Source organism: Primulina eburnea, chromosome 5, assembly GCF_022965805.1.
Source record: "Primulina eburnea isolate SZY01 chromosome 5, ASM2296580v1, whole genome shotgun sequence".
NCBI lineage: Eukaryota > Viridiplantae > Streptophyta > Magnoliopsida > Lamiales > Gesneriaceae > Primulina > Primulina eburnea.
This window is the reverse complement of record NC_133105.1, coordinates 3,483,086-3,759,508: the sequence shown is the minus strand read 5'-3', so window position 1 is coordinate 3,759,508 and position 276,423 is coordinate 3,483,086. Positions and strand designations below refer to the sequence as shown.

Sequence of the window (276,423 nt, the reverse complement as noted above, 5' to 3'; positions counted from 1 at the left end):
CCGTTGGAAAGTCCAGTATGCTGAGATAAAAGTTATGAAATTTTAATGACCAACAAAGTAACAAAGAGACAAATCGATAATTCACATCAGCCCAACGTCTCCATTTTCCTTGGACTATATATATTCGTGCCACCAAATTTGTCTGTCATCTAACAATCTCTGCTATGCTTGATGAGCAAGAAGCATGGCTTCCTCTGGTCTGCCTAGTATTATACGAGTTGCAATTCAAGCATTTGTTCGCCAGAATGTGATAGTTCACTTCAGATGTTTCTCCACAGTCGTTGCAAAGGATCCAAATCTGAATCATCAAGAATTATTCATTTGAGTTTATATCCTTCTGAAACTAGGGGAGAACAAAGTGTACTGAGGGGCATTTGAATTTGTAGTCGTCTATGATAGCTTTTAGCTATGCGGCGTAGTGATTGAAATGTACCCACAGGCCACATTGCCTGTTGTACAATTGAACGACTTGTTTTTCATTGCAATAACCAGTTATATTTTCCAAAACAACAGCAGGCAGGGTGATCATATAGTGGTCGCCTTGCTCGAGTAATCACTACGTTCCCCGCACAATATAAGTCATAGAACAACAGTTAAAGATGCTTCTCACCATTTTGTTATGATAAATTTCAGGCGTAGGAGTAGCAGCAACCTGAAAATTGAGGCACACACGAGAGATGATCAGAGTACAGTGGTTAAATGACTAGTGTAAAACATAAAATAACTGTCCTGTATATACCTCTTGATCAAGTTTTTCCCAAACACGGGTCATATCACAATAAGACTTCGAGCAAACGGGGCAAGAATACCTGCACAAGTATACTATTATTAGCATAATAGCACCGAAAAATGGGAGGGGGCCAAAAAGTACAATTAAAATCTTACTGGAAATGGCGTTCCATTTCCTTGATGCAGTCAAGATGTATGGTGTGACCACATGGCAACACAGTGACGTCTCTCGTCGTGTCAAAAAGATACTGCAGTTGTAAATATTGGAGGTTAATGAAAAACGGGCCTGTTAGAAATATACTTTTCTCAGTACAAAGGCATTTGCAAGTATTTACCTCGAAGCACACAGGGCAATTGTGATGCATTGCTCTCTCTACACAAACATGTGAATCTCTCAATGAGTTTGCATAGCAACATTCTGAAAAAGAGAGAACACGCTTTCAACTCGTCTATATTATGTTCAGAGATTCAGTGAGATAAATCCATAAAAATTAAGAAAACTTACCACATTTGTCGCAATGGAAGAAGTTTTCTTCACCGCCAGTTCTGTTTTAATCAAAATGAGTCCAAACGAAAAGGAAATGAAATAAAGTTGCAAGGAAACAATAAAATGCACAAGGAGGATAATATTTTCACCTGCAAATTCCGCATTTATCACAGTGAAATTGTTTCTTGGAAACCTAAAAAAAATAGGTAGTGTGGTTAAAATGAGTAACTAACAACAAATATTTAAAAACTCAAGACCAGAGAAGCTTACATCATCGTCAAAGAATTTACATTTTCGGCAATAGTAATTCCCCATATTGACCCCACAATTAATGCATGTTTTTTGAACCTAAAAGGAAACAAAAAAATCAATGATTCAGCCAACTGATCCAAGTAGGCTTAAGCAGTACGACAAGAAAAGTACCCCGATGAGTTTAGGGTCTGAGACTTACTTCTTGTTCTGTGTGGCATAGAGAACAGACAACCTGATACACAAATTTATCAAGTCAAGTTGATCACATTACAAATATACATACAATTCGAGCATATTTATCTGTGTGCATGGATATCAAAACACTACAAAATTGAGAGCGATCTCAATTAAATCAAGAATCAGACGAAGAAAATAACCATGTCACTCAGCTACAAAAAAAGCAAACAGGGAAAACAAACTAAAATGAGTATCCATGGCTCGTGCGCAACAAGCTGCAGCATTCTTGTGATTCGGTGACGATTGCCATATGCTTATTCACGTATCGAATCATTTTTGGATATGTAATCCAGCTGAAAAATTGACAGAAATGAATAAAATTTCTTTTCTTCAATTCTTCTTTCTACTTTAGATGACCAAAACACAACAACATTTCAATACCTTGTATATTCAATATACATGCTCTTAATGCTTCATGATATTCAAAACACATCCAAGAACACATTAATTATAAAAACAAGAAAAAGGAAAACAAAAACTAACCCTCTCTATCTCATGCCGCGGGATATCATGGCGTTCGAGTGGATCGACGTCTATCGAATTCTGTTTATCGAGAATATAAAAATTTAAGCTCTATTTAAAAGAAACAATATAGTACTTAAGTTCATCATTAATAAAAAAGATTTGTAACCAGAAAATGAACCTTTGCGTCATTGTGGCAGTGCCTGCAATCAAATATCTCATTACAACAGGGTGCTACAATCTTACACTTCCTCCGGTAATGAGAGCACCTGAAATTAAATCAAATATTTCCCCAAATAAATATTTATCCTCTATACACAAATTCATCTTTCGAAAAATGTATATCACTGAGCAAACATTATTAAAAAAGCCAAGATAAAAGGTTAAAATATTTTAAAATAAGCATAAATTTGAAAACTTTTTAATGCCTGACCATGGAAAAGATGGAGTAACCTACCCATATTCAACAAAACCCATCTCCGTCATGTATTCATCATTTGCAGAAGAATGAGAAATCATCTGATTCTTCAAACCACAGTTCATTCTGAATCCTGGTCTGCTCACAGAATATGTCCTGAAAATTCGCAAATGAGTTGAATAAAATCACCAGCCTGCGTACAAAGCAACCAAAACAAGAAAAGAACATATCTACGCTAAAGAAGGAAAAAAAAAGGAGAAAAAAATTGAGAAAAGAAAAGAAGAAGGTTAACAGATCAGACCCTTAATGGCATACCGATAAAGATTTGCTAAAATCCTGAAGGGAAACACAAGAACCCTCCAACGCGACAGCAACAAAGAAACGATCTTTAGGAGTCTCACAATAATTGCAAGATTATAAAATTATTATCAAGATGGGCCCCCAATTTCCCTCCATCTTTTTCCGTTAATTTCTACTTTTAAAATCCTGCCTAACCACTAATAAGTACGAATTTACTCACATTCCGCAATGCTTAAGAATCACTAGGCAACACGCCAGCAATTGCCAGGTTATTCATTATACTCTTACAAACGCAACAGCAAAATTAAATAATTCAGAATGATTGGGGAAGCAGAAGCGGAGAAGGAAATGCGTACCAAACACGAGAACTCTTAAATTAAACGCAATACTTTATTACAGTTGGGATGTTTCACCTATGATGACAGAACTCCACAGTTCGCGTGGTCGTATATTTATACTGAGGGAAGATGAAGCGCGTGACAATCTCTGTGGTCCTTCAAATTTATTTATAAATTTTTTAAAAAAAATGTTGTTTTTATTACCTTTTTAGAATTTCAAAGAAAAACCATTTACGTTGTTCCATATTTTCCCACCATCCACGTATTTGAGTAGACACCGAATTTTTGCGATCGAAACTTCGTAGCTTGATGTGATTTGAATGCTTTTATTTTTTCTTTTTTATTAGTTGCTACATTTTTCATATGGATTTTTTTAGAATCTAGAGCTTATTATCAAATATCATACGTTAAATAAATTACTTTTTCATTTAAAATCAGACAGATATCTTATTTGGATCATTCATGAAAAATTATTACTTTTTATACTAATAATATAGTATTACTTTTTATTGTGAATATCGATACAGTTGACCAATCTCACAGATAAAGATTTGTGAGACCGTCTCGCAAAAAACTTGTTACTTGTATTTTGTTTCTGGGAATCGATCAATGAATCAATTTGTTCATGTTTTAGCTAAGGAGATGACTAATAAAATACAAACTCCTCCTCCTACTTTGTTGTTTGTTGAGGTGTTAACTCAAAAATTGCCCTTAATTATGTTTTGAGCATTGCAAATGAGTAATCCGAGCTTGATTTGGAGCTAGGAAATCATTTTTTAATTTTTTTTTTCATTTATTTCCATGTCTCAAGTTCTTTGTTTCTTTTTTCTTTTTTAGGTTAAACAACATATTTCATTGATTTGAACCCATGTTGTTAATTACAAAAAGAGTATGAGCTTATTAAATATAGCAATTCATTGATTGTGTCTATGATGTTGTATTTAGATTGATACAACGGTAGAAACATAGTTAGAAAACAAGGAAAAGTGAGATAAAACTTTGACAACATTGACTGTGTTTATGCGGTTATATTTGGACGAAAAGATTTGAATTTATAGGATAATATATTTCAAATTAAATGTTTGGATTTCGAATGACTAAGTTGGATGATACTTTTGAAATTAAAGCTAAAAAAAATTGAATATGAAATGATTTTGAGCCAAATCGATATGATATGTGAATTGATTTCAAATCCACTCAAATCATTTGATCCAAGTGCAACCGGAAGAATTGATGATGTAAAGCAATCATCCACCATTTGTTTTCACATTAGCCCCAATATATATTCTCGTATAAATAATATCAGGTAGAGGTTTTTTTTCATTTTTTATTGTTTTTAGGGAACATTTAGAGAATTTTCTTTTATTTTATTTTTTAAAAAAATTATTTGTTTTTAATCAATTTTCTTAGTTAGTTTGATTTATATTATTATAAATTATTGGATAATATTATGGTTGTTGAAATTTTACTTCAGCGAGAGAGATAATAGTGATTTTGTTTCTGTACTTTGATGTTTAATATATCGGAGGTATAGATTAATGAAACATTAATTTTAATTGAATATACGTGAAAGATGCTGGGATATTTAGGAGCAACGTGGCGTCTCGTGGCAGATGCGGATAAAATGGGGAGAATTGGAATTGGGTACCGTACGTTTTTGTCATCTTATGTGACGCATCCTAGACCACCCTGTCTGATCAGTGCAAACCTAATTATTTTGAAAGGAACATCTCACTCAGTGGCGGAGCCATCCCACCAGTCCCGAATAAATTAAAAAAAATTAATAATTATAATATTATATATATATATATATATATAATTTTAGCTTACATTAAAATTTTGTCCAGTCTATAAAATAATTATATTTAGTACATTTAATCATAAGAGAAATTACTCTATCAACTATACTTTTCTAAGCAAGGGCCTGAAGTTGAAAAAATTGTGAGAACGAGGATTTGAAAGAAATTTCTCTAAGAGATTTGAAAAAGTTTGTACGGCAGAGGGGCTTGATTGTGTTTCACTGATGATGAAATTATTGTTTTTTCTACTTAATTAATTTATTCCATTAATCATTCTGAAATATTCAAACTATGGTTTGGTTGAGTTTGCAGTTAATTTTTAGCTTATGTAGTGATGAAGTCATAGAAGATTAGATTTTTGATATGTATAGAGCTCGAGATTAACTTCCGTATGATGTATATTTTTTATTGTTTCTGGATTTTCTGTTTTTCCGCCACAGCGTGAGTTTCGAGCAGAAAATTTCACCTGGGAGACGGGGAAAATCTTCCGCCCCAGCATTCATGCCTTTTGGCTCCGATGCATTTTTCTTAAAGATTCGATTTGTTTTGTTTTAACGTTTCATGTTTCTAGGACAACAACTGAACGATCATTCTCAGCTATGAAATTTCTTACGACCTCACTTCGGAATAAGATGGAAGAAGAGTTATTGACATATTATATGATTATCTACGTTGAAAGAAAGCTTAATACAATGATAGACACTGATTCAATAATCGATGAGTTTTATTCGATGAAAAACCGCATGACACCATCATTTATCGAGTCATTCAGCTCAAAGTCAGAAAGCCCCTGATTCTGACTGCTATTTCGAATCCATCATTTTATGCTAGAGATTTTATTTTATATAACCTCGTCTTTTTGCCTATATTTTTTTCGTTTTTTATTAATAAAATGTGCCGATTTTCATTAATTGTATGCACGTCGTTTTTTAATAGTTTCTATGTGATAATTTAATTAATGGTTGATACCAATAATTTTCGATTTTTTTTATATATGCTCAACTTTGATATAGTTCAGTGGATATCTCTACGTTGAATGTGATTAGATGTATGGTGAATTAAAGAAATAAGGATATGTATTTTATGATGTGGATACATGTAAGCCGTGGAGTTTGCTCGAATTAAGAATCTAAGACTGAGTGTGGAGGGGATAAGGAACAAAAAGCAGTATACATCCGTATCAGCTTCATCAACAGCTGGCTTGGAGGAAAGCTCCCTGATCATGTTTCTGCATTTTTGTCCATTCAAGAAAAAAGAAACTTTTCAAAATGGCACATAAGATAAGACTTGTTCCCCTGATTTCCAGCTTTGATTTCGGATCACTACACTGTTGCTTTCGTTTGCTTAGAGTTTTTTTTATCCATCTATTCTTGTTTCTTGGTTTTCTTTCATCCACGTATCAAAATGTGAATAATTATATAATTGATTTCATTGTTTTTATCGATATCGTCGTGCTCGTCGTCGTTACGTTCTTCTAGTAGTAGTGATCAAGTGCACATGATTTCATGAATTTTTAAGTAGTATATTTAGAAAATCGAAATCATCTCGGAAATTTAGCTTGCCATCAATTTTAGGATATTTTTTTTTAGTTTAAAGATGATTATTGTATTTGATGGTTGGAGTTGGTTCGAGGATAGTACCCATTTTTGAAACATCCAATGCCACTCCACACCAAAACCAGCAGAGGGGAAATCGAAACATTTTTCCTCTCGCTAGCAGATTGGTTTTACATGATTCATTTTCTCTCTGGATAGCAGATGGGCTTTGTATGTTGTTTGAGTCTATTTCTCAATTAGGAAGTAAATTATTCTGTGGAAATGAGCCGAGAATTTGCTAATTAGGCTGCTTGTGATTATTATTTAATAGTTTAACAAAGGCTGCTTCATGGGACAGGTGTCGCGGATGACTTGAAAATTGAGACTCCTTCGAATTTCATGTTGCTGGATCTGCTGAAACTGGGCTTGGATTTGCAGCATGTGAGATGGGGTAAGTTGGTCGAGTCTTATTGAACACAGTAGGCTCATCTCATGGTTGATTAACACCATAAAATACAGGATAAAATAATTTTTCACTGGTTTTTGACGAGATCGAGACAAAATCAGGGAAAACTTGATTTTTTATTTAATTTGAGTGAATGCAACCTCAGTTTTTTGGGGGAAGTGGGCGGCTGAGACTAGACTCCCGAAAAAAGAACCAAACTTTGGCTTGGAACTTTCGACACAGCGGAAGAGACAGCCTCAGCTTGCGGCGTATAAGCTGAGAGGGGACTTTGCAAGGCTAAATTTCCATTTTCCTCCTATTCAAACATGATTGTGCCAAAGATTTAGATGGTTCAAACTTCAAACTAATGTTTTCATAACTATACTGATTATTGAACCGGTTTACTTTATATTATGTAAAATAATAATAAATAATATATTTTAAATTATCAATATCTTAAAATATGTATATATGAATAGTAAAAAAGATATATTTTTAATCCATTCCTTTGTTGATCCAAAACTTGAGGCCATTTTGCGGAATCTGGGGAATTCAGGGAAGCCCTCTTCCTGTATCCGACAAGAAAGATTAAACCTTTGGCACGAACTGATGAATCAAAACTCGAAATTTCATCTAACGAAACATCGAATGAAAAATTAAGTTGTCCAGGAGCAACTGGTACTGTCAAAGTTGAGACCTCGTTATCATCCGATTCCCCATCTGAGGAAAACATCATCACCTTCGTCGTCGTCGTCATCCGGGTCGGGTTTTCGTTCCGGGTCTCCTGAACAAAAACAAAGAGAATAATTTTTTGTTTGATAAATGTAAATCAGAGTGGACATTATTTGAGCGAAGATGTTGATAAACCTTTCTGTCTCCTCCACTGTCTCGCTCTCACCCCAACTACCCCAGCTTCCCTCCCGCAAAAAAGTCGCCGGTGTGCGACCTCTCGAAATACTAACTTTCGAGACTTACAAGGATCGGTTGATTCGCCAAGCAGAGGTTGGTCATGTCGAAGAAGCAATCTCGACCCTTGATCTCATGTCTCGAGCTAATCTCGCCCCTGACCTTACCACATACTCCGTTCTCCTCAAGTCATGCATCCGGACTCGGAACTTCCGTTTGGGTCGACTCGTTCACTCCAGAATACTGGAATCGGGGCTCGAACTTGACTCAGTTGTCCTCAACTCCCTCCTCAGTCTTTACTCTAAATGCGGTGATCAGAAAACGGCGGAGGAGATATTTGAGTCCATGGGTGACCTTGAGGGACTTGGTTTCATGGAGCGCGATGATATCTTGTTATGCGCACAGCGGTTCAAATTTTGAAGCGGTTCAGAAGTTCGTCGAAATGGTGCAATTTGGAGAGTACCCGAATCAGTTTTGCTTCTCTGCAGCATTGCAGGCGTGTTCGAATAGGGAGTACGCGTGGATAGGATTGGTGATTTTTGCGTTTTTATTGAAGACGGGATATTTTGAGTCTGATGTGTGTGTTGGTTGCGCGTTGATTGATTTGTTCGCCAAGGGATTTGGTGATTTGGGGTTAGCTAAGAATGTGTTCGATGAAATGCATGAGAAGAACTCTGTATCCTGGACTTTGATGATTACGAGAACTACACAGATGGGTTCTCCTAAAGATGCCATCGAGATGCTTTTGGATATGGTTTTGGGAGGGGATAATATCCCAGACCGCTTCACATTTAGTAGCGCGTTATCGGCTTGTAGCGAATTGGGGTGGTTATGTTTCGGGCAGCAGTTGCATTCCTTGCTTGTCAAGAATGGCCTTTGGTTGGATGTCTGTGTGGGGTGCAGTTTGGTGGATATGTATGCCAAGTGTGCGGCCTATAATTCAATGGGCAATTCGCGAAAGGCTTTTGATAGAATGCCGGAACACAATGTCATGTCTTGGACTGCAATTATCACTGGGTATGTGCAAAGTGGAGAATGTTGCATGGAGGCCATAAAATTATATCGTCAAATGTTGACAGAAGGCATAGTTAAACCAAATCACTTCACTTTTGCTGCTCTTCTAAAGGCTTGTGGAAATCTTTTGGATCCAAATTTGGGTGAACAGATACATGATCATCTGGTAAAGTTTGGTCTTTCATCGAACGATTGTGTTGGTAACTCTGTCATCAGCATGTACGCCAAGAATGATAGAATGGACGATGCACGAAAAGCATTTGAATTATTATTTGAAAAGAATTTGGTTTCATATAACGCTATGATTGATGGGTATGCACAGAATCTGGAATCTAACGAGGCTTTTGAACTTTATAACCAAACTAAAATATCTGGTACAGGTGGCGATGCTTTTACGTTTACTAGTCTCTTTAGTGGGGCTGCAAGTATCGGAGCAGTGGGGAAAGGGGAGCAAATGCATGCTCGATTGCTGAAATCTGGTTTTGCTTACAATCAACATGTTTGTAATTCTTTGGTCTCTATGTATGCCAGTTGTGGCAACATTGAAGCAGCGTTTCAGGTTTTTGAAGAAATGGGAGATCGAAATGTGGTCTCTTGGACGTCGATAATCACAGGCTTCGCAAAGCATGGTTTTGCCAACAGGGCTCTGGAATTATTCAAGAAAATGCTTGATTTTGGGGTGAAACCTAATGAGATCACGTATGTAGCCGTTCTCTCTGCGTGTAGCCGCGCAGGGTTAATAGAAGATGCGTGGAGACATTTTCACTCAATGTACAAAGAAGTAGGGATAAAACCGAGAATGGAACACTATGCATGTATGGTTGATGCATTAGGAAGAATGGGATTTTTAGATAAAGCAGTGCAGTTAATCGAATCAATGCCATTTAGGGCTGATGCTCTTGTCTGGCGCACATTGCTGGGTGCCTGTCGTGTTCATGGTAACGCAGAACTTGGCAAGCTTGCAGCCAAGGAGATTCTTGAACAAGAACCAAACGACCCAGCAGCATTAGTCCTACTATCTAACTTGTACGCATCAAGTGGTAAATGGGAAAACGTGGCAAAAATTAGAAAAAGTATGAAAGTACAGAATTTAGTCAAGGAGGCGGGGTGTAGTTGGATCGAAATAGCTAGAAAGGTGCATAAATTTTATGTGGGGGATACCAAGCATCCCCAAGCTAAGCAAATATATGAAGAATTGGATCGGTTGGGACAAAGGATTAGGGAGATGGGTTATGTCGCAGACACCAATTTTGTACTTCATGAGGTTGAAGATGAACTGAAGGAGCAAATTTTATCTCAACACAGTGAGAAAATTGCTCTAGCATTCGGCCTCATTAGCACTACTAAACCGATGCCAATTCGAATTTTTAAGAACCTCCGGGTTTGTGGAGATTGCCATAAAGCTATGAAGTATGTTTCCATGGCAACAAGGAGGGAGATAATAGTGAGAGACTACAACAGATTTCACCATATCAAGGATGGGAAATGTTCCTGTAATGATTATTGGTGAATGCTTACAAGATTTTATTTTCTTACATTAATGATCACAAAATGATGTTTCTGTTTTCTTTTCGATGTAATTAGGTTAAAAAAACATGCATCATTTATCAAGGGCCATGGAAAGTGAGAACTTCAAGATTTGTTGATATATTGTACCAAATTAACCGCATAAACTAACGTTTCAAGCCTAAAACAGCATAAACTAACCTTTGGTCATGGTTCTATTCTGCATACCAACATTTTTTCGGATGAGTCCGTACAACAAAATTTGTGCAGTTCAGTGTATCTGGCTAGCGTAGTTACCTAACATATACCGAAAGATAGCAGTTGTGAGTTCAATCATCATAAAAATAAAATAAAAACACCAGGTAGAAAATTTTGCATCGATGACGAGATTTTGAGGTAGGAAGGAGATATCATAAAATTAAGGAAGTGTTTCTAACGTTCAAAAAATAACTATGAATTTTCCTTCACAAAGCTCGAAACGTCACCATTCATTCGCGATGGCTTTGAATAACAAAACGATTATACCATATTATAGCAAAATTCCAAGCTTCAAAATAATATTTTTTTATCGATTAAATCACGTTTTAAGATCCACTAAAATAATTAAATGACGCATGGAATGATTCAAGTATATTATATTTACTTCGATCCCTCCGGAATATTAGTAAAACTTAGTTTATGCTAACTTCTCCTATTTTATACTATTTAGCTACTCGTCAATATGTTGAAAAGCCACAATTTCCCAATTCACAAGAAACACGTTAATGATACCTAACTTGTCTATGTGGTTAAATTTTATTTGTGATTTGTGGTGAACCCATTATCTCCACAAATCACTGGAACAAGAAAATGGCTAGATCAATTATTATCTAACTTTTGTCTTTTAAGAATAAAATAAATCGATTATTGTGACATGTATCATCGATATGATTCAGAAATTTAGGACAACGTCGTATCATGACAACTCTAATAATTGGTTGAAATTTAGTTAAGATGTTAATTATCCCCAGAAAAAAAAAAATCCTATTTAATTATTGGACCGGCGAGATTTATGCATGGGTCGTAATTCATAAATTTTACGAACTTGAGAAACTTAATTTCCAACTTGTTATATCACTCAGCTACTTACAGGTTATAATGTTTCAAAAAAAAAAAAGAAAGCTACTTACAGCATTTTGAATAATATAAAAAAAATTATATTATATTTATTAAAATAAAAAGGAGTGAGGCGGTGAAGCGAGATTTCTGTGTTGCCAGGCTTGCTTGCACCTTAATCCGCCACAAAGAATAGTTGCCAAAACAAGAAGTAATAAGTTTGCTTCAAAGCCAACCGATTCCCACTTCTTCCTTGGCTGTCATCCATAAATATATACTTGTATGAAGATACTTATAAAAATCAACTATGAAAACAAACATTTTATTGGATACATGTAATCTTAATAATTAATTGGATGAATTTAAGTATTTAAGACGGTATCACGATAAATCTATATCCGTGAAGCGGGTTGAATATCTAATCTATATCTACATTAAAAATAATTTTTTTACACAAAAATTATAATATTTTTGACAAAAAAAATAATAACTTTTTGTGAGTTAACTCGGAGATATGTCACATGAAATTGAACCATATAACGAACTCATTGAAGTTTTTGTGTAAATAGTTTACGCTGCTGCATCAGGAAAAATATATTAATTTCAGCATGAATTATACCAGTGTCACGCAAATTTCCATAAAACTACGATTTTATCCAGTGACATATAACAGTAATAATCTCTATATAAGACGACTGATGAGATGAGCATAACAGTGAACTCAACCACGCAAGAGATTCTAAATCACACTCTTGAATGGTCCATGCATGGCAAAGTTTCCTCATCTCTCTGTTCTTTCATATAATTTTTTTAATTAAAAGGAAAAAATAAAGGGAGGCTAAAAAAGTAAACAAGTGAACGATCGACACGAAAAGTTTGCAAATTCAAGAAGAAACGGCAATGGTGGCCGAGGATTACAATGATACCATGAAAGGAAAACGTGACAAGAGACCAAGATCGGGTTCACCTCTTCCATTAACCATGGCAACAAGCTCATCTAGCGCCGCCAACATCAGCGGTCATAGCACCGGCAGCAGCGTTCTGAGTGACATTTCCGGCAGTTCTGAGCACTACTTGACGTTAACTTCCGGTGAGTTTAAGCAAAGCAAAGAAGAAGACATGGCGAATTGTTTGATTCACTTGGCCAGAGGCCGCCGCCAGGTGTCATCGCCGACCGTGGCGGGGGATCCAGAGTTTTACCGCTGCAAGACGTGTAACAAGAGTTATTCTTCATTCCAATCATTAGGTGGCCACCGAGCCAGCCACAAGAAACCCATAATCAAGCCATTCGCAACAACCGTAGAGGATGAAAACCCATCAGCAGAAAACCAGGAAGAACGTGTTGGTCGTACAATTCTTTCGCTCAAAATCAGGAACAGAAGTCTAGCCTTAGGCAGCGGCACATTAAACAAATCTAGGGTTCATGAGTGTTCAATATGCGGTGCTGAATTCGCCTCCGGCCAAGCCTTGGGTGGCCACATGCGGCGGCACAGGCCGTCAGAAAACAGCAGCCACAGCGAGTCTCACGAAGAGAAGAAGCCCCGGAAAATGTTGTTAATAGACCTTAATCTTCCAGCCCCGGAAGAACTAGCTAGTCTTCGATCTCCGCCACTCCTCTAATCAACTGTCATTATAATTAGATAGTTATCGATTAATTCATTTCCGTATTATTACTATTTTTAATTAATCTTGCGAATGAAATTGTGAATCATTATTTGTAAATATTTTCTATTATTGTTCTTTACATTCATAAATTAAGGTGATCGTCAATATTTGAAATAGATTCTTTTGCATATAATTAAAAAGTTATTTAAATTATATACAAGAATTGATTATTATTACGTATTAATCGAATTCTTGCATGACAGCATGTGATCACGGGATTGAATATCTAGTTAATTAGGTTCGCTTTAACACAGCCTACACCGTAGATATCGAAATTATTATTATTTTTCACAAATAACATAAACTTTTTATTTGATTAATTATGCTTTCACGTATGTAATACATTTTTGTTTTAGCCTGTCAACCATTGGTTTAGGTGCAGTTTTGGCACAGATGAGTTCAACCGAACCGAACCGAACCGAACCGAACACATCTATTATTTTATATCTGAGTTCGAGCTTAAGCTTATTTTTCCAGTTGTTAGCTCTCTGACCCATAATTTTCGAATCATGGTTAATTTACGGCTCTCGAATGTTTTGAATAAGGGATTTTGATATGTTGACACAGCTCGGTTTGGATGAGTTATTGTATTTTCTTAGAGTCCACAAAATGCATTTTTAAAGATCTCCGTTATTGACGTTTTCCCACTATTATTAGTTACATGTCTGCATTAGTTGCCTGACTCAAATTCTACACAAAAATTTTTGTGAGATGGTCTTACGAGTCAATTTTGTGAGATAAATCACTATGAGTTTTTTTTTTTTTTTTATCAAAAATATTACTTATTATTATAAATATGAGTATGATTGACATGTTTTATAGATAAAGATTCGTGAGACCGTGTCACATAATATAAAAATTCAGTTAGACAAAAAATACATTCCATGTTTTATGGCTTCTACAATGTCACGCATACATTTAGTATCAAAGTTTTGGTAATAATTGATGGAGAGGTGCACATGCTTCTTGCTGTTTGCGCATGAATTTCAGTTACATCGTATATTAATGTTGTCACACTCTTGCATGATTGCCGCACAAAATATTTCATGGTTATCCTCCCATCCGGGGGATGTGGCGCATATTTGATTAATTTCAACCAACATAGCCACAACTGTTCCATCAACTGTAAGTGCTCGTTCTTTAGAATTTAAAAAATGGGAAAAAACTACAATATTAGTTTTTACGAGAATCTGGTTCTCTCTGTTGTCAAATTTCAATCTTGGTATGTTATGATATTTATTTTTGCAAATTTAATAATTTTTACGGTGTGACACTGAAGTAATGTGCTACATGTCTCCGACATACCATTGTTGTATACAATATCATTAAAAAATACACACTAAGACTGGAATTAGAAATCACATATGACGAAAAAAAACAAATATATATGACCCAAACTGCAGTTTTCCTAAAAAAATGATACTTGATTTCATTTACACTTTTTAATATATACTTTTTATTCTATCAAAATACATCATAAGTTGTTAATCCAAGTGGACAGTTAATTAATATGTAATTTTTTTGGGACCAACTTCAGACAATGAACGTGGACTCATCATGGCCCAAACATTCTTATATTTGGTAGAGGTGAAAAAGAAAATGAAGACCAGCCCTCAAATTCAGATTTCAGACAACGAACGTGGACTTTGAGAATGTGAGGGAAACAAATTTCCTATGAAGAAGATTGAATGTTGTTGGGTTTATTTTGGGCTTTAGATTTTGGGGCGTATTATCTCCGCTGGCAGAACATGCCAATTCTTTTAGTTGTTGTTTGAATTAAAAGATTTGAATTTGCAAAAGGGATTTGAATGTATGGATTTCGAATGGCTAAGTTGGATAATGTATTTGAAATCTAAGCTAAAAAATATACTTGAACATCACAAATATATAGTTTCCAATAATTCATTATAATTTTGAACCAAATTGACACAATGGATTTGAGACGTGAAATCGATCTCAAATTCGTTCAAATCTAAATATAACCTCCTGGAAGAACGATGATGGATAAAAAAGTTTCAAAAAGAAAAACGGACATGATAAATTGAATCGAGTAATTTTATCAATAATTCATGGGATGATATAAATTTTCAATTTTCACTAAAAAAATATATTAAATATTAATCAAAATCATTGACATTCATTCATTGGTCAAGACAAAATTTGTGTGAGACGGTTTTACGGGTCGTATTTTCTGAGACAGATCTCTTATTTGTGTCATCCATGAAAAAATATTACTTTTTATGTTAAAAATATTAATTTTTATTGTGAATATCGATAATTTCACAAATAAAGATTAATGAGATCGTCTTCATTGTCAATGTACTTTTAGATTTGTATTATTAAAATAATTCGTTAAAATTTAACTTAAAATTGGTGCACATGGGCCCCTTTCCGTTGATTAAAAAAATATAACCTTTAAACCCTAAACCTCAACTTTCAGCTTCTATAATTCTCGATCGCCACCGCTTGTAGAGACCCTTCGCCACAAGCGGAAGAGCGACGAAAATGGTGAAATCGTACCTAAGGTACGAGGCCGCGGCGTCTTTCGGTGTTATAGTCTCGGTGGACTGCAATATAACGTACGACGCCTCCGGCAAGCACCTCGTGGTGGGTGCCCTCGAGAAACTAGGCGTGTGGAATGTGCGCCAAGGAATTTGCACGAAGTTCCTGGCTCCCACTCCTTCCTCCTCCACCCGTGGCCGCTCCCTAGCCGTCACCTCCATCGCCGCTTCTTCGTCTCCTTCTCTAGTAATCATACACTTTCTTCATCGTTTTGTTTAGAATGTGATGCAATTCGGAATGTCATCCGAAACAATTAGAATTGGAGTGTGTGTTTTTTGTATACTGTCTGATTATTGTTATTTTTGCTGCAAACGCTACCTGTGGATAAGTATGTTTAACCAAAAACTGTAGCTAAAAAGATTCAATTTTTTTTTATCACTATTGAGTTAGATTAAATTGCATTTGCGTTTTATGCAGATAGCAAGTGGCTACGCTGATGGCAGTATAAGAATGTGGGACAGCGAGAAAGAAACATGTGAAACCACTTTGAATGGACATAAAAAGGCCGTGACAGTCCTTCGCTACAACAGGATTGGATCTTTGCTTGCTTCTGGAAGCAAAGACAATGATATTATTTTATGGGATGTGGTTGGGGAGGCAGGGCTCTTTCGCCTTTGTGGGCACCGTGACCAGGTTTTTTAGGTTCTTTTCATGTTAACTGGCTCATATTTTTTCTTGTATTATTTTACCTTCAATTTGAGGACACGTTATAAATGTTGCATGTTACTCGAATAATGTAGGTTACTGACCTTGTTTTCCTTGATGCTGGTAAAAAACTGGTCAGTTCTTCAAAGGACAAATTCTTGAGGGTTTGGGATCTTGAAACACATCATTGTATGCAGATTGTTAGTGGTCATCATAGTGAAATTTGGTCCATCGATGTTGACCCCACTGAAAGTTACCTAGTTTCTGGGTCGGGGGACCCGGAGCTCCGGTTTTTTAGTGTAAAACGAGATTTGGATGAAAAAAAGTTTCGACCAGATAATACCGAATTTGGAGTGGATAATGCTAAAAATTTTGTTTCGAACAAATGGGAAGTTTTGAAGCCTTTTGGTGAAGTACTGCGTCAAAACAAGGATAGAGTGGCTACAGTTCGGTTCAATAAGTTTGGAAACATGCTGGCTTGTCAGGTTTCTGGGACGATGGTGGAGCTGTTTCGTGTGTTGGGTGATTCAGAGTCCAGACGAAAAGCAAAGAGAAGAATAAATAGAAAGGAGAGAAAATCTTCTGAATTAAAATCCGAGCTAGCCGAAAATGGTAATTCTGTAGTTGAAGAAGCTAGTGAGATCCTTGTCACAGCTCCTGATGTGTTTAAGCTTTTCCAGACTGTACGAGCTAGGAAAAAAATAAGCTCCATGTCTTTCTGTCCTGTTACTTCAAAAAGTTCTCTGGTTACAATAGCATTATCTTTGAACAATAATTTACTGGAAATTTACTCAATTGACAGCATGGAAACTACTAAAACAAGCGTCATTGAGCTCCAAGGACATCGATCTGATGTGAGAAGCGTCACACTTAGTTCAGATAATACTCTATTGATGTCGACAAGTCATAGTGCTATTAAATTTTGGAATCCGAGTACAGGATCTTGCCTTCGAACTATTGATTCAGGATATGGAATATGTGGTCTATTTGTGCCTGGTAATAAATATGCGATTATTGGTACAAAAAGTGGGATGCTAGAGATCATTGATGTTCGGAGTGGTGCTTGTCTGGAAGTAGTTGAGGCTCATGGTGGTCCGGTTAATTCTATTGTTGCAACTGCAGATGGTTTTGTGACAGGTAGTGCAGACCATGATGTCAAGTTTTGGGAGTATCAGACTACGACGAATCCTGGCCAAGTATGTTTTATTCCTTGTATTCTGTTTGTCTGCATGTTTTCTTGAATTATCAGTATTCTATTTTTATTATTTGCAAATACTGATTGATATAACCCTGCTTGCAGGATTCAAAACAATTGGCTGTGTCTCCAGTGAGGAATCTGAATATGGGGGATGATGTTGTGGTTATTGCTGTTAGCCCGGAGGGTAAACATATCGCCGTGTCCCTGTTGAATTTCAAAGTGAAGGTGGAATGATTTCTTTATATTTGCAAAATTTGTTCACTATGAGTTCCCTGCATTGACATGTAATGATACATTTCCTCGATTTTATATAAGAAACGTCACTGAAGTATTCTTCGAATCATGGAAGACCCACTCTTTGCTTGTATGGCAGGTTGATAATAATTAATAATTTGGATTTCTCATGCATAATCTAAATGCTGCCAAAATGTACATTTCAACATGTAAGTTGAATTGATCGGTAGTGGATATGAATCCGTCAGGTTATATAACTGTATGGACTGGAGTCAAATAGAACCATAACCATGCTAAGCATTATTTTGTGATTTTTATTTGTTCGCTTAGTTTCTACTTCCATGCTCTAAGAAGGGTTCAAACTTTGCTTTAACTTGGCACCGTTTTTAATGAGAGAAATTGAATTTCAAGACTAAAGTGTAATGGTGCATATTTAGAGCTTTTGACACGTAGGTTTGAATCATAATGGTGAAGTCAGAGTTAAAATTTGGTGTTTCTGAGTAAAACTTAGTCTGGTGTGTGCTGAGGTATTTTGATTTAAATTGATGTATAAGCTCTTTATCAAGCTTCCACTCAACAATTTTGTACCCTTGGTGAAAATGCATGACCCTTGTCGAGTTTCTAAGCTGAGATTTGCTGATTAATTTTTTGACATTTGGGCCTTAACCAATTATTGCATCTACTGTTGTTAATCCAATTTAGAAATTGTAGTTTTAAATGGATTGGTTTGCCAGTGTGTATGAAGGGATGGTGCATCTTAGTGTTACTTACTGACATGCTTTATTCTTTCCCATTCTTGTTTTTTGCATCTAAGGAATAGAATGCGTTCTTTTCTGTCAAACAGTTGTTTTGCTAGGCCTTTTGGGATTTGATTCAATTTTTTTAATAACTGTCGCATGCTGCCATAAATAATTCAGGTTTTCTTCATGGATTCACTCAAGTTATTTCTCCCCCTCTATGGGCACAATAGTCTTGTGCTATGTATGGACATATCTTCTGATGGTGATTTGATCGTTACTGGCTCTTCAAACAAAGATTTGAAGGTTTGGGGACTTGATTTTGGTAACATACGTAGTTCTACTTACGCCCATGAGGATAGGTATGTCAGTACTTTCTAGAAGAAATATGAGTATTAAATCCTTTCAGATTCATCTTTTACTGTCTTCCATGAACAGACTTCACAAATTACTATGCTATACTTCGTTACATCTGTTGACTTACTGCTTTTATTGCAGTGTAATGGCGGTTAAGTTTGTCAGAAACACCCATTATGTGTTCAGTGTGGGGAAAGACAGCCTGGTGAAATATTGGGATGCAGACAAGTTAGAATTGCTTTTAACTCTTGAAGGTCATCATTCTGCAATCTGGTGTCTTGCCATCAGCAATCGTGGAGATTTTCTTGTAACAGGATCTCATGATAGATCTATCCGACGTTGGGATCGTACAGAAGAACCTTTCTTTATTGAAGTATGGTTCTCACCCTATCCTGTTCTACAAAAGTTTCAGTTGTTGGTTTATGCAATTGACTTACTTTCTCGAATACAAACCCTCTTTACTTCAATTGATTGTAACATAAATTACTATTTGGGTGTTTGGCCCCTGAAAGGTGATAAATATATGGTGCTTTTGCAGGAAGAGAAGGAAAAGAGGTTTGAAGAGATGCTTGAATCTGAGAGAGAGAAGAGCTATGCACCAAATGAGGACCCTCCAGATGAGGGAGCTGTGGCATTAGCAGGGAAGAGAACCGGAGAAACTGTGACAGCAGTTGACTCTATGCTGGAAGCGCTAGACACAGCAGAGGAAGAACTTAAACGAATGTCTGATTATGAGGTGCTGCTGTCACATTTTCTCCAGTATTAGATATTTAAAATTATGGTTGGTGGGCAATAAGCATAGAAAAATCACATGCTTTTTCTAGCTGTTTCATGATAATTACCCTTTGGGCATGAGGGCAACCTACCTGAAATTATCTAATGATGGTTATATCTGTGATTCTCATTGACCACTTTTTTTTTTGTTTTCAGGTTGAAAAATCTCATGGGAAACATTCTGATTTCAGGCCAAACATTCTTATGCTTGGTCTTTCTCCATCAGAATATGTTTTGCGTGCAGTTTCTGGCGTTCGCACCAATGATTTAGAGCAGGCATTGCTGGTAAGTATGGGGGGCTGCTTCTTTATGTGAAACCTAGGGTATCGGGCTGTTAAATTCCCAATTTTCCACTTTCTTGGAAACTCCGCGTGTTAAATATCTGTTTCATGAAAAGGACTATAAGATATATAGTAAATGTCATCTTAATGAAGTACAATTAAGAACACCTGATGATGCTAAAATACTGATGCATGACTTACGTCTTTCAGTTGTAAGTCAGATCCCCTGCATTCTACATTCAGAGAAAGAAGTTTGATTTATTTAGAATTTGGTGTTCTTGCAGGCTCTGCCATTCTTAGATTCTTTGAGGATTTTGTCTTATTTGGAAGATTGGGTCAATACTCCTGATAAGGTTAGTGCTTCTATGATCTTGAGAATTCTTGCAGGCTCTGCCATTCTTAGATTCTTTAATTATTGTTGATATCAGAAAATAAGTATTATGGTTTCTATTAAATTGTACATCTGTCGAGAGTTCTAGTTTCTAATCTTGTCCTTTACTTATTTTCTGCTTTATATATCTCATAATATCTCCAGCTGCCCTCGATTGATGAACTACAACCAGTGACTACCTTCGCTTTGATGGATCGATCTATTTTGTTTCCATACATAAACTTCCCTCGGTATCCTAAATCTTTTCTTCTCGTTCTGTGTTTTTAGTAGCTCTCAGTCTTTTGTTCAGTTTTCTCATTTCACATGATCCTACCTTCTCCGGACAATGTCCTTCACATAAGGTTATATAGCATTTTAAAATATTGGAAGCACCAGTCAACTACTGAAAGCAATAATCAAGTTGAAATTTAGAATTGCCATTTTGTCCTTAAAAATAGTTTTGTATAAGCATATTTTTTTGTTCTTTGATGAATTGATATCTATTTTCTTATGATAAACTTTTAGAATAGCTGATGGAATTAACTTGTTGACTAGGTCACAGCTTTAGCTTTAATGTTCTCGTTTTGGTTGTTGGTAACGGTGAGAGTTATGTTCACTCATGTAATTGTTGTTTGGTTCTGGTATAGTCCGCAAAAGTTTCTTGAGAAATACTGTAACAGCTGTTGGTCATATTAGAATGGTCAAGCTACAGGCTGCTCTTCTGATATCAACAACCAGATTCATTGTCGGAAACATTTAGTTTTGCTATCTTTGCAGGTTGAGCTTGTCTGTCGAGTTGCTACAATGATATTGCAGATCCATCATAATCAGCTAGTGGCTACTGTGTCTGCCAGACCTATATTATCCATTCTGAAAGGCATCTTGCATTCAAGGATCAAGGTGATTTTTGAAGTGATGTGGAATTATATACTTATTGTTGCTTGCGCAATGGCAGTTACTCAATTCCTATATTTTATTTTGCATGCTGTGTATGCTAGTAGTAAGTAGTGCAAATACCTGAATTGCTCGCCCACTCTAGTCATACGAATAATAGAGGATGAGGCCACTGAATATATTATGTTCAATCTGTACCTATGGTAATAATCTTTGTTCTCATTGTTCTTTGAAATTCTGACGGCTACTTGTATCTCCCAAGAATATTTTGGCCGGTTCCTTAGCCTAGAGTTCAACTTTGTAGTGATTCCAGCATATGTAAATGTATCCATTTTTTCAATTCCCCGCCTTTTTCATTGGTTTGAGACCCTTTTAGCATTCAAAATGTAAAGAAAAGTCCATAGGATGGGGACTTGCCGTTTAGTTTATACACACTTTTCTTATTTGGATAGATTCTGGTGAAATTTAATAATTTTATTCCTCGCAGTGCTTTAGCAGTTGAATACAAAGTAAGAGCTTATTTTTCTGCTGATATTTTTTATGTTTATTTGTGATAGGAATGCAAAGATACCTTAGGCGTCAATTTAGCAGCAATGGAACATCTCAAGGCAAGTTAATTCTGGCACTCAAAATTTATTAATTTCGTTCTTCTGCTGCAACTTTGACACGCTTCAATTTTTCTCAGCATATGATGGCCACAAAGTCAGATGCACCCTTTCGAGATGCAAAAACCAAGTTATTAGAGATACGCTCTCAGTATTTGAAACGTGCTGAATCGAGGACACAAACAAAGGAAGAAAGGAGGAAAAAGAAGAAGAAAAAGATGGACAATGATCATGTTTGGTCATGAAGATACAGTTCTTAGAATTTGATCTTTACTCCCGTTGCAGCATATTTCCCATTCCGGTTCGCATACAAACAACGGGATTTATTTGTTGAGCTTTCGACTTCGATCAAGATTACCGATAGTTTTACATCGTGATGTAGATTGGCGGACAAGGTAAATATCAAATCTCTGTCAAAGAGCTGTGTTTCGGTGGTGGCTTTACGTGTAAGGTTGTGTTTTGATCGCAAATGTGTAACGCACAATATGTAGTTTTATTTAAAATAGGAAAACAGGTGAGCAAAATAGAGATAATGTTCCAAATATCTTGTATAAGCTTATACAATCACGCACACAATACAATGGAGGATTCACCTGAAATTCTTGCCTTCAAAAGTTTGACCAAACTGCCAATATTTTGGGGTGATGTTTCGTGAAATCAGTGTTCTTCCATCGCTGGTGGTGATCCGGAAACTCAAGCGTTGGCCGACGAGCTTTGCATTACTCTCCCATTTCTGACCCCAATTGCGTTTCAAAGTAGTCCAGCTCTGGCTACCATCGCCTCTCATCTCCACATTCGTTACATCTCCGGCTCCTCCAACGTTTAAGACCTTGACCAAGTAGAAGTCTGGATTCCCTGTTAGTGTGAACCGAACGCCTCCTCGTTTCTTGCATGGAACCCTGCGATTGCACTCAAAATTAGATATGACCACCTTTTACTTATAGATAATAAAAGTCTTCAAAAAAGCAGACGTTCAATTGTCTTCGGGGATTTTTAGAGATCATCAATGGCTATTCCATACTTCAAATGTTAAGATACTTAATCTTCTGGTGGTGGTAATTATTGTCGACGTGATCGACAAGCTAATTTGGTCCGTGATTCAAGCAAGATGTTTGGATGACAAAATATCGAACATCTTAATTACTTTTGCAATTTATTATCGCATAACGTAATTTATTTAAACTTGCATGCTTTCACGAACTCTAGCCATACCTGCGATATTGCACTGGAACAATGCCTGCCTCGTACTGAGCAATCTGAAGAAATGCAGGCTGAGACAGATCGAAATGCTCGCGAGGCACGTTGCACCAACCCCCGTCGTCGTTGGGCTGGCTGGGGTTTGGGGGACAGAAATTGGTGGCGGTGACGAAGAGGGATGGCTGCCCCGGCTTGCACCATTTGCTCTCGTTGCGGCATTTGATCTCGTAACAGGCTCCACAGGCTTCTCCATCGTTGAACAAAACCGTGCTTAATGCTGCCGTCTGTAGGCCATACCCATCTTTGTACAGGTCTTCATATCCACAAGCTCCTCCTGCATCGATGCATAATATATATTTATGATATACTCTGTTTTTTTTTTCCTTTTAAAAATCAAATATAAATTCTGAGCTTGTGGATATTATATCTCTATCAAAAAACATGATCGGTTTTATATATTTTCAAACGAAAAGCAATGCACAAATCGGTGTTGGAGAAGAAAATTTATGCACACGAGAATATCAACTAATTATCAGAAAAAGTCTACGGATCATGCATGCAAATGATGCAATGGAATATATATATATATAGTTTTGTATGCATATATATTAGACTATATATCTGGGAGACAGACATTAGACATCCCATGCATATGGTTAATGGTTGTAACTTGTAATATATATGGCGTAAAATATCAAAAGAGAGATGAGGTCTTAGCAAACCCATTGTTCCAGATCCATCGGCTCCGCCGTAGAAGGTTGCATGGGCTTCTTTCCATGGCCTGGGCCTGAACCGCTGCTTCCGGTCCTCGATGGGTTTGTTTCTGTTGGCCGAAACCTGTGCATTAGGTAGCACAAACAGAAGAATCAAGAAAGATGATGACAAAAAAAGGGTTCCTGCCATGATATTTGGCTTACAAAGAAATTGAATTTTTTTTAGTTTTTAAATATAAATTTTTATAAAACTTTTTCCCCTATAAACCATATATACATCTAACAATTCGATTCTTCTGAATGATTCAATTCTTCACCTTAAACCATGGGCTTATATATAGCTGGAGTCTGCAGAAAACAATTAATGGTTACCTAAGATTTGATTTACGTGTGGATGTTAATGCTTTCTAATTACTAAGTTTAGATTTATGGTGAGAAATACATACATAGAATCGTACAAAAGTACTGGAACGAAATTTATTTACCACAAATATGTTGGATAAATTTTTCGTTTCATGGCAGTATAAATTTGCGGTCATTTATACTATTATACTGAGCCTTAATTAAACTAATTTTAAATAAGATCGTAGATACTCTAAAATTTGGAAAAATGGATCATAAAATATTGGATAGACAAGCTAACTTTTTGCAAAATCGATCATTCGAAGGATTGAAGAGAAATTAAAGTATACTATAACAGTCCCTCTACACTTAATTTTTGAAAACCAAATACTCCATTCAATTTTTTTTTTTAAAAAAAAATTGGTGACTAATTTCAAATCATAAAATTTTTCAATATATTAACTTTAGAGATTTTTGTAATATAAAATTCAATATTGTAAAAATTGATTCAAATAAATAATTAATACTCGATTTTTGGTTAATAATTTATACTGGATTAATTAAATTAATTCCAAAATAACACTATTTCAAAGTAAACATAAGCAATGTGACCCTGATAACTATGATCAAATAACAAAAAAAAAGAAAGAAAAAGAAGATAAATTTAAGGTCTTCATATTTGATTTCCATTAAAAAAATTCGTCCACAGTGGCACTATTATTGATGAGACTTAAATTCCTAAGAAAAAGTTAAAAATATTATTTTTTTGTGAATTTGTATCACCTATTTTAAACATCCAAGATTTCTAGAGGGCCAATCGCCACTCGGAAATTTTACTTCTTATATCTTTGTTAAGTTCAACCCATTCTGGTGCACATCCATTTTTGCTGAGTTTCCTGTACAAGGTGTCTTCAGCAGGATCCACATGAGGATTACTGGTCAGGTCCAAGGGCTTTCCTTTACCAGGCAAGTTCTCAAATTAACCTTCTTCCATCGCATGCCACAGTACTCCTCGCTCGAAGACAATGATAATCTCAGTTTCTGATCTGCTGAATGGCAAAGAGGATCATTACCAGCATTTATGGTCAATTTTCAACTTGGCAAAAGAATCAAAATTTCACATGTAGCCGAAAGGATTACTAGATAGATATTAAACCTTAAGTTTGGACAGCAAAAAGCCACAGCAAACAAAACAGATTATTTTAACGAGGGGAAACAGGTATCAGCGTTGTCAACGTGCCGAAATTTAACTCATTGATGAGAAGAAGCAAGGTCTTTATCAGCTTTTGACAAGGCAACATTCTGTAAAACTATACAGAGCACAGCCATTGCGTTTTGATAGGGATCTAGCTTACAATCAAGACTCCGGGAAGTGAACTCGATGTGATAAAGTTTATCCTGAATATGGTTCATTATCTGTATGGCCATTACGTTTTGATAGGGATCTAGCTTGCAGTCGATGTGATAACCAAGCCACAAAGTTTATCCCGAATATGGTCCATCACATACCAACATCAAAGCTCGCAGCTCTACATTAAAATATCGAAGGGTACATGTGACATATCAAAACTTCATAGAAATATTACTCTTGTTCACATGACTATAAGAGAGCATTTTTCTATCTCAATGTCCTAAAAATACCAAAGTCCAGATCAAATATAATCCCGGGAAGTTATCTGAATATTCAAGTCAATGGCAAAGGATTAATGAACTTGGATATATTTCTAGACATGCAGTTGAGGCACTTAAATCAGGAATATCAATTTAAATAACATAATTTCCTGGAATATCCTTAGCAATCAGCAAACCCTCCACGCAAAATTAAACTCAAAATCATAGATTTGTCCAAAAAATAAAATAGGGGTAGAAGGATTGACAAGATTAGCTCTTATGCATAAATCAATTATAAAAAATAACACTGAACAAATAACGTGCAATGTGCTCTTCCAAAAATGGGTCAATTTTCGAACATAGCTTTGATTCAATTACAAAGAATCCTTATATAAACCGTTCTCCCACAAGAGCTGTAATAGGAGTGGCCTGGCGCCACTCTTTCATGGCAGCCCTTATCCAGCACCGCAGTCATCCCGCCGCCGCCTCTCTCTCCTCTCACAACCGTCCGTGTAGGCACTTGACTTATCCTCCGAATTGGCAAGTTATTTGTTTCCTCTCACACTCAAAAGCCCCTCTTTCCCTCGCCTATGGTAAATCCGGGTTCCTCTCGGACCCTTCACCTTCAGTCTCCAAGAAACCATCATCTGAGCCTATATTTATCCAATATCCTCGTGAAATCCCTCAACCGCTCTCGGAATACGACTGTTCACATTTTCTTCGATTATCAGTCCGGTACTCTGATGTTCAGCTCAGTAAAGCGGTCCACGCTTCAATCCTCAAGATTGAAGAGAACACCCGCATGTTTAATCCTCTCATTACATCTTATCTCGAATTGGGTCATGTAGATTATGCCCAAAAAGTTTTAAATTCTCTTTCAAGCCCAGACATTGTGTCCTACACTGCTATGATTTCAGGGTTGGCAAGGTGTAGACGTGAGTATGAAGCTGTGGGGCTCTTCTTTGAGATGAGAAGCAAAGGTATTGAACCTAATGAATACACCTTTGTTTCATTGCTGACTGCTTGTGTGCGTTTATTGGATTTAGAGTTCGGTTCCCAAGTTCACTCCTTTTTGATTAAATTGGGTTACATAGATTCCAATTACGTAGCGAATTCACTATTGGCGCTGTATGGTAAATGTGGTTGTTTAGAATTTATGATCAAATTGTTTGATGAAATGATTCATAAGGACATCGCTTCTTGGAATACTGCCATTTCTTGTTTGGTTAAGGAAGGCTTGTACGATAAAGCATTTGAATTGTTTCGTAATATGTTGAGACTTAGTGGATGCAAAGGTGATTATATTACTTTTTCTAGTCTGTTGATCGCTAGTGCTAGATGTTTTGCGATTAGGGAAGGCAGAGAAATTCATGCATCCGCATATAAGATTGGGTATGAAACCAATTTGAGTGTTAATAATGCACTTATTGAGTTTTATTCCAACTGTGGATGTGCGAAAGATGTGAAGACTTTGTTTGAGAGAATGCAGGTGAAAGATGTTTTCACTTACACTGAAATGGTTAATGCTTATATGGGATTTGGGCTTGTTGAATCAGCCGTGGAGGTTTTCCTTGGGATGCCAGAAAAAAATTGTGTTTCCTACAGTTCCCTTTTAGCAGGATTATGTAAAAACGGCATGGGTTTCAAGGCTTTAGCGTTGTTCTGTAGAATGGCGAAGGAGGGCTTGGAACTCAATGACTTTACCTTGACGAGCATTTTAAATGCCTGTGGGTTGATGATGGATACGAGAACCAGTGAACAGATTCACGGCTTTGTTCTAAAATTTGGTTTCGGGTCAAATCACTGTATTGAAACAGCATTACTCGATATGTGCACTAGGTGTGGTAGAATGGCTGATGCTGAAAAGATATTCCACCAGTTTATGCAGGATCATAACTGTTCATTTATGCTGACATCAATGATATGTGCATATTCTCGAAACGCGGAGCCAGATAAAGCAATTTCTTTGATCTGCCTGTGGCATAATGAAGGACATGGCATTTTGGATGAAGTTGCCTTAGCTTCAATTCTTGGCATATGTGGAGAGTTGGCGTTTCTGAAACTCGGCAAACAATTTCATTGTAAGGCTATAGAATATGGTTTCTTGATTGATATAGGTGTGGGGAACGCCTTAATTAGCATGTACTCTAAATGTGGTTGTATGGAACTAGCCACCGATGTCTTCTACGGTATGTCTGAGCATGACATAGTTTCATGGAACAGTTTGCTGTCTTGTCATATCCTTAATCGGCAGGGAGAAAAAGCCTTGATTGTGTGGGAGAAGATGAAGGAATCCAGAATATCACCAGACACCATCACGTTTAGTTTAATTATTTCAGCTTATCGACACACCAATTCAAATTTGGTTGAGAGTTGCCACGATATTTTCCTGTCTATGAAATCCACTTATCACGTCGAACCTGATTCAGACCATTACGCTTGTTTGATAAGTGTTTTAGGTTACTGGGGTCTTCTTAAAGAAGCAGAGGAAATAATCAATAACATGCCGTTCGAGCCTAAGGCTTCTGTTTGGCGAGCATTGCTCGATAGCTGTAGAATGCACGCAAACACCTCAATCGGGAAACGAGCTGCCAAGAAAATACTCGACATAGAGCCCCAAGACCCCTCAACTTATATACTAAAATCAAATCTTTACTCCGCTTCAGGGAGATGGCAGTGTGCTGAATTTGTTAGGGAGGAGATGAGAAATCGAGGATTTCGAAAATTCCCTGGCCGAAGCTGGATGATACATCAGAACAAGATCCACTCGTTCTTCTCGAGGGACAGATCTCATTCTCAGTCGAAAGACATTTACAGTGGGCTCGAAATATTGTACTCGGAATGTTTGAAAGCCGGTTATATACCTGATACGAGCTTTGTTCTTCATGAAGTAGAGGAGCATCAAAAGATGAATTTTTTGTTATACCACAGTGCAAAACTAGCTGTTGTTTACGGGATTTTGGCTCTCAGGACCAGGGAACCTGTTCGAGTCGTGAAGAACATTAATCTCTGTGGAGACTGCCATACTTTCTTCAAGTATGTTTCAGTTGTCACCAGAAGGGAGATACATGTAAGAGATGCCTCTGGTTTTCACCTTTTTTCTATGGGTGAATGTTCCTGCAAAGATTACTGGTAAAGAACGATCAAATATGAAATTTGAAGTTAAAGTTGTGTTTGTTCAATATATCCATTTTTCAGTCGGATCGCTGAGCCAGATATCTAATATGATGTCGAAATCGACTTCTAGTAATTCGAAGGTAAGTAAGATGCGTGATATTCATTTTTCAAACATAAATTTGACGTAGAATTTTTAGATTGCTGAGTGAAAAAAATCTTGGATACTGTTTAAATAGATTGTGATATTCATTTTTCAAACATAAATTTGACGTAGAATTTTTTGCACTTGTTGAAGTCTATAGGCAGCAAATTATCACTAGACCTCAATTTGTATAGATTGCTTATTTCACTGTATACAAATAAGAGTGTAATTGGATTGGATCGAGAGATTTGAAATCAAATTTTGATAAATAATTGTTCCATTGGGATATGATTTGGGCTCCAAAACTGCCAAAATTAATTGAATTAAAAACAATAACCGAATCAAAATACTACAAAAACTGCTTTTTCCATAGAATTTTTTTACGGGTTTGGTAAGTTGAAATAAAAATCGAACTCATTCGAGGATCACAGGGGGGCACTCATATAACTCGGGAGGTAATTCATAACAGACCAAGCCGGGAGTTATGGGAGAACAACATCCTTCTGGAAGAAGATTTGGTTGATGAGCACCACCAAGATCCTCCCCTCGTACCTAGACACCCAGGAGATGAAGATTTAATGGAACACGATGCAGATAACGGAGAAAACGAAGTCGTCAAGGAGACTTTGTTGGGCACGCCCCAACAAGTCTAAGCCTCTTAGAGAATGGTATGCATTTTTGTTGCACATTCTGCAGGTGCAATAATAATCTGCTCGGTTTCCATATGAATCTCATGGTTTGGAATTGCCAAGGTGCGGCTTCTAAAGAACTGTGCCGCTACCTCAAGGATATGGTAAAAAATCATAACCCAAAGATTCTAGGCTTGCTAGAGCCTCGTGTTTCAGGATCACATGCGGATGCCATCTGTAACAAGATGAAGTACGAGAATTGGGTGAGGGTTGAAGCAGTTGGGTTTAGCGGAGGCATTTGGATCTTTTGGAAAGACGATGTCACTTTGGAGATTTTGTACTCCCACCCACAATTTGTCCTAGCACGTGTAGAGACAACCAATTCGGCCCCTTGGCTTCTTACAATAGTCTATGGAAGCCCTAATCCGACTCTTCGAAAGAGACTTTGGCAAGATCTCACCAAAGAGAACCTTAACATACAAGGGCCATGGCTATCTATTGGTGACTACAACTCGGTGTGTTACGAGCACGAAACTAGTACAACCAACGGTGCAACCCACCATAGAAGTGCTGGATTCAACGACTGGCTTTTCAATCAAGGCCTTATATATATTGGTTTTTCCGGATCCAGATTCACTTGGGTAAGAGGTCTCAGTAGCGCAACTTTCAAAGGAGCCCGTCTGGATCGGGGAGTGTGTACGATAGAATGGAGCGAGCTATTCCCAGAAGCGAAAGTCACCAACCTACCTATCATACAATCAGATCATGCTCCATTGCTCATTAGACTTGCTGGAAACCCAAATTACAAATACAAAAGCCCCTTTCGTTTCCAGGCAGCCTGGCTTACCAACGAAGATTTCTACAAAGTAGTTCGAAATGAATGGCATGACCATCATACACTCAGTGATAATGTTTCAAACATGGCCAATTCACTATCCAGTTGGAACTTCTCAACATTTGGAAATATCCACCATCGAAAGAGGAGATTAGTAGCAAGAATTGAGGGTGTGCAAAGAAGTTTGGGTAACCAACCTCAACATAGTCTTTTTAAACTTGAAGCTAAATTGCGAAGAGAACTAGATAAAGTTCTGGAACAGGAAGAACTCCTGTGGTTTCAAAAATCTAGGGAGGAGTGGATAGTCTCCGGTGACAGAAATACCAAATTCTACCATGCTTCTACCATGGTCAAAAGAAGTAGAAGTAAGATCGAAGCCCTCAAGGATGATAATGAAACTTGGATAACAGATATGGACCATCTTAAAGACAAAATCAAAGACTTCTACTCCTCGCTGTACACCTCAGACCAGACAAGTGCATCCTCACAGGTGGAAAGAGGATGTTTCCCACCACTGCAAGAAGCGCACTCTCTCGCTTTACATGCACCTTTCTCACCAGACGAGGTTAAGCGTGCTCTCTTTGACATGTCTCCATTCAAAGCTCCCGGTCCAGATGGCATTCCTGCCGGATTCTATCAGAAAATGTGGCACATCGTTGGCAAGTCCTTATGTGATTTTGCTCTTAATTTCCTCGAATCAGGAGAAATTATGCTGGGAACAAATGATACTCTCCTCACATTGGTCCCGAAAGTCCCAAACCCGGAGTATGTAACCCAATTTAGACCAATTAGCCTCTGCAATGTGAGCTATACAATCCTCACCAAAACCATGACCAATCGACTAAAGTCTGTTATGCCTGATCTCATAAGGCCATACCAGAGCAGCTTCGTCCAAGGCCGCCAGATTTCAGACAATATCATTGTATATCAAGAGGTGCTCCACTCCATGAGGAAAAAATCTGGTGCTAAAGGGTATATGGTTATAAAAATTGACTTAGAGAAAGCTTTTGATAGACTTTCATGGGACTTTATACAGGAAACACTTACCGATGTGGGGCTCAACAGGGAATGGATCAGAAACATCATAAATTGCATCACAACTACCAGGCTGTCTATCTTGTGGAATGGGGAACAAATGAACTGGATCAAACCTGACAGAGGAATTAGACAAGGAGACTCAATTTCTCCATATATCTTTGTCCTTTGTATTGAGCGTCTGAGCCACATTATTTGCCAGGCCGTGCATAATGGCTCCTGGAAAGCCATTCGCCTATCTAGAAATGGTCCTCTCTTATCACACTTGCTCTTTGCTGATGATATGCTTCTGTTTGCTGAAGCTTCAATCGACCAGCTACATATTATCATGGAGTGCTTGAACAAATTCTGCACAAGCTCTGGCCAACGAGTCAATTTCCAAAAATCTCATATTTTCTTTTCCAGAAATGTGAGTGCTACAGTGGCAAATGACATATCCTCTACTTCAGGGATCCCACTAACGACAGACCTAGGTAGATACCTGGGAGTGCCATCTATACACAGAAGAGTCACCAACAACCTGTTTAAGAAAGTGCTAGACAGAGTCAAATCAAGGCTTGAGGGATGGCAAACCAAGTACCTGAGCTTTGCAGGACGAAAAGTATTAGTCCAATCGGTACTCAATGCAATCCCACTCTACTCTATGCATACGAACCTACTACCCATAGGAATATGCTCTGAAATTGAGAAAACCATCGGGAATTTTCTGTGGGGAGGGAAGATTGGGGAACACAAATGCCACCTGGTTAAATGGGATGTAGTATCCTCCCCCAAATCTATAGGTGGGCTGGGCATTAAAAGAATGTATCCTATGAACCAAGCTTTATTGACAAAGCTTGGTTGGAGACTATTGGAAGAAAAAGAAGGCCTCTGGACACAAGTACTGAAAGGAAAATACACACGCAGGAACACTGACAGAAGAAGCTTCATACCTAGACAAGGCTCATCTAAGGTGTGGCAAGGGATATCCAAAATCATGCAATACGTGGAAAAAATGACAAAATTTGTTGCACGCAATGGGACATCTACTTACTTTTGGACAGACAAATGGATAGAAAATGCTCCACTGTGCACATTTTTACTCAAGAGCATTGATCAAGCCGACATCCAAAAAACAGTACACAATTATTGGATCAAAGGCGAAGGTTGGGATTGGGGGGCTCTATCTGGGTTACTACCAACCGATGTGAAAAACACTTTGGCGGCCTATATTCTAAGTGAAGATCAGGCCATAGAGGACAACAGATGCTGGGGAATCACAAGCATGGGTAAATTCTCTGTTAGCTCGGCCTATGAGCTAATACTGAATTTGTATGAGCAGGACAGGGACAACTCTTGGGGAACCATTTGGAAGCTGGAAGTTCCTTACCGAATAAGAGCCTTTATTTGGTTGGTAAGACATGGGAAGATTATGAGTAACGCCGAAAGACTGAAACGAGGCTTCACCACTAACGGATCATGTGCTTTATGTCATTATGAATTGGAAGACGTGGATCACATCTTCCGAAAATGTGAAGAAGCTAAGAAAATTTGGCGTAGACTTATGCCTACTAAAGCGTTCCAAACCTCTCTCAATCCATCTTTTGATGCATGGCTTATGGGAAACTTAGGACACAAACCCAAGACCTCCAAAAATCTGGATTGGAACATACTCTTTGCCATTACGCTTTGGTGGATTTGGCATTGGCGAAACAACTTTGTCTTCAACACCAAGAAATTTGACGTGGATCTCAAAGAAAAGTGGATCAAAGATTATCTACTTCAAATTAAATCTGCCTTTACTTCAATGAAAGTTATGCCAAGCTACAATACGGGTTACACCAACTGTATCATCCGATGGAGCCCCCCACCTACAGGATGGACTTCGCTGGACGTAGATGGCAGCTGTAAGCAGAAGGCTCGTAAAGCAGGTGGAGGAGGCATACTGCGGACCGACCTCGGCGATTGGATCATGGAATTCATATACAACATTGGCTGGTGCTCAATCGAGGAGGCAGAGCTCTGGGAAGTCTGCAAGGGGCTCGAGCTAGCCTGGAACTCAGGATATAAGAAGATCTCTCTTGGGATCGATTCACAGATAGTAGTCAAGTGGCTCAAAAAAGAAGAAACACCACGTTCATGCGTAGTTAACTTGATAGCCACCTGTCTCGGCCTCCTTGCTAGGAATTGGAAAGTAAGAGTCAACCACATTTACAGAGAACAAAATAAGGCTGCCGACTTTCTAGCTTCAGAAGCCTTGAAATACGAAAGGGGCTACAAAACCATAAGGAATCCCCCCACAGGCTTACAAGACATCATCGACGAAGACAAAATGAGAATTGACTCTTGTAGAAGAGTAATATTACGCTAAATATTCATTGGGGGTGTCCCCCCTCCCTTGTAACCAAAAAAAAAAAAAAAAAAAAAAAAAAATCGAACTAATTTAAAAAATTTAAAATCCATTTTAAAATAGCAAAATTAAGTTAATATAAAAAAATATCAACTATATATATTCATGATATAATTTTGGATTTGTCTAAAATTGCATCCATCTTATCAAACTAACTACATGTTTTTACTAAATTATAGCAGAATTTTTCTTTATATTTTATTTTAATTCCTACCATTACAATTTTATAATTTTCATTGTAAATTTTTTAAAAGCTACTTTATTATTTATTATTTTACGGAACACGTGCGTCATGTATGTCTTTTTCAGTCAAAATTTCAAACTACCGTAGGACAACCTAAATGTTGCATCTAAGAGATAATATATCTATATACCTATAAATATATGAGATTTATTTGTGAGCTTATTGTTATTATTTTTTGTTTTGCATTTTGATAAAGTTAAAAGGAGTTATTTAAGTAATTGTCCATATTAAGGTTAATAAGATTTAATTCATTTTAGAGTTATCATTCAATTATATTTATGTCGATAGAAATTTATGTCTTGCACACTTGTCTCTCGGAGAGGCCAAGGATATGAGTGTGTCTCTCGTGGAGACTCTTCGCACAAAAGGTTTTAATTTTTTTTAAAAAAAAATCAAAATCTATATTTCTCTATCCACTGAATTTTGAAAATTATATATAAAAAAATTAAGTGAATGACTGAGATGATATAGATAATTGCAAATCAATGACAAGATCAATCTCAGCCTTAATTTTGTTAAAAAAATATATTTAAAAAAATTTGATTTTTTGTCAACGACCATATTTTAAAAAGCCAAATGTATTCCTTTAAATTGATCTCATTACATTTTAAAAAATTCACAATGTTTTCCACTTTAATTCCAAAGACTCGAGGATTTATTTCACTTTCATTTCTTTTTCAATCCAAAAATTGAAAATATATCCATGGAGAAACGGTTATCTCAAGACTTCTTCATCAAGTTTTCCTCAATTCAACGACAAACAGATGTTAAGCTTTATAGTCAACAAAACTCAATTCTCCAAAAAATTTATCTAAGTCCCTCCTTCTTTTGAAACATTGTCTTTTAAACCAAGAAGAAAAGTTGTTCTTATACCTTCCGCCAATCTAACAATTGATAATGATAAAATTAATGCTAGTTTCTGGGGATTGCTATAAAATTAATATAACCATGAGTTGTCAAAATGACGGAAAATCTTACATAGAACAACATATTGCAACACTTCAATGATGTTAACTAATTGAACTAGAAGCACTCGATAAAAGAGGTTTTCATTTGAGATGAATATATTCATTTCAAAATATTTTATTTCAAACAAAATTCAGCAAATCCTTAATTAGATATTTTTGTTTAGTATGCTCAAGCTCAAACAATGTTTGAGCAAGATTATATAAGTTCATTGTCCGTTGAAAAAGATTGGTTAGTGATGAGGGGACAATCTGGATTGAAGATTTGATCTTTTCGAAAAGTTCAAAAGAGTTTCAACCAATTATATCAATAAGTTAAAGAATATTGATGACAAATCTTCTTCGTCTCCTTTCTCAACACCCTTTTATACATACACCGCAAAGAAATTTGACGACCTGCAAAAATGAGCAAACCCATTATACCTATAAGGAAATTTTTCTAAAAGATAATGAGAGGAGAAGGATAGAAATATACAATATGATGAAAATGTTCAAAACAATGCAGGAAAGAGATTTTTTTTTTAAAAAAAAAGAGGATGAGAGGAATGTTCTAACAAAAGAGCATTATGCAAAATTACTAAAAAAATAGAAATTAAGTATGAAATAAGGATGATGGAGCACAAGATGATGGCGAGGGAGCAAATATAACTGGAGATGTATCAAAAAATTCGAATCACGAAGAAATATATTAACAACCAAAAGTTGAGTGAAGTTCAACGTCAATATTACATGAAAACGTGATAACAAATTATTTACAAAATATTCAATCAATAGTTTATTTAATTCATATTATAATTATTTGTATATTTTTATTTCGTGTATTTTTGTTATTTCATGTATTTTTTTTAATCTAAATTTTAAAGTTTTGATCACGTGTATTTTAAATTTATTATAATTATGTCTAATTTTTTTTAAAAATATTAAAAAAATAAAAAAATTAATATAACACCATAATCTTCTTTGTAATATCACTTCATAGGTTAATTTGAAGTTACAAACTTCGTTGCACCAATTTTCATTCATGGTATCGTTGTACATGCTCTGACATTTGAACGACGGTGCATTTTTGGCTACCTACTACGAATCTTAAAATCGACGGCCCAGATTCATCCAGTATCAGGATGATTGGATGAACATGGAAAGCAGAACATAGATTGTATTGCACAATTCTGTGGATTCTGTCTCCACTCTCTCTCTTCTCCACTGCAGCCGTGGAAAGAAAACCAAAACCATGGGCATGCAGCGGTATATTAGGTTGAGTTGCTGCTATCTGAGCAGAAAACCTAAAACTCATCGCGATTAAAACCAGCTGCCATCTCTGGATTCTCTGTATTAAAGCTTGCATTTTGTTCGGCTTTTCCTTTTGGTAGCATATTAATCACTTTTCGCTATCTGGGCCGAGCGTGAAACCTTAATTGTTACTTGCTACTTTAGCTTTTCGTTTAATTGGTTTTCTCTGCTTTGACGTGTCGGATCAAGAAAGATTCTCCAGCCCTGGTTGGTATCATAACTACGAATCGGTTCATTGCTTATATAGGCAAAATTATATTAATTTTGATAAGAAATGATCGTTTCAAGAAGTGGTCGACTTTCTTGAATGTTTCTTCTTTTATCCTGGCGTCCCTTCTTGTTAGCTCCGCGTAAAGTACGATTTTTTAGTATTTTTCTACCAATTTCCCACCTGTGGTAATTTTTGTTGTATGGAATCAAACGTGATGTCTGGTGGAATGCACCCAAATAGAAATCCTGATATTTTAGGCCTGGAAATGTCACTCCACCACCACATACCACCATCACAAAACCCTCCCATTTTGCCGCAACAATCCCAGCTTCCCATGATGTCATATGGGCATAATGAAGGCGATTACCACCCACAAGCTCAGAATTCTTTGAAACAGGGCTACCCATTTTCGGTAAAATCCAAGAGTCAGACTTTAACATTGAGTGATGATGATGAGCCTGGACTCGTTGCCGAGAACAGTGCTGACGACGGGAAGAAGAAAACATCACCTTGGCAGAGAATGAAGTGGACTGATGATATGGTGAGGTTGTTGATTGTGGTAGTGTTTTATATTGGTGATGAGGTTGGCTCTGAGGGTAATGATCCTGTTAATAAGAAGAAAAGTGGTGTGATTTTGCAGAAGAAGGGGAAATGGAAATCAGTGTCGCGGGCTTTGATGGAGAGGGGATTTTACGTGTCCCCACAGCAATGTGAAGACAAGTTCAACGATTTGAATAAGAGGTATAAGAGGGTTACTGAGATTCTTGGAAAGGGAACGGCTTGCCAAGTTGTGGAGAATCAGAGTTTGCTCGATACAATGGACCACTTATCTTCTAAAATGAAGGACGAAGTTAAGAAATTGCTGAATTCTAAGCACTTGTTTTTCAGGGAGATGTGTGCTTATCATAATAGTTGTGGCCACGGAGGTGCTGCTGCCACCGTAGGTGGTGGTGTTCAGTATTCGCCTCTAGATGTGGCCGCAGAGCCACCTCAAGGTCAAGTACAGTATCAGCAGCAGAGGTGCTTCCACTCGACGGAAAGCATACCGGTCATGCCTAACATAAATCGAGGGGAGAATAATGACGGTTATAAATCGGTAAAAGGTGTTGACGATGATTACGATGATGAAGACGAGGAGGATGAAGATGACGATGAATCTGACGAGGTGATCGGTGGAAGATCACGATGTCATGACCAGGCACATGATGACGACATAAATGAAATGGATGAACGATCATCAAGAAAAAGGGGTAGGGAATGGACTTTTCATTCTTCGACTCTGATTCGACAGCTGGAATCTGAGTTAATTAACATATTGCAAGATGGTATGAGGAGTCCCTTTGAGAAGAGGCAGTGGATGAGAACAAAACTGATGCAATTGGAGGCGCAAAGTGTCGATATCCAGTACCAGACGTTGGAGCTCGAAAAGCAGCGTTTAAAATGGTGGAAATTCAGTACCAAGAAAGAAAGGGAAATGGAAAGGGAAAAGCTCTTGAACGAAAGAATGAAGTTGGAGAATGATAGAATGGTTCTCTTAATTCGGCGAAAGGAGCATGATTTGCTTGATCATCAGCGACAGATTCCGCAGCAGTCCTCTAACAAGAAGAGCGACCCGTCTTCGATTAGCCGATGAACCAGTTAGTTACAAGAAGTACTAGAGAAATTATGTATCTGACAAAACCAGGGTGTTTTTCGATTGTTCTTGCAATAGTTCAATGTCTAAAATCTGAAAGGAAAATGGCCACTTTTATATTAGTTTGTTAGAGCTCATTATTTGGTTAGAGCCAGCGTCTTAAAAAAAAAAAATCTCAAGTGAAAATGCCCAATATATCAATTGGAAAATGATGTAAAAATTTGCATGTCTAGAAATACAAAAACCCGTTTAGTATTCTTTACCTCCAACCAATTAAACCTATATTTTGATTAATTTATGGAAAGATCACTTTTTTTACTTAAATCTGAAAATTTTAAACAATAGCCTATAGGGGCCTTAAATACAATAAAACATAACTTAAAGGTCCCCCTGTATTTTGTACTTAAGGGTCCCACGCACGTGACCCTCCAACACGTGCCTACCTAACGGACTCGTCACAAATGTAACGCCACTCTCCCCTAGCCCCGCGAAACCATCCAAACCCCGACTCCTTTTAACGGCGGCAATCTCCAGCCGTCTTGTTTTTCACGTCCGTCTGTTCTTCTCCGTTTCCGTCTTGACGCCGTCCATGGCCTCTTGTGACGACGATTTTTCCATCCTCGACGACCACCAAACCCCCCACACCGTCCAGCCCTCCGCCACCGTCACTGCTCAAACGCAGCCTTTTAACATAAGCCCTTACGACAATGATTCCGATCCGTTCGATTCAGAACCTGACCCCAACTCTGTCTCCGGAAAACGCATCATTGATCGGGAAGATATACACGGTGTTACGTCTAAAAGGACGAGATCGCATTCATCCGCTTCCGCCGCCGGAGACTACAGGAAGGACCGAGAGGAATGGAGTGACGCCGCGATCGCGTGTTTGCTGGAGGCCTACTCGGAGAAGTTTGTTCAGTTGAATAGAGGGAACTTGAGAGGTAGGGATTGGGAGGAGGTGGCTGCGGTGGTGAGCGAGAGGTGCGAGAAGCAAACGAAGACTGTGGAACAGTGTAAGAACAAGGTTGACAATTTGAAGAAGCGGTACAAATTGGAGAGGCATCGATTGAGCAATGGTGGCGTATCGGTGAGTCACTGGCCTTGGTTGAAGCAGATGGAGCAGATCGTGGGCAACTCTCTTGCAGCCAAAGCAGCTGCCGAAGAAGAGAAGTCCCCCGGTGGATCCTCTTACTCCATCAGACAGTCCAAAAGGTATTAAGCTCTGGAAAACACGATTTCTTGTTTATTTGCAATGTAAAATGAATTATTGGTGTCATGTTTATGTTATGGAAAGGTTCCAATTGTTTGAACTGCATGGGAATGGGAAAGAGTAATTGTAAGTCGTGACTAAGCTTTTATTGGTTCAACTGAATAGCTCATGAAAGTGATTTTTTTTTTTTTGTGAGCGGACTTCAATTATGTGGAAGCTACATGATTCTCACGCGAAAAAATACCTGCTTTGAAAGTAATATCGTTTGATAATTTATGGATGCACAGGTGATGTTTGAACTTTGTTTTCGTGTTATTTCATCATTCTTTCTTTTTGTGTGATCTACGTCTGCTAGTTTGCATTTGTGGTACCAGCTGCTATGAACATCATGTTGTTTGACTTGCTATCCAGTTGCTTCATGATGTAGTCATATTTATATTTCTGGAATGATGACAAATGAACTTGTCTTTGGGCAGACTAGGAACATCATCTACCAGTCCTGGTGGTCAGGTTACGAGCGTGAAGCCAAAATCATCGAGTCTTAGGTGGCGAAGAGTTGTGTTCAAAGTTAGTGGCGCTGCTCTCGCTGGTACTGCTCCTAATAATATGGATCCAAAGGTTTAGTACCGACCCTGTTTCTGACTTGTTGGGCGATCAAGTGCATTTACACGATCCCCAATTAATTGTGTCATCATGAGTTTTGTCCTGGTTTTAAGTAGTCCTATTTTTCTCCTATATTGAAGTCTCTTGTTGCCATTCAATGTGTAGAAATCTTTTGAAACTGAATCGTTTATTCACTAATATCATAACATGATTGAGAAAATCAAGTCGCACCCGCACTTTTGAATGGAAACTTTTTGAAACTGAACTGATTCGATTCCTTTTATAGCCAAATGAAAGAAATATATTAACCCGGAAAGAATGGTTGTAGTTTCCGGTCTTTTACTTAGTTGTGATTTACTCCCACAGGCAGTTTGGCAAGGGGTAGACCACAGATAAAAAAAATTTCTGAAATTTCATTTGTACTTTTTCTAAATTAATTTCATCTCCCTCCAGACAGATATGAAGTTTCATATGCGATTTTATATTGAATTATACTGTTCTGCATTGTTTTTATATAGAATGCCGTGCTGCACAAGTTTAATCAATTTCGTAGACATGGAAGGTGGATGTGCATGTAAAGGACCTTTTAGTGATGTGTGTATTTGTTTTCGTGGTATTATTGGGCGACATGAGAAGAAGGCTAATATATTGAACAAAAAGACAGGTGGAATCGATGTGCTAGAAATTATAAAATGACGCCTGTTTAATTTAATCACTCTATGACATAGTTAACATCTGCATCACTATTTATTTTCTAGATAATAAACCGTGATGTGGAATCATCGCCATTTGGTGGTCATGCTGAGTTCCTTCTCTTGTTTTAATTATTTTTTTAACAATATACATAGGTGGCCATGCTGATTGCTAGAGAAGTCTCGATCGCTTGCCGTATTGGTGTCGAGGTATATGTTAGCAGAAAGGAATAGCTGTCGGTGGCGGCAACTTCTTCATTTTTCTTTATACAAGTCATTATGAATTTTGAATTTTTTTTGGTGTTTCAGCTATTTATGTTTTAATTTTTCATGTAGGTGGCCGTTGTTGTTGGTGGCCGCAACTTCTTTTGCGGTGACACATGGGTAACATCGACTGGGTTGGATAGGTGTACTGCTTATCAGATTGGGTAGGTTTCTTGGCATGAAGTAAACATTTGTTTCTAGTATATATGAAGTACCAATCCTGTTAGATGATGATAATGATGATAATTGTACTGACTGACAATCTAATTGGATGTGAGACTTACCAAGAGGTCCGATTGGAAATCCTTTTGTAATCTTTTAGTTTGGTGGTAATCGCATATTGCTAAAATCAGGGGTCTTCAATTCTTAGTTTTTCTTTACTTGTTTCAAAGTTTAACGAAGCTGTCAATGGTTTATTTTTTTCTCATTCATGTTTTTACTACAAAAAGAATGATGGCGACTGTGATGAATTCCATACTGCTCCAGTCAGCATTGGAGAAGTTAGGGGTGCAGACACGTGTGCAGAGTGCATTTTCTATGCCTGAGGTTGCTGAGCCATATAGTAGGCAACGAGCCATCCGGCATCTTGAAAAAGGAAGAGTTGTAATTTTTGGTGGCATTGGAGCTGGCACTGGAAATCCACTTTTTTCCACCGATACAGCTGCAGCTCTCCGGGCTTCAGAGAGTATGTATGCATGACCTTGCTTCATGGTTATGATATATTAAATGGTTTTACGCCTGTTTTAATATAGATTATCCTGCCTCGATTTTGTCCAGTTCATGCTGATGCAGTCTTGAAAGGTACAAACGTGGACGGCGTCTACATTTGTGACTCTAGAAACGAAAATATTACAGCCGAGCACCTCTCTTTCAGAGACTTGGCTTCTAGAGGTGCATCTCCTATGGACATGATGGCCATGACATTCTGTGAGGAGAATATGATCCCAGGTCTTCATCTTCTCGTGTTGTGTTTAATATTTTTTCCATTTGTCGCTTTTTAATTTTATTTTCATTTGATTTAATTCACTTACTAAAGATGGTTATTTCATTCTTGATTGAAGTGAATTATTTTTTGCAGTTGTCATTTTCAATCTTCACGAGCCTGGAAATATATCAAGGGCATTATGTGGAGAACAGGTCGGTACTCTAATCAGTCAAACTGGACCCATAAGCTAATGTTCATTTTCAGCTGCTGGTTACATACAGTGATTGAATGAACTTCTTTGTTATGTGAATTGCTTTCTCCAACTAACATTCCTGAAACAAAGTTTGGGTTGAAAGTGACCCTATATAGCCGAAATCATTTATGTAGAATTTGGGAGAAGCTCCACAAGTCGTATTGGACACCTTAGGCAACTGTTAATGGGTAAATTTCATAATTTAAACTCATTTGAGGGAACCTCTTCTTGATTTCGAGTGTTTCTTGAGAGTGTACCTTGTTGTTGTTCTATGTTTTGTTTTTCCTTAAATTGAGCAATCTTGATTGTAATGGTGTTCTTGACAGTATCTCTAGGAAGGATACCTGGTTAATGTTTGTATTTCTGATACCAGGTTGGACATTCCTCGTATATGTGTACGTGTTAATTCTTTTTTTATTGAATTAATGAAAAATTTGTGTCCTCTATACAGGACTGGAGATTCATATTCTTTTGTTTGTACGAAAGTATCGCCATTTGTTCCTATTGCATGCGATGTTGTTTTACCCATTGAATATAAAAAAACAGGTTGTTGTCATTGTTAAGCATCGAAATACCCCACAGTCTCACAGAAAAAATAAAAACCCCAAAACTATTTGGAGAATATGACTAAAAATATACGCCGTATGTGAATGTTGGTCACAGTAGTAAATATTAGAGGTGAGAATGAGCCAAATTGTGCAGAAATCGTTCATATTTTTGTTTGGAGCTCAAATTTCATCGAGCGGGCTTGAGCTTGGCTTGTGTCCATTGCTTTTAAAAGTCAGACACTCAGAGCTCATATGACATATATATTTAATTTGTGCATGTATATGTATGAGTCATAGTGTCTTGTTTTAATGCGAAATCCGTAGCACCAGGAATGGTTCAGTATGACAACCTTACCTAAGCCTGGCTTTGTATATGGATTGCTTGTATTTTTGTTCGTAGATTTCAGTTGTATTTTTGTTTGTGATGGATTTGTACAGCCATTCGAGGATGTCTTGCCTAGTCTCTCTCCTGTTTTTGTATTGTTTCAATTATATATTTTCTTAAACAAAAATGGTCAAGGCCTGAAATCACGCAAATGCCTGTCATAAATTTCAAACCTTTGACGGGGCAGCATCAGCATATTGATAGGCCTACTTTATTCTATGAATCCATAAAGTAATTTCATTGTCGGGTAATTATGAAAAGGAAATGATTAATGATCATGATTTAGTTGGACAAAGTTGTTAAAACATCACTGCTTGTTTTTACCACCTTCTTTTCGTAGTACGATGGTGAAGTTCCTTTACAAATATTGAGTTTATTTTATGTGAATTTTCTTAAAAATTCAGGTTTATTACCCAGTATTAAAATCTTGGGGTCTCGCACACAATAAAAAAAGAATTTTGAATCTTTTAAAATAGTGGTAAAAACAAGCGGTGATGGTTTAACACCCAGTATCAAAATCTTCTCGCACACAAAATGAAAAAAAAAAGAAAAGAAAAGGATTTTGAATCTTTTACAATTTTTGCTGCTCATAATAAATAGTTGAGAGTGAGTCTCATGTGAGACCGTCTCACGGATCATAATTCGTGAGACGGGTCAACCATACCTATATTCACAATAAAAAGTAATACTTTTAGCATAAAAAGTAATACTTTTTCATGGGTGACCCAAATAAAAGATTCGTCTCACAAATACGACCCATGAGACCGTCTCATATAAGTTTTTGCCAATATGTTGATAGATTATAAGTCTCGTATCTTTGATGAAGAGTAGGCATGAGGACGCCATTAGATAACAATCTCATTCAGAATACACTGACAAATATTGACGATAACATGGAAATCACATCCTATAAAGAAAGCTACATGGAATCAAGAACCCTTATCCTCGAGGCAAAAAACTTACAAAAAAGACAAATTTGCAATAAAACATTGCACATTTAAGAAACAACCGGTAAAACCGAGATAGGCAAATTCAAGCTAACGCATCTTCCGTTGTTGGAAGCGAGGGGGAAAGTGATGTACGAGATTCATCGTAATCTTCCCCTAAAGGAGATTGCTCCACCCTTATCTCCTCTATCATTTTAACAGCTTCAGTCATTGTGGGCCTTTTTTCAGGCTGTGGTACCACACAAGACATCGCCACATGAAGCATCGACACCAATTCTTCCTCAATATTCTTGTACCTCAACAATTCTGGATCGAACACTTCTGCCGTCCACTCGTCCCGCACAACAGACTGAACCCATTTCGGTAAATCAATTGATGTTTCCTCCTCCCTAACTCTAGCCCGGTTAGGGGAAGAATGTTGTGATGGAACCTTCCCCGTGAGTACTTCTAGTAACAGCACTCCAAAGCTGTAAACATCGGACTTTTGTGAAAGTCTCTTGATTTCTGCTTGCTCTGGTGCTCTGTAGCCTCCCAATCTAGCTATGGCATGCACGGGATTCAAAAGTAACGACAACCCAAAATCCGAAATGCAAGAAACTCCATTTTTATCTAGTAATACGTTTGATGATTTCACATTGCCATGAGGAATTCTAGAAGCTGCATACTCTTCATGAATTCTTGCGAGCCCTCGAGCTGCCCCGAGAATTAAGCTGATTCTTGTAGTCCAATCCAGTGGTATTCTCCCAGGTCCTCTGTTTCCTGTCATCATCAAGAAATCATCGTGAAAAAAGAATATATTAATTGATTGAAATTCTCAGATTTCATACCATGCAGAAGTGAATGTAAGCTCCCATTAGGCAGATAATCGTAAACAAGCAACTTCTCTTCCCTTGCATAATAATAAGCTCTAAATCTCACTATATTAGGATGTCTAATCTTTCCAATCACGTCCATGTACTGCTCAAACTCTTTCCTAGCACAAGGATTTGCATCCTTGAGCCTTTTGACAGCCACGATGCATCCATCATCAAGCACGGCTTTATAGACAGTCCCCAGACTCCCTTTACCAAGCAGTTCAGCCGATGCCCGGAGCAAATCTTCAAGTTCAAATTGCTTTTTCCTGTCAAAAAACACTAATCTACTCTTATCAGTGGCATTTGTACCATCACTTTCTCCCCCTCCGGTATTAGCATACACTCTCTTTTCTCCCGAGTGGCCATTTCTTCTCTTCCCGCCATCACTTCCCGTTATTGAATTTGAGTCTCTCGAGTACTTCCCACAGCAGTATGCTACCGCAAAAGACGCTATCACCAGTAAAAGGACTGAATTTGCCACCACTATTGCTATTATTGCTCCATTGCCGAGTCTTTTATGATGCTTGCTTGATGACTCTTCAATCGTGGTACTTGATGATGAGGGAAGAGAACTGGGATTTGACAGTACAGTTTGTGGTGATGCCGGTCGTCCACCGGTGTATGAACACTGGGGAAAAGGGTTGTTCCCACAGAGCCCTTCATTGCCAAAAAAACTCTTGTCACCGAATTTTGATTGTAAAGTTTTTGGAACCATTCCATACAGTTCATTGTTCGACAGATTCAATTGTTTAAGCTGCGGAAGTGAATCAAGCAAGTCTGGGATTGTCCCTGAAATCTCATTGTTTTGGAGGTGAAGAGTGAGCAAGCGGGATAATTTGGAGAGGTTGGACGGGATTGAACCTTGGAGATTGTTGTTGGAGAGATCAAGGCGAAGGAGCCGGTGGAGGGACCAAAATTCTAGAGGTATTTCGCCAGAAAAGTCGTTTCCAGAGAGGTAGATGAGCTTGAGGTTAATGCATCGGGAGATCGGAGCGAGGGTGCCATTGAGGCGGTTGCCACGCAAATCAATGAAACGTAGCTGGTCCAATGATGAGAGCGCGTCAATGGGGCCGCGGAGGTTGAGGTAGGGGATGGAGAGGGTGGTCACACGGTCGTTGGTGCACTTCACGCCTGTCCAATTGGCCGCGCATGCTGTTGTGGTGGTGGTCCAGTTGGGGAGGAGTGTTCCGTGGAGGTCGGTTTGGGACCGGAAGAGGGAGAGGGCGGCGGTGTCGGTGGTGGCACCGGTATCGCTGAGGAAGAGGAGTGGGAGGAGAAAAATCAAGTAGAGGTCCATATGCGAATGCTGGATTGAGCGACGATTGCATGGGAGAAATGTTATTAGCTTAATATTGTTGGAGGGTACTTGAAGTTTCAAAAGTCATAATAATTGGAATGTAGAAATTTGGATTTACATAAATTTTAAATATATATATATATATATATATATATATATATATATATATAATTCAAATTTTGCCAGGGAAATGATTAAGGAGGCAAGAAGCATGATGAGGGAGTTGGTTGTTCAAATGATTGCTGTTCTCCACTCCTTTTAATAAAGGAGAAAAGAAGATAAAATTTAATTATAATAATTGGGTATGTGGGCTTCATTGGTGAAGTTCATGCACGCCATTCGAGATAATTTGCAGAATTTTTTTTTTTCAGATCACACACATATATTTCGTGCTCTCCACTTTTACCAATTCAAGATTACACCCGCTATTTTTATTCTTTTCTTTTCTTTTTCTTTTTTCAATAGTTTGCAAAAGAAAAGCAAATACTTTAAGTAAGAAACAAACAAAGTTATGTCGCCAAACCCGATGATGAAAATATCGATTTCAGAGACAAATATGTGAGCTCTCCTCTGCCGGGAAAATTCAACATCGTTATTATGGTAAAGTAGACCCTATCCCTGCGGGCACTGCCCGCAGGGTAGATCTAACGGCTCGGAAAAATCTGAGCCAATTTTTTTTTTTTTTTTATACATGGTGGTGGGCCCGGATCACTCATGTGGAGTGATCCGGGCCGTTCCCTGCCCGTGCAGGCAGTGCCTGCACGGGCAGGGTGAAATAATCCGTTATTTTGGTTAGATTGGATCCATGTGAGAAAATCCTATTTGTTGCATAAGAATATTACTTTAGGGTTTCTTTCAATTAGTTGATTTTGTCTCTCTCTAAAATTTATTACGCAATTTCTGGGTAATGGGTTGGCTGTAAAATCCTTCTGGGTGTGTAACGAGATGAGATTTGATAGTTTTCCCATCACTTGAAATCTCATTCACTGACGGATAATGATCACTTCATCAATTGAAAGATTATTTAAGGAAGATGGGGTTACAATGTATAAAAAGAAGGCAAAAACTTGTATGAGACGGTATCACGGGTATTATTTGTGAGACGGATCTCTTATTTGGGTCACCCATGAAAAAGTATCACTTTTTATGCTAAGAGTATTACTTTTTATTGTGAATATGGGTAGGGTTGACCCGTCTCACAGATTATGATCCGTGAGACGGTCTCACATGAGACTCACTCTAAAAAGAAAGCGTACATGCCACAATGACGCTGAACAAGTGAACTATTATGTCCAGTATTCTACGGTATCAAGAATAGATTTGTCAACATATAAAGGAACTTTATGTCTCCTAATTAATTTCTTATTTCCAACATCCAATAATGTAATTAATAATAAATAAATTATAAAACAATAAGGTTATACCACTCAATGGACAAGTTTTTTTTCCAAATAGAACACCTCTGGAGTTTATAATATAACATTTATATATTCGTTGAGAGTCGATGTAGTACAAGAGACGACATAGAAAAAGATGTCATCGGATCAATGTCGATAATTGAATAAAAAAAAACACTTATTAATTTGGATTAAGGTGCATGACGCACTGAATATTGAAAAATTTGTGAAAATCATCTAGAGTGAGTCGTCGTTGAAGTTAGCTTTTCAAGTAGTTGAAAAATTACAAATGTCTCCTATAGCTTATAAACTCATGAGATTATCACTATCAAATGGAGACAATCTTTTTAGGATGAAACACTTCTTGAGTTATAAACTAGCACTAACATTCAAGGCTTCAAGCAACTTGCAAATTTGATGCATTCGGCCATTAAAAAGTAAGGCAACAAAAAGGCCAGTTTCATCTTATACTCTTCGATATGTTTGGTAAGGGGATAAGGTAAGATTTAACGAGGAGTGAATTAGCTCATGAAGAATGAGAAGTAGCGATTTTAGCTCATTTCGAGGTTTTGGAGTCAAATCTTTGTTTGGTTATTTTTTTAGTAAACTCATTGTATCAAGCAAACAAAGGACTAAGTGGGTATTAAATGTAGTCACTTAAACCCACCCATACCTTCTTGGACTAACAATTCATATTTTAATATACCCATTTTATATTAAGAAATACCCTTTTGCTTTACCATAAACAATTTACTTTGCGCCAAGGATTTTGTAATTTTAGGAGTGCCCAAGTGTATTTCAGGCATAAAGTGGAATAATCCTTAATTTATTTCGTTAATAAAAATCTTATCAAATACAATATTATTTTAAAATCGTATATTACTTTTTCTTATCTATCATTTTTTATTAACTTATTTAGCGATGAGATTCAATAATTATATCTTTAATACCAAACGTGGCCCGCCCTAGATTTATGTTATTACAACATAGAAGCCTCACTAATAATACATACATGGCAGCCCAAAAAAAATTAAAGGGTCGAACCGAAAGGAACCACAATATGACATAATATGCTCGTTATCACATTAAAAAAATAAAATGTCCAATAAAATTAATTAAGAAATTATCATGATAGATTAAGAAGTTGCGACACTAAGAAAGATAGATATATATTATTTCCTTGAATATTCAAACTCATTTTCATATATTTGTCCATGACAAATTGACAATTTCATGGAGAATATGAAGCCCGAGGTTAATGCATCGGGAGATCGGAGTCAGGGTGCCATTGAGGCGGTTGCCACGCAAATCAATGAAACGTAAAATTATATTAAATATGTAAATGGTAGAGATAATATGTGAAAATTTGAATTTTTAAAGAGAATTAATTATTATAGTTACGAGTAAATTATATCAAAAATATTACTCATCTAAATGGATAGGATATTTTCATAAAAATTAATCGGTGTCATATAATTGGATTTGGACCCCAATGTGTTTTATAGATAGTTTTTTTTTTTAAAAAGCAAAAATATATTTAATTTGGCTAGATTGAGTGGGGTGTATTCAATTCAGAGTTTTGATAACTTTTAATGACTTTTTTAAATGATAGACTTTTATGGATTTGATAAATTTTTATTGACTTTTATGGAATCTTACAGATTATAAACAGATTTATGTGGATTTATGTAGACTTTTTTGCAAGATTTTTATAGACTTTTGTAGATTTTTTTTTATAGAATTTTATAAATTTTGTACTTACCTATAACATGTGATTTTTTATTAATTTCTTTGAACCAATAATTAATTGACATATATAACATATTCAATTTGAAATTATTTTTAATATTTATATTAATAAATAAATTTACTTATTTAAAAGTTAAATCGTTTAATCCTTTAAATGTATATATATGTGGGTTTATATGCATGTTTGTAAATTTTTTAAAATACATCAATTGATTAATATAAATGTAAAAATAATATTATTTATTATTGTGTTAATATAATTTTGTATAAAAATATCATAGCTTACATATTAATTAAAAATACGAAAATGACTTTAAAAAATCATTGTTGTTACGAAACTATTCAATTATTAAGAATTAAACAATATTTTTTTGATCATCTTTTATTATTATTGAATATTACATTACTTTGTATAAATCATAAATTAAAAATCACAAAATCAATTCTATAATTCAAAATTTCCCCGTGTTATTAAAATAAAAAATTATTAAATGAACAATCAGCCAAAAAATGAAAAATTTGAAAAAGAAATATGAAAATATATATAGAAATACACTTCGAAAATTTGAGAGAGTAATAGAAATAGATGAGAGGAGAAAATATATGAAGATATGTGATGTGAAGCGACAGAGAGAGAGTTAGAAGTTTTAAAAATCCATTCAAATCTTTGGGGTGAACCAAATACAATTTTTTATAATTTATAGTTAAACCTTAGGCTTTAATGTTTGTATGTCAATGAATTCCATGGAGTTATTAAAAGTCCATGGAAAATTTGAATACCTGTAGACTTTTATAGAGTTTATAAAAGTCAATGTTGAATACCACTTGACTTTTTTAAAACTCCATGAAAGCCTATTTTGAATACCACAAGAGTTCTATAGAGTATGCAAAGTCTTGATTGAATATCTCTAGATTTTTAAAATCTACAAAAGTCATTAAAAGTCAATAAATTTACCACGTTGAATACACCCCCTGAAATTAAGATGGTCTACGGAATCGCGGGCCTAGCACTAGCCTTGCTATTATGGGCCGCATGGGCGGTGGTAACAGAGCGGAGACACCGACGATTGGAGGAGCTCGGCCGGATGCCGCCTGGGCCACAGCCATTGCCGGTGGTTGGCAACATCTTCCAACTAGCATGCGACGCCAGCGCACCCCATAAACTCTTTGCTAAACTAGCTGACAGATACGGGGACGTGATGACTCTCCATCTGGGCTCCATGAGCACGGTGGTTATCTCTTCCAGCGAGGCGGCGCGTGTAATGTTTAAAAACCACGACGCAGTTTTGGCTGGAAGAAAGATATACGAAGCCATGAAAGGCGATATAAGCAACGAATGGTCCCTCATCACCGCCCAATACGGCCCACACTGGCGGATGCTGCGGCGGCTCTGCACATCAGAATTCTTTACCACGGCGCGCCTTGATTCCATGCATGAAGTCCGAGCTAAGTGCATAGGTCAAATGCTCGAGTTCATAACAGAAGCATCCTCCACTGGTTCTGCAAACAGTGTCGGTGTTGATGTGGGGAATTTCTTTTTGTTGATGGCTTTCAATCTGATCGGTAACCTAATGTTCTCAAAGGATTTATTGGACCTAAAATCAGAAAGGGGGGGCCAAATTCTTTTACCATGCAAGAAAATTATGGAGTTTGCAGGGAAACCAAACGTTTCAGATTTCTTGCCGATGTTTAGGTGGCTTGATCCTCAAGGAGTGAGAAGAAAAACACAGCTTCACGTTAAAATAGCGTTTGATGTTTCTGGGGAATTCTTGAAAGAAAGAATGAGAGAAATGGAGACCACCATTAATGAAAAGAAGAAGGATTATTTGGATGTGCTTTTGCAATACAGGGGAGAGATGGAGCGGAGGGACCTCCCCGTTTTTCTTCAACAGTGATCAACGACGTTATTGTGTTGGTAAGCTTCCGGTCGTTTCCAATGCTTAATTTTCTTTCGTTTTCTACTTATTTCCATACTATATAACCATTAACTTGTTCGGTTTTTGGTACTTAATTTTCGGTTATTATGTCTAACTGGTGACATAAATTTGAAAAAACTGCATTATGCGAAATCACGTTATTTATTGAAATGATTGGGATATTCGAAAATTAAAATTTAAAGTATTAAAAAAAACTATAAAATTTTAGTTGATCAAACTAAAAATTGAATAAGTGAATGGAAAAAAAAAAAACTATTTTGCCTCTAGAATTAATTAACCCTCTCCTAACATCAAGTTTGGATGTCCAACGTGAAATGGATATCGATTAAGATATATTAAGAAAAGTAAGGATCATGGGCCAGTATCTCAATTTGTGTATATTAGAGATTATATTCATATCCAATCAAAATGACCAATTTCCTGGGTGCTGGTATGACGTTAAGTAACATTTTAAGTACTGAATAAATACGTGTATGTGTCTGGCATGCATCTAGACTAATCATACTGCATTATCATTTGATAAAATTGTATCGTGTTTTTCATTTCTTCCTTTGTGAAACATTACAGGAAATGTTCATGGCGGGAACGGATACCACAGCACGCTAGAATGGGCCATGGCCGAGCTCCTCCGCAACCCCCAAACTCTTCGAAAACTCCAATCCGACCTCCGAACCCTAATACCACCTGACAAAAAGCTCGAAGAACAACACCTAGATCACCTCCCATACCTAAAAGCAGTCATCAAAGAAACAATAAGACTTCACCCACCCCTCCCATTTTAGTCCCCCACATGGCCATGGATCCATGCAAGATGTTAGGCTACTATATCCCGAAAGAAACCCAAATTCTTGTTAACGTTTGGGCCATTGGAAGAGACCCTAAAACGTGGAAAGACCCTTTGGAGTTTAAACCAGAGAGGTTTCTGGACGACTGGACCCAAGCATGATTGATTAATTACAAAGGGCAGAACTTCGAGTATATACCGTTCGGGTCAGGGCACATCCTTGCCTCTCGCGTGTTGCCAATGGCAGTGGGCTCTGTGGTGCACTTGTTTGATTGGGTGTTGGCGGGTGGGATGAAGCCTGATGAAATGGATATGAGCGAAAAGAGTGGGTTTACTTTGAGGAAAGGAATTTCATTGAAGGCCATACCAGTTCCGTATCAAGACAACAAGTGCTAGTTTGTAAATTAGAAGAACTGAATACAAGATGGCCTGTAATATCTAAATCAAAATTGTAGTATAGTATATTATTAAATAAAGAAATATTACTTTTAAAATAAAAACCATTTCAAGGGGTTAACATATATATTCACCAACTCGTATCAACATTAATTAGAGACGTTTTCAGTAGATTTTCTTTTGTTTCCTTCATGTTTTAGCATATTTCTTTTATTTTTCCAATTTTAGTCATGTAAAAACGTTGTTCCAATTTATAATAGCATAATTAAATTTGCTGCTACAATATTAGACCCTTGTTCATAAATTTTTCCTGCAAATTTCATAAGATGCCTTGTTTAAAGTCTCAGCTTTGTGACTAACCGAAGAAGGTAGAACTAATAAATGAATCAGAATTCACATAGTTTGATCATAGAAGTTAGATTGTTCACAACTTTGACACAGTTTCGTGTATATGACACCGCTCGCACAATTTTTGAAACGTCTCGCTCGTTTTTAAAAAGTGCGGAATATTTTTTTTTTAAAATCAAACGTAAACGTAAACAAATAAAAATTTTAAAATCGTCATCGTATAAAAAAGGTTCATCTCCTCTCAAAATCTCATAATCAAAATGCAGAAAACATGCGGTCCTCGGGTCGTGTCACCCCACCAAGTCTGCCTACTCAGTGTTTGGCACCTCCAGTCTCCTCAACATTTAGCTCACCTGCATCACACACGCCTAGTGAGTCTAAAGACTCAACACGCCTGTACCAGGAATAACAAGTACATATATAGGCACATAACAGTGAAAAATATCATACTCAACATATCTTTCATGAACTTAAAAAACCTTAATGCCAACATACCTTTCATGAACTTCAAAACATGAACATAAACGTGTCGTATAAAATCATGTCGTGTCGAATAATGTCATCTCATATCATCATATACGTGTCAAAACAGCTCATCATATCGAAGCATGTCATCTTATGTCATCATATACGTACACGTGTCGTGTAAAATCATAGCGTATTAAAGCATATCATCTCATGTCATCATATACGTATATATTTTATTTTTAATTGAATTCAGTTCATTAGTTGTGACTTTCGTATCAGCTCTATCGTATCAGCTCTATCGATGGATCCATCTAATAAAAACCGTGGTACCCGGCGGCAGGGGACATCAGCGACGGCATTACCCGCCCACTGAGCCCGGGCCTCAGCTCATCATATCTCATGTCATCGTATACATATACATCGTCAGTCACAACCAATTTCCATCCTTCAAAAATATCATCGTTTTCATCACTTAATAAAAAATATGTATATGCGTAATTTTTTTTCCTTAAACCAAGCATGCACCGTATTTTTCATAATTGCGTAAAAATCATAAACATGATGCATAAACGTTAAAACATAATAAAATTGTGCTCAGGGCGCTGCCTTGACCAAAATCTCACCCCGGGTGCAAAATGACCATTTTGCCCCTGTAAACCCAAAAATTATCGTTTTGCCCCTAGACGTAAAATTCCACGTTTCCGACATTTTCTTAATTTCATTGACTCTAACATGTCCCAAATAATTATTTAAGCCTACATTAATTTTCCCATATTTTTATTTGACTTAAATCAATGACCTTTAAATTAATCCTTAAATATAACATAATAATGCGCTATAATCCCGAATTAAACCCAAACTTAGCATAAAATTCCCAAATTAAAAACTTAGACTTCTAATAATTATTTTAGGCTAAATATAATTCCCATAATTTTTATTAAGCTTAAATCTAGACGTTTCCATTAATCCTTTAATTAACGTTTCTTGCGACGACTAAGTCCCGGATAAATCCAAAACTCATTATTTTGATCCGAAGCTTACCAAACTCCTTAAAATATCCCAAAACATATTTAAAATCATTCCTAGACGTAAATTCGAGCTTATTTCATAACTTAATCAAATTGTTATAAAACTTGGACCGGGGTCCCGGTTTTAACCCGAATCGAACCGAAACTCAACCAAAATTTTCCCAACTTTTTACCATATCTTATGAACACTTAAAAAGAGCCTAAAACCACCAAGACTCAGCCCTTAAGTAATTCTGAATGGACCATAAAGCTGCTGGACAGTTCCAGCTATTCCCATCTCTCACTCTTCCATGCACCACCCGACTTCTAGCGCTCCTAGGCTCGCACCAGCTCGCACCAGTCACGAGCGCAGCCATCTAGACGTAGACCGGACCCTAAGGAACCTACCAGACCCCCGGGACCAGCCCTATGCACGCTAGATAAAGCGATCACTCCCTAGCCTCCAATGACCACAACTCGCGGCCTCTTCTCTTAACCCATGCTCGATCGGTTTCAGCGATGGTTCCAGCAGAGTTCGAGCCACCCTCAGCTTTTACTCAGACCCCACACAGCCTGTCTCAAGCCTCGGTTAGCCTTTTGCACCGCTGTTCCTCAACCCAACCACACAATCTCTTACAAACCATACCAAACGCGACCAACCCCCTCTCTCGGCCCTTCAACCAACAGTGCCAGCCGTGACTCTACACCTCAAGGCAGCATCTTGTCACAATATCAGTCCCTAAACCAACAAGAAAACAGCAGCCCTTGCACAGATCAAGGAAATCATGAGCAACACAACAAAATACAATAATGAAGTGCAAAACCGAAGGATCTCGCAAGTTCTTAACTAGATCGAAATGTTTCATGATGATATGTATGCACAGCATTAATATGGACGTAAATGATGCAGAAATAAGAGTACGAGGCATGCCTTAACGATTGAAGAACAAGAACGATGCAATGGAGACCCGGGAGAAGCTTTCTTGCAACAACAAGCCAAACACCGAATGCTACCAGCTGCTGGGTGTTGAAAACGTGGGGTGGGAGTCTGAATAATGGTGTTGTCGGTTGGTGAATGTATAATAATGGGTGTAGGGTAGTTTTAAGTTTAGTTTAGGATATTATTAAAATAGTTAATTAATAAATAATGGACCCTAAATTGTCATTTAAGAGTTTAAAAAAATATTTAAGCCCAATAAGTTTAAAAGTAGGCCCATTAATACCAAACATACTCCCGAAAAAGATTTCGTGTTGGAAAGTTTTTGAAAATATTAGTCGAACCCTCAAAAAGTCCCCTAATTCGATAAAATTTTGCACACCGTTAAAAATTAAAATCTTGCGGGTAAAAATACTCAATAAATCCCAATTCTTGAAAATACCTTTAAAACATCTTATATTAATTAATAAAAATTAATCATGTAATAAAAATAATTTTCTTGAAAATTCTCCGGTCTCCGTTTCTCGTTCGAGCGCGAAATGAAATTTAAAATCTTTAATGAATGAACTTTTAAAATTACATGAATTAAATCCTATCATGCAATAATAATGTATAAAATGCATAAAAATAATTAAACACGATTTAATAAAATAAAAATACATTTTATGCTTTAAAAAAAATTAATAAAATACCAAAGCATATAATAATTTACATGCATATGGTTCACGTGGACTTTTCGATTTTCGAGACATTACAATTTTTCTCAGCAAACACACCAGATAATTTATTTGTTTAAACGTTCAAATTAATTTTCAAATTTCAAGACTAGTTTAACTTAATCTATTATGTATGATAGTTTATACAAAACTAGATTTTTTAAATGTCATTATATGGCATGGTGACAAAAGAATTTATTAAGTTGGTCGCGCGTCATGGACCAAGCTAGATACAAAAATCGTCGCAAATAAAATATAGTTTGCGAAGGTTTATACAAAAACCGTCGCAAATTTTTATACACACTCTCAAATTCAATTTATATTATAGTTTTTTTAATCAATTATTTATTAATCATAAATTATTAAATCAATACTGGTTTGGCATATATTGATCACGACAAATTGAAATGCTCGACTGTAAAAATGGCCTTTTCTTCTTTCTTTTATTTGGTCCCCAATTATAAATTGTCATATTACAACATCCCAGGCCGGCCAATGATCATTGAATAGCATCTAGAAACATGCGCTACTACACCTACTATTTTGAAAAAATATTCAATGCATTAATTTTTTTAAAAAAAAATTAACTAATCAATTTATTTATGTGTGTATATATATAAATATATAAATAAATAAACTGTACATATATCTGTACATATACATACCATTTGGTAAATGGTATGGATTAAGGAATATCATTACATTATCGATTTGAGTTTTGACTCGAGTTAGAAAAATAGTTATGTTCGATCGTATCACAAATTAAGCGACGACGATCAATAATTGATCATTAAACAAGATCAAAAATAGCTTGTGATCTGGCAACGACATATATTGATTCTGTTTCATTAAAGGCAAATTAATTCAACAAATTACATGGCATCTTCTAGAATGCAGATTCTTTCGTTGACTAACAAGAAAACAAACAATTCCATTTCATGAAGATATAACATGAAAACTTTTCCTATACTTAATTAAATACATGTTTTTTCGCCGTTTTTATTTAGCGAAATTTATGACTAAATCATTGAAGTTAAAAACAAAGGATCGATAATTAATTTGTTAGGTAATTAATAATAGTTATTTTGATATATATTGCATTTAATATATATAGAAATAAGGATAATAATTAAAAGGTGGATGAATTAATTTATTTTCGCATTGAAGTTTGCGAAATCAGAAAGTATTAAATACGATAGGTTCAATCAAAAGTGGACAAGAGAATCTTGTTACCGCAACGCCTATATAACAAATTTGGGAGAATTTACGAGTGAGAAGTAAAGAAAGACTCGTAAACATGCAGTGGGAGTTGACCATCGTCTATTCTTGCCTTCTCGTTGCCGTATCTATTCTCTTCGTCCTCCGCCAGCAGCGGAGCTCTGCCACCGGGAGGCTGCCGCCAGGTCCACCGGGATGGCCAGTGTTCGGAAACATGTTCGACCTCGGTTCCATGCCGCACAAAACTCTAGCTGGGCTACGGGAAGATTATGGTCCAGTTGTCTGGCTAAGGATCGGCTCTATCAACACAATGGTGCTGCTCACCGCCGAAGCCGCGACGGAATTGTTCAAGAATCACGATGCGAACTTCGCAGAGCGAACGATCACGGAGGTGATGAAGGTTCATGACTTCAACAAGGCGGCTGTCTCCCTCGCCCCATACGGTCAATACTGGCGGGTGATGAAGCGTGTGATGACTGTTGAAATGTTGGTTCAGAAAAAGATCAACGAGACCACCGCTATCCGGAGGCGGTGCATTGCAGAAATGGTGGAATGGATTGGAAAAGAAGCCACCGTCAACAGTACAGTCTCCCCCGCTGGGATAGACGTGGCGCGGTATGTGTTCTTGGCTTCTTTCAACATGCTGGGGAATTTAATGCTGTCCCGTGATCTGGTGAGCCCTGAATCGGCGGAAGGGTCCGAGTTTTTTTCGGCCATGAATGAGTTTATGGAGTGGTCGGGGCATCCGAACATCGTCGATCTGTTTCCATGGCTGAAATGGCTGGATCCGCAGGGTCTGAGGCGAAAAGCTGAGGAAGGGATGGGGAGGATAATGAAGATTGTGGGGCAATTCGTGGCGGAGAGGTTGAAGGAGCAAAACGTTGCAGAAGGGAATAAGGATTTTCTGGAAGTGTTGCTGGCAAGTGAAGGGAATGGAAGAGGGAATGGGGGTGATAAGATTTCAGACCACGACTTAAATATAATTATCATGGTAAACGCAATCATCTTGCATGGCTATTCATTTATTTTAAATATACACGTTCCATCTTTATTGATCAAGATTTCAAGTTCAAACCTAATGAACACGAGATATAACTTATAAGGTTTCCTTACAACCCGACCTTTTTTAAATTAAAACCTGCTTATTTATTTCTTTCCGAACCATACAAAACAATATCTTTCAAATGTTTACAAATACATCATCAAAATGGAGTCTAAAATTGCAAATTTATGAGTTTTTAAGTCTTATTGCCGATTAAATTTCATTTTATTTAGAAAGAAACTGAAAATGTCCATCGATTCAATGCGCCTTGTCATTTACTAATTTGGTTTGATTTTCTCAGGAGGTGTTTCTGGCCGGTTCAGAAACAACAAGCGGCAGCACCGAGTGGGCCATGGTCGAGCTGCTCAGCCATCCGGAGACAATGACGAAGGCCAAAAACGAACTCGCCCAGGTAGTCGGAAAGAGCAACAAATTTGACGAGAATCACATCGAAAATCTACCATACTTGCAAGCTGTGATAAAGGAAACTCTCAGACTACATCCTCCGATTCCATTCCTGGTTCCTCGAAAAGCAATTGAAAATGCCGACTTCATGGGATACAAAATTCCCAAAAACACGCAGGTTTTCGTGAACGCTTGGGCGATCGGAAGGGACCCGGCTTGCTGGGATGACCCTTTATCTTTCAAACCGGAAAGATTTTTAGGCTCGAAGATTGATTACAAAGGGCAGCATTACGAGCTGATTCCTTTCGGCGCTGGCAGGAGGATATGTGCCGGGATTCCTCTGGCTCACCGAATGCTTCACCTTGTGTTGGGTTCTTTGCTCCATGAGTTTGACTGGGGAGTTAATGAGATTGGTCGGAAAGGATTGGTGGACTCGAGAGAGAGGATGGGGGTGACTGTCCGGAAATTGGTGCCGCTGGAAGCCATGCCTACAAAATGCTCGATATGATGTCCGAGTTAAAGTAATCAATAACGTAGCTATCTGATATGTTTTTAGTCTTGTTTGGTGTCCATTACCGCCTATGCCGCCCAAAATGTACCTTCATTTGATTGAATCGAGCGATATATATATATATATATACATAGGCGGTTTGGTGTATATATATATATATATGGATTGAGCATCTTCGTTGCATAAGAGTTGGGATTAATTATATATATATATATACATAGGCGGTTTGGTGTATATATATATATGGATGAGCATCTTCGTTGCATAAGAGTTGGGATTAATTAAGCTAATTCACAAACTTATGGATAAGACACGTTAGAACTAGGAACGTAATTAAGCTAATTCACAAACTTATGGATAGACACGTTAGAACTAGGAACGACGAATTGAGATGCTCACAATGTTGCTCGTTTTGCTTATTTGTCTCTCTCCATTTACTTGGGAGTATGAGAATTTTCCTATTTGATTGGAATTATAGTGATTGAACATTTCTTTACTTAGTAAAAATTACAATTATTTCATTGAAAAATAAATATAAATAAAATACCAATAACTATATTAATGTTTTAAAATAAAAAAATTGTTTTCATAAATATCCAATTCAAATAATCTATTCAATCAATAAATAATGAAACTAGTATTACAAAAATATATTTACTTTAACATTGTAAACGACGAATCTTATCAAAGCTTGACATGCCTCGAATCCTCTTGAAGGAAAAAGGTGTTTTAAGGAATGTGGACACAAGTAATGCATGGATATCGTCTAATGAAAAGATTCTATAAGAAGTATAAACGTAGTATTTTAAACACTGGAGATGTGTTTGGTTGGGTAGATTAAACAAGGTTAGATAAATAATCAAACATTTATCTAATGCTGGGTTAAAATTTTAAGATACTTTAATAATCACTTTGACCCGGTTTAAGACCCAATTTTATGGATAATTATTTGATTATTAATCTAATAAAACATGTGTGATAGACTATCAATACTCATCAAATTATATATTTATCCTCTTATTTCTTATTTTATATCAACACTCATCATTTTATACCATGTCAAATATTATTTTGTCGTTTATTAAAAATACACAATCTACAAATATATTTCTAATAAAATATAACAATAAAATTAATATTCAAATATTATTACTATTTTAATTATTAATTAAATGCATATTTACAAATATATTTCTAATAAATATATTTAAATAAATTTTAATAAATATAAATTATAATTATAAATATTTAATTATCTATCACATTATTTTAAGAATATTTATAATTATTTTAAAAAAAACAATAATATTATAATTATTACTAAACTTTATTTAACAATAAAATTCAAAATATTATAAATATTATTGTTATTTTAATTATTAAAGTAAATACATATTTACAAATTTATTTCTAATAAATATATTTAAATTTATTTTAATAAAAGTAAATTATAATATAAATATTTAATTATCTATTAAATTATTTTAAAAATATATATATTTAATTAGCACTTGTGACATTTTGGTCATTACAATAAAATTTACAAAATTAATCCATCATTTTAAAATTATACCAAACACAATGTTATTTATCCCACCATATTATTAATTCATATCTCTCATTTTTTAATCACTCTAATTACTAATCATTTATTTATCTTATCACAAATACCAAACGGAACCTAAAAATTAGTACACGTACTTATTCTGTCATGTGTTTTATTTGTTAATATTTTCAGATAGAACCAATTATCTTTTTTTATTATTATTTTATTTTTGTCTCTTTTGTATTTCGGAATCATATGACCCAAACACCATTCATTTGGGTCTATTATAAAAATACAATACTATTTAATAAGACTAAAATAAATTTTCCATGTATTATCTAAAGTATATAATTCACCGTGATTTTCATTTACAATAAAAGTAATTTCTTTTATTGGTCATTGCATTAATTTGGTGTTTCATTTCAAAATCAGACAATACATGAAAAATACGATACGAATACGATGTGAGATGAAATTTGGGTTGAACTTTACAGTACATATAAATATAATGCTTTTATAAAAACATTAAAAAAACTATTTTGATATTTATTTTGGCTTGAATTTAGGGCATCTCCAACCCTTGCACCAAAATAACGTTTCACGCCATTTTGGTGCAAGGGCATTTCTCCAACGAAAATAGCTTAGCTCCATTTCCCCTATAGCTCCATTTTTTTAAAAAAAGTTTTTGTTTTCTTTAATTATAAATATTAATATTAAAAATTATAAATATTATTTATATAATAACAACATATTATTTTAATAATTAGATATTTTTAAATAATAATATATTTAAAATAATTAAATAAATCAAATTAAAAAGAATATTTTGAGAATATTTTAGGAATATACGTTTTAGTGTAAGATTTGAAGTAAATGTGTTGAATATGAATGTTATATTTGGTGCAGAAACTACATTATTTTGGTGCAGAAACTGCATCAAAATAGATTATGGGTTGGAGATGACCTTAGAGTCTTAAATTTTGATTAGTTTAAAATATTTATAAAATATTAAATTTGCATTTTATTCGTGATTTATTTATATAAAAAAATAGGTCTCTTATGAAACTAGTCTCACGAATTTTTATATGTGCGACGGGTTAACCCTACCGATATTCACAATAAAAAGTAATACTCTTAGCATAAAAAGTAATATTTTTTCATGAATGACTCAAATAAGATATATGTCTCACGAAATACGACCCCTGAAACCGTCTCACACAAATCTTCGCCATAAAATAAATTGAAAGGCAGAGGGTACGCCTTTAATTGAGCATAAATTTGTTCATATAAGTAGCGTCGTCGTAATTGTTAATTCAAACTCATCGTAATGCAATATGTATTTTTAATTAATTACTCAAGTATGTAATTAAACTGAATATTACTTGGTTACAGACCTGTTCACATGCATGGTAGCAACCATGTTGAAAAAACATGAGATTTGTGAGAAGGATAAGCTATATTTTATTCCATCATAGAGTCAAAACTAATTTTTTTCTTTTTATTTTGGGGGATTTTGTCATTTTGTATAATGTTTTATGATTTATGTTTAATGTCCTGTGGGAATCAAAATACATTCGGCGAATGCATATATATATATTATATATATATTTGTCTCGTATTATTATATAGTTGAGAGTGTGACATCAACTAAGATAAGTTTGTACAACATATTTAAATAAATCAAAAACTTCTAGTGAAAATTTCCGAAAATGGAGGAAAAAGAAACATAGAGGGATTTGGTAATCAAAATTTAAAAACAAACTCGAATGTTCATTTTGTTTTCTTATAATCAATTCTGATATACCCGTACTTCCAAAATACAGTTGCATCAATTTGAGTTATGTCAACAATTTATATAAAATTTACTCAATCGATCAATATAGATTAAGAATAGTTTCATCGGTTGATACTCAATCATGAAACATATGTTGAAAAGTTCCAAACATATCCTAACATTTTTCTAAAAAATAAAATAAATCTATTACTATGTATGCTTAAGTTTAATGTCTTGATTTTTTTTTTTTCATTTATGAAATGTATAAATATTAGGTAGATCGTGTTATTTATATGTTATATTCTATTTTTTAAAACTTGCTTAATCTCAACAATCGTATCTTATGATATCTGTACAGAATTTGTTCGAAGCCATTCTTAATGAAGTTATCGATATTATTGGCATGAAAAGATTTTAAATTTCGTTATCAGGATTCATTTGATAGTTGTAGTCAAGTATATAAACGCAGAACATTTATATTCAAATGGGGATGTAGCTCAGATGGTAGAGCGCTCGCTTAGCATGCGAGAGGTACGGGGATCGATACCCCGCATCTCCAAACTTTTTTAAGTTAAATTTTGTGAAAACAAAATAGAATGAAGAAAGTAATATATTTTCGAAATTATTAATGTGAATAAATTTATGAGACATTTGGTAGATTGATAAATAATTCTCCTTATCCAATATTTGGTATATTTTTAAAAAGCTCATGATAATATCACGTGTCTTGATAAATATTTTTTAGAAAGATAAAATATCCCTAATAGAAGGTGTGATAATTTTAATTTAATGATAAAATACATTACAAATGATTTAATTGCCCTCAATTTATAAATGATTTTTTTATAAATCTATGTTAGTAGGTAGAAATTAAAATCAAATAAATATTTTATTTATTTTTATATATTATATAATATGATAATTATATAAATGAATTCGAGATAATTATATAAATAAATTTTATAAATCTCAATAAAATTATTAGTATCACTCGATTAACCTTAAAAATTGATATTTGACTTGACTCACAAAATCAAGGGTTCAATTATCATATATATAATATATAAAATTAGGTAAAAATAAATAAATCATGCAAGTACTATCGGCACATGAACAGATAAAAAAATATGAACTCAAACAACAACTTTGAAATTATAAATTTATTATGATAAGGTTAATTTTGTCATTACAATATAATATATAAATTTAATCACTCTTATTAAAATCATACCAAATATTAAATATAATATCCTACATCTTATTTATCCTTAACTTATCCTTATATTATATATCAAACGTTTATCCTATCATATGTATCAAACTATGTCTTGTAGATAAATTTTATATGAATATATTTATTTATATAAAATTAAGATAAAAATTTGTGTGAGACGACTTCACGGGTCGTATTTTGTGATATTGATATCTTATTTGAATCCTCCGTGAAAAAGTATTACTTTTTATGCTAAGAGTATTGATTCTAGGAGGAATGGATTTGGATTTGTTATCAAGTAGGAATTCCAGGTTTTAAAAATGGGATACAAATCCTGGAAAAAAAGTCAATTGAAATATACTAATACCATTAGAAGCATTTGAAATCGTATTCTTTTCTATTTTTTATTTGTACAAAAATTAATTAATTATCATAATGCACATAAAATAATATTAAAAACTCATCAAACACTTCAATTTGAAATTACTTATTAAACGTAAAGGCTTGATATATTTAATTTTGATTATATTAATCAGTAATAACATAAGAACTTACAAATTTAAACGAACTTTCAACTCTAAAAAAATAAAAGAAAAAAAAGTCTAACCATCTAGAAACTTTGAGGAGAATGATGTGTTGGATGAAAGAATTTTATTTTTAAATCCAATCCACCAAATCTTATCAAATTTGATGGGATTTAATATACTTGTTGAAATCCCATGAAATCCTAAATAAATCCGAATCCTTTTATTTTAACATCTTGCCAAACTAAAAATAGGATTCTGAAATCCTAACAGCTAGCTACCTTAAGAATTTGGAGAGAAAATGGCGGACGAGCACTTGGCGTCCATCTTCGTACGGAGAAGGATAGGTGAATTGTCCCTTCTACTTCAAGATCGGCGCGTGCCGCCACGGAGACCGCTGCGCGCGTCTGCACACGAAGCCCAGCAGCAGCCCTACGCTTCTGCTTTCCAACATGTATCAACGCCCTGATATGATCACGCCTGGTGTCGATCCTCAAGGCCAGAGCATCGACCCTAAGAAGATCCCAGTCCCACTTCGAGGTTCCGTTAGTTTACCCTTCAGTTCCGTTATATCTCCCTTTAAACCTTCATAAATTCATATATGATTAATTGTCTCTGCTATTAAAATTTTGATGCAATCTTTTTTTGTTATGCAATGTAGGATGTTCTTATTTTACTAGATATTGAATCTGATCGACTAAAACCTAGCTCGTAAGCTGTTGGAGTGGGACTCGAACACAAGGATAAATCAAGCTCGACTCCGTTACACCCCTGACCCTGTTTTTGTCCAAGAGAAATCTCTCTAGATGCTGTCGTTTTTGCCTTTCCTTTTAATTTGCTCACATGCTGTTCCCACACATTTGGTAATAATTGAATTGACTGTGTCTCGCCATGAGAGTATAATTTGGTGACACTTCTCGATGATTATAAGTTTAAATTACTATGTATTTTGATACATTTGAATTAGCCTGTCACTTGCACACTCAATCTGTCACTGCCGTGCATCCCATTTCTTAAATTTGGAATTCAAGTATAATTTTGGTTACTTGATTTACTGGTCTCAATTTTCTTTTCACAAGCCATCAAAGTGTGGAACTTGTATATATGCTTATTTGATAATTTTCAAACAAACAGGACTTCTACGAAGATTTGTTTCAGGAGCTGAGCAAGTACGGGGACATCCAGAGCCTAAACATCTGTGATAATTTGGCTGACCACATGGTAGGCAATGTGTACATTCAGTTTCGGGAGGAAGACCAAACTCAAGCTGCACTTCAGAATCTCATGGGAAGATCTTATGAAGGCTAGTTCTTCTCATTAGTGTCTACAATTTTCACTGTTAAAAAGATAGGTTACTGACAAGACACTAAGATATTCGAGGTCAGGTCTCTGAATTCTCTGGAGGATAGTGAACTTGTTTTGAGAGGATCTATCATAAATCACGTAAATAATGGTGCTAAATTTGTTATGAGAGATCAACAGGGTTTTTTATGTCTTTCAAATTGATTTTTTTTTTTGCTGAACTTGTGCATATTTTACCTACATGTATGTCTAGCATTAACAGGAGTCTTTTAAATTCAGTAGATCGCATGATTCTTTCTTTCTTAAGAGTGCTGGTATTTGAATTTTTAGGGCGTCCAATCATCGCCGACTTCTCTCCTGTGACGGATTTCCGTGAAGCGACCTGTAGGCAGTATGAAGAGAATGTGTGCAATCGAGGTGGATACTGCAATTTTATGCATCTGAAAAAGATAAACAGGTCAGTCTTAAAACAGAACTTGTTCTCCATACTTTTCTTTGAGCTCTACTCAGATTGGTTGCTGATTGATCCATTTGTTTTCTGAAGAGAGCTGCGGCAACAATTATTTCGGAGTAGAAGAAGGCATGGTCGCAGTAGAAGCCATAGCCATAGCCCTCGCCATCGTCACTATAATGAGCAGCATGGTTCTGAAAGAAGAGGTGATCATCGCCACCATGATAGAGGTAGAAGGCCTCGAAGCAGAGGTCTTGGTCGAAGGAGTGAACGAAGCAGAAGCCCTGAAAGAAGGAGAACCAAGGGTTCAGTACGGGAAAGCAGTGTTGAGAGAAGGGCTAAAATTGAGCAATGGAACAAGGAAAGAGAGCAGGAAGAATCTGCCAGAGATGACAATAATAACTTTGATGGTAGTGGTGATAGATATGAACGTAACGATGAGAAGGGCAACGATAATAATCTGCACCCGCCCCAGCAAAGAAGTGAAAGTTATGACCTGTAATGTCATTCCAGCTATCATGGTCTGTCTCCTTTTCTCTGTTCATTTCTCTCTTATCGTACTATTTTTTGCTATTTGTTTAGAGATATTTCTTTTGTTAAATATGGGCGGCTTTGAGAAAAAAAGGCTTACTGCCCATTTTCCACTGTGTAGGTGAGGAAGGTTCATTCTCCTGTGGTATCCTAGAAAACCAAAATCTCTGTTCTCTCGGTTTCCTTCTCCAAAGATACTCACGTATGCCTTTAGAAAAGGAAACCAGTTTAACAGCTATCAACACATGTTTCCATCCCCCCGATGCTATAACTTGAATATTCTATCATCTCTTCGATTTGTCCTCAAAAAAATCTTTCATTTCCTAAATTTAATTTGGAGCTTTCTTTCGAAAGTAACTATAACACTTAAGGTTTGACCGTATGGTCACACAGCAGTTTTTAACTGCTAATTTTGAAGGAAAAAACTCAAAGATATCCTAATTCATATGTTTTTTTTTCATTTCAACTCATAAAAGCGTCCTTCACATTCAAAATAGTCATATTTAACATGGGAAGTAGCAGTATTTCTTCAGCATCTTCCTATCCTGTTGCAAACATGATTATATCTGCTTATTTTATGGTGCTTCTTCCACTTTCTGCATGTTTCCACACGAACAAAGCATTATATTTGTCTCGTAAAAGGTAATTTCTCAAGGATTAATTATTCACATTTTCTCACTCAAATAGTGTTGTGTTTTTTACTTGAAGTTCAACAAATTCTTCTCTTTACCATCCATTATCCTGCATATGACATGTGATTCTGAGAATAAAAATATAATAACAAGGTAAGTTTCCACACCTGTATGCCATCTATATGTTAGTATAAATACCATTTAATACAGTTTAGTTTTGCTGGGTCAGGCATTCCTGCTGGTGCATGCCGTTTTCTATAGCAGCTTATATTGATATTTGACTACAGGTTTGGAGGTTTTTTCTGCAGAGAAAGATACTTGTATTTGGCTGCTGGAGAACACAGTTCAATGCCTCTTCTGATGTTATCCTTTTCTATGCATGATTGATTTTAGTTGGCGACAGACGATTCGGTTCACTTAAGAATATCGCCAAGCTATTTTTGCGCTGTTCCCATTCCACCAGATTATTTGTCTCTCTTATTTATCCAAAACTATCCAAGGAAAACCAAACTTTGTGTTGTGTATTATTCTAGTATTCGACTATATTTGATGTATTATCAATATTGTGGACAACTGAAAGGTTTGATTACCTTTCAATAGTGAAATTGTGAAACTGTGTTGCTTGATGTGAATATTTGCATGGTGTTGATTGATGACCTTAATCCATATAACCCGTGAAGTGTCGTCAACTGTTATCGTACCTTTTTTACACTCAAGTAGACATAATTTGTCGAGAGTCACGAGGGGTAGGGGGTGGTGACCGACCGCTTCACACGGTCGGGCGAGAATATCAAGGCTGGGACTGGGAGGCAAGGACCGTCTCACTCACGTGACCAGCCTTTTTTTTTTATGTAACCTTCTGTTCCGTTGATAATGTCGGATACAATTTTAGAATCATAATTTTTTATTTAGTTTTTAATATACTACAATTTTACAGGGTACATGCATTTAAATTTTAATGATCTTCGTGACAACTTAGGAATCCCATTTGTTTATTTAATTTGGATCAACAAATTTATAACTATAGGAATACGTTGACCATGTGAAATGCAACAACATAGATCCAGAATTTCTCGGTTTATTTCATCCTACCTATATGAGTATTGCTCTCATGATAGAATAGGATTATTTCATGCTAGCATAAGGGTAGTACCCTAATGCTAGATCCAAGAGCCCAAAATTGATTTGGATATGTGGGGTCCATAAATTTATGTAGACCCCACATGTCCAAATCAAAATTAAACCCTTAGATGTGGTGTGAGGGTACTACCCTTATGCTAGCATCTCATCAACCGATAGAATAGATGACCATGATTTGCCCATGCATATATAAGATCTACTTTTTTTTTTGAAATTGTATGTGTGGCAAGATCTTATCTGTTGAAATGAAGTGAGAGTAGTGCCCACATAGGTAGGATCTCATTGCCGAATTTCCCTACCAAAAAAAAATAAGTCTCTCGTGAGATGTCTTACGAATCTTTATCTGTGAGATGAGTCAATCATACCGATATTTACAATAAAAAAATAATACTCTTAGCATAAAAAATAATATTTTTTTATGGATGACTCAAATAAGATATCTGTCTCACAAAATACGACTCATGAGATCATCTCACACAAGTTTTTGTCTCCAAAAAATAATCTTGTAATCTATGGTCGTGTTTGCTCACCAAATTTGTTGTGGTTTTTTGTTCCTTACTTTTTATAATAATTATCACAGTAATTGCACTTTTCTTTGAAACCGGCACCTATTTTTTTATAACCATCAAATGTTCCCATTTTAATAAATTCTTCAAGGAAAAAAATGGCAATTGGTTTTTTGGATAAAGTTAAAAATATCAATTTTGTCGTTAACAAACAAATGATTGGCGGATGATCTTTCTCTTCATCAATCATCATTTTTCACAAAATTGACAAATATAATTTTAGTAATATCTACGAGACGACACTAGTGCATGGAAATATATTTTAAAATAATTTATGACAAAAAATTATGTGAGATAGTCTCACAGGTCGTATTTTGTGAGACAGATCTTTTATTTGGGTCATCCATAAAAAATATTACTTTTTGTTCTAAGAATATTACTTTTTATTGTGAATATCGGTAGGATTGACTCGTCTCACAGATAAAGATTCGTGAAAGCGTCTTATCAGAGACCTACTCATAATTTATACACACATAACAAATTAACCACCGTTTTTTTTCTTTTGAGAATTAATGAGCAGAACTAAAGAAAGTCGAGTAGGTCTCATGTAAGACCGTCTCACGGATCACATCACAATAAAAAGTAATACTCTTAGCATAAAAAACAATATTTTTCATGAATTATCTAAATAAAGATCTGTCTCACAAAATACGACCCGTGAGACCGTCTCACACAAGTTTTTACCAAGAAAGTCGTACATCATCCTTCCACTCCTTTAGGGACAGTTAAGATCATTGGAGAGACTTTGATAAATTGATCTTTTGCTGATATCAACTTTTGTATATTTTTATAATGGTGAGATGGTGATGTAAAATTTTGTTGAAATATTAATATTTTAAATTTATTAACTTTTTTATTCAATTTAATGATTTGATATTTAAAAAACATAATATTTAAAACATAATTAAAAAGTATAAATAATAAGAAAATTAGACATAATTAGAAAAAAAAAATGAACATATTAAAAATTACAAATAATTATAAAACTGTAATTCTGCTAGAGCAATATTCGCATATTCTTTTTCATAGCATTGTGTTTCTTCTGCTTTTATTTCTTGTGTTTTTTTAAATGTATAAATGATGTCAATTTATAGGATTATGGTTGTATTTTCAAAATATGACCTTAAGTGATAATTCTTCATAAATCGGATTTTTTTCCTAATATTAATATTTTAATGAGTTTTAAATATTTATTAAAAAAACATAAATCCTGGGTAGATCACGCCGTTGATCTTCAACCGCCAAATCATCTGAACCATTCAGTTTTATTTTTATTTTTCGGTTGATGTTCAACGTCCAGATCATCTCAACCATTTTTTTTAAAAGTGGATCTTATATAAGATCGTCTCACGGATACTAATATGTGAGACGGGTCAATCCTACCCATATTCACAATAAAAAGTAATACTCTTAGCATAAAAAATTATACTTTTTCATGGATAACTCAAATAAGAGATCCGTCTCACAAATTCTACTCGTGAGACCGTCTCACACAAGTTTTTGCTTTTTTTTTTTTTATTTAAAATTTTCAACAGTTAGATTTTTTATTTTTATTTTTTTCTGTTGATGTTCAACAATCCAGATCATCGCACATTGATCTTTCCGAGTGCTTTTTCTTTGCCCCTTGCGCAAGTAACCGTCGCAGGTGTAGAAGACACACACTCTTCATCGCACTCTTGCGATCATTGAACATACCCTAAGAGGGTGGTTGACAAAATTACATTGGTGAAACATTTTGTATATTTCAATATGATCAAATATGTTTGTTTAATAGTTACTTTTAAAAATGAAATTTGAACAAAATCAACCAATTTTTCGGGTCCATTATTGTTGAATTTATTTACCAATAAGAAATAAACAATAGCTGACTTGTCTGCTGGTGAGAACCCACGTGTGAGTCGCTTCCTAACCTATCTTCAATGCAACGCCGCTTCAAAAGCCTGTTTTATTGTTGACTAATCTAACCACACGTGTCACGTGTGCCATCCTCTTCCCACACTAGGATTAATTTCCTCTTAATTTAAGGTACTAAATCCAATGTTATGTCACTCTGTAAAACGTCAATCTTTTTTAAAATAAAAAAAACAATTATCACAAAGCAAAATCTGACATAAGACGTTGCTTATTTAGTAAATCGAATTGCAGACTTACTTCAACTTACTTTTCGTAATCAGAAATCAAATATATATGTAATTCGAATCTAATTCTTTTACCACATTAAAAAATAAGTAGATATGTTGTGAGACGGTTTCACGAATATTTATCTATGAAATTTATCAACCCTACCGATATTCACAATAAAAAATAATACTCTTAACATAAAAATAATAATTTTTCATGAATGACTCAAATAAGATATATTTCTCATAAAATACGACTTGTAAAATCAACGCACATAAGTTTGTACACAACAAAATATATTTCTTCTCTCAAATTTCCCCACCAACAGTAAGATACTATCCAAATAACTGACATCCGACTATTCGACAAATTATTATATTATATTATAAACATATTTTCTATTTTATTTTTCAAATTTTCCAACTTTGAATAAATAAATAATAATTTAAACAGAAAAATCATTGTACTTAATTGCGCCAAAATTTTAATATTACAAAATATATTTATTTCTTCCTCGCAAAGGACCCATTGCCTGTAAGATATTACCATCCAGATAACTTTCATCCAAAATCTTCGAGAAATTATTATATTTTATTATAAATATTTTTTCTATTTTATTTTTTCCAATTTTTTAAGTTCGAATAAATAAATAATATTTTTAACACAAAAACTGTTGTACTAAACGGTCGATTGCGCCAAATTTCAATTTTTATGTTCTCTATCAAAACAACTATAGTCCTGGTCTTTCTGTTAGTGAGCTCTCCTTCCTACTCTCTCTCTCTCTCTCCCTCTCCCTTCTCCAAGAGAAAATCACTCTTCTTTCAGTTTCTATCCACCATCCACCGCTTCAATAGATCTTGACCAGGGATCCAACTATCAAGGTCAGTTCAAGCAAAATGCTTACCTATTGTTCTAAATTGAAGATTTACGGTGTTTAATTGAGGTTTCCATGATTACATGACATATAAATTTGGCATCAATTAAATTTGCAGTATCAAATTAAATAAAAGATTCAGTTTTTTTCTTGTTCTATTGCCATCGAGCAACTGATAAGGCATAAAAAATATCGATGAGATTAATGAACGAGAAATTGAACCTCGAGCTTTCTTTTCTCCTACGGTAAAGTAATCCATTATTGCTCCACCTACCAAATTCTGGCATTTTCCATTGTTTTTTTTTTCAGAGATCTGTCGATTAAAACTGCTCGGTATAATTTCATGAGAAAAGACGAGAAATTAATTTGATATGCTTACGTTATCTAGTATTGACGTATTTTTCAGATTCTGACTTTTTTCGGTTTATATACAGAAATTTTCCAGTGCTTCAATGCAGTTCTGAAGAAAAGTAATTGGCACGTGAAATAATAGAGTTATAGCCAGGGAAAAATCACTTACGGTGTTGCATATGGGAGGAGGTAAGATGAGATTTTTACTGAGTTTTGCCATAGAGAGATGCTTGTATAAGTAGAGAAGAGATTTGAAAATTTTACCGAACGAGTAAAGATAGGAATTTTCCTGGGTTTTGTTACTGGGAAATGGATTTACGTGGAAATATGGCTCCAGAATTAAAAGATGTCCAGAATAGTTCTTGGATTCCTACAACCCCAGCAAAGCCCGATTCGACAACACAGCAGCCGATCTGCTCAGATGGGAAAGAAAAAGACATTGTTGATGCTAGTCAGTTGTATCCAGAATCATACTCCGGGTTTAAACAGTGCAGCGTCACAAATTGGCTTGAAACAGGGAGATTATTGAATAATCTTCCGCAAGAAACTCAATGCCTGGCAATACCTACATGTTACAATTTTACAAACGCAGCTGATGATCGTCTGGTTTCCAACACTTCGCAAGCAAATCAACACACAAATTCCCAAGTTCATGAAGAGGATTTATGTATATATGATAAATTTACTATAAAGAACGACATATGGAACAATCTATCATTTGGAAATCTTTTGGCTGTGGCACATGCTCATAGTTTACCTGGAGCAAAATCCAACGTAGAACTCAACAGCCTACCACAAACGTTAACAGGTAAGTCTCCTGTTTAATTCTTGTGATGCGCGTGTTGAGTGAGTAATTGTTGTGCAATGTGCATTACATAAATTCGCTGTGCGAGCTTGATCATTTTCTTGTACTTTCGATGATATAAACATGCCTTCTTATCCAACAGGGGAAAAATCAATACCCACCATGACATTGTGTAATTTTCATTCACCAACCAAGACAAATACAAATTCAACTACGGTCAAGAGTGTATTGTCCCCGTTTGAACCCTTGACACCAGAGAAGCTCGGTAAAGCAGTATGTGAATCTGCTATGTCATACTTAAGCAAAGGTGAAATGCACATAGAAGAAGATGCAAGAGTGGACAAAATTTTGAGTGATGAAGTGAAGGAATCTCAGTCATGTGCAACCAATTCTACACAACTACCAGAGAATCACAAGCCTGACAAGGAAGGGGCAGAGGAAACTGACTTGAAGAAAACACCTAATCCTAAACCAAGAAAGAAAAGGCACAGGCCCAAAGTAATAGTAGAAGGCCAGCCCAAAAAATCTCCCACAGCCGCCGAAAACCAGCCTTTTTCTTCAGGCACCACGAAGGTCAAGAGAAAGTATGTTCGAAGAAAAGGAGCCAACAATCTTAATAATACTTCCCTGGAAGGAGGGAAAAGTGAAACTGATTCAATTAAAAGTCCTCCCAAACCAAGTACCGAAAGCCCAGATTTCTCCTCGGGCACCACCAAGGTCAAGAGAAAGTATGTTCGAAAAAAAGGAGTCAATCATCTTAATAATACTTCTCTGGAAGGGGTGAAAAGTGAAATTGATTCAAACAAAAGTCCTAATTCTAAGGATACTTCAATAGAAAAGATGAAGTGTGTGAGAAAAAGGGGAATCAACAAGCCTGAAGCTACCAAATTAGATGAGGGAAGTATTGATGCAGCCAATGGAAAGTTTGTACGGCTTACCAGAAATTCCTGCAGAAAATCTTTAAATTTTGATTTGGAAAGCCAAGAGAAAGACGAAGGTTCCTCATATTGTCAATCTTCAAAACAAGACATCAAATCACAAGAAGAGAACGTCAATGCCAAAGATGGTTTAAAAGCAACTATGCAATGCAGACATAAGATGGAGGTAGCGATGGAGAAAACTGATGTGGGTGTAACCTATGAATCTGCGTGCTTTACAAATCAAGTTTTGAAAGATTACCGGTCAAAACCAGAAAGACATTCCCCGAACCTTTTGCCTCATGCAAATATGTGTCCACTGCAAGATGATTACACTCTCACTGTTGAACGTGTAGCTACAAGAGGAAAATGCCATATAGTATTCTCTAATGTAACACACGACAAAGAAGAAAATTCAGTTCAAGTTACAATAAATCCTGATTGCCGATTGACATCTAGCATTCCTAATGATTCCAATTGCAGCAACAGCAAATGCTTGAATACAGAAAGCAATGAAAGAAACTATAAGAGACAACGAGTGGATACTGCTGTCAGAGCTGAAATCTGCAGCACAAATGCAACTGGCATTTTTTACAATTCCTTGCAGATACAAAACACGTATAAGAATGGCGGCACACCTATCATGCATTTTCCTGTATTTTACAATAATGTGAGGACTGAGACGGGACACAATACAGCAAAATGCAGTTTGCAGTCCACTATGATGTCCTCAGGTAATCACGAGAATCTTGAAAAACACCTTTAAGAGATATAACCACTAACCATGATACCAACAAGGTGCTACATATAATATGAAATCATCTCTGGATATTGTTCTAACTTGTTTTAACATTTAATGCAGGTTCTCCTGTGGCTGCGAAATTTAGATATGTCTCCACAATTGATGCAATAACTGAGCAACTTAATAAACTTGATCTGAAAGCAGATAGCAACCAAGTATCAGCTCGAGACCAGAGTGCGATTGTACCGTGCCATACGTTTTATCAAGAGCAATATGCCCTTGTTCCATATCAAAGAGGTGGAGCTGTTATCCCTTTCGATAATTCATGTAATCAAGTTAAACGAAGAAGACCACGCCCTAAAGTTGAACTTGACGGTGAGACAATTCGAGTGTGGCAACTTCTATTAGAAAATATAAATAGTGAAGGCATTGATGGAGACGATGAAGAAAAAACAAAATGGTGGGAAGAAGAACGAAGAGTATTCAGTGGAAGAGCAGACTCATTTATTGCACGCATGCATCTTGTCCAAGGTAATGTGTAAAGTCGTCAAATTTAGCATAAACTCTTCTCTGTCACAGAGCACATATAAATTCTTGGGTACAATGGCTAAATACAAACGGATAGAATCATCAGAGAGAAAGAACAGAGTTCTTAATTTCGTTGAACTAGTCCGAAGGAAGTAAATCAGTACCCTACTTAACATGGTTTCTTTCATTAACAACTTCCTCCAACAATTACATCCATATGCATATCTCTTTGTTTAACGTAAGGTAACAGAGCATTCTTCTGCTAATCTGATTCAACTGTACAGCAGCTATGCTCGAAAGATAACATAGCATGATAAATAGTTGAGTATGTTAAGTATGATCAGTTGAATCTATTGTTGTAGATACCACCCTGATATTGTCGGTTCCAAAATCAAGTAAAGCAAAATAAAGATGCCTGGAAGTAGAGTACATAATAAATTAAAGAAACAAAGTCTATCTTGCTCGAGTATTTAAAATATCTGTACCTCCATTTGTGGGAAAGCAAGCCCCAACAAAAGCTGTTCAAGAAATAATGGAAGAACGTTGATGCTGATGAACCTGAATCAGACATGAGAAATGGAAACATGATATATGACCAACAATGTCATAAAGAATACTAATTCTTCTCCTTCCCTTATTACCCTCCCTCCTTCTGGCTTACCAAAAGAGGGATGTGCATGTAGTTATTATCTATGTGTTTGGTGCAGAATGCTTCACATAGACTCAGAAGGATCATTTCACCAATATCACAATTTGACTGTTTTACCTTCTGTCACAGGAGACAGGCGCTTTTCGCCATGGAAAGGATCAGTATTAGACTCTGTGATTGGCGTATTCCTCACTCAAAATGTTTCAGATCACCTTTCTAGGTTGGTTGCATTTCTAGTTCTAACAAATGTAGGTTTGTAAAAAAATTCTTCAGAGTTGATGACAGAAATGATTGAATCCATTCATTTACTCTTCAGCTCTGCCTTTATGTCTCTTGTTGCGCAATTCCCCCTGAAGTCAAAGACTAACTCTACTGAATTACATGAAGAGAGAGTGGATATACATGCTATGGAGCCTGAAAAATATGTGCTGAATCCCAATGAAACTTCTGGAGTGAATGGAGAGCTGTTAAACAAGGAAGTCTATAGTGAGGATTCTGAGATACTTCACGAATTTGAAGGCAATGAAAACAAAGCAGTGAGTAGAGTCGGGTCCTCAGGTAGCAGTTTTGATGGAAATAAACCTGAAGACAGCTTTGGAGTCCAACTAGCGGATATGTCCAAACATGGCCCATTTGTTCCCCATACATCTGCCTTGACTAAGAGAGACTCAGTTGATGCACTTAATTCTCAGAGTTCTGTGACTTCTTCTGACAGCTCTACGGATTCCCCAATAGTACAAACCACAGAAAGAACTTCGTTACTGAGCACCACTGAGGAAGTGACAACAGCTGGGGTTGTGCCAAATAGGTTCATCATTCCTACTTTTGTACAACTTCTGCAAATGGCCGAATCAAACTGTGTTTTTAGGGAGGCCGGAAATTTGTTTGATATAGGTGGGCACGTGCAACAAGATAGCTTGTCTGTTGCCTCACAAAAAGAAATCCAAAGTGATGATTGGATATCCCCCGCAAAATCTGTTGATTCATGTGGTGAGTCTACTTTGAGTCTAGCACCCACTCCAGGAGCTCAAGAATCAGAATTCTTTTATTTATCCAAGTTGTATGGTGCTGACAGCAGGCAAAGACTTTCCCCTGCAGGAAGCAGAGTGTCAACATCATCAGAATCTGAATTCCAGGACTCAATTCAAAAATTCACTGGTGATAGTTCCAAAGGGAGACCAAAGTTATGCAGTCCAAATGCTCAGTCAAGCAGCAATCATCAAATCGAGATCAATAAAAAAATAATTGAAAACCAAAAGGGCCAAGATGCAACAGAGATACTGTTTCAAGAAAATAATTGTAATACAGAGGCATCAAACAATCAAATCTATCCTCAAAATTTGATGAATGCCACAGGTAGTAGCAGCCACGCAGAAAATTCAGAGAAGTCTAAGAGCATGGAAGGTCGCCCAACTATGAATTACCCTGATAATCATCCTAGCAAAAAGGAGCATGTACCCAAAAAGAAAAGAGTACGAATTGGAAAAGTGAAAGAAGACCCGATTGATTGGGATAGCTTGAGAAAACAGGCCGAAGCATGGGGGAGAAAGAGAGAGAAAACACACAACACCATGGACTCAGTGGACTGGGAAGCTGTCAGATGTGCAGATGTTAATGAGATTGCACACACTATTCGAGAAAGGGGTATGAACAATAGACTAGCCGAGAGAATCCAGGTATGATTCAGATATTAGCAACAAAAGAATATAAAGTATTTATATTTAATATCACAAAACCCAGTGCTTTTTCAGACATCAAAGAACCCTGGTCACCAACTAATAATCAGGGAAAAACCTTGTGCAGGACTTCCTCAACCGGCTTGTTAGAGAACATGGAAGCCTTGATCTGGAATGGCTGAGAGATATTCCACCAGATAAAGCGAAGTAAGGTCGCAGATTTTCCATTTATTTTTTATGCATTCGACAAATGAAAAACATTAATACATTTATTACATTTTCTAGAGAGTATCTATTGAGCGTGAAGGGTTTGGGTTTGAAGAGCGTGGAGTGTGTGCGGCTATTGACACTTCACCACCTTGCCTTTCCAGTAAGTTTTTAACCATATAACAATTCATTTATTGAATATCTAAAAACTTCACCAACAGTAGTATTTCTTATATTTAAAAGGTTGACACAAATGTTGGGCGTATAGCAGTGCGATTAGGGTGGGTACCTCTTCAGCCGTTGCCTGAATCACTTCAGCTGCATCTACTGGAAATGTCGGTAATTTCAACCACAACTAGATTTTCTTGTATAAACTGTAGAATAAGATGTAGAATTATACGCACAGCTTGCTTTGTGTAGGTACCCAATGATGGAGTCAATTCAGAAATATCTGTGGCCTAGGCTTTGCAAGCTTGATCAAAAAATATTGTAATCATAAACTTTCTACCAACACAATCACCAACTTACTGATTCACACTATTAATTGATTCCCCTTCAATGACTAATGGTGCTCTTTGATTATAGATATGAGCTGCATTATCAAATGATTACTTTTGGAAAGGTATGGTATGACTGTTCGAAAAACATCTTCAATAGCCAGATTGACCAGCAGATTTTATAAAATAAACAATATATTTCTATCAGGTATTTTGCACGAAGAACAAACCAAATTGCAATGCATGTCCAATGAGGGGAGAATGCAGACATTTTGCAAGTGCATTTGCAAGGTATGAGATCATTCCACGCTTAAATAAAAAGTTAAGTTTTGAAGTGATTCGTTTTTTCATGATTTTGATTAGTATTTTCTCCTTGAATATGACATATGACCAACAAATCATATTAAAATATCTCTCTGCTAATATCTTTCATAGAATGTCATATGTATACGATGACCAGAAAGAAGAACACGGGTTATATATCCAGAAAGAAGAACACGGGTTATATATCCAGAAAGAAGAACACGGGTTATATCTCCAGAAAATAATTATAGAGTTAAATCCACCTTAAACTATTAAAACATGGATGAGAAAAAAATCTTTCGACGATGATTTTCTTGAAATATAGGACTATGAGCTAGTCAAACGCAAGCTACGTGAAGGTTAAATATATATATCATATATTATTAGACACAAATGTAAACTGAGATGAAATTATTGATCTTTTTGGAAGGTGCAAACTGTTTTCTTAAATAGTGGCATCTGATGAATTTAAGTGCAGTGCAAGACTTGCTCTTCCAGCACCGGAGGAGAAAAGTATCACACTTGCCACAGAAAACAGAGAAGCTAATCAAAATCCAGCAAAAAAAATGAATTTATTGCAGCTGCCTTCACCACAACCTAATCAAATAGTTGCTGAATCTGAAGTAAGAAACTCTCAACCGATTATTGAAGAGCCAACTACGCCAGAGCCCACCGTTGAAGCCCCTGCCACACCAGAACCAAGCTATAACCAAGTTCCAGAGTGTGACATCGAGAACAGTTTCTGTGAAGATCCTGATGAAATTCCTACCATCCAACTCAATATGGAAGAATTTACTCATAATTTACGGAAGATTATGAGGCAAAATGCAGAAATTCTGGAAGGAGAAGCATCAAAGGCCATAGTAGCTTTGACTCCAGAAGCTGCTTTGATCCCTCTGCCTAAACTTAAAAACGTGAGCCAGCTCAGAACAGAGCATCAAGTGTAAGCAAATTCTCCTAAATTTCTAGAACCACGAGATTTGTCCTTTTCTAGCTGTGTTGTGAGGTCACTTTGTGTCCTTGATCAGAAGTCCAGCCATCCTTTACAGCTAAAGTATAGATATATTCCAATCATAACTACTTAATTGTTCTAAGCACGACTACCACGTGATAATGTTTCCAGCCATCTGTTTACAGCTAGAGCCTAGACATTCCAGTTATAACTACTTAATTGTTCTAAGCATGATACCACGTGATAATGTTTCAAGAAGATCACTAATCAATATCCATTTGTACAGATATGAGCTACCAGATTCACACCCTCTGCTAGAAGGGGTTAGTAATGTTCTAGGGAATTCTTTTAATGCATAATCTACTTCAAACCTAATCATGATATTTCGCAGATGGACAGACGAGAAGCAGATGATCCCTGCCCATACCTACTTGCTATATGGACGCCAGGTATAGAGACTTAGAGGCCTATGATTACTAGAACTTGTACAAGCCTTCTTCAGGCTTTGACACTACAGGATACAAATGTTGTCATTCTTCCTGTTTCTGAAGAAAAACAAAAATTGAATAATGGTCGTTGTCTCAAAGTAACTACTACACAGCTAACTATACCAAATGCAACTCAGGCGAAACTGTGAACTCTATTGAGCCACCTGAAAGAAGGTGTAGTTCCCAAGAGCCCCAGAAACTATGCAATGATAGAACTTGTTTATCATGCAACAGTGTCCGCGAAGCGAATTCCCTAACTGTGAGGGGAACTCTTTTGGTAAGATATTATTGTGGTAGCTCTGAAAAATCCTGATACAGTATATAGAATCTAACATGAGCCATCATAACAGATACCTTGTAGAACAGCTATGAGAGGAAGCTTTCCTCTCAATGGCACATATTTCCAAGTTAATGAGGTAACAATATGCTCCATCTTAAAGTAAGAATTTCCAAGTAAATGAGGTAATAATATGCCCCGTTCTTAAATCTAGATGGGATCCACTCTCATCAAGCAGTCTACCTTGAAATAGAATTCAATGAAAACATTAGTTTACCTGTAGGTGTTCTCTGACCATGAGAGTAGCCTTCATCCCATGGATATTCCACGAAAGTGGCTATGGAACTTACCGAGGAGAACAGTGTATTTTGGAACGTCTATACCAACAATATTTAAAGGTAAAAGGGGGATATACAGTTGAAAAACGAAAATATAAGTTATTCATAAAATCTGACATTCTACTCAATCTTGTTATCAGGGCTAGAGACCGAAGATATCCAGTATTGCTTTTGGAGAGGTATGTGGATATTAGATTGTTTGCATTTCAACTTACGAGAAGCTTTTAAGTATGAGTAAAGTATTTTCTTTTCATATCATATTGATGTAATCTCCATATTTAACTATTTGGGCTTCCCAGATGAGGAAAATATTAAAATAGCAAGAACCAGAGGGCAAAAATCAAACCCAAATGAAAATGTTTTTAACTCAATCTTGCTTGCAACAGAACACTAGTGATGAATTGCACGTTGCCACCCCTTGCTATTATCGGTGATGCAGTGAGAGAAAATTTTTCCTTAGCCATCCATTTCAATAGCTACAATTGACTGTTAATAACAATTATTCCCGTGCTGACGGGTTGGCTATAGAAAATTGTTAATACAGGCAGTGTAAGAATGATTCAGCAATTCAGAGATGTTAACATCTTCTTCATCTATTCTCTTCATTTCGTCCTCATCTGAGATAATGTGTAGTTATTCGTGTATAACGAATATATGAACTAAGATACATCCATGCCTGTTGTGTCTCTGTTTTACTTCTACTTTCAGTTTCTTACAAAACTGTTTTCAGAGTTAATTGCATTTTTTTACAGATTGGACGCATAAAAAATTAAACCTTGTTCCTTCTCCCATCCTTCTTTTACAAATACATTTTTGTGTTCACCTCGCTAAACTTTCCTGCCCAAATATATCAATTGAAACGAAGTTAAGAAACAAGCCTATGCGTCATCAGACATTAGACAACTTGATCAGTTAAACCTTGGCGCCAGTTAAGTTTCAGCAGGCCATATTAGCCAGGTATATATTTGACACAGACTGACTTACCCTTGCAGAAGATTAGAGGTCAGTAGTGCATGGCAGTTTCACTTAAATCGTTCTCAAGCAAGAAAAGAAAAATATTAAAGTCCATGCGGAAAATCATAGAAGACAAGTTAATATAGCTGATTATAACACTCCTCCCTTCCCTGTACAAGGATTCTCATAGTATAACAGTGTGAGTTTGTAACAAATTATTATTCTGAGGCAAGCTACACACAAGCTAAAAACTTGAAACCTCAATTTGTGCTGTTTATTAATGAGAGCCATATTTTTTCCAGGGTTTGTTTGTGTCAGGGGATTTGATAGGAAAACACGAGCACCGCGGCCTCTCATTGCCAGATTGCACTTTCCTGCGAGCAAGTTAGCCAAACGGAAAGGAGAGGCAGGACAAAATTAAAAGAAGGTCATCTTTATCATAAGTCATGGTAAGATTGTGAGCAAAGCAGCAGTGGCATGGTATCAAAGTCCCACGGCAGCCTGGTTTTCTCAAAGCAATGGAAAATGATCACATATATAAATTTATCACCTTGAGCTGAAACCGAGATTATATAAACTGTCAACGATTTTGTCCCTCGATCAAAATTGAAATCTTCAATTTTTACAGGGATAAGAGACGAGTTTTTTCTTATAATTTTTACAAGTTATTTGCCTTATTTCTTTTATTATATGTTGTCGATGCCTTAGTATAATCATAAAATCAAGTCTAGGTAATGTCATGCACTAATCGAGCACCGTCGTATCGATGAATAAGTCACCCTATGCTGGAAACAAGAATAATAGGTAAATTACACGCATGATCATACAACCTGAAATGTCCCGGGTGAACAAACACGGGATTATGAATTAAGATGTGCACTTCCTTTTTTCCATCGATTCACATGAACTAGAAAATAAAATGGAAATCAAATATATTCATGCTATCCAACCTACGTCTCATCAAGACATAATAGTTTGAAAAACGACCCTGCTTACAAAATATTAACTGCAAATTTGATGGATTCATCTTCACCTTTAGAAGACAAATAGTGTATCTATCTATTTTAAGGATACATAATACTTACGTATAGATTGGTCATTATTGGGGTTTAATATGCTAGAAATGTTGTGTAAATAATTTAGAAGTGCACACGCCAAAATTGGGCATCCTAAGGAATCCTCGTAGTTTTTTTTCCCTTTAGCATAATTGGGGAAGATATTTTGATATGGCTTTGAATCGGAGTAGGTGCATTACAAGCCAACTATTCCTTAATTTTGTTTCATATTCTAAACATTTTTATGTCAAATAAATTCCATCAAAATATATATGTTCTGTGTTTATATAACCATATATATTCTGGGCCATAATCCTTCTCATGGAAAGGTTCTGCACATGCCCATAATAATACATTTTGAAGATAATACATTTGTAACAAAACTTCCATAAAAAAACAACCCTGATTTTGCCCTAGCAGCCGCTCACATTGGGATTATTTCACCCTGTCCGTGCAGGCACTGCCTGCACGGGAAGGGAACGGCCCGGATCACTCCACATGAGTGATCCGGGCCCACTACCATGTATTAAAAAAAAAAAAATTTGGCTCGGATTTTTCCGAGCCGTTAGATCTACCCTGCGGGCAGTGCCCGCAGGAGTAGGGTCTACTTTACCCATGTTAAGATTGGAACTTGGACCTAACTCAACCCCAAAAGCTAGCTCAAGGAGGGTGGATTGTCCAAGCCAATATATGCCACTCAAAGGTTAATTATTTAACCGATGTGGGACATTTAACACACCCCTCTCACGCCCAGGAATGAACATCTGGAGCGTGGAGTTTACAAATGACCCAATTATGGGCAGAACGGGTGGCCTAATTGTAGACAGTCCAACACATAACGGTGAAACCCGGACTCTGATACCATGTAAAGATTGGAACTTGGACTCACATTGACCAAAACAGCTATTTTCAGGTAACATTTTCGGCGAGGTCTTCTCCTCGGTTTTCGTGCCATAATAATCAATATGCCGTTATTGTTAGATGATCTTTTTATCAAATAATTGTCTACTATCAATTATTTGAGATATATTTATTCTTTTGGTGGGTCAGATGGTCGATGGCTCATCCTCTAAATTTCAAGAGGGTGGAATTACTGCTTATGCAGCATCTATACCCAAACATAGCGCATCTGCTAAAACCTTAACCAATTAGCAACAAAAACATTCGTATTGCATCTTCTACCGAATCATCTTTTTCGACTAGAAGTAAATCGACAGAATCGAGAGTTCAAACACAGAAATATGCAGAAACTCACCAGATCAGATATCATAGAATGCGTGTCTCAATGAAATTTCGTTTATCTATCTAGTTTATATTAAAACCAATCGAGATCAATAACATCTCCAGCCTCTATGCATATAATCGATGAACAAATAGTTGGTTCGATAAATCGCACGTACAAACAGAGAATGATGCTTGATAAACACCGAGAGAAAGAGCTCATACCTTTGAAGGAGAAAACTGTGCCTTGTAAATACTTTCTCAGGAAATTTGGCCAAAAGTCTCGCTATGGGGAGATGTATGAAAATTTTGCCGCGGTATCAGTTTATGGATTTCCCTCCATTTTGGGTTCCATATTTATACAGGGACCCGTTGCTTGGCGCGCTAGAGGAAAAGGAGAGCTGGGCCGGGCTATCGGGTTTTCGGCCATATACGGCCCAACTTGGAAAATTCCTTTTCACTTTGATTGTGACAAGATAAAATTTGTCGGGATTTGGAATTGTAAATAGCATTTTAACGTTTGAAAACTGGATATCAAAAGAATATTAGTATTCGATGGGATTTTATTAAATTAAGTGAAATTTTCATAAAATTGGAAAAATTTCACGGGATTTAAGTTTTAAAAACAATAATTATTTTTACTATTAAATTTCTATAACTTACTCAAAAATTTTAAGTCTTCGTTAAATATTTTACGAAACATCATTTATCCAAAACATATATTATCCATTCACACAGGTTGAGTTATGTGTCATATATGAATCCATTTTCATATCTGTGGCTTGATTTTGTAGCTGAGTGAACGGAAAATCTTGATCCTGCCAACTCTCAACTCCTGGCTGCAGCGACTCAATGTCCCAAGCATCTAATAACTCTTCGTTAAAACCAAAAGCCCGAGCATCAAAATTGGTAGGATTGCTCCACAACTGTGCGGAGGAACGAGACATACCGGCAGTGGCTTCAAAGCCCGTGTTCCACACATTTTCTTGTTTGAAGCTACTTTCGGTTCTTAGCTTTGAGAATTCGGGTATACTCTTCCCTTTCGTGATATCTTTGGGAAAAGTGACAAAACTCTGACCAGGATTGGATTGTGGCCAACTAGTGATTGTGCCCTTTCCTTTAAGGAGTGGGTCATCGATACTTCCAAGAACTGGAACTTCTCCAGGCTGATATGGTGGAAGGAACAGCTCATTTATCATTGCCAATTCATCTTGAGCAATTGTTTCCATCTCTAAAGGCATATGTTTGGCACCAAAAATTTCGGTATGGCCCTCTGCTTGGGAAGGAAAATGTGAGAGTTGTTCTATCGAAACTGGGTCGAAGAAGCCTGATGTTACAGAGGGCTCAGGCAAAACGGGGAGTTCAGATTTGTACTTCACTATCTGCCCCATTGGAGATGAGTCAGATGTAATTGTTCCTTGTTGCTTATGTTTCGCAAATTTTATCATTTTTCCTGGGGAAGTGATACTGCTTCGCTCCTTTGCTTGCTTAAGACGAGTCAAAACAGCCGGATTCTGGAACGTTTTAGCCAAGAATGCTACCATCTGCTTCTGCCGATTCTCTGCTCCTTTGAGCTTCTCATTAACTTCTTCCAAATTTTGAAGCATACCTTTCTGTTCTTGCTGCAATTCAACAACCTCCATCATCATCAAACCTCTCTCTCTCCTTAGAAGTCCTATTTCACCTTCTAAAACACCTTGGTCGGTGTTGTTTTGTGAAACAAAAGAGCTGCCTATCTGCTGCTGAGATGACTGAGTCGATTTACGCCTGTGGATATTTTTCAATAGATGCCTCTTTCCCCTCACGAATCCTTCATTTGTGAACTCCCACTTTTCGGTATAGATTTTACGAAAGCCCTGCAAAAACCCAAAGAAATTGATCTAAAACTTACAAGGCCGTAGAAGGAAACAAATAGCAATCATCAAAACAACTTCTATGTCATGATTTGTACATCCACCTCAGTATATTTATCGGTAAGCCGTCATTCTATGCACATAATGATCCGTATATTTTTACATTTAACATCAAATTTATGCAAGAAATTAGTTTGACGCATTAATTCCTACCCGTGGAGGGATATAGCTTACATCGTTTGCATGAACCAATTATGGGAGAAGGTTTAGTATGCTAAAAGAAGTTCAATGCTTCATCACTCAAGTTCAAAAACAACAGCAACGTCTCAAAAACAAGTAGGAGACAGTCACTTCAAGATATCTAAAGACAGAATTTAGTCAAGAAATAAAATAGATCTGCAAGATACAAATAACTTATTTCCCATTCGTGTGAAGAAACTGCTTTCAATTTCTACAAATGTCAAAACAAAATACATCACGAATACAGGAATTGTATCAAGCATCGAGATAGTCACAAATTAAAGACGAACATGAAACAGATACATCAGTGACACGAACACCAAAAATGTACATAACAGCAATCAACAGTTCGATAACGAAGGAATTTAGCATCCCGAGTTACATCAGAGCGAATACCCACATATGTATTGAGCTGGCGGACAAAGCTTGAGAAATTGTTGTGCTTAAAATTTCTCGGCAAAACCAGTCTGGCAAATTCCACCGGATCCCACACAACAAGGCTATCACCCTTCGCTCCCCACGAAATAATGGCATCCAATGAAGGGTCATCCACCAACTCGAATGTCTTGGACAAAAACCGAGGAATTGGAATCCCCTGTATGGATTCCAAAGGCTGCGGCGACTCGAATAAATTATACCCACCCGCTGTTCCGTCTTCGATTAATACGCTTTCTTCTATTGAACGACCCCCCATGAATTCATTCTGTGAAGAATCAACGCTAGAAAAAGATGAGAGTGGTTCGGAAAAACGAAACAGAGGCGAGAGTGGCATAGGATCAGAAGTTGGAGGAGAAGATTTCACGGTATCATCAGGGTCCATTCGTTTTCTTTTAAAATGAACAAGATTTTCTTGGAGACATGAAGCTAGATCATCTGATAAATCCATTAGGGGTTTCTCGTGAGAGCATAAAAAATCAATGGAAAATGACCGATGAGGTGGGGGTTCAGACCCATATATATCCCCGACACCGCGCAAAAATAAATATCTAGGACGAGCAGTAAGGCGGTGAAGATGGGCTTCTTGGCATTTTCTTCTTCAAGAGACACTGTTAATACAATATTTTTCTCCATTAGAAAATAGAAGGGAAAAAGAAATGGTTCAACAATCACCCCTAAATTTGAGGGAAGAAAAAAGCATGCAGAGTGTATCCGCGGGAATTTCAAAATGTCGGTGACGAAGCCGGGCAACACCAGTTCCAATGGGCTGAGATATTTTCCGGTTGCAGATGGGCCAGTTTGGGGGAGTTTGATTCTACCTGAATCGTGTGTTTTAAGGCTTGGATAAATTTGAAGGCCAGACAAGATTGTGTGGGGCCCCACTATGCAAACTTCTTCATTAAGTAGTTGAAACACAAACAAACAAATTTCCATGCTGTCAACTCCATTTAGGTAAGGAAACTTTTCGATTAAGCTAAGAAATTTGATTAGGTCAAAACCAAGGGCGGTCAAAGTCAACTGGGCGGTGGATGTAAGATCCCACAATGATGCTGGCCAGTCCAGTCCGGTCCAGCCCAACCCAGGCTCAGCCATATCCCATTTGGATATTAACGGTGTATTCAAAAGCTCAGAGAAACGATTGAAAGGAAAAACTCACATTCCTATCAATTTCACTTGATAACTATAATATCTATACTATATTATAAAATTGGTAAAAATTTGTGTGAGATGATCTCACGAGTTGTATTTTGTGAATATCGATAGGGTTGACCCGTCTCACAGATAAAGATTTGTGATACCGTCTCACAAAAGACATACTCTATAAAATTTAAACAACTGAGAACAACTATCTTCATCATTTTAATGGATGGGCAAAACTAATTTTTTCATTTTATTAAATAAAAGTTATCATAACAAAATAAATTCTAAAAAATTTAAATGATTTGTTAATAATAATAAATAACTAAAACATTTTAAAAAGGTAATTACATTAAAAATATATGTATTACGTCTTTTTATCTTGGAAGATGTTTCACCTGAAATAATTCTTCCAACATAATATAGTGAAATCTTAATCTGTAAAAATTCAAAAAAAATTGATTGTATAATACGATTGACTAATCGTCTCACAACAACAACAAAAAATTGATGGATTTCATATTTTTTTGTTTTTAAGTAGTAAAAAAATCGAAAATTCTATTCGATAAAACATAGATTCAGTTCCAATTAGAGCCATCATGATATATATTTTCAAATTTTAAATAAAAAATAGCATATAGAGACAAAAAAGTTCTAAATTTAGGATGTAGAAATACTGATGAAAAAAGACTGTGTAGTAGGAAAAAACACGACAAGTTCTCAGATATGTCAGTATGTAGTCAAAATCCAAATGGGTGAATGACTATAAAAACTTGGTTATATACGCAATTTCGGTCTAAATTTTATTTCCAAGTCACCGCTGCTGTAACTGATCAGCTTAATTCCCTATTTTGATGCTAATATCTATTCTGTCCCCTCGGGGAAAACAATATTTCAGTATTTGATGAGATCTATCAAAAGCCAGAAAAATTGTGTGATTGGAGTAATGACGATGAAAGAATGATAAATGTATTTATTTTTTAAATTTTTTTAAACATATATGTTTTTTTCCCAAAAAATAATAATAATTATTATTATTATATGGTGTACAATCTCAATTAAATTTTTACTAGCTAGGTTTACCAGATGACTGCCATACATACATACATGCATGCATGCATGCATGCATGAGTGTGGCAGTAGGCAACCTCTGCAAAGGGCTTCACTGTTGTAATTTATGAATTTTTATTTACTTTTTCATGCCCTTCGTGCTTTTAGGGATGGAACTAAAATTTGCTACAGCTAAAAATTAAGAAGCTTGAGTTAACTAACGTCTCTTTATGAGACAAGTCCTCGAGAGCAAAAAATTTAAAAATTATCATTCCTTTCATTTGAAATCGGCATTAACTGTTCTTTTAATATATATATATATATATATATATAATAACTAAATAAGATTCATATGGAATATGTACGTTATTGTCGGTGCCTTCGATCCTTCTCAAACTTTAAGGTACTATAATGTCATTGGATTCGTGTGATAGGTTGATGAGATATTGTTTTATCATAAAAATTCTGGTGAAATAATTTTATAAATCAATTTTGTGAGATAAATATTATATCTGGATCACTTATAAAAAAAATTATTACATTTTATTGTAATTAGAGACATTATTGATTTATCTCACGAACAAAGATCCGTGAGATCATTTCACAAGAGACCTACTCTATTTTTATTTCATATGATTTTGAAAAATAAAATAATTTATCATTTAACTATGTGTTAAAAATCAATCCGTGAGAAATCAAAAAAAATTTATTAATTCAAAGCCTCCTTTCCAAGATCTCATAAATTTACTTAGTTATGAACTAGCGAATAATTAATGTCAAATGCGATACCATATCAGTCGAACCATATATATACACTCATTCCAATAGTTTACAAAAATAAATATAGCAGCATCTATATTCTATATCAAATCAATTTACTAATTGAAATAATATTTTGGATCGAGTCGTTGAGATCCAAATTAATACATCCTCGTGATATAATAAAAAATAACTAAATACATTAAATATTTTGATGTTATATGAGGTTTACAAGAAACCACCACCACTTTAAAGTGGTCTAATATTTTTAAAATCGGATCGACAATCAACTTGGTATACCTTAAAAAAATGGTACAACCGGTTGAATCGGAATATTGTTTTATAATATAAATGTTAATAAATTACAATGAATAATGTATTTTAAATTTTAAACAAATTATATATATAAATAGACAAAAATATATATATTTGTCAAATTTAAAAATTAAATAACTATATACATATATTCAGAATATCAATCATACTTATATATCTTTTTAAAACAAAAATAATAAATTAAATAAATTCTAATACGACTAAAATAATATTTTTAAATTCCAAATTTCAAATAATTGTGTATATATAAAAAACCAGATATTAAATTTAAGATTTTAAAAATAAGACGAAAAAAATTCAAAATAAAAAAAATAGCAATGAAACGACACAAATAGATAGATTTCAACAAAAAAAAAATACGTAAAATAGAAGAAATTATAAAAGCTACCAATTAAGATTACAAGTTACCGCAAGATAAGCATCTCTGATCCACAGCAGACGAAATTAATTAAGTTGCCAACTAAGCTCACAAGTTGCTGCGAGAAGAGCATCTTTGGTCCACAATTAGTCGATCAACTTTTCATATTATTACACAATAACAATTCTTGAACCAAAACCAATTCACATACTTGCATATAAATGATCTTGGATTTTTAATACTTGGTTGAATCAGTCCATGATTCTTCCAAGACCATCCCCCATGAAGTACCTGAAGCAGCCATCACTTACCTTGTGACCCTCATTCCCATTACTATATGGACTGACATTGTTGGGATTATTTATCCTAGGAGCGTGATAATTAATCCCTTGTTCAATCGTGTCGCTGCATTTCTCTCCTCTTTGATTACACATAGATGCATTATTCAGATAATTATAACTGCAGCCTTTTGAATCCTCCTTTCTTTTCTTGTTACACTGGAGTGCATAATTATTCACACTATCCCACTTCTCTTTGCACATTAAACCACTCCTTTCATGTCCAAAACAAGCCATTTTGTGTGATATTTCATCCCACAGCACCTCTTCTGAAATCCCACTTTGCTGAAACTTTGCTTCAATCCCAGTTCTCAGTTGAATCACTCTCCTAATCTCGGTTTCTGGCCAGAAGTCCCCTTTCGAAGAATTAGTCATCGTTTCGCTACCGTCGTCGTTCTGGTTTCCGCTTAAGCTTCGTATCTCGGGCGCCATAACTTCTTCTCTAAGAGAAGCTGCCCTCAATTCTTTTGCTGTCAATTTTTGCAAAGCATCCATTAAAGTGTTGTCTCGAGCTTCCATCCAAGCTCTCTCACTAGCCCAGAACTGGTACTCTCTCTCAATTCTTGCCGCATCTTGTTTCCTCCATTCTTCTTCTCTAGTCATCCTTTCTTGTTCCTTATGCTCAATATTTCTCATCATCTTTTCCATCAAGGATTCCTGTTTATCCATCAACTTTTTCATTTGTGAATCAATGAAGTCTCTGATCTTAGCTTTCCAATTCCGCTTACCCTTTCTTTTCTTCATTTGTCGCTTATCTAATTTATCATCATCAATTCCTAAATGTGTATCTGTATCGTCTGACAAAGAAGTATCAGGATCAGAAGAATTTGAGAGACAAAAGGTTGTATCAGAGTGCTTCGAACCCGGATAGGATACTTGATTATCACCTAAAAAAGTGCTCTTGTTCTGACAACTGTATTGAAAACTTCCACCGTTAAAATGGGTTTTTGAAGTTGAAGATAAATTAGTTGTTTCGCCATAGAGAGCTTCAAGCTGCCTATAGAATCTGTAATGCTTTCCATCTTGCCTTCCAGCTTTGCCTTCTTTGGTCTTTTTGTAATACTTGTACAGATTCTCAAATTTCTCTCTGCATTTCTTGCCACTCCTCAGATATCCATGTTCCTCGTACATTATCCTGAAATCCCAAATTATATAAAATATTTATAGCGAAAAGCAAGGCGTTTTGACTCTCAGAATCCAACCAATGGAGATATTAATATAAATTAACCCTAGTTTCAGTTCATGTACTGAGTTGTTTAAAAAGTTTCAAGTGACAATGATATTTGCTGATAATGGGTAAACTCGAGTGGTTCTTTGATGAAGTGGTGAAGGCAAACCTCGTTTGGAATAATATGACTACTCAAAGTGAAAGCTCTCTGTGAGAGGTGCTGCTTCTGGGTGTTCACGTCTTTTTATGAACGGAAAAACTGGAAAAATTGTTTCAAAAGAGTGGCCTTTTTTGCAGCAGAAAAGTGGTATTAGTTCTTGTTCAAAAACAGATACTGGTTTTCTTATTTGCAGAAGTGATTGTGAGGTTACATCATCATATAGAAATCAGAACCAGAGTTAAATCAGTAACAGTGGGATTCTCGAACTCAACTTCATTAATATAGAGCTACCATTTTGTTAAGAAGAACAAAAAAGTCGATAAAAAAAAATGAAAAGGTACAATCTGGATTCACCAAGTTAGAAAATATTAGCAGAAGCAAGCTTTCTCTGTAAAAATGGGCACTTAAAAATCTATGGTCGTCATATACAATCACAAATTTTTCTTTGTGACAATTTAGAATGATCTTTTTAAAATTTGTTTTCTAGCATGAATGCGTATCTCCTAAAATATTCAGAAAAATTTGTAAATAAATAAGCAACTACTAACGGGATTTGATTTCAAGAACCAAGAAAGTGTTGTTTTGTGAACTTAGCAATTAGGTCAAGTAAAAACACTCCTACTTACACAATCATACATACCTTGAAACCTCGTCCCACAATGGACCTTTTTGGTTGGCCTCCTTAAACTTCGAATCAAGCTTCGATCTAATCTCGAGAAGTGTAAGAGTCTCTTGTTTTGGCCACCTCACCGTCCCAGTGTCCCCTCCGCCGCTCTGCCCACCGGCAGATTCACTCTCAAACAGGCTGAAGCCGCCTACAGTTGTTGCTCCAACAGTATTATGAGCCGTATCCACACCAGCGCTGTTCGTAGAATCAGAACAAAACTCCTGATGCAGTCCCTTTGGGACAACAAACATATCCAAGGCGTGAGAAGGAGAAAAACCTATGTGAGTTGCAAGAAATCCAGGCGACCCAAGGACAGGAGGCGTAAACAAAGGCCTACCGCTGATATACTGACGGAGATCAGCCATACCATACTGATTTTCCATCATGCGCAGGAACACGAAGATTACCACTTTTCTTCTCTGGTTTTTAAGGAAGAAAGAAAGGGGGGGGGGGGGGGGGGGGGGGGAGGGGCAACCGTGAAGGTAGCGGCGGACCCGGATCGTGTTGTTACAGAGACAAAGGTTGTTGAATTGTTGTAGAGGAGGACAATGGGCCCATTTCCTGTGATGTTACTGCCGAATCAATGCAAATTATAAAGCCATATCTCCAAGTTTAGTATATTTTGTGTATTGTAAAGTATAGGGTTAGGGTACATACACAGTGTCGATGTAGCGTCCACGATACAAGTTCCGGGGGTCGTGGGTGGTGGGGTTTCGGGGGGTGGGTATGGGGGTGGCAAATAAAGGGGAGACAATTGTCAAAAAGGTTAAAAGGTGAAATCTTAAATAATCCGATATGTCAGTTAAAAAGATAAAATCCGCGGTTGGATTTTAGATTATGGATTTAAACTTTTTTTGATATTGGTAAAATTAAGTAATAATAATTATAGTTTATTTCAAATACACATGAATGTTATTTATAATCTATCTATACAAATTTTCATTCAATTAAATATATCTATTTAAATCAAATTTATCTTCGAAACACAACTTTAATAATATATTACAGTCAAGGAAGCTATTTTAGTGGATGTGATGTTTTTTTAGATTAGGTGTACCCAAGGGCGGAGCCAGAAATTTGGCATTATCCGTGCTAGAATTTTAAACTCTAACATCCTTTAATATTTTAAATTAATCTACTCGGACTAATACCAAATTTATTCAAAATTATACAAAAATTTACATATAAATTTTTTTAAAAAATTTGGACCACTCGGGCTAAAGCCAGGGTAAAGGAGGCTGTACCTCCGCCCCTGGGTGTACCACTTTTCTAATCTAAAAAAACATCACACACACATATATATATACCAAAAGTAAATTGGAAGAACTATTGGTAAATAAAATTATAATTCGAGATTTACCGATTTGATGTTACGAATTATAATTCGAGATTTATCGATTTGATGTTACGAATGTCTAACTTTCAAAAAGATAAAAAATTGCTTACATAGATTACTTTATCTGAAGTCCGAGGAACGAACAAACATATACATAGAAGATTAAAATGAAACAATCATCTTTATTCACATTAAATTTAATATAAAACGTAATTTCGTATATGTATTGCATGCATTTCGCGGATGTAAAATATTGAATTAATATTTTCCCTTATCAGATTTGAGTAAGTCTAGACGGGCTCATGGATTTTTTTTCGTGAAATTTGCCAACATTGTCCATATTTATAATAAAAATTAATATTTTTTATGACTAACTCAAATAGAAAATTTATCTCACAAAAATGACTCATTAAATCATCTCATAAAATTTTTTGTGATCATATTTTATATTCAAAATTTTATTTTATCAAATAATTATTTTGTTTTCTCATATTTTTTTATTTTATTTTTTTGCTTTAAAAGCCAAGTGTAGTTATTATCATGAGGATAATTGACTGAATAACACAATATACGCTTCTTTAAATAACAATAATAATACTAATACTAATATATATATACGCTGTAGCAACGTTTGGAATTAATTATACTCTTGTCAAATTTTAGATACAAAAATATTAGCCTACCTTACTTTATATACACACACACACACACATAATAAAATTGTATTTTTTAGAGAATGGAGTTTGGATCAGAAAATTTAATTTGAATGATGGCTTAGATAAATGAATATAAAATTAATAAGGGTTTTAAAATGGTTGAAATGTTGGTAAAATCTCAAGGTTAAAAAAAAGTTAATGGTAGTTAAAGTAATTAATTTATTACAAAATATAAATACCAAACAACTAGCAAATTATAGTTTTTCTATTTATGTTAATTTCGATACATTAGTAAATAGTGATAGATATTAATATTTTTCAGAAAATTAGAGATTCTCCTGACCAGAAATTATTATCGATACAGCACAATAAATGATTTCGAAAATGATTGTTCACTAATTTTCACCACCAACATCATTCATACCCCATCACCACATGGTGTCGATTGTAATCATAAATAAATTACAGCAATATCAGTACTTACTAAATTAAATCACCGTGAAAGTAAATTTCGCAAACGTTTGGTCGAAGAAGTCAACGAAATTTCTATTAAATTATTATATTGTTTGGTTTTTTTTTTTTAAAAAAATTTCAATCGTTTTTAAAAAACCTAGAATTTATAGTTTTTAGGGAAGCACTTCTTCTTTTATTTCTATTTAAAAATAAAAACAAAAACAATATTCAACATTTATCCAAATATCATCATAATCGTTTCTGATTTTTTTAATAAGAATATTTTTAAAACTATAATTATTTAAATATTTTTTAAAACTACCATTTTATATCCAAAGATTCCATATTTTTTTAGTAAGTCTCTTGTGAGACGGTCTCACGAATTTTTATATGTGAGATGGGTTAACACTACCTATATTAACAATAAAAAATAATACTCTTAACATAAAAAATAATATTTTTTCATGGATAACTCAAAAAAAATATTCGATCCACGAAATTTATCTGCGAGACCATATCACAAGAAATTTTGTGTATTTTTTGTAGTGCAAACTTCTTCATCCAGCAAAGGTTACAGAACTGACTTGCCCAACTTTAAATTTCAATAATTGAATTGTTTGGCAGGTTGTCTGCGGACCTATTTTATTTCATTATCTATATATATATAGACACACACACACACACACGAATTAACCACAGAGCACAGACACAGTACATGTGAGATAATGAGATAATGACGTACGTTTTTATCCGTACATGCACATTACTTTCACATTTAACATTGATTAAGATATATATTTTTTAGGATGCTGGATTGGATTTTGGTCTAACCTCAGGTAGAAAATTTTAAGAAAATTATTTGAAGTGTCTTTTATTTTGAAATTATTTTTTAAACAATTTCACCAAGGTCAATATATATTGATTGTGAAATCATGTATATCGGTGAATAATGTAATGATTGAGAATATATATGTATACATACAGATTACAGTGGTAGTTTAAACAAGATCATTTACATGATATTTCAAAAATTATTCAGGTAAACTATCATATTTTAACTTTGAAATTAAGGGTAAATTCTAACTCATCGTTCTTTATTATTGAATATTGTGATTTAGACTTTTATGTTATTTTAGTAGGGTTTTAATCTTGAGATTTTCAATTTTCAGCAAATTTATTATTTTTCAATCAAACTTGTTGATATGACATTATACGTATGACCGTCATGACGACATCAGATTAGCGTCATGTCGACACTATATTAGTGTTGAGTCAAAAAAGACCAAGATTGAAAAAAAAATACATAAATAGAGGATTAATGAGAATAAACTTTGATGATTTATGATACCAAAGTTGCAAATAGATAAATATATAAGATAAACATTGCACTTTTTTCGTAGATTAGTCATTGAAACCAACCACTATAATTTTTTTTTGTTTTACATATTATTTTAAACAAAAAATATTATGAAACCATCTCACGAGTCAATTTTGTCAGACTGATAACCAACTCAACCTGACTCATGAAAAAATGTTATTTTTAATTACATATATAGAATTGATCATCATGTCTCGTGCATATAAATTCGTGAGACTGTCATGACAAAAAATTTAATATTTTTTTATACCAACTATGCCTACAATTAAACAAAGAATAGAGTACATATGAGTCCGAACATGTTATTCAAAATATTTCGAAAACATGTCGTTCAAGAGAGCTTGGCTCGTTTTGTTAAATTTTCTCTATTTTTCGAAAACCCCTCCAAACATTTGTGCTTGCCTTCTTTTGTTTTTTTTTTCTAATACTTTTCATTTATTGTGATATCCGAGCGACGGCAAATCTTCAATATATGTATTGAAATGTTGCCCAAATTAATGAGTGCATATTGAACATTGAAAGCGTCATTTAAATATAGTGAAAATGGTCCACCATTTGTTTAATTTCAGCTCATTAATGGATTAATTTCACAGTTTATTTAAATCACAATCAGAAACATAAACAAGATTTCATGTAATTAAAATATAAAATAAATAGTATAATTAATGATTCATTTAACTATCTTAAATGATAGGAAAAAAAATTGTTTTTAGAAACGATCATATTTAAAAATACAAATTTTTGGAATTTCCATGAGTTTATTACATCCTACATGTTGGGGCACTACCCTATGATAGAATCAAGGATCCAAATTTAGCCACACATACATGGGGTCCACTAATTTTTTTAAAACCATATATGTATGTGAATCTTGTCCATCCAAACCATGTAGGACAGTGCCTCCACATATAACATCGAAGCAACCATGACCGTGGGCCCATGCATACCTCTCCATTTAAAACCGTGTTCTCGTTGTTGGTATCATAGCCGACGAACTTAGCAAATAATCAATCATTGTCCGTACCAAATTGTAAATTGTTTACGATTTTTTCTTCCCAGCTGCTGCTGCTGGGTATACACGCAACAGTAGATATAGCAAAGTAGTGTTTGATATTGTTAAAATAATTATTACTTTTATTTTATAATTTTTAAAAATTTTGTAAAAATATGAATAATCATTTTTTTTAAAAGATTTACAAATATTACCTAGTCTTTTAACACGCTTGTATATATAGTAGTAAATTCTTTTACATCTACAAGGAGGATCAGAGGAAACCTGGATCGTACTTCCTCCGATTGATCCAAATATATACAGTCTATTTTCTATATTGATGGACAGTTTTTTTTACTAACATGCATCTATAAATTAAATATTGAAAAAAATGTAATATTTTTCTGAATGAACTAAATAAAATTAAATTTGAAGGTTGTTTATAAATTTTACTTTTATAGTGGTTACTTATTCTATATAAAAAAAAGGCAAATAAGCATATATTTAGTACGGAATAGTATAAAACAAGATCGAATTTCATCGATATTAAAAAAAGTGCCCGTACGTCTTAAAAAAAGTGTTAGCGGGGTCTGCTGTTGGGAATTTTTTTTTATTAATTTATTGCCTTATATGTTGGATTTTAATTCAGCGCATGATCTATATATGAGTAAATAATTAAATGTTACAGATCATTATATAACTTTAAATTAACTACTTTTAAAATTTATTATTCCATTAATGTTTGGCAGTTTGGGTTTTGCTAGATTAAGACTGCCTAGACACATTATGTACAAAGATTTTAGCATAATTTGAAATAATACGCAAGAAGCAAGATTAATGTACGATGAATTTACTCATAAACTTTACTGATCAGTGATAAATAGATTCGAAGTGCATGCATTTAAGGATGTAAACAATTCAAACCAAACTAAACAAGTTTGAGCTTCGTTCTCGATTCGAACGTTTATCATCAGGCTCGAGCTTGAAGTTTCTTGAAATTACTAAGCTCGTGAAAAGCTCGAGCTCGACTCGTTAAAAGCTCGTTTATCATGTTAATCAATCCGAGCTCGAGTTTGATTCATTAATAGCTTGTTTATCATCTTTAACAAGTCTGACTTGAGCTTGGGACGTCATCTTCGAGCCCTTAAAACATACATTAATTGAGCTCGAGTTTGAGTTTGATTAGAGTTTGGTAAAGATTAAATATATTTATTAACTAATTTTAAATCACACATAAAAATGTAAATTTTATAAGCACTAGAATTTTTATTTGTCAACTCAACAAATATGCCAAGCTCGAACTTACGAGCCACCAAAACAATATTTATGAATGTAATAATATTTTTGAAAAGATAAACGTTGCCGGGCTGCATGTCGGCCTTCAGATTTTCAAGAATTCATTAGTTTGATGTAAATCATTTAAACGACGAATGCTCAAATATATTTCTAAATCGGCTCTCACAGTTTCTTTCTACAAGTAAAATTTGGCATTAACTTACGGGATTCAGTTTAACTCCAATGGTTTTATATATAACTAAATTTCATCTTGCATGGTATATAACTAAAAAGAAGTAGGCGGCAGCAGCATATAGCAAACATCTGAAGGCGAAGTGAACATCTTTTCCGGCAGCAAAACATACCGCGGAGTGAGACGTATAAAGAGCAGCGGGAAATGGGTTTCCGAAATCAGGAAGCCAAGAACACCAAACAGAATATGGCTAGGGACATTCGCCACCGCAGAAATGGCGGCTGTGGCTTATGACGTGGCGGCGCTTGCCCTTAAAGGCGAAGAAGCTGAACTCAACTTCCCAAATTCAGATCCCCTTTTACCCGTCCCGGCTTCCACCTCCCCACGCGACATCCAGGCCGCCGCCGCCAGTGCCGCGGCGGCGTCGGTTGCAGCACTGGATGCTAATGGCAGCGGCAAGAATACCTTCCAAACACCACCTTCTGTGGTTGAGTTTGTCGACGAGGACTTGAACTTTGATATGCCTAATGTTCTGTTAAATATGGCCCAGGGAATGCTGATGAGTCCTCCACGCCTTTGTTTTGGTGCAGATGAAAATACACAAGATGATAACCTCTGGAATTATCCCTGAATAAATAAACCTGGCCAGCCGCTGGGGCTTCTCAAATCGAAGTCGCAATTTACTTCAAGACTAATAATTTTCTGCTGGAGAATTAACATATATATTAAGGTTGAAATCATGCGAGTAATTGTGTGAATATTTGATTCGCAATTAAAGGATTTGACGATCACTACTGTTTTAATTCGTTTTTCAAGAAATATGACAATATTAGTTACACCTAATGCATGCAACCGTAATGGTTTTTACAATAATCGTATCTAAAAAATTTAACATTAAATGAGGCGTGGATTAAAAATATAACGGAATTAAGTTAAATTTTTTTGGGATCTCGATGACTCAAAGAATAACTTGAAAATACACTTCATAAATTAAATAATAATCGCTTTGTGTCTCAGTATACAAGTGCCTGCATTTTTTCTTGCAGTCAAGATAAGAGATTAATAGAGATTTGAGCAACTTGATTAGGACCACTAAACCTTAATCATCATTTCTCTAGAATGATGATTAGATTCTAAACATGTGTCTCATTTCTATTGGTGGGCTTGCACCAAATAACTATGTTTATTCAATATTAATTTTTATTGGGAAAATATCATTTATAGTTTAAACTGTCTTTCGCATATATTCAATGAATTAAAAAATATACTTAAACGTGGGGACAACATGCATTTCCTATTCATGCACATTGGTAACATGTGAGTCCTTCATTTAATTTAGACTAGCTAGCTTGTAGCAACTTTAAATTTCAATTATCTATGCATTAATTTGTACTGTATTAATTATGCTATTTTTACTTTTTGAGAGATTTCAAATTTTTGCCAAATTGTTACAATTGATTTGAGGTGTGGATTTGAAATCACATTCAACCAAATCTTTGGTTCTAAACACAATTTTAATACACACGTATAAAAATAATTATAATGACCAACTATATATACACAATTAATTAAGGAAAACTAGTTTTTAAACCCTCACTAGCATAGTTATATTTGTGTTCAGCCATGTCATAATAATAATAAAAAAATTGTAGCCTCCGATTCGCACAAAAAATTTATAAGTTGAAATTCCGGTACAAAACATTAAAAATCCCGAAGTAATATATAATATTTGAGTAGTAATTATTTTAGACTTGTTACAAAAGATAAAACTTGAATATAAAATTGAAATAATTATATTATATCATCACTTTCTACACTTGTTTGTATACTCAAATATCATATATTAGTATCAAGCTGAAATAGTTTATACTGAAATAACATATATTAATACCATATTTATATTATTTTGTACCGATTTCTATCCGAAAAATACACGCGTCATTAATATCAATACTTTTTATACATGTTTGAGAACTCAAAGTTCATATATTAGTAACTAGTCTTAAATAGTTTGTATTCGAATATTATATATTATCATCATATTTTTAATGTTTTGTGTTGATTTTCATCCAAGAAAAGACATGTCATTAAAATCAATACATGTTATACATATTCGAGTACACAAAAATCATATATTAATATCAGATCTGATATATTTTGTACTCAAATATAATATATCAACACCAAATTTTCAATATTTTGTATCGAATTGCATCCGATAAAAAATTGATATCAGAGAGTGTAAAAATAAATTTTTAATAAAAAATTGCTGAAAACTTTTTAGATGAAGACTGAATAGAAAAATACAATTGTCTTATCGGGGATTTATTGAAGATTTGCTCGTGAATCAACTTAATTGGGCTTCGAGTTGAATACAGTAGGGTACGCCTTTGTTTCTGTCGGTCGTGATCTAAAATCAGTTACTTTACAAATGGTTTTGTACGTGGATCTCTTGGTCCATTACCTTTTTCAAGTTCAAATTCAGGAGAAACAATATTGCATTACATCCACAATTATATATGACTCCTCGTACTGTCTCGAGGACGGGGTTAGACATTTTTGTAAGAGGGAATTTTTTACTTGTTGTAACTTGACCAAAACCTTTTACATAAAAACGAAAAGAGAAACCATAACAAATGAAAATGTATATTAAAGACAATATGCCAATACCCAAATTGACTACTTCCCCAATTGGATCCTATTCATAGGTCATGATAATTCATACTGGAAAAACATTTTCTTTCTTTTCCGGTGTCAGCTTATGATCTAAACGAGTTTGCACGTAAACAATACATGTTCCCCAACGCCGAGGACATCCAAAAAAAAGGGGATATTTAGTTAAATTTTGAATTGACTATCTTATATTTTTGATAAGTTATTTAATAGTTGGCATGTTGAATCACTTGGACTTCTCTGTCTGGTGTGCAATCTCTCTTGAAATCTTGTTGCTGAAACCCCCAAGGGGCGAAGAATTTGGGGTTTGTGGTTTAAGTATTTTTTTTTAAATGAATTATTCAAAATTTAATTATTTTTTGTTCTTATCTTATTCATATAAGATACAGCATTAAAATATTTGTCAGAAGGAAATTAGAAGTTCATGAAGTGTTTAAGTAAATACGTTAAATATTGCTCAAAATTTTAAGGATTATTCACTACTAGAAATTCTTTTTCAGTGGATTTATACCAACATATACAAAAAGATCATTAATGATGTTCTTATTCGTGAACCAAAAAGAATTTTTTCCCAGTTTATTTTTGAAAATATAACAAGAGAATAAAATAAGCAAGGGCCCTGGATTAAAACCTATCAGGTAGAATTAAATTCATGAAGTTCGATGCTATATCAAGTTTGAGTTGATCACGAATATTAGATCTACTGAGATATTTCTCAAACAAAATAAATAAATATATATACATCAAGTTTAGCATTCTTATTATTAAAACTTTGATTTGAACAAGGTAGTTGTTAATTAGTATGGTTATTAGTTAATGATAGTTAGCATGGTAAATGATAGTTAGCTAAAGGTAGTTAGTGGGTTACAGCTGTCAATTGAGAGTTGGACTTTTATTCTTGTATAAGTACTCTGTGAACTCTGATATACAAACTATGCATATTACGAGATATAATATCTCTGCAATTTCTTGAAGCTTCCATCAATGGCTTCCACATGAGTATCTTTTATGCGCAATTTAACATGGAATCAGAGCGTTTCTTCCGCATATAGCTGCATACAGATTCTCGTGTTTTATGGCGAATCACACTACTACTATTGGATTCAGCGATCCTCTGTATCTGCATCCATCGGATTCTCCAGGTGTTCCTCTTGTTCAGGATCCACTTGTTGGCTCAGAAAATTACAATGTTTGGAGTCGAGCGATGCTAAATTCTCTGCAGGCGAAGAACAAATTAGGCTTCATCAATGGATCATGTTCTCGTCCAGCAGCTGCGCACCAAAATCTTCATCAGTGGGAGCGCTGTAATGCCATTGTTCTTTCATGGATTATGAACTCAGTATCCAAGGAAATTTTCAGTGGAATCATATATTGCACTGAAGCATCCAAAGTTTGGGCGGATCTGAAAGAAAGATTTGATAAGATTTGTGGATCTCGGATTTTCTCGATCCATCGAGATATTGCTCATCTCACTCAAAGTCTTTTATGCCATATATCAATACCAATGTCTTTACACTGAGAAAAATTACAAGTATTCAATGAAGAAACAACTGGTGTAGAGTTTGGTTTGTGCTTAGCTTTGGTAGATGAAGAGGAAACCACGGCAGAAGATAACTGATGTAGGTAATATAGACCATGGTTTTGCCTACCAATCCCCATGATCCTCCCAGTCAAAAGGTCCTGGAATAGACAAAAGTGAGGATAGAAACAGATAGAACATTGATGATCTTTAGTGAATTGAGAAATGGATAAAAGATTGAAGTTGAACTCAGGCACATGCAACACACGGTCTAAGGTACAAGAAGGAGAGATTTGTACAGAACCACTTGAAAAAATTGGAGTTGTGTTACCATTTGTTAAACAAAAATCTCTCACACATCACTGTGCAGTATGTCCTCTTTCCAAGCAAACAAGGAATATATTTCCCACAACTGAGAGGTCCTCATCTCCTCATGCTTTCCATATTTTACACATTGACAGGTTCAAGGCCCGTCTTGTCGCCAAAGGTTATACCCAACAATATGGTGTTGACTACCTTGATACATTCTCACCGGTTGCAAAAATAGTTACGGTTCGGTGTGCCCTCGCTGTGGCTGCAGCCAAGAATTGGTCTCTACATCAAATGGACGTAACCAACGCCTTTCTTCAAGGAGATTTACATGAGGAAATCTACATGTCCATTCCTCAAGGGTTTGACAAGCAACTGCCAAATCATGCTTGTAAACTTCTCAAATCTTTATATGGCTTGAAGCAAGCATCCGGCCAATGGAACTTTAAATTTTGTCAAGTTATGCAACTTGCTGGATTTTCGCAGTCCCTTCATGACCACTCACTGTTTTACAAGCGAGAAGGAAAATCTATCACTTTGCTCCTCCTTTATGTAGATGATATAGTCATCACTGGGAATGATTCTCTTGTCATCATAACCTTAAAAGAGTATTTACATGCTCATCTTGCCATCAAAGATCTTGGCCCTCTGAAATATTTTCTGGGGATTGAGGTTGCTAGATCAAAGACTGGTATATGTTTAAATCAACGTAAATACACGCTGGAATTACTCACCGATGCAGGCATGATTGGTTGCAAACCATTTGATACTCCAATGGAACAACACTTGAAGCTTACTACACTTGAATATGATCAGCTTGCCAAGACTACTGATTCTGATCCTTTGTTGCTTGATCCCTCATCATACCAACGTTTAGTTGGGCGCTTGATTTATCTCACAATTACTCGTCCAGACATATGCTTTTCTGTTCAACATCTCAGTCAATTTATGCAATCCCCAAAGCAATCACATATGAATGCAGCTCTTCGAGTTCTTGGATATCTTAAAGGGTCTCCAGGTTTGGGCATATTCCTGTCTGCCAATAGTAATCTGCAACTCTCTGCTTATTGTGACTCCGATTGGGGATCTTGCCCTATGAGTCGACGATCATTGACTGGTTATGTTATTCAACTTGGTCCCTCGGTAGTTTCTTGGAAAACAAAGAAGCAGAACACAGTCTCTCGCTCTTCGGCAGAGGCTGAATACCGTTCCATGGCCACAACAGCTTGTGAGATAACTTGGCTTCGAAATCTTTTAACAGACATGGGTTTGGTTATACAGCAACCTACTCCTCTCTTTTGTGACAACCAGGCTGCCATCCACATTGCAGCAAACCCGTTATATCATGAGCGCACGAAACACATTGAAATTGACTGCCAACATAATTTCCACCTCTCATATCCACACTCGCCATCAACCAGCTGATCTCTTCACCAAGGCTTTGAGTTCCAATCAGCATCATTACCTGTTGTCCAAGCTTGACATGCTAAACCTCCTGCAAGCTTGAAGGGGGTGTGTTAATTAGTATGGTTATTAGTTAATGATAGTTAGCATGGTAAATGATATTTAGCTAAAGGTAGTTAGTGGGTTACAGCTGTCAATTGAGAGTTGGACTTTTATTCTTGTATAAGTACTCTGTGAATTCTGATATACAAACTATGCATATTACGAGATATAATATCTCTGCAATTTCTTGAAGCTTCCATCAATGGCTTCCACATGAGTATCTTTTATGCGCAATTTAACAGTAGTTATTTGAATTAAGTGACGACCATGAATTAAATACAATAAAAAAATAACATCGATATATATAAATTATGATTGCTGAATTTGAACAAATTGTTCGACACCAGATTTCAACGTAGTGTAGACCGCACGCCATCCGGCCTGAGTTGGATGCGACGAATCCCAGAAAAATGCAGATTTAGGATCGCTGCAAACTGTGTACAGTTTCTTGCCTTTGTCATCCAAACTGCCACAGGAACATTCGGCGCATGTGCCCAGACAGCAGGGCTTCAATGGAGATTCAAACTTCAATTTCCCTGCTTTTCAATAAAAGAAGTTTATATACGATCATCGGACATGTAGAAATTAAAATAAAGAAAGAACATGATATATATGTGCAAATATAGATTAATATAAATACCTTTCAAATCGTTCTTCTGATCGAGAATGGTCGTGAACGAGTCGTAAAGATCAAGAACGAATATGTTGGATCGTCTAGTCTCGTTATTCAACTTGGCGACTGCTTGGCGCAGTAGGAGATTGTGAAATTGGACGGCGGTGTTCTGCGTATTGTTGCATCGCTGGAACGAAGTCAACTGAGTGATGCGAGGGAGACAGCCCAATGGCTGCAACGCGGTCACCACTATTTTCCTTGCTTCGAACTCGCTGATTCGTTTCAGGTTCACAGCTAGTTGATTCACCACTCGAGGGATAAAGCCTTGTAAACCCTGGGTACAAGTAATGATTAATGTTACAAACAACTAATAAACAAAAAAATATTGTATTTATATCCCCGACAACAGATATTATTGAGAACCGAACTCAACCAACCCATATCATAAACTGCGTGCATGTCATTTAATGTAATAAATTTACCTGGATAGTGCCCCCATTTTGCAGAAAAGCAGCATAATCATTCCCTGCAAGAGAGACTAGGACAACAGATGACTGCAAATCCCATTTCGTGTACACCGATTCATTAACGAGATTCTCGAAGAAATCGATTTGAGTGGTCATGTTTGGTAGCAAATCCCCCAATGTATCGAACACACCGCTTCCCCCGAACGCGAAGTTCATCCCATACCGAAGTTTTTTGGCCCCGATTTTTCTCCATGCGTAGGCTATTGGAGTCTTCAGTCCTAAGGATTTGGCTGCGCGTCGAGGAGTCAAGATCAAATTTCAGTAATGATTTAAGGACTTAAAAAAAAAAGGTTGAAAAGTATTTCTGAAGATAAATCAACTGCATGACTGCCATTAATTTCTGAAGATAAATCAACTAAAGTCAAGAAAGGCAATCAATTTCTACAAACATTTATTTTTTCATTAATTATAATATATTGAATGCCTGCTTAATCACCACTTCAAACAAACCGTGACAAGTATAATTTACTTCACATATAATGGATCATATTGTCAGCTTAATTAATTAATTAGTACTTGCTTTTACCAATATAATTTAATGTTTTTTTTATTTTAAAAAAGCATTATTATTTAATTGGAAACTGCAAAAAGCAGTGCATGTATGACAATATGTATAGAGATAGACTGAATCACAATTTATCACTTATCATACATAATTAATCAATATATTTAATTAGGTTGACTCTATGTTTTTTTATTTTAATCGTAAAAAGGAGTTTTTACTTATGATATATTCAAATATTTAAAAAATTAGAAATCCCATACATATAAAGTTCGTTAATATATCGATAGTTGAATTTGTGAATTTCAGATATATTTCTCACACGAATTTTGTTGAAATTTTCTAAATTTACCCATTTAATAAGCTTATATTCTACGATCGTATACTTGAAACAAAGTTCTTCACCAAATATTGCTTGTGCAATAAATTATTTTTTGGGTTCCGTTGTAAGGTGCACCACCATCCCACCAAACCCAAAAAAAAGCAAATCGAGCATTAAATTAAATTAAATTAAATTAAATTAAACCATAATAATAATAATAATGAATTAAAGCAAAAGATAAAGTGCCACCAAATAATGATAAAAATGTTATAATATCACATTTATTATCACATTTTTGTCACGGCAAACAGTCAATAATTGAATAAATAATATTTATTCAATATTTTTTCACTTACCAACGTAATCTGTGAGAACCCGGCCATCGGAGAATCGGCCGGCGGGCTTCCCAGGAAAAGTGATGCCGTAGGGTATATTCCACGAGTTAGCTAATGTTTTTCTGATGTTACCAGTGTCCGCATACGAGTCTCCGAACACAAACAGCTTGGTGGGTCTGAAGCCATAATCGCCACGGTGATTGTGGCCGCGGCCTTCGTGGTAGTGGTGAGCTGAACCTTGAACACCTACACATCACACAGACAAATTAACACATTAATCTTCTCAGTAAAGTAAAAAGTATCAAACTAGTTTTGTCGTATAGAATTTCGTACCTGAGAAGATGAGAGAGCAGCAGCAGAAGAAGGAGAATATAAGAGCTGAGAGCTCCATTAAAGAGAATGTTAGGTACCTAGCTTGTGCTGTGAATTATATATATATATATATATATATTATATATATATATATATATATATATATATATATATATATATATGAAGGGTAGAGCGATGATCAATTCGAAAAGGAGGAATTATTCCGGCTGTCAACTTTTGAATGTTAATTCTCACTGGAAAGTCTTTTAACAGCCTGCACATGCATTTGCTTAATAATATATTATAATAAAATCGCGTAACGAATTGGATTTTAGATATGTATTTTATAGATTTTTAAGGATTAAAAATCAATATTATATTAATTTTTACGTTACGTATTTGGTATACCAAATTAGATTTGATGGTTTTTTTTTTAACATTTTTTTCCCTTTAATCATGGAGAAGTTGTTATTTGATTTCCAAGTTTGTGTTCTTGAAATGTAGATTCGGGATTTATAAAATGAAAATGAATAGGTCAACTAAGTTATTTCTAATGAAACACATAGTTGTTTCGGGGAACCCACGAGTACGCGGACGTGTTGCCAACCCCATAAATACATTCATAAAGACATCTTTGACAATCTTCAAAAATGTAAATTAAAATTTTATGAATCTTTTAAAATATTTTGCAATTACATGTGAATTTAATGATTTAAAAAATGTCATAGTTTCATTATTTAACTTTTTTTAACCAAGTTCCATTATTTTATAAAGCAGAACTAATAAATTAATAATATGTACGGTTTTATACCCTTTTATAAGAACGACCGATCAAGTCTTTTTTTTTTAAAAATATAATGCAATAGTGTGAATTGGCTTGGATGGTAACAGTTGACTTTTGTCCATAAATCTAATTTTCAGCCAAGAATAAAAAATTAGATTTTCAAATTCAACCTAACTTAATTCTAATCGGAATGTAAAATCAATATGTATTTTGATGAGCCGGAAGTTTGGATTATATTTGTAACTTTATTTGTACTGTATATATTCTACTACGTAAAAAAAATCCATTTAACAGAAATATATTTATTTTTCTCACTGGGTCGCGAAAAATGGAATGGATACTTGTTTGCTTCTCATAAAATTTGTTACTTGTTTACGGCCCAAATCATTGGGTCTTCTCTCTTTAAGGTATGTTCTGGGCCGAAAAATTATCTCTTGGAAGGCCCAAGTAACTTGGTGGTTGATAAAAGATATGTACAGATGAACCGGTTTGAGTTTGAACTCGGATCGAGCTATGGCTTTTATGAGCTCAATTTTATCTGATCACAAGGTCGCCAGATTTAAATTATTATTTTTTAGTATAAAATTTTAAAAAACATTAAAAATGTTATATATTTATTTATATACTGTTATAATTAATATTTACATAAAAATATTCTAAATTTTGCATGTAAAAAGTGCAAAGCTCAAGTTGGTATGATCCCAACTCGTCATCTGATTAGCCAGAACAATCTTATACTTGACCAAAAAGTTGTACAAATCACAGTAAAAAACAAGAAAGTAACTAGACAAATTAATAATTACCCTGAATTTCATCTGGATATTTAAGCCACACCATGCTCTTGTATAATACACCGAAAGAACTACATAACTAGATTTAGTGTATTCGACTCAACTCGATTCGTAATAGTACAACTCTATACAAAACTGACCTCCGATCCGATCCGATCGAGTTTTCTTTCATTGAAAAAATGAGCTCTCTTGTATAGCTAACTCGGTCCCTTCCTATGACCCTAATTAACTTCAAGTGGTGTATCTCTTAAAGGCGTGATCTTGATTACCAAACCCGGAAACACATCATCCGGGTCATGAATGTGCGGGTTCTCCTCAACAATATATGGATCCCCACACTTGTCACTTATAGTCTGCAGCGTCTCTCCTTCTCTCACGACGTAGATTTCGTCGCATGGCCTCCCCAGCATAATTTCGTGCAGTACTGAAGATTCCTGCGCCGAAAGCTCTCCTCCTCCGCTCGACTCACAGCTGCTCAATATCAACATTAATGCAACCAACAACAAACCGTGCCACAAAATTGCCTCCGCAAATACCACAGGCGAAGAATTTTCTCCGGGCATGGTTGGCTATATATTTCTTGTGTTTTCTTTCCGTATATATTTTCCGAGTTATGGCGTGTCTGTGTTGAGCGTGGGGGTGTTCAGGGTGGTTGTATATATAGGATTGGGTTGTGTGAGGATGCTTTTGACTTGGCCAATGGAAAAGATGGTGGCATTGGCTAAATTCAACTGCTTCATTAAGTGGGTTTGGTACCTGTCAATTTGAGGAATCCGATCGAACAATTAATGAGAAGAAAATTTTGGGTTTTTGGCCCATAAATTTTGTCAAGTCGACGGAAATTTTACATTTTATCACTCTCAAATATATAAACTCGGCTTACTTCTTTGCACAAAAAAATCATTTAGAAAACAAATTTTACATGCAAACTTCATTTCGAGACTTAATTAACACTAGTGCATCGCGTGCTTGTATAATATTTTTTATAATTTATTTGATTTATATTTAAATGAAGATCAAAATATAATTATAAGAAAATAACTAGAGAATATATAAATTAAAACATAAATTGAGAAATAAAAGAATACAAAAAAGACCTTAATGAGAATTGAACATATAACTTAAACCCCGAGAAACAATGATTATATCCACTGAACTACGTATAACTTACATTAAAATTTTAACATTTTATTAGGTAAATTAAAGAAATTTTGATTGCAAGCATGCAGTAACTTGAGCTCGTCGGTTTGAATGCAGTCTTATGTAAGTGAGAAGAATCGAAGAAATTTACGTCATGACACAAATTTTGCCCAGATTTGTCAAATGCATGCATCTCATTATAGAGTTGCTCTTTTGTGAGACGGTCTCACGAATCTTTATCTGTGATATTGGTAAATCTTACCGATATTCACAATAAAAAGTAATATTTTTTTATGGATGACCCAAATAAGTGATCTATCTCACAAAATACGATCCATGACACCGTCTCACAGAATTTTTTGCCTTCACTGGAACCGGGTGATTTAACGTGTTTTAAAAAATAATATTTTTTTAAAAATTGCACCTAAAATATTAAGTTAATCTCGTTATCTTGAGAAAAAATTTGATATGAGCACCTCTAATATCTTGGAATTTGACTTAAATGTATCTGTGTGTACTTGGTAATAAGACGTATGACTTTTTCAAATCCAATCTGATTCGAGCATTGAGAATTAAAATGGGAAGAAGTCAAAGACGTTGACTAAAGTTAATATCCACTTTATTAGTCAGGTAGTGGACTGGTGGAGCAAATAATTAATTAATATTGTTAAAAAGTTAAATCTTATTTTGCATTAAATATAATGGATATTTCTCAACGAAAAACTACAACATTCCTCCTCCAAATTGCACTAAAAAAATAAATATGTATTCCCTTTCATGTCATGTGCAGTAAGATTGATGGCTTCTTTTAAATATCTTAATTATTGATCTTGACAAATTTTTATATTCGAGTGTCCACAAATTGCAAACAACGAAAGCAAAGTATTCATGTCATGTTTTATCTTACGGTTTTAGAAAATTCATGCAGTCGTATACACTGTATACGATGTTCAGGCAGTAACATACCAAGTCTGGCTTTACTAGATAACATACCTAGTCTGGTTCTACTTCTACATGAACATGTATGTACAACAATATTTATAAGAAGCAATAGTACTGAATAATCAACATATAAAAAATTACCATTTTTCTGGAGATATATCACTTCAACCTAAACATGATACAGGAAACTTGCCCTATAAAGTTACAAAACAATACAGCCCAAAAATCCTGAGTCTTAGCTCCAAGTACAGTATCTATGCCAACACTTACAATCCTCTGTTATATTGTTATACAAAAGGGGATTCGTTAATGGGAAAAGTAGCCACAAGAATCCCAGCATTCCCACTACAAATGCCACACTCACCATCCCTGGGGAAAAAAACAAGCCATTTGACATGAACACTAAGTAAGGAATACCACTTGGGAAAGATAAAATCTAGCATACATTGAGACAGCACTCAAAGTAAAAATTTTCAAATTTCATATAATAAAAGTCGCTCTGAGATAGAAGACTGATATCACAAAAAAAGGTTCGATTTCTACTTAGAGTTTAGTCATAAACTCATTTCAGTTATAAAGAAATCCAATATCATGAATTTACTTCATAGAAGTTGGCAACAACCAGAGTGAGACATACCAGATCTACGTGAAAACATTGCAGGCAAGCCCATAAAGTTGCAAAATATATGAGCAATCAGTGGAGCAGATAAATGTCCTGCCATTAGTAAATATTAAGATGCATTAATCATGGCAATTAGTAGTTGAAAGAATTATGGGAATGTAATGTGATGCACTCCATGCAATCACATTCAGGAAGGATGGCTCACCAGTGCGAATAAGTAGAAAGGATGCATAAGCCCCAAATATGACAGTGTAGCCTAATTGGAAACCTGAACATGTGACATAGATAACAAGCAACTGGCATTACTAAAATATACCTTTATTCATTTTAAAAATGGAAACTCAAACTTGAAAATCAGAAAAATGATAACATAAACCTCCGTCCAACCTTATATCCCTAGTGCTAAAAACACGCCTAATATTATGAAACAAGATACATCCTCATTATTGCAATTGGCTACATTTCAACCATTTCATAGAAATCCAAAACTCATCGTAAGACTCGTCCTTTATCACTCTGCCAGGTCATTTACTGAATTCATGCATCAGCAATATCAAATAAATAGACAACAAATTACCTACAACTGAACAAGCTTTGAGAAAGGTATAGTCTTCACGGACATAGAACTCCAAAAAGTGGTTTAAATGAGCTGCAAACAAAAACATTTCACTACATTTATTTAGTTTTGTATTAAACAACGAGCACCGACAATTGGAATCTCGAAATGTGTATAAATGCAATAAATACTGGAGGGAGCATATAAGTGAACAGCGAGCCTGAACGCTTACACCAAGCCAGTAGCAGTGAAGCACAGTACACCCACCCCCACCAACTTCCATAAGTTAGCCAAGTGCTCCAGGGAAAGAAAGACGAAGAATTGTGAGAAAGAGCATGTACTAATAGCAGCATAAATTAGAAGATCAGGCCAAGTCATTGGGGTTATGTGGGGAAAGACAAGTAAGTGTTGTCACTGGAGACATTTCCCCTTCATAGCACCCCTTCACTCCACAAGACCTTGAGTCGTACTTTAGGAAGATACAAATTCTTGATCAAGAAGGTTTAAGAATATGCTGATATGAACTTCATACATTTACCTAAACTGAAAAAAGTAGGACAGAGGAATATGACAACATAAGTGCTGAACCCTCCACAGAGTAACAAAGGAATCATGCAAGCTCTGAACACCAGTTCTTCCGTCAGTGGTGCCTATTCAAAGAAGGTGGAGCAATATCAAAGTTTTAACATAGCCAAAACCGTGAGTAAAACTTTCTTCTATGCAAGGAGATAGACCGAAGCAGTGTTTTGACTATTATCTATCAAATCCTCAAGAAGCTCGTAGTGTATGTGATCCGGGGTTCTTAAGAAATGTTAATTTGAGCCACATACCATCTCTTTTATCTCAAAACAAATAACTCCACAGACATCCACAAAGCTTCTTGAAATGCCTTTAATGTACATATAACACTAAATTCATGACTCTCAGCTCTGTAACCACTAGATCGATGTCCTCTTACTCCTTTCCGTGTTCAGCAAAATAAGCAGGAAGAAATGAAATTAACAAGTAACTGATGTTCAAAATAAGGCACTTATTTAACCTTTGAATTGTTTGACAAAGAGTACAATCTACTAAATTCTAGATGCAACTGAATAAATAAGCCCAACTTTTTTTTATCACAAGACTCACATCTGTCATAAGGCCACAGCAATATGCAAACAAGGACACTAACCACGAAATAGTTACGCCAGGATGAAATACTGGAGACGATTGAAGCTGCTTGATTAATGAACCTTTGGAGAAAGTTTTTGCAAAAAAGTGATGGATTTCCACCTACATTCAAATATTTGTTCCTTGCTTCGAGTACCGCAAAAAGATTCCGCACAAAGGACCCCATGTACATGCAGGAAGTCAGTGAAATGGGATAGATCAAAGCTTGCCACTGTTCATATATAAAATTGCAGTAAGTAATCAGTCGCTCTTTTCAATCTGCGAATCACAGAAGAGTATAATTCGCTAAATAGTCCCATACCGAAATCTATTGAATTGTGTTAACATCAAATTGGTTTTCAGTAAATTACTCACGATGTGATCCAGCCTGATGCCATAAACACCAAATAGAAGTGATGCATCCCACTTCCTTATCTATGAAAACAGAGAAGGATGTAATTAGATAATAACTCAAGCAAGAAATATCCCATGGTTTTGCAAAATAAGTTGTTAACAGACTTGGTAATTAGCTAGTAAACTGCCATAACGGTTATTAAAATATAAAACTATCGACAACGTCACCTCCACCTAAACATGGTTTTGCAATCAGGGGGTCACAAGTTCGAAACTGGTGTGCAAAAATTCATATATTTCTTGAAGTTAGTTTTAGACCGTACAAAGATATTCATTATTCTGCCTCTCATATCCACGAATTTTGGACAAGCGGGGGGTCAACTTTCGCAAAGAGGACAGCAACAGAGAGTTAGCTAGGCATATGTATACCAAAGCCACCGCCGTTTCATTTCAAGAATCAATTAATCAATCATAGTCGCAGATTCTGAACCCTAACAACACATTCCTCAAAACCATTGAGCTGCATAGGTTTTCTATCAAAAAGTCAGGGAATAGAATAGAGATAGAAGGTGCTCACAGGGAGGATTAGGGAGCAAAAACCCAGACAGACGATCGAGGAAACTGCTGCGCATACGAAACGTCGCACCATAAAGGATTTGAAAGAGGTTGGCTGAGGTAATCGGAGAATCAGCGTAGGCGAGTAGAGAATCGCAACGTAAAACACCGCCATCACGGTGCACGCAGCCACCGCCCCTGACTTTGTGATCTCATCACCCACGCCATCGTAGCCTTGGTGTTCCATTGGCACCATCGTATTGCCGTCTACGGGATCCACAGGCGACAATGCACTGAGTGTCTGAAAAAGTAGGCGCATCAGACTGTTCACTGACTTTGAGATGGGCTTGATATCTTTTGTAGGGACGGGCTGAATCGATTTGGTAGCATTCGTTGACTTTCTTTGGGCCGTCACTTTGAGGCCCAATATAAAATAGACCTTGATCACCCAACCGGTGGAAGAAGAAGACCTTTAGACATTCTTTGGCGTGGATAATTTGAATTTTAATCTTTCACTTATCATGTATTTAGGTGTGCACGGTTAAAATTGTTATAGGTTTGTTCAGCCCGCATCCGACCCGTGCTGCATGCATTATTATACCCTTATTGATGGTTATATAATCTTTTGGGAGAGAAAAGATGATGTTTGATTACATTTTTTTTAATATCCTAAAGTTTAAAATAATTAAAAATTCAACAAATTTAATAAATTTAAATGAATAGGTATCACGAATTTTTATCTGTGAGACGGGTCAACCCTACCGATATTCATAACAAAAAGTAATATTCTTAGAATAAAAAGTAATCATTTTTCAAATATGACCCAAATAAGATATATGTCTCACAAAATATGACACGTGAGACCGTCTCACATAAGTTTTTGTCTATTTAAATATAATTTTTAATTTAACTAATATTATAAATAATTTAATTATTATTGATCATATTTTAATTATTATTATATTATTTTTAACCGTAATATTATAATTGATATTAATCATTATTTAATATTCAAATTTGTATTACTATTTTAATCATCACAATAAATACATATTTGTGTTATTATCAAGTTTTAATAATTTTTATAATATTAGTTGTTTTTTAGTTGTTTCCAGAAATTGAAATTTAATAATTAATATGATATTTTAATTTTAATCATTTTTTAAATAATTAATTCTAGAAATTTTATTTATTTATTCAATCATTTTAAAAATATATTACTAATTAATATATGAGAAAGACATTTTAGTAATCATAATATAATTAACAAAAATAATCAAGTAAGTTAAATTCATGTCAAACATCGCATAATTTATTATAATGTGATATTTATATTTATTTTTTTATTTTATAATCATTTTTATCATATATTATTTACTTATTTTATTACACGAACCAAACGATCTCCTCATAGAGTAAAGCTGAGTAAAGCTATTCTCTTTTGTTTCAAATTTTTTCTATTACATTCGAAAACTATTTTCCACAAAACAAAGCCATACGATAAATTGCAAAAGAAAATGGTCCGATGGATTCCACGGCTATGATTCGTCAATCAAAATAGGCAGCCCATGCACAAAGAAAAATGCACAATCATTTTTTTAAAACATTTACAAACACTAATCGAATTTTGCTTCAGATTGATAAGTAACCATTTAAAGGCGGTACAATGTTCCATATTCGATATTTTTCAATTACAGACATGTCAATAACACTTGAGAGTAAAAACACGACTGGAAAAATTGTAGCTTGACATTTCTGTTCCAAGCAGAAAACCCAAGATCATACAGTTGTCCTTGAAACTTCGACAATCTCAATACCCAAGAATGCACGGGATATACCACCATTCTCAAAATCCAAACAGAGAAGAGTTGCCTTATGTAACAAAACATGACACCATTTTCACAGAAAAACGACTAGCCAATACAATATGAGGGAAAAATTCTACTTGATCTATCTGCGAAAAAATATAAGTGGTAAAAACTATCTGAAATCTACAACTCTGTTGGGATTTCCAGCTAACACAAGCAAAGTAGATTGCCACCTTCCGAATCCATTCCACCCCATATCTTTGGAACAAACTTCTGGATTACATGGAATCCAAGGATGAGTTGCAAATGACATGAAAAGGAAGAATTATTTATGAGCATAATGAAAGCAGTGCAATTCGCATTTCGAGAATGTATAGACAAAAAATAGTAGCACAAACAAACATAGCTTTAACTTGAACACAAAGAATGCAATCAGTTTAAATTGCTCTCAATGAAAAAAAAATTCATGGAAAGCCCAAACTGAGGGCACTAGGAAGAATCCACTCTTGACATCAAACTCCTGTGCCATACAAAGCTACTCATATTCAAATTTAACCTCTATGTGTAGGTATTTCCGCATAAGTCTTACAATAGATGAAGTAAAGTTGGCTAACATGTTGCACTCTTCGTGGGTTTTGGTCTCTGACACGACCCCATGGATGACCAACTTTTTGAGATGAGGGCACTTTTCAAGAAGTCCCGAAACCCACATTGCAAAAAGGTCGCTTATCACCGTCCACCCAAGTTCCAACAAAATCACATTATCTAAAACAAACGAACCTTGTAAACCATACTGCACCGCCGCCTCTTTAAGATCATAGTTCAGGGATAGATGATTCAGTAATGGAAAACATGAAGAAATAGTCTCCATATCAACAATCTCATCCTCGTCATCAAATACAACACCCCAAAGTCTAAGTTTTTTCAACTTCGGTGACCGTGAGATCATGTGGTGAAACTTTGCCCACATGATTGTGAAATTGCTCACATCCACTACCTCCAGATTCTCAGCATTCTCACCAATATCGAGATGAATTACACTAACATCATCAATCTTCAAGAATCTCAACATCCCCTTGCCAACAAGCTCGAAAACTTCAAGCGTACAATCTTTCAAGTGCAACTTCTCTAAGCTGTCAGCTTCCAGAATAAATTTATCCAAGCTGATCGCCTCAACAAAAATATCCTTTAACGAGTTACTGCTCAGGTCCATTGTTGCTTGCAGATCTGACATGACAATATCGAGACTAATTAAGGTCAAAGATTCAATCTTGGGACAAATGGTAAGAAGAAGACTCAGATCCAAAGCCGATATACTGACATAACTCAGAGAAAGAGATCGCAGGCAAGGCAATTTCTGATAACTCGGTTCAACTCCGGTAATAGTATTGTGAGACAAAGCCAAGATTTCAAGCTTCTGTCTACCACATTTTTCGAGAATGTTGATGTTGGGAGTTGTCCTTACATTGTATCGTAAGTGGCGCAATGTTTCCCTAGTGTACATGAGCCACGCAATAACAGGGGCGGCAGAGAATTCATCCACGTCATCCATAATGATAGAAAGAGATTGCAGTCCGTTGGTTTGGAGAATTGTTTGAGTAATAAGTATCTCAAGTCTACTCGTGGAAAACTCGTGATACAAAGGCCAATCACTTGAATCAAATGAAAGTGCATGGAGATGATTCCTCCAAGCCTCTTGCCATTTCCGGCAAGTCGCAGATGCAATTACGACATCCCGAGCAGTCCCAAGCTGTGATAATATGTTACCAACGACCTCAACCGGAAGAAACTCCATGTGAAATCAAACAAGCAAGTGTAGAACTGTAAAAAGTCTCTATTATTCCAAACTCAGTCAAATCGCTGAACTTTTAAGGTGTGGGCCAAATTGACCAAATACACAAAATTACTAATCACGCTTTTCAAACCTAGCATCAAATCATAACTCACAACAGTCTGCCTCAACTTCCTGTATTGCTCGAAGTCAATATTTTCGAGCAAGTTCAGAATATTCTATCTGCACCCAGTAATTTCCAAGAAATGATCCAATACTCTGAATATTCAGGAAAACAAATTAATTATCCAATTCAGACCAAAAGAATAATAAAGCACAGTATCAAACGCCCCTTATCTCCTGAATATTTGCCAAAGGCATAAATTTTCATCCCCAATCAAATAGAAGCCATCAAGTTTCTCCGCATTTAATCCTGAATCATAGCTTCAAGAAATCACACAAACACCAGCATAGCCCTCGTTTCTATTTATGAATCAGGAACAATTACAGTAAACAAGGTAGTTACCAGAAGAATCAAACGCCGATAGACCAAATCCGGAATAAAATCGAGCAATCTTGTAAATATGGCATCAAAATCACAAGTAGTACGAGAATCAAAAGGCAACGATTTCTCGTGAAAGGAAGAAAAGGGTCGCGAAGGGCAGGTATCTGATTCGCTGGATGGTGGGGGCTGGGATGGAAATGGTCAAGCTTTTTTATGCGAGACAAATGTATTTCAAACTGTGACAAAATACACGCAGTGACGGTGTATACGTGCAGGCTGGTGTACCCGACGTCAACATTTGAATGAATTCTTCTGGTGTAGGGGAAGATTTCAAATTACACATTTAATTTCATAAAGTAGTTGTTATGTAAATGAATTCTTCTTAAAAAAAAAAACTACATTCGATTATTTAAAAATTGGCAAAATATTATTGATATTAGTCATCGAGACACACATAGTATAATATAATTATGTTTGAAATGAGAATAATATATTTATATTTTTAAGTATAGTTAAGAATATGACTCTGTCCGGAATAAAACTTTAAATTTTAGAATCTTTTAACATTTTAAGTTGATCTATCCGGATATATATCCAAAATTATATAAAATTTACATATATTTTTTTAAAAAATAACTGGCCACCCGAGCTTTCGTCCAAGTGTCATGGACGGTGGATCCGCGACGTCGCTTGGGTGATGGCTCCAACAAGATCCCGAGTCTTGTTGTGTGTATATATGTGGTGTAAATTATCCCTTTCATTTTAATAGTCAAAATCCCGAGTCGTCTTATTTGAATTAGCCTCGATTGTTCGGAAAGTAAATTGTCGTATAACATGTGTCTACGTGATATTTACCAAGATGAATCAGAGTTTTTATATAACGTGGTTAAGTCATGATTGATACGAGTTCTGAGTTTCGTCTTTCTAGTTGGGCGTCTCTACCAATTACAGATTTTGGATTTTATTTTATGCATAGATGGTCAAGTTTTATAAATAGTTCGATGAAATTATTTGTTGGGATTATGACTTTGAGGAGTTTATTTTACGTACTATGGAGATGTTATTTTCAAAAAATATATCTGCATAATTTTTATGTTCTGAGTCGTTACATGTTTCGGGCTCCAAAATTCGGCCCTTTAAAAAAAATCTGCGTTATTTTCTGAAAATCATGAGGGTTACATTGTTTAAGACAAAATTTAATATCTATAGTCTCAAATTAGCGATTAATTTTTATTAGATACTAGTACAACGACGCACGCGTTGCGTGCTTGTACGATATGTTTTTATAATTTATTTGATTTATATTTAAATGAGGATCAAAATATATTTATAAGAAATAATGAGTGGCTAAATTATAATTTTGATATATGAACTAAAAAATTAACTTAAAAAAGAATAAAAAAGACCCAAGCAAAAATTGAACCCACAACCTCATGATTAAGAAACATAGGCTTTATCAACTAAACTACATGTGACTTGTTTTTAATTTTTAACACTTTATTAATATATATAATTAGTAATGTAGAGAGTGGGGGTGAAGGGTATTTTAGGTATTTTAAAAAACAGACCAAGGAAGTTACTCTAACCTACTCAACCTTAATAAATAGTAAGAGATGATCCGGTTCCAATACAAAATCGTGTTTTCTTGTCATGCATCAACACATGCATGCACTGTTAGATAAATTTTATTAAGTTACATGGATTGTTTATTAAGTTAAATTAAATTAAATAACTATGTGTCGTGGATTGTTTATTAAGTTAAATTAAATTAAAAATTAAAATGATTGGTTAAATTTTTGACTATCGACATTTAATGTATCTGATAGATTGTTGATATTCAATATATAGAGACATAAGTGTAATTTCTATTTATATGATGAACTAAAATATAAATATCATAAGAAAATGATAAACATTATCTATATATGAGTTATAGTCCTTGCATCGAATGTTATCACATTCTCAATTCTCTATCTTTGTTACATGGAAAATTATTTATGATTTAACATAATGGATTATATAATTTTTCCCCGACATGCACGTACACACACGTGTATACACTCGAAAGCCCCGTAGTTAATGACAATGCATTAACTTGTATGGTAGAACCACGAGAAAGAAACATGGTGCCACCCTGGGCCGTACCCAATAATTTATGGGCCGGAGGCAGATTCAAAAAAAATTAGGCTCTCAAAAAAATGAAATATGAAAAAATATTCAAAAATTAAGCTCTCTAACAAAAATGAAATATGATTAATATTTATAATGTGGTAACTTTAAATAACAGACAATATACAATATAGACTAAACCATCACATAAAAAGTGAAAAATATATGCAATGAAATAAAAAAAAAAAAAAAACAAAAATCTCTAAATAATCACTTAAATATCACACTTCTTTCCGTTTTGACAGCAAAAGTATTCACTAAATTTTCATAGTCAAGATGTTCAACTATTTCTTCTCGATCGATAGCATATCGAATCAGTTCAATATTTTTCTTTGACACCGTTGATTACAGTTAAGTTTTGATCAACTTCAACTTGAAAAATTTATTTTTTCATATGCAACTATAGTTGTTATTTTAATTACTTTTCTTCCACGAATCTTTTTCACGTTAATGAGTTAGGGTCTCAATAAATGGTGATTGGTAAATATCAACTATTTTTAAAAGAAAATTCGTCGTACTCTAGTATTATTTTACAATAATGTACAATTCAAATTCTCAGAGATCAATATGAACTTGTCTAATATTCATCCAATCTTGTAGAACGATAAACGCGATATAGATAAATTAGTGGACTCTCGTATCAGAATCATTTCAGATAATGATTATAATACGATGGTAGACAAATATCAACGTGAGAGCTTGGCTGAATCGTATTTCTAGCAATGAAAGCAAATTTTTGACAGATTCATGCATGCTAATGTGTGTAAAATTTAATTTTAGTCCATTTGAAACGTAGTAGTTAAAAGGAAGAAATTTCTAGAAACAAGCATACAAAATATTTTAGATTAAAAGATACATCGACCAAAGGGCGAGTCAAGTCGCCGGACTTAATTAGTTGTGCCTGTGGGACAATTTGCGAGGTAGGTAGGTAGGTAGTTCAAGACATTAATTAAATAATTGAAGGAAAATTTAAAGTGGTGGAGCCAAAACGATATAATGCAAAAACATCACTGCCCATTTGTATATATTTAATAATAATAATAATTATATAATAATAATAATAATAATAAAAGATATAATATTTCAAATTCATTTTCGACAATATCTCGGTGAAGTTTGCTTCCAAACAAGTCACATCTTTCATTTAATGATTTGATGCATCTATGCAATAGTTTTGTAACAACAAATGCTCTTATATTCTTGTATATATAATCAAATTCCCCATCATTATTGGTCCAAAATTGCTCAATAAATACAGATCAACATCAACCTCACACACCCACAAAAAATCCTTTCTAATGAAAAATACGTCTCATTTTCTCTTTTCATCGCTCACAAAATTCCAAAGGGGTTTGTCCCATTGTGGGGTTTGATATATAATTTTGAATGTATAAATATAAATATTCTTGAAAATATACATTGAATTATGGCAAACTCATATTATAAGGAATTTTTAGGTATTAAAAAATTTGAAATTGTATATGTTGTATAAAATAATTGTCTCTGCTAGATAGAACAATCGAAACATGATTCGTGAGTTGCTATACAATTTTAAAAGTTCTGAATTGCATCGTTCTCATTAACTATAGCTAATTAGTAAAAGAGCAAGCATCAGAAATGACTCTATATCAATGTTCTTGAACTTATATGATGATATGATTGTGAGGAAATGATTATTGATCTGTACGTAGTCCAAATTGAATATTAATTCTCATATCTCAAATAGAAGAATTTTTACCCTTAATTACAATTTCCTAAAATAGAAATTTCTCAATAATGTAATATTTTTAGAAAAAGTAGTTTTTTTTTTTAAAAAATAAAAATAAAAATCGAGAGTGAGATTCAATATGAAGAGTGAGGACAAAGAACAAGTAGCAAATTAGATCAAATGGCAGCAGAAAATGAAACCACACAAATTGGAATCCAAAATCTCAGAAAAAGACACGTATACTTGTCGCCTACCATACAAAAAGTTACACTTTCCATTGACGTGTAACAGACATTCCCATTCGTTCCCATAAGCAATCTCCTTGAATTCCCCCGAACTTGATAAATTTCTCTCATTCGGATTCGTGAGCACGGCTTGAAATCTCAAATCTGTTCGATCCCATGCATAAAGGTAAACAATCCGCTATCATGCCTCTTCAGTTCTCAAATGATTCACGCAAAAAAATGGAAAAAAATCCTGGATTCAATCGAGCAACGACGGATCCACAGGATTTCAAACTAGAGAAGTCTATTTCGTCGAAGAAGATCAAGTCAGATGAAGAGGTAGTAATTACTCACCCACCGGTATTGACGTTGCCGTCTTCACCATCAAGCGCTAGATTTTCCAAGGACAAGGAGGAAGCGCCAAAAATCACGAGTATCATAGCACCAGATTACAGCGAAGAAACCACAGATCACGAGGGTTGCAGCGGGCGCGAGAGGCTGAAGAGGCACCGGGTTGAGGTAGCGGGTCGGGTTTGGATACCGGATATGTGGGGGCAGGAGGATTTGCTCAAGGATTGGACCGATTGCACGGCGTTTGATTCTAGTCTGGTTAACAGTAGCATCATGTCTGCAAGAGCAGCTTTGATTGAAGAAGCCAGGAGAGCTACTTCTACCCGATTCAGAATAGAGAATAGTTGTTGATTGTGAGTTCGTCCATTTTTTTCGGGTTGAAGAAATAAAATCTTCTTCTTTTATACTGTTGAAGATAATTATTAATCAAATTCTTGAAGAATGCATGCTACTCATTTTCTTATATACTTTTCACTTTCTCTGGCCAGTGATATTTCTTGTTGTGTGATGTGCAAATACAAAACAAACAAAGAAAAAATATGCATTCTTTGAAGATGGGTATTTTTTTTTTGTTTTTACGATATTATTCAGTACAATTTTTAAGTTAAGTTTTATTTTTTCCTTCTGAAAAATCCATATGATAATATAACATAAACAAGTCAATCTCCATTATTCTTTAGATTACCATGAAACCTGATAAAAAAAAAGATTGCATCTTGACAACATGGCAGTCAATTCCATGTAGTCAGATTCGCGCGCAATTAAGAGTTTAACACACCATTAAACTTCTGATATTACTCAGTTTTTGGAACCAACTTCCCATGTTTTTGTTTAACCCATTTTTTTTTTTTAAAAAAATATGATCGAAATCCATTAGACCATCTCCAATCATGGCACCACAATGGTGTGGCACCATTGTGGTGCCATGATTTTTCACTCCAATCCAGCACCAAAACTGGCGCTGGATTGGAGCAGCACTAGAAAATGCTCCACATGTGGCGCAGCACAATTTTCTTTTTATTTTTTTTTTGTTTTTTTTTTAGTTTTTAATTTGATTAATTTAATATATAAATTATAATATTTAATTATCATTATATTATCAAATTATAAATGATTAACATAAAACAGAAATATTAATATTGAAAAAAAAAAAGAATATTCTTGGAATATTCTATTGTAGTGTAAAATGTAGTGCAATGTGGTTGAAGATGATTTTAGTGTAACACCAATGTAGTGCAGAATGTAGTGCAGAATGTAGTGCGGTGGATTGGAGATGGCCTTACTTCACTCACCGATAGCCGAAAATCAAATTTTCCGAGGTCCCTAAACGACCTAATTAAGTAATTTTTCTTCACTAATTGTTGTTCGATAGCTTGAAATCGAAAATAACCATGAATTTCCAACGAGGGCGTATCAACAAGTACTGCTCATCAAGTATAAGATATATTTATATATAATTAAGTTGTATACAGTATACACATCTCTCAGAAAAAAGTTGAGATTATAGATTTATAACAGCAAACGAATTGACATATTGGCCATGAAAGGACTAAAAACTTAATCCTACGTCAATGGAAAAAACTTCTACGTACACAATTTCTATTTCATATCAGCAACTGTAAAATGATATATATATGCTCCAAAATGATAGTTTCACTTTCTCCCTTGATTCGCTCCACCTTTGATGTCGATTTTGCAGTAGTAAACCCTTATCCTTTTCAGTCTAAAATCTTTCACATTTATACGGACGAGTATCTATTGTAGTTTGTGAGTTTGATTTTGTGAGGAAAAAAATGAAAATTGGCCTAATTCAGGGCTTTTGATGATATATATTGTTATGATGTCGCAACTCACAGCAACTGCTCTTTGATATATACTGGATGAACTCTTATATTAACACAATAGTATGCAAATCATGTTTGTCAGATAAATGTACAACAATAAACATTAGTTTTTAATGATATATTTTATAATATAATATAGATAACGATAATGATATTTACACTCTATTATTTTATAAATATTCTCTATCTTTCTCAATTCCTAAATTAGATTGTCAAAAACTACTAATAATCATTAAATTTGTTGACATTCATAAATATAAAATAAAACATAAATAAGAATTAAACAATTATAAATTAAATCGATATATACTTTTAATATATGCTTTATTCTCTTTTTTTCCCAAATCAAAAGATGTTTCATGCTTGTTTTAATAATTTTATAACATATTTCTTATTTTGTCATAAGATAGAAAACTCAATTCTTTCCATTAATCATAATGTCCAATAAAAAGAAATATGAAGCTTAACAATCTTAGTATCTTAAAATAAAATTTTATTTATCAATTTATCATTTAATTATTTTTTTTTGTAAAATCATTCATTTAAAAAGAAGCTCACATTAATATATATAAAGCAATGATTACCTTTTAAAAAATATAAATTTTTTTGTTAACATGAAAATACATTACATTTAATTATATTTTTTGTAAATCAACAAAAGAAAGTAACGGATGAATGGATCAAGAAAAGAAAAATGAAATAATAAATGATGTTAATATTTTAAAAATAAATAAAATCAAAAGGAATACATTTAACAAAAAATATAAATATAATTCACTTATAAATAAATATGTAATATGCGGTATTTGAAACACGCGCAAAGCCGCAAAGGTGCATACGTCGATGCATTAAGAGCAAGCTTGCTGCTCCTGTAGTGTGTATTGTGATATGCGGAGAAAGGGCGTCCTACATCGGGTAAACATCCACCATGCATCGGACATGAGGTCTATACGAATCCACCATGCATTTTGTGCGGGTTCACATGTGCTATACCGAATGAAAATCACCCGCGTAGCATAGCTTTTTCTGTATGATAGTGCTTCTTCTGTATTTTTCGAAGAGTATGTCTCTTGTGAAATGATCTCACGAATCTTTATCTGAGAGACGGGTCAACGCTACCGATATTCACAATAAAAAATAATACTCTTAGTATAAAAAGTAATAATTTTTCATAGATGACCTAAATAAAAGATTCGTCTCACAAAATACGACCCGTGAGACCGTCTCACACAAATTTTTGTATTTTTCGAACGAATATGTCGATTTGATTGTTTTTTCCAGCTAATATTTGTTTTCAATCAACTTTTAATATTTTAAATACTCATAAAATCAATTATATATATGTGCAAAAATAAAAAAAAATTAAGTTGATTTTAATAATGTAAATCAATTATATTTTCAATTAAAATAATTTCTCATCAAATTAATTTAAAATATATATACGTTTAAAAAATAATTCGCATAATTATTAAAGTGAATAATAAAAATCTCAACCAATAACATATTTTCACTTTCTCTACTCTTACTGCCAATTTTTTTTTTTAAAAATGATTTTTAATTCGATTTATTTATTTGTTTTCGAGGAAATTCAACTTGAATTTTGATCCCTCCGTACATATCTCATCACACAAGTTCTGCAGAGCCAAGATCCACAGTAGTCGTCCAAGATAGCTTTATATTATTAAAACCTGTACATTTGGATACCTTGGTTGCAACGACGACGTTTTGCCGATCGCGCTCTCTGTACGTTTCTGCTATCTCCATAAGCATTAGAATTGTAATCTTTTAGCTTTGTTAATCTTGGAACATGAGTGATGCAACTTATCAATAATTATGTCTCAGATTGTAGTATCTCCATCATGTTCCAGATCTTGTATCCGAATCTTTTCTCGACATATCAATTTCTGATGTATTTCTTGTTTTTCCGCACTTGATTTTGGCATTTCTAGCATAGACACACTGAAGCTGTGTCCATTCGGCTATGTGCTATACGGCTCTGTGCTATATGGAGGCCCATTTTTTGTCTGAATATTTTTGTGCCTTATATTTTGGGTACCCGACACTGCCCGAAAAATTTCGGGTACCCGAATGGAATTAATTCGAATCTCGACGATTTGAATTTTGTGTGACTCCTTCAAATTAATCAAGATTCAACCTTTGCGGTCTGGAATTGTTTCTTTTACTTGGGATATTATTATATTAATGCTTAGGAGTACATGTATGATGTATGGGTGCAGGAAAAGATGCAAACAACAAACTCCTTCGTAGAAGAAGATATGTTTCAGGTCAGAAAGTTAGAGATCATGGACCAAAAAAAAGGCTTCATTGAATTACTTCAACAGCTGACAGTTTGTGATTCCATATCCCATGAGGCATTTATAGAACGATTTCATGAACTTGCTAAATGTGGGGATGAACATATTATATGCGTGATTGAGGACTATAATTCAGGTATGATTGTTGCCACCGGGAGTGTGTTTATCGAGAAGAAATTCATAAGGAATTGTGGAAAAGTGGGGCATATTGAAGATGTGGTGGTGGATTCTGTTGTTCGAGGTAAGCAATTAGGGAAGAGAATCGTTGATTTCCTCTCTGATCATGCTCGAGCTATGGGTTGTTACAAGGTGATTCTTGATTGCAGTGTTGAAAACATACCGTTTTATGAAAAATGTGGTTTCAAGAAGAAGGAAATTCAGATGGTGAAGTATAATGTTTGACTAGATGAGTTTTGATGGATGGAATTGTTATACATTTCAATTTTTTCATTTTTAATCCATATAGATTTTGAAAGGGACTGTTATATTTCAAGACGGTCCAAAAGGAGCTAATTCGCGACAATATTCATATATGTATGTTTTTTTAAAAAAATTCAAATTGTATCTGTTTTTTTTTTGGTGTTAACAGTTGTAGATCGCAAATCAGTACAGTTCTCGTATCATCCAACAATTGCAACAAGTTTTCACGTGTTTCCATGATTATTTGGGGTTCTAATTAATCAACTTGGTGGAATAGCAACACCTGTACTGTTATACCTGTTGAGCATGAGTATCGTATTTGCCTTATTTTGCTTGTGTGTGTGATAGGTGAGAGACTCGTACAATGAACGATATCAAAATTTTTTTTTGCATTTTTCTCTTTTCCACTCTCAATATTGAAATTCCCCCTTTAAAAAACTTATATCCTTTTCTTTTCAGTTTGTCTAGCTAACAAAACAGGCTTTGCTTTTTTGGTAGAATTATAGATTGAGTCTGTTTCTATAACCTCAAATCGATCATAGATTGTCATGAAACATCTTGTGCTATTATCATTTCTAAACGTTACTACAAAAATATTGGGCAAGCACAAGCACAAGCACAAATCTTATCATTGCAAATTGCTGGAGCTTTTTTTATTTGACCGACTATCCCTCTCAACCAATGAAAGCATATGGTCTTGTGGCATTAATATCACTTTCCATTTGTTATGGATCTTGACTCTCGAGCAGTGGCTCTTACAAAATTTGTCTCTCATCCCCAGCTGAAGCCATTTAAATCCAATTGCTTGCAGTTTGAGACACCATCATTTTCATCACCAGTGTTAAGGTCCAGTTTTCTAGAAAAGAATGGAAGTTTCGACTCTGGCGATTTCTTGTGAGACTGTGAGTTGATTAAACCATTATTGTCCGTATTCTTGTTGAAAAAATTAATATTTGTTTCTGACCCTTTAAACCTGTTCTCTAAATAGTTGCTACCACCATTCCATTTGCTTCCTTCATGACATCCAATGCTCATTGATAAATTGTTGGACTTGGTTTCTAAGACAAGTGCATTGTCATTTGCCCTGGGGAAAAACCCTCTGCTTTCTTTTTTGTCTTCGTGCCATCTGTTTTCAGGTTTCCTTAGCTCATTGTCATTTTCCCTCGACTCCTTCTGCGCTCTAAATTTTATAGGGCTCAATCCCATCGGCATATTGTACATTTCTTGGTCCCTCACAGAACCATCACACGAGGTTAAGCAACTCTCTATCGAACAATCTGCTGGCTGAGTTGTTTGTGCTTGCTGTAGGCACGAATCTGACAATTCTTTCACTCCGGGAAATACGGAATCCAGGCATTGTGTCGTAACTTTGGACACCAAGTCAGATAAATGAACCTTGGCAGTTTCCAGACTTATTGTTCCGACATTCTGTTTTCCAAGGGTTTCCTGTGCTTTCTCTAATACGCCTTGCAAATATTTACCTTGAGCCTCTATCCGGAGCTGTAAATGGCGCTGCACCTATGCATGTGGAAATGAACTTGTTATGACGGAGGCATAGAAATTCAACGTTGTGAAAGCTATATAACTTGTACGCATTGTAATTTTGAACTATTTAGCAGGGGGAAGAAAAAGTGAGAGAATGCCATTCTAAATGATATCAAATCAATAATAGACATGCTTTGTAATCATTTGCCTGAAATATATTGATTGAACTGTGATGCGTTTTGCAATCAAAGATGAGATGTTGGAAAAATTGTGGTGTGACAAGCTCTAATAATACTCTCTGCTCGAGGGTTGGGTTTTATTGTCAGTGTATGTGCCAAGAAGGTAGAGCATGGTGGGAAACATCAAAATGGAATTTTATTTATTGAATGACAAGATGCATATACATGTGTGAGGGATTTATAACTTGTATTTACTATTTACTATGTGCATGACTCTATCTATTGTCTTTTTACCTCCAGCTGTTCATGTAACCTTCGCTGCACTTCAATCTGCATCTGTATTGCTTCTCCTAAATGCAAGTTTCTGAGACAAGAATCACATAATAAAAATGTAAGTTGCATGCTTGTGTGAGTATATATAACCGAAATAAAGAAACAAATATCATGAAATTTTTTTGGCTCATACTTTGTCGTTTGGGTTTCAGTGTTATGAGTGCTCATATGGGTTGCACTTGCTTCATTTATTCTTTCCCCTGTTGCTGCAATCAGTTTGCCACCAATAAGCATACTATCTTCAATTGGTATTTACTGGAAATTTTGTAATTCTTACCCGTTCTGTTATTTCCACTATTAGCTTGTCCGTGGAGGTTTTTACTGAGCCTATACTTCTGGCAGAAAAATGATAGAAACTTGAGAACTTCATTTCACGTGTTAAAGTTAATTCTCAGTATAGTTCTGCAGAATTTTAGAGTGAAATTTATTGGTTAAGAATTAACCTGAAGGTGACTCTTTAAGTGGTATAAGGTTAGTCCTTGAATTCCCATCAGTTTCAAAACTGATTTTGGGGTAGCTTCTGCACAGAAGGAACTATACTGTTAGCTGAACGTAAGAGCATGTTATTTGTTGCTGCGGAACTTGGTACATTTGATATGCTTACTTTCTGCTCCGCCTAGTTGATTCACTGCTTCTATGAATCGTTCATGGAGGTCAGGAGTCCATTTAAGTCTTGGCTTTGCATCAGTTGAAAGCACAAGTCCTGAATCTCCAGCACCATTTGTACCATGAAGGAACAAATGCCTTTCAGCAGGAATTGACATTCTCGAGGAAGGTTGAATGATCTTTCCTTGGTTGTGGTGTTGGCGGTACATTTTCTTTCCTAAATATCACACTTTCTTATGATACTCCATGTCAAAGCTGAAAGGAGGCGACTAAAATGAAAAAAAAAAACATAATGGTACCTGAGAACGATATCAACACTGTTTAAATGCCAATCTTCAAATACTCTGAATGTGAAGTATGTTTTTGCTATCTTGCAATTGTGATGCTCTTATTCGTTACTTGTTTTCTTTGACCGAAGCTGTGCTTGGGGATGCTTATAAACAGATGAGGATAGAGAAGTGGCAAGGGAAGCATAGAATCTTGCACTGGCCCAACAGAAAATCAGATTCAATCCAATCTTCACAAGGACATGAAAAGAGATGTCGTCCTTCCATTTTTAAGCATCTGTGAGTGGGGTCCTCTCCCCTAGTTTCCCTTTTTATTCTTACCCTGTAGAACTAGCTATTTTTTCGCTTAATACCTTACAGTGTGTACAAGAATAGATCCACCTTAGTCACCCATATTCGTCTTCTGGCAAAGTTTAGGAACCTTATTCCTGGAATGAACAGTGGAATTTGGTTCCCTTTGATGTGAATATTAGAAGAATCCGCTTTGTATGATGTTCCAAAACCGTTTAAATTTTTTAACAAGAAAGAATCTATTGACCGGAGCATCTACTCAGCATTGGAATGTCTCTCTCTTTTTATTTCCAAGGGTTAAAAAACGCGTGTGAAGAGAGATTGATCATACACTTGCTAGCAGTTCTTTATGGAATGTCACGTCGTCCATGTTGTAAGTGACTGTGCATGCATATTTCAACTTTTGATTCACAGTTGATGATTTGTGTGTAAAAAAGTTCGCATTCACATTCTTTCATGTAGAAATATCCTGTGTTCTCAAAGATTTAATTAGATTCATTTTGCGGTGAGGGTGAGGGGAATGGGATGTTGCTTCCTGGCTTCATTTGAAGGTCAGGAATGACACAGCGAATACATTCTTCGTTGTCTCCTTCAGTAAGTTTGGTACTTATTCATTCAAGCAAGACACGGTTCATAAAAGAGTGAAAGAGGGGAGAATAAGATCTTTTTCAAATTCTTCAAATAAGCATAAAGAAGTTGGTCCCAATAGTTGGGACCCCTTTAAAAGAAAATGACTGGGATTGTACTTACTTCTATACTTGCATCGGACATAAGCGTGACAAATCATACCAAGAATAAGACCACTTGCTTTCACTTCGTGTTAAAATTTTATTGGGATGCAGATTCTTTTGTGTGAATATACTTTCTTTCTTACTGTAAATGACAATCTTTTAGTAAGCAACTCATTATAAGTTGTGGAGAAATTTATCTCTGTGAGTGAAAAAGATTTGTCAACTTCTAAATGCATCGTGGCATTGACACGACCAAGAGAGAATACAGACTGTTTCCACCTCAAATGATAATTATAACTGTAAAATTTGTTCTTGTGAGGGCATCTCCAACTTTCCTAGAGAATTCCTCCATTATAGAGGGAAACTCTTCCAACCCACCTTTATTTGCACTCTCCATTTTGGAGCACTACATTGAAAATTGCAAAAGAGTCTTTTGTTTTTTTTTTTAAATTTTTTTGGTCCATTTCATTTTTTTATTTAGAATTTTTAATTAATTTTAGTGTAAATTTTTTATCTTTTTTTATCACTTTTAATTTATTTTTTCATTACTTAATTATAATATTACTAATTATAACAAACATCATCTACATGAAACATGATCTGACTTCCAAATCGACCCAAATGATTGCTTAAGTAAGTTTTTTGTTTATTCCAACTATAACCAGATATGAATGGTATCAAATATAGAAAGTAAAAAATATAGTTCGACATAAATATATCAACACAATTAGTTACTCACAATGTATTTATCAGAAGCACCACCATGGACGGCTAAGTTTCACCTGGCTAACAGATAAACTAAAGTTTTGGACAATCTTGTTTATGTTGAACCAACTGATATTGGAGGGTCTTAATAGTACGAGACTCTATTGATTTACTAGTGAGTTGTTCATTGTAGGTAGTTGCTACTCGTGACCACAATCTATCGTGTGATTGGTTTAACAAATTACTTGATTTTGTGAAACATCAAGATAAGCCACTACGATGAGTTTGTCCTCCTCGATTGAGAAAGCAACACCACGTTTAGATGAATTCATTTGACCTTAAATAATTATTCAATTTGTATGATTTACATCAATGCTACAAATGATAATTTAATTATAGCAAAACATTTTGGATAATAAATCTTGGTAAACAGTCGGATTAAATTAAGTGTGTGTATGTTTGAAAATGAAAAAAAAATATTATATAATTTATTTCAAGCTTATTGAATTAATCATTTGAACAATACAATTATATGTCATTATTTCATTATATGTATGTGTGTGTTCGAAAATGAGAAAAATAGAAAAATGGAGTATTTGGTAAACTTAGAGGTTATGAGTTGGAGAAGGCTTTTAAAAATAAAAATCATTTAGAGGATAGACGATAAAAAAACTAGAAGATATGAATTGTTCAACGGGCCCTTCACTTGACCTGAAAGAGACACGATTTTTGTGCCTAGTTTGACAGCATTGTTAATCAGATAATCGAGATATTAAAATACTCTTACTATTGCTTACCATTAGATTACTAATGATTTAATGGGCTTAAATAATATTACTCTCTCGAACACTGTCTGTGCATTATTCCAACCAAGCTTTTCAGAAAGGGTCGTTTGATCATGATATGCTCATATATTTTACGCAGTATGGAGGAATCTGTGGGAACCTTTATGCAAAGTGGTAAAGCTAAATTCCTCAACAGTTTTTGCTGGCATGTGGATATGTATGAGCAAAGAAAGGGATGGTTTGATTTTATTCATGCCCCCATAACATTTGTGTTTGTCTGTTAATTAATGCCATCAGGTTGTGCAGACTAATATTCCAATGATAACTACTATCGAACTAAATATTTGAAAGATTATTAAAGAAAATAAGTGGTTTGATATAAATCACAGTTCGTCGCAAACAACGGTCGTGCCGACATTCAAGACGACCATTTGCCATTGCTAAACATACACAACTAAAACAATTAGACATGGAATGTTGAAGTAGAATAGGAATTATCATATCATACTTTTTTCCTCTATTTGTTCATTTAATATGTTATTTCAGTGAGATGAGTTGGAATATTTTAGGTGTCATTACATTATATATATGAAGATAATATCTATTCTATCCCTACCCCTTATTTAATATAAGGTAATAATATCTAGAACTAGGCCTGTATTCTTTCCTGTGAAAACTTTCCTTTTTCGGAGATTCTTATGTTTGATCGTATAGTTTCCTATACTTTAAAAAAAACCTTAGTGCATGTAAGAATCATTACATCGAGGATCCAATCATCATTACTTAGCTAAAACTTATGTTGGAACAGTGGGTGATCACCCATCGCCTAGTGTTTAGGTGACATCTAGACGGTTTTTTTTTTACTTAATTCTTCTTGTTCATCTTCATATTTCTATAATAATTTCTCTGTTATATAGTTTGCAGTACCTAAAAGAATCTTAGTGCGTTTAAGAATTATTACATGGAGGACCCAATCATTAATTATCTAGCTAAAACTTATGCTGGAATGACCAATGCATGATTGTACTGGTAAAAATGAATTTTTTTAGCTATTACAAAAATGAAATATTTGACCCGACTTAACACAGAATAATATGATAGAAATTAGAAGGGAATGCTATTCCATGCAGAGCCAAAAAAAAAAGGGAAAGAGAAAAAGAGTGAATGGGGAGAGGAAAGTGAGATTCTTGAGAAATGGAACATCAGAATCTCTAAACTGTACTAAGACTAAAGCTAGAGGGCCATATTCTCGAGGCAAGAATCTTGCTTATTTTTTTTTATAAAGGCCACGAAAAATGGGTTCCTCAGTTCTCCCTTTCGATTTTTATTCTCATCCTCAATATATATGTGTAACATCGTATGATATAACATAACAATAGCAACTATACATGGATTTTGGTACATATATTTTTACGACTCTTAACTATCGATCTTTGTCGTCTTGGTTTCGCTTCTTCGATTTCCAAATATTTTTTTTGACGACTAATTCTATCGGTTATTTTGTCTCCTTTTTAGACTCTTGTTCTTTCTAATCATGTGATACACTAAATATTAATATTAAACTGATCAGTAATAATAAATATATAGGAAAATCACTCCATAAAATTGGAAAAAACAAAGGAATATTTATCAAGGACGTTCTGTGCCAAATATGGCTATTTATTATAGTTATCTTCGGTTTCCTGTATCCTATAATCCATTTAGTCAATGGCAATTTGGTCTCCAAAAAGGTGACGCGACAGCTTTATCTTTGGGTGCAATGAATTCTAAGGAAAAAAAAAGAATATTTATTTATATAACACGCGCATATTTGCTGTTTTACATGCACCATTTTTCCTTTCCATGCATATGTTTATTCTTTACCAATTACGATTAAAAAAAGAACAATTATTTTAAATGTTTTAAACAAATTATGTTAAAAAAATTATAAGAAATTTCTATTTCTGTCCTTTTAAAAAAAAATTATTAAGTATTGAAATTCTCGAGTTTGCTTTCAGTTGTGTTCTATTCAATCTCTTGAGAATATATGAGGGAATATAATCATATATATACATTGAATTTGACACCAAATCATTCGTGACTTTATTTCACCAATTAGGCTTTCAGTAATGTTTGTCAATGTCGAAAGTGTGTGTATCAATTATGAGGTTTGTTTATGATGTCTATACGAGTAATGTTCTTATCCACTCAATACATGATATATATACTGAGTAGATAAATTATGGTCGCTCATTCAACCATGTCATGATTCATTCTTCAACACACGTGTCATGTGAACCTATATGTGTAGCATCTGTTACGAGTCGATCAAATATATTTTAAAGAATGGACTTATTAAATATAATATTTCTTAATCGATGTTATCTTCTATGGTAACAAATACAAAAACGAACGTGACGATTAATATTATATGATCATTTAGAAATATGAAAACAAAAAATGGATATTATATATTCCTATGAACCAACAATATAAAGTTGGAATGAAATGGAAATGGAGGCATTTATTCTATAGCAAATTAAAACGGGAATCAAATAATTAATTCTTCATTAACTCTAGATATTTTGATTCAATGTGGGGAGGTATTTTCACTGATAACCCTTAATTTATTTTCATATAGTAATCGATACTGATAGTTCTTCGGCATGTGATATTGTTGCTCCTCATGGCTAATTTTTGTTTAATTGAGTAAAAATACTTCTTTTTTTAAATGTGTGGCATCCTTAATTATCTTCTATTATTAAATTTTTTAATCATTTCATTTTTAAAGAAATTTAACATAGATTAGGTCTCTTGTGAGACAGTCTCACGAATCTTTATCTATGAAACGGGTCAACCCTATCGATATTCACAATAAAAAATAATACTCTTAGCATAAAAAATAATAATTTTTCATTAATGATCCAAATAAAAGATCTGTCTCACAAAAAACGACCCGTGAGACCGTCTCACACAAATTTTTGCCTTTAACATATATTTTCATACATTGAAATTGAATAATACCTAATAATTATATTTAGACTATATCTTATTCAAAACACATTTTTGAACCAAGTATAATGTTAAAATAATCAACTCAAATTATTGGATTCTTTTTTATACCCAAAAAAATAAAGTTTTGAATATAAGTAACTAATGAATGGAGATAAACATTTTCAGTGAATAATCAATTTGTTTAAAAGGTGTGTGTTTACAAAGAGTAGAAATTGAAAGCATTTTAAAAAAAAAGTTTATTAATAAATGTGTTGGGCCAGTTTATTTCTATTTGTCAAGGCCAAGGCCTTACTAGTTGGGCCTTGGCCCATATATTTATCCTTTAATTATTATTATTATTTGGCTTGTCCCAAATAACTGAATTACCTGTCTTAATTTTGCCCACACATATAAACCGCCACTGCCTTCACGGCATCCAGCAGGAAACCATGGCCGGAGTGTTGAATCTCACCGCCGCACCTATTTTCAGTCCACTGTTACGGCGCAGAACATCGAACCACATGATTTTTTCTGTAAAATCATCGGCAAATACTTCAGAAAGCCCGCTGTCGACACGGACGGAGGCGGGGCCCAGTTCCGGAATTTCAGTATCTGCGCCGCCCAACTTTAGGGCTCCGGAGCCCAAGCCATTTTCGGTTCGACCCGATAAGGTTTTGGACATTTTGGGGGCTTCTCTCGCTCTCCTCTTTCGCCTTACGACCGGTGTCCTTGTTACTGGGTATTTATATATATATATATATATATGTTTATATTTTTGAGATTGCTTGAAACTTGAGGATTATTTCACGCGCATTTGTATGTTTTATGTCTGTTATATGCGGGAGTTAACTGTTTATTCATATTGAAGACTGCATACTTGCAGATGTCACTCTTGGAATGTATACTATGAAGCTTAATTACACATAAACTGCCTACTTATTTTTTGTTTAGCTTTAGTTTACGTCTTCACCGAGATTTTTATAGTCCACCATGTAGCTAACAGAATTAATGAATAGCTTGACTTGTTGAGACTCCATACGAGCTGAAGGGAGAGGAAGAATCGTGCAAGTCTTGGTGTACCCAAGACAAGACGAGAAGATCATGTTCGAACAAGTTTTCCAGTTTGATTAGGGATAATTGTTATACTGATGTATCACAACAGTTAAACAAAGGGAGGAGGGATCCGGGACTTTCTCTATCTTTGATTAGTTTGTTTTACGAGTTTGCAATTTGTTCGTGCCTTTCTACTTACTTCTGATAGAAGTATGGAAATGAATCATCAGTCAGATAACTCTGATCCCGTGGTTAATCGAGATAGATATGAGGAATGTAAATAGATTTTAAAGGAGAATGATTAAAATCATTTACTCGTAGAGGGGGATTTACCCAATTAAGTGTGACACCTAAGATATCAAAAAGGTGATAGAATGGATAGTCATTTCTTTCCCCTCATGCTTCCAGACTAGCCATAGTAATTCTGGTATTATTAATTCTTTTCATCGTGTTTCTCAGTAAGGTGAAAATTTAGTTTCTCTTCCCTCACATGTGGAGTTTTTCCACTCAGTACGTTTTGCTGTTTTTCTTTAGTATTAATCCATTTAGTGACATCATTTCCAAATTTTGTGTCCGTTAATGCAGGTACTCAGTGAGAGTAGTGCCCAGTAAAGAGATTCCATCCGATCAATATGCTCTAGGATTTGCTGGTAATTACTGTCTGACTGACTATATAAATCTAGAAACTATTTTGTAAGCTTGTTCCCAGAGAAAACGTTGATCAGAATTGTTCTCTGCAGCTTTCTTTTGATTGTCAAAACTCTGAATAGCATATGTTCTAAGAAGACAAATTCTTGCAGGTTTTAAGTTGAAAGAAACTTCGAAATTAGGCCCTCGCCCTGAGATGCCAATCGAAATATATGAGTTTGAAAGGTAATACGAACTGTATATTTCTTTGAATTCCAGATTGACATTAAATGTTAACTCATTACACTTGTTGGTCTGCGATTGTATATATTAACATGCAAGACTGATTACATATGGACTTTGGTGGAACATGTGAATGTGCCTCTAGCTGCCCATTTTGTCGGAAGGTATAATGAGGAATTCATATTCTTGCCACTCTTTTCTAACTAAATTGCATATTAACTTGCCTCATAGTGTATGTCGCTATGGCATTTTCTAACGTTTGATGTTATTAATTGAGGATATCACAGGTTAGGGAAATTGTTTCAGTTTTAGACCTTGATGTCCTGTATTACCCTTGTCCAAAAAATGGCCCAAATTTCCGTCCCAAGGTTTCAGAGATGGGTGGAAAAAAACAGTTCCCTTACATGGTTAGTGCTTTGGATGCTTTGACATGAATTTATCTTGGTAACTAATTATTCTTCATTTGCATGATTTTCATATCTTTGATTCGATTCCAAACATATTATTCTGTGAGTTTTTGTTGAGATTGGCACATGAAGTCTTGGGGAGATTATTTTCTTAGATTAGAAGGTAGAAACATCCATATCCATTCAACTTGACAGAGATATCTCTCATTTACTTCTGCTTCAGGTAGATCCAAACACTGGAATTTCAATGTATGAATCTGATGACATAATTAAATACCTGGTCGGGAAATATGGTATGTTGTTTCTATATTCTAGTAATTGCTTATTTTTGTTTTTCCGTCTTAATAAAAAAATTCATGTTTGTTCACAAATTTTACGATGATTAAGTTCAAGGCATAGCTCATCCAACCTAGCATCCATTAGTACATTAGGTGTCTTTGTCTCAATTAATCTCATCACGATTCACGCCGTATCTTGTTGATTCAGCAACAAGACATTTAATCCATCCTGTTGGTTCCATTTCTACAGGTGATGGAAAAGTTCCATTTCTGCTCTCTCTCGGTCTATTTACTGTAAGCAAAGAAGCACTGAATCATATTCTCTAATTGAAAAGCTTTTCTCGAGAATAACCCATTTTCGACCCATTTTTTCCCCTCGTGTAGACTTTAACAGAAGGGTTCGCAATGATCGGACGTATGGGAAAGGTACTCAGCCAAAACGCTCTCATTGTTCTTAGCTACATGATCTCTAATCGGAAAATTCTCTCTTAAATTACTGCAGGGTTCGTCCTACACTCCATCAAAGATGCCGCCCAAGCCTCTCGAAATATGGGCATACGAGGTTAGCTTATGGTTACATTAAAATATGTAAGATGTTCTTGCTTCGTATGTTTTCTGAGCCAACTTAAAAAAACATGTACATAAATTCAGGCTTCACCTTTCTGCAAAGTTGTACGCGAAGTACTCGTTGAGTTAGAACTTCCACACATATTTCATAGGTACGCCACATTTCTAATCTTATGAATAAATCCCCACAGAATCAAATCTTTGGAATTATACGCATGCCATGTTACTCCCTATCCTCATCAAGACACGCTGCATGATGACTATCTAATAAGCGTAGCAGAATATTGAAATTTCAACAAGGGACGATTCTAAATCTCAGCTGAACTGTTATCTTCGCTCGCAGTTGTGCGCGTGGCAGCCCGAAAAGACAGATACTCTACCAGAGAGTCGGCCATTTTCAGGTTCGTTTCATACTATTACACATACCGGGGCAAACCCATGATTGGCTACGAGGGGTAGCGACTAAAAAAATGGAATTTAGAATGTGTCAAAAAAATAAAATTTCAATTTGTCTTCACAGCCCCACCATTGAGCCTGTTTCTAGATATGATTACAAAATATTTGGGCCGCATAAATTTGAAGCTTCCGATTCGTTGGCAGGTTCCATATTTGGAAGATCCAAACACAGGAATCCAAATGTTTGAGAGTGCAGATATAATCGAATACCTAAGGGCAACATATGCTGTGTGACAGTGACAGTGACAGAGTACAGAGGAGCTCTTGTTCAAAGCTTAAATGTCATTTATAGGAATACCAGAGTCAATTATGAAGGCTGCGAGTGCTCTGCCTTCTGCCTTTTGCCTTTCTAGTAAAGGAAATATCATATCTCGTGAAATTAAAATTATGATGATTCTCTTTGTTCGAACTTGCCATGTATCATACTATATTATATTTATCACTCTGCCCAGTGGCGGAGCAACATTATATGACACCTTGACTATCCGGATGGTTCAATTTTTTTTAAAAAAAATTATATGTAAAATTTGGATTAATTTGATATTAGTATGTGTAGATCAATTTAAAATATTTAAAAAGTATAGAATTTAAAATTTTAGTTCGGGTAGAGTCATATTCATGACTCTGTCACTAATTCGGTCAGTCTCAAATATAATAAATTTATTTCTTTTTTCATTTGTCTAAAATATATAATCTAGTGTATCTTTAGTATTGTCGTCCCAATTATATGTGATTACATTCATTTTTTTTGGGACCGGTTAAAATTAAAATGAATTTTTTTGTAACATTTGTTTTTCTGATAATTATCTTAGTTTATGTGAAGATACAAAAGCATAGTTTGGTACACATGATAGGATAAACACGTGATATATAATATAAGAATAAGTTAAGGATAAATAATATGTAAGATATCATATTTATGGTTTGGTATGATTTTAATAGAGTGATTAAATTTATATATTATATTGTAATGACAAAATTAACCTTATCATAATAAATTTTATAATTTCAAAGTTGTTTTTGACTTCATATTTTTTATTTGTTCATGCGTCGATAGTGCTTGCATGATTTATTTATTTTTACCTAATTTTATATATTATATAATATGATAATTGAGCCTTTGATTTTATAAGTCAAGTCAAATATCAATTTTTAAAGTTAATCGGGTGATACTAATAATTTTATTGAGATTTATAATAACTATTTATATAATTATCATTTTATATAATATATAAAAATAAATAAAAATATTTATTTGATTTTAATTTCTATCTAGTAGCATTGATTTAAAAAAAAATCATTTATAAATTGAGGGTAATTAAGTCATTTGTAGTATATTTTATTCTTAAATTAAAACTATCACACCTAATAGAAGGGATATTTTATCATTCAAAAAAATTATTTATCAAGGGCCCATGATATTATCATGAGCTTTTTAAAAAATGTACCAAACATAAGATAAAGAGGATTATTTATCAATCCCTCCTTTATCGCATGTACCAAACTATACCTAATAGATTTATATAATTTGGATGGAGATGGTAAAATTTTCATGAGTTATAATACGGTAACACCTGATCCATTGACAATGTATTGAATTCCAGTGTTTAAATCGATAAATAATTTAAAAGCTTTGAATTATGACTTGACTTGGAAAAATTAGTGAGAACAAAGCCTAAATTTCTAAAAGATGGTTGTTTAATATAAGTTGATGAATTTTAAGGTTTATTTGAAAGTGGTGGTTACGACCCAATGTCAAAAGTAGTAGTACCTGTCCACTCATTTAAAGAACGTGGAAGCAATGAGATTATGATGTATTGGAGTCCATGTTCTTAATCGACGGCATAGACAAACAAATTTGGTGTGGAATTCTTCTTCGTGTTGAGCTCATCCTCCTTGATATTTATAGTAATGGAAAACAAGTTCAAGGTGTGTGTAAATTGAAGCACATAATCAAATGATCAAGAATTTGTCATCAATATCTCGGTCAAATTTATTCTACTGAGTTAGATTTATTCGACTTGACATGACGATTGGAGTCCATGGCAGAGTCTACTTGCTTGCGAATAAACTATTTGTCTCTCTAGATTTTCTCAATATATGGTAATTAGATATAACAATTTCAATTAATCAACAATCTTAAAAAGATTAAAAAAAAAATCTTTAAAAGTTAAATATTCACTCATTCCTAATAATTTATGAAAGGCTACGTAATTAATTTTAAGATTTTAAATTACACACACAAGATTCATCCTGATTACACAGTAACACAGCGATTACTGTACAGCTCGAGGCTTCTCTAGCAAAGCAATCACCTACCACCGGTGATACACAGGCGCCGATCAAAATAAAGCGGCTCCGGTAACACCTGATTGAGATCCTCCGCCAGCCAGGACCCAGACTGGCGCCCCGACGCAAAACGCTTCATCCCACCCAAACCTGGCGGCTCGGGCGCTGCTTTGATACTCGCACTCTTCCGCAGCGCTTCAACCGCCGGAGGTTTCTCCGCCTGGAGCTCTGCTACCTTGCGACTATACGAACGTGACGGATTTTTATTTGTCTTCTGGGACCGGAATATACTCATTACCTTGAAGTAAAACCCAGTCTTCTTCTTCTTCTCCTTCTTCGCAACACCTGTTTTCGATTCCTCTGCTTCTGGCTTCTCATAGCAGGCTCTAGATTTCTCTGCCGGCTTATCGCTTCTTTTCGATGAGTTCGACCTCCGCCGGCCACGCTTCGACCTGACTCTCCCTGTACATGACACCTTTGGAGAACCCGGTTCAGTGACAGCAATAGTTGATTTCCCCGCTGACGCCGTCCGTTTGGGGAACAGCCTTGCATTTGTCGACGACTTACAGGTCCTCCTGCAGCTGGAGTCTACAAAAGTCGCCTTCTGCGTCTTCGGCAATCCAATAATGGAAGCCTTGGACTTCAAGTTAGCAGAAAACCTCTGAGAATTGTGGTAAGAGTTCGTTGGTTTGACGTGGGGGTTCAAATTCGTAGAGTTCGAGTTGCCTCTGGTGGAATCCTTTCGATCGTAAAAAGCATTTCGATCAAGCCAATCGTATTCTGCGTCTTTCGACAGCCAGAAAGATACTGGTGGGTCGTCCGGATGCACGATATCATATTGTCCACCGGGGATCTCTTCATCTTCGACGAGTACTCTTCTTCATCGTGTGTTTTGCATGATATTTTCAGGTCGTTGCCTTCGCCTGAATGGGCCGTGATTAAGGCATCAAAATCGAACCGAGGCATCGGAGAAAATGGGGAAAATGGAGGAGGTGAAGATTTATTCTTCAAGTAAGAAAGTTAGGGAGGGAGAAGTTGGTAATGGGAATGGAAGACAAATAGTATGCAAGATTTCAAATTGAGCAGCGTCACGCATTTATTTATTTTTAATCTTTCCTCCAATATAAAAATCAGCTATATATGTATGATTTACAAAATCAATTTTAATTATTTTATCTACTTTAAGATCAAAATCTAAAAATGTAATTATTTAAAGTTATTTGTTTGGCAAAAACTTGTGTGAGACGGTCTCATGGGTCGTACTTGTGAGACGAATCTCTTATTTGGGTCACCCATGAAAAAGTATTATTTTTTATGCTAAGAGTATTACTTTTTATTGTGAATATGGGTAAGATTGACCCGTCTCACGGATTATGACTCGTGAGACGGTCTCACATGAGACTCACTCTATTTGTTTTTATTCATTTAAATTTTATTGGATACGCACACCTAAAAATTCTAAATGCAATATAAGTTTTAGATAATATTTTATACATAAACTTAATTAATTTTACCGTTAGCTTGTTAAGATTATTAACTAACAGTGTGTTTAGCTCAATTATTACATATCTTTATTTACTTGGACATTTAGCTCAAATTTTGCAAATTATTAGAGTTTAATTAATCATTTATACGTAATTTATGGAACCAAACTATACCACAACCATCTTTTTATGAGAGCTGCGCCTGCGTCTAACGGGTAAATATTTATTGAACGGCTTTAACTTTTGTTTCACTTTCTTTTTGTTCACACTTATTGTTAATGAACAAAGGGAAAGAAGTTTTTCAAAAAAAAAAAACCAAAGGGAATGAAGGTTCAAATTTCCATGTTACCCGAGACCAAGGCTTTTGACCAGTGCCAGTCTCGTTTGTACATATAGAGGTGACTCGGGCTCGAGTCTCACTCCCTACCCCAAATGCACCCCTATAATTCAAAAAAATATTCCACGTTACCCAAGTCAAAAAGTTGTATGTTATATTAAAGTGTCCAAATTACAAAAGTCCTTGTGATTCTTTTTTGGGTCAATTTTCTTATTTTTAAGATTATAATTACGTCAATGAAACATGTTCAACAACGAGAAACATAGCAAACATTCATGGTCCTGAGTCGGGATGCACAATCAATTCGGCTAAATCAGATTCAACTTTTAGTATATAAAAAAAAGTTCACAACTTAATATTATTTTTCGAAATCTGTGGACGAAAAGACTAAATGTAGTTCCAAACGAAAAACAGATAGAAAGTATCGATGGCAATAGGTTCCATACTTGTATTCCACCCAAATGCTGGTGCATTTATGGTGGAATCGTGAAATTTTGATTAGAAGAAAAAGGACTCCATTCGTTACAAAGAAGAAAACCATCAACCAAGAAATGTATTACAATTTGAATGAAACCTGATGGAGAAAACGGCTGGCTGCTCAAACAAACAAATGTTTGAAATCTCCATTGGCAAGTTGGCAGACGGAGTTGTAGTTGCTTGTATCTGCATACAAAAATGAAGAATCGCTATTACACTCTTTTGAATAGGTAACCATGCAACTTCATCAACCAAAGGCCAGTAGCCTAAAAATCCAGCAAGAAGCTAATTATACATACAAATTAATTTCATTGACAGTTAAAGATCCTTGTATTTACTCACCTTACATTACATTAAATAACATCTATATCTATAATCTACAAGTAAATAAATAACAATTGTAATAAAAGGTCCCTCACAAACTTTCCAAGGTTGTTGTGGTAAAATATTTATGAAACCAGTTGATTAGGTTCACCTCAAAATCATCGTTTATATCCTATGATACACATTATCTGAAAATTAATCTGTGTTGGGTTAGATATATCAAGAACAGACACAACTCTAAAATAAGATGACCATATGCTGAAGATCACATACTAGTACTAGAAAGGAAAGAGAATCCAGTTGTCGATCATTTTCTAGAGATAAATATATGTTCACTAAAACCACCAATGAAACCAGCGACTGAATAGAATAATTAATGAACAACTAGACAGCCTGAAAATGCCCAAAAAAAAAATATAATAATAATAATAATAATAGGCATGAAAATGGTTGAAGGAAACCCCCAAAAATGAGTCAAATCGTTTCAAATACCTAGAGCGTCACCGAAGTTGGTCCATATATCAGCCTTAATCGACTGGTTGCTATCAGCGACGCCGATTACCTCAACGAAAGTTGTAAGGGGGTGAGGGGGATGGCCTTTGATGACCAGCTGCTGTTCATCGGTCGATTTACCGACAACTGAACCGCCGCCATCAGATCTCAGCACCTGAATCGCCGCCCTCACCCTCCGTCCGACGTGCATCCGCAAAAGATCAGCGTTCACAAATACAGCGGGGTTTGAAGTGTCCATATCCTTGAACAAAACAACAGAATGACAGTTAAAAAAGTGGAACAGCCGAAAATCAAGATCGACAGGGAGCCTCACCTTTATCTACGTTGGAGAATTGCGTGTGGGGAGAAACGACTTCTGGATATGCAATCAAATGGGGCAATAGTTTTGGGGAAATGGCGCTAAATATTCCCGCCTCTCTTCAAACCGACTCGTTTCCTATTCGATTAATATTGCCTTGAATTTCCATCATTCAATTATTATGACATCGCTATTCGCTTACCGGACTGAACCGAATTACATTTAACTTATTTTATTTTTAAAAATCAAACCGAACCGACCAACCGATTAGATAATATAATTTTCAATTAAAAAATTCAGAATTTACATTTGTTTTAAAAAATTATCCAACATAATTAATTGTTCGACTGTGCTAAAGGCAGATGAATGAATTTGGAGGAGAAGTGCGGCAATATGTTAAATATGGGGTTGAAATTTGAATAATGGGCTCACATCTTATTTTAATTTTTATGGCCCATATATAATTTAAATTAAAGTTTTATTGCAATTTTTAACTGTGGACCGATTTTAATTCACATCTTATCCAAGAACTCGACATTACTAATCTTTAAGCATATGTAATTTACATGGCTCTGAAGACTTCGAATGAATCACAACAAGCCGCACATCTATGTTTGAATACTGGAAACGGAACAAAATTAGCTTCTTCTTTTTTTTTACTACAACAAAATTAGCTTTTAAAAACTTAATCCTCTCAACTTCGGACAAAATAACCTAAACCCCCATCCAAACATAATATTCATATAATACAAATATTCTAGCAAACATGGTAATCAATATCAAGAGTCTGTGATCAAAATCACATGTTCATATGTCAGGCTTACAAATTCAGCATCCAAGACATTGCCACTACAAATTAAGAGGCCAAATTCATTACACAAGACGCAGAATCATTGTGGCCTAGCAACGGGCTCGAGAGCTTCGACTGTAACTACACTGTTTCCCCTGATGACCTACAGTGGAAGCAAACATTATAACATAATCCGTAAGTTTAACAGCCCCAAGTCGAATCAAGCAACGATTTAAGCAAGAATATGGAACCGGTGGAGACTCTTACCACCATGCCAATGTCGGTTTTCTCGTCTCCATTAACTTCGACAGTGTTGTCTATCACCAGGTTCATGAACTGATCAAAACCACGAAGGGTTCCAACCACAGTACGATTGGCATTCAGCTTAACTGCAACACAGTTTCATGGAGATTTACACATAAATTCCTCGTGAGAAAATTATTGACCAACCAAAAGAAAACTATCATATTCAAACCCAAGCACAGGAAATTATATCATACTACCGATCAAAGACGTTCTATTCATGACAAAATACGATGACTTTAATGCATATTTCACATAGCAACACTTGCAGAAGATCAATGAGTTGAGTCAAAATTTTCAATCTCCAAAATACCGATGCAATTCTCAATTAAGTGGACGTCTTTTCACAGACTAAACAAAATAGTGATGGTGGCATGGAAAGAATAAGCGGTGTTGAGAGTTGGCTGCTGACACGAGACAATGTGATGTTGAGTCACAGAGTCGCATTACACTTCGAAGGAACACAAACCATACAAGACTTAAAAGATGTGAGTCAAGAGGCAATGGAAGAAAAATACCAAACAAAGTACAACACTATACTAAAAAATCTGTCTAAATTCAGAAATGTACCAGAGAGAAAATTTACAGAGAAAATAACTGATAGAAACTTCAAACTCGACGCTCATCCTGAAACAATACTTGTTCAGAAAGGATTAAGGAAATTTCATTCTAAATTCTTTCCATCCAACTCCCACACTAGTTCCAAAACCAAGGGGCAGACCAAAATGAGAAATTGAAATTTTATTAGTTAATTTTGTTCAAAAATGCTAGCTTCAACCGAAATCAAATGCCAGCATTTAACCATTTACCATCAGTTAATATCACAAACGGTTCTCCTATGAACCGGCTCGTCAACTGTCAGCTTGACTCAGTTCAACGACGACAGTTGCATTCTCTGGTTCACATTTATAGTCCATGACCAAAATCTATATTAATACAGGTAGTTTTCGATTTTTAGAAACAACATTTATCCAAAATGCACACAAAATTCTTCGCGTTTTGGACCAATCACTCTACTGAACAACATAAATAAAAGAGAAAAAGATAATCTATTCTTAAAAGGATGCCATATTATACAATATACATAAAACCCAGAAACTGGACAACTGGAGCACATTAATAACCAGTAAAGTAGATATTTCACAAGAAAACTGAAAGCATGAATGACAGAGTACTCACTCTGTAGCTTCTTGTCCATGTACCTGCCGTCAAAATAAAAGTAAATCAATAAAAATAAAACCTGCAGGTGAATTAGAAAAAACAAAAACAAGCAAAACACTGGAGAAAATCATAAGTTGAAGAGCATCGCATAATTACTTTTTGAGATCTGGAGGCTGGCCTGATCTGCTCATTGCGAAATCCCAGTAAAGACGAAGTGATAATCGGCGTTGGGGTTTTTCAGCTGCTCAAAGCCCTAATCAACTGAGGGATAAAAATGTGATGACTGGCCAAGTAGAACGTACTAGATATGGGTTGAACTGATTGGGCCTAGATTATTCAACTTGGGCCACAATGTGAATACTAGATCCACTATTTTAATCTTACGAAACAAATTAAGCAATCCGTGAACACATTTTTGGTAATTAAATGATAATTATTTAGTCTTCTTTAATATAAAAAAATATGAATAAAAATGATTGACAGCTGTGGGATTTGAACCCACGCCCTTTCGGACCAGAGCCTAAATCTGGCGCCTTAGACCACTCGGCCAAACTGTCGTTATGATAAAGTTTTATTAAATATATATTAATAATATAAAATGTAAAACTTGAACCTGATTTCTTTATTCAAGATTCCATGTTCGATAAATCTTGAAACTAATGGATAATCTTTTTTACATTTTTTATAAAAAAAAAAAATTGATAAGGATTTGATGACTAATTTAATTATTATTAAGATATGAGTCGTGGAGATAAATACTTTTTGGATTCAAATAACTGATACAACATTACAATAAAACCAACTTTACTAAATATTTTCGTTTAAAAACTGGTAACTATTGTAGTTAAAATGTATTTAAAAATATCATAATTAAAATTATTTAAATTAAAATTGTAGTTTACAATTATAAAGTCCAACTACATCCGTGATCCGTCCTAATTCGTTATGAAATTTGTTTCCTCTGCGAGCATTATCATGAAATATGTCATATAGCACATATAAAAGGTTGAGTTTTTTTTTTTTTTTTTACGAAAATAAAAGGTTGAGTTATAGATTGATTTATCATGAGATGATTTTACGGAACTATATAAGTGAAACAGATTGATTTGGTTTATATTTAAAATGACTCATAAGACGGTATCATAAGAGTTTTGTGTGAGTTTTATATGATTAATTTAACTCTCAAATCCATCTATTTGTTTGATTCAAAATTAAAATAAAAATTGAAAATCTCATGTGTTCTTAAATATATTTACTTCAATTTCAAATTTACTGTACAACCTAATCATCCAAAATTTTCACATTTCAGATCATCTGATTTGTTTCATTTAAACGAAATATTTCGTGTTATGATATCATATTCTGCTTTTTCCATCGTCATCATCATCATAATATATATCATCATATATTATAATTTATTTTCTAATCAAACTTTCAATTATTTGTAATTTGTTAAATTCAAATTTAATTGCTTACATATTTACTGTATTTAAAAAAATTATTACAAATCATAAAATTCACACGACTTCAAAATTGTTTAATTCAATTTATTTTATCTTATAAAAAAATCGAATGTACATGTGTGCACAAGAGCACTGATATTATCTATATATATATAAATAATATACACAAAACAAAACAGCATCGGTGTTGAACAAGTTGCACGATGGAGTATATAAATAAAATGTATTGTAATTAATTTCAATTTATTATTTAAACATTTTATATAATAATTTTTTTATAATGGATAATAATCCAATTCTTTACCGCTTAGATTTTACCCACAGACACTCTCCCCGCCGCGTCTCCGCTTCCTCTTTCCACATTCCTATTCGCCACATCCCTACGCAGGTCATTGACACCTGCCGTCCAGCAGTATTATCTTCTGCATCGACTTCAATGCACCACATCCCATCCTCACCGTTCATAAATATTTAGTGGGCCCCAAAAATGATTGCAGAATAATATATCATTACTCTCTTGTAACTATATAGTTCATCAGTCTGCCACAGTCTGTGTTGCCTCTCCAACTCTGACTAATAATGAATCAAAACGGTGTCGCAGCCCACCGCTATCGGCGATCTCCGTCTAACGATCGATTCATCGGAGTCTTCTCTCATCCCTCGGAGACTACGTTCTCTTCATCCCCCTCCGCGGCCACCGGCGGACGAATTAAACGAAGACGACGTTTTCTACAACAACGACTTCTCCGAGCGGCAGCATAGAAATCCCTCCGGGATCATCCACAGCCTCCGACGCTCTGAGAATTTCGGCATCCTGGCGGCGTTGCCGGAGCGGCAGGGGAAACTCGACGGCCAGTTTATAGTCCAGAAACCTGCTTTCCCTTCCTCATCGACCACGCCGTTCTCGCGTGATATCCCTTCGATACCGAAACCTCATTCGTCGTTGGAGGTCAAGAACTCGCAGTCACTGCCTGCGCGACGGTTTCATCAATCTGCACCAGTGAACGTTCCGATGTTTCCGAGGAAGCAGAGGAGTGGTAGAGGTTTATGACGTTGACCACGCCGATGAAGGAGACGATGATGAGATGCTGCCGCCTCACGAAATCGTGGCCCGTGGATCGACACAAAATCAGAAGAATACCTTCTCGGTGCTGGAAGGCGTGGGGAGGACGCTCAAGGGAAGAGATCTGCGGCAGGTGCGCAACGCCGTGTGGCAACAAACAGGTTTTCTGGGATAGTAATTTCAGCAAGCTTCTCTTTATTTCGACTTCGATATTATTTTTTGAGATGAGGAATTTCGGAATCAGTTTATGTTGATCATTTTCTAGTGCAAAAGATCAAAAAACAAGGTTGAGCTCTTGTTTTGTTGAATCGACAATTTAAGATTTAGGGTGTCGATTGGATTTGCTGGTACTAGTAAATAGTAATTCCCTGAGAGATATTTGTCGAAGGGAAACAGATTGTGTATCTTCGATTTTTAATGAAGTAAAAAATCTTTGTGTTTACTTTGGTTCGTGGATTTGCAGCTTTCCATTTTCCAATGTTTGTTTGAGTATTTCTAATGAACAAATATCCTTTCTCCTCGATTTCTAGCTAAGTTGAGCTCAATCAGAAAGATTCCTATTTTGGGATGTTACCCAGGTTGGGGTTTCTTGTATGCACTCATTCAAAATTATCTAATTGAGAAGCCAAATATATATATTTTGGGATGTTACCCAGGTTCAAATTTTATTTTTAAAATGCAATTCTTTAAAGATAGCTTCATTTTCTGTTGCTTTAAAGCTAAATATTCCAATCTCTTGTTATTTATTACTAGTTATAGTTTTTACTCCACGAGTGGTAGCCCGACGTATTTATAATTAGGTCAGCAATTGCCTTAGGATTGGTTTTCGCTCTTCACGAATTGCTCTTTCATGTTACGTTTCCCCATTTTAGAGCATACGTATTTTGAAGGGCAGCACCCGTCACCAGTGGGAAGACAAAACCTAAAGATCGAGCTCAAATCTCACTAGTCGTGTGAAATATTTAGTTAGTTATATTAGGTTTGGATTTGCTTTTTTTTTTTTTTTACCTCTCAGTTTCCTCCTACCAACATAGAGTCAACCTAAACGATTGACAAAAGATCTTGATCGGATAAAAAAAATCCCACCGACCCACCTTTTACCTTTCCACTTTTCTTTTCCTCGATTTCAAGAACTTAGAAAAATCTTTTAGAATTGCCATTCACTGACGCATAAAAGTGATTCTGGATTTATAATGCGGCATTTACCTGAATAAATAATGGAAAGTAGCGTAACGCCACTTATAACAAGAGATTTCGAAATAATCTTTTTGTCTTGCATCCTCAGGACGTTGATTTCTCTAATAGACGAACCTACTTCTGACTCGGGCGATTCGATGTAACCCCGTGTTGGAATGAAATTTAAATCTGTAAACCAATTACTGATGAAATTTCGAATTCCTTCTCCACCTTCATTCTGCATAAACATAAATTAGTTAACTATACGATATCCATGGGAAAACACTAAAACTAATCAGGACAACTCCAGTCACCACTGCACCACGATGGTGATCTAGAAAGCATACCTCTAAAATTGATCAGGGTGAATTCCGTTCTAGGCTGCACTGCCATGCTTAAATCAATCGACAGACAGTTTTACACGGGTAATCACCGGATGCAAATGATAGGAAACCTATTTCTTCATCGGAATTATTGGGTTGCCTATATGGTCAAGGGTATAGAACTTAGAAACGAAGAGAATTCAGCAGATACATGCAATAGTCCAAATTTTAGAGCGATCGTCCTTTGTTTATTCAAAATATTACCACTCATCAAGAAGGCTGGCACGACGAAAACAAAGACTGTGCACATTAATATGAAAAATGAAGTGAAATCTATTATCATAGCTCCTGTTCCAATCAAGCCTGCATGCCTGAGAATAATGGGAATGGCCATGCTCCCGACTGCTGATGCTCCGGTTGAGAACTTAGCAGCGTCTGTCCATCTGCAGATGAAGCGCATTTATACATGAAAGGGGGCTTAATTGATAATGGGACGTAAAACTGTCCACAACTCGTAATCTGTCATATTTATATATGTACTGAAAATATGTTGACCATGGTAATTCGAAAAAATTCCCCAAAAATATGGTGTAAGACAAACTGATGCAAAATCGCTTTCTGAGATATGAGTTCATTTTCTTGGCTAGGGTTAAAAACAAACAGTAAATCTTAACATCTACGAGCTGAAAATACTTACCCACCATCATCACGACTAATTAGAAACGGAGTGGATCCACCGCCAAAAAACTAAAGAGCCTTTTATTTAGGACAACAAAAAATTCACCCTAGAAACATTCTTAGACAACAGGGATTTTTAGCAATATTTCAAAAATTACAGGAAATATTGAAGCTACGAACTGACCTGAAAGCAGTGGCCACCAATTGCTGTATATTACACAAGCTTGGAGAAAGAATTAAATTGGAACGATAAAAAAGTTCACCGTCAACGTGTGTGTATACAAGTATTTGTACATCGCACGCTTGGCAGGCATGCAACAAATGCGAACATTTCAATGACAGAAAAGCATGAGCACAGTTGTAAAATGCGTGCAGCTGGCGCAGCCAGGCACACCCTACGCGCTTGGGTAACCATCCAGGCGCAGACCTTGCAAGAGGCGAGCCCAGGAGACGCCTCTTGCAAGGCGCAAGGCTTGCTTGAGGCGAGAGAAAGTGCGCTTCTGTGTTTTGATCGAAGGCTGACGGGCCCAGCATCTCTATTTTTTAACGCAAATGGGATGCCAAGCCTAGATCCCAAAGCTGGTTTAGGAAAAAAAAAAGCCCAAAGCATACTCCCTAAAAAATAAGAAGCAGGGCGGCAACGATCAAAGCCCCAACAGCAGCAAGCATCCTGAAGAAGCAGCAGCGCAACAAGTCAACAACGACAACCAAGGATCTCCAAATCAACAAACAAACAAAGAATCAATTTTATAGATGAAGTTGCGCTTTGAAAAGCTTAATTATTTCAATAATAACATTTTTGACGTATAATGATATAGTACTATAAATATGTTTTTTTAAAAAATTAATAGTTCGTCTTGCTTCAAGAAGGCGCGCACCTAGCCTTGCAGCTCAGGCTTCAAGAGCCCTCTGTGCCTTGGTGCGCCTTGCGCCTCTAACAACTATGAGCAAGAGGAAAGGATAATTTGATCATTGAAAAAAGACTTCGGGAGGATTTAATATATTTGTCCAACCAACAAATAGGTGTCCACAAAGACGTAGTTTAAAGCTAGGAAAAGGTCTTAAAGTCCGCATGCAAGAGACGGTTTGTCCAACAGGCTTGAAAGAAAATCATGGTAATGCTGAAAAATATTAAAAAATATTCCTCTTGACTTCGTAAGATAGAAAAGGCACGGACATAATGAAAATTATTATCAAATGTTCTTGGTAAGCTCGGGGTAGAAGTTTTGTATAAATGTATCACCTAAGTATTTTTATTTAAGTTCTTTTCTTTCTAAGAGGTGGAATATCGGCGGAGAAGACATGATCAAGACTACATAAACAAGTCTAAAGTGTCATACACCCAAAATTCCATCATAATGCTTATGATGAACAATGAGAAAGGTAGCAATCACAATTTCCTGCAACTTACATGCTCTGATTTTATCAAGCGGATGAAGTTACATCAAGCCCCAGAATTATTAACCAGAAAAATCTAGTCCTTTCCTTACTAAGGTCGCAATATTAGGTGTCGTAGAAGACAAAATGGAAAGAGGACACAGGGAGACAGCCAACCTCCCATGCTAGCTAATTTTTGTATGCTGTGAGACAATAGGTTGTTTGCTTTACAAATTTCGTTAGTTGACTGGGATTGCAATGACTCTAATTTCACGGAATAGCTTACCACGATCTGGAGCAGGATACTGGATGAAAACATAAAGGCAAGTCCTGCAAGACTGGTCGATAAATGCAATATGATTGATGATTTATATTACAAAAGAAAATTAAATTCACTTATTCATACGTCACTTACACTGCATTCATTGACCAGGAAATTATGGATCAGCCACAAAAGTTGAAGCATCAGGCCGGCAAAGGGAACAAAATAAAAGTTCAAATCAAAAGAAGAACTAGGCCGTAATTGACAACATTCTACTTGAATCTCGAATCACATAGCAAAAAGACCAAATATGATTAATAAAAATTTACTCAATTACTCAGAGCGCAAAGATGTGAATAAGACATCGAGACTCTTTTAAACACATTGGATTCTAAGGTTTTGCATGTAACTTCCACTACTGCCCAAAATCTCAATATGGAGCAGATTGGTAAATGATTAAGTTTAAATTGATTTGGGACATAGTTGACACAGAATGTAATTGTACACTAAACACCACTCAGTAGGATGCTCCAACAATCTAGTAAGTCAAAACCACTGCATTTAAGTCCATAATATAAATAGTAATCACCGTTTACGCCGTCCTTGTAATATCCCTCCATCAATTAAAAAAATATTGATGCTTTTGTCATCCATACTCATATGCATTTCGAACCTATGAAGCTAACTGCTCTTTCAGGTTCCCATCTCAATCACAAGAATGTGAAAATCATTCAATCCCTCAAACTAAATAGCAATACCAGACAAATGCTTAGGATATCACCTATAAGATACATGGCCAATACAACTTCACGAACCAGTCAATTACGGAAGGAAAGATATGTTCTTTTTCAGTGGTCTCGGAAATTACAAGCAAGCGCTCAAAGGATGACTGGTCCAACTTCCTAAGCCAACTACTTTAGACTACTTCTGCAGTTCTCCAAAATTTCCAAATGAAAATAAAAGAGAGCATAGTTTACTATATCTAAGACGAAGAATGCAAACACTAATAATAAACAAAGCTCCGCGAGTACATTAATAACTAAAAGAAATGCAACCAATGCTAGGACAAAGGATTAGAGCCATTGGTGCAACAATTTATTGAAACGTTCTAGCACTTTTCCCCCAAAAAACTGTATAAATTCAAGGCCAACGTGTAATTTTACCGCTGGTTAACCATTTGCATAATTTATCAGCAATCACTGCCTCTAAATACCAAAAATCTAATCTAGCCACTAGTTTACTACCGATTTCAAATAGAAGGCAGAGTAAGGAAGTGATCAACAAGTAAAGGAGCAACGGAGGGACGGAAAACCAACCTTCAACAGTCATCGCCATCACCGCAAAGTATGTCTGATGATTTCGCTTCAAAACTGGAAATTGAGAACTGAGATTTAATTGGTTTTCGAATATTTCGAAAGACTGCCGCCGGATTCGAGAAAAATCATACAAAGAAATGAAATTTCGGAATAGTAGGAAAACGTCGTGTAAGCTCCGCTTGCCTCTAGTATTCCGGGTTTTTCAATTAAATATAATAATAATAATAATAATAATAATAAAAAATAAAAATGAAATTAGAGAAACAAATTTTTGGTTACAATGAAATTATAAGTAGAATCGATTTAATTGAATTCATTCAAAAATCCGTTTTCTCCAGTTCAAAAATCATATAAATCAATTTTAGTGGTGTTTGCAAATACATAAAAAAAAAAAAGTGATTATAAATTTTTCCTTCACAAATATTGCGAACTTTTGTAAAAAAAAATTATAATCGTTTTTAAATATTTAAAAACACTACCTTATTCATTTTAATTTCGGTTATTTTTATTAAACATATATGAATTCGGAGAAATTAAGTTTCTAAATAAAACTTTATATTGTTATGTTCATTTTCTATTAGATTTTTTATATAAATTTTAATATTCATAAATTTTTTCTAAAGTTAAACTGGTTTTTTTTACTAAACCGAAACTTTCCAAAAAAAAAAATTCCTAGAAACTAGACAAATCCAACCAAATCAAAGTGTCAATAAAGTGATAAATTTTAATATGATATTTCTTTTAATATGATATTTTTTTAAACAATAAATGGTTTTGTACTATGACATCTGCTATCAGCTATGAGCTATCTACAGAAAAGAAACAAGAAAAAGGCAACAAAAATGGAAACCCCAAAACCCAAGCAGAACATATCCAAAGCTTCCTCAGACTTCACCTTTCTTTCTTTTCTCTCCATCTTCATCTCCAAAAAATCCTCGTACCTCAACCTCTCTTCACGACCCTTTTTTCCCTCCAAAGCATTGTGAAGACTGACCAGACTGTCCTTCCCGTTCAAGTGTACTCCATCCATGTCCTCCATTTCCAAGCTCACTCCCATCACCTGCATCTTCCCGCAGTCGGAGCCGCCGCAAGTGATGGAAACGCTGCACATTACGTGACCGTTTTCGTCGGAAAGGATTGAAGCAAACTTGATCTTCACTTCCCCGGTGAGCCAGTGGCGTTGAATTGTGACGGGTTTTTGGGAGGAGAGGTTCACTACTCGCCGTTCGATTGGGTCTATCAGTATCCAGCTTAGAGTCATGCCGTTGACGATATCTGTGTACGTTTCGTCTCCTTCAGGGTGTTTGATCGGAGTGGGGACAAATTCTTTGGGCTCTAGGAGATCAATTCTGAAAGGCGAGCAGCGGAACCAGTCGCTTGCTGATTCTGTTTCCTGGTGTTTAGAGAGGATTAATTTGTCCTTGTAGTGGATATCCACGACTGAGATCAGTTCCGGAGGCGGATTAACTGTGGAGGGGGTGATCAGATTCTGCGGAGCGTTTGTAAAAGCGTGCGAGAAAAAGGCGCGAGGGCCGCCACCGGGGAAAGTAGAGATGATGTGGGTTACGCGGGGAGAGGTGGTGGAAGGCCATGTGGAGTGGCATAATTCAGTCCAGAGATGGTTTTGGGAGGAAAGGTAGCGAAGTGTGGCGGAACAGCTGGCGGCGGAGGCGAGTGCTGGGCCGTCCAAGCGTGTGAGTACGTGCGATTCTATGATGTGTAGAGGCAAGGTGGAAAACCCGGTTGTATCTATCATCTCTGCGGCGGTTGGCGGTGGTGAAGTGAATCATGCTCATTTTTTTACGGTGGTTGATTTCCTTGAAACGAAGACGAGAAACTCTTGGTTGATATTTTTGGTTAATGTTTGGTCATTATATAGTGTTGAGAAATGTGGGGTGGTAAATTACCAAATTATCCTAGACATGTCTGCTCTTTTGGTTTTAGTGTTAGATTTCAATACACGGCTTCCTTTATGTTATGAAATCATATGTAGTCAAGTCTTAAAGCCATTCAGCAACTGCGTGCCGTTATTAGGCGTTGAATTTTTTATTTTTACTTTTAATTTCAATGCCATATTTATTGATTTATTTATTTTAGCCTATTGATAAATAAAGTATTGTTCATATATATATATACACACACGTATCCATAGACCCATCTTGAGGTGCTACATCTCGGGTCAGACTACATTATACAAGTATTGACATTTTTTTATTATATCAATTAAACATGTTATATTAAATATTTATATTAAAATAAAAAGGCAAAAATTTTTCTAATACGGTCTTACGGATCGTATTTTGTGAGACAGATATTTTATTTGGGTCATATTTGAAAAAATATTACTTGTTAGTGTGAATATCGGTAGTGTTGACACGTATCACATGTAAAGATTTATGAGACCGTCTTACAAGAGACATACTCAATAAAAAAAGGTGACTCCGATATGACCATACGTATATCAATACAATCAAGGAAGGGGTATTGGGTTAGTTGTACAATAATTCAAGGATTTTATCGTAGCTGGTTATGAAAATTTTGGATATGTAATCTATTTAAAGTAATGGTCAAGTGTTTGTGGAACATTCAATATGAGATAATCTTTTATAAATAGCAAACATCAATTGCTGTGGTCCATTCTCCTTCACTTTGACACAATATTTTAGCACGTGTGAATTGTAGAAATATAGTGGAAAATACATTAATGTAAGGGTGAGACTGTAATTACATTTCTCCCCATTTCATAGTACAAATCCATCCACGTGGTGTATCTTCATTAATCTATCCGATCATTCAATCAACGTTTTATGATCACGATTATTAAATACTAACATTTCACATAAATGGTTAAGAATAATTATTAAAATTGGATTTTTGGATAAAAAAAAATTTCGTCCTTCGATAATGTTTATTTATTTTTTAAATGTATAATTATTCAAAAGTAACTGAATTTGGGATATTAAGCCTCTTGATAAAATTCTTGAAGTGACAAAAAACCTAAAACGATAAAATATGATGTCTGATGTTAATGTCAGCATTAATAAATTCATCTCAAGACATGCAATGATTAGATGATGTTGCAAAGATGATGTTGAAATATACATTTTTTTTATTTCATTAAATAACTCCGTATTTTAAAAATAAAATAAAACTAAACAAATTTACAAATTACGAATAATTTTTAAAACACAATCACGTACACATAATTAAACTTTAAAACACAAATAAAAATTACACATAATTAAAAAGCAAAAATAAAATAATTGAAAATTACACATGATTAAAAAGTGAACAAATTTCATTAAACGTCTTCATGTGAACTCCAAATATGTTCTTTCAAGTTTTTTTAAAATAATTTTTATTAATTTTGGATTTCTTACAATTTTAAATATTTTTTAAAATATTAAACACAACTTCTTTCTACAGTAATCTGGTTTAACGGAGTGACGGACGAGCCCTTGAATTATAAACATGTCTATAAATAAAATCGACACTGCTGAAATTTCAGCTATAGATTAGACAGTACAGTTCCTGAACATTAGTTCCATTGTTGATATGAAACAAAGCATAAACGGAGTGGAGACGAAGATAAAACAAGATAATATCAGCCTCAAATTCAAGAGTCTTCGTGACTGTTTTGTCTCCGAATTAGGTAGCTACCCTATTTTCTTGATCTCAATCATTAGGAGTGTCAGTATTTTTGTGTCCGCCAAAGTGCTCGATGAGTGCTTCACTGATTAAGAAATGATTTCCTTCTGTAATTGAATCGAACCCATCATCTGTTCATCTTCAAGAAATGATTTTGATGTCATAATACAGTGTATTATTATAAGCGACTATTTATGAGTGATTAATGGGTGCTCATTTTGTTATTGCCCTTCTGTTCATTGATTTTGCATGGGTGGCGTTTTGGGAGCAGAGCGACAAGCCAAAATGAAGTTGAAAGTGGTGTGCAGGAAAGTTTTCAATTATGTTCGATATGATCTCAAGGAAATAGCATTTCCTTCCTTTTTGCCATATCCACCTCACTTAAAGAAACGTCCTGAACTCACTTGTAAAGAACGATACCACGTTAGTTTCCTCATCGAATATTCTCGTTGTTATTAAACCTTTTTGACATCAAGTTGCAAAACTATTAATTTTTATTTTATGATATTGATACCCTCGTAAGGATCCGGGTCATGGACCATGACCCGGGCACTATCCTCAACAACCCGGGCACTACGTTTCTTCCTGAGCATTCACCGAAGAGGCCGGTCTCTCGCGCAATCACCCAAACATTTTCTCTTCTGCGCGGGCAATCATCATAGCCCGGGATCTCATATAAATACCCGGGTAATCGACTACCCGGGTTACCTCGAGAGTTGCAACACACTCGAGTATGATTGATACAGGCCGTCTAATCTGTCAGAACAACTTGAGCTTGGAGTATCCTAGAAGCCATCTGAAGCTATAAGTATGGGCAGCCGATTTGCCATACTTAGTAGATGACACGAGAATCGAGGTACCTACCCTATTTTCTACTATAAATAGCAAGTATTAATCTCATTTACTGATTCTGAAATCTTTGAACTCTAAGCATTATACATATTTTCTCTCAAATATTGCTTGTGTTCATCTTCAACCTGCTGACTTTAGCATCGGAGTGGCTACGTCGGACACCCCTCCAGCGCTCATTCACGAGTTATTTTCTTATTCGCAAGTGCTGTCCCAGCCATTACCTTCGCTCCAAATTCCAAAACACTATAAATTGTTGATTTGATCTATTGGAGCTCCTTACCCGACTCATCCATTTCAGCGAAATCGCATAAGATATGTTGGGTTTAAGACAGCAAATAGAAATCATGACATGATTATTCATGCATGGAATGCTAATGTTGTCGCATATTCAATTGTTAATTTAGGTGCTGAAGGAAGCATCACCACTGTATGCAGCAAGTTGGGTCAGGGATATTGGTCCAGAACTAAGGCCAAATGACTACAGGACGAAAGAAGAGGACGGGGACATGTTCAATGCTGAAAAGCGTGTTCCAAAAGAGAGGTAACCATCAACATTGGAGGATCTTTGTAAGGAACAGTGCAACTCGTTGATCAGACGTGAAATGTAAATATTAGATGCTTTGTAATCCCATTAGCTCGCTTTCACATACTTGAGACACAACACTATCATTTGGAGAACTTCTGAAGATGAATTTTCACTAAGATAGCTCATCTTTTTTAGCCGTATGCTATGGTTTCTTTCTTGTTAATCTTTCTTATCTTAATCACTCAAATCACTCTCTGTCAACATTCGAGAAGCATGCTGGGTTATGCAGGGGACTTTCAAAATTTTCACGTCTATGATTCTTTAGTGATCATATTTATTTTTTCCTTCAGAAGATGCACTTCCTGAGTAGCATGCTGTCAGAATCTAGTGATGAATTAGAGTCGAAGTTCATCAAATTCACGAACCAACTCAAATTTTATGCGGCGAACATTTTCTCCTTTTTTGGCTGTGTAATTTGAAAATGAACATCATGGATATCAAGTATTAACATCTTTATCGTAATTGCAACAATAGCAGTGGCTGCCAGGGGAGGAATGGGGACATTAAAGCCAACATTGCAACGTGTTTACATGACTAGAGCCTCTTCTTATAGAGATGCTCTTAGAAGTTTTATTGAAGGTTATCAAGAAGGTATAAAACAAGTTATGGAGAAGAAGGAAGATGGAAATTCTCGGACGACACGCACCAAAATCACCAACTTGACCTCTTAACAATTGACTTTAGCAACAAGGCTGATCCTTTCTTCATATACATCCGTCTCCGTATAAAATATGGCGATGGGGTCAACATTTTTTAAGTAGCTATACATTAGAACAAAAACGTTTTTAGTCCTTGAACATTAATTTATCATAAAACTTTTAGTCCTTAATCTTTCCAAAAAGAAAACAACAAAAAGAGTTCATTGTGGTTTTTGTATTTACGTCAACACATTGACCACTAGTGGATGGTGAATCGAAAGGCCTGTTGCCGGCCACTTTGTTTTTTCTTTTCTGAAATAGAAAATTGGCCTTTATTTTACTGTGTCAGATATTTCTCAACAAGATACAATTGCTCGATCTGTGCCTTTTACTGTGTGAGATCTTTTTTTCATCTGATTCAATTCAAATATAATTTTCGGTAATAATCGACAGTCAGCGTAATGGGAGCGGGATATGTACGTAGAAATTTCTTCTTCCTCGCCGAAACAACATGTTGATTTTTATCTCAGACTGAATGAATATTCAGTGATTCACGTACAATTCAAACCAAAGGTCTACAAATCAACATCATGTTCTAGAAGACCATCCCAATTCCCAAAGTTAGTCGCCTTTGAAATCATGCACCCTTGGAATTAAACCTGTCGCTTTTCAAAAAGGCCACAACTTTAAACTTTTCCAGGCCGTTTCAAAATTATTTTAGATCTTCAATAATTGTTTATTATATATCAGGCAAGCTTTGATTCAAATTACTAAAATAATTCAAATTTTGTTGATTTCTTTTATAGCATAGGCATATATAGTAAGTAGCATACGCTCACATAGTGCTGCATATGCAAAACCCACATTTCTTTATTGTTGTTTATAAGTATTGAGTGTCAAAAAAGTTTCAAAATTACTCAGAAACTTTAATCATATATCCCTTCAACTTATTACTTGTTGCAGAAATAGTAACCCTGTATATCGGAAGAAGAGAGAACAAATACGATCACCTCATCATACTCGTAGCCCTCATCAAAGTGGGGTTCACCACGCTATACCCACCATCCACCACAAGATTCATCCCACTAACGTACGATGCCTCATCACTAGCCAAGTAAAGTGCAGCCTTTGCGATATCCTCGGCCCTCAAGACTCCACCTTTTAGGTTGCCCACTGCACCCATGAACGCTTCAAACTGTCTCACTTTTTCCTCACTATGATCACTTCCAGTCAACACCCCGAATGGTGAGATGCAATTCACCCTGATCCCGTGCGACCCCAACTCCGCCGCCAAGTTGTTCGTCAACCCAACGATCCCATACTTCGAAACCGCATAGGAATGCGTAGCAATCCCGGCGATCTTGGTCGTGCTGCTGGCGGTGAAAAGTATACATCCCTTTTTGTTCGGGACCATCACCCTTGAGGCGTGTTTGGCTCCCAGAAGTGCACCTACCAGGTTGACGCTCAGCATCCGCTCCAGGTCGGCCTTCTTCGTAGTGAGAATGCTCTCCGAGGCGCCGTTCATGATGCCGGCGTTGTTGTACATTATGTCGAGGTGGCCGAATTTGGAAACGGTGGTGTCGACTAGGTTTATGATGTCGTCTTCGTTTGAGACATCGCAGTGAACGTAGCAGACGTGCGTGTTGGAGCTGTCCAGCTTGTTGGCTAGAGATTGGCCAAGGGTGTCCTGAACATCCGCGATCACGACATTCGCGCCGTTTTCGAAGAAAAGGCGAACGGTACTCGCTCCGATGCCGCTTGCCCCACCTGTCACAATCGCAACCTTGCCTTCCAATCTAGATGAAACGTTCAAAAAAATTATTTGTTTAATTCACAAAACATTTGTAAAACTAAACTTTAAAATACTCAATTTCAAATCAAGAAAAAAAGTGCACTTGCGGAATCTTTTGAGAACATGCATGCGTAAACAAATAATAATAAATAAATTAAAGAATATTATTTTGTTTACCTCCCATGGACAGAGCTGCCTTTCATGTTGATTCCTTGGAGAGTTAATTTACTGCCAAATAACATCCATGAATACTGTTATTATTTTACCTGGAAGATTAGATAAAGAAGACAAAAAAATATAGTAAAAAGAAACAAGATACGGCAAGTTAGGTCGCTTGGTCACCAAAAACTATTCATGCATCATTCGAGCGTGCAAAGTTTTGACATGATATTTTGAATTTAAATTTTTTTAATTGAAATATGATTCTTAGTGTCATATTTTCTATTTGTTTCATTCTGACATGGGAAAAAAAACCTCAAATCGAAGGTTTAATGAAACATACCGGCGGAGACAGAAGCAGATTCTGTCGAAATCTTTGAGGCAGACTGACTCACTGACTGAATATGTGATTCTTAGCAGCTTTCTGCACTTCCCCTGCATTTCATTGTGTAGTTTGTGTGTATATATAGAGCGTAAGGGCAGGGCAGCATAATATACCTAACTCGAGAGTTGTGAGCATCTAATTTGCGTGACAAAGTCAAAATAATACAGCTAATTTTATTTCAAGTACATATATCCATGGGTCCCAATTCATATATATTAAAAATTTGTTTAGACGGTCTTATAGGTGATAATTATATCTTATTTTAGTATATATGAAAAATATTACTTTTTATATTAATAGTAGAGTAATATTTTTTATTGTGAATATTGATAGAGTTGACTCATCTTACAGATAAAGATTCGTGAGACCGTCTCCTAATAAATACAAACCCGACTTAACTAACCTTCTTTCGATGAAGAAAATGGCACATTGGCCAATACAATTTGGTTTGTAGGCAACGGGACGAGTTCGTGTTTCATTGTCATTAAAAAAAATTAAAATGAAACTGACACAGTAAATTCCATCGTTAAAAAAGAAAAAGAAGCATATTGAACGGCAGCAAACCGGATCTTCTTTTTATCTAAATTTACTTGTAATTGATGACCGCGATCTCCATCAAATAAAATGTGCCGATCGATTTGGAATGCAGTCAAAAAGAAGAGACGAGATTTCAAAAACTTGGACGAAGCTGCAGATTTTTTTATTTTTATTTTTAACTTTGACTCATCCAATCATCATCAAAATACATTGTTTATATATTATTTATTTGGTAGCCTCGCTCCCACTCAAATCTTATCTTAATGGGATAGTGGATGTATGAAAATAAAATATCTTATAATTTATTTTTCTATTCTTCCCAATCCCATATTCTAGATTAAAATTAAAAATTCCAGATCCCAAATTCTATATGGTTTTTATATGAATTTTGTACAATTTTATGGTCTTGTGGTGAACTTGTGATGTGGAAAATGTTAATTTGAGATATTTTATTTTTCGATATTTAAGTGTCCATGAAGACTTGGCTTATTGTGACATCAGTGTTCGTTTTGAGTGACGAAAAAAAATTATTCCTATTTCAAGAAACGATATTTTGATGATAATGTTGGTTTTCGGAATTTGTTATAATAAAATATTGAAAATTATAGCATCCTAGTTTTTTTTTATTATTTTGAACCTGTAATTTTTAATATAATAAATTAAAATTAACTTCGTCCCTGAATGTCCAAAGTCTCATGTTCCCACATTTTTTTCGTTGGACTTTGTAAATTAACAGTATTTATTATGTCAGAGATGTATGATCAACGTTTCACCGACAAAATGTTGAAAGAATATATCAATATATATTCAATATTACAAAATGTATGTTGTTGTATTTAAGGGGGGACATTAAGATTTTTGTGCCCGTTTTGTATTTTAACTTTGTAAATGGTTAAATTTGATTTCAATCCAATAACTTATTGAGCGTCGTTTTATTTTATTTTTGCTCGTATGAATTTAATATATATCATATAGGCTTTGTTTGATCCATTTAGTTACGTAACCAGAAGCAAAAACAAATCAAAGTTATTAGACCAAAAAACAAAATTTGACAAGTTAACAAATTAAAACCCAAAACAAACCAACTTACGAAACTAAAATCCTAATTTTCTCTATTTTATAAAACAAATTCACATAGTTATGTCTATGGTAGTGATTAAGCAACAAATACTCCATATATAGCTATCCTTTTTTGTTGTTCTATTTTTCTTGTGCATAAGTTGAAAAACAAAAATTTGTTTGAGACGGTCTTACATATATTCTATTTTGTGATAAATATATCTATTTGAGTCATCCATGAAAAAATATTACTTTTAATGCTAAGAATATTACTTTTTTATGGTGAATATCGGTAGGTTTGACCCGTCTCACAGATAAAGATTCGTGAGACCGTCTCACAAAAGACCTATTCCAGTTGAAAAATCACTCACTCGTCGAAAACGTACTGTACGTGAATTTTTTTCCCATAAATTGTCCGAAAGCACACATTTTTAGCATGTATTTTGAAGAGTGCCACTCGATGAATGCAAGGATAAGCCAACCAACGGGGCTTTAAGAACTAATACAATGGAAGTATGGAACCCATAGGGTATGGGCTTAGTCTCTTAACACATGGAGGGCTAAAAGAAAAATGGGTTGTAGCTATTTCAAAAAATGGGATATTTTGGAAAGTGGATTTGGTGAACTATTTTAAAAAAATAATAACCTTTTCTTCGAGTGTATTTGAAATGTAATACAAAATGTCATTGTAAAAAAATAGTGATGGACTAAAATTACATAACAAAATATCTCTAAAAATTTAGGTCGCATATTTAAAAGTTCATATTACCGTCACAGAAAACAATATCAGGAAAAGAACACATTATTTGTGACAACATCAATATGAACAAGTGATTTTTTTTTCTCTCGGAGAATTTGAACAAGGATTGAACTATTGTGATCCCCCGCTATAAAAAATAATAGTTATCTTGTAAGAAAGTCTCACGAATCTTTATATGTGTGACGTGTCAATCATACCGATATTCACAATAAAAAGTAATACTCTTAGTATAAAAAGTAATATTTTTTCATAGATGACCTAAATTAGATATTTGTCTCATGAAATAAGACCCGTAAAATCGTTTCACACAAATTTTATTCAATTGTTCATTGTTGTAAGGTTCTTGGCCATTTACGTCTTTAGAAGATGTATATTTTCATTAGAAAATTATTTAATATATTTCAAAGAGAGAAATGCATGCATTTCTTCTATTTTCAGAAAATTTTAATTGGGCATTAAAAGCTCTCATAGGAAAACGCAACGATGGAATTGATTACGGATGTGATCTCTGCAAAACCAACATATAAATGATTCCTTCAATTTCCTATAGCATAAATAAAAAAACTCCGATTGCATCAAAGTTTACTCGAACTAATTTTTAAAAATTATTATTTTTATGTCAAAAATATCATTTTTAACAAAACTATAAATCAGGTGGACCTATTTCACAATAGTGTTTCTAAAATTTTATTGTGTGATATTATTTAAGTATTTTAGAAAAATAAATATAGTTAATAAATTGTAAGAGAAAAAGAAGACGTCTTTTCTCCATATTTAATAAAGACTAAATGTGTAGGGCACATCACTTGTATTAATGCTGCTGCGCTTTCACTTCAATGGATTCTAAGTACTTTTGGGTATAGTTTGATACACATGATAGGATAAACATGTGATATATAATATAAAGATAAGTTAAAGATAAATAAAGTGTAGGATATTATATTTAATGTTTGGTATGATTTTAATAAGAGTGATTAAATTTATATATTAGATTGTAATGACAAAATTAACCTTATCATAATAAATTTTATAAATTCAAATTTGTTGCTTGACTTCATATTTTTTATTTGTTCATGCGTTGATAGTGCTTGTATGATTTATTTATTTTTACTTAATTTTGTATATTATATAATATGATAATTGAGCCTTTGATTTTGTGAGTCAAGTCAAATATCAATTTTTAAGGTTAATCGGGTGATACTAATAATTTTATTGATATTTATAAAAATCAATTTATATAATTATCATTTTATATAATATATATATAAATTAATAATAAAATATTAATTTGATTTTAATTTCTACCTACTAGCATAGATTTATAAAAAAATATTTATAAATTGAGGGTAATTAAGACATTTGTAGTGTATTTTATCCTTAAATTAAAACTATCACACCTAATAGAAAGGATATTTTATCCTTCAAAAAATTATTTATGAAGGGACCATGATATTATCATGAACTTTTTAAAAATATACCAAACTATGCCCAAGGAGTTTTGTATTAACTCGGAATTACCGGTATCGAGTTTTAAAACATGGAAAATGCCAGATTATGAGTAAATTAACATATTTAGAGATTTAAAAAAAAAAAACTTGTTATTTCATTTTTATCTTTAAATCTTATCGATTTTAGGAAACCTAGAAGGGATTTGTAGTTAGTGGAAGGGCCTCCTGTTATTTATATATTCATTTTTGGAATGTGTTGTCCTAGTCCACTATAGGAAGAAAATAAGAATAATTTAGTGTATGTATCAGTGAGACAGTCTCGTGGATATATGTCAGTAATACGGAAATTGATCCGATACATGCTTACAATGAAAAATGATAATTAACCATAAAAACAATATTTTCATTTATCCGAGTCGGATTTCAGAATCTATCTTTCATGACGGATAAGATTTGAGTTTTTGAGACAATTTTTTAAATAAATGGTACTCATGTACGGGGAGTTAAGAATGTACCGGAATGCAATGAGTGAAAAGTTTCACTGTTTAACTAATATAATTTTTCACGATCTGAATTTTCGGCAGAACTATAGTGTATCATTCATTTCCACGCTTTTAATACAAATTTCCAAAATCGTGACTGTAATTAATTAATGACCAATAAATACACAAAAGAAATTTGAAAGCACCCAATCTTATCAATTTCGAAGGGCCTACATATATATACTCCAAGCATCTTCACCAAATAAATATTTAATAAAATGAAATATGTTGTGTAAAAATAAAAATTTATGGTAAAAAATAAAAATCTCAAACTCTCAAAATTTACCAAACTACACACTTTATAATATTTTTATCTCTACTCAATTGTGATTTTCTTCACAAATGAGAGATCTATTTATAGAATTTCATTACACATAATCCAAAAAATAAAATACATCATTACCTATATTATCATACACAAATTTCTTTCAAACATACCCTTTCAGTATAGTATTTTAAAACCAAAATTTTGCTTGTACAAAACAAATTAAATTAGCTACATCATCCATCAAAACTTTTAAATGCACCCATGAATTGGAAGGTGGGGCGAAGTAAAGCAAAATGATAATATTAAGAGTATGTTTTTTGTTAGACGGTCTCATAAATATTTATCTGTAAGACATGTCAATTCTATCGATATTCACAACAAAAAGTAACACTCTTAGCATAAAAAGTAATATTTTTTTATGGATGATCCAAATAACAGATCATTCTCACAAAATATGACCCGTGAGACCGTCTCAGACAAATTTTTGTCTAATATTAAAATATAATTTTTATAATAAATTTATAATTTAAAAATATTTTTATTTTAAAATTTTTCACACTTAGAATATCGTATTTTTAAAAATCAGGGTATAAAATCCTTATAAATATGCTTGAATTTTTTTATTAAAAAAATTTGAGAATATATTATCCTTTTAATATATTTTTTAAAAATACCCAATGCAATTAACACTTCCCAACTTCCGGTCAGGTACTAGATACTTGCCTATTGAAAATCAAGCACTGTTCGATTTATACAGTACACTTCGTAGCCTACTCTAAAGATTAGACATAAAATCTCCCCCCAACAAACGATTTATTTGTGCAACCACTTATTTTTAAATATATTGTAAAAATATTTTATTAATTGTGTATTCAAAACTTACCGTTAAATCATACATAATTTTTTTTTTATTTTAATCCTATTTTATGTTATGATAAATAATAACGAATATATATTATGAATTTTGAAGCATTATATATAATCTTCCGACAGACAATTTATTTGGTCATAAACGCAAAGATTTATGTTGTGAGTGACAATACCAATTTAATTCATATGTATCATTTCGTTACCTTATAATAAATTGGAAATTTAGAAGTCATGAAGTGGACACATAGAATCAAATCAATATGGTTGGTTTTGTTAGCGTCGTTTGCGTGTAAGTATGTTTAGTGAGTATATATCATGTGAGATGCTCGTACGAATCTTTATTTGTGAGACGGGTTAACCCTACCGATAATCAAAATAAAAGGTAATATTTTTTCATAGATGACCCAAATAAAATATCTCTCTCATAAAATACGACTGTGAGACCGTCTCACACAATTTTTTGTCAAAAAATACACGTGAAAAATAGTGCCAACGAGCTGTTCGTAAAAAAAGCAATGCGTAAAATCAATTTTGTGATATGAATTTCATATTCCACACATAAAAATACAACTTTTTAAAAAAAAATTATTATTTTTCATTTCAAATATGAACCGAAACAATTCTTAATATCATCTCAATGATACTTAAATAAAGTCGTAGAGATGCCATGAAAGGAAAAAAACTGCATTTTAATTTAAATTTATTATAATTCACCGGTATAGAGCCCAGACCAACCAATCACCATTTATACATAATATGATAATAATAATTACTATGATACACTAATTTTTTTTTTTTTGAAAAAAAGTGATACACTAAAATATTAAGAATTAATTAGTCATAAAGAACAGTAAAATCCACATTTTACACCATTTTAGTTCCATTCAATTTTGTACTCCTTTCTTAATCGAATGCCGTAAGTTCAATTAATAACAACAATAATTTTGCTTCTTTAAATTACTTTTGTTTTTATATAAATAAATTGCAACATTTATTTATCTTCATATGTGGCATATCGCTTTATATATTTTTTTTTCACATAATCCACTATTTTTAATTTATGAATTTTCTAATTTGGCAGGTCCAGTAGCGTCTAAGCCAGCATGAAAATAATTTTCTTTTCTTTTCTTTTTCGTGGAAGAGGAAATATCAAATCTTAAAATCTAATAAGAGATAATCTCACGAATTTTTATATGTGAGACGGGTCAACTCTACCGATATTCACAATAAAAAGTAGAGTATGTCTCTTGTGAGACAGTCTCATTAATCTTTATCTGTGAGAGACGAGTCAACCCTACCGATATTTAAAATAAAAAGTAATATTTTATCATTGATGATTCAAATAAGAGATCTATCTCACAAAATATGACTCGTGAGATTGTCTAACACAAGTTTTTGTCTAAAAAATAATACTCTTAGCATAAAAAGTGATAATTTTTCATGGATGACCCAAATAAGAGACACGTTCACAAAATACGACCAATAAGACCGTCTCATACACGTTTTTGTCATATTTTTAATAGATTAAATCGTTTAAAAAATCTATCTCATAAAATAATCCAATAAAATATCTTGTTGTGAATTAAGATCGTATCTTGTGAGATCTCGCGAACAAGAATTTTAATACTCAAGCGATGAACTAAATATGAAATCAGCTTTTATATATGAGTGAGTCTCATGTGAGACCGTCTCACGGGTCATAATCCGTGAGACGGGTCAACCCTACCCATATTCACAATAAAAAGTAATACTCTTAGCATAAAAAGTAATACTTTTTCATGGGTGACCCAAATAAGATATCCGTCTCACAAATTTGACCCGTGAAACCGTCTCACACAAGTTTTTGCCTTTATATATAAAGTGAGAGAGAAATAAATGCGAACAAAGTGTTTTTTAATCGGCGCAAATCGCAATCTACAAAAGTCAAAAAATTCGATAAAGTTAAATGCGTAAATTGCGGGGTATTTTTACTTTTTTTTTTTTTTTGTCAGATAACTATTATTCAGATTTTTGGTATCAAAATAAATGTTGTTACAAGAAAACATTTATATTTAGATCACGTGTTAATACATAATATAATATATTTCAATTTTTAACTATATATTAAATAAAGTTTTCTAATATTCCAAATGAAATTTCTACGTTAAAATTCTAATTTTATAGCCCAAATAAGTGAAATACACTTCCCAAATAAGTTAGGATTGTTTGACTTTTTTAAATGAACAAAATTCATCATCTAGAAGATTTTCAAAAACACCAAAAGTCTCATTTGAGATATGTTCTTCCAATCATTTTTCAAGTCAAATATGTTTTTCCAGAACAATCAACGGGAAATTTGGCTTCAGTCCCCAGCCGCCTTTTTTCTTTGTTTTCAGTCCCTAGGTACTTTTTTAGTACCACATTTCCACATGAAGTGTACCACATTTCCACATGAAGTGTACCACATTTTGTATGAAATAGTACCACAATTTTGTGGGTAGGGAGTGAATGCAAAGAAATATTATGATTGGGGATTTTTAAATAACTTCCCCAACAATCAAAACACATTCTCGTATTTTAGTTTAGCACCGACAAATTTTGGATATTTAAAAATAGGTGGAAAATATTTATTTTTCATGGGATTCAACCATACAAAAATAACTAATGAGTAAATTTAGAAATTCATAATATGGTTTAATTTCAGGGGAAATAATTTTTTCCCATTAAATTGTTTAATTTTGAGTCTTGTTTCGTTAAATTTTCAAAAGTTTGGTTTTTATATTTTATATATTAATTAAATTAATAATAATAAATGATGCACTAATCATCTTCGGTAAAGTAGACCCTACCCCTGCGGGCACTGCCCGCAGGGTAGATCTAACGGCTCGAAAAAATCTGAGCCAATTTTTTTTTTTTTTTATACATGGTGGTGGGCCCGGATCACTCATGTGGAGTGATCCGGGCCGTTCCCTTCCCGTGCAGGCACTGCCTGCACGGGCAGGATGAAATAATCCATCATCTTCAATGCTTTGTCGGCCACAACTATTAAGCAAATCTCGAGAATTTAACTGTTCCATCAGTAGCAATTAATTTTATTGTTTTATCAAAATATTAATGATATTTAATTAATCCTGGCTTTTGAAACTCAATAAATATGATCATACTGGTGATATTATTATTATAGTAGGTTTTTTATGATATGATCTCACGAATATTATCTGTGAGACGGATCAACCCTACCGATATTCACAATAAAAAATAATATTCTAAGCCTAAAAAGTAATAATATTTTTCATGGACAACACAAATAAGATATCCGTCTCATACGACCTGTGAGACCGTCTCACATCATTTTTGTAGTCCAGATTTTAGAGATAATTTTTTTCATATTTATCTTTTTGAAAAATATTAATTTTAATATCTATATTTATATATTATTCTACATTAGTATTATAAAAAGTATTCCAGTAAAAATTCGCTAACTAATCAAATTTATCGAGCGCTTGATTTTGGTTTCTGTTTTCTTGAATGGACTCAAAACATACACTGTAGGATCCGAAAGCAATGAATGACGGCTTGCTTTCCTTTCCTTTCCTTTCCTTTCCTTCCGCTGCAGTTTTTTGGTGTAATGTAAAGTATAGATTTCCCATTTTTGTGTGAAATTCATCCTCCGTTTATTTCATTTTCCAGCCCATCAGTTTGACACTCTCTCTCGTCTTCTACCATTAATTCCTCCAATTCAATTCTCCTTTTTGTACAACTGTTCATGACCACACATCATAATTATTATCAAGCTTTAAAGAAATCGATCCCATCTCTCTCGTCCTCTTCAATTCACTTCTTTTATGCAGTCTGTGTATATAAATGGTCTCTTTGATCCGAAACCCACAAACTTAAGTCACTCAGCTCTCTCCGCCGTGACAGGTGGTTGCTGCCGTCGTCAACTTCTAGCGCCAACCCACAAACTTGTCTTTTTGGCTGGCAAAAAGGATTTCTCAAATCTGCAGGTATTTATTATATATACTTGTGTGTGTCTATATATATATGCATATGCATGCTATGTGTATGAGCTCTGCTATAGTAAATAACATTTCTATAGTTGTTAATTGTGTTCAAGGGACGAACATTTCTTTAGCCGATGCTTTGAGTTGCTATCCGAAACTTTTTTAGTTAAAAAAGAGAAGAATTTTATGCGGTTTTATCGAGGTTTGCATGGGCTTATATGGATTTTCGAAGTGTTCAAAAACATGAAATCCAAAAGACAAAAAAAAAAGGAAAAAGAAAAAAAGAGCAGAGCTTTTTGTGGTTTTATTATGTTATTTTTAAATATGGTTTTTTTAATATGGTTTTAAATTATATATTGGACCTTATTTAAGGTGACCACATTTATTTTAATTTATCCATACATTTATTTATTTTTTCATCTAATCTATATGATAAATAAACAAAAAATAAGATTTTGTGTTTCTTAAATCTTTTTGGTTAATTTTGCCCACTTACAGCAAATGGTAGCTTATTCTTAAGTTTTTGTTTCTAATTTGGACAGTTGACACCATATATCATTGCAATGAGTCGAAGAAATATGCCAAAACTTGAGCTGAAGCTCACCTTGTCGCCACCAAGAATCAGCCAACCTCGAGCCGAGTCTCCAGGCCGATCCTCAACCGAATCGCCAACTTCCCCAGCGAGCTCATGCCTGTCATCGGACGAGTGCCTCCGATACTCGACCAGCCCCGAAGCCGCAACAATGATGCTTGTTGGGTGTCCCAACTGCCTCATGTATGTCATGCTAGCAGAGGAAGATCCCAGATGCCCAAAATGCAAGACCACCGTTTTACTCGATGTCATCCATGATAACACCACCGACAAGAATTCGGCCAAGATTGGGTCCGACCAGAAAAAGTTAGACTGAGAACGATCGATTTCATATCATGATCGGAGAGGCCCGCGGCTTAGGCTAGCTTGTTGGATTAAAATCAATAGAAATCTCGAAATCATGGCAATATTAGCTGGGTAGTTGTTATTTAGTCATACTTCGTCCCATCAATCAAAAAGAAAAGGAAAAATAATCTCTTTTTAGGGCGAGTTGTAATATTGGGATCGTTGTAATTTCTCTAGTTATCTGTATTGTTCTAATATTCCTTTTTCAGGAGCATGAGTAGAGGTGGCAACTGCAGGGGCGGATTGGTAGGGGAACGGGGGCACGGCCCCCCAAAAAATTAAAAAAGTTTTAGTAAATATTTTTTTTTAACTATTTAATCATATGTAACGAACTCCATGTATCTCGGGTAACAATAAACGTTGATCACCCGGTTCGAACCTAAGAACCTTTTTTTTTGCTTAGCGACGGTTGGAGAGTCGCATTGCGACGGTTTTTTAAAACTGTCGCATATAGGACATAGTGTCGCAAATAACTAGCGCCCCCCAGTTCCAATCATCCGCCTGCAAATGTGATGGCAGAGATTTTGAACTGAAAATTAAACAACATTTATGTTGAAAAACAAAAACAGGAGGGTGGACTCGTGGTTAAACAAAATAATAATTCAAATCTGGTGTATAATTTTTTTTTTTTTGAAAAAAAAGATATAAGGTTTATTCTCACCCACTTCTTGCGCTTAACTCAGCTAGTGACATATTCTTAAAGCGTTAGATGACGATAAAGCTTACTGACGTTAGTTGTTCTTATAAAATAGTTGAAATTTGCATATATAAACTGAACAATTTTTTTGAATTAGTTTTTAAGATTGAGTTAGAGTCAAGTCCTAATCTTAAAATGGTATCACGACTCAGGTTTTAACGTTATGTGTTAGACTACCAAAAGTTGACCATCAATTCTGTCAATAGTTGAATCATTTGTAAATTATGTTGCATATGTTTATTTTATGACGTGATAGTGTATTAGTTGTCTCATACCAGTTAGATAAAATCACTAGCTGTTGCATATATGAAGTTGAAGTTGAACAATATCACTGGTACGTGCAATTTTTATTATAAAAAATGTCGGGTGATCTCGAATCCGCTCTTTGCCGACAGTTTACCACTGATTTTATTTATTAGAATCTTCATTTCAAAACTGGTAACTTTATTTGAACATTCTCATATATCTTTATAATATTATCTGTTACACATTACGAGAGGTGACACAAATACAATCAATTTTGTACGGACCTCCAAATATATAATTCTAAAACCAAAGCTTCAATATACTATAATTTTAAAGAATAATGTGAAACTGAAAAGTATCTACGGAAATCTTTCCAGATCTTTCTTCAATTATTTCGAGATATAAAAATAAATAATGAACTTTAATGCATAACCAACCCTAAATTTATTTATAAATAAAATGAGACATAAGGTTGGATTTGAAAAGTTTCAATCAGTCGACAAAATAATATCACCATAGAGCGTTCTAACTTCACTAGAAAATAGAAGTGTTCATAAGTTGGTTTGGTTCGATTTTCGGTTTTTTATTTCGGTTTTTTCGATTTTCGATTTTAGAAATATATAATCCGAATCCGAACCATTTTTCTTCAGTTCGGTTCGGTTTTCTACCAAAATGGTTCGGTTATTTCGGTCGGTTATTTCGGTTTTGGTATAATTATTAAAATTAATAATATAAATATATTGTAAAATATATATTATGTTAACTTTCTATATGTTTTCTTAATAAAATATTTAAATATAAAGTCTAAATTAATTAAACAAACAACAATCAATTAAAAATTATTCAAAATAGTTTTTCATTCACTAAATATCATATAAAAATATATAATATAAATAAAAATATAAAAAAATTATTAATTTAATGAAATTTCGGTTTTTTTCGGTTTTTTCGGTTTTGACATATATAATCCAAAACCGAACCAAATAAACTTCGGTTTTAACATTTATATCCGAATTACAAAATTCGGCTTTCGGTTCGGTTCGTATTTGATTTTTTCGGTTTGGATTTTCGGTTTTTTCGGTTTTATCCGAAGTTTAAACACCCCTACTAGAAAATAGCCACAAATCATATTTGTGAGACGGATCTCTTATTTGGGTCATCCATGAAAAAGTATTACTTTTATGCTAAGAATACTACTTTTTGTGTGAATATGAGTTGGGTTGACCCGTCTCACAGATTAAGATCCGTGAGACGGTCTCACATGAGACTCACTCATTCATAATTTAGTCTTTCTAAATATTGAAATAATTATTTCCACAATTGGTTTGACTTTTTCCGTAAACATGAAATTTATGCATAATCAATTGATATTATTATATTATCATCAAAGATATCAAAGATGTTAGATTATAGATTTGTGCTAACCACCTCAAAAGCTAGTTTAATAAAGATGATTGTACAAGTTAATATATTCGACATGAGACATCTAACACACTCTCATATCAAAATTGAACATCTTGAACATAAAATTTACAAAACATTTAGCGAGTGTTTCATTAGAGCATTCCAACACATAAAGATGAAACTGAACTATGACACCTTTTAAAATTATAGCTTTAGCCTAACTCCGCGTCAAAAACTAGATCAAGGGGATGCTTGTTTAAACTCATATATATAACTCTCAAAAATTTAATTAATCCGATGTGAGATATTTAACATACTTCTTTATGCCCATGAATGAACATCTGGAGCGTAAAGTTTACAAGACATTTAACGGATGCCCCATAAAGATAGTTAAATACATAACGATATGTATGTGATCCATACCGCATTAAGATTATGGACTTTAGTCTAACTCCACCCTAAAAGTTAACTCGAAGGAGGATGATTGTCCAATTCCACATATACAACTTTCAATAATATCCACTGTGATACATCTTAGAACATAAACTCACTGTTATGTGTGGAACTGCCCTTATAAACCACTGTTAAATATCTTGTAAACTTAGTGCTCCTAATTTTCATTCCTAGACGTGAAAGAACATTAAATGATTAAGTTATTAGGAGTTGTATGTACAAATTTGAATATTTCTCTTCATTGAACTAGCTTTTGAGTTGGAGTTAGATACAAATCCAGGATTTTAAAAGAGTCTATAATCTTAAAAGAAGACGTTACATAAAAAAGTACAACACAGTCCACACTAAACTGAACCGAGTAACTCAGGCCCAAAACGCAAAAAAATTATACTAACATTTGATTCAGTTCAAGAAATAGCATATGAGAGAAGTAGCCATCACCATTAAACCCGAATTTTTTTGGCTTCGGTAAGCATAGTTGATCGTAGAATGATTAACGAGTAGTCTACTTCAATCTTTTATCACTACCGAATTAAAGAGATATGTGCCAATATTTACTCATCCTTGCATTGTAGTTACAATTCCTCCACTCCACAGTTCTGAATTTGGCCAGTCACTTTCAACCAGAGAGATCCCTTTGTAGCAATAAGAGATTAAAGTGTTTTAGTTGTTGTTAGCATAAGAGAGGACTCGTGGAATGAACCAATTATGGGTGGCATGTAGGAAATGTGACATAGCTAAAATATAACTCAAGTTTGTATCAAAGTCCCAATACTCATAAATCAAGCTAGCTGCAGAATTACAACCAATTGTCTCCTTTATTACCAGTTTTGAAGTTCAATTTTTTTTTTGGATGACAACAATGGCTAAATAATTGGAAAGAAACGGGCTGTGGGTTGGGCGGTGACAAAGGTGATAACAGAGGACTTGTTCACAGTGGATCCTACGAGAGGGAAAGCCAACATCACCAAGATTCACTAAACGAGTAATTGGTGTTTACTTCCCAATTTTTGTAAAAAATGAAAATGAGAAACATATATGGACAGAAAAAGTGTTTGGTTAGAAGCTGTAAGATTAAAAGATGAAAAACATTTGTAAAGCCTGAGAAGACAGGACAACCATGTCCGCCTCCAATATATAATCTTGATGAATGAAGCATCAAGTATAGAAACCTTTTCCTCACTTGCAATTCTTTCGCAACTTCTTCAGATCTAATCCTACAAATTAGAATACTTTTGGTGAACTTTGCAGAGGGAACATTCCCAAAATGAAAGAAACTGAATATTAGACGCTATAGAGATGCTTGATAATTTCTTTTAGGAAGATGGAGTAATACTTAAAAGTAGGGAAAACTTGGATGACAAGAGAATGGCATGTATCATGTAAGAGCGTCAACCAGTTTTTGGGGAAAGTCAAACAAAAACATATATAAATGGTTTCAGCAAATCACTCAAAGATGTGAGGAAAAGAACAAAGCAGGTACCAGATCAATCAACAACACTAAATTATTTATTCTGAGCAACCCTCTGCGCATGAATCTTAGCTGGATCAAAACCCTTTTTCAGTCTCCTGTAGTATATTATTTCCCAAGGCCACAAGCGCGCAGACCCAAAATAAGTTTCCACGGGCAATTCATTTTCATTTTCCTCTGGATACTGCAGGCCATAATGTTTTAAGACCGTGTATATTTCCTGTGAAGAGATTCTAACTGAACCGACAGTATTAGTTCCTGAGGTGATACAAGGGCCTGGTGCCAATACATCTTCCAACATAAGATCCTTAGTTTGAGAACCTTTCACATCCTTCATACGATGCGGCAATACATTTCCCGCAGAACTGCAGCCATCCTCTGACTTTTGTACTTTAGATTCCAACAGTGAGCCTGAACCTTTGGTGACTTTGGAGGCAGATTCGCAGAGAGCACTATCCCTTTCAAAAAAATCCTTCCTCATTTTTTCCTTCTCCAATTCAGAGGGTCCAGCTTCATGTTCATTTTCCGTTACAGCAGTGATCATTTCAGGATTAAACGAAGCTACACGACTCCTTTCATAACGACATTGTTCAAACAAATCCTTGCTGTGAACAAGACCAGCAGAAACCTTTACATTGGAATCCTTTGTGTTTGTTGGTCTACTATTTTGGGAAAAAGATAAATCTCTAACAAGTCCTACAGCTAATTCTGAAGATGTAGGAGACACTGACCTCGATGCAGACATTGACTTGAGGGCCTTAGAACCAGAGTGACATGATGTTGAAGGCCTCAAAGAAAAAGACTGGGTATGGTTTCTGGAAGATACTGATTTGTGCTTGGAATTTGATGGAGACCGAGACAAAGACCTTAAAGATATAGAAAGTGACTGAGATCTGGATGACGTATGGTCGTGAATTGAAGATGGCAATAGCCCCCTGGTTTTCTTTGAAAGATGTTTCTCATCGTTTTCATATTCTCTATTACTCCGTTTCTTACTTCTGAATTCAGGAGTTATCCTTCGAAAGGGTGAATCTCCACGTCTGAGCAGTCTCCAATGACTTCTGTAAGTGGATGGCTCCCGGTTACTTTCCTGTTGCCTCATGGGAACAATTCCACCACGTTGGTGCAGCCTTCCTAGCGATCTTGATCTCAGCAGATTTAATGGACACACATTCATTTTGTGACCCACTTCCCCACACGTATAGCAAGTTTTCTGAGATTTTGACCGACCATTTTGCTCAATTCCCAGTCTCTCTTTAGACTTCCTGGCAGCAGGAGAACCATCCGAGGGAGATGCATGTTCATATTCTTCTTGCTCCTTTTCATCATCGCTTTCACGAGGTTCATACCTATCAAATTCCAAGGCATTTTCAAAACCATTTTCATCCGCAACCGGTTCTCTCCACCTCTCAACTTCCAAATGGTTCTTCTCAACACCTACTTCCAGATTATCATTTGAAAACACACTGTCCTTCGCCCCAACAAAAGTTTTTAAATCATCTGGATGATAGCCACGTGAATCATCGACCAGATCAGCAGAACCGAGATTCCTGCCTTGACCATCTTCCCGCTCATAATTCATTTCTTTATTATTTGAGCTCAATCTTTGATGAACACTTTCATTTACCAAATGTCTTCTGATCGGTGGCTCATATATTTTACCACCTCTAGGAAGTCCCTGCCAACCTCGAGGCTGCCGCTTTGACCAAGATAGAGTTATAGCCTCTCCACATATCCTTTTTCCTCTCAGCGATTTCAGAGCTTTTTCAGCACTTGCAGGGTAATCAAAAACAACAAATCCATATTTGTCCACCACCCGTACAGTACACTTCCCAAACCTCCGGAAAACACTTTCGAGGTCATCTCTACGAATGTTAGGTGATATATTTCCAAGATGCAGCGACATCTATAACACTTCAAGGATTAAACAGCACATATGCATTTAGGCTTCTCATTTAACACAATAAAAAATTTCTTGTAAGAACAATATCCTTGCATCCACAGAATTGAAACAAAGAGACAATAAAACAAAACACAATAACCCATACATTAAAATGCATATCTGCAAACTCGATGCAACACCAGCAAAAAAAAAAGAATCATATGAAGCTTTCACGCCATTTTTCAAGTTCGCGTCGCCAAAACTCAACACCAAAAGCTTCGAAAGATTTTCGCACTCAAAGTAGAATTAATTATAATATATAACCCAGAAAGTAAAAAAAAAAAAAAAAAACAGGTTCAATAAACTCCAAGCGATGCGGGCAAATACCATGAACACAAATTCAATCTAGCATAAATTCCTCCAAAAAAACGAAGAGTCGCTACAAAATATTAATTACCCAGGTGATGATTACCGATCCTTTCTGCCGTTTGTTAAAGCCGCGATTGCTTTCACATGGTTGCTCTATGGCTTTTTAGATTTCTTGAGCGTGTTCCGGTTTCTTATGCGTTATTACACGCAGCCCCTTGTCTTTCTTAACGATTTTCAATCGACTCCCCATACTTCTTGAGATCATGTATAATTTAAATCCTTCTATGGATGATTCCGTCTACCGATTATTATACTGAATCAAAACAAGTGGAAAAAACACGTTTGCTTTGCTTAATTATTAAATGACTGTTTGAAATAGTTTTTATTTATTTTAAAGATGATAAAGAAATAGTTGAAACAAAAATAAGGAGTATATGAATATAAAAATTCAAAGTTAAAATAAATTAAAATTGAGTTTTGGGAAAAAATTCGTTTCTAAACTTAATTTTTAGTAAAACGAGAACAATAATTTTCACACATATAACATTTATCTATTTCAGTTTTCTAAATTTGGATACATGCATCGTCATCAATATGTATACAAATTAACTAAACCGTTCGTGAGTTATTCGGAACTCGATTCGATAACTGCTCGTTTGAACTCGTTTAATAAGGCTCGTTAAGATAAACGTACCAAATTTAAACTATACAATATTTGGCTCATTAGCTCGTAATCGTATTCGTTGGTATGCTGATAAGTCAGTTCTTAGATAAAAAAATAATAATAATTTCAATACTTAAATTTATAGTGTTTACACTTTACTTATTATAAATATAAAAATTATATTGAATTTCTTTTTTATAGTAAATTTTTAAATCTTAATAAGAATACTATATTTTTATCTAAATACATAATTTAGGTATTTAGATTTTAATAAATTTAATGATATTTGAATTTATAATTTATTAAGCTCGTTTATGTTTCATAAAAGCTCGTGAGCCATGAATATATTCGTTAAATAAAGATCGAGCTCGATTCGATTATAACGAGTCAAACATTCAAGAGTTCAACTTAATTCGATTACATCCTTAACCATCAACAAAATATTTATATAATTTTTATATTTAAAATTTTGGTATCAAATTTAATTTAATTGTAATATAAATGTTTGAAAATTTATGTAAAATTAATAAAAATTAAATGAATATGTAAAATATAATACTGAAATTTTAATTATAAAATACAAAAAAAAGTCTAAATAAAATATGTTTTGAATTTTACAAAGTACATTCAAAACTATTACAAACTCATACATAAATAAAATTTTACATCTAATGTCTTTTAGACAAATTATGATAAAATATATAATATAATCTATTTTTTATGAGACGGTCTGATATACAGATTAATTCGACATATATCTTCGATAAAAAATAATTTTTTTTTATACAGTCAAGTTGAAATTTGAAAAAAAGTTATATGATTTTTATGTACTAAAGACCTCTCTAATAATTAGTCACATAAGTTTTTGTCCTAGTTTTCACGTCACAATTACTTTAATTTTTTTTATTTTCTTTTGTTTTTTTTAGTAAATTCCAATTATTTATTTTTGATTATTCTTTATTAGGATTCGCTATTCTCAGCCTTTTTTTTTTATTTAGTAAATTCCAATTATTTTTTTGATTATTCTTTATTCGCCATTCTCAACCCTTTTTAGGCCGTCTACCACGCAGTGTTCTGCTTCGTCAGATTTTCCCGACACGGTCTTCTCCAAAATCTCTCTTATATCACTTTAGATCTTTTCTTAGAAATCGAATTCTGCACGGACACCATGACCCTTGGTTCAGGAGGATCCAGTATCGTAGGTAATTACGCTTTCCTATCCGGAAAAATAATTATTTTGATGCTTTTATTAGTTTTTCCTTTCAATTTTTCGTTTTCTTTATGTTTTTTGTTGATCATTTTAATTTGTATGGAAAATCAAACTAATGGGTCGATGGATTTTGTTGGGTTTTGTGTTTGATTGTTCGAACTATTTCAAGGCTTGAGGTCGGAATTTGGTAGAAAAGTTCTTCCTGTTGTGCTGATGATCAAGATTATATTACGGTGATTGGATTTATTTTGGTTGCAGAGTATCTGAATTCATTGAAATTAGTTTCCTGAGGAAAATTTTATTGAATGGAAATGAAGTTGTTTTGGCTTGCACAAATTAGAAAAATGAGCTAGAAAATACAAGTTACATAATCTTCTTGGCCTTGCTAGCTAACAAAATTTAATCTCCTGACCAGTGCACGAAATTTACCAGCTTGTTTATCTCATTTCTGTTTGTTCCCCTTGGGGAATAACTTTGATTCTCTGAGAGGTGAAAAGAACGAACACATGCAGTTCGTGTATTGTGTTCTGTTGTTTATTTGTGGCGTATCAATCTGTCAGGATTGATTTGGATTGAGATGATATGGATGAATTTATATAAGGCGAATTTCGAATTCACCCCTTATTAATTTATTTAAATGTAGTAATGATTTTTGAGATGAATTTGAAATATATCCAAGGTGCGTTTCATTTCAAATATTTCCATCCTAATGCAACCTCGGTGTATTTGGGGGTAAGACATTGACATTTATACAAAAGTCACCTGAAAGTTGGAGAGATTTCTTGGAGATTGGAGGTGACATCCTTTGCTTGCTGTTGTGATGTTGTCTCTCTCTCTCTCTTTCGAATGTTCTTGGCCTTGTGAGTCGAAAAGATTTAAGCTCCTGAACCCATGCACAGAATTTACCGGCTTGTTTTTCTCTTTGCTCTCCTCTAGGAATTATTTGCCCCCTCAAATCTGTATTAGGTGATACGTAGTATGTTTTTTCCTGTCGTTCCCTGATATTGTTGGAACCCACTGTCCATAGGCAATTTTAAAATGTGAGCCTTGATTTTGTTGATCTAATCTCCTTTGACCTCTGAAACGGATATGAATAATGAACTATAAAAACTCTCTTTCCTCGGAGTCTGTTTTCTTCTAAATATTAAGTTATAATCTAAGTTGTGGATTACCAAACCAAAATATTTAGCATCTCAAGACTTGCTAGTATTTTGCAGTCCCCCGAAATTTCAGATTGTTGGAGGAACTTGAACGTGGAGAGAAGGGAATTGGAGATGGCACTGTAAGCTACGGAATGGATGATGGAGATGACATTTACATGAGATCCTGGACTGGTACCATAATAGGCCCTCACAATGTGAGTACTTCTCTTGCTTATGTGGTCTCATTTTGATTGAAGTGGTATGTGTGAAGTAAATTTCTTGCGTTTTCTTTTGTCGTTCATTTATTTGTTTTTTTATTTTGATTTGAAGATTTAAGATAATGGTCATGGAATTCTTATTCAGGCACTGAAAATTTCAATGCACGCAAGCCGAGTGCATGCTTTTTTCCATCTTTCATGATCAGGCATTTTCATTTTATTTTTAGGTACTAATTGTGCAGTTGATTTGTGAATCTTGGCAGAACAACAAGATCGTTAATAAATGTAGTCCCATTCAATTTTTGACATGATCTTGATTGAACTTTCGCCAGAACGAAGCAAATTACACTAATTTCTGATTTTTCCTCCTGTCAGTCTGTACATGAAGGACGCATTTACCAATTGAAGCTGTTCTGTGACAAAGACTACCCGGAGAAGCCTCCTAGTGTTCGTTTCCATTCCCGGATCAATATGACATGCGTAAACCATGAAAATGGAGTGGTATGAACCCAATTATCTCATGTCTGATTCATCAATGATCGAAAAATCTGTATAGTTAGTTGGACACTTGGCGGACATAGGATTCCATTGGGGGGAGGGCAATGGATGGTTTGGGCTGGTGAAACTTCGATTTTCAGAAAATATACACATAAAATTTGAAAAAATAAATCTTAGTTGAGGACTTGAGGGGGACATCATTCCTCCTCACTCCCACTGGTCTGTCCGTCCCTAGTTTGTCAGTCGCTTGTTCTGTCAAATCATATACAATGGAACAATTAAGTATGCTGTTTGATGTGAAGGTGGAACCGAAGAAGTTTGGACTTTTAGCAAATTGGCAACGAGAGTACACGATGGAAGACATATTAACACAGTTGAAGAAGGAGATGGCTGTTCCACATAACCGTAAGCTAGTCCAGCCTCCTGAAGGAACCTATTTTTAGCGTAAAGATAATGAATACAGATTTTTATTGTTGTGCCAAGTAATTTGGCATTGTCATGTTATGGGGATGACCCAAAAGGCTTTTCCCAGTCGACTCTCTTGTATTCATTATGTCCCCTGTGTGTACTCCATTTGTGGACTTGTTGGGTTGTTTGTTTTATGTAGTTTCTTTCTTTAACTATCATTCTACATATCTTTTAACTGTCTAACCCTTTTGTCGGTCAGTTCTTCTCTCTTTCCACGATCCCTTTCCACCCCCTTGGTGCTGTGGCCATGTGTGATGTGCCACCCTTGTAGAACGAATGTTCGAACATTGCTTCAATGACTGCTATGAAAGACTGCCGCAGTTCTACGGACAGCGATATAAAATGCCCGAGTGAGGTATTAACCAAACCTAGGGAGGAGGTAGTGGTTATATTCATTTATCACGTATTTGGATTTTTGATAGAGCCAGTTTTTTTTTACAAGTAAATAATTTTAAAAAAGCCATTTAAAAAAAATCTCTTTTATAAAAATTCAAAATATGTTTTCGTAACAGTCACAATTGAACAGTGGCATAAACCTTTTCTGTATGACAAAAACTCGTATGAGACGGTCTCACGAGTTGAATATCGGTAGAGTTGATCCGTTTCGTAGATAAAGATTTGTAATACCTTCTCATAAGAACTTACTTTTTTAATATTGGGTGAGTTGTAATCCAGATGACAATGAAAAAAACCTTTTTTTTTCTCATTTTATTAATTTAATTTTTTTTATATTGAGAGATATATGAGTTCGAATCCTGATGAAATGAAAAAACCCAAGCAACGACAAAAATTTAAGATCTTTTTCACAATCTAGGCAATTTTTTATTAAAAAACACACTAAATACCATTTTTAATTGACTGTTTTTATTTTTAAATTGGGTTTATCATTCATTTTATTTATCATTATAACCAATTAAACATAGCACAATATTTATTCTAAAAAAAAGTATAGCACGATATTGGTAACAAAAGAAATGCTCCTAGTGGGAAACAAATCATGGAGGGCAATTATGTCATTCAGTATCTAAGGCTAAAGGATAGTAGTTTCTCGCAAAACCCCAATTAATCGGTACCCTTATCTACCCACGTTTTCTTAACGTCCGTAACCCTAGTTTTACCCTCAAATTCTCCGATCGCTATCAAGAGATCGACTGCCATCTGGATCCCCACAATGTCGTACTTCGCGTCCGGCCCACCAGCGCCGCCACATCGATCCTTTCCATTGCCGACTCTCAATGTCCCTCAACAGCCAGGTTCTTTGGAGATCGTTTTCAAAAACTGTAAAAAGACTATCTTGATTCGATCAGTCTGGTCCAGTAACCTGGAGTCCGAATTTTGCATCATTCGTGGCATCATTGACTGCTTCCCTGTCGTTTCAATGGACACTGAGTTTCCCGGCGTCGTGTTCCAGCACCGCCCCCGTTATCCAAATTCCGTCGATCACTACCACACTCTGAAGTCGAATGTTGACGCGCTCAAGCTTATTCAGGTCGGGATCACGCTTTCAGATTCTTCTGGCAACTTCCCTGACCTTGGAAGTCCCCATCATTGCTTCGTCTGGGAGTTTAATTTTCGCGATTTTGATATTGCTCGTGATGACCACGCGCCGACCTCCATCGATCTTCTACGTCACCAGGGAATAGACTTCGTGCGCAATCGGCAGCTAGGTGTGTGTACGTATCGCTTTGCCCAGCTTATGATGACTTCTGGACTGATTTGCAATGAAAATGTTTCTTACATAACCTTTCACAGTGGCTACGATTTCGGCTACCTCATCAAGGTTTTAACGGGGAAGAACTTGCCGGGGACCCTTGCTGAATTTCTGAATTGTCTGATGGTCTTTTTTGGGAACAATGTTTATGATGTGAAACACTTGATGAAATTCTGCCAGGGACTTCATGGGGGTTTGGATAGGGTGGCACAGTCACTTGGGGTGGAGCGTGCTGCAGGGTGTTGCCACCAGGCTGGTTCAGATAGCCTGCTTACGTGGCAGGCGTTTGAGAAGATCAGAAGTGTCTACTTTAGTAATCTTGTAAATGGTGAATTTCCTGTAAAGTATGCTGGTGTTCTCTATGGGTTAGAGATTCTTGGCCCTTGATTAGATTCAATTGTTTAGATGCTCTGAAGCTCTTATAAAAAAACCACTATTTGGTTATTACAGCCTTTCATCTGAAAACCAAAACTCCAGTTCATATTTTTTTCCCTGCTTTGCTATTTATTTATGCTTTCTGTTAATATGCATTGCATGTTATGGTAATGTTATTATTTTTTTAATATTTGTTTTTAGTCATGGTTTAATGATGATTTTGGTTTGCTAAAAATTGACTAGTGGCAGGAACTATCTCTGAAATCAAATTGTCTTTGAACTTTATAATATTTTGAAATTATTTTCTTTAAGAATAATATGTTAATTGATCTGGAAAAATTGTTACACAGAGGTGGTTTCATAAATAAGGCAAGTGCCTAGCAATTTTGGGGAGTTAATGTTTGATTTTTGAACGCCTACAACACTGGTTTTTTTAGTTTTCTACACACACACATACATTGGAAATTGGAGCATGCTCTGGCATTTTTTTTTCTTATTTTTTTCCATCGGAAAAGGTTTCTTTCTCATGACTTCCCCTATCTTCATTTTTCTAACCAAAAGTTTGTCCCTACAGAACTGAAGTGTTGAGAACTGCATTACAATAAGACGCCGACGCTCCAGTTTACGAGCCCATGTACCATAAAGATATCAAATATAACATCCAGATATCGGTTTCTTTCACTCAGCGTCAGATAATTGATCCCTAACAGCTTAAGTCGGAGGAGAAAACTAATTGGCTCATCGTACAAAGACCTTTAATCCGTCTGATTTTATTTGATATTTGTAGATAATGACTTCATTTTAATCTTCATCCAATTCCAAATCTACACAATCAGGTATTTAGGGAGATTCATCATTCTCTGCACTGTCCCTTCCTACCATTAGGAGATCGAGGCCTCTTCCCTTCATTTCCATGTTCATTTCTCCTGGTACTGGTTCGCTACAATCTTTCACAGGCTCTTGATGAATTTTACTTGGTAACTGGAGACAAAATTCAAATCCTGCGTAAATACTTGCTGCAAAGTATTTTTTCAGAAGAACGAAAGTGGTAATATTAGCTCACAACATAATGCAAAAGGCTTTCCCATAAAGCTATTGGTTTGCTTATCATTGCATAAAACAGAAAAAAGTTCGAAGTTTTGCAGGAATTTTTATCGATAAAGAAATTTGTGGTCATGTGGAATATGTAAATCTCGGAGTCAAGATTGCAGATTGTTCTAGATTACTGCTTCAGATTTTTGTCAGTAAAGAAATTTGTGGTTATGTGGCAAATGTAAATCTTGGATTCCAGATTCCAGATTGTTTAGATTACAGCTTGGATTATGAGGCAAGAGTTGCAGTTTCAGATTGTCACCTGATATAACAATTTTCTAGTGTGGCTGATTTTTGCATAAAATCTCATTTTTCACAACGATTTGCTATATAAACTGAAAAACTCAAGAAATTAATTTAGTATGAAACTAACTGAAAAACTTTTTAATCATTTTTTTGTAATTCATTTATGGAAAATCATTCTTTTCAATCCATGATTAATGACTGGGATTTTGTCAGGCGGAGTATGTAGCTGGTAAGTTACATGACCTCAAAATTCTTGTTAGTTCATTTTGTTGGGTTTAATGTGTTAATATTTTTGGCTAAGATATTATCTTTTGTTGTAGGCCATGGCTGCAAAGCAGGTTTTTGAGGCTTACTAACCTTAATTTTTTACCTCGTCTCTAAGATATGTGATCTTTTATTTCATGTTTATTATTTTATAAGATAATGACTTTGTCTGGATAATTTTGTCATTCTTGATGGATAACCACGTTGTGTTGGTTCTTTAACAGTTCTAAATTTACATTGAATCTGATTCTGATTTCATGGGTCTTGAGTCTTGTCTTCTTTAATCTTGTTGTAATCTGTGCAACGCATGGCAGATCTTATTTTGTGATTCTCACTTAGCATGGATGGACCTATATAATCTGCTCAAATGTCAGGAGATCATGATGTCATCATTTATTTCATTTTGCAGGAAGAGTGTGTATGTGCTGCACATTCGAGCTTCCATCTCGGTAAATTTAAGTAATTCAGTAGACTATCTTTTGTTTTTTTTATCGTGTTATTTAATTTTACAGGAAAAGTGTGTATGTGCTGCACATTCGAGCTTCTTTCTTGGCAAATTTAAGTTTATTCGGTAAACTCTTTTTTTTGTCGCATGTGATTTCAGTGATGATGCCAGGGATTTTGTATGAGGGAGAAAGTAAGCTCTGGAACTCGAAAAATTTATGGGGTCAAAATCATCTTTTCATGAATATGTATTATATAAATAAAATAAAACTATCAAAATATATGAAAATCGTAAAAATGAATTGATAGTTGCATGTTGATGGTTTTTCTTTTGGTCATGTGGCATGATTCTTGAGTTGCGTGTTGATAATTTTTCTTTGATCATATCACAGTTACTATAATATCATTGGCAATACATATAGTCGTCTAGTCTTTTCTTTTCTTTTCTTTTTTCTTGACCTAAATGTCCAGCCTTATGCTGATTGACCAGCAGGAAGAACTGGTTGGCCCCCTATCTATGGGTAATCATCTAGTCTTTTGAGTGGCAGGATTGAGGATATATCCATATGGCATATGTTATGATTTTTTGTTCCTTGACTAGATTGGCCGGATATTGCTTATGGTTCTTCTTTTTGTATTTTACACACATACACGCGCGTTAAATCGTTCCACGTGAAGCATCATAGTAAGTAAATGAATTGCTTAAAATAATTTACGAGTAGCTGTATATTACGTTAACTCTAGTTATATAGACCAAAGACATGTATCATTTTATATAGTGCGATCAGCTCAAGTTGCAGCAATGAGATAGAAATGTTCTACTTGTTTTGTTCTAGTGTGACTAAATTTTTGACATTATTGTATCACATGCCTGTTCCTTTCACGCATTAAACAATTTGGGCAAATTTTGTCTCTATCAAATTAACACTCATGTCCTTATTTCAGCTCAAGATAAGGACCAACATCAGAAATGTCCAAGGTAACATGGTCCCTTATTTTTAAGGTATAACGAAGACAACAATCTATGTTATTATCCAAATTGCATATGCCTTGCATGATCCATGTCTTAGTCAAAAGGGGTAGAAATCGAGCCACTCAACTTCGATCATTTCAGTCTATCGTGCCACAATTAACTAGGTATACCTTGTTAGCATTTGGATGTTGAATCGTTATGAATAGAAGCGGACAAGTGGTATATATCTCTAGCTCATCACGTCTTTTATTGGGTCGAATTGTATTTGGTGACTTATTTCTCGAAAGCTTTTGATTATCAAATTGACGTACCTTAATTCAATGTCAAATTGTTCTCACTATTTATATGCATACAATGGATGATGCAATCTTAATCCAATATAAAAAGGTTGACATCGACTAGAGGTTGGTCTTTAATCAGAGGCTCAGTGTTCGAATTCTGCTCGGTCATTAATCCAAATCCGTACGCACAATTATCTTGTGAGCTATCACATGGCCCGTGTATGGCCTGCATTGTACATATTACATGGGAGATTAACTATCACATCTTGTCCAAGTGATTCTTTATACAACCAAAGAAGAATAATATATAATTCTTGTTTTACCTTTTAATAACAAGTATGAACTAAATTTATACATATGATTTAATAATATTTATAATAAGAATTCGAGATAAATATTAAAATATAAAAATTTATGCAATAAAATATAATTATACAATCTTAAAAAGCGTCTTAATCCCAGCTTATGGATTTACTGCTCATTATTTAATTTTTAATTATTTTTCAAATTATGTAAGTCAAATGAATAATAATAATAAATAAATAATAATAAGATGTAAAATAATAATAATAAAAATAATAATAAGTGAGAAGATACAAATTAATATCAATAATAAAAAAATTAAATAATGATAAAAAATTAATAAGAAATTATTGAATAATAAGATTACTGATTAATTATAATTATAATTAATGATGAAACTATAATGAAATTATTGATTACAATAATATATTATTAATTATAATGAGAATAATTATTGTATAAAAAAAATTTAGAAAATAAAGAAAATGAATTTTTATTATTAATATCAGGATTTGTGTAATAAAAAAAGTTATTAATAAATAATTTTTTTATAAATAATAATAGTTACCAGTCGTAAGAAGAATAATTAGTAAAATAAAAATAAATTAGTAACAAAATAATAAGAAATAATCAACCTAAAATCAACAAAATCATTATAAGTAATAAGAAATAATTATATAATAAATATTAACAAGAAAAAAAGATAATAATGAATGATATTTAATGAATATGTAATAAAATAATTTTAAAAATAATCAAATATTTTTTAAAATTATTTATTTATTTGTTTATTATTATTATTTATTTATTTTTTGTTTATGTTTATTATATTTAGGTAAGGTGATTCTATACACATAGCGAGGATATTTTGGTCATTTCAAGATAATTATTAAATTAATCCATAATTTTAAAATCATACCAAACATCATATATTTTCTCTACTATATTATTTATCATCATCTCTTATTTTTTAATCACTCTAATTACTAATCTTTTAGTTATCCTATCCTACACACCAAACATAACCTAAAAGTTTATTTGAAAGATTACTGATACTGATTATATTATAATATTTTTTTTATAGTATTATATGAGATAATTTGACATCAAAATCTCAAATTTTGAATGAGATTTGAGATTGATATGTAAATTGTAATCATATCAAATTTTTTCCACTGAAACAAAAACAAATCGATATGTACCCGTAAATCTGAATTTATATTTTAAATCATAAGGACGAATCGTAAAATTAGATTAATACAGTCCACAAAAATCCTGATAGCGAGACGTAAAATTTGAAATGATTAGGTACAGAATCCAAAAATACAGCGTGAAAAATTTCATGTCAGAGTAGATGCTAAAATGTTCTTGGTTCTTTTGTCTTACAGCTTGTAACAGACGGAAAACACCCCGCATAAAGATTTATCATGGATCATAGCAGAAAAAGGAGAGGGACTGGTCTTTACATCGAGGACGAATTATTAATAATTATTTTGAAGGCGAACTATATATGTTTACTATTATATAATATATATATAATACATATTATACTCTTCCATATAGTTATACTCCTTCATATAGGAGCAATATCTTAACAAATCTCAGCTGATCTCAAGGTATTTTTATTCGTCGGGATGATAAATTAATATATTTTTATTTTTGTCCGGTTTGGTATAAAACCCTCCAGGCCCCTATGTATCACCAACCTAAATGTACTGTGTAGCATATTTTCCAGGTCCCATTTGTCGACGCTTAATTTCTAACCAGGAAAACAAATCAAATGAGAAAGAAAGTGAAACAACCATTTCTGCCTAAACCCAGAGAACACACCACCATAGCCGCCGCCGCGTCTCCTTGGCTGTGGCCAGCCTGTGCCCACCATCCCAAAACCTTATCTTTCCGCTCCACCACCAATAATGGGATCATGAACTCATCCTATCTGGTTGATCCAAACAAAACCTTCGAATTCGTCGATACCCCGGCTGATTCATTTTTCAGCCTCACCAACTCGTTTGAACGCATGAATTATGATCCCAAAGAAACCAGCTTCTCTTTTTCATCAGAATTGTTCAATAACTTAGAGAATATTCGTGAGGGTTTGAAGTCGAAGAGGCTGTTCTTCAAGCCTGGAGAAACAAGCTCTATCCTAGAAGAGGCAAAACCAAATGGCTTCCAACTCGGAGAAAGCGTAAGAATTATGGCTATGGATTCCAGGGACCCGTTCTTGGATTTCAGGGCTTCGATGGAGGAAATGATTGAAGCCCACGGCTTAAAAGATTGGGATTGTTTTGAGGATTTACTCACTTGCTACTTAAGAGTCAATCTCAAGAGTAATCATGGATATATAATTGGCGCCTTTGTGGATTTGCTGCTGCATCTTCCTGTTTCTGCTAACGATCATTCTTCAAATTCCGCCATCGTCGAACATTGTTCACCTTCTTCAAATACTACACAGTGTTCTTTAGCATCTCTTCTGTCATTTTCTTCTTCTAGTTAAATTTTCTTTTCTTCTAAAGCTTAATCGATCAAGTTTTTGATTTGTATTCTAAGAAATCAAGAATAGCTAGAAATTATCAATCTGTCGACACCCAATGGGAAATTTGGCAATCCTTTTTAAGTACCAGTTATAATATTATAGAATGTCATGAAATCAAAATTCTGTTATATATATATATATTTTCGAAAAGCTTAATTTTACTTGTAATTTTCTTAATTTATATTGTTCATACTTCTTATTACCTCATGCATGCAACCGAACGTAGTTCGAAGATGGAGATGACATCGGAAAATGAATCCCTAAGATATAAATTCGTGAAATCATATCTTTTCAAGCCTCAGAATATGAAAAAAATTTCATAAAAGGGATTTACTTACATATTGTTTATTTCCCTATGTTTAATTTAATTAGCGTCTATTTCTATTTAATAATTAATTAAGTAATAAAATTCCATTACGGGTCAAGATTTGGTTTAACATTGATGTCCAATAATTCGGATACTTAGATTTCCGCACAAATTATTGACCCAAATAAGAGATCCGTCTCACAAATACGACCCGTGAGACCGTCTCACACAAGTTTTTGCCTTATTGGATTTACATCGAAAAGTGAAAACTAACAATTTGTCATTAATATTGGTATTTGCTAATGCTTGTCGTTTTCGATGCTTTCCAATACAATTTTTTCATTAACTTTATTCCTGCATCACACGAACTTTAATTTAATATCGGCCCAGAATTTTTTAATTAGACCCGACAAAAAATAATAATTACGATTCTACACAAGATAAAAATATATAATTAAATTTTTTAAAGATGATGGTGATTGGAATTAATTATATGATGCCAAATTCTCATCCTTCGGAATACAAAAGTGATCATACATTCTATAATATATGAGTTTGTCTTTTGTGAGACGGTCTCATGAATCTTTATCTGTGAGACGGGTCAACTCTATCAATATTCACAATAAAAAGTAATACTCTTAGCATAAAAAATAATATTTTTTCAAGGATGACCCAAATAAGAGATGATCGTCTCACAAAATACGACCCGTGAGACTGTCTCACACAAGTTTTTGTCATAATATATAAAAGTGATCATATTGTCTTATAATACTTTCAGTTTAGCTCATTTTCAATCTGACTAAATTTGTTAAATCACCAAAACTTATTTGATAAAACATATATTAAATATTTTGGTGTGTCGGGGAAGTATAAATTATTTAATACTTAAAATAGTTATAAATATTTATATTTACATTTTTTTAGTTCATTCAAATTAATTTAATTATATATAACTAAAAATTATAAGAAAAATAATGGATCTTAATTTTCCCCGAAATTAAGATTGAGTCTGTGTAGCTTAGTTTTCTGCAAAATATGCAATGTGTATTCAATTAATTTTTTTTATGAATATATACTTTCTATAATAATTGAAAATTATATTTATTTTAAATAAATTATTCTAATATATGGTGGATAAATATATTGACCATAATATTCAAAATGTTGTAGATAACTGCACTCCATTTACCTTTTCGTTTCCCAAAACTAATATTCCCTTAATGTTCTTGGATATTCTAATGAAAATATTTATCATTATTGAGTAGGTCTCTTGTGAGACGATCTCACGAATTGTTGTCTGTGAGACGGATCAACTATACCGATATTCACAATAAAAAATAATACTCTTAGCATAAAAAGAAATATTTTTTCATGATGTTCCAAATAAGATATCCGTCTCACACAAGTTTTTGTCATCATTATTTAATCAATTAATCGAAACCCTCAAAATCATGTAAATTTTGATAACGAAATTACGATATATATTTAATCTTCAAGAAGTAATTGGTCTCTCTATAACAGATAAAAGTCATAAAGAGGTGGAAATTGTATTGAACATGTTTTTGACAATTAGAGGTTTGACAAACAAAAGGTGTGCAACTAATTTGAAGCCACAAATCTCTATGCTTTAAATCAAAACCTTTGTTTCAACGAGTGGGAAAATGTGAATATGGCCCCAAAATTTGGTTCCCCTTCACCATCCTTTGATTTCAAGAATCTTTTTTCTGTCCAATAATCAGCCAACAAGATGAGATCAACTTTGTTTGCTGAAAGTGAAGTGATGACAAGTATCGATATTTCAATAAATAAAGTCCCAATGTGGATTGCAAGACCTTTCAGTTGTAAAGTAGTTCTAATATGCCTATGGGTTTGGTGTGGTTATGGTGCATATTGAAATGGGGCATGCATGAAGGTTAATTGGCAAACAAGATTTTGTGATTAATAACATTCATATAACTCGTGATCTCGATTTTGGTGGACATAGTTTTCAAATTTATTTTTCATGCGTATTGATTTTGGAAAACCTAGAGTTTCAAGAACTAAAAAAAAATAAAATTGACATTCTTGTCATGTTTATGGAATTAGTCTCAAATTAAAGAATTTACGAAATATATCTTAATAAGTAAAAAAATGAGTTTTCTGGCCCATAATTTATAACTTTTGATAAAGCTTTTGATAAAACGACCAACACTTGTTCCAACAATACAAAAACTCTTATGAGACGGTCTCACGGATCAATTTTACTTATCCAAAATATCATCGTATATCTTCATTTTATCATCACTTCTTAAATCCTCACTTTATCACTTTGTTTTTTTAATCAAATTTAAAATACAGCTTGTTCTAAATTTTTATTAGGTTAAAAAAAACAAAAAATGTTAATATTTTATTGAGTAAATTATTAATTACAATTTTTTTAATCAACATTTATTTACACTGTTAGAGAAAAAAAAAATCTATCCTCTTTATTATATATTCATAATGTACCGATCAATTTGTAATCAACGCGAGGAATTATGGTAATTTTTATTTTATTGACAAAGGTAACATCAATTTATTTGTGAGTAACACCCCTTTATTTTAATAATACTAATATGTCACGTTATCAAATTTTTAAATGCTTGCACGTTTATTCAACATTTCTCACGTAAAAATTAAAATTCTATTAAAAAATCATATAAAAAATACAATTATACTCACTTTACAATTTTCAGCTTAAATTTAAATTTCCACATCATTTTACATGACGAAAACAAATCTATTAATATAAGTAATATTTTCAAAAGAAATATAAGCAAGGAACTATACTCATGAAAATATAATATTAATAAAATATAAAAAGATTTTCTATCCACGTACAATTACCAACCATTGGTAGATCTTAGGGTTCATGCATGGCTGTATATTTATTTCACGCCAAATACTATAAGGTTCTCTCCTAACTATTAAAAATGGAAATCAATGGCATCGCACGTGCATGCCTAGAAGTCACGTGACACCCACGTTTCATGCAGATGCTGCGGTAGGCTTAATAGAGTAAACCTCATTCCATATCTCTGTAAAAACCCTTACAATGGTTCCGTGGTAGTAAGGAGAATTCAGCTGCAAGAAACAATTCAGAAGTTCTTTCAGATCATCTTTCGAGTAAATTTGCTTCTCCAGAATCATCTTCAGCATGTATTGGCGGAAATCCAGATATGGGTTGTCGGAATCTTTCTCCAACGCCACAGTCTCGTCGTCGATTCTTCCAAAACACTTAACACTCCTCAGGCGCATGATTTCCGAGTCGGTATCAGAGGAGTAGCATGCTGGTGGCATGTCCACGGCCGAGGAAAAGGCGGCCGATGAGGTGGAGGGAGAGGAGTGTGATTTTATAGGGGTACTCGGGCAGAATACCGCCGATAGTTTTGGCCTTCTGCAGCTGCTGCTGCAGCCTAAACCGATGCCGAATTTATCCAAAAAATAATTTTTCTTGGTGCTAGACATTTTAATAGACCTTTAGAACATCGAGATATTTTTTCTTGATTTTTGTGTGAGAAATTAAATAGGGGAAACAGATGGTTTTCATATATAAATTATTCTACACTGTGAACTTTTGATTTGAGGGACCCTTTTCACTGGTGTCATGCTTCAAACATGTCCACAGATTCATTCGTTTTTTGTCGGAAAGTTTTCATGTACACTATTTAATTATCTCATGTACACTATTTAATTATCAAGTTAAGCATCATGTACACTATATATATGTATATATGTCGAGATAATCGTTTAAATTAGGAGCAAATATTAAAAAATGTGTATTTTAAAGCCATTGCACGCTAATATATTTTTTTCAACTTTTTCGAAATCGACATACTAAATTTCCAACATATTTTTTTACACAAAAACTTGATCGTCTCACGGCGGTCTCACATAGATCTATTCGTTTTTTAAAAGATCCTATGTATCTGGCTTCAATGGTGGGGGAGATCTACAGCTAATTTCCTATACATATGATGGAATAGATGTATGCATGTTGTTGAATGTTGCTTAATATCCGTCCTTAGATGTATACGTCATTTATAAAATAAATTTAATTACGCCTATGCAATTAATGTTGAACAATTCTTATATTATTAGTGTAAAATATGTTATTACATGTGTCTATGATAATTTCAACATATAGTACGAGATTTCATATTTTGTATATTATGGTTGCTCTTATTCTTATATCACAAAATTTTTTGTGAGACGGTCTCAAAAGTCAATTTTATGAGACCAATATCATATTTAGATCATCCATAAAAAATATTATTTTTCATGTTAACTTATTATTATAAATATAGACAAAGTCAACTCGTCTTACAATAAAAGAGTTTAAGTTTTGAAGGAAATAGCCTTTAATCAAATAAATTTGGGCTCCAATCAATGTCCAAATTTTGGGTAGATGAGATCCTACATATGTAGGCACCACCGTCACTTCATTTCAACGGGTAAGATCTTGGTACACACAATTTTCAAAAAAAAAAGTGGGTCATATATATATATGTGCAAATCTTGGTCATCCATCCTATCATGGGGTAATGCCCACATGGGTAGGATGCAATAAACCCAAATTTTGTTAGCTGTATTCTTGGGCCAGATTCGACTTTCCTTTTTCATTGGGCCAGAAGCGCAGGCCGTTTCATTTTTTTTTTTTTTGCTTAGCATTGGGGCTCTAATTTGGAGTGTGGCTCTGTTTTAATATTTTATTTATTATTATTTTTTAAAAATATTTGTTATTGACGTTAATTGATCGAAATAAATAATATAAATCGTTTCAGCTTACTCAGTTCAAGGATAAAAAAATTTCAACTTCTTAGATAATGGCAAAAATTTGTGTGATACACTCTCACGAGTCGTATTTTATGAGACTGATATTTTATTTGGTTCATTCATAAAAAAATATTCCTTTTTATGCTAAGAGTATTATTTTTTATTGTTAATATCGATAGGATTGACTCGTTTCACATATAAAAATTCGTGAGACCGTCTCACAGGAGACCTACTTAAAATGTGAGAGAATATGTATTTGAATATGAGAAAAGGCTAATATCATTAACTAACCCAATAATAACTGTCAAAACGGTAAACCCGCGAGTGATTGAAGAATCCGAAGAAATCCCATAACCTGGAACGACGTGTAATTTAATGGGGGGCTAGATATCCCTTCATTTCCTCTCAATATTCCTAATTTTATTTTATGTTATTTTCAGAATTTGTTTTTAATTTAATAGATTTCTTTCTATCACAAGTCTTCGATCTATTCCAAGTTTCGATCTTTTATATCCAATCCAAAATTCACGCACATATATACATGCACGTATGCTGACAGCCACGCACGTTCGTAAAATCATCCCATATATATAACCAACTTCTTAAATTTTTCTTAAAATCAGGACTTTAATTTGCATTTCCCAAGGACCCAGAATTTTAAGATCCTCCCTCTCAAGCAAGGTTACCTTTACTTTGGATTTTTCCGTGAAAGATTCTTTGATAAATAATAATAATATGTCCTCAAGGGGAATTTCATCTCATTTTCTGTTTGTTTTGCATGCAGTTTCTTCAAATGGCTGCCCTCGGAACCATTTGATTTTTTGTCTCTGTGGGAGGGTTATTATAGAATCCATCTCGTTTATTTGCTCCTCGAATCTGCTTTTTTAGCAGGTGAAAGTAGTTACCTTTTTATTGGCTGTGTTGAATTATTTCTTGGTTATTCCATTATTTGTTAAATAACTCTCAAGTATTGGCAGGCTTTGGGATTAAAAATGATCGGGGAATTCATCACCAGATGTTTAGTGTATGTCATAACAGTAATTCTTTAAATTTTTTTAAGGAATTTTATCAGGAAGCTTTAAATATTGGTAAAAGTTGATTTTTTTTAAAGAAAAAAAAGAAGAAGAAGAATTGACCATAGTTTGTTTCTGAACGGAACAGATTGGTTCTTGGCTATGCTTACCCTGCTTTCCAGTGTTTCAAAACTGTGGAGAAAAACAGAGTTGAGATTCAAGAACTCAGGTTTTGGTGCCAATATTGGTGAGAACTTTCTTTCCTTTTTTTTTATTTAAGTAACGACTACACGCTGAAGTTGTTAAAACTTTATGCATACACATATGTAAAAACTAAAGGACTTGTGTTTTGAAATGAGCAAGAAAGGTACAGGTAAGTTTATTAGTTAATCTACTGCATTATCCATTTTCAACGAGTGGTTACATGAAAAATGATTGTTTTATTTAATTTTATGTTCCTGTAAAAGAATCTGTCTTTGATCATAAATGTCTATTAAATTTGCTGAAAATATTTTTTAAAACAAGTTTATTAGGTGAAGGGAGGGTGCTTGACTCAAAATCTAGATCAAACCCGACAAATAGATAGATGGTTGCGGAGATGAGAATAATTGGTGAATGAGAATATATAATATAACTTCTGCGATCATTTACTTGCTCTCATTCTCATAAACTTATTAAGTGATAGTTTTGATTTTTGGCTTGAGGATTTGGCATCTGTGGAAGCAACTTTACTCTTTCATATTCATGGATTAGTTTGGAAGAAAAAGGCTTTGCAAAAAGATTTGAAATATTTTAATGACTTAGGCTAAATGTTTATAAAATCAATTTCAGTATCACACTTACAATTATCCAATAGATTTTATGGTTTTAGTTTGCTAAAGTTTCACCAATCTCATCTTAATTTTCTCCCATTTCCCATTATTTTAATTTAATGAATAATGATATTTCTTGCATCAGATCATAAGTTAAATCTTGAAATGCTGATTTTTGCAGGATTATTGTTGCAGTGCTGACAATTCTTGAGAAAATTGGCGACGTGTTTGTTTCATGGTACGTGATTTATGCAGTGATGAAGAAAATAGAGTTGTCAAATGCAGTTATCTTCTCTAACTCTTTTCTAAGAACTTTTGTACAACATATAGTAAAAAATGATTCCAACTTAAAGTTTTTTCAAAGTTTAGTTTTGTCCAACTCTTCTGTCTCTGTCACTGGTTATTTTTCTTTTTCTTTTAAATTTCTATTTGCCAATTTAATTTTGATCTTGTGAATGAACTTGAAATCTTGCATAGGTTGCCTATGTATGGTGAGATGAAGTTGGCACTCTTCATCTACTTATGGTATCCAAAAACAAAGGTAAGTAAACTGTTCCCATATTTTATGGACGTTTCAGTAAGAAAATAGTTTAAGATTCCACAGAACAATGACAAAGGAGGGCAGAGCGAAATGAGATCTAATCTTGGCTAAACTTGAGCATAAAAAGTTTAAAACTTTAGTTCTACTTTTGTTATGCAGGTACATGATAGTCAAATGAGTATAGTTTAACTTGTTTTAATGCAGGGAACAGGGTATGTGTATGAAACCTTATTGCGGCCGTATGTGTCGAAACATGAGACAGATATTGATAGAAGTTTAGTAGAATTTAGGAATAGGGCTTGGGATTTAGCAGCTTATTATTGGCAGAACTGCACAGAACTGGGTTCAATCAAGATTCTCCAACTGCTTCAATTTGTGGCCTCCCAGTCTACAAGGATTACACAGCCTATCACCTCTCAGGTATCCAACGTTTCTCTCTTCTTCTGTACAGAAAATAAAATAAAAAGTTACTAGAAAATACAGGCGATGTTTAACATAGGTGGGTTAAGGAAAAAATAATTTCTGTGCAAAAAAATGGACCCATTCATTGTTTTTCTAGGCTTTCACCTATCGCCTACGCATTCGATGAGCATGCTAGACATGTATCATACTGTCCGAACAAAAGGGCTGGCTTTTGGGTTAAAGTCGTTATAGAATCAAAGTGGCGACCATTGCATTTGGAGTCAGGATGCTCTCATTCATCTAAATCTTTACACGAGTTTTGAGAATTATAAAGTAAAGGTGTGTAGCGGGGTCGACTCGAGTTTTAGCAGTTGAAAAACAAGTTGATTCATGGTTGAATTTTGCTAGGTTGGTTATTTTTGAGTTCGAGTTTGACTCAAAAGTGCATCACGACAAATATAAATTTCTCGAACATCAAGGGGCTTAAAACGAAGGAATTGATAGAAGACAAAATGTATGCCGCCAATATTATGTCACTTGCTAGTCCAATCATATGTCACTGGATTTCCTTTCATCTTTCCAGCAGAATGTGGATAACCAGAGACCCGGCGGTGCTCCTCCACCAACTCCACCTACCACACCTTCCGGAATTCTCCAGAATAACAAGCCTGAAAAGAAACGACCTAGTGTTCCCACATGGAGAACTTCCACCTCGAACCGTGCCCAAACTCCCAAGTCCGAGTCCATTCAGGTTCAGCTCCAAGATCAAACGAATCATATCCGGCCTGAGGATGTCATTGTTCCTGATATAGATATTGGCGAGGGATCAAAAGAAAAATGCAGTGTGGAACTTAATTTACATGCGGCTAGGCTGAAACTTAGGCGCTCCAAAGGTGGCACCAATTAGCGAAACATCGTGCAAATGTAATATGACATGTCTCTAAAAAGTTTTATTTCATTCATTTTTCCCTCTTTTTATGGAAATTGGTTTAGAATAGGTGTCATTTCGAATTTTGCCATTACATCATTAAATTAAATAGATTTTAAATTGAGTTGAATTTATATATTTAATAAAATCAAGAAAATGGCAGTCATTGTATAGAAGAGCTCTCAAGTCAATATTCGACCATAGGAAGTTGCCCTCTTAACAGATCCGCATTCACCCTCCGCCACTTATCTTCCAGCATCCGCCACTATCAATCCTCAGAGCTCCTGAACCCAAACACCCGCGTGCTCGAATTCATCAAATCCATACAAGTTACTGGAAGGAGCTATGTCATCTTGTTCCCTTTCAATGGCGCCAACAGCCATGGCCGCCGCTTCTTGTTCATTATCTCCAACTTACGTCGACCATGTTTCCCTTCATTTCTTCCCATGTATATCACATCCCATCTTAAAGACTCCTCTTGGACACAAGACTTCGCTAAATTTCTCGCCTTTTTCTTCTCTATCCCTTTCTTCGACAATCTGTGCTGCATTTGATGGTGTTGAGATAAGTCAGGAAGAAGACCCAGAAAGGATTATTGGAGAAACGGTGCTTCATGGAAAACAAGTTGAGGATGCGATGGAGGAGAATGAGGCTTTGGAATCTGTGGAAGCTGGAAGACTCTACGTGGGCAATTTGCCATTTACAGTGACACCTGCTGAATTGTCCGAAATCTTCGCTGAGGCAGGTCGTGTTGTATCTGTTGAGGTCGGTGTGCTCATCTTTGGCCTTTTTAACTGGATAAGTTTCAACGTTTTTCGGTCGATTGTGTTTCTTTTGATTTCGCACCATGTATGTCATCAAGAACCAAAATTCTGGAAAGATTGTATTCAAATTTTTTGAAGTGTTTATGCAAGAAAGTGGTTACATCAGAACCCATTCAAGAAAATAGTGGGAATTTGTGCCATGTGTAACCTTTTGTTTTAAAGGTTATCTACAGTAAATCTCCCGGAAGGAGTCGCGGGTTCGCATTTGTCGATATGGGCACTGTGAAAGCAGCCGAAGAAGCAATTCGCCTCTTTGATGGAGCTGTAAGTTATTGTTCTTTCATATCATGCATTCTCTGTTCTATTTATGATACATGTTTTGTCCTTGTGATCTGATTGTGATCTTTAATTTATGTATTCTACCATAAAATTTGATCCGCGGCTATGCTAACTACTGCGTAAGATCTTATTTGTCACTTAGAACGTCTAATAATTGTTTGGGAGTTGCTATTCCATTTAGGTGTGCCACTGACTCAGTACATGCATATGTGAGACTATATATATGTTAGCTCTTGATAGAATGAGAATTTACATCATGCAACAGGAAATCGGGGGCCGCAATGCAAAGGTAAACTTCCCTGAGGTGCGAAAAGGAGGTGAAAGGGAGTCGATGAGTCGTCTGAAGGCAAGAATCAACAAGAAGGGCTTTGTAGACAGCCCTCACAAAATGTATGCAGGCAACCTCAGTTGGAGCCTAACCTCTGAAGCTCTCAGAGAAACCTTCGCACAACAGCCAGGATTCACAAGTGCCAAAGTCATCTTCGATAAAGATACTGGGAGATCACGAGGCTTTGGATTCGTAACTTTTTCGTCCTGCGGAAGAAGTAGAATCCGCACTTGAAGCAATGAATGGATTGGTAAATTAACACTTGAATGTCATCTCTTAATTAGTTCCTTTTTGCCAACCAGATCTATGGGGGCTGTCAGAGATCATCATCTTAATTCTTTCTTAAGTTTTCTTATAAACTCATGTATTTTTATGTTATTATATTATATAACATGCATGACAATACAATATCACCGCTCCTAAATTTCTCAAATTTTAGTTTCTTCTCCTCCGTCCTAAACTTCTAACTCTGCCACTCATTGGGATGGTTTTCATGTTATGCTTCTTCTAATATCCTCTTCCACTCGTTGATACAACTAGGATGTGGAAGGCCGGTCATTGAATTTACAAGTCGCGGAGCGGATAACTCCATCAGCAGTTTAAGACATACGAGAGAACGCATCGGGCAATGCCATGAACCTCAGGGGTACGGTCTCAGCCTTATACGTACATGTGCCAAATTGATGATATATTCATATATTTGGAATACTTTCATATTCATATTGAAATCTTCAGCTTGTTTAGGCATCCGAAAAGTAAATGAGTATGTCTTTTGTGAGACGGTATCTCGAATCTTTATCTGTGAGACATATTCACAATAAAAAATAATACTCTTTAACATAAAAACGTCATATTTTCTACTCAAATAAGATATTCATCTCGTAAAATACGACTCGTGAAATCGTCTCACACAAGTTTTTGTCAAAATAAACAACACCAGATGTAACAGAGCCACGTCCACGAGCATTACATAGTTTACGAGTTTGAACTTTTACATGAAAAGTTTAAATTTTATAATTCGAGAGAAAATATAAATGATAGATCATATCTTATCTTTGCTAGCAACTCCGCGTGTTATCCTTTCCTTTGAAATTTCGCGATTTCCATGGGGGGGGGGCCCACTTTTTATTATCTCATTATTTGGTTATGCGATAAGCCCCTCACACGTTAAATAATATGTTCTAAGTTAATTCAATAAAATTATGCGATTCATTTCAATAAACAATACAATGCGCTGACATGATGACATAACTGTGTTTTAATAAGTTTAAGATAGTTTTTTTTAAAAAAAATTATAAAATAAAAGTAATTATATATTTTTATTGTAAAATAAAATTTTGTAATTGTTTTTGAAAAACACGTAGGTTGAATTGGATAGATGGATATGAACTATATAGATTTTAATTATTATTTTATAGTTAAGAATAAAAAGTAGATGAAATTTTTAGATTTATATTTTAATTATTTACGTGTTAATTATACAAAATAGAATAAATTTTAAATATTTTTGTTATTGAGTAACCATGAAATCTATTTAAATTAATATGAAATATGAAATAAATAAATTTGAAGATATTTTTTAATAAAACAACGATTTATCCTGAAAATAGAACGAGCCCTTCCTAAAAAATTAAGTGTTGGTTGACTTTTCTGTTTGTAATAACACGGAAGACGACTCATTTGACCAGTCTTGTCTGACCCATTCAACAAGGTCCCCAGCAGCTTCGTACGCCTGTACCACGACATAAGAACCCGTCTTTTCCACCATTTCATCTTCATTTATTCAATCCTCCGGAACCATTTCTTTGTATATTCGATCTTCACGAGAACGTCAATCGACTGAGGATAAAAGTCCAGAAGATCGATTTAGAAGAAAATGAACGATCTTTTTTCAGGATCCTTCTCCCGTTTCCGGGAACAAGATCAATCCCCGCCGCCGAATTCCCATTCAATCCAGATGACGAATTCCGGCTCCACCGGCGGCGTCAACTTGGATCGTTTTTTCGATGATGTGGAAGCCGTTAAAGAGGAGCTTGGGGAACTGGAATCCCTCTACACCCAGCTTCAGTCTTCTCACGAGCAGAGTAAGACTCTCCACAACGCGAAAACCGTGAAAGATCTCCGCTCCCGTATGGATTCGGACATCTCTGCCTCTCTCAAGAAAGCAAAAGTGATAAAAGTTCGGTTAGAAGCGCTGGATCGCTCTAATGCCGCAAATCGGGGCCTCCCCGGATGCGGTCCCGGAAGTTCCTCCGATCGGACACGGACCTCAGTTGTCAATGGCCTGAGGAAAAAGCTTCAAGAAACCATGACTAGATTCAACGATCTGAGGCAGAAAATGGGATCCGAGTATCGCGAAACCGTGCAGCGGAGATATTACACTGTGACAGGAGAGAATCCTGATGAAAAGATCCTGGATGATTTGATAGAAACTGGGGAGAGCGAGACTTTTCTTCAGAAAGCGATTCAGCAACAGGGAAGGGGACAGGTTATGGACACAATAATGGAGATTCAAGAGAGGCATGATGCGGTCAAGGAAATGGAGAGAAATCTGAGGGAATTGCACCAGGTCTTTTTGGATATGGCGGTGCTTGTGCAGAGCCAGGGGGAGCAGCTTGATGATATCGAAAGCCAGGTGAACAGGGCTAATTCTTTTGTCAGAGGTGGGACTAATCAGCTCGTGGTTGCCAGGAAACATCAGAAAAATACCAGGAAATGGACTTGTTTTGGGATTATCATCTTGCTGATTATTATCTTGATTATTGTTTTATCTCTTCAGCCATGGAAGAGTTCTGGTGGCGGGTCTGGTGGTGGCGGCGGAGGCGGTGGGCAAGCTCAGCCGCCTCCAGCCCAGCCACCACCGGCCAAGTGAGGAAAATCGAAGTTCATTTGTAGTTTCAACATCCCCTATATTTGCTTTTTTGTTTACATTTTCCAGGTGATCGATATTACTATCATTTTTATTGTTGTGTTTATTTGTATATTAATTACTTGTTATTTTGTTGGAGAATTTGGAGTTCGAGATTTATTTTTGGGTTCTTTTTTAAAATAAAAGTGGACTAGAAGTATGTTTGGTTCCCTGTATTATTTATCCATATTTTTATCTAGTTTAATCTCATATTTGATACATTATATTAAATATTCACATATCAATCGTTTATCTTATATCAATCATTTATTTCATATCAATCAAATCATTGAATTAAAATTATAATATTATATTTAATTAAATAATATTAATTTTTTTTAAATATTTTCAAAAAACAAAACGATAATATCACATTATTTAAAATTTAATCAAATTAATCAATCAAATCAGATATTATATTAACTATCATTTTTATATATTTAATTATTAAAAAATATTACATATTTAAGTAGTATTTGTTCATATCAAAAACCAAACGATTTTAATGAATAAATTGGTTATCTTTTGTTTTTCAATTTTCTGATCAACTCATCAGAAACATCTAGAGCACCAGTTAATTTATTTTTAATTTTCTTTTTTATTAAATCAACCTTTTAAAAAATATATATAATTAGTGTTGATTACGACTCGAAATTAAAATATAATTTCAATCACACACCTATCTTAAATTTCTGTGGCAACTGTGCTTGATGCAAAGTGGCTAATTGATAATGCACCACATGGCTATCTTTGTTTTTTCCTAAATTCTCTCTAAAAATTATATTAGAAACGACGAACTTTTATCACACGATGTTGATTATTTAAATTAAAACTTAGGAAAAACATTTGATGGTAATAAGTATTTAATATTTACCATCAAAAGCTAATTTTTCCCAGTTACGACAAAACCGAAAATATGTTACTTGCACTTATTTGCGAGATCATGTTGATTGTCTTGCTTCAATGAAATCTAATTTTATATAAATAAATGAAAATAATAATAATAATTATATATTAAAAAGACAGCCCCACGAGAAATAAGTTCCGGCGCTAGCATGTTGTTGTTAGTTGATCAACGTTTCAAATATTTATTATTCGAAAGTTTAAATTCATCTTAATATCGTTAAAATTTTAAATTATTTTAATAATCATTTTGAGTAGGTTTAAGATCCAATTTTATGGATAACTATTTGATTAATAAAATTGGATCTTAAACCAGGTCAAAATGATTATTAAAACATCTTAAAATTTTAACGATAAATATTTGACTATTAATCTATCCTTATTTAATCAACTCAACCAAACACACCCTTAAATTAATCTATCCTTATTTAATTCACTCAACAAAACACACTTAACATAAAAAGTAATACTTTTTCATGGGTGACCCAAATAAGAGATCTGTCTCACAAATACGACCCGAGAGACCGTCTCACATAAGTTTTTGCCATGATGAATTTGGGGAGAGAGATTTTAAATCAATGAATTTCGACTATAATTTTATTATTGACAATAAAACAATAAATGAAATCTTAAATTCATATAATATTTATTTATATATTAGTTATAAAAAAATAATGAATTTCAAATTTCTTTGTAATTGGATGAATTTGAAATTCATTATGATTAACATGAAACATTATATAATAACGCAAGATGTCGATTTGAAGTTAATAGTTTTGCTTCAAAATCATCGATCCAAATGTAGCCTAAAGTTATTTATTTTATCAATTATTAGTAAAATTTAATTTAATTTAATTTACGATCTTTAATACATGATAATAGTCCCGCTTTGTTTTCCCATTGACACAACTTGTTTGTACTCGTCCCAAATTAAACCTGATTCTAGTCAAAGTTTGGGAATTTTAAAAAAGATAGAACAAGCAAAATATTTTCAAGAAAATATTTTAATAAAGGCACTGATTATCCCGTCTAAATTTATGTACGGAAAAAATAGCTAATTATAATCAAGATGGATATGAACAAATCAAATTATTGGGTATGCATGAAGAATTCCTCCACGCTCTGGAATGCAATTTAAGCATTTCTCTGATTCTCTCTTTTATTTTGATCCCACAATCAACCTGAAGAACCAGACACAATTTCGCCACAACCCCACACTGTAACATCTCCTGCAGAACTCCAGGAGTCGCGGAAAATCTCGAAACGGAATACAAAATCTTTACTGCCTTCTCGCTTGCCACCTGAGAAACCCTAAGAATTTTTTTCGAAACAATGGCTAATCCTGCACTGTGGTTTAGTAACTCGGCTCTCCCCTCCGCACACTGACACAGCAAATCCAACAAAACCAAAATCATTTCACAGGCCCTTTTATCTGAATAATCGAGTAGAAGATCGATTAATAGATTCACAGCTCCAGCTTCCACAGCTTTAATTCTGTTCCTCCCCCATTGACAGATATTGATCAGTACTTTGAGGGTGGCTTTTGTAGCCTTTTGTGAGATTTCATCTTTCAAGATTTGTATGCATTGGGAAAAGGACTCGGGATTTATGGTTGAGACTATTTGAGCTGGATCAGTTACTTCAAGAATTGACTCTAGTAACATGACAGCATAAGCCCGAGATTCGTAGCTTCCCCATTGCATAATCCTTCTCAAGGCTTCGATGAATTCTTGATTGCTGATCGATTTCACGCCTGATTCTGATAACTGGAGATTGTAGAGAATGCTTAAAGCTACCTCACAGGCTTGTTTGGATTCTGATTCCAAATCAAGTGTTTTCTGGACGATCAAGAACGCCAAAAACTCAGCTGTTCCCACTGTTTCCATGCATCTTTTATTGGCTTGATTCTGATAAGAGATGGATTTAAGTCTTTGTAGGCAATTCATCTGCATATCTGGAGAATTGGCATCATTTAGAAGCTTTAAAATCTGTGATCTGCTGGTTGGAGCTTTCGGGGTTGGCAGCCTTTCTACGCCTTGCGAGGCATGGAGCACGCACCAGGATTGGATCAGGCGCCGGAGAGTGATGTTTGGGGTCAATTCCGTGTCGAAAAGAAGCTGTTTTGTGACCGGACATGTAATCTTCTCCAGAGAAAAAATCCAGTTTTCTATGCTGTCTCTGTCGTATGTTATCCCGGTCGAGATTGTCACCGGATCTTTCATGATATCTAGAGTAATGGGGCAGAGAAAATATGGAGGAATCTCCACCTCCGCCATTGATTTGAATCTTGATTTCTTTGAAGAGAATGAAGAAGTGTGTAGAGTAAATGGACGAATCTCTTTTGTTTGTTCGAAGAATTGTGGTGAATGGATATGGTTTTATATGGATCAAGATAAGGGGAGAGATTCAAGAAAGTCAAAAGGTCAAAAACACGCAATTGTGGCTAATTTCATGTGTTTATTGTGTGTCAGATAAATGGGGAAAGGGAAGGGAGTTCGTTTTTAATTAAAAATTGGCATGAAATTGGGATTTGGACAAAGACTTTTCAAAGATGCAAAGTCTAATTTACGTATTTGCGGGCCAAAGTATTTACTTTTTGCCAAGTTATCTTTGACTTTCTTTCATAACCACACACATGGGGGTTATATATTGCTAAAATATTAGCATTTTTATATTTCAAATTGAATTGCATGAATAAAATCTATTATAGAAATTTACTAGAAACGCACAATTCATGAAGAAGTACACCAAAATTCAAATATTCTATGGTATAGGCATCAAATAAGATTCATTTCTTCAATGAATATCTAATGTTGCAGATTTTGAGTGGTAAAGAAGATATACTGTCCTGCTATAGTCATCGTGCTGTTCGTGCTGGTCAAACTTATCTGGCGCTTAGCTGCTTACACGCGGATTTAACGCTGATATCGAGCCGTCGAAAATAATGCTTATTTATTTATTTATTTAGGACAACTCTCTCTTACGTTTTATTAGGTGAATCTTTTATATTTTTCAACGATAAGTAGGGGTGATTATGGTGTGATTTTACGGGTTTTTTAAAAAATTAAAATCGAATTGTCATATGTGGTTAGATAGTATTTTATAAAAATAATCACGATTTTATATGCACAATTATTATTACGATTTTGAGCGATTTTTTGACGGTTGCAGTTGATTTACGATTTTTTAAATGAAAAATATTAGAACATATATTCTAATTTATTTTAAAACAACAATAATATAACGTTTTCAAATATAAAATGAGTGAGTCTTATGTGAGACCGTCTCACGGATCTTAATCTGTGAGACGGATCAACTCCACCCATATTCACAATAAAAAGTAATACTATTAGCATAAAAAATAATAAATTTTCATGGATAACTCAAATAAGATATCCGTCTCACAAATACAACTCATGAGACATTCTCACACAAGTTTTTGTCAAATAAAATATAGTTCAAATAAAAAAAAGAAAAAACAATAATTAAGTTTCAAAACTAAGTTAATAATTTAACAACACAACACACTCACAACAAAAATAACATCTATACTATTTTATCTTTTTTTTTAATTTCAAACTTTAAACAAAATATTTTTGTAAAAAAATAAATAGTCTAATAAAAGGCTAATATGCAGAATAATTAAGATGAATATAAGTCTTCTTTGTAAGAGTAATAATTTCGAAGAGCGTTGAGATATAAATATAATGAGAGCGACTTCTTTAATTGCATATATTATTTACAAATTATTATAATTCTACGCCAATTATTATGACAAACGGTTTAGGCGGTTGGTGCGGTTCTTGGGAGGTGCGGTTTATGATTACTATTTTTAATCGTGATTTTATAAAATATTCTTAAAAACAGTACAGTGCAATGCGGTTCGAGCTGTAATAAAAAAAAAAATTGATCACTCCTACGGCAATACGGTGTTATGATTTTGTTTAATATATTATTTTATGTTTTAATTAAATAAAAAAAATTATATATAATTTTATATTTTTAATTTTAGATAAACATAAAAATTACTTTTCCTGATTTTTTTTGAAATAATAATTATAAATTTTTTAATACTTTGAATTGAAATTAATTAACTATAAAACATTTAAATCTAACAAACAACCAAATTAAATTATGTATTATTTATTTAATATCAAACGAAATAATTTTTTACATTCAAATGACTTTTTATATTAAAAGAATATTTTTATTAAAAAATCTAAGATTGAAGATGGTCTTGCTATTTGGGATTGGAGTTCCATTTAGTCAAGATCTAAGTCGACTGCCGACGCGTAGACACCACACGCGGACACAAGCAGTTGTTCCTCCACGATCTGTTTTCCTTAACTGCTAAGCATCAAATCTTGCAAATTTAAGTAAAGGTTCCACCGCGTCTTGAATAAGCGAAATGGGGCTGCTCTCGAACCGGTAAATTTCAATTATAATTGTTTCCAAATTTTGTTGATGTATACTTTGTTCTTGGTTTTTGTTTTTACTGGATCGTGTTTTTTTAATTGTGTGTGTTTGAATAAAAACGGGCAGGATTCAAAGGAGCAGCCTCAAACCAGGCGATCACATATATTCATGGCGCACAGCATATGTTTATGCTCACCATGGTCAGCTTTTTATGATTGCTCGCTTTTTCTTTGTTCGGAATATGGAACAATTTGTGAGCGATTAGTGCTGTCATTTTCCTGTTTAATTTTTTCATCTGACCGATACCTCATCCTTTTGATTTTGTATTTTATTTGGGGAGAAGAAGACATTTTTCTTTGTTAGGTTTTGTAAGAAAATGTTGGTGCCAATTTGTTTGATGGAGAAGTGTATTTTGCTGAATCGAACTTTAAATACGAGTCGTAGGGAAGTTACATTAGAGTTGCATTTAATCTCTCGTCGTGACACTCGAGACGTGTTTGGTCATTTGTGTTTACAATTTTTGACAATTTAATGGTCCTTACATCAATTTTCATCGAAATTTGAATGACCCCCCTAAAACTTTGGCAAGAGGTCTACACTTGAAAATCTCGACGGCCAATCTGTTTCTGTCGCATATATAAGTTATTTTCCTCTGAAATCTGGCCTATTAATAATCAAATTAACCTAAAAAATTCGTTTATTTTAGTTCAATGTTCTAGGGATCTTTTTATTTTGTTGATTTGGCCTTTTCTTCATGCTTCTCAGTTCTCACCACAAATCCCTTTAAGCTTTGAGCCAGCTAAACATTTCCTTTAACTGGAAAACACTTTCACTGTTACTGTACATATCAATTTCTTTTAAGTCACCTGGTGGAAGAGCAAACCTTCTTTGTCTTCATGCAAACCCAGAGGCGGAGCTATGTAGCACGGGTGGCCCAAAATTTTTATAACTTTTTATGTGTCAATTTTTTTAAAAAAATTTGATTAATTTTATATTAGCCCGGGTATTTAAAACATTAAACAATTTCAGAGTTCAAAAGTCCACTCCGGGTAGCCTAAAATTTCTGGCTCCACCACTGCACAAACTTGTATGGATGAAACCAAGTTTTTAATCACCCATCAGTGCATGCAAAAATATTTCCATTCCTTCATCCACATCAATTATTTGTGGATTTCAGTCTTTATTTTTCGAATTTGGACTATGTTCCATGCATATAATATGTCAAGGAGTTCCCATTTCTACTTTTTTTTTTTTTTTGCTTTCTACTGAAGCCAGCAATTTTGCTAGTTTTAATTCCCCCCCTAAGAATCGACACGCCTGATTCATGGTTGAGCTGGTATCATATATGGGAAAAGGCCATAGAGGGAAGATATGAAATAAATCCTCACTTCTGGACAAAAACTGATAGGCGCTTGGAACGTTTCCCTTTTTTTAACACCACTGTGCGGTGGATTTAGAATTGATAGCTCATAGTTTGATATCTAAGACTCTCATGATTTGTTTTTAGTTCCGGCAGTTGGGTTGAGTTAAATAAAGGTAAATAGTGAAGAGGTTTACTCATTTGAAAATGACGATAGTCATAGAAGTCTTGCTATTGTGGCATCATAATTTTCTGCTAAATCAACCAGTCTCTCTCTTCTAAATGTTTGAAGGTTAATTTTTTCTGTGTTATTCTAGTCAAATATTTTTCATGATTATTGTGTCTGCTAATATTCATGTATGCCACAGGAATCTATATTGGGGACCATAAAGTCGTACACTTCACAAGACGTGGCCAAGAAGTTGGAACTGGTACAGTCTTAGATCTTCTCTTAGTGAGCTCTGGACCAGCTCGGTCTCTTGTGCCATGCCCCACATGTGTCCACGTAGAAGAGGGTCACGGGGTGGCCTCCTCGTGCTTGAACTGCTTCTTAGCTGGTGGTGTTCTGTATCGCTTTGAGTACTCGGTGAACCATGCACTCTTTCTTGCAAAAGCACGTGGAGGAACATGCACCCTCGCCGTCTCTGATGAAGATGACGTCGTGGTTCATCGAGCAAAGTACCTTCTTGATAATGGGTTTGGGTGCTACAATGTATTCAAGAACAACTGTGAAGACTTTGCAATTTACTGCAAGACAGGATTGCTTGTGCTGGATCAGAGCACGATGGGCCAAAGTGGACAGGCCGTGTCTATCATAGGCGGCCCCCTTGCTGCTGTCTTGTCTACGCCTCTGCTTCTTGTGACGACTAATATTTATGGGATGGCAGCAACTGCTGTTGGGGTTTATTGTGCTAGCCGTTACGCAGCTGACATTGGCATGCGAAGGGATGTTGTGAAAGTCTCAGCTGAAGATCTTACTAGGAGGCTAGCAACTGGTATGCTTCAGGTACTCGAACCAAGTCCCCCGTCTGTACCTGCACCACCTACATACAAATTGGCGGGAGTTCCAAATATTTAGTCTGTGGAGGAAAATTAAAAATAAACGAACGTGAGTGATCATTTCTTGGCCCAGGAGGCCGGTTGCTGTTGTTTGACGTTTTATGACAATGTATTGTGTTTAAACGTTTTATTCATGGTTGTCAGAGACACGTCGTTTTGTTTGAAAATCTCTGTAGCTAGGTTAGGCTTTTTAACATAAATAATAATAACAATAATAATAATAATAATAATAAAATTGCACACTCAAAAACTTTATGAATCTATAACGATAACACTGCCACGGATTCAAACTCATTTGGTAGTCTTTTTTATTTTATTAATTTTATACAATTAAAAAAAATAAGAAAAAGTGGTAGAACATTTATGAATATGTGGAATCGAATGATGATGACAATTATAATTTAAATATTACATGCATGATGATAGTAATAAAATAAAATAAAATAAATTAAGAACCATATTTTAATATTAACCATAAAAAAGACATTTTCCAAAAATAGGCAAAAAAACATGGGATCTTGTATTAGTAGTTTATTATTATTATCATAAATTGATTATATATTGTTGAAGAACTACAATCGCTCCGTCACATAAATTTTAAAATAAATCAATTTTGAACTTAAACTTGGTTCAAGATTGGTGAGAGAATTCGAGATAAAGCACTATTTTGATATCGAGAAGCAAGATTGCTTGGTTTTTATTTTAAGACTCAAATCTTGAGGTATGATCAAGGAAAAACCAAAATATCTTGCCAATAAAATCTAGGGGCTTTGAGTTTGACTAGGTTTGAAAATAACAACAAATGGAGAAAATCAGGCGATCCAATTCCTATTTTAGTACGTTCGGTTCCTTGTTTCACTCCCATCCGGATCTTTTGCTTATCCAAAAACCAGGAGAAAAAAAATGGTTGAATTTCGATTGCTCAGTCACCCAAATATTACGTTGGACGCCTCGTTTCATTCGATATTTTCATCTCTTCCAAGTCTAAATTTGCACCATCATTTCAAACTCTTGAAGAGAAACTAACCCCTCTTTCTCAACAAATTCCTCTGCCTATCTGGTTTGGGAAACTCACAGGGAGAGGAAGTTCAAGAAAATGGGAACCTCAGCTTCGCCATCCCTCGACCCGAAAGAGAAACCCGTGATCGGATACCCTTCCATGGGCAGATGCAATCAAACACAGTACCCTCAAATCCCCCCCGGCTATCCTGTTCAAATGAACCCTGTAGCGGCCTCCTCCTCATCATTCCCTAATCACGGAAACTACCCCATTTATGCCTCGAATCCGCATTCTGACTCATTCAACGCGTACTACTATCAGAACCCGTATCTCCCTATGATCCCTGAGCCCAAAAAATCAACCTCATTTGGACGAGTGATGCTGATGTTCATGATCGTCCTTGTGGCCATTATGTGCACTATGAGTCTAGTCATGTGGTTCCTCTTCGGAACCAACATCCCCGGTTTCCAAGTCATGTCCCTCCATTTATCGAACTTCACCGCCACGGATACGTCTTGTACGGGCACATGGGACGCCAATGTCACCGCGACGAACTTAAACGAAGAACTCGAAATAGAATTCAGTAAAGTTAGATCTTCTGTTTTCTACCGGGAGGCCATGATGGGGATCTCTTTAATGCAACCTTTCCAAATACAGAAGAGACAGGCTTTGAATCTGAACGTCATCGTCCCTGCGGAACAGATCACTGGTGGCGCAAACTTGCAGAGTTTAGTGCTTCCGAGTCTTGTCCAGGATCAGAGAAATGGGATTGTTGTTTTCAGCTTGAGATTGGCTTTTCACATAAGTTTTAGATCTTCTGATGTAGTCTACAAACAGGAAGTTTTGAAGGTGTTCTGTGAGAATTTGAAGGTTAAGATATCGGGCAGTGGTGAAGGTACTTTGACTCAAGATTTGGGGAGTGAATGCTTGTTACGTATAGAGAACGACTGACCGACCTCTCAATGTATTGCTATTCATTTTATTTTTCCATTAGTTTGTATAAATTAGTAATTTTCTGGTAAAAAAATCTAGAGATAATTTTCATAAATAAGTAATTAGAATATATCAATTTTCAAATTTTATAATAAATTTGGGATTTTTTTACAACCATTTTTTTGAAAATGACATGCGTCATATGTTTCTTTCGTTGGTATATTTAGAAAAAGAGACTAGGTGATGACTGAAAGGCCAAAATGTAACCCCAAACTCGCGAACCCCGTCCAAACTTATTTGCTTTTTAGTCAATCTTTTGGTGCCTGTGTTTGGAAAACTTTATGATATCAGGTAAGGTTAATAATTTTTTAAAATGAAATTACATAGATGTATAACATAACATGTCTCCATTTTAACAACTTGAAATTCTCGAATCATTACAAAAAAAATTTCAACAAAATACAAACAAATAAAGAGTTTGAGTGGTAATTGTGAGACGGCCTTACGGATTTATATATTTATGAAACAGGTGAACCAGTTTCATATTTATAATGGAACATATACTTTTGTTATAAAATGTAATAGTTTTTTATAAGTCGATTAAGATATCTGTCTCATAAAATTGTACTATGATATAATGTCACCAGAGTTTTTGTGTAGAGAAGTTATCCTATGGTGTAAAAACATACAAAGACAAGGTTGAAATAGAATCTTTTTATGCAGCTCTTACACCAACTGAATATTTTGATATTTTCTGGGAGTGTTTTTTTTTAAAAAAAAATTACAGTTCTAATATTTAAAAACATAGAATTTAATATTTTGTGAGAATATAAGATAAATCAACTAAAATTCTCAAAATTACATTTTTTAAAAATGACTAATTGATAAAATTCAGGATCAATTGAATATTTTATGTAGAAAGGAACGTAATCTAATATAGTGTGGATTTGATATTCATTTTAATTTCGTTATCCGAAAAGGTCAAGAGATTTGAGTAACAAATTTGAAATCTATAGTTTTCAATCAAGAACAACCTAAATTATATATTATAAATATTCTTCCAAACGACATTTTATTCGATTTTCAATAATTAAATGGAAAAAAAAACTAAATACATCCGATGTCGAAGTCCAAGGATGATTTATAGGAACTTTGAGGTAAAAAATAATTTAGAACAAATAGCGAAAGCAAAAAGGTTGGGCTTTTGGAATCTGTAGTGGGCCAGCCCTTTTTTCTAAATGAATATTCTCGGCCTCTTTTTAGTTTGAATGATTCCTTTCTTGGTGGGACGGGCCTAAAAGTTAATTGGTTCTGGTATATACCATACCCAAACGCGAAGTGGGTGGGTTTTTGTGGGCCCGTTTCAGCCCAAAACTCACTACGGATTTTTCTTATAAAGTCGAGATTCTCCTCCACTCTATCACCTTTGTTCTATTCTTTCGTTTAGGGGGGGTCGACACCAATTTTATTTTTTTAAAAAAATAAATTTAAAAATGGATTTCGAAATAAATAACTGAGAAATTTGGATGGGTCTTTAGGTAAAATTTGTATTGTAAAAATAACATATGCATTTCTAAGCTCATTTGAAAAGCCTATATATTAACACACTGCCAAACACCATTTCTTGCCACTTCCCCACTCCAATATTCGCCACCGCCTTCACTATGTCGGAGAAACCAACCCAAGACCAACATCACCACATCTTGTGGCCACGAAAAATCACCCGTCGTTTCTGCGCGTGCCTCATCATCTTTACGTTCATCGTCCTGCTGACCATCTTCCTCGTCTGGGCCAGTCTCCAGCCTCAAAAACCCTCCTTCACCCTCCAAGACGCAACCATCTTCAACCTCAACGTCACCGCCCCCAATGTCATCTCCACCACCCTGCAGATCACCATCAACTCCCACAACCCCAACTCCAACATCGGCATATACTACGACAGAATGGAGGTCTACGCCGCCTATCACCACCAGCAAATCACTTACCCCACCGTCATCCCTCCGGTCTACCAAGGCCACAAGGACGACAACGTCTGGTCTCCGTTCATCTACGGCACCACCGTCCCTGTGGCGCCGTACAACGGCCTCTCCCTCAGCCAGGACCAGGCTAACGGCGCCATAGCCTTGGTGATCAGGCTCAACGGGCGCGTGAAATGGAAGGTGGGGAACTTTGTGTCTGGCCTTTACCATCTTCACGTCAGCTGCCCCGCTTATATTCCGATCGGCAATAGCAAGAACACTGGAATCGTGATCGGAAATGCGATTAAGTATCAGCTCTCGCAGAGCTGTGGTGTTAACGTTTGATCCGTGGGTTTCACCAATTGTTTAAAAAGAGGGAGCCTTTTGGATAAACTGATTTTCATGTTGAATTTGTCTTTGTTTAGTGAATCCAGTTGTTATATTATTACCACATATTAACAAGATCGACTTATCTCACATGTATAAATTTGTGAAAACTTCTCGTAAACTTCTCGATTGAATACATATTTTAATAATAATGTTATACGTGTAATTTTAATTTGAAACATGTTGGTTAAACAAAATCCACATCAATTAAATTTGCTTAGTCGGGTATTTATATATTGTGTTTACGACTACCGATCGAACCGAATTAGCCATAATCGAACCGAACTGAAATATTTATCCATAATCGAACCGATCGAATTAACCGATTAATTTTTAAAAAAAATTATGATTTAACTTTAATTATATATGTAATTTTTTTTAACATTATAGTTTACACAAATGCATAAAATCACACACATCACAAATATATAAGTTTTATTTGAACACAATTAATACATATTATATCGATTTTAAAATTAAAAATTAAAATATTTATAAAAATTGATAAATAAATTTTTTTATTAAATAATAATATTTATTATATCTGTTAATTCGGTTAACCGATTTAAAAATTTTGAAAACAGTAACCGAACCGAATTAATCGATATAACCGAATTTTTTTAATTTGAAAACCGAATTTTCGAAATAACCAAACCGAATTTCCGAATTGGCTCAGTTCGATCATTTAATTCGATTTAACCGAAATCTTGCTCACCTCTCCTTACGTATATACAGTTTTGAACTACTATAGTTTATATAACGCACCTAAGTAACAGTTAATTTTTTAGCTCAACCAAAAAAGGTAATAGTTAATTTTTTATGCTTTCGTGTTGCTTTTTAATTTATTCCACGTGAAGGGTAATAAGAAATACTCAAAAAAATAAATAATTTGTTTTTCTTGACTTTTTTTTTTGGGATAGGGTGTTTTTCTTGACTTCTTGCCGCCATTTTAACCACCAAATAATTATACTCATCGTCTCCGAATTAAATAAGTAATATTTTTAGGCATGAAGTAAATATATTCTAGTTGTTTTTGATTGGTTCAATTTGTTATCTACCATTATGAAATATATCGGGAATTTCACATATAAAACTAAATAATGAATAGCGCGCATGTTCTTGCATGCAGGCACAAAAGAGTAACTCGATAAATTGTTTCAAGTGATAAGATCTATATTAATGTCTTAGAATTATAATAAAAATAGGTAACTATGTTTGTGACACGGTTTCACAAATCTTTATTTGTGACACGGGTCAACTCTACCGATATTCAAAGAAAAATTAATACTCTTAGCATAAAAAGTAATACTTTTTCGTGGATGACTCAAATAAGATATTCGTCTCACAAAATACGACACGTGAGACCGTCTCACATGAGTTTTATCATAATAATTTTGGTTCAATGTTAAATCTCAATCTCATATAATAAATTCTGGTCGATTATATTTTTTTTCTATTTCTAAATAAGACAAAAACTGGTGTGAGACGGTCTCACGGATCGGATTTGTGAGACGGATCTCTTATTTGGGTCACCCATAAAAAAATATTACTTTTTATGCTAAGAGTATTACTTTTTATTATGAATATGGATAGTATTGACCCGTCTCACAGATTATGATCCGTGAGACGGTCTCACATGAGAGCCACTATCTAAATAATTAGCCTGCTTTACTATTTTGGATTATATATTTTTATATTTCAATGCAATCTTACAATCGATTTTATATATTATATATCTAATCTCATGTCAATTGCGTCACTTTTCATTTGCTTTTCATCATTTTTTTTAATAATACAAAAAAAAAATTCACTCCCCACTACTTTGGATTCAATCTCCCATCTATCCAACTTAACTTACTTCTAAAATTATAAATTATTAAATCAACACGTAGCCTACAAGCAGCCTTTTCGATTTCTCTCATGTGACCAATGGGACCAAATCCATAATTTATATATATTACATATATATAATATTAATTTATAAATATACGAGATATTGAATCAAAATAAAATAATGATAAATATATCGTACAATTATATAGAACAATGATATCATTAGATTTTATTATTATATGATGAAATTTTACTATTATCTCATATTTTTCATTTTTATATTGAATTTTTGTATAAAAAATTATTATACCGTACAAATTTAGTTGTATATGTATCATTGCTTATGAAAATATGATCCACTCTCCACAACTTAAGACAATATATACATTTAAAAAAAAATATATCCATCAATAATTGATATAAACATATGTTTAATTGAACCTGTAATAAAAATCTAAATCATATTCTATACTATATATTACATACACCAGTATTATACTTGACTAAAGTCATTGTGTTTCTATTAAAAATATAATATAATAATATCATATTTAATTAAAATTATATTAAAATTTATTGTATATACGCGTATCTGTTGCAAGAACAACGAAAATAAATAATGATACAACAGCAGCCAACATCTTTGCCAAGTTGGTGTTTTCATTACATTGACTATGTGAGAGTAGCAAAATGATTAAAATAATACGATCAAAATAAGAGCCCAAACACTAAAAAAATGATACTTTTATTGTTTATTATTAATTTATGGAAGAATCAATGCGAATGCTGGAGACGAACCAAGCCTTTTTGGTAATAGAAAGAATAGGGGAATAAATTAAAAGTTTATTGGAAATCTAGAAGAAGTCCATCATTCGAAGGAAGAATGGGAAATAAAAAATTTCCTGAAAATTTAAAAAATGCATAATAATTCGATCATGCTAAGTGGAGAGAGGGTGAGGGTGAGAATGATGGCTCCTAGAGGTGTGGGGTGGGTATATAAATAGCAGTAAACTCATCCATTTTCTACTCATTTTCACCTCCATATTTCAGGCACATAATAATTATTCACCTCACACGCACTATTCTGAAAACATTCTTAATGGATCAGGCGGAGAAAAATTCAAGATTCAAGAGAATTTGTGTTTTCTGTGGAAGCAGTTCTGGCAAGAAATCTAGCTACCAACAAGCTGCTGTTGAGCTGGGCAAAGAACTGGTAATAGTGTTAATTACACTATGAAAAATGGACCTCAGTGCGTGTATGTGTGTGTTTAATTCGATTCCCGAAATTGAAAAAATCTTGGTTTTTTTAATAGATTCTTCAAATCATTTTTTTTAGTATACTCAAATCCCTTTTAGAAAAATCGACATTTCTTCCAAGAAAAATTCATCATTTTTGCTCCATCCAGTTTAGTTTTATTGATCTTTTCTGCGTTTGCAGCATCCAGCTTAGTTTTGCTTGGGTCTGACCGATTAAAAGCATTTAAAATTTTATGCATAATTTGTTACTGCCGCCACTGCTAGTCTTCTAACTAAAATCTTCAGGCATCAGATCCTTCTTTAATTATTCTAGTTCAGATGCACATTATAATATGATATTGGAATTCCAATTTCGTACGTATCTGCATATATTTGGTCATGAAAATTTGACAGATGAATATTAGGGAAAGAAAAATAATACGGGTTTTGGAGGTTGGATTAGGGTTTAAGTTTTGTTTGGCATGAGAGAGAGAAGGGATTGCTAGCTGTAATCTTTGTCAGTTAACAGCAGACTTCTTGCATGATCTTAGTTTATGGTTAATAATGTTGTAATAATAAAATAAAGCCTTGCCTTTTAATGGGGAACCAAACGTGCCCTTTTAAAATCATGACACTTTTAAGCGTGTTTCAGTCTCCTCCATTACCTTGCCTTCATCATTTTTCTGGTTGCGGGTTTCGATGGAAATTTATTCATATAATATTTTCATGCACGTATAATCATACGCAGAGTTATGATTTGGTACATTGATTCTTGACATCATTTCTGAGTTTTTCTATGAACCAATGTAACATTCATTAGGTGTAATATTTGGGGTTTTTCAAGATTTGTGATGATTAATTATAACGTGGAAATTTGCAAAGGGGTCTTGGGTCTTGTTTTCATTTTCATTTTATTTTTTTGAAGGTGGAAAGAAGGATTGATTTGGTGTATGGAGGTGGAAGCGTGGGTTTGATGGGTCTCATCTCTCAGGCAGTTCATGATGGTGGGCGCCATGTTCTAGGGTATATATGCTCCCTTTGTCACACACTCATGGAGACAATATATATATATATATATATATATATATATATATATATATATATATATATATATATATCACCACTCAATAACAAAAAAAAAAATTAATAGAATACAGCCAGTTGGATGTATTTTAAGTAGTGAAATTTTCATCTTTTTATTTTGTTAAAAGAATTATGAATGGAATTTGAAAATTTCAATTTATTTGATAATCTGTTGTATGCATGACACAAGTTCGACATATGTATGTGTTAGATGGATCATGGATGTATAGATAGATAGAAACTAATATGAATGCGGATTGCGTTGTTCTTCGTCTCTTTTCGAGTATATGAGGATATGAATTCTGAAATTATTACACTCATGCAAACGTTTGAAGCTGCTAGCTAGCAGATGTACGTGTAAATTAATGGAAGGCACTAAAGATTCGACAGCAAAAAAATATAAGCAGTTCTATGTTTGGGAAGAACAGGGAAAGTCGAGTTCCTATTTTACGTAATTGTTTAGAGAGAAGTCGGAGCAGAAGTCAAAAAGTCATTTTACTCGGAGGGTTGGCTCTTTAAATTGCATGTACGCCCTTTTAAATGAAAAGCCAAATCAAACACATTTTTCTTTTAAGAATGCCTTTCGGATAAAAACTTCTGCATTCGAATGCTCTCTAGGCTTTATTTGACTATGCTGTACATATGCATGCTGGGTAGAATTTTTAATTTTTAATATAAGGGAAGTTCCAACTTTCAAATGGCAATTATCATGTCCCCTCATGATGATAATCTTTTGTTTGGCAAGATTCTCCAATTTTTCTGAAAAGGATTCCTTTTGTCCACCCCAAAGGCAGGCATCATAGGATCAAATGTTCTAATAACTTTCCTGTTTATGTGACAAAATAATTAAAACCATCTTAAAAGTTTGCGTACTTTGTCAGTCACACCATCATAAATCTTATGGATCACACTCCAAGTATATGCCTTCTGCTATTCTTGAAATATTTGGAAAAGTCAGATATTCAATTTGGCAAGAGGGTTTTCATGGATCTACGTAACTCTGTTCATAATCCATGGTATTGCTTCATTTTTCCACCTGGTGCCATAAATAATATAGTTTTATTGCAGGGTCATTCCAAGGACTCTCATGCCTCGAGAGGTGTAGACCGAAACTTTTTATGTATTTCCTATTTTCTTTTATTTTTCAATCTTCTCTAAAGTTTGAGTGCTACATGCACAGATAACGGGGGAACCGATTGGAGAAGTTTGTGCAGTATCAGATATGCACCAAAGAAAGGCAGAGATGGCCAGGCAGGCTGATGCCTTCATTGCTCTTCCTGGTATATATATGATCATCGTCTATGTGTATGCACATGCATTCTTGGAATTTGTAAACATCATTTGTGTTAGAAAATAATATCATATTTGGTGAATTTTATCATGTTCATGATTATTCTTCTTTTGTGAATTTTAGGTGGTTATGGCACCCTTGAGGAGTTACTTGAAGTCATTACATGGGCTCAGCTTGGAATCCATCGGAAACCGGTAAATACACTTTTCCATTTGTAGGTTCAGTTTTTCAATATTGGGACGTATCTATTACTCAGTTTCATCCACAGAGCTAAATGTTATAATGCATTTTTGACTTTCAGTGAGTTACTAAGATGTGGTGGAACTAGAGAGGGGCTGACATTAGCCGCCGCTCCCTTTCTCTTTCACTTGCTTCAGCCCTTCTGGATTTGCCACTCTTAGTAAGAGTCTGCGGAAGGACTCGTAAAAAATCGCAGAACATATATAGGTTTTTTCATTACAATTAGGTCCAACATCGGGGACTAGAGGATTATGCCACTGAACATATATAGTTATTTGATGATTGATTTGGTGATTTTTTATTTCAAATAATGCTAATTCAGAGAGATTCTTGCCACCTGACCTGACTTGATTTGTTGAATCGTAATGAAATGAATATAAGGGTGTGGATGTAAGAAATGACACATGATTTGGCCCATAGTCATACTTATTTATCATATATGCAATGTCTGTTGTAATGCATGCACGAACCCTAACTATATATAATTTTATGAACATGCAGGTGGGGCTTCTGAATGTGGACGAGTACTATAATTCCTTCTTGTGTTTTCTGGATAAGGCTGTTGATGAAGGGTTTATCTCTCCAACTGCACGTAGAATTATCGTATCGGCTCCCACAGCCACACAATTGGTTAGAGAACTTGAGGTATTCTAGGAGATTCGATCGTCCTAATGATTATATCAATATATAAACTAAATGTAAACTAGCCAGATCCCTCTTGATTTTCTCCATGTACATGAACATATTTTAAATACGTCAACTATACAAAACATGCGAGCTTCTTTGATGCTTTTCTAGTGCTTTAGTTTCATCACTGGTGAGGAAGTTAGAGCACTCTACCGGATTGGCCAATGGCTACATAATCGCCATCCTCTTGTAACAAATAGTTCCATGTTGGCTTCCATCGTTTTCGAGTATCATGGTTTTGTGTCATACTTTCTACGTATCCAGTTGATATCGAATATTCTCGAACCATTTGAGCACTCATTTCTGATCATATCAACCATACATCTCATCAGAAATATGCTCATTTTGGTCTGATTCATGTTTTGTGCAACCCACTCATCTTCTCTTCATCTCGCACATCTCTGGTATCTCGATTTTCATCTTTTTTGCATCTAAAAGCTACTTGGCTGGTTACTAATGAACTTGTAATATATGCAGGAACATATTCCAGAATGTGATGAAATCACATCCAAATTGATCTGGGAAGAAGTGGAGAGACTAAATTACGTACCGGAATCAAGTGTCCCCACCTAGTGTTTTGCTGACGAACAAGTATCATCAAATTTTGGGCATACAATATTTGGTATATATACATATATCGACAGCTCCGCTGCACACTTGCCTTACTTTTTTGTTATTTTGAAACTATACGGCCGTAGCAAATGACTGAATTATAAATGGATAAAAGTTTGGTTTGTGCTATGTGCCTGTCAGAAGGAATATTTTTCGTGTGGTATGTATTGTTGGATGCATCAAAATATATAGATATTAGAAATGTTTACATCCAACCGTATATAATACAGGAGGAATATATCCTTTGACTTGATCGGAGTTGATGTAAACTCGACTTCCTTGTGTTTTACTTGAAGATAAATTTACTTAACGTAGCTGTTCTGAATACCCTGTCCTTCACTGGAATCCTCCTACCGCTGCATGATTATTATCCTTCTTCATCCAGATTCAAGATATTCTAGTTCAAGAAAATGATATTTACCATCCAATTTGGCGAAACATGTCTGATTTCAAGAGCGGATCCCATGAAGGCCAATATAAGTTGATTAACACGTGAGAATTTTCAAATACCTCGTGTAGATTTTACAAGAGTTTCATGTTTTCTTTGCGAGTGCCAAATTCATCATCCTCTCATTGAAAGTCATAAAACATTATTCTTACGTGAAAGAATCATCCATTCAATTTAACAGTCATTCCCAAGCACTCAAACTCTCAAGAGCAAACTCAATCTGGTTACATGGCTACAAAACTTTCTACAGCCTCTATAAACGGCAGGTTAAAGCGAACCGGTATTCGGGTGAACTTAAACAGCAGCAAAGAATTCCTTGCTAAGCTTGGGATCTGGCTTCATGGTCTTCTCCCCTGGTTTCCATCCGGCTGGGCATACTTCGTCAGGGTTTTCTTGCACATATCGCAGAGCCTACACGTTTGGAGTAACAAGTGCATCAGATTAACAAAAGTCATTACTGGTGAAAAATCAAATCTTTTTGAAAATACATCATCCTATAATGGTGTAAATAATAAAATCTTTTTAAAAAATACATCATCCTAGTGCACGCATTTCGTTCATTGTTCCGACAGATAGCTGAACTAAATAACAAGAACATTTGGTTCTATAAAACATATCAGATCACCTGAAGAGTTCTCAAGGTTTCATCAACGCTACGACCAATACCAAGATTATTGATGGTGGAGTGTTGAATAACCCCTTCCTTGTCAATGATAAAAAGCCCCCTCAATGCAATGCCCTGAATCAACAGCACAAATAATTATAAGATGTCTATTCGGTGCCAACTCTTAATCATCAACTTCGATAGATATAAACTCAAGAATAGTTTGCACGATATATGAGAATAATAAATGGACAAACAATATATACATACCTGATCGGGAATCAGAACGCCGTATGATTTTGAAATGGATTTGGTGACGTCAGATACCAGTGGATAGTTCAAATCACCCAAACCTCCCGACTTTCTCTCTGTTTGAATCCATGCAAGATGGGAAAACTACAAGAGTATTATACAGTAGTATGTCAATGCAGCTCAACTTGATACAAGATTCTGTAAGAACCACTAGAGTATTAAAGACTCGAGTAGACAATAGGTACTGAACGTACAAAATTACTACTTGTCATTGACACTACATCATAATAAAAGTAAATAGCCTCTCAGTTCCAAGGATAAGCGTTCATTAACAATATATTAAGAGTTAGAGAGTAGTTACAAAACAAGAAATTGTTACCAGTTTGAGTTAAAGATTAAACTAACCACACTGTCTACTGAAACGCCTAACACCTCTGTGTTCAATTTTTGAAATTCTCCATATCTGTCACTGAAAGCAGTGATCTCTGAAGAAAAAAATCAAGCACAGAGTTATAAACTGCATCAGTAGCAGCCAACATCCAGAAAATGTGGTGAAATTTAAAGTCACCGATTCAGTTTCATACTCACCCGTAGGGCAAACAAATGTGAAGTCCAGCGGGTAGAAAAACAGAATAACATACTTTTTCCCAATGTACTCTGAGAGTTTAACCTGCACGAAAAATACTTAAGCACATGGTGCACAACGTTTGAACCAGGATGTAAATACAATGACTGAGGTCAGAGAAGATTAAACATCAAGATTACCAGATACTTTAACTTCCAACAATCAAAAGTGGAAAAATAAATAGTTGGAAATAACTATTAGGTTCTCTTAAGCTGAACATCAATTGGTAGTACTAGAAAGTGATGTGTATAACATAATGATGATCCAATCAAACAAGCAATTCCCAAAAAGATGATCTAGCTGATGATGGCACCTATGGTAAAAATAATCTTGAAAAACTGAGTGAATTAAATAGCACCATCAGCATAAAGCACCATCTTTAAAAAAAAAATTGTGGAAATCGATCAACTTTAATACGTCTTTGAATTTCCGATAAAGGAACACTTTAACAGGTTAGTTTATTCGGTGTTCTCCTTCGGTTCACCTTGATAAATTCCTGATCAAACACAGCTTCTGCCTCAAAATCTGGAGCTGTATTCCCGACCAGTGGAAGTTCACTCTGTCAAGAAAGTTACACAATCACAACAAGAATAGAGGTATCACAACAAGAATAGAGGTTTAAAGTACATAAAGGCATGCTACAAAAACACGGAGCCAATATTTAACCGATAGGGAAAATGCAAATTCGGTCATTATCCCCAAGATATAAACTTTTAACAACTGTCCACGTATCTATGAAGTCTTCTAAATTCAAAATCGGAATTCGTCTTTGTAAAAGACATATATTGACAAACTTCTTTGGTCTTGATCTCACCAAAAACAACAAAATTGAGATTAAATAAAACATCTGTCAAATATAATCTACACCATCCAGACACAAAGAAATATCCAGCTAGATTAACGTAAACTGCGAGCTTAAGAATCAAAAGATATGTCTGACCTTTTACCAGTATCAGGAATTCCAGGCAAAATAGAACACAAGAACATCCCTGGTTAAAAACCCATCTAAAATAGCAACTAATTCCAGAAATTCAACTAAATTTTCTGTCTTCCACTACTGAAATATGCATTTATAAAAAAAGAATCTTTCAGATTCTGCAACACGGTCGCAATAAAAAAACTAACTGAAAGTGGAAGTCAAAGATGGAAATCCAACATATATATACTTACAGCACGGACGATGAAACTGCATCTTTTGGAGGTCGAAGACGAGGAAGCGTGGGATACAGAAGTTTTGCAGAGACCGGAGAATGAGGAAGCAAGTGCAATGGATTGAGAATTGGACAGAGATTTACCTGTAGCGGGTTTGGAGAAGATGGAGGGTTTTATAACGGGGTTGGATGATAGCAGAGCGGCCATTGAAGCAGCAGCCGAACACGCCATTATCGCTCTGGTTTGGGGGTGAAGAGTGATGGGTGGATAAGCGCACACAGCTGCTGTGACCACCATGTCCTTGTATATGGAAATTATATTTAACTTTATTTATTTATTTGTTTATATTATTATTATTATTTATTTTAATCATTATTATTATCATGAAGCATACATCGAGCTTTATTTTCGATGTTTATGAAAATTGTTTGTTGTTTTAGAAAATGATTTGAATAATAGATTTTAAGCAGCTAGGTTAGGGATGTACTGTAATGTCCGGGATTTTATTTGATAATTTGTAATTATTGATTTATAATTTGTTGTAATTATGGACGGAAAGGATCGGACCGGAAAGACGAGAAAATACCTGAAAGAAAATAATTTGACAAATAGATTTTAAGCAGTTAGGTTAGGGATGTATTGTAATGCTCGGGATTTTATTTGATAATTTACAATTATTGATTTATAATTTACTGTAATTATGAACGGAAAGGATCGGATCGAGAAAGACGAGAAATTACATGAAATGTGTGCGATGTATTTTCTCGTCTTTCCCGGTCCAATCTTTTCCGTCCATAATTACAGCAAATTATAAATCAATAATTGCAAATTATCAAATAAAATCTCGGGCATTGCATGTACGTTCGGGTTCGAGTTATGAGCCGACCCTAACGAGTTTCGTATGATCATAATAATTATAAGATTAGATCTTTTGTGAGACGGTCTCAATAATTTTTATCTATGAGACGAGTCAACCCTACCGATATTCACAATAAAAGTAATATTCTCTGCATAAAAAGTAATATTTTTTCATGGATGACCTAAATAAGAGATTTGTCTTACAAAATACGACCCATGAGATCATCTCACACAAGTTTTTTGTCTAACTGAATAAATCTCTTGTGAGACGGTCTCACGAATCTTTATCTGTGAGACAATTCAACTCTATTGATATTTAAAATAAAAAGTAAAAATTTTTTATGGATGACTTAAATAAGAGATCTGTCTCATAAAATACGATCCTTGAAACCGTTCACACATGTTTTTATCAATAAAATAAATGTCACGTCTTTTGTTAATTAATTTTCATGTGACAATGTAAGCTGTATCAATTGAAAAGATAAAATAATTTATATATAAAAAAATCTAAATTACGGTAATATTTTTAAAATAATTATAATAATTTTAAAAATATATATATATATTAAAATAATAATAAAATTATTGTTGATAAAATAATTTCTTTATCCAATCAATCTCTAGTGTTGATGTATTATTTGTACATATATATGAGATACAGAGATTTGGCAGCTGATCAATCAAGATAACATTCACATACAAAGCTTCTGTACTTTAGCTTCTTCCGCTTCACCGCCGCCGCCAGCATTCATCTCCATCGAATCAGAGAATGTAGCAGCTACCATGCAAGAAGCTCTCCGTTTCCTCTCAACCCCCACCTCACCCTTCCACCTCCACAACCCACAATTTCCCTTCATTTCCCGCTCCAATCACCTACACTTACCTCCCAAATTCTCCGCGGTTGCCCTTCCCTCTCTACCCAAATCCCCCTCCCTCGTTATATCCCCTGAAAACGAAACCTCACAAGCCAGTTCCTCCCCTCCCCTTCAAGAATTGCTTCTCTATTTAGACTCTTTGGGTGTGGACTCCCTTTACTGCCTCCACTCCCACCCGCCTTTGATTTCTGCACCCCTTTTCCAGGTTAAATGCACTGTCGACTTCCTATTTTCACTGGGTCTCACCGTGCAGGATCTCCGCCGTATTTTCGCCATGTGCCCTGATTTGTTAACTTCCCCAACATCCATGATCATCATCCCGGCCGCCACTTTCCTCCTTCGTGAAGCCCACGTGGATGCTGTTAATCTCCGCCATGTTATTCACCGCCGCCCACGTCTATTAACCCGCAGTGTCGACCGCCAGCTCCGGCCTACTCTCTACTTCCTCCAGGGTACCATCGGCATTGAAAACGTTGCTAATTGTGCCTTTCTTTTGTCCTGCTGCGTTGAATCCAAGTTCATTCCCCGAATTGAGTACTTGCAGAAACTGGGTTTTTCTTACATGGACACTGTAGTGATGTTCAGGAGGTTCCCAAGATTGTTTTGTTATAGTATAAAGGAGAATCTGAAGCCAAAATTCGATTACTTTGTTGTGGAAATGGGGAGGGAGTTGAAAGAATTGGTTGCCTTCCCACAGTACTTTTCCTTTAGTTTTGATAATAGGATAAAGCCCAGGCACAAAATGTGTGTGGAAAAACAAGTGTGCTTGTCATTGGCTATGATGTTGAAGTCCTCTGAGGGGCGGTTTCGGGATCAATTGGAGGTCTACTGCGGTTCTTCTATCCCGGTCAGAGCCTCTCCCTTGTGGTGTACTGATACAAATATCGATCGTGATAATGTATGATAGATAAAATTACATTTATCAGCATTATATGAAGTTGGATTCGAATTTTGTATTCTTTTCGAATCAGTATTCAGTTAAGTGCTGTTAAATTATGCAGTAGTTTTATTTATTTGTATGTATATTTTATGTTGTTTAAAATACGTTATTGATACCAGTAAACGATTCTTGAACAGGAGTGTACCACCTAGCCATTAATTTCTTGGAATATCACCTTCTGATTGTGACTTGGGAGGATAATTAACCTGTTCGAGGTGGATTCTTTGGTTTCCAAAGACCTAGAATTGGGTTCTAATCATGCTATATTCTGTTCATTGGCTTTGTTCTGTTTCTGGGAATCTTCTTGTTTGGATTTTGTTCTGTGATCCCGTGCGTTTGTGTTTATCCAGCCCATCCAGTAAAGGCAATTTAGAGAGTAAAATTATTTTGACTGGTTTTTCATAAAAAGGGGGTTTTCCGGGGGGGTGGGTGGGGTGGACAAAACACTTAGTAGGCCTGAAAATCTATCTGCCTCTTTTAGTATAAATGAAATGTTTGCACACATATAATTATGATATGCATCCGCATATTTTTGAATACATCATCTACTGTTTCATACATAAGTGGAGATAACGCCCTCCAGAGACGATGCCATGATTATGTGCTTTCCTGCAGCAATTTGTTGAATCTACTGTGTGTTTAACATGTTCGCTATGTGTGCGCTTTTTCAATTATCGCAACGCTTTTTCCATTCTCGCAAGGTTCTAAATATCATATTATTGCATTGTGGAGTGTGTAATCTGACTTTGAATTCTCTGTGTTGTTGGATTGTGCCACCCCTTTTCATATGCTTTTATCGTGTAGTTCGTTTTTATTGGGTTGAAGCTGTTATAGCTTTGTATTCAAATGTTTTGATGATCTTTATCATGTGTGTGCTCTCTGGTGTCTTTTCTAATGATCATTGCAAGTATTGGGCGATGTGTATTGCATGATATATTTATAACATTATATACCTGTGGCTTAGCTGATTCCTCTGTTTGGGATTATGTTTGAAAGAAGCTTGGAACGAGTAGACGCGAGCTTAGGCTAACATATCCCGGCACACTGGCCTTTGAGATTGTCTCCGAAGTTTAGTATTTCATATTTTGATGTCTGCTTCCAAGTATGAAGCACTAAAGATATTGTAGATGCTGAAAATGTACTTAATCCATGATTACTGAGTTCTTACGCGCGCAAAAGATGAAAATATTGAAAAAAAATTGTTCTGAATTCGATTGTGATATGTGTGGCGACCACCGAATTGTTAAATATTTCTCTGTTTTGTTCAGAGAACATTTACAAAGGTTCAGTTTACAGACACTCTGGACGCAACACTTTATCGCACCTGCTGGATCTCCATTGTTGGAACCTGGTTTTCTTTATGATATATTGGAGACCTATCATTGAGCAAAGGGAGATTCCCAGCTGGGAATTTACGCGCATGCCTAATCCTCTCCTTTAATTTGATTTTATAAGAACACAATTACCCGGCACGTTTACTTGAAATTGTTGATAATAGGAAAAATGATTTTATTACAAGGAGAAATATTATCGTTTGCTAACTTTTACAATAGGTAATTTAGTCATCTAAGTTGTCCATTCTTTATTTTTTTGGTCTTCTTTTAATCAAATGCCGCATCAGCACTCCTTGAAACAATTGGCATGTATTACAAGCAATCGTTATTGAATACACCAAATCACAAGTACTTTCATCATTTCTATAGCACAAAAATTTCCGCCGATTCTCACATTTTTCTTCTGTTATACAGTATCTTTGCGACTCTGGTAATTTAACATGTATGGGACTCATATCTTGAATCAAAATGTCCAATTAAACTATTAATTTTATGATATATTATTGTTTGCACGAAATTTTGATATGTTGTAAGGTACTAAGGTTGGTATGATGGAGGAAGCATGATGGACTTCGGAAGCTAATAATCCAAGTTCACGACATTTTTCTCCTCCAAATCCATGTAATGCACACACACACTACTCAAAAGCATACCTCATGCAATATTTTGGAGATCTTGTAGATCCTGCAATAGAATGAAAACATGTGTATCATGAAAAACCATAAGTAACAATTTATTTTTAAAAATAAACCATAATTTTACTAATAAGATATATTATATCATGTCCAATAAATATATGATCGAAATTCCTGGTTTTGATCCATGATTCGAACAGAAAATCCAATCATGGATGTATATACATGATGAATGAATCGAACTAGGATTAATAAGAATTTAAATGAAGCTGCACCATTAAAAAACCGAAGCTGTTATCCGCTATCTACTCTTCTTATTAAACAATAACTTTACGAAGAATTCAGCTCAGAAAAAAAAAATATAAATGCTTTCTTTTTTAAAAAAATTCCTATAAATTCTTAGGTTTGCAGAGACATACCTGCAAGAACCCACCAACAGCTATTTCACCAAGAAATGTCGACTTCATAGAAAGAAAATTTCCTATCCCACCCATACCAAAATCTTGATCTTTCTTTTCGACTTTTTCTATTTTCTGTTCTTTCTGAGGATACAACCACAACTGGATTATTGGTCCATGTGTTGTTTACAAGTGTTGTTTCGAAGAATTTAATGAAATATAGAGGAATGTGGGAAAGGGTTGACTTGACTATAATTATCATCGAGTTCTACGTACATTGGACAGGTGGAATCGTGTGGATGTGAAATTATTAGATTTTTTAGATGAAATCTAGAACTCCAATGCTTACTAACTCGAAATCAATTACCCATTATTATATTTAATATTGTCTTTTATAATTTTGGTTATGCATATTATCAAATTTCAATTTAAATATTTTTTGATATGGAATCCATATGACACTTACTTGACTTCAACATAACGCGTGTCACATATACGCCTACGACAAAAAATAAAAAATTAAAATTATCAAAATTGAAATATACAATATCAAGACTCAATTTTGAGATGATCAAAAAAATTATAAAAGATGCAAACATAATTTTCTTCGTAATTATTTAAGAAGAAACACCGAGTAAAAAAGTTATGCTCTATGATTTTGCTGATATATTAGTTGAACTTTAAATTTTAATTTCAATTACGATATGTTAGGTTGATAGAAATAAAATATATTTATTTTCGTGATAAAAAAAATGTAGTTGAAATTCGTTTTTTGAAATATAAAATATATATTATAATTTTTCGCATGTCAAATATATTATATTTTAATATTTCCCTTAAACAGCTTTCTCTCCCCATCGTTTTTCGACTAAAACAATACCACACTATCAGGTTCCAATAATCACAACTCACAGCCCATTCGTTCGACAGCGGAAATTTCTTTTTTTTTTAAAAATAAAATAAAATAGATATAATAGAAGTTTCCGAAAAATGCCCAGAAGCGAGTTGTCATTTATATATTCAATAAGAGATAATAATCAAAATGGTCCGAAAAATCTATCATTTTGTATTTTGGTCATGTAATTATTCAATTTTGAGTTTTGATCTTATAAAAAATACTAAAAACTAAAACACAACCTAAATTTTGAGTTTTGATCTTATAATTTAGGGTGTACTTTGGTTTTAGTCATTTTTTAAGGAGGATTTACGTGAGCCCGGAGACGTTATCATTTTCGATATCGTATCAGTATTTTTCAACATCACGTCAATATTTTCTAGTATGACATTAACATTTCGAAAAAAAAAAAATGAAAAGTTAAAACATAATTTAACTTACAAGACTAAAATCCAATACCAGACCAAAACACAAATGAGCAAACATGCATATTGACTATTTTCTCATTCGACAATGGATGCTATATTCCGTGCTAACATAATAAACCTTTTCCCTGATATAATATAGTACAGTTGATCACTTATAATTAATTTTTAAAATTGAAATCCTCTGGCATGTATTACAATCAATTGTGATTGAATACACCAAAACACGGATGCATTGTTAATTGCATATATGCAGTCCAAACTCTAGAAAAATAATTGTAAAATTTTAAATTATCCCGTCAACTATCTCAGGACAATCGTGGCCAATTCAGATGGCCAAGATCTATCCACGTATACAAGGAAATTACAGATATAATTCATCGCTAATAATATATATTTAACAAGCTACGCCAAACCATGATAATCCCATGGGTCGGGCTGCAAGAGGGAACCAACGATGTCGGAATAGGTGGAGTACGACAGACTGGGCAGGTGGGGTGGCTGCGCAGCCACGGATCGACGCACTTGAGATGGAAGAGGTGGAGATAGTCCAGAAGAACCCTAAGCACCTCGCTGTTCTTGCGCGTCCATGTTTTCTTACTGGCTTTAATTTAATGTTCTCTGTGACAATGTAATGTGTTCAGCATGTTGGAACATCTCATTTGCTGTTGGTTTATGAAAGCAATTTATTATTATATAAAAAAAATGTGGTGTGTGCGCATATATGGAATTTTGTATTTGACTAGGAATTTAGGATGGCTAAAGTAGAATTTGTTTCCCCAGTCAAAACTCAACACGTTGAAGTATCCGAAAAACATATAATTGCAATTAGACTCTTTCTCTCCAAGCCTATATATCTCTCTCTCTCTCTCTCTAAAACCAACGAACAACACCTCACAGTTTTCTCTCTCTAAAAGCAGTAAATCCATCAATCACATCTCACGAGACACGAAGCGTCCTGGAAACACGAGTCCCCAAAAGGATTAAGCACCGCCAAATCTAGGGTTTCGACGCCTACGTGTACAGCAAGTTCCGCTCGAGTTTCCTTCAATCTCCAGTTGCGGGAAAGTTTGCTCGTAAACGATGGAAACTTTTTTGCACCGGGAGATCCGGCGCGGTTAGATGGTTGCTATTCTCTTGCCCGGCTGAAAGGTAACTAAAGTTAACATGCGTACGTGCATATTCCGTGTGTTTTGGTATTGGGACTATTTGTTTAATATGTGGAAAATTTTTTGAGGGGTTCGAAATCGATGTCTTCTTGTGATGTAATGTTTTGATATGGAATTCGTGTTGAGATTGAGGAAATTAAGGGTGATTGTGCATTGCCTTTAGCAAATTGGATTGATATTTACAGCTTTGGATTTTTTTGTGGTGGTTGAAGATTTCTTTCGTTATTCCTGTAAAATTGGATTGCGGACCTTGAGGTTTATTGGATGTTCTTTGGTTAATGCCTAATGGCGACCAAGAGTTCGCCTTCGACGTCGTCTACTAGCCTCGTCAAATGCTGTGAATGTGAATGTAGCTGTTCGGTGATGAACAGGTCTCTTTCAGGGACTTATCTCCGGACCGTGAAACGTAAATATGATGAATTCGAGGAAGAACGTGAGTTCGAGATCCCAGGGCTCATCATACCACAAAATGCTCGTGTGGAGATGGGAAATGAATGTGTGGCTTTGCGTGAAATGGTCAGCAGCCAGCAGGTAACCATTCAGAACCTCATCTCTGAGTTGGAGGAGGAGAGAAATGCCTCGTCATCAGCTGCCAATGAGGCCATGTCTATGATTCTGCGGTTGCAGAGGGAGAAGGCAGAGATTCAGATGGAGGCTAAGCAGTTTAAGAGGTATGCAGAGGAGAAAATGGCCCATGATCAGCAGGAGATGTTAGCACTGGAGGATTTGTTGTATAAGAGGGAGCTCGCCATTCACTCACTTACATGTGAGGTGCAGGCCTATAAACATAGAATGATGAGTTACGGTCTCACAGAGAATGAGGCCGCTGGAGAGAATGGTATGAGCCGGAATAATAGCTTGACTGAGAATCTTCAAGGGCAGTTTGAGTTTCCCCCTTGTGAAATCTATCCTCCTCTAAAATGCAATTCACAGGATTGTGTGGATGGTGATGACGGAGCCACGGATATTGAGAAATATGCCTTTGGGGAAACTCCAAGAACTCGGGATCAGTTTAAGGATTTGGAACGCCGAATATGTCATTTGGAGGAAAGTCCTCGGACCGTTAAGCCCTGTGGGGAATATAGTGGCTCAAAAAGTTTTCTTGAGAAGGTAGTAGTTGGTCAGTCTCCTAGGCAGCCTAGGCATCTCAAGAAGTTCTCAACTGACAGCTCAAATTCACTCCTGGCGACGTGGGAAGAAAAAGGTCCGGATATAGCCACAGATTCTCCGAAGTTTGGTCGCAGTTTTAAGAAGTCAGAACTTTCCCATTTAGAGGAGATTTCTAATTCGAGGAAAGTGGATAATGCATCAGAAGTCGGTGATGATTTCAGCGACAGGGTTTACACAATCGATTCTGTTAAGCAGGGGGCTTTACCGAATGGTCTCATGGATGTAAATGCCACTGTTGCATTTCGTGATGAAGAGATGACGTCCCAAATGGAGTCGCCGACCCAAATGGAGTCGCCAAATTATCTTCCTGTTAAAGATATAGAGATCCAGAAGTTGTATGCAAGGCTTCATGCTCTCGAGGCTGATAGAGAATCAATGAGGCAGACAATTATTTCTGTGGGCACGGATAAAGCACAACTAATGTTGTTAAAGGAGATAGCTCAGAACTGGTGCCAAGATATGTCCCCAGCAAAGAGCATGCCCACGAGGAAATCATCAGCAGTTGGGAGTTTTTCATTCATGTCAGTGTTCAAGGTAATCACGGTAAGAAATACACTAATAATTTACTTTTAAATTATTTTCTCTCAAATGCTGAAAATTTTATCTCGGATTACACATTCAGTGGATCACAGGTTTTGTTTTTTGGAGAAGAAAAGCACACAAATGCAGGCAAGTACAATCTGGCATACTTTTCAAATTATTTCTTTGCTCATTCGTTTGTTATTTTTTTGTTAATGGCTGCAATTGTGTTTTGCTAATTTGTTTGTTATTTTAATTGCTGCAATTCTTGATGTTTGCCAACCTGATTATATAATTAAGTTCATTGAACTGTGCTGTGACTTAATTTAACTGCTCCTGACTGCAGATTATGTGATTTGGTTTCACGTCCTTGCATTTATAACAACTTGGTTCTTGATTGTAGGAAAGGAACTCCTTGTAATTGTGAACCCCCCACCCCTTTGCTTTACATAAAATAATTACTTGTGCAATGCAATATGAAGCCTGCCGTGTTTCTTAAACAGAAGAAGAGTAAAATGAAAGGGAGGGGTTTTAATGTAGGGGACAGGGTGCACAGAGGATATTGTAGTCTCAATGCTCCTCACATGACCTGTTCATAACTCGATCTTATGTAGCGTTTAATATTTGGGACAGTCTACCCTGCTTATATGATTGGTTTTTTCTTTATTGTTCTTAGATACATGTTTGGATTGTCCGCCAACAATGTGGGCTTGTTAATGCTGTTAGACAGAAGACCTCGCGTGGGACAACGGAGATGTATATCTATTTCACATATGTGAAATGGATGGCCCGTACTCTGCGTCTATCCCCATTTGCCATTTTGAACACACCTATTCTATTGTTGCCATTTTCCCTCGTGATTGTTGACGACTTTTTCTGGATGCATACAGTTGCAGTGGTATTGGGTTGGATTGTATTATGCAGTGTTCTTCTACTTCCTCTGGTTGTAGGAAACAGTTTTTTCAGTAGTCGAGGATACATCATATCCTTTGGAAATTTGTTACTCGTTTGTCTTTGTTGAAATATAGTCGAGCGTGTCTAGCTATAGTTTCCCTTCTGTACACAACAGGTATATTGAAGATTTTTTCACACGATATTTTTAGATATCTGTAATATTATTTTTGAAGAGGTGCATAGAGAAAATTTGAGTGTTGGGACACTGCATCTGCCACTAGTAATAACTGCACCCTCTGGGTTGATCAAACCAGGAGATTCATATAAAGTGATTATTAGGTATATATTTTGATATACTATATATCATAATCTTTTACATGCAAGGCATATTCAATCTATACATTAATATTACATGGATCAAAATCAAATGAAGCACATATTATATATTATATATGTGTGCATTTTTATATCATGTTCGACATTAATATCAATATAATTCATGTATGGTACTACCATGAGGTAACATCTCATTATCTTACTTCTTTTTTTACACGACTAATGAGAAATATGCAACAGCCCATTGAGTTTCCCGCATCCTCCAAATTCATCAGAACTTTAAATCCAATAATATGTGTTTTTATTACCCTTTCTCCCACACAAGATTAATACTTTGAGCATTCATATTTAATTTGATTACAGAGAAAAAGAACACACACACACACACACATGTAGAGAGAGGTCCGTATGATATTCCAAAGAAAACAAATGGAAAATCCAAAGGGAACAGGTTTAATGGCAGTATGGGCAGTTTCAGGAAGCGTAGGTTTCGTGGCCGTACAAATCCATAAACGTATTGTTTCAAGTTTCATGAAGAAAATGGAATATGAAGTCAAGAATTCAACAGGTAGCATCCTTTATTCTTCAACTTATTTTGCAAAATTTAGCTATTCTCTAGTTTAATCTTTAGATGAAATTTTCAATTTTTATTTATTTCGACGCATGCCCATATTTGCGACCAAAATTATCATCAAATACAAAAAATACAAGTTTTATGTCTATATTTTTTTAATTACATAGAAATATTAATTCGGGCAGGGGAAATGATTGAAATCCATTTCATATGAATAATTTTTCTTAAACATATAAATTTTCAACATCTATTATTCATCAAAAATATATATTTGAATTGGTTTAGAATTGAATTCTTGGGTTTCAGATAAACTATCTGAGGTTGCGAATGTATTTTGGATAATTGTAAAAGGATTTAAAATCAAAATATTTTAAAAAGATATTAATTTTGAATGATGTAGAGGTAGATGTTGTTTCAAATTCTTTTAAAATGCGTGAATAAAATACGTTAAAGGTAAAAAAAAATATTTTAAAATATCTTCGTGTACTATCTAATTTTATCACTTGAGTAGATCTTTTGTGAGACGGTCTCACGAATAATCCAAATAATATATCTGTTTCACAAAATACGATCTATAAGACCGTAATCACTTGTATATGTTGATTTTTGTAGCTGATTAATTTTACACAAAATTAGGAGCCATGAAATTAGAAGTTGTGAAGAAGAAGGTGAGGTTTGCCAGTGACATGCTGGAGGTCGTCGTGGCTGAGAAAAGATAGGCTGTCAGTTTCAGAATAATGATCAAAATGTAACGAGCTAGGGCATAACAAATTATTGAAATGTATTTCAACTAATTGAAAATAAAAATGAGATGGTTCGAGACGGGTGATTATATAAAAATAAATAAAAAATGAAAATATTTACTCTGAAAAAATTATAGTAATAAAACAAAATTAGAAATAATAAATAAATATAACCATAGAAGGAACGGAACGTGACGTGATAACCACAACCACTCTGCATTTCCATGAATTAATCCCGTCCCTCTCCAGCAAACTTGCGAGCTTCTCTTCAATGGGACCTTCGCCTCGATTATACTTGTCGTTACATGGAAATTCACCGCTCATTCTGTAGAATTTGACGGTGTTTTCCTATTTTCTGGAACATTTCTCTTCATCCGCGGAGGTAATTTTTTTTTTCCACCGTTTCATTCATAAGTACTCGATTTTTGTATAAATTTTTTGGTATCTAAAATCGGTAATCGGCCTAATGAACTTCTCCAATGCAGGTTTTTGGATTACGAATGGTTTATTGATCGTGTTTTCATGAACTGCGTGTTTATTGATTGAAATAAATGTTAGCGACGGCTGATATTATGAAATGACTATTTGGTTGGTTTGTTCGGTCACTAAATCCGGTTAATATGATTATTTTCGAGAAACTATTGTGCTGTTTATTATGTGATTTTTAGTTTTCATGTTTTTCTCTCGTAATTTATGTATCTGATTTGATATATTTTTTAATTGGTATTTTACCATGCGATATATCAAATGATTTGGTCATTTTGCGAGATAGGATTTATTGTGCATTGTTCTTTGTTGCTGTTTGTGTGTTCAAAGGTTCTGGAAATGGATGAGGTCAAAGAGGCAGAGAGTCGCATAGCATCAGCTGCGGCTTTTGTGGAAGGGGGGATTCAGGAGGCTTGTGATGATGCTTGTAGCATATGCCTTGAGGTCTTTTGTGATAGCGATCCTTCTACGGTGAAGTCCCAATACGTTGTTTCTGTTGCACCTTTGAATCTGTATCAATTTTGTATGTGTGGATTCTATCCATGAAATAAGTCTTAATTGCTCCATGTAGGTAACGAGCTGCAAGCATGATTTCCACCTTCAATGCATTCTTGAATGGTATGCAATTGTTATTTCCTTTTTAATGACCTTTGTGTGACCTCTACATAATTTACCCTTTGTTTCTAGATAACTTTTCCATGCTCTTGAAATGACCTGACACAATTCAATTTTATGCTTTATACTCTATTTATTTATACTCTTGGTTCATGTCCTTGTGGGCTTTTAATTGGTGTAGATACTGTTGAAATACTAATTAAGCACAGTGCTCTTACCAAGTTATCTGTGTGGGTATGAATGAGTATCTATCGGTTAATATCTTGTTGTACTGTTTGAAATTTTGTGCCATGCAACCATCTATCTCTCATTCTGAAAATAATTGTTACGAGAGTCCAGGCCATTATAGTCGTTGTTTGAGGAAAAAGGTGGTGTAAAATAAACTTATGCCTTTCAATGGATAACCCAGGTGTCAAAGAAGCTCCAACTGTCCAATGTGCTGGCAAACCATCAGTCTGAAGGATCCTGTCAGGTTCATCTCTGATAATCTTTTTATGTGCTCTTCGTTCTTGTTATTTTATGAGATATTGATTGAAAGGCTTAACTCCTTGCTTATTGAATCCACTAACATATAGATATTTCTCAATACCGAAGTGGAGTACGCATGTTAGTTACCTATTTGTACGGCGATACAAAGAAACTTGCTGATAACACATGTATAACGTATGAAAAATATTCAAATTTTGAATTATGGTTATCCCTATAATTTTGGCGAATCTGGAGATGTCTCAATACACCCCCTCAGATAGTGGGCAGATGAACACCAATCTTTACTCGAAGATCTTGTAGGGAAGCAGAACATAATGGGGTGTTAACACATCTGCTAATTGACTTGAACTTTGGTGTGAACAAAGTGGTGGTCGATAGCAATGCGTATCACGCGCAAATGAAAAATCAGGTTGGTACAAAGGTATCTCGTTCCCCACATTGTCTCAGCCAATAGAGGGCTGATGGAATTGGTATGGCAAGTTCAAGGAGGAAAGATTTAATCTAAATTACTGCAGCAGCTATGGCAGCAACAACATGATATTCTGCTTCGTCGAGTATCAATGCTCGAGCTATAGTTTCATTTCTTGGAGGACCAAAAGATGGCATTATTGCAAGAGAAAAACTACATGAGCCCTTACGATCCAGATTGCTTGCTCAAACGGCATCTGAATGAGCATGAAAAAAATATTAAAAAAATTTGGGTTCTGGTTATCCTAATAAATTTGGCAAATCTGGAGATGTCTCAACATATTGACCTTTTGCTTCTTATTTTTGGTAATGGGGTTATTTTTAAAAAATTGTGGCAGTCAAGAATTGCTGGATGCTGTGGAGCAAGAGAGAAGTATAAGGTTAATGCCATCAAGGAATACAACAATATTTCGCCATCCTACTCTTGGGGATTTTGAATTGCAGCATGTCGGTTGACAATCTTCAATCTCTTCCAGTAGTTTGATCAGTATTTTTCTTTCTGCTGGGGTTTCATTTCTTCTCTTACCGATGCAGTTGCCCATGGGAGTGAATGATCTGGAACTTGAAGACCACATTATTCAACACTTGGCAGCTGCTGCTGCAATGGGGAGGACTCAGCACATTGATCGAAGGGAGGACTACAGAAATCTTTCTTCTGTTCATGCTCGTCCACAATTTATGGTTTTCTCTACTCATCCCAATGCATCATCCACTGGCAATGTTTCAGCTTCCCGAGCTCCTGGTGGATCAGAAACTGAGCCAGCTGCATCAATGCTAACCAATTCTTCAGTTCCTCTTACAGTTTTAGGAAATGAAGGCCACGAAAATGCGTCTTCTTCTGTTCAAAGCAATCTGATTTCATCTTCGTCATCAGGCCATGTTACCCCATCTACCCACACTGGAATATCTAGCGATCAAAGGTAATATGCCTCCAGACTTCCAAAAATAGAATTTTTAACGATGAACAATTTTGGATTGCTGATTCTGAGTGATCTTCTACATATTATGCTTTCTTGTGACTTTCTATATTGCTTGTTTGTTGAAGCTTTATGAGTCCGTCTTCTTTGCCAACTCAAGACAGAGCAGGGCCTTCAGAATTCCAGTCTTTCTCAGAGTCCTGGAAATCTAAACTTAATGCAATTTCAATGAAGTATGAGTTGTGCTTAAAAAACAGTTTATCCTTGAAAGAAATCAACTTCATTTTTGGTTATTGACTACCCTTTGAATTCTTAACTGTTTGCTTATGCTAATTTTGTCAAAGATACAAGGATTCCATTTCAAAAAATACAAGAGGATGGAAGGAGAAGCTGTTTTCAAAAGGTTCTCGAATTGCAGATATTGACTCTGAAGTTAGGAGAGAGCCGAACACTGGAATTGCTACCGTAACGCGCTTGATGGAACACCTTGAGACAAGAAATAACAATGGATCTAGTTGTGCCTTGCTATCAAACGACCCCAGGAATCCTTCAGTCTTCCAACGAAGCAGCCCTGATGCACCCAACAATGGCGATACTTCTGCTGCTATTGCCACCAGTTCAACGTCGATTTGAGTATGTTTGATTGTTCAGGAAGATGCATCCTTTTTCAGCATTTCATATTTGACGGTAAATTTATGAGGTGTTTCCATTTACCATTTCTCCAGTTTCGAAATATTTTTTTATTATCAGTGTTACATGTGATTAATTTATTTGACGAGGAACTGATTTCATGTTATGACAGATGGCCCACATCTGCACCAAATATGTTACGATTGTTGGTATTTCAAGTTGAGGAAGCCTAGACCGGGGATGGCTGTCATTTGATTCCAAACTATGAAGGGGGGAGAAATAACTTTTAATGGAAGAATTTTGGTATCACTCTACTTTGTGAAATCATCGGTATATTGCCTGTAAATTCGGCACTGATATTTTCAGAAAGAATCTGTTGAGCCATCATTTTTATGGATGCTTTTATTATATGATATCAAGTTACACTTACATCTACACCCCCCATGATATTTTCCATTAATTGCAGTCCAACCCCATGGTAGAATTAATATATATGATTGGAGAGCCATAAAACTCCCATTTTGCCCCAAATTGGTACCGACACTCACGAGACCGTACACATTATAGAAAGAGGAAAAGACAGATTATTGATGTGTGATAACTACGTTTGAAAAAAATATCCAAAAAATGTACAAACATCTTTTTTTCACTGTTCAACTAAAAAAATTGCAATTCGATAGCATAATTTTCCTACCATTAATTTTTAGGTTAAAAGTAAATTATGTATTTCTTACAAATAATAACAATAGATTTTTTGAGAGACGATTTTAAGAAAATTTATCTGTGAGACAGGTTAACTCTACTAATATTCACAATAAAAAATAATACTCTTAGCATAAAAATAATAATTTTTCATGGATGATCCAAATAAGATATTCGTCTCACTAAATAAGATTCGTGAGATCGTCTCACGTAAATTTTTGCTCATACCACTCATCCATACAAATGGAAAAACATGAGAAAAAGTGCCAAAGACAGATTTAACACAAGAATTACAATTTTTTTATTATTATAAATAATATTTTAGATTATAGTTAATCATAACATACGGTCGTACATATTTAATTATTGTTTGACTAGTTAATTAATTATAAAAATATGTGTTGCCTACATGACTCGAGTTAAATACACGAGGAGGAGAGACAAAACAGATCTTCCGGTAGGAGAAGTGTCCCTTGCTGAATTATGAGTTTAAATTAACTTATGAATTATGTGATTAACCAAACAGTACCGACACGCTCCCAACGCGCTGTTGCAGGGACGTGGACTTTCATGGTTGGCGTAGAAACCATGCCACTGATTATTGTCCGAAAATGACAGCGGCTCTTCCAGCTCTTTACCATTGCAGTTTTTGCAGCGATACTGGTTTATGTATGTATGATGCACTTAAATTACATTCAAATTTACTTTTTTTAAAATGTTTTTAAAGAGGCAGTTGAGAGATCATTTTTTTATTATGTATTCTTAATTTGAGTTTGTCATGTAATATTTGTTTAGTATAATTTATTTTATTAATATAGTTTATAAACTACTGTATTTTGATCTTTTGAGTAGTTTATTCTTAGAACAAAAAAAAAGCAACGTGGTTGGGTTTTCCAAAGATTAAAAAAATTACTTTTTTATGCAATTATAAATATATTGAATTCAATTATTTTTTGAGTTAAAATAAAACATATAAATAAAATATTATGTTTATTAAAATAAATTCACAAGACAAATCATACTAATATTAAAGTGCTTTCCATGATATTAAGACATAACATCTCACTCACACTGAAATTAATTGTTTATTTCCCAACGACTTTAATGTTGTACCAAACACATCGCACCTCACCACCACCCAAAGTTAAGTCCTTCACGTTCACCAAGACGAAAGGGCAAAAAGAGAGGAGTAAACTTCAATTCCATTCACTTCTTCCTGGATTGAGAATCCCGATTTCTTCCATCTCCAGTCATGGATTCCCAGATCTATGGGGTCCCTAATCCACTTGTCCTAGCCATTTTCACTTTCCTCACCGTCATTGCTTCTGCATTGCCGGGAAATTTGCCGGCAAAAACCTCCGCAGTCTCGAATTCTACAGCCCAGATCAACTCCAACTCAGTTCTTGTGGCCCTTTTGGATTCTCGGTACACTGAGCTCTCAGAGCTGGTGGAGAAGGCGATGTTGCTTCAGACTCTTGAAGAAGCTGTATCAAAGCATAATATTACCATATTTGCTCCAAGAAACGAGGCTTTAGAGCGCGATTTGGACCCCGATTTCAAGCGTTTTTTGCTCGAGCCTGGGAATCTGAAATCCCTTCAGAATTTGATTCTTTTCCATATGATTCCGAGTCGGGTTGAGTCCAGACATTGGCCGGAGAAGGCTAAAAAACCTACTGTTCATACGAGTCTTTGCCGCGATGTAGGTGATGAGAAAATTCAGGTGATGGAGAAAAATGGGATGAAGCTCGTGAGCATGGCGAAGGTTATCAAAGAAGACGATCTGATTCGGCCCGATGGTGTAATTCACGGCATTGAAAAACTGTTGATTCCTAAATCCGTTCAACAAGACTACAATAACCGACGGAGTTTGAGGGCGACCTCCGCCGTGCTGCCTGAGGGTGCACCCGAAGTTGACCCAAGAACACATAGATTGAAGAAACCCGCACCGTCGGTTCCTGTCGGTGCGTCGCCGGTTCTGCCCATTTACGACGCCTTAGCCCCCGGTCCATCACTTGCACCGGCACCTGCTCCGGGACCCGGCGGACCACACCACCACTTCGACGGAGAATCTCAGGTGAAGGATTTTATCCAGACTCTCCTGCATTACGGTGGATACAACGAAATGGCTGATATTTTAGTGAATCTCACCTCATTAGCTTCTGAGATGGGAAGATTGGTGTCCGAAGGCTATGTACTCACAGTTTTGGCACCAAATGATGAAGCCATGGCCAAGCTGACCACCGATCAGCTAAGCGAACCCGGGGCCCCGGAGCAAATCATGTATTATCATTTGATTCCTGAGTATCAAACCGAGGAAAGCATGTACAATGCTGTGAGGAGATTTGGGAAGGTCAAATATGATACTTTGCGGCTGCCGCTCAAGGTGGCGGCTGAGGAAGCTGATGGGTCGGTGAAATTCGGGCAAGGAGAAGGATCCGCATATCTCTTCGACCCGGATATATACACAGATGGGAGGATTTCGGTTCAGGGTATTGATGGGGTTTTGTTTCCGTCGGAAGAAACTAAGGTTGTCTCTAGAGTTGGTTCTGTCGCTAAGGTTGTTTCTAAACCGAGGAGAGGTACTTTCTTCTTCCCATATTAATTTTCTTCTGTGATTAATTTAATTACTGCAATTGAGTGAAATGGTCTTTCAATTAACGGGCTTTGTCTGTGTGCCGGAATTTGCAATAATATCTAAAGTCTTGCCGGAAATGTGATGCCGATAGTATTAGGGCAGGTGCGGACGGAGAAAAATCAAGATCGAAAATTTTACTTTGAATGTTTTGAAATTAACAGTTTTGCTTCCTATGAACAAATGGTTTTTCAGGCGTCACGGCTATACAATTCATTGGCAATTTTAAATCTTTTGCTATAATATTTGGTGCCACATTTTACTGCTGAAATTCTACAATGTTCTCACTAGTTTAGGTAAAAGGTTAGCGTTAGACACTACCTCGACTCACTTGCCAACTTTGTCGTCTGCACCTGGACTTGAATTAGGTACCAGAAAGTTTTGTTCCTATTGCTAACAAACAGGCACAAGTTCACTAGCCAATACTTAAACTACTTGGTTGACTGATGATAACCTAATGTTATTTTTTGGTTCAACTTCTATAAACAATCACCACCCGCAGATAATAAATTTTGACAAAGAAGTGTGTGTATCAGTGTATAACACACGCTGTGTAGACATTACATCAAGTTACTACTCTACGTGCCCTAACGATTGCTGTATATATATTTTGGCGAGTCGAGAAATTATATTCATGTTAAGAGTTCAGGTAGAGTGGAAGTCACATAGTAGGCAGGCTGTTATTATCAAATTTCATTTTCACTTTGAGAAGTTCACATTGCATTTTCGATCTAGTCGGGGTGAAAGCAATGTTTGATCTATTTATAAGCTTCGCATTAAGAATTCTTGCGAGTTCGGGCATATATATACAATAGGGACTGATTGCTCGCATTAGGACGATCACGAATCTTGTCAACGTGACAAGGGCGGCATTGTGGTAGGAAAGATGGATCTATGTCATGAGGATGGATGATTCTCAAGTATCGAGCAATAAATTTACGCCGAAATTGTTTTGATTTCACCATGTTATATGGGTTTTTTTTTGGCTATCTGCAATATGTATCAAAAGAATGAACATTGGATTTGAGTAACATTTCAATTTTACTTTGATATCTTTGCAGGGAAGTTGATGGAAATCGCATGTGCAATGCTTGGGGCTTTTGGACGGGACTCTCGTCTTTCAAGCTGTCTATAAATTTTGTCAAAACTATGGGAAGGTTTTTAGGATGAACATATTGTGCATGATGACAAAAAAAATAAAGCAGGGGAATTGAGTTCCTTTGAATCGAAATAAGAAATCCCACCAAAAAAATTTATTCTTTTAATTTTCATATTATTAATCGTAAATGAATAGTGTAATTACCTATCCTATTTTTTAAATTTGTATTTTATATTTGTTCCACCGGCAGTGGTTGTACCTACAAATAAAACAAATCCTTTAAACGGCAATTTAAATTTACGTTGTTTTCATTATTAATTACGGATTGAAAAGTATTTGGTAGGTGAGTAGTGATAAATGATTTTTTTATTTTTTTTAAAAAAATATATATTTTTATGAAATCTGTATAATATTTGTGAAACATTTGAGTTCTCTTTTTTTCTTTTTTCCCCAAATATGAAGTTCTTTTGCTATGTGTCAAAAGTTCTTTAATCAAATGTATTCTTTCACTCAAAGCAAGTTGTTGACTTGCGTGTGAATTATTTTGAACTGCGAACCAGATTGAGTATTTGTTTGGTATCTGCAGAAGTATTAATTATTAATTAATGATAAAAATAAGGTTGCCGGCTAACTGTTATTTTCAACAATTTTATGAATTAAAATCGAACCTTCATTTTAATAAATATATAAAAATACATACTTTATAATCCACTTGGGGAGTTTCAAGCATTATTATAATATGCGAATTTAAAAACTTTCAAGATTAGAATTCATGAAAAGGTATGAAGAAACATTTTACAAAATGAAGCCATAACTAATTTCTTGCCCGAAGTTTGGAGTACTTTTAATGAACGTATATTGTACATGGCAAAACAGCTTACAAACGAGAACAAACAAAATATCAGCAATTTTAAGCTGAAAATTGTCCAAGGAAGCATCTACTGATGATTAAACCTGGCAATATCTCCACATTCATGTCAGCAAACTGGTGTTACTTCCTGAAAGCAGACGTTGAAATTGCTCTGAAACCTCTTCTTACCGAAATCTGCATTTCCCTTCTGCATCATTGCTACGAACTCGTTATAATCTATACGTCCGTCCTGCAATAAAATCGTTACAGCAGGTTATTTTACCCGTCTTGAATCCTAGATAGGCAATGTTTTGCAGAACAATGTACCCTTCCAAGAATATCCCTGCAATTTTGGCTTTGTAATTTTTTTTCTAATTGACGAACAAGGTTCGATGGCAAAAGTTGAAGGCAAGAAATGGCCTCAACTTGGTTCTGGATTTCAGTTTCCAAATCATTTTTAACGTGACTACCACAGTACATTCCTTGGAAACTCGAAATGACTGAATCTTGTATGCTTTTATTGATTAAATAAAATTGGATAACAAGGTGTCATGATTAACGAAATGGCGATGATTGTAAAACGTCGTGTTAGAAATATTTTACAATTAAATTTATCGAAGTCGGATGACAATGGTTTTACTTACATTGTTTTGATCAGCTTCTCCAATGATTTCTTCCAGATGAATATCGGCTATACCAAACTCTTCACAAGCTTTTTGAAGCTCGTCTTGAGTAATATAGCCGCTCCCGTCTTTGTCAAAGTAAGAAAATGCAGTGAAGAGATGGTCTTCTTTCTCGATCTTGTTCAGATGCAATGTTGCTGCTATGAACTCTCCATAGTCGATACTGCCACTTTTATCCACATCGGCCTGCAATATTACCATGTAAAAAACAAGATGTTTGCCACCGTATGCCCAAATTTCATATCTTAAATTTTTACTCAGGGTCTGATGGTCCTAGAATAAAAAGAATACTCACAGCATTCATTAATTCGTATATTTCTGACTCGTTCAGATTTGCTCCGAATCTTTTTAAACCATTCTTGAGTTCTTCAAACGTGATATGGCCGCTGTTATCTGTGTCTATCATTTTGAACATTTCTTTGAGGCCCGCAATTTCTTCTTCAGAGAGACTTTCTGCAATGACCTTTAGGCAAAAAAAATTATACAAGACCAGCATGTACTAGTAACAATATACGCACGATCAATTATTATATAAGTAATGAAAGAATAGAGTGACCATGAGATACATGTATGTTTATGAAATTGAGTTTACTCTCTCTGCTGTTTCAACCAAAATCGCATGTAATTCAGTCCCTTGCATGCTACTTTAACAAATAAATACCATACCCTTAAAGCCATTTTCTTGAACTTGTCCATTGCTGAGAACTGCGTCAACCGAGTTAAAACCGCAGAATCAAGAGGCTTATCAGGAGCTACTCCATCAATCTGCACCCAAGGATGACCTGCAGGAAAATAAAAACAATCTTAAAACAAGAATTGTACAAATAAAGATAGCAAGCACTCACAAGAATTTTCTATCTTCTATATTTACTCGTGATGAGATTAAATTGCTGAAGTTAACTTACAAAGTACTTGATGGGCAGTTATCCGGCTTCTTGGATCCCTTATAAGCATTTTCTTCACAAGGTCTTTCGCACTTTCAGATATCATAGGCCAAGGATCTGACGTGAAGTCAATATCACCATGTAAAACCTCTTCGAATATCTCCTGTTCACTTTCTGTCCAGAATGAACGTGTGAAGAATGATAAATCTGGAGTTCATGAAAAAAGCCATTTTAACTAAAGTGAATAATTGATAAGAACTTTTATAACTTACCACCCCAAAATGGAGGCACACCACAGAGAAGAATATAAACTATAACGCCGGCACTCCAAACATCTGTTTCTGGTCCATATCGCTTGCAAAGCACTTCTGGAGCGACATAATAAGGGCTCCCAACCACGTCAGTGAAAACTTCCCCTATATTGTTGAAGCAACCAAAACATTATATATATGCCCGATGAAAATAGATTTGGATGATGAAAAGGTCAACTAATAGCATGGAAAATTGATCTGTTTTGAACTTGATTTCCCTAAAAACTTAAAAAATTCTTATCGAAGTAGCAAGATTTTTTTTCCAGAAACAGGAAGTGGACTTCGTAACGGTAATGCACACAAAAAAAAAACTTCATGAAAATTCCACTTGATCCAAAACGATATTTATTAGTCAAATCAAGAATTTGGTCTAAAGACTTCTTATGATTCTGGTTTTATCCAACAGTTAAGAGTGATGTGCTCACCATTTACTCAGTAACCAAATGACACGGTCCACTAATTTATTACATATCCAATGATGGTTGAATATATATACCTGGCTTAAAGAACACAGACAATCCAAAATCTATTGTCTTTAAATGTGAATCTTCCTCTTTGTCAACAAAGAGAAAATTCTCAGGCTTGAGGTCCCTGTGCAGGACCCCTAGAGAATGGCAGGCCTCAATTACACTAACTATAGTCCTAGTAAGATCAGCAGCCTTTTTCTCCGAATAATGCCCCCGTTTAACGATTCTATCAAAAAGCTCACCCCCTTGACACAACTCCATGACAACATGGACTGCAACAGCATCCTCATAAGCCCCCTTGATTGAAATGACATTAGGTGACCCAGACAAGTGATGCATTATCTCAATTTCTCTTCTCACGTCTTCCACGTCTTCCTCAGAAAGCAATTTTCTCTTTGCAATAGATTTACAAGCATATTCTTTTCCGCTACTTTTCTCCACGCAGAGAAAAGTTGTTCCGAATTGCCCTTGCCCAAGTTTATGGCCCAAATTATAGTACTCCTTCAGGTGACCTGTTTTGGTTTTTAGCACAGATTCAACCTGAAGTCCTACACTCATCATTCTCTTAACATTGTGCGGTTTCTTGGCTTTGGGGGCATCGACTTGTTTTGGCTTTTCATTCTCCTGCATGCCCACTTGCTCCGGCTCAGGAAATCGAGCAGATTTCCTACCATCGTTCTTGATCGCCTGTTCCCACGTTCCAGCTACCGTAGGTGGCTTTTCCTCTTCCTTCACTACAATCACTGGCTCCTTTTTTGCGGACTGTGATGATTTGATCTCCCCCTCTTTAATCTTCACCATTTCTGGAGGCATATCCTGAACAGGATTAGAACCTTCTATAGCCTTAATTTTGGGCGTTTCACCGCCTTTTCCTATGTCATTATCAGTACCAGAGATCATATCTGGTGATTTAGACGACCACAACAAATGAGACATTGTATAGAAAAACCCATCCTTAGCAATCTTCCCATTCACACAAATGTTTCCCATCGATTGATGATTTATCTTCTTCCCCGATAAATGACACTCAAACTTCAAAGAACCCCCACTAACTTTTTAAGCTCCAACGATGTCTCCATTGTCTCGCAAACCTAAAATTGCAACGAAAATCTACTAACCAGTAATCCCAACTCCACTATGTTGGTGATAAAATAAAAATATATATATGACACGTACATAAAACAACCGGCAAGAATCAAGAACAATCAATCAAGACGTTCATAAAATCCGCATGATCGAGAAAAATTGAGACGAGCCCTGAGAATTTGTTCCAAGCATACGCATATGTATATTGAAAAAGACAACACAAATAATGTTGAACGGATGGAAGAAACGCAATGAAAATGGTACGATGAAAGAAAGGGAAGTAGGCGTTGTAATAAAAGGAAAGAAGAATCGTGGTGATTTTATATATATCAACCTTTCACAGTTTGATATGCCAATTCACACACACAGACACATCCACAGTGTTGGTATGGTAGTGGAATTAGGGTTTTGAATTTCTCTCCTTTTTGGTTGAAACGGACGCAAATGGGAGAGGAAATGGGAAGATGGAAGGTGGCAGGTTTTTCTGTTGAAGCTTTCAATGTTTCCCAAGTGCATGTATCCGCGTTCTTTAGCTAATATGTATATAAATATATTTTTTAATTTATATAAATTCACCAAAAATATTTTTTTATGTTATATTAATTTCAATTGTAATTAAATATATTTCTATCAAAATTTTAATACGAGCATACTTTTCTTGTACGTAAATGTGTATTGGGTTTACATTCCATTTATTTATACATTTTTTATGGGGTAAACACTTAGTTTGTATTATGCAAATCGATCATTATTTCATGAGAAATTCCATTTTAACTATTTTGCTTATAAATTTTGCAGGATCATGAGATATTATTATACAATGGAAGTCTGTATGTCCATCCAAGCAAGCATCCACAATAAATAAAATTGGAAGGAAATGTTGAAAAGTTTTAGTTGAAGATTCTTTGGATATTATTAACATTTACATAAATCCGATGATGTTATGCACGTATAAATATAAGAAAATGCATAAAAGTATACAAATATTAAATTATGAAATGTTTGGTTTGTCCCAAGTTGTCACATGTTTGAGGTAACGAAGTGGTAAGCCACTCGGCTTGAATATTTTATATATATATACACACATTATAATGGATTGTAAATCAATAGACATGTTTCCCACATATATATATGTAAGAAAGAATATCCCAACTTACAAATTGGACCCGAGTTAAATTGTATTACCAAAAGTAATATATCTTAAATGTAATTAATCTTGTTTGTCGTGCTTAAGTTTTTGTATTCAATATTCTTTATACTGATGGGATATATAAAAAGGTATGCGTTTCATTTCATCTAAAACACATGCTGAAGTAATAAATTCAAAATGGAATAGTTTACCCTTTGATAGTAACTACTCCCTTTTTGTGGTCACAATGAGGAATTTAAACAAGAAACTAATTTGAGGAAGTTTCTGCAGTAAAATCAATCAACATTCATCCACATACACCCATTTTTCAGCTGTTTCATAAATAATAATCAAACAAGTTTTATCAACAACACGAGGCCTTGGAAATCAAGACGAGGCTGCTGGGATCATACTTTCGACTGTCGTGCCAACATGTTGAATCACAAACCCATAAATCTTTCGCTTCAGGCTCTCAATCTTTCCCGCAAGAACGTCGTCTTGTTGAGTCATTATGCAATCCAACCAGTTGTTGACTCGCTTAAGTTGAGACAAGATTGCTGCTATAGGGCCACAGTTGTTGAGTGCACCGGTGCTAGCTGGAGTGCATTTCCCAAAAACCTGAAAACCAGCATCAAGGGATGACTCTACAAATCTTACAAACCATATTTGCATCTCATACTGCAAAATTTTTCCAAGTTCCACAGTCTCTTCCATTCCTTTGCCCCGAGTCCAAGGTCCAACTACCGTTGATGGAGAGGCGTTTGTGTTGTTATTCTTAAAGGTAGAATTGGCAGAAAGTCGTTTCTTAGAATTTTGTTGCTCCATTTTGGATGAGCCCGCAAAGTTTTGGTCGGTTAAAAGGGAGACAACTTCAAGATTTGTAGCCAAAGCGGCTTCTACCCAAAGGGTGCTAGATTTTGATTGTTCTGAATAGGTGGTGTTGTCATTAGTAGCTGATGACCTATATTTACCGGCAATAGATTCTGCTGCTGCTATGGATTTTAGAACATCTTCATAAATCGACATGAATCGATCGATAGTAGGTAAAGGATTTTCAGGCTTTGAACATGAGTGGAGATCTGAAAACATGCTGCAGTTTTTCACAAAGTAGATCTTTTAGTAGTTAAACACTGTTGTAAGAGGTTCACAAATGAAGACTCAAATCAATATAAACGTAACAAGTGTAAAATTAGCACTAGGGAGGACAATATATGTGATTATTCACTGCATCCCATCGTCATTATTCATTTTAAGGAGCACAACAAAAGATACCAATCTCTGGCTAATAACATAAACCAAGCGAAGTAACAAAAGCAGCAAGGTACACCAGGCACGAAAGAACAGCACTAAATCCTAAAAAATGGACGGAACTATAAGTAGTAATGAAGACTTCAAAGGACTAGAAATTTAAGTGGCTAAACCAGGTTCTGTATTTTATAGAATTGTATTTGAGGCATTACAGAAGCCAAAATATCATATAAAACTAGATATATTTAGGGGTCGAACTTAACATAGCTGTAGGTGACCAAAAAAAAATTTCTTGCGTCATTTTCATAAAGCAACAAATACAACGAACATTACTAATAATGAGTGTAGAGACATCGGCTCATGCAGTACCTTAAGTTTCTCACAATCGATTCTGTGACCATGGCCTCCTCCAAAGCTTCAGACGCAGCAGTTGAAGCAACTCTTCTCCTGCGCGTAGCATCCTATCCCAATGCCATATTAAAAACTTACATTACAATGCCCAATTGAAGAAATAGATAGTAATAATATTGATACGTAAGTTCTCGTGTACCTTTCCAAGTTTTGCAAGGCTTGAAGAGACACTATCCAATGGAATACTACCATCCGTCCATTTCTTCTCGTGAATGGTGATTACAGGAGCCACATTTGTTTTCTCAGACTCAAATGAACTTTCAGACCCACAAGATTTTTCGTCTTTTGCAGATGAATTGTCATGTACATCACTTAATCGCCGAGAAATAGCAGCCTGAAAACGAACCACTCGGTCAGGTCACATACCAAATCACCACAAACTGCTGTTATCTGGTTTGAGTTAAAAACATAGCACGAGGCTCATTCTAGCAGAAAGGTGATTTATTACAAATTTATACCACTCAACATGTCTGCATAAAACAATTTCACAACAGATGGTACCAAGTGCATATCTAAACACTGTAACAACTCAAGAATTTCTCAGAGGGCAAAAAGATGTCACCTGAGTTCTCAAAATAGCTTGCAGATCGGGTCTATTTTTAGTCCTCGTTTTTTCTTTGTCCTCAGAGGAGACGCCTCCACCTGGAGTCGCCCCATCATCCCAGTTCTTTCTACTTGGCTTTGCGGACCCTACAAGCGCCTCAGAAACCTTTGATATCCCCGCAGCAATGCTAGCCATTTTCTTCTTCCCGGAAGAATCCAGTGCTGGGGATACCTTAAGCCCGCCCGATAATCTTCGGCCAGGGGACAGAGACATCCTTCTAGCTACCACCGGACTTGCCTGCCTCCTCCCTGAAGTTGGTGATGGCTGCCGATATCTTGATGGCACTATTATTGCTGGTTCCCTCGACGTCCTCCTATTTTCCTCTTTGGCAGCCTCCTCAAGGCTAGGAACCACGCACTTTGACGGTGCAGGGGAACTCGAGCGCTTTCCTGACTTTCCAGCTGGGGATGGATCCCTCTCTGCTTTCTTCACAGATGGCATCACGGATCTCTGCTTTAACGCTCCAGGTGACGAAAACCTTTGCGAACTGACCTTGTCTGAACCAGCTTTACCATTACCGTTAGCCTGGGCATCTCCAGAACTGATATTAACATTCAAATTCTCTTTTGGGGCAACGGCTCCCCTATTAACCTTAGAGGAGGCTATCTTAACATCACCCACACTCCCCTCACTCTCGGCGCATTTCTCCTTCGAATCCATCACTTTCTTCCCCATCCTCGACAAATAAGCTGCAATAGGGTCCACCGAGAGGTCAGACTCCGAAACTGGCTGGATTACAAATCCACCACTGTTAATGCGAGCTATGAGGGGTTCAGGAGATCCAATAAATTGGTGACGACCAGCTATAGGGCGTAGATTAAGTGGGGCAGGAACAGGGGGTGAGTCGAAGACCAGTCGATCGAGGTGCACAAACTGACCCAGCTGGAGGCGGTTGTTGAGGATGAGTTCGGTATCACGGTCGGAAAGGGAAACATAGGTGGAATTGCGGGAATCCGACAGCTGAACGTAGAATCCATGGTTGGGCCAAAGAGAATCTGAAGTCGACAACGCAGGGACAATTCCGATGACCTGGAGGAGAGCGCTGCGATGGTCTCCGGTGACTTTGGTGGTGGAGTTCATGGATTGGAGGAGTTTGAGAAGGATTCCTGGGGTCAAAGACGCCATTTTTTCCTGGTGCAGGACTGAGGAAGAGGAATGATTTAGCATATGCAGAGGATATGGCGTAACATTGGTTGCAACTGAAGATATCGGTGGATTTGAATGTGACCGTTACTTGGATTTCGAATTTCAAATTTAACCAATCTATTGGTTGGAGCCTCAATTATTAAATGGATACGATTATCATTTTCTTTCTCTTTTTTTTCCCATTTTTTGATATAATTGTAAACCATAAAATATAATTGTTGGAACAGAAAATGTCATGGTTCCAGCATATGGAATATTTATTCATACAACAATTATGTATGTATCGCAGGCAGAATTAATCTTTTTTCTTCTTCCATAAAATTCTCTATCCTAATATAATCAACCTAACAATTCAATAACATTACCTCATTTAGAGAAATAATTCTCCCTTATTCCTGCATTTTTTTTATCAAAATAAAAAATTGAAGTGTCATAAAGAAACTTTGTTTACAAATCATTCACTGATACTTCGTTCAGAGTTCGGCATTAGAAATGGATAAACTCACTGATAAAACCGTAGTTTTTTTCAATTTTTTTTAATGAAAATAGTGTATTAAAATACATCATAAACTTGTAGTTGAGCAGGTAAATAATTAGAGTCACTCGATACGTCCATCCAAAATAGGATTTATAAACAAATGTTTTTTGATTGGCCCAAAACATAAAATTAACTTACAGATTCAGAAAATCTACACCTTACAAGTTGGAATTTGTCAATCTTGATATCGAAGAGCACAACACTTCTGGCCATTGAGTTAAACCCAAAATAAAATGCCATCCATAGCTCCTTCAAAAGAGAGAATGTAATATACCTTTGAAACTAATATCATAGAAAACATTACACCAGCACTAAAGCTTCTTTATAAATTCCCCATTTGCACGTTTGTGGTATGTCATTCTTCAAATTGAAGAAAGCGCGTCTTCATATTGTTTACTCCTAATCGCATCTTCAAATGAGTTAGACCAATACTGCAATTTTTCCTGCAACTGAAAGGCAGGCAGAAAAGAGGAATGGGGAAGATATTATGATCAGAAAATTGGACAACAAAATATCCCAAAGAGAAAATTGTTGTCACTTGTCTAACCAACAGACAACAAAAGATCAACAAAAATCAAGCATGTCACATAATTGTTGAAACTGATAAAGCATGCCAACTATGGATTGTCCATTTATCTCGAATGATCGTAGAAGAATACAAAAAAACACATTCTCTACCTTGATTTGAGACGACTAGAAGTAGTCCAACAAAATAGCGAATATGGATGAAACAGTTCCTTTTTGTTCATGGTTTCAGAATCCAAAGTTCAAAAGATGTGAAAAACTGTTTATGTCAACCCACATTTATATATACCTGGGCCTGGATCTGAATCAATGCCGCGGTGCCTTCTGCTTCTTCAACAGCTTCCCTTAACTCCATTTATCTCGAATGATCGTAGAAGAATACAAAAAAACACATTCTCTACCTTGATTTGAGACGAATAGAAGTAGTCCAACAAAATAGCGAATATGGATGAAACAGTTCCTTTTTGTTCATGGTTTCAGAATCCAAAGTTCAAAAGATGTGAAAAACTGTTTATGTCAACCCACATTTATATATACCTGGGCCTGGATCTGAATCAATGCCGCGGTGCCTTCTGCTTCTTCAACAGCTTCCCTTAACTCCATTATCTGCATGCCAATCCACCTATTATTATCACAAAGCAGTTTTCTTGAAAGCGCCTCTGGGGAATAAGATCACATAATCCTTACATGAGCGCATGCTGAATATACCTGACCTTAACTGTGGAACCACATGAAATCGACATATTCAAAAATAACTTGAACAAGTTGACTTGTCAATATATTGCTCGGAGCTTGTTATCATGCAATTCTTTCATAGAACAGAACTCTTATTAGTGTAATGTTCCGGTTACCCAGTTCAAGTTTCTTTTATTGACACCCCCCCACCCCTCGGGCATAAAAACTAATCTAAAAGTCAAATCTTTTTTTAAAAATCACAAGCAGGTCCATATCATAAAAAAAATACTTCTGCTAAATCTATAATAAGAACAATGAAAAGTATTAAACTTGAGTGGCCTCTGCAGTAACATAGTTATTGGTGACAAACGAGCTGTGACATATTACATGCAGAGATATAGCATGTGCATAAAACAAAATGTTTTGAAACTAAAAGATTAAAAGTGGGAGACAAAAGCAATCCTCTGCAACAGATGATTCATGAAGTACTTTGTTACCTCAGCTAGGAGCTCCAGGTCTGTAATCCTTTCTTCTTCATCCACAATCAGGCCTTCTATCTTCATCTACATAGGTCAACCTCAACATTAGTGGGAAATCATGGGGAAAGAATAATGAACACATTGAGAGAATTCTTTCCACCACACCTTTAGATTTTAAAGTGAAGTTACAGGCTTCAATCATATGATATGGATTGCACTTCAGGAATTCACATAAAACATCAAATATCTATCTATATTTTAATAATCATAAAATTTCTAGGTATTGTTCACTTCATTAATAAAAGCTTGCTTATTGTTCACCACAATAACCACTAAGGATGCTATATTAATATGTGCTACTCATGGTTATGATCCAAATGAGTATTGGTATACCATGTAGATTGCTCTTGACAGTGGGTCAGCAACTCAGCTAGTGTTCGATATGCATCTATCACCAGCGCAAACTGTTCAGCCGCATACTCCCTTTCTCTCTACAAAAAAGCAAGCAAAAAACTTTCACCATCAATGTAGACATTTTTCTAGAAAACAAATTGGAAAAACAGCATCGATGCAGCATATGAACCTGGATTTTAGAATGAACTAGATCAGGATGCAGTTTCTTCTGCCAGTTCTTATACTCCCTCTCCAATTCTCCAACCTTAACATTGTAATTCCTCCCCCTTAATGGAACAAAATTTCCGTACATCATTCTTCAACACCGAAAGATATAGATCACATTCAGTCTTATTAAACCCACGTGCATGTTCAGCACCAAAATATAAATAGATGAAGAGGTCCTCAAATAACATCTCAAAATTCAACATATCACGTCCAATTAGCACATTCAACTTCATATAAATATGCCAGCACTGAAGCTTTGCGTAGTATGAATCTTTCCCAGACAGCAGAAAAATCTCGAACAATCAATTATCAAAGCGCGCATCAAAACAGAGATCCACAAACATCGATGTTAAAAAATCGGTCCTAAATTTGTACGCAATAAGTTTAATCCTAATTTTCCCTAATCCAGAATACCCACATTCCGAAAAGTAATCAATGGGGCAATATGACAGAACAGAAAGGGAGTCGTATTCGCACCCTCGGCGTCACAATTCCAGCAGCGCCGAAGTTCTCACTGGAACCAGACTCGGAGCAGAAAAAGCAGCTCTTATGATCAAAAGTTAAGATATCGATCCATTTCGCACCAAATAAAATCGCCGGGTTCGGAAAAACGACGTTCTGGCAGAAAGAAAGGGGCTTCCACCAAATCTCTCAGTGAAACGAGAAGATGAAGAATGTAAAAGAGAGGAATTTCGATAAAAGAGATGAAAACTCAGAGAATCTGATGGCGGAAAAGGGAATTTCTTTAAATTGATTATCCGCAGAGCAGCTACAGTTGAGGTCCAAAAGGTGCCAATTCGGGCAATTGCAATGACCATGATTCTCGCACACAATTTTATGTTAAATACACTTTATTTTATTAATTAATAAGGTTATCAACATTAACCTATATGCATATAACTTCAATGCATTAACTCAATTTTGTAATAAATGTTAGAAACGACTACTCTTCTTAAGATTGTCCGAGTTAATAAAACAAGTGAGCACTTGACCAATGGTGAGAAAGACAAATCCATTTTCGGATGAACTTGTCACACAGAACTTGTCTAATATGATTTACCTAGCTAACGTGACTTACATTATATTGCATTAACTTGCAGATTTACTTAGTGAACATGGAAGAAACGACTACGACATCGCACGTCATACGAAAAATCTTTAAATGATTGAGGATGGTTAATGACTTGAAAACTAGAGAAATGATTTTCGTCCCCAACTTTGTTATATATTTAGCGTGCAAATGGTGCAATTATACTTTGTTGCGACGTCCGTTGGTTACGACAATGTCTCTACAGAATTAAGGCTAAGGAGCTCTCTCCACACCATGAAAGCTATATTCTTTCTATAACGTGGATGAGATATAACCTCGCAAGATGAGATAAAAGCTTGTATTATGTCTCGAGAATTTTTACATTAATCGAAGAGAAAACCCAACCAAACCACCAAATTGTAGTAATTCTAAGAACCAACGTACATTCCTTGAAAATGGATTACTACTTATTTGTATACGTGAATTACTAGAGGATGAAACACCCGGCCAAGAGCATGATAATTTTGAATCATTTACACGTGATGACCTCAATACACGAAAGCGATCACCCTAGCCATGCCGATTTTGTATTCTCAGCAAGCGAAAAGGCACCAAAAACTAGAAACGATTAGGATTATGGCTCTATAAAATAGTATCATAACTGTTTCTTTTACAAAGTAATATCCCCTATTTATGAAAACAAGAATTACAACCAAAGGGAATGAAGAAAAGAACCTCAAATGACAAAATTAAAGAGAACGAAGTACGGAACTTCCTAACTATACCCACTTTACAGCCCCATCCACCAAAATATTGTCATGTTCATCAGTTCATGATATAAATTACATGGGCTGACAAAATCTTCCCGGCTACTTCAAGAGCTGGTAATAATGGAACACAAAGCAAAATACTATTCCCCCAGCCAAGTCAGAGGACAAAAATAATAACCAAAAGGGTGACCAGAATGTCCTTTAAGAAGGAACGGTAGAAAAAAGAAGTATCACGCATCCTTTCAGCCATACGTTCTCCTTATCATATCCACAGTTGAAAATTTCCGCATTTGAACTGTGGATTTCAGATTTAGATAAACAAAATTATACTTAATTGTATATTTTCACTGGCTTCTCGAACATGTGGCGGTTCTGCAAGACAGAGAACAAAAGAAACTTCAAGATCATGTTCGAGCAAATACTCGAAGTTTTTTAGGATAAACTCGGTTAACCAAGCCTGTATACGGTATAAACAATTAATTGAACCCAAGTTATTCAGAAATAAATAGTTAAAGTTTCTTTATGTTGTGACGAAGTTACCTGATTCGCAGCATAAGACCTTTTAGGAGTAGTATCAGAGTGTTCTAACCCAAGGTACTGCTCCCAAGCACCATAAACATCTTTTCTCTGAAAGTGATAATATACATGTTATTAGATGACACAATAAACATTTCTGAAAAGGAAAATATACTAAAATAATAAGATTCAAACAGAACCTGAAAACGACTGGAGACAATGTCAGCATCCTCAAGATACTCAGGACGTCCCAATGACAAAAAGGCAAATTTCCACTGGATTTCGAATTAGAGAATCAAATACAAAGTTTGGAGATGAAACTGGTGAAAACTTCAGGCAAATGATGTGTAATGGTTTAATAAGGAAATGTAGAATTAAACTGAGATGGAACATACCTTCAAAAATTCCTCATTGGGAACCTGCAATTTCTTTTGAATGCGTATTTTAATATCTGCCAATGTTTCACCATCATGTATGACCAAAAAGAAGGGCTCACCAAAGTTCTGAACTTGCTGTCAAAAGAAATTACGAAGAGTTCAATGCGCTTGCAAGCACATATGCCTAAGGTTCATTTGGTTTTGAGCATCAATCAAGCTCATTATTCTAAAGTACATTAACCCTGTACACAATATCAAACAAAAATAAATGACAATTAACATAGAAATTCAGCGAATGCTATAGGTACCATTTGATTCTGAGCATTCTCCTTTGTGAAATGGTAAACGTGAATCAAGCGATCATTGGGCCCAAGGTTCTTCTCTTCTTCAGGAATCTATCAGATAATAAAAAAAGTGGAACCGTAAGCCACATGAATGTAAACTGAGGCGAAAAATCAGGGTTCCTACCAATGAAAGGAAAAAATATCATACTCGGAACCTCGAAACGCAGAAATGAAAATTCATTTGGCACTGCAAAATTATGACTTTCCAACCAACAGTGAAATTTTCAGAAACAGGTGGTGTCCCTTCCCAACAAATATGCAGTTTACAATTAACCTTTGAACTTACAAGTAATAAAACTCAACCAGGGAACAGCTCGGTATAGACAAAAATAGATCAAAAGGCAACAACGAATTGCAAGAAGAGGGTTGATACCTCTTCGGCACGTAGTGTCCAGTACTGATCATTTATATTCTCAATCTTCTCGTTGATTGGAAATATCTGAAAACAATATTAGAGGGACGTGGGTTACATTGTGAATTACAGAACTCTTCCAATACACTGAAATCAATTTAAGGATCATCTGAATTATCAAAGGTAAAAATTTAAGGCTTGGGTTATAAATTTCATATCGTTCAAGTCAAGGTAAAATTTTCAGGCTAACAAGGATAAGATCAATTGAACCGAACTACTAGCATCTAATTTGGAATACAAGAAAGTTCTGAACATGGCAGTTTCTAAAAAGTAAGGTGGGTTATCACTCTAGAAAATTATTGTTGATGTATAAGCCACAAAAACCAATGAAAGATTACCTTGTAAATCTTATGATAAAAAACTTCCAGCAGCCTGAGTTCAGCATTTGGATGAGACAACTCTACCTGTCAAAAATTGAAAAAAATGTTGCCTACTTCAAATAATCTTAGAAAAAGTCAACAATAATCAGGCATGAGAGTCAAGGTAGAAGGAACGGATCAGTTGCCACAATTTAATTTCAGTTTTTAGCATCTAATGCTCCACTAGGGTCCACCAGAACAGACTTGAAAAATTTCTGCTGGGTGGTTTAATTTAAGGACGATTGAAGAAACAAAAAGCTCCATCTCATGAATATTAGAAATTCGCAATACAACTGGCTCCAGCACGAAGCCAACCTTTGTTTTGATCTCATTAAGCACATCTCCAACAGTGCTTTGTTTTGGCAATCTTATATTGAGAATTATAGCCTACAAAAAGACAATGTGCCATACGTCATAAAATCATCCCAACTCAAATTAAAAAGAAAATTACTAGCGTACAGCACATCAATGATGGCACCTCATCCTTTGTGGCATGATGGTATGCAACTTTGAGCGTTTTTAGGCATTGCAATTCTGGAAGGGGAATGTCCAGCACTTCAAAATACAGTATATCAGAAATCTGCAAAGAAGGAACAAAAATATATTCATCAATCTGCAAATCTATACCCACATCCCACCCACCAGAAACTGTCTTAACACCAACTCCTCGCCCCAAAAGGAAATAGAAAAATGATCATGATAATGAATAAAAACGAGCTACCTGATTGTAGTGGACAAGCATCTCTAATAAATGGTCCACTGATCTGTATTTGACAGGGTTAGGTTTTGGTTGCTGAGAATAACAATTGTGAGTAGTGAGCCGAATTTTAGATGGATCATCTAATCCAAGACGCTGAGCAACTCTTTCCACAACATCATCGTAGGTGTGGTTCTTCGCTCTATTAATTCATGCAACATATAGTCATGAAAGTTTGATCAAAATTCCAACAAATAAATACAGCGAAAAAAATAGCAATTCCAACAGTTCGGAGTATGGTGTCAAAATTACTCACAATTCTAGGCAAAACTCGTCTTCCTTGGGTCTCTCCAAGGTTCTAAAATGTACAATCTGCACACACCAATACATGCTGAAAAATCAGTTCGAAGAATGGGTAACAAAGCCAACTATTATAGCTTCGTAATGAAGATTTTCTTCAAATGGGAAAACATAGAAATAAAAAAAGCTTTCCAAAAACATAAATAACTGACAAAAAGCTTTACAAAGCTGGAATGATTACCGACATTCGTCTCAATAAAACAAAGAGAGAGAGAGAGAGAGATGAGCAAGTTAATAGGAATGACATAGAAGAGCTGCAAACAGATTTTCTGTGACTAGGCATTGAACAAATATACTATTCAGAAAGTGCTTAAAACATGAGCATTTAATTAACTATGAATATCCAGAATGAATATGGACGACAATGGATTGTGGGATTGCCACAATATATCGATTATTTTAATTGACACACCAAAAAAGGGCCATTGCAAATAATTTGAAAAGATCTGCACAATTAACCTGTCGATTTTTCACATATTCCAAAAATGACGGGACATCGGGAAACCGGATTTTCTCTTCACTTTCAGAAGGAGGGTGTTTCTGGAAGCAAATGATGTCCCCATCTTCAATCTGCGAGAGATCGAATAATTACGAGAAGAGAAAAGGCGAGAGAACAAAGACAGTACAAATCATAGAAAATAAACGTCAAATGATAAAAGACAAAAACAATAAAACCTGACTAAACCGGAATGAAGCTCTTTTATCAAGTCGTTCACACATTACATTAGGCTCAAATTTGATTTCCTGTAAAATGTCAAACAAGAAAATGGCATAAATAAATAATGATCCATGCATGTTGACCAGCCAAGGACAGTTTGAATGTACTGCACATGGTAGAGATGAGGCAAACCTCATAGAGTTCGATCTCTTCGTCAGGAGAAAATCCAGCCAATTCATTCAGTTTTGTCAAAATCTCGATAGGCTTGCTAGAACTTTTTACAAAAAGTCTACCAACATATCTGTAATATATGATATATCACCAAATAAAATGACAAGCACAATTTAACGAAACAAGAAAGTAATATAATTGAAGTGTAAAAATACCGGAGCTCTTCTTTTTCAGGATCATAGAGCTTAAAGAACAAAAGTATGTTGTCCTTGATTTTTTCAGGTAGAGAAACAGGATGAAAATCCTAACATCAAATCATTAAAAATAGAAGAATCAGGAGCACTAATATCCCGCCATATAGCCACATTCAAATAGTTGTAGGATATTACAGGTTGCATAGTCAAGCAAAAGTGCAAACAAGTTCATCTTGAATATGGTAGAAAAAATTAAAAAAGACCTGTCCACGCTCTACTTCAAGGAACAATTTCAGTTCAGCATTGTGGGCCTTATTGGAAACATCCCTCAAAGCTCCAACCTGCAAATGGTAGTATGAAAAAGTAAAAAGTATACTGAGAACCGAGCAGACAAAAAGGTTGATTATTTGATCCGATAGGTTAAAAAGCTGATCGTTTCCCAGATTTTTTTGCCTGTTGGTAGTTATTGTTGGGCTAAAGCTAAAATCTGTTTGAAAATATAATTCACAAATGTCTAATGCGGGTAATTTTTCATTTTTCTCTGAATGATGCAGTTCATCCTCATGTTTATGCATTAACATAGTCGGTTTAACACATGAACTCTAAATTGAGCCACTTACTGGCGTTCAAAATCTTATAACCCCAAACTTACTAATACTCAGAAACAGTAAACAGGAGGTCATTTTGTACATTTCAGTAACACTTCTATTCACATGGAAATTTTCGTAGCCAGTCAAGTTATACGATGGATTTCATTTTAACTGATTGCAGTTTACAGAATTTAACGTTCTAAAAAGGCTCATACCAACACTCCAAACAATGATTCCCAGAAAAAATGGTTCAACTATTCTTTTTTTCCCCATTTCACATTTCCATTCAATAGTTCTTGCTGAAAATAATCATTCTAAAGCTCTTAATTTGCATCCTACAGATAAAATTTCAATTATTATGGTCCGGTCAGATCTCATAATAAGAAAAATAAATAGTTACTCAAACAAAAGATTTCATATAGCCACTGATTACTTTCAAAACCTACTTTCCCAGAACTTTGTCACTAACTAATTATTGGAATATGTATACTAGCCCTACATTGTACATGTATCACTCTCTAAAGGTTACGGCACAGGGTAGTTCGATAAAAACATTCTCACAAAGAACATCAATCCCTCGTTATCTTAAAAAAAATTGAAAGAGGGGAAATGCAAATATATTTACCGTTTGTGCTTCCTCATGCGGAGTTAATGGGCGGTTTGGGCGATAAGTGTGGTTCTGCCTTTTTGCCCAAATCCAGAAGCGCTGAAATTGAACTGGTATTCCAAATTCTTTGGCAACCTCCTCCTTTAACAACAAATATGATTTTAGCTAGCCCTTTACTCGAAAGCACAAAGGATTTCAAAAATGAAATCTGGTTTCACATTTTCTGTACAATCATCATTTTTCATTCAATTTTTCACATTTTCCCAAAACAACTCAATTGTTATATTCTAGCCCAATAAACTATACTTTCGAATTAAAAATACCCCACAAATCATTACAAAATTAAATAACCCAATACATTCTCGCATTTCATAATATTACATATACAGCTACTTCAGAAAACAAAACCAAGCACTATTTACATCCCCCAATCTGTTTTCCGAAGCACATTTTCAGAAATCAGAAGACCCGACATAAAGTGGAACATTAGTAAAGTACCTTGAAAAGGTTAAAAGGCATTTGTTTCTGAATTCGAAAGTTACGGACTTTGTCATGATCAACAAGATCAAAATATATATCCTTTCCCATCTGTTCCTTCAAATCTTCATCTCGTGCAACCTAAAAATGCTAATATTACTTAAGCAATCCAGTTTGCAAAAGCACGGATATGTTGCATGATAAAGTTTGTCAAATGAGAACAAATACCTTGATAATAGTGTATAGATGAGCCTGCGCCTTATATCTTCTCTTATCTTCCTTTTCTTCCTGTTCCTTTCTCAGTCTTATCTGGAGTGTGTGGGCCATGAGATATTTCATCACTATCTTACTTCAAATATGTGATAGGGATGCATACTGTTTTCAGTCAAAAAATTACCCGAAGATGTTCTGCAATGTCCTTCTCATCGACATCACAAATTATCTTATCCTTGTCACTCACTCTAATATAAACAAGCATGTATGCATTTGAGTATTTTGTAAATTTGAATGGAGTGTTATTGTAGCCAGGATTTGTCTGTGGCAACTGCAAAATGAAAAAGAGAAATGTAAGATACAAGGAGGTTGAGCAAGATCAAATTCAAAGGGTAAGTACATCACCTCTTCCTCACCACCATACTGCTCCTCTAATGCCTTTTTCATATCTTCCTTAGTGACTCTCTCATCATCAAATTTATACCTGAACAGGGAATTAAAATATCTGATGTAGCTTGTCAGGACTCTAAATCAAACCTAAACAAGAACTCCAGTGCGGTAATTAAAGAATAGGCACATTTATGCAAGAAAAATAGGACTGAGATTATCATGTGATCAAGACTACGCGCACCGGTGGATGGATTACAAAAAGTTATATTTCAATCCAATCTCAACTGTCCAATAGAGTGTGGAAATCAGCTTAAGGTGGGGGAAGGGGGAGCATTTTCGGGTGTAAAAAGGCATACCATTGATCAGTTAGCGAAGGCCGGATGAAAGCATAATAATGTCCACCATGTACCCCACCACTATGAACCAAAACACTGAAGGGAAAAAAAGGAAATTGAAAAAAAAAAGTTAAGAGGAAATAATCAGCAAGAGAGAGAGATATGCGGATAACATTACAGAAGCAAGCTATACAGATAAGATAAAGAAATAAAACAGAAAATATTTAGAGAAAAAGAAAGGAGCGCAAACCAACCTATGAAGCATGTAGAGGTTTCGAACACTTCTATCTGCTTCCGGTGACAAGTATTTACCATTTTCTCTATCAAGATCAAGCTCCAATGGAAATTCATAACGGTCATTTATCTGCACCATGAAGCATATTTTGTAATGTCACTGAAAACAGACATCAAAGTAAGGAAATAAACTCATCTGATAGTAAACAGTGAGCAATAAAATTAAAAATATAACATGGGCGGTCAAGCAGAAATTCCAATAGAAAAGGTAGTTTTTAGGGAAAGAGGATTTCCTCAAGTTTAAAAAGTGTAAAATGTTCAACCTACTTCAACATAGAAGTCACAATAAACAAAATTGATGTATTGTCTTGACATCAACATTAACAATGATAATTAAGTGCAATAAGTGCAAGAATATATTTGCCCTAAGGATCTCAGGTAATATATGAACCAGACAGAAAGCACAAATCAAGATGATTAAAGAAAAGAACATAAAAAAATATATGCATTCAGGTATCAATCCTCTGATATTGCTAAACACTAAAGTGCTTTAAAGATCACATGATGGGCATCTGTACACCAAAGAGGTAAAATTATAAAACATGCATGCTGTCAGCACATGCTAATATAACAACAATCAAAATAAGGAGCTTACTCAAGTAAAACAACAGATGACAACATTCAAGCTACTAACCTTGACCATTGTATCTCTCATAAAATCATACTCAAAGCGCTTTAACTGAAGCTGAAGAACTGGAGGAAAGTCAATGAACAAGACACCCTTCTTCGCATCCTTTGATTTTTTATTTAAAATTAATCAAATCATACTTATATACGGAGTGGCCACTAAAATGAAATGGCACATATGATAGATTAAGATATATTATTGAAGCAAAAAAGAAGGGAAAAAAAGCAGAAAAGCCAATTGTATTTTCATTTATAAATAAAGTAAGCAAATTTCCCCAGTACTGTGAAAACCAAAATCCGGTAGATAAAAGTGCGCCACAATTGATTAGTACAGAAAACCATCAATTTCTAAAATTGTCAAAAGAGTGTAACACTTTTCTTCTAGAGGTCCATGAAAAGCAATTGATAATATTTTGTCATGTAACGTTTATAATGCATATAGTATCACCAAGGACTATGTGCAATCCAAATTCCATTTAGAAAAAATTCAATTTCAAATGTGATTGTGTCCTTAAATTATTTTCCATAATACATTTTGTTTTAACTTTTAACCCTTATTTTACTAGAGGCCTACTGATTAACTTCAATTGAGTGATTGACCTAACAAAATTTTCAGTTCCATCTCACCCATAAGAACTTTAATTATTTGAATTTTCTCGTTGAGCTCAACAAGATAAAACTGATTATAATTTTTACATTGTTTAAAAGCTGACTTTGCTCTCAACCGCAGTCTCTAATAGGGATGGGATTTTTTATCTTTCGCAACCATTAGAATATGTATAAATCGAAAGACACGTTATGTCATTATTTAATAGAGGAGCCGAGCAACTTACCTGCAGACCATGTTCTTCGGCTTGATATTTGTTATCTCCTTCAAGACGCTCAACTTCCACATATTTGTCAAAGGAAGCATAAACGTCTTTACAACCTTTTACATCAAGTTGTAGGTCTGCCGAAAGAACTTATGTCACACATTCGTCCAACATTAACGAATTACCGATAAGTCAAAGAAACAACTAATACCATAAAATGATTCTTTTCTTGTAGATTTGAAGTCAACATTGATACATTCAATGTAATTCATATGGTGCCCCTCAAACAACTTTTGTATAGTACCCTCAACAACGGTTCCCTGTGCCAGTAAAATAATTACAATTACGCCACAATAACATTTTTAGGTGAATCGAAAAAGGAAGAAAATAATATTTAAGGAAGGGGTGCAGTCAGACACCAAACCTTCATCTTGTCTTCTAGCTTTTCACATAGAACTCTGTTAAGTTCTTGCACATCATGTTGCATGAAGGAATCGTATGTATCCCATCCAAACGACTTGGTTAGTTCTTTTGTAGCCACGCTAGTGTCATTATATTGAAGCTTATAAAACAAACTCTGTAAAGCCAAGGGGATGCTCCCTGATGGGTTATCATTTTCCGTTGTTGGCATGTGATATACAGCCTGATAAAACATTTTTCAAGTGAGGCTTCTTTGTCCTTCCCTAATCATTAGAGCTCATATATAAAACAGACAAATCTGAACTAGTTATAGCCTAAGAACCTATCGTAACCTTTCTAAAGTAAGGGATATGGTACAAGGTTTGGAGCAACGAGTTCATGTAACAAGTAGCTCCCTGGTTCTTGAGTCCAACATAGCCTGTCTCCTTCTTTGAGTCATACGCCCAGTAATCAACAACCTTACGTACAGCTACATCAGCTTCGATTACACAAGTATCATTCACCAGGTACCCCTTATTAGGATCATAAAGCTCGCTAAGAGGCATGAAAGATGTGAAACCCCAATCACTCTCCCTCTGATTGAATTGGTGTTGTGTGTCTGTGAAACATGCAAAAAGCAAATCAACACATCAAAAAATAATAATCCAGGTAAAAAATCCTCATTGGAATGGGGGGGTGGGCGAAAGATCAATATATTCTATTTATGCTCCTTGAGAAGAAAGTTAATAAACAAAATGAAGATTTAACTAACTCGGCCAAAGTGACATTAGATCAGTCGTAAAAATAATGATAATCATCTATTAACTAACAATAAACATCCAATAGAAGGGAGAAATGTAGAGACCACATCTGTATACTTTTTTATGCTAACTTTATTGGGGTTAACAGATGAAACTCCTTTTCTGAAAAACCAAATTTGCAAAGCCAAAAGGCAAGATAACAAATTCGGAAGGGTGAAGAAGCCAGCCTCTTCGCATTGAAGAGCATAATCAATCCAATCATACTTTTATATTCCGCGATTTTTTAATCATTTTCTTGTCTTCTTATGTTCGTCAGTACTATAAGAAGAAACCATCTGACTGCTGAACTAAGAGCATAAGTTTCAATTAAAACATAAAAAAATTGCAGTTCCAGCTTAAACAACTTGCAATTAGAAACAGGTCAGTTTTGGAAGATACCTTTTTTGATGGTGTAATTGTTATGCATCTGATTAACTACTGCCAAACTAAACTGTGCATATCTATTCCACCCATAAGGCAAGGTTGCTGAATCGGCCACATCTAAATACATTGACAAGTACTCCACATTATTTCCTTTAGGAAATATAAGCACCCGCCTGCAAAATCCATTGTAAATCAAAGGGAAATTAAGTCTTTCAGTTAGCCTTGATCCATGCAGTTCAAACCAAAGTAAAGCCAAAAATAAGAAATCCTTAATTCAGAAAAAAGAAATCCAGAATTTTATGCACAATTGACTTCTAGAAATGAATTGCATGGCAACAACAAACAAAATTAATACCGTTCCAAATACAGCGATAAAACTTCAAGATGGAGCCAAAATTACATCCACTGATTACCATTTATAACCTCCAACAGTGAAGATATCAGAATAAAGCTTCTTCATATTTAATCGGGAAAAGTGCTCAATCGCCCACGTGAAGTGTGACGCCTGTGGCTCATCGCTGGCCTGGTTTTCTACTGTTCCATTACTCTCTGCTGCAGCCACTGAGAAATCAAAAGCACCGGAAAACTCATACGTACAACAAATTTTCCAACTTTGTTTCGACACACATAAAAAAATATGAAACACAAGCATGAATCTGGCTACAAATAAATAACAAAGATTCAAGGGCTACGTGGAAAGGATCACCTTCCATAGGCTGAGGACCTTCCACTAATGGCTGCGGACCATCAACTAAATCTGAGTGCGGCACTAGCATCACTTCATCTTCTTGTTGCTAGAATCACAAAATCATGGAAAAGAGGCCGATCCAGTAAATTAGAAAAGCAAAAAAATCTTCCCACGCATTAAATCAACAAAATTGCACTAAAATAAGATTCAATTCAGTAGCCTGAACCTCCCTTTAACTCAAGCAAAACCCTAGTCGATCACAAACATCCGTCCCCCATATATACACACAGGAACGGTTATGCAGACAATATATTCTCCGCCAGAAATACACAAAATATAACAATTCAGTAGTACATGCACAAGTACACGGAATAGAAGCGTAAAAATTTTGAGAGCAAATACGAAGATAAGCAAAAATGAATAGAGCAGAGTTACATCCAATGGCTGAGGCGTCATCATCGTCATGGCCGGAGATATTGTCACCGCCCGATTGATAAATTGACAAGGAATTCAGAGTAATGCGAACGGGGGAAGGGAGGGAGATTCGGAGAGAGAAGAGAATCGATTGTAGGTTTTCTGGGTGGTTTTTCGTGCGTGATTACTGCCAAATGTAAGGGTAAAATGGGGAGGTCCGGAGATGGAACGAGCGAGAGTAACAGACGACGTAAAATATAGGGTTATTTAATGGCAAATAAAATATTGACACGTGGTCTTTTGTTTTTGATAAACCGACAATAGTTTAATTTAGTTCGTGTCCTCTTGTTTTGTTTGGCCCTTTTTTCTTTACCTTTTAAATAATTAATATTCTTTTTGTGTACTTAAAAAGTAAAAATAAAATATAATAAATTATTTTCTTTTCCTCCTTTTCATTTAATCTCATTATTTATTTATTTATTTACTATAAATAACGCAGATTCTGGTTATTTAAGACAAATTATTCCCTAGTCACGCCTTATAATTGCTTATCCCAGGTTAAAATATGTTGGCTTTAAATGGGATTACGCTATCAAGTTATTACATGTTGATCCAAAATTTAATTCTATTCGAATTAAGTATTTTAAAACCATGTGTGATAAACAACCAAAAAAAAAACATTTAGACAAGCTTTTTGTAAAACGTTTATGAATTTTATTTACAAAAGTCGTTCTCCTATGATAATTTTTTATTAACTTTTTTATTCATTTTAGTATGCTCCTCGATTTCGTGTTCTACGACATGCCACGTATCTCACAACAAGATAAAAATCGTTAATCCAACAAAACGACGTCGAGAAGCTCGATTCTACAATAAATATGACCCCGGACCATTTACACCTGCAGGCGACGACGCATACAACCGTACGTACATAGTACATGATAATCATGTTCGAGAGAGAGAACGATGCAATACATTTATTCACACAAAATCTACTGTGTCTGATATTTGCCGACTCGATCGATTGTTCAATGTGATTTCTTGGGCGGTTTAACGACGAGCACCGGGCACCTTGCGTGGTGGACACAGTAATCGCTCACACTTCCCAACAAAGCCCTAAAACATTTAGGCAAACCATATTCAAGTATTAGCCAGGTTTGCTTATTATAAGTTCAAATTAGTGGTGTCACGAATTTAAAACATATCAGACTCAATAAAAGATTAAAAAAAGATTGATAAGAGATGAGACTGGTATATTTTTATTCAATTTTAATTTAATGCTAAATATAAACTAGTTTTTATTATGTAATTAGCCAATTAACAAAAATAGAAACGGAGACTTGCATATTTAACTCAATTTTAATACAAACTATTTATAGTTTAACCATGTAACCATGGGGAAATACAATCTATTTATTTGAATTTTAAAATTATAGATGGGACATTAGCTTTGTTATAAAAATTCTATCTTTTCAAAAAAATTGAAAAGTTCATATTAGTAATATCTTATAATATATATGAAGAAATGTTTTAAATTAATTATAATTAAAACAAGGATTTTAATTCCATTAAAAAAATTATAAGAATAAATTGTTTTTTCATTAATGATTAATTACTAGTACATATATATATACATACCTCTTGATTTGGCCAAGCCCGCGGCTGCCGATAATAAGAAGATGAATGTTCATATCTTCCACAGCCCGACAGATGGTGTCCTTTGGATCACCCTCAAGGATCAGAGTCTTAGCAGTCAACTGCGTGAATCACAAACATATTCCACCCGGACCTTTTAGTAATTAAAAGCAACCAAAATTAATTACAGTAAATTTTTCATGGGTAAATTTAATTTGTTACGCACTGATTTCTCCCTGCACATTTCAAATGCACGGGACAGAATCCTTGCAGCATTCTGCTCCTGGGCTTTGCTTGTGGATTCCTCGACTGGATTATGTGTACACGTACTTATTTTAAACAGTTGAATAGTTAAAGAAACGATATAGATGTCTATATCATGCATTCTTGGACAGATGTCACGATTGCTTTGCAACCAAGATGGAGGGAGGGAAGCTGAATAAGTTTGAGCTCTCAAAAAAATAATTTTATGTGGTGAAAATCAACTTAATTTTAAAGGATCTAAACCTTTTTTTTCCTTTCTGCTCGATCGATATATCTTCCAGTAAAATGAGCTAATAATGCGGAATATTGAACGAAAAACAAACCATATCCACTGGGGAAGCCATAGCGGGGCATCGGCTGCACCACATGGACTACGGTGACCACCTTGGATTCGTGAGTAGTTTCCGTTCCAGGTGTAGCGTTCAATCCACCAGCGTCTTGCTTCAAAATCTTATCGAGGACCCATTGAAGCGCATGGAAGCTCTCGTCGCTGTCGTCGATGGCCACCAATATATTCATATTCTTAACCTGTTCCGCCTGTGACGCCGCCATCGTCGTATCCGTCGCATCACGTGCAGCTGCAGCACCATCCGATTCCTCCATCTCCCTAGTTTAGTCTCTGTACGTAGGAACCGCTACGTGCTGATCACGAAGTTGTTTAATGTTTATTTATGGTTGGCGCCATGCATGTACAAATTTGCAATACGGACGCGTGGTTTTTTTATTGTTTTTGCATGCTGAAATGGATAATTGTCAGTGCATGGCGGACAAATGTCGAGTGTAAAAAAAACATTCACGAAGAACATATAGTTGAGAATTCTATAAGTTATCTCGTATCGATTGAATTAAGTACTTGGAAGTCGTATATATGATATGAACAATCATCCTCTTTTAAACTAGTTTTTGAAGTTGAGTTAAATCTAAATTCCAAATTTAACAAACCCATATGGTAATCACCTTAGCGGGCGGAGCCACCATATGCCCAGTGTGGGCTGCTGCCCACACTGGGCCAAAATTTTTTTTATATGTTTATATATATATATTTATATTTATGTCTGAATTTTTAATTTGTGTATGTTATTATTATATGTTTAGATGTCTATACTGATCAAATTTTTTTAATAATTTCTAGACACAAATTTTAGACTCAAACAACAATCATTCCAATTCATTTTAATTACTGTTTAATCTTTCATAATCTCTAAAAAAATCCAAAATGTTACCAAATTTTAGGTTTGTTGTTTCGTTCAATATTTGTCGATCATTCAATTGTTTTATAATTTTATGCTTTTTCCAACCGATAATGAATTAATGCTTATTTTCCGAACGTATATTTTATATCATATTTTGTTTTGATTTCGGATTTTGTACACGACGTTATTCCTCATTTTTCTGACGTTTTTCCATCAATTATCAATGCTAATGGCTATGCGTAACTTGTGTTCAAACTTTATGACACATTATTTTTATTTGTCGATTAATTATTGCTCTTTTTTTTTTTGCATTATTAATTAAAATATATGGTTGCCTACGCTGAACCAAGATCCTGGCTCCGCCCCTTAGGAATAGCTTATTTAATGGAGTCGACTTAATTTAATGTTACTTCCTCTCTAACATAATTGTTTTTTTATTAAAAAAATGTTGGAACATACCGCTTTTATTTTTCGATATACATCAGATAATACGTCTAATTAACGCAATAATTATAAACCATATTATTTTGATAAATAATCTATACGATCATGCTCGCACTTGAGATGAGACACATGAGATGGTCGCCTCGAGACCACGCCTCGAGGAGCCCAAAAAATTGTGTGTAACTATTACGAAATTTTATTCAACAAACTTCGTAAAAAAATATTATTTATTTTACTAATAATTTAAAAAATAACAAGACTTCATTTTTAAAAATATGTAGACTAGCGTCTAATTATACAAAAGAATTACCTTATTTGTCATCGATTTTAATTTGATATCATAGTAACTAATGATTTAGATAATCGAAATTTAATATTAAGTTTAACTTCATTTATTAGATTTTGATGTTGCAAATCTATTTTATGTGTGAATTTCGATAAATCTAGCTTATGTTGTGAATTTCAAGTTATATAATTTCTAATTAAATCGCCAAAAAAATTTCTAATTATGATAAATGGAAATTTAATGTTTTAAATATATCGAGTCTTACACCAAAACATTTGTACATATATCGAAAAGCGAACAAAAAACATTAAGTCAGAAAACTTGTTCGGTATATTGATAAATACTTTAGTGATCACAATGCTAAAATAACAAAGGAAGAATAAACATATGGTAGTATAATTAATGGATGTAGGACAAGAAAATCAAATAAATAAATAAGGCAAAAACTTGTGTGAGACGGTCTCACGGGTCGTATTTTGTGAGACGGATCTTTATTTGGATAATCCATGGAAAAGTATTACTTTTTATGCTAAGAGTATTACTTTTTATTGTGAATATGGGTAGAGTTGACCCGTCTCACAGATTGTGATCCGTGAGACGGTCTCACATGAGACCTACTCAAATAATAATGTTAAAGAATTTGATTCACCGGCCTATTGGTGATTATAATGATAATATGGTATGATGTTCCGCTGTAAACGAATTGAATGACGAAAATAGTATTAATATTATTGAAAAATACTAGTATAAAAATAAATAAGAATAGTTGTTTTCCTCGAGTGTTGATGATCGATAAAATTGATATAAATATTAAAGACTT

At 34.9% G+C, this 276,423-nt stretch overlaps 48 protein-coding genes, 2 long non-coding RNA genes, 2 other non-coding genes and 3 pseudogenes across 89 annotated transcripts in view; 30 read left to right on the top strand and 25 right to left on the bottom strand.

Moving 5' to 3' along the window:
• LOC140832429 (E3 ubiquitin-protein ligase RZFP34-like) overlaps window positions 1-3,376 on the bottom strand; it is a 3,445-nt gene extending 69 nt beyond the window's left edge. The window contains exons 1-14 of one of the 9 annotated variants that reach the window (XM_073196456.1): window positions 3,242-3,304; window positions 2,887-2,981; window positions 2,625-2,778; window positions 2,349-2,436; window positions 2,189-2,248; window positions 1,668-1,700; window positions 1,487-1,564; window positions 1,366-1,409; window positions 1,235-1,275; window positions 1,065-1,147; window positions 886-977; window positions 740-809; window positions 611-652; window positions 1-298 (exon numbers count right to left, since the gene is read on the bottom strand). The exon at window positions 1-298 is cut by the window's left edge and continues 69 nt beyond it. In XM_073196456.1, the coding sequence (XP_073052557.1) occupies window positions 146-298; window positions 611-652; window positions 740-809; window positions 886-977; window positions 1,065-1,147; window positions 1,235-1,275; window positions 1,366-1,409; window positions 1,487-1,564; window positions 1,668-1,700; window positions 2,189-2,248; window positions 2,349-2,436; window positions 2,625-2,710 (870 nt within the window). In that variant the 5' untranslated portion in view covers window positions 2,711-2,778; window positions 2,887-2,981; window positions 3,242-3,304 and the 3' untranslated portion in view covers window positions 1-145. Of the gene's footprint in view, window positions 299-610; window positions 653-739; window positions 810-885; window positions 978-1,064; window positions 1,148-1,234; window positions 1,276-1,365; window positions 1,410-1,486; window positions 1,565-1,667; window positions 1,701-2,188; window positions 2,249-2,348; window positions 2,437-2,624; window positions 2,779-2,886; window positions 3,064-3,105; window positions 3,210-3,241 lie in introns of those variants that run through there. The other 8 variants (XM_073196453.1, XM_073196454.1, XM_073196458.1 and 5 more) reach the window with 8 other exon arrangements.
• Window positions 3,377-6,298: 2,922 nt separating this feature from the next.
• LOC140832428 (pentatricopeptide repeat-containing protein At3g49170, chloroplastic-like) lies at window positions 6,299-10,568 on the top strand. Its single transcript, XM_073196449.1, is given in 2 exon segments — window positions 6,299-8,264; window positions 8,266-10,568. Coding segments are annotated over 2 exon segments (2,574 nt in total). The 5' UTR covers window positions 6,299-7,857; the 3' UTR covers window positions 10,433-10,568.
• Window positions 10,569-12,261: 1,693 nt separating this feature from the next.
• LOC140831619 (zinc finger protein ZAT5-like) lies at window positions 12,262-13,265 on the top strand. Its single transcript, XM_073195361.1, has one exon. The coding sequence runs from the start codon at window positions 12,424-12,426 to the stop codon at window positions 13,141-13,143; it is 720 nt and encodes a 239-aa protein (XP_073051462.1). The 5' UTR covers window positions 12,262-12,423; the 3' UTR covers window positions 13,144-13,265.
• Window positions 13,266-15,617: 2,352 nt separating this feature from the next.
• On the top strand, window positions 15,618-22,751 carry LOC140832426 (uncharacterized). 2 transcript variants are annotated; one of them, XM_073196446.1, is made up of 12 exons: window positions 15,618-15,936; window positions 16,168-16,383; window positions 16,491-17,591; window positions 17,696-17,818; window positions 18,745-18,926; window positions 19,063-19,294; window positions 19,460-19,657; window positions 19,852-19,980; window positions 20,261-20,329; window positions 21,124-21,246; window positions 21,798-21,848; window positions 21,926-22,751. In XM_073196446.1, exons 1-12 carry the CDS (start codon window positions 15,694-15,696, stop codon window positions 22,088-22,090), a joined length of 2,832 nt encoding a protein of 943 aa, XP_073052547.1. In that variant the 5' UTR covers window positions 15,618-15,693; the 3' UTR covers window positions 22,091-22,751. The 2 variants fall into 2 exon arrangements, with proteins under 2 accessions (XP_073052547.1, XP_073052548.1); XM_073196447.1 differs by lacking the exon at window positions 15,618-15,936 and having other exon boundaries at window positions 16,175-16,392.
• LOC140832427 (expansin-A4-like) lies at window positions 22,320-24,056 on the bottom strand. Its single transcript, XM_073196448.1, has 3 exons — window positions 23,765-24,056; window positions 23,058-23,376; window positions 22,320-22,744 (listed from the first exon to the last, which is right to left on the bottom strand). The coding sequence occupies exons 1-3, from the start codon at window positions 23,943-23,945 to the stop codon at window positions 22,435-22,437; spliced, it is 810 nt and encodes a 269-aa protein (XP_073052549.1). The 5' UTR covers window positions 23,946-24,056; the 3' UTR covers window positions 22,320-22,434.
• A 2,021-nt stretch (window positions 24,057-26,077) lies between these two features.
• On the top strand, window positions 26,078-28,929 carry LOC140832425 (pentatricopeptide repeat-containing protein At5g03800-like). Its single transcript, XM_073196445.1, has one exon. The coding sequence runs from the start codon at window positions 26,154-26,156 to the stop codon at window positions 28,842-28,844; it is 2,691 nt and encodes an 896-aa protein (XP_073052546.1). The 5' UTR covers window positions 26,078-26,153; the 3' UTR covers window positions 28,845-28,929.
• Window positions 28,930-29,700: 771 nt separating this feature from the next.
• LOC140831888 (uncharacterized) lies at window positions 29,701-33,816 on the top strand. Its single transcript, XM_073195601.1, has one exon. The coding sequence runs from the start codon at window positions 29,701-29,703 to the stop codon at window positions 33,814-33,816; it is 4,116 nt and encodes a 1,371-aa protein (XP_073051702.1).
• Window positions 33,817-36,091: 2,275 nt separating this feature from the next.
• LOC140832423 (uncharacterized) lies at window positions 36,092-38,304 on the top strand. Its single transcript, XM_073196442.1, has one exon. The coding sequence runs from the start codon at window positions 36,765-36,767 to the stop codon at window positions 38,196-38,198; it is 1,434 nt and encodes a 477-aa protein (XP_073052543.1). The 5' UTR covers window positions 36,092-36,764; the 3' UTR covers window positions 38,199-38,304.
• Window positions 38,305-38,580: 276 nt separating this feature from the next.
• On the top strand, window positions 38,581-42,596 carry LOC140832424 (uncharacterized). The gene is made up of 7 exons (XM_073196443.1): window positions 38,581-39,410; window positions 39,885-40,026; window positions 40,860-40,913; window positions 41,040-41,131; window positions 41,417-41,652; window positions 41,745-41,915; window positions 42,046-42,596. Exons 1-7 carry the CDS (start codon window positions 38,788-38,790, stop codon window positions 42,141-42,143), a joined length of 1,416 nt encoding a protein of 471 aa, XP_073052544.1. The 5' UTR covers window positions 38,581-38,787; the 3' UTR covers window positions 42,144-42,596.
• Window positions 42,597-43,894: 1,298 nt separating this feature from the next.
• Window positions 43,895-46,293, bottom strand: LOC140832422 (leucine-rich repeat receptor-like protein kinase PXC1). The gene is made up of 2 exons (XM_073196441.1): window positions 44,853-46,293; window positions 43,895-44,784 (listed from the first exon to the last, which is right to left on the bottom strand). The coding sequence occupies exons 1-2, from the start codon at window positions 46,174-46,176 to the stop codon at window positions 44,111-44,113; spliced, it is 1,998 nt and encodes a 665-aa protein (XP_073052542.1). The 5' UTR covers window positions 46,177-46,293; the 3' UTR covers window positions 43,895-44,110.
• Window positions 46,294-50,305: 4,012 nt separating this feature from the next.
• On the top strand, window positions 50,306-52,439 carry LOC140831887 (cytochrome P450 76A1-like; annotated as a pseudogene).
• Window positions 52,440-57,146: 4,707 nt separating this feature from the next.
• LOC140832421 (cytochrome P450 76A2-like) lies at window positions 57,147-59,215 on the top strand. The gene is made up of 2 exons (XM_073196440.1): window positions 57,147-58,124; window positions 58,477-59,215. The coding sequence occupies exons 1-2, from the start codon at window positions 57,213-57,215 to the stop codon at window positions 59,086-59,088; spliced, it is 1,524 nt and encodes a 507-aa protein (XP_073052541.1). The 5' UTR covers window positions 57,147-57,212; the 3' UTR covers window positions 59,089-59,215.
• Window positions 59,216-62,897: 3,682 nt separating this feature from the next.
• TRNAA-AGC (transfer RNA alanine (anticodon AGC)) lies at window positions 62,898-62,970 on the top strand. The gene has a single exon. It is a non-coding gene; the product is annotated as a tRNA-Ala (tRNA).
• Window positions 62,971-64,449: 1,479 nt separating this feature from the next.
• Window positions 64,450-67,696, top strand: LOC140832420 (splicing factor U2af small subunit B-like; annotated as a pseudogene).
• A 3,911-nt stretch (window positions 67,697-71,607) lies between these two features.
• Window positions 71,608-82,201, top strand: LOC140832419 (DNA glycosylase/AP lyase ROS1-like). 4 transcript variants are annotated; one of them, XM_073196437.1, is made up of 21 exons: window positions 71,609-71,772; window positions 72,200-72,924; window positions 73,064-74,572; window positions 74,701-75,111; window positions 75,887-75,977; window positions 76,074-76,747; window positions 76,856-77,433; window positions 77,561-77,640; window positions 77,719-77,803; window positions 77,884-77,975; window positions 78,061-78,129; window positions 78,226-78,262; window positions 78,346-78,428; window positions 78,919-79,383; window positions 79,679-79,715; window positions 79,784-79,841; window positions 80,018-80,157; window positions 80,231-80,296; window positions 80,441-80,555; window positions 80,636-80,674; window positions 81,752-82,201. In XM_073196437.1, exons 2-21 carry the CDS (start codon window positions 72,426-72,428, stop codon window positions 81,868-81,870), a joined length of 5,247 nt encoding a protein of 1,748 aa, XP_073052538.1. In that variant the 5' UTR covers window positions 71,609-71,772; window positions 72,200-72,425; the 3' UTR covers window positions 81,871-82,201. The 4 variants fall into 4 exon arrangements, with proteins under 4 accessions (XP_073052539.1, XP_073052538.1, XP_073052535.1 ...); XM_073196434.1 differs by having other exon boundaries at window positions 76,074-77,433; XM_073196436.1 differs by having other exon boundaries at window positions 71,644-71,772; window positions 72,211-72,924; window positions 76,074-77,433.
• A 2,172-nt stretch (window positions 82,202-84,373) lies between these two features.
• LOC140832418 (heat stress transcription factor A-2b-like) lies at window positions 84,374-87,094 on the bottom strand. Its single transcript, XM_073196433.1, has 2 exons — window positions 86,219-87,094; window positions 84,374-85,581 (listed from the first exon to the last, which is right to left on the bottom strand). The coding sequence occupies exons 1-2, from the start codon at window positions 86,702-86,704 to the stop codon at window positions 84,448-84,450; spliced, it is 1,620 nt and encodes a 539-aa protein (XP_073052534.1). The 5' UTR covers window positions 86,705-87,094; the 3' UTR covers window positions 84,374-84,447.
• Window positions 87,095-89,832: 2,738 nt separating this feature from the next.
• LOC140832416 (trihelix transcription factor PTL-like) lies at window positions 89,833-92,868 on the bottom strand. Of its 2 annotated transcripts, XM_073196432.1 has the most exons (3): window positions 92,203-92,868; window positions 91,122-91,369; window positions 89,833-91,031 (listed from the first exon to the last, which is right to left on the bottom strand). In XM_073196432.1, the coding sequence occupies exons 1-3, from the start codon at window positions 92,613-92,615 to the stop codon at window positions 90,148-90,150; spliced, it is 1,545 nt and encodes a 514-aa protein (XP_073052533.1). In that variant the 5' UTR covers window positions 92,616-92,868; the 3' UTR covers window positions 89,833-90,147. The 2 variants fall into 2 exon arrangements, with proteins under 2 accessions (XP_073052533.1, XP_073052532.1); XM_073196431.1 differs by having other exon boundaries at window positions 89,836-91,369; window positions 92,203-92,867.
• A 5,917-nt stretch (window positions 92,869-98,785) lies between these two features.
• On the top strand, window positions 98,786-99,142 carry LOC140831885 (ethylene-responsive transcription factor ERF024-like). The gene has a single exon (XM_073195600.1). The coding sequence runs from the start codon at window positions 98,786-98,788 to the stop codon at window positions 99,140-99,142; it is 357 nt and encodes a 118-aa protein (XP_073051701.1).
• A 5,653-nt stretch (window positions 99,143-104,795) lies between these two features.
• On the bottom strand, window positions 104,796-107,303 carry LOC140832415 (GDSL esterase/lipase At5g03610-like). 2 transcript variants are annotated; one of them, XM_073196429.1, is made up of 5 exons: window positions 107,151-107,303; window positions 106,839-107,063; window positions 105,614-105,888; window positions 105,159-105,465; window positions 104,796-105,057 (listed from the first exon to the last, which is right to left on the bottom strand). In XM_073196429.1, the coding sequence occupies exons 1-5, from the start codon at window positions 107,206-107,208 to the stop codon at window positions 104,828-104,830; spliced, it is 1,095 nt and encodes a 364-aa protein (XP_073052530.1). In that variant the 5' UTR covers window positions 107,209-107,303; the 3' UTR covers window positions 104,796-104,827. The 2 variants fall into 2 exon arrangements, with proteins under 2 accessions (XP_073052530.1, XP_073052531.1); XM_073196430.1 differs by having other exon boundaries at window positions 104,796-105,054; window positions 107,151-107,302.
• Window positions 107,304-110,793: 3,490 nt separating this feature from the next.
• Window positions 110,794-114,427, bottom strand: LOC140832414 (CAAX prenyl protease 2-like). The gene is made up of 8 exons (XM_073196428.1): window positions 114,045-114,427; window positions 113,489-113,548; window positions 113,136-113,345; window positions 112,503-112,614; window positions 111,986-112,057; window positions 111,614-111,676; window positions 111,424-111,501; window positions 110,794-111,155 (listed from the first exon to the last, which is right to left on the bottom strand). The coding sequence occupies exons 1-8, from the start codon at window positions 114,339-114,341 to the stop codon at window positions 111,022-111,024; spliced, it is 1,026 nt and encodes a 341-aa protein (XP_073052529.1). The 5' UTR covers window positions 114,342-114,427; the 3' UTR covers window positions 110,794-111,021.
• A 1,744-nt stretch (window positions 114,428-116,171) lies between these two features.
• Window positions 116,172-118,341, bottom strand: LOC140832413 (F-box/LRR-repeat protein At1g67190-like). 6 transcript variants are annotated; one of them, XM_073196425.1, is made up of 2 exons: window positions 117,756-118,341; window positions 116,172-117,662 (listed from the first exon to the last, which is right to left on the bottom strand). In XM_073196425.1, the coding sequence occupies exon 2, from the start codon at window positions 117,623-117,625 to the stop codon at window positions 116,366-116,368; it is 1,260 nt and encodes a 419-aa protein (XP_073052526.1). In that variant the 5' UTR covers window positions 117,626-117,662; window positions 117,756-118,341; the 3' UTR covers window positions 116,172-116,365. The 6 variants fall into 6 exon arrangements, with proteins under 6 accessions (XP_073052526.1, XP_073052525.1, XP_073052527.1 ...); XM_073196424.1 differs by having other exon boundaries at window positions 116,172-117,651; XM_073196426.1 differs by having other exon boundaries at window positions 116,172-117,651; window positions 117,778-118,341.
• A 7,671-nt stretch (window positions 118,342-126,012) lies between these two features.
• Window positions 126,013-127,167, top strand: LOC140832412 (glucosamine 6-phosphate N-acetyltransferase-like). Of its 3 annotated transcripts, none has more exons than XM_073196418.1 (2): window positions 126,013-126,145; window positions 126,640-127,167. In XM_073196418.1, the coding sequence occupies exon 2, from the start codon at window positions 126,646-126,648 to the stop codon at window positions 127,117-127,119; it is 474 nt and encodes a 157-aa protein (XP_073052519.1). In that variant the 5' UTR covers window positions 126,013-126,145; window positions 126,640-126,645; the 3' UTR covers window positions 127,120-127,167. The 3 variants fall into 3 exon arrangements, with proteins under 3 accessions (XP_073052519.1, XP_073052521.1, XP_073052520.1); XM_073196420.1 differs by lacking the exon at window positions 126,013-126,145 and adding an exon at window positions 126,157-126,179; XM_073196419.1 differs by lacking the exon at window positions 126,013-126,145 and adding an exon at window positions 126,160-126,275.
• A 571-nt stretch (window positions 127,168-127,738) lies between these two features.
• LOC140832410 (myb-related protein 2-like) lies at window positions 127,739-130,578 on the bottom strand. Of its 2 annotated transcripts, none has more exons than XM_073196417.1 (7): window positions 130,040-130,578; window positions 129,739-129,957; window positions 129,578-129,654; window positions 129,412-129,469; window positions 129,268-129,334; window positions 129,096-129,165; window positions 127,739-128,655 (listed from the first exon to the last, which is right to left on the bottom strand). In XM_073196417.1, exons 2-7 carry the CDS (start codon window positions 129,947-129,949, stop codon window positions 127,909-127,911), a joined length of 1,230 nt encoding a protein of 409 aa, XP_073052518.1. In that variant the 5' UTR covers window positions 129,950-129,957; window positions 130,040-130,578; the 3' UTR covers window positions 127,739-127,908. The 2 variants fall into 2 exon arrangements, with proteins under 2 accessions (XP_073052518.1, XP_073052517.1); XM_073196416.1 differs by having other exon boundaries at window positions 129,268-129,340; window positions 130,040-130,574.
• Window positions 130,579-135,890: 5,312 nt separating this feature from the next.
• On the top strand, window positions 135,891-139,629 carry LOC140832409 (uncharacterized). The gene is made up of 12 exons (XM_073196415.1): window positions 135,891-136,251; window positions 137,151-137,215; window positions 137,366-137,438; window positions 137,581-137,599; window positions 137,723-137,842; window positions 138,066-138,135; window positions 138,371-138,414; window positions 138,505-138,546; window positions 138,623-138,682; window positions 138,772-138,839; window positions 139,031-139,088; window positions 139,288-139,629. The coding sequence occupies exons 1-12, from the start codon at window positions 135,962-135,964 to the stop codon at window positions 139,375-139,377; spliced, it is 999 nt and encodes a 332-aa protein (XP_073052516.1). The 5' UTR covers window positions 135,891-135,961; the 3' UTR covers window positions 139,378-139,629.
• Window positions 139,630-141,454: 1,825 nt separating this feature from the next.
• LOC140831884 (uncharacterized) lies at window positions 141,455-142,398 on the bottom strand. The gene is made up of 2 exons (XM_073195599.1): window positions 142,159-142,398; window positions 141,455-142,093 (listed from the first exon to the last, which is right to left on the bottom strand). Exons 1-2 carry the CDS (start codon window positions 142,396-142,398, stop codon window positions 141,455-141,457), a joined length of 879 nt encoding a protein of 292 aa, XP_073051700.1.
• On the bottom strand, window positions 142,224-145,024 carry LOC140832408 (replication protein A 14 kDa subunit B-like). 2 transcript variants are annotated; one of them, XM_073196414.1, is made up of 4 exons: window positions 144,881-145,024; window positions 144,547-144,808; window positions 143,828-143,916; window positions 142,224-142,355 (listed from the first exon to the last, which is right to left on the bottom strand). In XM_073196414.1, the coding sequence occupies exons 2-3, from the start codon at window positions 144,803-144,805 to the stop codon at window positions 143,852-143,854; spliced, it is 324 nt and encodes a 107-aa protein (XP_073052515.1). In that variant the 5' UTR covers window positions 144,806-144,808; window positions 144,881-145,024; the 3' UTR covers window positions 142,224-142,355; window positions 143,828-143,851. The 2 variants fall into 2 exon arrangements, with proteins under 2 accessions (XP_073052515.1, XP_073052514.1); XM_073196413.1 differs by lacking the exon at window positions 142,224-142,355 and having other exon boundaries at window positions 143,680-143,916; window positions 144,881-145,023.
• Window positions 145,025-145,564: 540 nt separating this feature from the next.
• LOC140832407 (probable small nuclear ribonucleoprotein G) lies at window positions 145,565-147,412 on the bottom strand. Its single transcript, XM_073196412.1, has 4 exons — window positions 147,276-147,412; window positions 147,138-147,160; window positions 145,923-146,044; window positions 145,565-145,818 (listed from the first exon to the last, which is right to left on the bottom strand). Exons 1-4 carry the CDS (start codon window positions 147,308-147,310, stop codon window positions 145,756-145,758), a joined length of 243 nt encoding a protein of 80 aa, XP_073052513.1. The 5' UTR covers window positions 147,311-147,412; the 3' UTR covers window positions 145,565-145,755.
• A 184-nt stretch (window positions 147,413-147,596) lies between these two features.
• TRNAL-UAG (transfer RNA leucine (anticodon UAG)) lies at window positions 147,597-147,676 on the bottom strand. The gene has a single exon. It is a non-coding gene; the product is annotated as a tRNA-Leu (tRNA).
• Window positions 147,677-150,719: 3,043 nt separating this feature from the next.
• On the bottom strand, window positions 150,720-154,965 carry LOC140832406 (uncharacterized). Of its 6 annotated transcripts, none has more exons than XR_012118113.1 (4): window positions 154,778-154,965; window positions 153,486-153,615; window positions 151,169-152,763; window positions 150,720-151,059 (listed from the first exon to the last, which is right to left on the bottom strand). It is a non-coding gene; the product is annotated as an uncharacterized lncRNA (long non-coding RNA). The 6 variants fall into 6 exon arrangements; XR_012118114.1 differs by lacking the exon at window positions 154,778-154,965 and having other exon boundaries at window positions 150,721-151,059; window positions 153,486-153,537; window positions 153,615-153,675; XR_012118110.1 differs by having other exon boundaries at window positions 150,725-151,059; window positions 151,169-152,492.
• Window positions 154,966-155,463: 498 nt separating this feature from the next.
• Window positions 155,464-156,736, bottom strand: LOC140831618 (probable F-box protein At2g36090). The gene has a single exon (XM_073195360.1). The coding sequence runs from the start codon at window positions 156,531-156,533 to the stop codon at window positions 155,583-155,585; it is 951 nt and encodes a 316-aa protein (XP_073051461.1). The 5' UTR covers window positions 156,534-156,736; the 3' UTR covers window positions 155,464-155,582.
• Window positions 156,737-158,674: 1,938 nt separating this feature from the next.
• On the top strand, window positions 158,675-160,900 carry LOC140831883 (uncharacterized). The gene is made up of 4 exons (XM_073195598.1): window positions 158,675-158,848; window positions 159,682-159,818; window positions 160,306-160,454; window positions 160,851-160,900. Exons 1-4 carry the CDS (start codon window positions 158,675-158,677, stop codon window positions 160,898-160,900), a joined length of 510 nt encoding a protein of 169 aa, XP_073051699.1.
• A 455-nt stretch (window positions 160,901-161,355) lies between these two features.
• On the bottom strand, window positions 161,356-162,948 carry LOC140832405 ((+)-borneol dehydrogenase 1-like). Of its 2 annotated transcripts, none has more exons than XM_073196409.1 (3): window positions 162,796-162,948; window positions 162,471-162,521; window positions 161,356-162,306 (listed from the first exon to the last, which is right to left on the bottom strand). In XM_073196409.1, exons 1-3 carry the CDS (start codon window positions 162,891-162,893, stop codon window positions 161,508-161,510), a joined length of 948 nt encoding a protein of 315 aa, XP_073052510.1. In that variant the 5' UTR covers window positions 162,894-162,948; the 3' UTR covers window positions 161,356-161,507. The 2 variants fall into 2 exon arrangements, with proteins under 2 accessions (XP_073052510.1, XP_073052511.1); XM_073196410.1 differs by having other exon boundaries at window positions 161,356-162,297.
• Window positions 162,949-177,143: 14,195 nt separating this feature from the next.
• On the bottom strand, window positions 177,144-180,003 carry LOC140832403 (uncharacterized). Of its 3 annotated transcripts, none has more exons than XM_073196406.1 (2): window positions 179,852-180,003; window positions 177,144-179,426 (listed from the first exon to the last, which is right to left on the bottom strand). In XM_073196406.1, exon 2 carries the CDS (start codon window positions 179,416-179,418, stop codon window positions 177,547-177,549), a length of 1,872 nt encoding a protein of 623 aa, XP_073052507.1. In that variant the 5' UTR covers window positions 179,419-179,426; window positions 179,852-180,003; the 3' UTR covers window positions 177,144-177,546. The 3 variants fall into 3 exon arrangements, with proteins under 3 accessions (XP_073052507.1, XP_073052508.1, XP_073052509.1); XM_073196407.1 differs by having other exon boundaries at window positions 177,144-179,418; window positions 179,852-180,001; XM_073196408.1 differs by having other exon boundaries at window positions 179,867-179,971.
• A 1,459-nt stretch (window positions 180,004-181,462) lies between these two features.
• Window positions 181,463-184,116, top strand: LOC140832402 (ubiquitin-conjugating enzyme E2 variant 1D-like). The gene is made up of 4 exons (XM_073196405.1): window positions 181,463-181,629; window positions 182,855-182,994; window positions 183,373-183,498; window positions 183,798-184,116. The coding sequence occupies exons 1-4, from the start codon at window positions 181,596-181,598 to the stop codon at window positions 183,936-183,938; spliced, it is 441 nt and encodes a 146-aa protein (XP_073052506.1). The 5' UTR covers window positions 181,463-181,595; the 3' UTR covers window positions 183,939-184,116.
• Window positions 184,117-184,963: 847 nt separating this feature from the next.
• Window positions 184,964-186,120, top strand: LOC140832401 (probable CCR4-associated factor 1 homolog 9). Its single transcript, XM_073196404.1, has one exon. The coding sequence runs from the start codon at window positions 185,135-185,137 to the stop codon at window positions 186,059-186,061; it is 927 nt and encodes a 308-aa protein (XP_073052505.1). The 5' UTR covers window positions 184,964-185,134; the 3' UTR covers window positions 186,062-186,120.
• Window positions 186,121-191,307: 5,187 nt separating this feature from the next.
• LOC140831617 (transcription repressor OFP15-like) lies at window positions 191,308-192,149 on the top strand. Its single transcript, XM_073195359.1, has one exon. It carries the CDS (start codon window positions 191,433-191,435, stop codon window positions 192,147-192,149), a length of 717 nt encoding a protein of 238 aa, XP_073051460.1. The 5' UTR covers window positions 191,308-191,432.
• A 3,203-nt stretch (window positions 192,150-195,352) lies between these two features.
• Window positions 195,353-196,006, bottom strand: LOC140831616 (transcription repressor OFP7-like). Its single transcript, XM_073195358.1, has one exon. The coding sequence runs from the start codon at window positions 195,979-195,981 to the stop codon at window positions 195,502-195,504; it is 480 nt and encodes a 159-aa protein (XP_073051459.1). The 5' UTR covers window positions 195,982-196,006; the 3' UTR covers window positions 195,353-195,501.
• A 1,774-nt stretch (window positions 196,007-197,780) lies between these two features.
• On the top strand, window positions 197,781-201,109 carry LOC140832400 (putative HVA22-like protein g). 2 transcript variants are annotated; one of them, XM_073196403.1, is made up of 8 exons: window positions 197,781-197,970; window positions 198,074-198,180; window positions 198,267-198,313; window positions 198,451-198,549; window positions 199,296-199,352; window positions 199,592-199,655; window positions 199,860-200,075; window positions 200,644-201,109. In XM_073196403.1, the coding sequence occupies exons 3-8, from the start codon at window positions 198,282-198,284 to the stop codon at window positions 200,962-200,964; spliced, it is 789 nt and encodes a 262-aa protein (XP_073052504.1). In that variant the 5' UTR covers window positions 197,781-197,970; window positions 198,074-198,180; window positions 198,267-198,281; the 3' UTR covers window positions 200,965-201,109. The 2 variants fall into 2 exon arrangements, with proteins under 2 accessions (XP_073052504.1, XP_073052503.1); XM_073196402.1 differs by having other exon boundaries at window positions 200,641-201,109.
• A 74-nt stretch (window positions 201,110-201,183) lies between these two features.
• Window positions 201,184-203,240, top strand: LOC140832399 (33 kDa ribonucleoprotein, chloroplastic-like; annotated as a pseudogene).
• An 859-nt stretch (window positions 203,241-204,099) lies between these two features.
• Window positions 204,100-205,444, top strand: LOC140832397 (syntaxin-121-like). Its single transcript, XM_073196401.1, has one exon. It carries the CDS (start codon window positions 204,293-204,295, stop codon window positions 205,286-205,288), a length of 996 nt encoding a protein of 331 aa, XP_073052502.1. The 5' UTR covers window positions 204,100-204,292; the 3' UTR covers window positions 205,289-205,444.
• A 1,769-nt stretch (window positions 205,445-207,213) lies between these two features.
• On the bottom strand, window positions 207,214-208,595 carry LOC140832396 (E3 ubiquitin-protein ligase PUB23-like). Its single transcript, XM_073196399.1, has one exon. It carries the CDS (start codon window positions 208,501-208,503, stop codon window positions 207,292-207,294), a length of 1,212 nt encoding a protein of 403 aa, XP_073052500.1. The 5' UTR covers window positions 208,504-208,595; the 3' UTR covers window positions 207,214-207,291.
• A 1,873-nt stretch (window positions 208,596-210,468) lies between these two features.
• On the top strand, window positions 210,469-213,229 carry LOC140832395 (protein LEAD-SENSITIVE 1-like). The gene is made up of 3 exons (XM_073196398.1): window positions 210,469-210,655; window positions 210,770-210,843; window positions 212,372-213,229. Exons 1-3 carry the CDS (start codon window positions 210,636-210,638, stop codon window positions 213,079-213,081), a joined length of 804 nt encoding a protein of 267 aa, XP_073052499.1. The 5' UTR covers window positions 210,469-210,635; the 3' UTR covers window positions 213,082-213,229.
• A 929-nt stretch (window positions 213,230-214,158) lies between these two features.
• On the top strand, window positions 214,159-215,013 carry LOC140831882 (uncharacterized). Its single transcript, XM_073195597.1, has one exon. The coding sequence runs from the start codon at window positions 214,159-214,161 to the stop codon at window positions 215,011-215,013; it is 855 nt and encodes a 284-aa protein (XP_073051698.1).
• Window positions 215,014-216,607: 1,594 nt separating this feature from the next.
• LOC140831615 (NDR1/HIN1-like protein 1) lies at window positions 216,608-217,443 on the top strand. The gene has a single exon (XM_073195357.1). It carries the CDS (start codon window positions 216,660-216,662, stop codon window positions 217,296-217,298), a length of 639 nt encoding a protein of 212 aa, XP_073051458.1. The 5' UTR covers window positions 216,608-216,659; the 3' UTR covers window positions 217,299-217,443.
• Window positions 217,444-220,215: 2,772 nt separating this feature from the next.
• On the top strand, window positions 220,216-224,714 carry LOC140832394 (cytokinin riboside 5'-monophosphate phosphoribohydrolase LOG7). Its single transcript, XM_073196397.1, has 7 exons — window positions 220,216-220,386; window positions 221,335-221,432; window positions 222,561-222,591; window positions 222,673-222,772; window positions 222,907-222,977; window positions 223,525-223,668; window positions 224,188-224,714. Exons 1-7 carry the CDS (start codon window positions 220,273-220,275, stop codon window positions 224,281-224,283), a joined length of 654 nt encoding a protein of 217 aa, XP_073052498.1. The 5' UTR covers window positions 220,216-220,272; the 3' UTR covers window positions 224,284-224,714.
• A 75-nt stretch (window positions 224,715-224,789) lies between these two features.
• On the bottom strand, window positions 224,790-227,709 carry LOC140832392 (2-Cys peroxiredoxin BAS1, chloroplastic-like). Of its 2 annotated transcripts, none has more exons than XM_073196395.1 (7): window positions 227,416-227,709; window positions 226,736-226,810; window positions 226,215-226,296; window positions 226,032-226,111; window positions 225,645-225,770; window positions 225,396-225,509; window positions 224,790-225,181 (listed from the first exon to the last, which is right to left on the bottom strand). In XM_073196395.1, the coding sequence occupies exons 1-7, from the start codon at window positions 227,698-227,700 to the stop codon at window positions 225,065-225,067; spliced, it is 879 nt and encodes a 292-aa protein (XP_073052496.1). In that variant the 5' UTR covers window positions 227,701-227,709; the 3' UTR covers window positions 224,790-225,064. The 2 variants fall into 2 exon arrangements, with proteins under 2 accessions (XP_073052496.1, XP_073052497.1); XM_073196396.1 differs by having other exon boundaries at window positions 227,422-227,706.
• Window positions 227,710-228,947: 1,238 nt separating this feature from the next.
• Window positions 228,948-231,121, top strand: LOC140832390 (protein SEEDLING LETHAL 1, chloroplastic-like). Its single transcript, XM_073196394.1, has 2 exons — window positions 228,948-229,983; window positions 231,041-231,121. Exons 1-2 carry the CDS (start codon window positions 229,045-229,047, stop codon window positions 231,104-231,106), a joined length of 1,005 nt encoding a protein of 334 aa, XP_073052495.1. The 5' UTR covers window positions 228,948-229,044; the 3' UTR covers window positions 231,107-231,121.
• A 616-nt stretch (window positions 231,122-231,737) lies between these two features.
• Window positions 231,738-232,617, bottom strand: LOC140832391 (uncharacterized). Its single transcript, XR_012118109.1, has 2 exons — window positions 232,465-232,617; window positions 231,738-232,094 (listed from the first exon to the last, which is right to left on the bottom strand). It is a non-coding gene; the product is annotated as an uncharacterized lncRNA (long non-coding RNA).
• A 1,990-nt stretch (window positions 232,618-234,607) lies between these two features.
• On the top strand, window positions 234,608-237,750 carry LOC140832389 (myosin-binding protein 7-like). Of its 2 annotated transcripts, none has more exons than XM_073196393.1 (3): window positions 234,608-236,636; window positions 236,725-236,771; window positions 237,298-237,750. In XM_073196393.1, the coding sequence occupies exons 1-3, from the start codon at window positions 235,218-235,220 to the stop codon at window positions 237,398-237,400; spliced, it is 1,569 nt and encodes a 522-aa protein (XP_073052494.1). In that variant the 5' UTR covers window positions 234,608-235,217; the 3' UTR covers window positions 237,401-237,750. The 2 variants fall into 2 exon arrangements, with proteins under 2 accessions (XP_073052494.1, XP_073052493.1); XM_073196392.1 differs by having other exon boundaries at window positions 234,608-236,645.
• Window positions 237,751-239,340: 1,590 nt separating this feature from the next.
• LOC140832388 (E3 ubiquitin-protein ligase RHF2A-like) lies at window positions 239,341-243,186 on the top strand. 3 transcript variants are annotated; one of them, XM_073196391.1, is made up of 9 exons: window positions 239,341-239,550; window positions 239,985-240,125; window positions 240,226-240,272; window positions 240,679-240,741; window positions 241,565-241,673; window positions 241,761-242,146; window positions 242,272-242,376; window positions 242,488-242,830; window positions 242,946-243,186. In XM_073196391.1, exons 2-8 carry the CDS (start codon window positions 239,994-239,996, stop codon window positions 242,774-242,776), a joined length of 1,131 nt encoding a protein of 376 aa, XP_073052492.1. In that variant the 5' UTR covers window positions 239,341-239,550; window positions 239,985-239,993; the 3' UTR covers window positions 242,777-242,830; window positions 242,946-243,186. The 3 variants fall into 3 exon arrangements, with proteins under 3 accessions (XP_073052492.1, XP_073052489.1, XP_073052491.1); XM_073196388.1 differs by having other exon boundaries at window positions 242,269-242,376; XM_073196390.1 differs by having other exon boundaries at window positions 242,269-242,376; window positions 242,488-242,843.
• A 1,375-nt stretch (window positions 243,187-244,561) lies between these two features.
• On the top strand, window positions 244,562-247,383 carry LOC140832387 (fasciclin-like arabinogalactan protein 17). The gene is made up of 2 exons (XM_073196387.1): window positions 244,562-246,054; window positions 247,169-247,383. Exons 1-2 carry the CDS (start codon window positions 244,728-244,730, stop codon window positions 247,240-247,242), a joined length of 1,401 nt encoding a protein of 466 aa, XP_073052488.1. The 5' UTR covers window positions 244,562-244,727; the 3' UTR covers window positions 247,243-247,383.
• Window positions 247,384-247,999: 616 nt separating this feature from the next.
• LOC140832386 (calcium-dependent protein kinase 26-like) lies at window positions 248,000-251,982 on the bottom strand. The gene is made up of 7 exons (XM_073196386.1): window positions 250,431-251,982; window positions 249,896-250,039; window positions 249,645-249,797; window positions 249,406-249,521; window positions 249,035-249,202; window positions 248,701-248,925; window positions 248,000-248,306 (listed from the first exon to the last, which is right to left on the bottom strand). The coding sequence occupies exons 1-7, from the start codon at window positions 251,389-251,391 to the stop codon at window positions 248,184-248,186; spliced, it is 1,890 nt and encodes a 629-aa protein (XP_073052487.1). The 5' UTR covers window positions 251,392-251,982; the 3' UTR covers window positions 248,000-248,183.
• Window positions 251,983-252,823: 841 nt separating this feature from the next.
• Window positions 252,824-259,678, bottom strand: LOC140832384 (uncharacterized). Of its 2 annotated transcripts, XM_073196384.1 has the most exons (8): window positions 258,826-259,678; window positions 258,636-258,733; window positions 257,776-258,326; window positions 257,378-257,694; window positions 254,838-256,021; window positions 254,415-254,609; window positions 254,234-254,325; window positions 252,824-253,706 (listed from the first exon to the last, which is right to left on the bottom strand). In XM_073196384.1, the coding sequence occupies exons 5-8, from the start codon at window positions 256,002-256,004 to the stop codon at window positions 253,004-253,006; spliced, it is 2,157 nt and encodes a 718-aa protein (XP_073052485.1). In that variant the 5' UTR covers window positions 256,005-256,021; window positions 257,378-257,694; window positions 257,776-258,326; window positions 258,636-258,733; window positions 258,826-259,678; the 3' UTR covers window positions 252,824-253,003. The 2 variants fall into 2 exon arrangements, with proteins under 2 accessions (XP_073052485.1, XP_073052486.1); XM_073196385.1 differs by lacking the exon at window positions 257,776-258,326 and having other exon boundaries at window positions 258,636-259,678.
• Window positions 259,679-260,499: 821 nt separating this feature from the next.
• Window positions 260,500-271,996, bottom strand: LOC140832383 (ubiquitin C-terminal hydrolase 12-like). Its single transcript, XM_073196383.1, has 32 exons — window positions 271,803-271,996; window positions 271,386-271,473; window positions 271,093-271,240; window positions 270,695-270,852; window positions 269,849-270,114; window positions 269,521-269,739; window positions 269,308-269,416; window positions 269,118-269,233; window positions 268,292-268,390; window positions 267,618-267,727; window positions 267,385-267,459; window positions 267,044-267,122; window positions 266,823-266,969; window positions 266,654-266,734; window positions 266,447-266,566; window positions 265,967-266,089; window positions 265,015-265,092; window positions 264,773-264,861; window positions 264,579-264,687; window positions 264,404-264,472; window positions 264,188-264,298; window positions 263,685-263,740; window positions 263,393-263,570; window positions 263,150-263,251; window positions 262,987-263,058; window positions 262,651-262,716; window positions 262,274-262,339; window positions 261,865-261,951; window positions 261,575-261,691; window positions 261,380-261,454; window positions 261,204-261,290; window positions 260,500-261,035 (listed from the first exon to the last, which is right to left on the bottom strand). The coding sequence occupies exons 1-32, from the start codon at window positions 271,830-271,832 to the stop codon at window positions 260,994-260,996; spliced, it is 3,372 nt and encodes a 1,123-aa protein (XP_073052484.1). The 5' UTR covers window positions 271,833-271,996; the 3' UTR covers window positions 260,500-260,993.
• A 711-nt stretch (window positions 271,997-272,707) lies between these two features.
• On the bottom strand, window positions 272,708-274,313 carry LOC140831614 (uncharacterized). The gene is made up of 4 exons (XM_073195356.1): window positions 274,004-274,313; window positions 273,643-273,725; window positions 273,420-273,538; window positions 272,708-272,897 (listed from the first exon to the last, which is right to left on the bottom strand). The coding sequence occupies exons 1-4, from the start codon at window positions 274,281-274,283 to the stop codon at window positions 272,810-272,812; spliced, it is 570 nt and encodes a 189-aa protein (XP_073051457.1). The 5' UTR covers window positions 274,284-274,313; the 3' UTR covers window positions 272,708-272,809.
• Window positions 274,314-276,423: the final 2,110 nt, after the last annotated feature.

Bases quoted from the DNA above. Each gene is read 5' to 3' on its own strand.
- LOC140831619 (XM_073195361.1), top strand. From the start codon at position 12,424: ATGGTGGCCGAGGATTACAATGATACCATGAAAGGAAAACGTGACAAG.
- LOC140832426 (XM_073196446.1), top strand. From the start codon at position 15,694: ATGGTGAAATCGTACCTAAGGTACGAGGCCGCGGCGTCTTTCGGTGTT. The intron at 15,937-16,167 runs GTAATCATACAC...CGTTTTATGCAG, and splicing joins CTTCTTCGTCTCCTTCTCTA to ATAGCAAGTGGCTACGCTGA. The intron at 21,849-21,925 runs GCAAGTTAATTC...AATTTTTCTCAG, and splicing joins CAGCAATGGAACATCTCAAG to CATATGATGGCCACAAAGTC.
- LOC140832427 (XM_073196448.1), bottom strand. From the start codon at position 23,945: ATGGCAGGAACCCTTTTTTTGTCATCATCTTTCTTGATTCTTCTGTTT. The intron at 23,377-23,764 runs GTTTGCTAAGAC...GCATCGATGCAG, and splicing joins CGATGGATCTGGAACAATGG to GAGGAGCTTGTGGATATGAA. The intron at 22,745-23,057 runs GTATGGCTAGAG...GTGCAATCGCAG, and splicing joins GTTCCAGTGCAATATCGCAG to GGTTCCATGCAAGAAACGAG.
- LOC140832425 (XM_073196445.1), top strand. From the start codon at position 26,154: ATGGCAGCCCTTATCCAGCACCGCAGTCATCCCGCCGCCGCCTCTCTC.
- LOC140831888 (XM_073195601.1), top strand. From the start codon at position 29,701: ATGGTTTGGAATTGCCAAGGTGCGGCTTCTAAAGAACTGTGCCGCTAC.
- LOC140832423 (XM_073196442.1), top strand. From the start codon at position 36,765: ATGGAATCAAACGTGATGTCTGGTGGAATGCACCCAAATAGAAATCCT.
- LOC140832424 (XM_073196443.1), top strand. From the start codon at position 38,788: ATGGCCTCTTGTGACGACGATTTTTCCATCCTCGACGACCACCAAACC. The intron at 41,653-41,744 runs GTATGTATGCAT...GATTTTGTCCAG, and splicing joins AGCTCTCCGGGCTTCAGAGA to TTCATGCTGATGCAGTCTTG. The intron at 41,916-42,045 runs GTCTTCATCTTC...TATTTTTTGCAG, and splicing joins TGAGGAGAATATGATCCCAG to TTGTCATTTTCAATCTTCAC.
- LOC140832422 (XM_073196441.1), bottom strand. From the start codon at position 46,176: ATGGACCTCTACTTGATTTTTCTCCTCCCACTCCTCTTCCTCAGCGAT. The intron at 44,785-44,852 runs GTATGAAATCTG...TGATGATGACAG, and splicing joins CTTACATTCACTTCTGCATG to GAAACAGAGGACCTGGGAGA.
- LOC140832421 (XM_073196440.1), top strand. From the start codon at position 57,213: ATGCAGTGGGAGTTGACCATCGTCTATTCTTGCCTTCTCGTTGCCGTA. The intron at 58,125-58,476 runs GTAAACGCAATC...TGATTTTCTCAG, and splicing joins ACTTAAATATAATTATCATG to GAGGTGTTTCTGGCCGGTTC.
- LOC140832419 (XM_073196434.1), top strand. From the start codon at position 72,426: ATGGATTTACGTGGAAATATGGCTCCAGAATTAAAAGATGTCCAGAAT. The intron at 77,641-77,718 runs GTAAGGTCGCAG...TACATTTTCTAG, and splicing joins ATTCCACCAGATAAAGCGAA to AGAGTATCTATTGAGCGTGA. The intron at 78,429-78,918 runs GTATGAGATCAT...ATTTAAGTGCAG, and splicing joins TTTGCAAGTGCATTTGCAAG to TGCAAGACTTGCTCTTCCAG.
- LOC140832418 (XM_073196433.1), bottom strand. From the start codon at position 86,704: ATGGATTTATCAGATGATCTAGCTTCATGTCTCCAAGAAAATCTTGTT. The intron at 85,582-86,218 runs GTGGGTATTCGC...GGGTTTTTGCAG, and splicing joins TCCGCCAGCTCAATACATAT to GGCTTTCGTAAAATCTATAC.
- LOC140832416 (XM_073196431.1), bottom strand. From the start codon at position 92,615: ATGATGGAAAATCAGTATGGTATGGCTGATCTCCGTCAGTATATCAGC. The intron at 91,370-92,202 runs GTATGTATGATT...TTGGGATTTCAG, and splicing joins TTGTGGGACGAGGTTTCAAG to GATAATGTACGAGGAACATG.
- LOC140831885 (XM_073195600.1), top strand. From the start codon at position 98,786: ATGGCGGCTGTGGCTTATGACGTGGCGGCGCTTGCCCTTAAAGGCGAA.
- LOC140832415 (XM_073196429.1), bottom strand. From the start codon at position 107,208: ATGGAGCTCTCAGCTCTTATATTCTCCTTCTTCTGCTGCTGCTCTCTC. The intron at 107,064-107,150 runs GTACGAAATTCT...TGTGATGTGTAG, and splicing joins CTGCTCTCTCATCTTCTCAG to GTGTTCAAGGTTCAGCTCAC. The intron at 105,058-105,158 runs GTATTTATATTA...TTTATTGAAAAG, and splicing joins TCAGAAGAACGATTTGAAAG to CAGGGAAATTGAAGTTTGAA.
- LOC140832414 (XM_073196428.1), bottom strand. From the start codon at position 114,341: ATGCGCCTACTTTTTCAGACACTCAGTGCATTGTCGCCTGTGGATCCC. The intron at 111,502-111,613 runs GTGAGCCATCCT...TACTAATGGCAG, and splicing joins CTTTCTACTTATTCGCACTG to GACATTTATCTGCTCCACTG. The intron at 111,156-111,423 runs GTATGTCTCACT...TTTTTTCCCCAG, and splicing joins AATGTTTTCACGTAGATCTG to GGATGGTGAGTGTGGCATTT.
- LOC140832413 (XM_073196425.1), bottom strand. From the start codon at position 117,625: ATGGAGTTTCTTCCGGTTGAGGTCGTTGGTAACATATTATCACAGCTT.
- LOC140832412 (XM_073196418.1), top strand. From the start codon at position 126,646: ATGCAAACAACAAACTCCTTCGTAGAAGAAGATATGTTTCAGGTCAGA.
- LOC140832410 (XM_073196416.1), bottom strand. From the start codon at position 129,949: ATGTACCGCCAACACCACAACCAAGGAAAGATCATTCAACCTTCCTCG. The intron at 129,655-129,738 runs GTAAGCATATCA...CCTTCTGTGCAG, and splicing joins TCAACTAGGCGGAGCAGAAA to AAGCTACCCCAAAATCAGTT. The intron at 129,341-129,411 runs GTAAGAATTACA...AACTGATTGCAG, and splicing joins TAGTGGAAATAACAGAACGG to CAACAGGGGAAAGAATAAAT.
- LOC140832409 (XM_073196415.1), top strand. From the start codon at position 135,962: ATGGCCGGAGTGTTGAATCTCACCGCCGCACCTATTTTCAGTCCACTG. The intron at 137,216-137,365 runs GTAATTACTGTC...AAATTCTTGCAG, and splicing joins ATATGCTCTAGGATTTGCTG to GTTTTAAGTTGAAAGAAACT. The intron at 138,136-138,370 runs GTATGTTGTTTC...CCATTTCTACAG, and splicing joins ATACCTGGTCGGGAAATATG to GTGATGGAAAAGTTCCATTT.
- LOC140831884 (XM_073195599.1), bottom strand. From the start codon at position 142,398: ATGCCTCGGTTCGATTTTGATGCCTTAATCACGGCCCATTCAGGCGAA. The intron at 142,094-142,158 runs GCAACTCGAACT...CACAATTCTCAG, and splicing joins TCGAAAGGATTCCACCAGAG to AGGTTTTCTGCTAACTTGAA.
- LOC140832408 (XM_073196414.1), bottom strand. From the start codon at position 144,805: ATGGACACTTCAAACCCCGCTGTATTTGTGAACGCTGATCTTTTGCGG. The intron at 143,917-144,546 runs GTATTTGAAACG...TTTTGTATGCAG, and splicing joins CAACTTCGGTGACGCTCTAG to ATACAAGCAACTACAACTCC.
- LOC140832407 (XM_073196412.1), bottom strand. From the start codon at position 147,310: ATGAGCAGATCAGGCCAGCCTCCAGATCTCAAAAA. The intron at 146,045-147,137 runs GTGAGTACTCTG...ACTGTGTTGCAG, and splicing joins CATGGACAAGAAGCTACAGA to TTAAGCTGAATGCCAATCGT. The intron at 145,819-145,922 runs GTAAGAGTCTCC...CTTCCACTGTAG, and splicing joins AAACCGACATTGGCATGGTG to GTCATCAGGGGAAACAGTGT.
- LOC140831618 (XM_073195360.1), bottom strand. From the start codon at position 156,533: ATGATAGATACAACCGGGTTTTCCACCTTGCCTCTACACATCATAGAA.
- LOC140831883 (XM_073195598.1), top strand. From the start codon at position 158,675: ATGGGTGGCGTTTTGGGAGCAGAGCGACAAGCCAAAATGAAGTTGAAA. The intron at 159,819-160,305 runs GTAACCATCAAC...ATGGATATCAAG, and splicing joins AAGCGTGTTCCAAAAGAGAG to TATTAACATCTTTATCGTAA. The intron at 160,455-160,850 runs GTATAAAACAAG...TTACTGTGTCAG, and splicing joins TATTGAAGGTTATCAAGAAG to ATATTTCTCAACAAGATACA.
- LOC140832405 (XM_073196409.1), bottom strand. From the start codon at position 162,893: ATGCAGGGGAAGTGCAGAAAGCTGCTAAGAATCACATATTCAGTCAGT. The intron at 162,522-162,795 runs GTATGTTTCATT...GTTATTTGGCAG, and splicing joins ATCTGCTTCTGTCTCCGCCG to TAAATTAACTCTCCAAGGAA. The intron at 162,307-162,470 runs GTAAACAAAATA...TTTTTTGAACGT, and splicing joins GGCAGCTCTGTCCATGGGAG to TTCATCTAGATTGGAAGGCA.
- LOC140832403 (XM_073196406.1), bottom strand. From the start codon at position 179,418: ATGTCGCTGCATCTTGGAAATATATCACCTAACATTCGTAGAGATGAC.
- LOC140832402 (XM_073196405.1), top strand. From the start codon at position 181,596: ATGACCCTTGGTTCAGGAGGATCCAGTATCGTAG. The intron at 182,995-183,372 runs GTGAGTACTTCT...TCCTCCTGTCAG, and splicing joins CCATAATAGGCCCTCACAAT to TCTGTACATGAAGGACGCAT. The intron at 183,499-183,797 runs GTATGAACCCAA...TTTGATGTGAAG, and splicing joins TAAACCATGAAAATGGAGTG to GTGGAACCGAAGAAGTTTGG.
- LOC140832401 (XM_073196404.1), top strand. From the start codon at position 185,135: ATGTCGTACTTCGCGTCCGGCCCACCAGCGCCGCCACATCGATCCTTT.
- LOC140831617 (XM_073195359.1), top strand. From the start codon at position 191,433: ATGAGAAAGAAAGTGAAACAACCATTTCTGCCTAAACCCAGAGAACAC.
- LOC140831616 (XM_073195358.1), bottom strand. From the start codon at position 195,981: ATGTCTAGCACCAAGAAAAATTATTTTTTGGATAAATTCGGCATCGGT.
- LOC140832400 (XM_073196402.1), top strand. From the start codon at position 198,282: ATGATCGGGGAATTCATCACCAGATGTTTAGT. The intron at 198,314-198,450 runs GTATGTCATAAC...TGAACGGAACAG, and splicing joins TTCATCACCAGATGTTTAGT to ATTGGTTCTTGGCTATGCTT. The intron at 199,353-199,591 runs GTACGTGATTTA...AATCTTGCATAG, and splicing joins GGCGACGTGTTTGTTTCATG to GTTGCCTATGTATGGTGAGA.
- LOC140832397 (XM_073196401.1), top strand. From the start codon at position 204,293: ATGAACGATCTTTTTTCAGGATCCTTCTCCCGTTTCCGGGAACAAGAT.
- LOC140832396 (XM_073196399.1), bottom strand. From the start codon at position 208,503: ATGGCGGAGGTGGAGATTCCTCCATATTTTCTCTGCCCCATTACTCTA.
- LOC140832395 (XM_073196398.1), top strand. From the start codon at position 210,636: ATGGGGCTGCTCTCGAACCG. The intron at 210,656-210,769 runs GTAAATTTCAAT...AAAAACGGGCAG, and splicing joins ATGGGGCTGCTCTCGAACCG to GATTCAAAGGAGCAGCCTCA. The intron at 210,844-212,371 runs GTCAGCTTTTTA...TGTATGCCACAG, and splicing joins ATATGTTTATGCTCACCATG to GAATCTATATTGGGGACCAT.
- LOC140831882 (XM_073195597.1), top strand. From the start codon at position 214,159: ATGGGAACCTCAGCTTCGCCATCCCTCGACCCGAAAGAGAAACCCGTG.
- LOC140831615 (XM_073195357.1), top strand. From the start codon at position 216,660: ATGTCGGAGAAACCAACCCAAGACCAACATCACCACATCTTGTGGCCA.
- LOC140832394 (XM_073196397.1), top strand. From the start codon at position 220,273: ATGGATCAGGCGGAGAAAAATTCAAGATTCAAGAGAATTTGTGTTTTC. The intron at 222,773-222,906 runs GTATATATATGA...TGTGAATTTTAG, and splicing joins TGCCTTCATTGCTCTTCCTG to GTGGTTATGGCACCCTTGAG. The intron at 222,978-223,524 runs GTAAATACACTT...ATGAACATGCAG, and splicing joins TTGGAATCCATCGGAAACCG to GTGGGGCTTCTGAATGTGGA.
- LOC140832392 (XM_073196395.1), bottom strand. From the start codon at position 227,700: ATGGTGGTCACAGCAGCTGTGTGCGCTTATCCACCCATCACTCTTCAC. The intron at 226,811-227,415 runs ATATATATGTTG...CTTTCTTGACAG, and splicing joins TCATCGTCCGTGCTGTAAGT to AGTGAACTTCCACTGGTCGG. The intron at 226,112-226,214 runs GTGAGTATGAAA...TTTTTTCTTCAG, and splicing joins CACATTTGTTTGCCCTACGG to AGATCACTGCTTTCAGTGAC.
- LOC140832390 (XM_073196394.1), top strand. From the start codon at position 229,045: ATGCAAGAAGCTCTCCGTTTCCTCTCAACCCCCACCTCACCCTTCCAC. The intron at 229,984-231,040 runs GTCAGAGCCTCT...CCTGTGGCTTAG, and splicing joins ACTGCGGTTCTTCTATCCCG to CTGATTCCTCTGTTTGGGAT.
- LOC140832389 (XM_073196392.1), top strand. From the start codon at position 235,218: ATGGCGACCAAGAGTTCGCCTTCGACGTCGTCTACTAGCCTCGTCAAA. The intron at 236,646-236,724 runs GTAAGAAATACA...TTACACATTCAG, and splicing joins CAGTGTTCAAGGTAATCACG to TGGATCACAGGTTTTGTTTT. The intron at 236,772-237,297 runs GCAAGTACAATC...TATTGTTCTTAG, and splicing joins AGAAAAGCACACAAATGCAG to ATACATGTTTGGATTGTCCG.
- LOC140832388 (XM_073196388.1), top strand. From the start codon at position 239,994: ATGGATGAGGTCAAAGAGGCAGAGAGTCGCATAGCATCAGCTGCGGCT. The intron at 240,273-240,678 runs GTATGCAATTGT...TGGATAACCCAG, and splicing joins CTTCAATGCATTCTTGAATG to GTGTCAAAGAAGCTCCAACT. The intron at 242,377-242,487 runs GTATGAGTTGTG...ATTTTGTCAAAG, and splicing joins CTTAATGCAATTTCAATGAA to ATACAAGGATTCCATTTCAA.
- LOC140832387 (XM_073196387.1), top strand. From the start codon at position 244,728: ATGGATTCCCAGATCTATGGGGTCCCTAATCCACTTGTCCTAGCCATT. The intron at 246,055-247,168 runs GTACTTTCTTCT...ATATCTTTGCAG, and splicing joins TGTTTCTAAACCGAGGAGAG to GGAAGTTGATGGAAATCGCA.
- LOC140832386 (XM_073196386.1), bottom strand. From the start codon at position 251,391: ATGGGAAACATTTGTGTGAATGGGAAGATTGCTAAGGATGGGTTTTTC. The intron at 249,798-249,895 runs GTAAGTTATAAA...CATTCTGGACAG, and splicing joins TGTGCCTCCATTTTGGGGTG to AAAGTGAACAGGAGATATTC. The intron at 249,522-249,644 runs GTAAGTTAACTT...ATTTTCCTGCAG, and splicing joins AACTGCCCATCAAGTACTTT to GTCATCCTTGGGTGCAGATT.
- LOC140832384 (XM_073196385.1), bottom strand. From the start codon at position 256,004: ATGGCGTCTTTGACCCCAGGAATCCTTCTCAAACTCCTCCAATCCATG. The intron at 254,610-254,837 runs GTGACATCTTTT...GTTCGTTTTCAG, and splicing joins AAGCTATTTTGAGAACTCAG to GCTGCTATTTCTCGGCGATT. The intron at 254,326-254,414 runs GTACACGAGAAC...GCATTGGGATAG, and splicing joins GCCTTGCAAAACTTGGAAAG to GATGCTACGCGCAGGAGAAG.
- LOC140832383 (XM_073196383.1), bottom strand. From the start codon at position 271,832: ATGACGATGATGACGCCTCAGCCATTGGAT. The intron at 270,853-271,092 runs GTAATCAGTGGA...TGGATTTTGCAG, and splicing joins ACTGTTGGAGGTTATAAATG to GCGGGTGCTTATATTTCCTA. The intron at 261,692-261,864 runs GTACCTATAGCA...TTCTTTTGACAG, and splicing joins AGAATGCTCAGAATCAAATG to CAAGTTCAGAACTTTGGTGA.
- LOC140831614 (XM_073195356.1), bottom strand. From the start codon at position 274,283: ATGGAGGAATCGGATGGTGCTGCAGCTGCACGTGATGCGACGGATACG. The intron at 273,726-274,003 runs GTTTGTTTTTCG...CACATAATCCAG, and splicing joins TGGCTTCCCCAGTGGATATG to TCGAGGAATCCACAAGCAAA. The intron at 273,539-273,642 runs GTGCGTAACAAA...TGATTCACGCAG, and splicing joins AAATGTGCAGGGAGAAATCA to TTGACTGCTAAGACTCTGAT.